General features: G+C 42.1%; 6 protein-coding genes across 8 annotated transcripts; 3 read left to right on the forward strand and 3 right to left on the reverse strand.

Annotated features, from left to right (window-relative positions):
- Positions 1 to 8,122: 8,122 nt before the first annotated feature.
- cfl2 (cofilin 2 (muscle)) lies at positions 8,123 to 11,560 on the reverse strand. 2 transcript variants are annotated; one of them, XM_078406540.1, is made up of 4 exons: positions 11,415 to 11,560; positions 9,336 to 9,643; positions 9,120 to 9,196; positions 8,123 to 9,037 (listed from the first exon to the last, which is right to left on the reverse strand). In XM_078406540.1, exons 1-4 carry the CDS (start codon positions 11,415 to 11,417, stop codon positions 8,913 to 8,915), a joined length of 513 nt encoding a protein of 170 aa, XP_078262666.1. In that variant the 5' UTR covers positions 11,418 to 11,560; the 3' UTR covers positions 8,123 to 8,912. The 2 variants fall into 2 exon arrangements, with proteins under 2 accessions (XP_078262666.1, XP_078262667.1); XM_078406541.1 differs by lacking the exon at positions 11,415 to 11,560 and adding an exon at positions 11,099 to 11,251.
- A 5,068-nt stretch (positions 11,561 to 16,628) lies between these two features.
- On the reverse strand, positions 16,629 to 91,983 carry baz1a (bromodomain adjacent to zinc finger domain, 1A). Its single transcript, XM_078406542.1, has 28 exons — positions 91,870 to 91,983; positions 91,284 to 91,416; positions 86,465 to 86,743; positions 84,288 to 84,446; positions 82,728 to 82,826; positions 80,587 to 80,674; positions 79,517 to 79,651; positions 76,297 to 76,405; positions 73,492 to 73,673; positions 73,007 to 73,102; positions 70,776 to 70,914; positions 68,166 to 68,309; positions 66,321 to 66,407; positions 65,980 to 66,204; positions 65,519 to 65,684; positions 60,701 to 60,805; positions 58,468 to 58,610; positions 57,315 to 58,034; positions 53,575 to 53,741; positions 47,006 to 47,196; positions 45,027 to 45,169; positions 42,857 to 42,946; positions 35,002 to 35,249; positions 34,697 to 34,908; positions 29,944 to 30,419; positions 26,475 to 26,629; positions 26,087 to 26,174; positions 16,629 to 17,682 (listed from the first exon to the last, which is right to left on the reverse strand). The coding sequence occupies exons 2-28, from the start codon at positions 91,394 to 91,396 to the stop codon at positions 17,486 to 17,488; spliced, it is 4,956 nt and encodes a 1,651-aa protein (XP_078262668.1). The 5' UTR covers positions 91,397 to 91,416; positions 91,870 to 91,983; the 3' UTR covers positions 16,629 to 17,485.
- Positions 91,984 to 92,167: 184 nt separating this feature from the next.
- Positions 92,168 to 128,253, forward strand: srp54 (signal recognition particle 54). 2 transcript variants are annotated; one of them, XM_078406545.1, is made up of 18 exons: positions 92,168 to 92,606; positions 104,223 to 104,398; positions 104,507 to 104,647; positions 104,805 to 104,907; positions 108,490 to 108,581; positions 110,430 to 110,514; positions 110,598 to 110,702; positions 112,168 to 112,234; positions 114,866 to 114,923; positions 118,507 to 118,657; positions 118,786 to 118,934; positions 121,386 to 121,486; positions 121,573 to 121,659; positions 121,744 to 121,817; positions 122,121 to 122,229; positions 123,793 to 123,963; positions 124,944 to 125,039; positions 126,559 to 128,253. In XM_078406545.1, the coding sequence occupies exons 4-18, from the start codon at positions 104,830 to 104,832 to the stop codon at positions 126,648 to 126,650; spliced, it is 1,515 nt and encodes a 504-aa protein (XP_078262671.1). In that variant the 5' UTR covers positions 92,168 to 92,606; positions 104,223 to 104,398; positions 104,507 to 104,647; positions 104,805 to 104,829; the 3' UTR covers positions 126,651 to 128,253. The 2 variants fall into 2 exon arrangements, with proteins under 2 accessions (XP_078262671.1, XP_078262670.1); XM_078406544.1 differs by having other exon boundaries at positions 92,169 to 92,606; positions 104,507 to 104,674.
- Positions 128,254 to 129,804: 1,551 nt separating this feature from the next.
- sec23a (Sec23 homolog A, coat complex II component) lies at positions 129,805 to 177,430 on the forward strand. Its single transcript, XM_078406546.1, has 20 exons — positions 129,805 to 130,152; positions 134,727 to 134,968; positions 136,141 to 136,198; positions 136,495 to 136,581; positions 143,181 to 143,417; positions 146,770 to 146,849; positions 148,413 to 148,557; positions 151,963 to 152,121; positions 155,828 to 155,943; positions 156,350 to 156,473; positions 157,697 to 157,777; positions 158,377 to 158,466; positions 163,086 to 163,192; positions 169,919 to 170,072; positions 170,200 to 170,277; positions 170,809 to 170,970; positions 172,680 to 172,766; positions 174,246 to 174,401; positions 174,995 to 175,060; positions 175,670 to 177,430. The coding sequence occupies exons 2-20, from the start codon at positions 134,748 to 134,750 to the stop codon at positions 175,757 to 175,759; spliced, it is 2,298 nt and encodes a 765-aa protein (XP_078262672.1). The 5' UTR covers positions 129,805 to 130,152; positions 134,727 to 134,747; the 3' UTR covers positions 175,760 to 177,430.
- Positions 177,431 to 259,911: 82,481 nt separating this feature from the next.
- On the forward strand, positions 259,912 to 262,194 carry LOC144597643 (complement component C1q receptor-like). Its single transcript, XM_078407160.1, has one exon. It carries the CDS (start codon positions 260,114 to 260,116, stop codon positions 261,434 to 261,436), a length of 1,323 nt encoding a protein of 440 aa, XP_078263286.1. The 5' UTR covers positions 259,912 to 260,113; the 3' UTR covers positions 261,437 to 262,194.
- Positions 262,195 to 264,595: 2,401 nt separating this feature from the next.
- On the reverse strand, positions 264,596 to 266,192 carry sstr1a (somatostatin receptor 1a). Its single transcript, XM_078406547.1, has one exon. The coding sequence runs from the start codon at positions 265,810 to 265,812 to the stop codon at positions 264,718 to 264,720; it is 1,095 nt and encodes a 364-aa protein (XP_078262673.1). The 5' UTR covers positions 265,813 to 266,192; the 3' UTR covers positions 264,596 to 264,717.
- Positions 266,193 to 288,358: the final 22,166 nt, after the last annotated feature.

Raw genomic sequence — 288,358 nt, forward strand, 5'->3', positions numbered from 1 at the left:
ATTGGCAAAAGAGGGAGAAAAAAATAGAATTTATAATTGTCATTTTGGGGATCAGCTGACTAGCTCATCAGAAAACAGCTGCCAATGTTGCCCCTGTGAAATGTGGAGGGAAAGAATGGGGGAAGTAGGGGGAAGGTGGGATTTAGTTACCTAAAATTGGAGAATTAAATGTTCATACCATTAGGTTGTAAGCTACCCAAGCGGAATATTAGATGCTGTTCCTTCAGTTTGCGTGTTGTCTCACTCTGGCATGGAGGCCCAGTTCAGAAAGGTATGGGAATGGGAAAAGGAGTCGACCTAGGCAAACTGAGCGCAGGTATTCAGCGAAGCAGTTATTCCAAGTTGTGCAGTATGCAGCCCACCACGTGACCTGCATGACCACTTTTGGATGACACCTTCCAATTAGTCCAAGCAGCGGAAGTTCTGTTTCAGGTTGGATGTCTGCTTTATAACATATTGTGTTGCAGCTTGACTCATTATATAAGTACTTGGCTCCAGCATGAGGATGATGCAGTGGTGCCAATAACCAGGTCGTGAAAGGAAATCCTTTGTCCCTAAGGAGCTAAACATCGGTGTGATCAGTGCAATGTTTCAAGATAAAAACATCAGTGCAATGTCTAAAGATAAAAAAAATCATGCTGTTTTAAGATTTGATAGCCATGGATGTATGCTTTGTATTTTGGGTTTTCAAATAGCACCCACTAGACATCTTGGTCACAGTTGATAGCTATCTGCACTACTGAGAAGCATCTTTACATGTGCTACCTACTCTCTTCAAAGCGAGGGAATGAATTTGACTCTCTTAATCCACAGTTTGTCAATGGCATCACTAATACAATGTTGCTTTGGTCCTCAGCTCAATTTTGGAAGGAGCTCAAGCCTACGATGACTTTGAGTGTCTCTGGTGAGGTTGTTTGGTCTGTTATGACTGTTGTTGGGCCTGCACCAAACAAAAGATCACTGTGGCTGATGGCTCCAGTCAAATTTCTGCATATCACAGCATTTTCTGATATCTCCCTGACTTCTGATAAAGCAAACTATGAAGCTTTTTCCAACCAACTCTCTCACCAATTACTTATCAACAAACCTAGATAATTGATTTCATTAAATAATTCAAGTGGAATGTAGAACAAGGTCATCTTCCTATTACTAAATACAAGATTTCTTCAAGTCTTCTTAACTATGGTGTAACTTGTATCAGAAATCCAAATTACCAGCACTGACGTGAAATTAGTATTGCCTGGGTACTGAAATTATCAAGTGGCTCCTCGGCATTGTTTTAAAGCGTGTGTAAGCCACATCACTTCCACCTGACTTCATTTGCTGTGCAAGTAAAGTCATAAATATGCATTTCCAATTTGTGATCAAAACTGAAAGCAAGTTCCCAGCTCGAGTGCAGAATACACTAAGCCATTCAGCCAACTTTCATCTCATGGTACTTTAAACAGTAAAATAATTGCAGGACTAATCTCTCTCGCCTTAATACATTTAGCCTCTCTCAAAAAAAGCTGAGAAAATAGCAGAATAGATACATCTCATTCTATGAAAAACAATATCTCATTAAATTTAAAATTGAATGAATGAATGAATGAATAAGTTTATTGGCCAAGTATGTGCATATACAAGGAATGCGCCTTGGTGCTCCGTTCACAATACAAACATACAGTTAACAATTAAGAATAAAGCATAACCACATCAAAACAATAAGGATATAACACTACGGTCTAAACATGTGGGTGACAATAAACCAGAGCAAAAAAGAGACTAGACTTTGGTTATTGAGTAGAACTACTATTCGTGGAAAAAAAAGCTGTTTTTATTTCTGGCTGTGGCTGCTTTGACAGTCCGGAGTCGCCCTCCAGAGGGAAGTGCTTCAAAGATTTTGTGGCCAGGGTGAGAGGGATCAGAGATGATCTTGCCTGCTCGCTTCCTGGCCCTTGCAGTGTACAGTTCGTCAATGGGGGGAAGGTTGCAGCCAACAACCTTCTCAGCTGATCGAACAATCCTTTGCAGCCTCCGGATGTCGTGCTTGGTGGCTGAGCCAAACCAGACCATGATGGAGAAGGTGAGGACGGACTCAATGATAGCAGTATAGAAATGGACCATCATTGCCTGTGGCAGATTGTGTTTCCTCAGTTGCCGCAGGAAGTACATCCTCTGTTGGGCCTTTTTGACTGTGGAGTCGATGGTGGCCCCCCATTTAAGGTCACTGGAGACGATGGTTCCAAGGAACTTAAATGACTCCACAGATGTGACTGTGGTGTTGTTGATGGCACCAGGACACCATCAATTTTATTAGTTGTCTGCTTAATATGGTCAGAAGTGATAGTAGAATTAGGCTATTAGGCCCATCAAGTTTCCTCCGCCATTCAATCATGGCTGATCTATCTCTCCCTCCTAACTGCATTCTCCTGCCTTCTCCCCATAACCTCTGACACTTGTACTAATCAAGAATCTATCTCTGCCATAAAAATATCCACTGACCAGGCTTCTACAGCCTTCTGTGACAAAGAATTCCACAGATTCACTACTCTGACTAAATAAATGTCACCTCATCTTCCTAACAGAATGACCTTTAATTCTAATGTTATGACCACTAGTCCTAAACTCTGCCACTAGTGGAAACATCCTCTTCACATCCACTCTATCCAAGCCTTTCACTGTTCTGTATGTTTCAATTAAGTCACCCCTCATTCTTCTAAACTTCAACGAGCACAGGCCGTGACGACAAATGCTCATCATAGGTTAACCTATTAATTCCTGGGATCATTCTTGTAAACCTCCCCTGGGCCCTCTCCAGAGCCAGCACATCCTTCCTCAGATATAGTGCTCAAAATTGCTCACAATATTCCAAATGTGGCCTTACCAGCGCATTTGCTTTGAGTGGGTGGGCAAAGCATTTGTAAATTAAGTTGAATGTCCGTGAATGCAAAACAGGTTTGACATTAATTTTTTCCCCCTCAAATGTTAACCCCCCCCCCCCCCCCCCCCCACTGGAATTAATAGATAAACTAAAGGATACACATTTAGAACCTTTTTCCCTCAATGGAAACAACAAATAATAGAGCAGTTTTAAAGTGAGAGGGGCAAAGTATAAAGGTGGGCAGGGCAAGTTTTCATATATGGGGGGGGGGGCTAGAATGCATTGCCAGGAGTGGTGGTGGAGGCAGGTAAAATAGATAAATTTGCCTCTCTGAACAACTTGACTCCCATACATGCATTTGAATGAAATAGTTGCTGCCCTTTGCTCATAACATTCCTTACATAACCTATCACGTGGAATAATTAATAGCATTGGCGTATAATCTTAAAAATAGATTACAGATCAGCCAAAATGGAACCTGGTTTATTTTGCACAAGTATAAGAAATTTGAACATATTTCCCTCCAGACTAAAAATTCCCAAATAACTGGAATTTAAGATTTCTTAAGAAAAGGTAATGGAGCATATGACAAAATGGTATTGAGATGCACCTAATGAATAGAACAGTGCAAGTGGCTTACACTTAAAGCTCATTAAATTGTTTTCTCATGTTTAATACTTGCCACCTCAGACAGTAATACAAGGATTATGAAGTATCTGAAGAAGGGTCCCAACCCAAAACATCACATATCCATGTTCTCTGGAGATGCTGCCCGACTCACTGAGTTACTCCATCACTTTCTGTCCTTGGGGACTATTTACAAATTCCATTGCCTGGTCAGCAGAAATTCATATTGGTAGTCTGATTTTTAAAATCATTAATGTGATAAATGACTGTATGCTAACTGAAATAGTCTGGATTAATTCCCAGTCAAGAAATTACTACAGAATTGGAATATCACTTGTGTTGTTTTAATTTTAAATGACAATAATCCTGTTTTATTACACCCAGATTGAGAGCAAACAATAACCAAAATCAATTTCCAATAAACAAGACTATAATAGTTTAATTACCACCATTCTTTTTATCAAATCTGAATGTGCAAAGTAGATTTTGCAGTACAAATTGCTGAATGGCCATAAATTTCAACGCCAAAATGCTCCTCTAAGGAAATAAGTAAAATTACAGAGACAATTAAAAATGAAAATGGTAATCTCCACAATCAAAATATGCCAATCCTAATAGCTGTTCCCCATCTATGAAGAAGGGTCTTGACCCGAAATGTCACCCATTCCTTTTCTCGAGATGCTGTCCGACCCGCTGAGTTATTCCGGCTTTTTGTATCTATCCCCATCTATGTTAGTTGTACGTCATTGGTGAGGTCACACTCGGGAATATTGTGTTCAGTTTTGGGCAGCTTGCTGTAGGAAAGATGCAATTAAGTTGGAAAAAGTGTATAAGGATGTTGTCAGAATTCAAGGGCCTGAGGGAGAGGTTGGGCAAGCTAGAAAGCTATTCCTTGGAGGCTAAGGGGTTATTTTGTAGAGGTGTATAAAGTTAAAGGGGAATTGATAGGCTGAATGCAGTCTTTTCCCAGCACAGAGAATTAAGAACCGGAGGGCAGAGGTTTACTGTGAGGGGGGAAAGATTTGATAAGAATTTGACTTCTTATCAACTTTTTTTAAACAGAGGGTGGTGGGACAAGCTGCCTGAAGAAGTTGAAGCAGGTTCAATAACACCATTTAAAAGACTTTTGGGCAGTTATACGTAAACAAAAGGAATCGCAGATGCTGATTTACAAAAAAAAGTAGAGTGCTGGAGTAACTCAGTGGGCTAGGCAGCATCACTGGAAGACATGGATAGGTGACATTTCATGTCAGGACCCTTCTTCTGACAAGTTCATGGAAGGATAGGTTTAGCAGCATATGGTACAGGAAGGGGCAAATAGGACTAGCTTAGGTGGGGCATGTTGATGCGCATGGACAGGTTGGACTGAAGTGCCCGTTTCCATGCTGTGTGATTCTACAATATCAGGAATACAGAAATTATTATTGGTGATTGTGACTGGAGTGACAAAAGTTAATTTAGAGACTCATTCTTACGATGTGTACACCAGCTGAGATGGTGTTCAGTCCCAACACTGCTTTTTCCCCAAACTACTTTTGTCAGCGCCATAGGTGGCCGCTATTTGTATACATTGGGTATACAAAGAATTTCACTGTGCCCAGTCACATGTGACAATAAAATATTCCATTCCATTCATTTGTGGATGTGCCCAGAGAACTAAATTGCATCAAATTTCTGACTTCAGTTTTCTAATACAATATTTTCTTGAAGAAAATTCAAAATCTTCTCCTTGCAAGAATTCTACTTACAGTATTTGTTATTTGAAATCCTCAGACTACAGAATACTAAACAGCAACTGCTCTAAAAAGCTGCTAAATGGAGGTGGCATTATCCAGGAACACCATTTAAATTATTTTAAATCCGAATGGCATGATTATAAATGAATAATCAACTCCATCTTTGTATCACTACCTTTCAATAAACGGAATACCAACATATTAATCAGGCAATTGACAAAATTAATTATTTTAATAATAAAAATATTAATTCTTGGGTTGGTCAATTTAAAAAAAAAGTTTATTTTATTAATACGTGGAAATAAAACTGATCGCTGTCCTTTTAATAATCAGTTCTGAAGTAGAAATGCACCCACCAAATACTAAATATACTGAGGCTTGACTACTTGTAAAGTATAAGTTAACTACCCTTCCAAAAAATTATTTCAAAATTCATCAACAGTACTTTAAAATCTATTCCATTTTGCCTCACCTTAGTTTCCACAGGATTACACTTACCAAAAAAATTACTCCATTTCTTCCTCCCCAAAACATCGTTTCGATTCATTAAGCTAGTTAGTTCCGAAATATCTTCAGTAATTTTCTTGTCAAAAGACGTTAAAATCTAACCAGATACCCACAACTTTGTACTCAAGAGCAATTCTTATGGTTTGGCTTAATATTCCAAATCAAGTACATTTCAGATAAATACATTAAAGTTGAAGAAAACTACCATTTTATCTCGTAACTTAAAGCAAATGACTCAGTATCACTGCTCTCATTACCTTGATTTTACAAATATTACAATTATAGGGTCAATAAATGTTTTAAGCGACAGTGTGCATCTTCATTTCCTAATAAAGTGTCTGAATTTAGTGTAAAAGTCTTGCAAAATAATTCTTCACAACTTTGGCCACGTGGAGATCAAAATCATTCTCATATTGCACAATGCATCTATACCCCTTTGTATTTAGCTGGAGACTAAAATTTGCAAAAGCTGCTATTTCCCTCTAGAAAGCTGTTTGCTGCAGATTAGTGTTGAGACTATTTGCTGTAAAATACATTTAGCAGTAAATTTGTATTTATTGCTGCTTTGCCTCCAACTCTTGGGCAACAGTGCAGATCTTAGGCTGATGGTGAGTTTGAGTTTCGACCAAATTGCTGGCCATAAAGTTTAACATTGAAACATTTCAAACAAAAGGAAATTTTAATACCAATGATTAAAAGAATTGGCAAAGATAGGAAAGGGGAGTTGTTGTTGCAGAATAGGACCATAAACCTTACAAATCAAGTTAGGCTACTCAGAGATAATTTCAAAAAGCACTTCACATCCAGGAGAGGCACTTTCAAATAACAGTGCAATTGAAAATTGAAATTTTTGTTCAGGGCACTACATATTAACAGTTATGAAACAAAGTCCATGAATGGAGTTAAGATACAGATCAACTATGATCTAATATGTGGAACAGACTCAAAGTGCTGTTTGGCCTATTTTAAAAACTACTTTGATTTAATCTTCAAATAAAACTACGATGAATAATTTAAGATATTACTGCACTTATAAATATCTAATTAAAACAAAGATTTTGAAACAACCAATGGCAACCATTTGGGACAGCACTTGGACTCAACCATCCTGGATATCAGTCTGAAGAAGGGTCTCGACCCAAAACGTCACCCATTCCTTCTCTCCAGAGATGCTGCCTGTCCCGCTGAGTTACTCCAGCATTTTGTGTCTACCAGCTGCTTTATCAGTGTGGATTGAGATAAAATACCAAATTATTTATACTACATGTTGACCATATGCAGGTCACCTTTACACCATTTTGACTGAATGTTTCCCAGCATCTTCTGCCACTATATTGCAGTAAAGTTAAAATTGTCAAAGATAATCTTTCAACAAATTTGCATAATTAAAAATAGCTTCCAGTGTACAAATTGCATGCTGTTCCAAAGAAATCTGTTTACTTAAGAAAATAGGATTTAACAGTAAAATGTTCTGGGCGAAGTTACATGAAGATCATACAACTTCTTCAGACGTTTACCATTGTTTTTTTTCTATTATTTGCGAAATGCATTCTTTGAACATGTAATATTTGGTAGCTATGATTGGCTGACTGGCAGGAGTTCACTTTTATCCAGTACTGGAACTATGTCCAGTTTTGCCATTTGTGGACAAGGATGACAAGACACAAAAGCATGCGTTTCCCATAAATAGCCCTGACTGGCAAAGGATTGCTCACAGTATGCAGATCAAATTCTCTAGCAGAGCAACTGTTGGCAATGAGCCAACTCCAGTAACTAATAGCCGACATCCAAGTGTAACCAGAAGTCTTCTCAAAGTTAACGCATAAAAGGGATTCGGCATATTCCAGTTTTATTTTTTTAAATTAAGCAGTTTTTGCATGTCCTCTTAGAATTGCAGAATGTTTTTAGTATTTTCCCATTCCATTTAAATGTTCGAAATTGGATTAAAAAGTGTAAAAGTCTTGAAATTTGTACAAGAATTTCCAGGAACTTAAAATGACCATGTTCATCTGGTCTTGATACTCAATACATTTAAGGAAATAATTCATTTTATATTGATTTCAACCAGACAATATTTTATTGAAATGCTAACATCTTAAATGCAGTTCTCTGGAATCAGTTTTTGCTACTAACTAGCTGATTAGTTAAGGAATTTAAAGCTTGCCAGAAAGCAATCAATATCATATAGAACTTCAATATGCTATTTTGAAAATACCAATTTAATACAATTGGAAAATTATTTCTAGTTTTGAAAATTATGGAATTAGCAAAGCACTAAATCAGACTGAAAACATCATGGATATTTATAAAGGAGGATCAAATAGAATGAGGTTGCAATTTCCCATTGGCACTTTTTATCACTGAAAATAAAAACAATGCAGCAATCGGCCATAAACCACAAACTTTATTGTAAGCGTGGCCAAATTTCTGATCTCAAAAACAGTGTTCCATTTAAGGCTCCAGTATACAGTAACTGCCATCATGACTAATTTTGCACGTCTGTTTCAATGTTTAAAAAGATTAACATGGTAAACATTGACTCGCATTCTTTTTCAGTAGCGTACATTCCACTGGAAACAAAAGGCAACATAAACAACTCTTTCCTTAAGGTCTGCACAACGGGAATGAAAATACAAGAGCTACAATTCACTGATGATGCAACTACAGAAACTTGGTTGGCATTCCTTTTTTTAAAAACAAAAACGTTACAAAAAGTGCTTTTGATGCAAAGTGTAGAACACATGCTGCCATGACAAAATGATATCAAGGCAGGAGTGGGTTATGAATGCACAAGAGCCTCATGGAACTATGATCAAGTGCAATTTTAACAATAACAGTGGTGAATTGATGGCTACCACCTGACCAGTGGACAATACTCGAGGTTTTCAAAAGTTTATAATTAGTGTTCTAAACTACTCACAAAAACGTTCTCATTCATGGTACAAGGAACAAGGAATGCATGCAACGACAATTATTTTGGCTAGAATGAATGATGTGAAAGCATTCCTTGAGATTCTACATAAAACTACAGGGATCATACAGTCTAAGTGCAGCCGCAGATTGGCTGCTATAAATTAATGAGATCTCCTTTAGGTGGAAAAAAAACTCTAAACTATTCCAACTCTGATCAAATTATAATAGAGCTGCAGAAGTGGAAGCTCCATGGGTCAAGATGGCACTCAATTGTCATTTTGTAAGGATATTCCTTCAAGTGAAACCACCACATTGCCTCCCAGTTTTTCTGCGAGCGTAATACGGTCCTGAATTTCTTCTATTCCATTAACTTGCCATTCATGTTTAATACCTGAAAAATAAAAACAAATGTGGTAAATCTGTTGTTAAACCACGTAAATTTAAAGGCCTTTTAAGTCAATAAAATGTATAACCTGTAAATTTCTTTTTAATAGCATCCTTTGAGCTAGCGTATATCATCTTGCTTTTCAGGGATGCCTTATCTGGAGCCCTAAATGGATAAAGCATGAAAGTTAATGCCCAATGTACCAATATTGTTTTAATAACTGATAGAAGAAATCATTTTGATATTCATGTTCAGCAACATAGACAGGCTTTAACAATCTACAGAACTCATCTTTAACACATACCAGAATATAAATACCAAATCTTCTTTCTTGGATTCTTTTGTCTCGTATGTAGCATCATACAAAGCATAACGGCAGTCGGTCAAAGGTAGTAACTTAACAAAGGACGTGTAGGGGTCCTGCACAGATTCTCCAATTTCGCCCACCAAAATTTCTCTGGCATCCTCTACAATGATCTGCTTTTTATCATCACTAAGACAGAATAGCACTGCTTTCTTTCTTTTTTTGACTTCTTCTGGTGATGAGTATTTCCTCACTTTCATGTCATTGAAGACTTTAATAACTTCATCGTGCACTGTTACTCCAGAGGCCTTTATTACAATAGAAAAGTTAAAAACAAAATAAGTACCACATATTTTGTAGCTATTGCAAAATTAGCATATAAATGAATAATCCTGTGCTTATATTCTTTAAAAATAATTTAGAAAGGAATTTCACAAAAACACATTTGCTTTTAACAATTAATATTGACGTGAACTGGATAGAGAACATCTCTTCACTGTTTCTGCGCGTTAAAGCATCGATGCCACAAGCAGCATCAGTTCCAATGATGCAGTGGATTCTGACACAAATTACAGCAAATTGTGGTATGCGACAGTTGGGGGGAGCATCTGAGCTGAATGTTATAACAAAAGAACCAAATCTCGGATTCACCCACTTTTATTTTTCAAATGCCTTATACCCTTCATACAGATTATCACGGTTCAACCCTTGAAACAAAAAGCCGGGATGGCTGGGCGACGCACTGATTTAAACAATGACTGTGTGTATTTTATATCGAGCGACTCGGGTCATTGTGCACAATCCCGCCTCGCCCAACCCGGCCTTTGCACCTTTCACGGCATCAATTCCACCCACCCCAACGGATTTATGTTTTGTTATACAATTAGAAAAATAAACGATTTCAGATTACCAAAAGAAAACTAAAATAGGAAACGTTCCTCCAGTTTCTGGAACTGGGGATTAAAACTGAAGGTGCTACGTCGTCATTTCGCCGGAGAGACTGGGGTCCGACACCCCCCCCCCCGGGCTCCGCTCGCCACCACCTTCACACTCGGCAGCATTTTACTGGGACTCCATGCACCGCCGGGGAGATGGAGGGAGATAGGGGGAGTGGGGGTCGCAGGGGTCCGGCCTCGCCCCGACTTTCACAGCTGCGTCATTTCACCGGCAGCCACTGCTGGAAAGAGCCCGTGAACCGGTACCATAGTCCGGTCTCACATCGGACTCCGCCGCCGCTACCATATCATATCATATCATATATATACAGCCGGAAACAGGCCTTTTCGGCCCTCCAAGTCCGTGCCGCCCAGCGATCCCCGTACATTAACACTATCCTACACCCACTAGGGACAATTTTTACATTTACCCAGCCAATTAACCTACATACCTGTACGTCTTTGGAGTGTGGGAGGAAACCGAAGAACTCGGAGAAAACCCACGCAGGTCACGGGGAGAACGTACAAACTCCTTACAGTGCAGCACCCGTAGTCAGGATCGAACCTGAGTCGACGGCGCTGCATTCGCTGTAAAGCAGCAACTCTACCGCTGCGCTACCGTGCCGCCATTCCGTGCGGCTTGAATCTGTCCGAACCAAGGCGCCGGCATTTCTGCTCAGTCATGGCTCCTCCATCCCACCATGTCCCCCACCACCCACAAATCCTGCCCGACTCCCCAAACATATCCCCTCCCCCCACGGCCATGTCCGTCCCTCGTCCTCGCACCCCCTGGCCGGTTCTCCCACCCGCGACCGCCGCCTGACCCACCTTCCATAAAACAAGGTTTTCAGATGGTACAATAGGGATTGAAATTGTGATGTTAATGAATGTGCGAGCGGGGTGGCTGCAGGTTTCGTGCCGGCTGCCCCCTCTCCCATATCGCTGCGGCGACTAAAATTAGGTTAAAATGGCCGCTGAGAACTGTGGTTGCACTTGTCGGCAACTTCCAGAAGGTCCATTAAGGCGACCCCGCCGCACGATATCCTCCCCCTCCCCCCCCGGCGAACGCACGGTGGAAATGCGAAGGCGGCCACCCGGGCTGGGTGGGTGTGGAGGGCACCGGGCCGGACTGGGGCTTCCTTACCATAGCGAGTGAGCGGCGACAGTGAGCAGCCACGCACGGGATGGAAGCGGCGGCGAACGATGGACCGTTACTTCAGCTGCAGGGAGGGGGCGGAGGGCGGGCTGGACGGGATCATTCACAGGGGGTTGCAGTGGAAAGGATGAGCCGCCGCCGATAGGAAACAGCAGTGGCACGCCCCCGTCGCGTTCCCCACATGGTCTGCCCAGTCCCTGACCACAGGGCACCTGCTGATTGTGCGCGGTCTCTACCCCGAGCGCAGCCACACAAAGCCGAGTGTCTGCGCTTGGTTAATGGTTAATGATAAACGCACAAACTAACCTGGTTGTAAACCAGCATCTGCAGTTCCTCGTTTCTATTGCTTGCGATTTCGTTGAAAAAAATCCTTGCAAGATTCATGCACCTAGGATCTAGGTTAACAGCGATCGTCAAATCCTTTGGAAAAAAACATTTGCAAACTGATCTGCTCATAAATGCACAATCACAGCTTTTTAATAATCGTGTATGCTGCAAACCGTCGTATGGCTGTATTTGCATTTTTTTGTGTCAAAACCAACTTGCTAAAATCTCTTATTATAAAAAATAACGTCAATCGCGTGTCAGTATGTTCAGAAGTCGGAATTTAGTACAATGCATGCTGAAATATTAAATGTAGCCGCACCTGATTTCCAGATTACACATTTATTCTGTATGTGTACAACCTTAAAATACAACCACTTTGTGATGCATATAAAGGACATACATATATGCAATAATCGTGATTACTAATGATAGGCACATGGATGACAAAGAATAAATGTTTCATTTTAACAAATATAACCTGCCACTCATATAACATTATAAGATGGGCCTCGACCTGAAACGCCACCTATTCCTTTTCTCCAGAGATGTTGTCTGACCTGCCGAGTTACTCCAGCTTTGTGTCTATCTCATATAACATTGAATGGTATTGATTTTGAACATGCATACATGTATATTTACTATGGTTGTCCTTAATGGTGTATTTCTGCTAAATCCTACAAATATTACTGTTTTGATTGCTACTTAATTGATTAGACAATGCTAATGTAGATTTATGGTTAATAAACCCCTGAAGTTTTTTTTGAGGAAGTAATTGGTAGATATGATAAGGAAGAAAGCAGTAGATATGTTTTAAATTCATCACAGTTCAATTAACAGGCAGTTTAATAAACCAAGAAGAAATGATCAAGTCGTGGCACAGGATAATAAAGGGGTGAAAACGTGATTTGTACAGGGGTCAGCAGAATTGGAAGCAAAGTAAGTAACGACTCTAAAATATCATAGTTTAAAACCCCATCAGAATGCACACATTATTTGCAACAACATAAATGAATGAATGAATGTTTATTGGCCAAGTATGTGCATATACAAGGAATGTGCCTTCTCACAAATGACAACACAAACATACAGTTGACAATTAAGAATAAAGCATAAACACATCAAAACAATAAGGATACAACATTACGGTCTACACATGTAGATGAAAATAAACCAGAGCAAAAGAGACTACAGACTTTGGTTATTGAGTAGAACTCAATGGATTGATGGCACAAATGGAAATAAATAGGTTAATTTAATAATTACAAAAACAAGGTTCCAGGGTGACCAGGACTGTAGACACATTATTCCAGAAAAAAAGATGAAGTATCAATGTTCTGGTGACATGCAGTGAATTGTGACGTGGATTTTGTTTTGGTGAAAAGAACTAGCAAGGAAAAGATATCACAGGTGAGATACCCCAAAATGGTGCCACATAGGACATAGCATAAATGGAGAAATACCAAAGATGCAAAAGGGATCTACAATTATCACAGGTGATTTTAATCTGCATATTGATTGACAAATCAATCTGGCAAGGCTACTGTGGAAGAAGAGTTTGTGGAGTGCATCTGGGATTGTTTCTTAGAGCAACATATTAATAAACTTACTCAGGAAGATATTTTAGATTTCATAACAATGAAGCAATGCCAATTATACGTTAGGTGTACTGAGATCCAGTCAAAAGTTTTGTCCACGTGCTATCCTGTCACATCGGCATGCACGAGTACAATAGGTAATACAAAGTGATAACTACCATATCAGGCAAATATAGTTTTGCGGCATTATAGTTACAGACAAAAAGTCCAAGTTGTGCAATGAGCTGGTTGGAATATCAGGACTAGAATCTCAGGACCTTTACGTGTGTAGTGTATTTGTGGATTTTCAGAAAGCATTTGATAAGATAACATGTAGAAGGATGAAATAAGCACTCTCATTATAGTGGGAAATGTGTTAAGATTGAACTAAAGAATGGTTATAGTGTGGGAAAAAAGTCTGAATTAGTGTTTTTCAAACTGGAAAAGCATAACAAGAGTCCCACATGGCATGGGTAACAATCCTGAGATTGCAATTCTGGAAGTCCTACTATTATCCAATACTGTGAACTATTTTGGGCACCATATCTGAGGAAGAATATGCTGGCTCTGGAGAGGGTCCAGAGGAAGTTTACAAGAATGATCCCAGGAATGAGTAATTTAACCTATGATGAGCGTTTGTCGGCACTGGGCCTGTACTCGTTGGAGTTTAGAAGAATGAGGGGGGACATCATTGAAACGTACAGAATAGTGAAAGGCTTGGATGGAGTAGATGGAGCAGAGTCGAGAACTAGAGGTCATAGCCTCAGAATTAAAGGACGTTCTTTTAGGAAGATGAGGAGAAATTTCTTGAGGGTGGTGAATCTGTGGAATTCTTTGCTATAGAAGGCTATGGAGACCATCAGTGGATATTTTTAAAGCAGAGATAGATAGATTCTTGATTAGTACAAGTGTCAGAGGTTATGGGGAGAGGGCAGGAGAATGGGGTTAGAAGGGAGAGACAGATCAGCCACCGTTGAATGGTGTAGACGATGGGCCAAATGGCCTAATTCTACTCCTATCACTTATGACCTTATGACACTCTTGCCAACACACATTGCTTCGCAAGCAGCAAAAGAATGCGGGAGGCAACTTTATTACTCTTGGTCCAGAATGAAACCCAACATTCTATCTTTCCACCCAAAATGAAATCCGGAGCTTCTGGGCTCTAAAATACCACATTGCACGTGATCTTAGTATCTGCACTTTCCCCCTAGCTGCAATTACTTTTTGGGGCTCCGCAGGATTGATCCTGTTTCAGGAATGCCTGTACACTGCTGTCAGATTTTCAAATGTATGTTAAATTCATCTGGCAAACATTTTTATATGTTCATATATTTTAAATAATTCATTTATTTCAAACAATTTTACTTTGTTATTCAGTAAAAATAAATCACTTTTTAAAATCAAGATTGGCAACCTTACTCGAGGCAAGGTTTGTGTTCACCTGCAGAAATGTACATAAAGTGTGTCTCACCTCAATAAGCTTTTTCTTTTCACTATATTCTGATCATCCAGCAACAGAGCAGAAAGCCTGATGTGGCAGCACCTTGGATCTCCAATTTCTATGTTTCAATTTGCACCCAGAGGTTACGGTTATCCTTGGGGGATGGTTTATCACAGATGGTTCAATGGAACTGTCAGTCTGCCGCCTCCATTGCCAGAGTGAGGCCACATGAAAACTGGATGAATAGCACCTCATATTCTGCTTGGATTGCTGTCAACGTCATGGTGTGAACATTTAATTCTTCAATTTTAGGTAATGAACCTACCAAGAATCCCTTTTTCCTTCATGCTCCTCTTCCCTGTACCCAATGTGGACTCTTGCCCATTTCTTCCCTCACCCCAATGTTCCTTCCCTTGGCTTCACAATTTGCACCTATCCTATCCTTATCTCAAACCTTATCTTTTCATCTTTGGCCTTTGTCCAACTATCTATCAAAATCCCCCCCTCACCTGTATTCAGCGGTCACTCGCCAAGCTTTGCCCTACCCCTCCTCTCTTCCATCTGACCCACTGAGTTACTCCAGCACTATGTATCTTTGTCAGAAATATGTATCCAAGTGAGTATAGTGGAAGCATTCTCAAATGCCCAAGGCTCAATAGAATAATGAATCTGCCATGACAATTTCCCCTGTGCTCTCCAACGCAAAGGATTTTTAGTTAATATGTAACCCCAATTGTCATGCATTCCAATATGGACACCATTGCTTTAAATAAACAGAAGGTTAATGAGCAGCTTGCCATGTCTTTCATACAAGATTGCTCAGATGCATGGGACCAAATCTTTAAGACCAATACAAATGACAAATACTCAAAATATTGGTGATGTTAGCATATTGTTTGTATTACTGGAACAAATCAGGCACCCTAATGGCCCAGGAAATGCTCAAAGTCAAATCACACAGCAGTTGGGAAATAAAAGCATTTTATCTGGAAAATGACAGCAAAATTAATGAATTACTTACTACAGAAATGTATTATTCACCAATTTTGTATTGGGGACAAGATTTAGCATCTGGTTTCACTCTCCAAGATGGTTAAACACCAGTTTTATCATATCGCCATAAGTAGTGCAATGTGGCGTCTTTGGGAAATGAACGGAAGACTGAACAAATTATGTATTTATCACTGGCAAGTCTAAGGAAAGAACTGATGAGAAACATATTTACCTGGAATATGGCAAGAACATGAAACTGTATCCCTGAAGAGCTGCAGTGGAATTCAGTTGGTTGAATGCCTGCTGCAAACAGAATGCCACCATACACAAGATAGAAAACCCAACTGCTGCTAATGACACTAGACCAAAGGAACATTGATGTTTCTCAGTGTGGGAGCCCAGCAATCAGTCTACTGCGACAAGATGTACACATCCAGGCTTAATTGGTTTTGTTTTCCCGTAAAACATTATGGAAATTGGAAGACCTACAATTGGAGTTGGGGTAAAGGGCCTGTTTCTGTGCTGCACAATGATAACATTTGAAGTAACAAATTGACAAAACCAAGTTGTGCAGGTAAAATGAAAGTCATAGCATTGTCTTCAGCAAAACATGTGAACGATCTGCTTTTCTTTTCCTGTAGATTATATTATTCATAATCCAATGACCAGAATTATGTTTGCATACAAAAAGTGACAATTGAATGATTTAATTGTTTATCAAAACATGCATTTCCTGCTCAACACGCAACAAGCAAGAACTGCGGTCCCACAGCTGCAGTATTGGTGCATGGATCCATTTCAAAGATGGCTCAGAGGAGGTCTTCAAGGTTTCTCTACTTAAGATATCTACACATTGTTTCTCGTGTCACACAAGCATCATCTCAACCTTTTATTTGTACAAAGAAACAAACTTATTTTCACAAAGTAAACCACATTATCAATACTACTGCTGTTGGAAACATTACATAAGAATCTAGTTCCTGGATTCCACATTTTATTGAGCATTTGAAAAGACATGCTTAAAATAAAAATCAGAAAATGTTGCAGCATGGAAAAACAATCCTCCCCCCACGTTTCAATTACAGTTTCATAAATACAGGAGAAATTCAAAACCTACAAATAGTTTTTCAACATTGAATAAATATCTAATCTTTCTTGCAGACCAATCATTTGCACCAGCATGAAACATATACAGCACTGAAATGATATACAATTCTCACTCGTGTGTAGTGTAGCATTCTTTTGTTGGTTTCAAGAGTTATTTTTAATAAAAGTAAAAATTATAACTGGACACTGGTGACTGATTTTCTTTTAAATTAAACAACATTTCTTCACAAAATGAGAACACTGGGGAGCTCCACAATTGGATTCATAAAAGTATAGCATTTACTCTGTGTTTGGTGGAAGACACTACGATACATGAATGTTACTTCAAAAAAGTACAAAAAGCATTCAGTAAAACAGTACTGTATCCAATATACACAAACTATGAAATCTCTACAAATTATCTTAGCAAAATGCAGTTTCACACTACATCTTCCTGAGTGCTTAAGAATAGAAAGAATTTTAGTCCAGTGCAGGTCGCATTTCAACGCTGTAAAAAGTTATTGCAGTTCATAAGAAGAGCAAGGCAGTCTGTGGCATGATTCTAGTTTTCATTTCAGAAATGGAACACGACAAATTCTAAATGTTCCTAATTAAAGTAACACCATTGAACAACCTTAAATTCTTGACCGTTTGGTAATAGGAGGTTGCAGTGTTAGGTCCACATTGGTAGGTTTTATTGTTAATCCCAGCTTTTCTACTTGATTGTGAAAGAAGGCTTGAAGTTTCATTCCAGCTTTTGCTTCACTTGTATTTCGAGGATTGTATTCAAAGCAGTTTGTAAACATCAATTCCACATCATCAATAAAATCCGCTGAAGAGAAAAACAAATTTTAATTTGGGACTTTAATCCTCTTTAGATATACGAGAACTATGAACCAAAAGCAGATAATGCTGAAAATACTTAGCATGTCATGCAGCATCTGTAGAAAGCAAATGTTTTAGGTTGATTATGTTAAAACTGAAAGTCTGAAATCAAATAGGTTGCACAGGAGGAGCAGTGGTGAGAACAGAGGGAATATCTGTGTGCCAGTGGAGACCAGGAGAGAATGAATGGCAAAGTGATGGGGATGTCCACAAGAGGTTAGTGACGGCACATTAATTACATGTTTGGAGAAGGTACAATAGAAGATGAATGAGGAGGGATAAATCAAGTATTGAGGAACAAATCACTGCAGTTGCTAGAAATCAGAAATGAAAGTGAATGGTGGAAATACCCAATAATACTGCAGAGAGAAAAACAGATAACATTAGAAATTGATGACCTTCCACCATAATTGGCCAGTTCTGATACAAACTAAAGATCCTGCTCTCTGCAATAGTTGAATTATATGTTGAGTCCTGTGGGTTGTAACATTCTGAGAGGGAAGATGCTGTTGTTCAAACAATGCAAGAGACTAAAAATAAAAAGACCAGTTTGGGAGTGGGATGGAGAATTGAAGTGACAGGAAATGGCAAGATTATTCTGCGATGCGGTCATTTAACATGCATTTGGTTTTTATGCAGATAACATTGAGAACCCCAAATACAATACACGTAAGTGGAAGTTGTACTCATGGTATGGACTCGTATGGTGAAAAAAAAACTAAAAGCAAAAGTCAACCAGTTTTCAAGGACGAGCTTCAGTTTCCAATAGTCTGTCACTTCAGTTCCCCAACCCGCTTCCACAGCTAAATTCTTCAAATGCACAAAGCAAACTTAGAACAGAGTCAGATCTTTCAACTACACCACCTGCTGAATCCACTCAGATAACAAACCTTTCTAGTTTGCATCATGATTGGCTAATGCCAAAAGGTCATCAACCGGCAACATTTAATTTTCCTCCCTCCCCAGATTACATAGAAACAGAGAAAATAGGTGCAGGGGGAGGCCATTCGGCCCTTCGAGCCAGCACCGCCATTCATTGTGATCATGGCTGATGTTCCACAATCAATAACCCGTGCCTGCCTTCTCCCCATATCCCTTGATTCCACTAGCCCCTAGAGCTCTATCTAACTCTCTCTTAAATCCATCCAGTGATTTGGCCTCTACTGCCCTCTGTGGCAGAGAATTCCACAAATTCACAACTTTCTGGGTGAAAAAGTTTCTTCTCACCTCAGTTTTAAATGGCCTCCCCTTTATTCTAAGACTGTGGCCCCTGGTTCTGGACTCGCCCAACAATGGGAACATTTTTCCTGCTTCTAGCTTGTCCAGTCCTTTTATAATTTTATATGTTTCTATAAGATCCCCTCTCATTCTTCTAAACTCCAGTGAATACAAGCCTAGTCTTTTCAATCTTTCCTCATTAGACCAAAACTGTACACAATACTCCAGATGTGGTCTTACCAGGGCCCTATACGACTGCAGAAGAACCTCTTTATTCCTATACTGAAATCCTCATGTTATGAAGGTCAACATGCCATTAGCTTTCTTCACTGCCTGCTGTACCTGCACGCCAACTTTCAATGACTGGTGTACAAGGACACCCAGGTCTCGCTGCACCTCCCCCTTACCTAACCTAACACCATTGAGATAATATTCTGCCTCCTTGTTTTTGCCGCCAAAGTGGATAACCTCACATTTATCTATATTATACTGCATCTGCCACGCATCTGCCCACTCACTCAACCTGTCCAGGTCACCCTGCAACCTCCTAACATCCTCTTCACAGTTTACACTGCCACCCAGCTTTGTGTCATCCGCAAACTTGTTGGTGTTGCTTCTAATTCCCTCTTCCAAATCATTAATATATATGGTATTAGTTGCGGCCCCAACACCGAGCCCTGCGGCACTCCACTCGCCACTGCCTGCCATTCTGAAAAGGACCCGTTTACTCCTACACTTTGCTTCTTGTCTGCCAACCAATTTTCTATCCACGTCAACACCCCACCCCCAATACCATGTGCTCTAATTTTAGTCACCAATCTCCCGTGCGGGACCTTATCAAAGGCTTTCTGAAAGCCTAGATACACTACATCCACTGGCTCCCCTTCATCCATTTTACTTGTCACATCCTCAAAAAATTCCAGAAGATTAGTCAAGCATGATTTCCCTTTCATAAATCCATGCTGATTACATTTAATTTGCTGTTTCCATAATTCTCATATTTATGAGTTCTAGCATATACTGCGCTTTTTATCTCAGTTTGAGGATTTTTTTCCCTTCTCTCTTCTGTCCTCCATCCTCTCCATCTATTTAACACCTCCACATCAGCTGTAATTAACATGCCTGCGCTGCCTTCTTTCAGTCAGCACTGACATTTGTGTAATTCAGTCTTTGTCGCCACCTATCATAGTCAGTCCTTTTGTTATACCCACGTCTTCCCCTTTTCTGCAAATTAAAAGGTGTTTGATTTCTAACATCTCTGTTTGGTACAATAAACCTGCTTCTCTATACACTTGCTGGACGTGTGCAATTTATTGCTGTCTCAGGTTTCATGAGTTTCCTGTTTGCTGAGGGATTATGTATGCAGGCTTTCTATGTAATTAATCCAGTGGACTCGTGGAGTCTTGGGAATGATACGCCGATATTTCCAGTAATTTTCTTTTCATTTTGCATTTCCAGTGTAAAGTTCTATGATGAATTTCTACATGATGCGAAGCAAATTCATTTATGCACAACTTGCTAACTATCATGCTCTCAAATAGTTTCTCACTTTAAATTTTTTGTTTCATTGTTCTGAGGAAATAATGTAAGAGTAGAGGATAATTATGTGCCAGGAGAGCAGAAATAACTTTCCTGTTTTTTAAAATGGTGCGAAAGAATCTTTTATGCTACTTGCAATTAGTAGTTTAATTTAATAATCTTATCCAAAAGTCAGCCACTCCAATGGATCTATACTTCCTCTGTATTAAGAAACATAGAAAACTGGTGCAGGAGTATGCCATTCGAGCCAGCACCTCCATTCAATATGATCAAGGCTGATCATCCAAAATCAGTACCCCATTCCGGCTTTTTCCCCTATCCCTTGATTCCTTTGGTCCGGAGCCAATTCTAACTCTCTTGAAAACATCCAGTGAATTGGCCTCCACTGCCTTCTGTGGCAGAGAATTCCACAGATTCACAACTCTCTGGGTGAAAAAGTTTTTCCTCATCTCAGTCCTAAATGGCCTACCCTTATTCTTAAACTGTGACCCCGGGTTCTGGACTCCCCCAACATCGGGAACATTTTTCCTGCATCTCCCCTGTCCAATCCTCTAAGATTTTTTTTAGATTTAGATTTAGAGATACAGCGCGGAAACAGGCCCTTCGGTCCACCGGGTCCGCGCCGCCCAGCGATCCCCGCACACTAACACTATCCTACACACACTAGGGACATTTAAAAAAAAAACATTTGCCCAGCCAATTAACCTACATACCTGTACGTCTTTGGAGTGTGGGAAGAAACCGAAGATCTCGGAGAAAACCCACGCAGGTCAGGGGGAGAACGTACAAACTCCGTACAGATGGCGCCCGTCGTCAGGATTGAACCCGAGTCTCCGGCGCTGCATTCGCTGTAAGGCTTCAACTCTACCGCTGCGCTACCGTGCCAAAAGAATTTTATATGTTTCTATAGATCCCCTCTCATCCTTCAAAATTCCAGCGAATACTAACCCAGTCGACCCATTCTTTCAACATATGTCAATCCCGCCAACCCGGAAATTAACCTGATGAACCTATGCTGCACTTCCTCAATAGCAATAATGTCCTTCCTCAATAGCAATAATGTCCTTCCTCAAATTAGGAGACCAAAATTGCACACAATACTCCAGGTGCAGTCTCACCAGAGCCCTGTACAACTGCATTAGGACCTCCTTGCTCCTAAACTCAAATCCTCTCACAATGAAGGCCAACATGCCATTAGCTTTCTTCATTGCCTGCTGTACCTGCATGCTTTCTTTCAGTGACTGGTGTACAAGCACATCCAGGTCTCGTTGCACCTCCCCTTCTCCTAATCTAGCACCATTCAAATAATAATTTGCCTTCTTGTTCTTGCCACCAAAGTGGATAACCTCACATTTATCCACATTATACTGCATCTGCCATGCTTCTGCCCACTCATCCAATCTATCCAAGTCGCCCTGCTATGCCTCATAGCATCCACCCCGCAAACATAGAGATGTTACATTTAATTCCCTCGTCTAAATCATGAAAATCATGAGGTTACTGAAGTCTCCAGAAGTAATAGGACAGAAAGTTTAAGAAGGGATAAGTCTAAGGTCAGGTAAAATCAGGACTGATGTGAGAAGATGTGGTGAATACCGAACCAAGGGTGTTATATTTGAATGCACGTAGCATACGAAGCAAAGTGGTTAGAAATTGGTAGGTATGACGTTGTGGGAATTACAGACATGTGGTTTAGACAGGATCTGAGCTGGGAACTGAATATCTAAGGTTACACATCCTATCAAGAAGACAGACAGGTGGGAAGCAGGGGCGGGGTGGCTCTTCTGGTAAGGAATGAAATTCAGTCCTCAGCAAGCGGTGACATAGATTCTGAAAATGTAGAATCGTTGTGGGTAGCGCTGAGAAACCGCAAGAGTAAAAAGATGGGAGTTATTTACAGGCCTCCAAACAGTAGCCAGGAAGTAGGGTACAAATTACATCAGGAGATCCAAACGGCATGCAAGAAAGGCAATGTTACGGTGATCATGGAGGATTTCAATATGCAGGTAGACTGGGAATATCAGATTAGTACTGGATCCCAAGAGGGGGAAATTGTTGGGTGCCTATGAGATGGTTTCTTAGAGCAGCCTGTAGTTGAGCTGACCAGCGAAATGGCAATTCTGAATTTGATATTATGTAATGAACCGGATATGATTTGGGAGCTTAAGGTAAAGGAACCACTAGGAGGTAGTGACCATCTATCAATCTATATATCTATCTATATACTAAAACTCTTGTTTGTTTGTTCCTGAACTACAGCCAAAATGGTACACGATAGCACGACAATGTTAGGCCCACCTTACTCACCATCGTTCCTTTGGTGCTAATGGAAGTTTAATTGAAATCGGTTATATATTTAAAGTTATTCACATTTTAAAGTTTAAATCTATCTCCTGGAGAGGGAGGGGGGAGGATAAGGGGGGTTGAGTGGGGCAGGGGAGGAGGAGGGGGAAGAGGGTAAGGGGGAAGAGGGAGAGGGGAGCAGGGGGTGAGGAGTGTGGAGGGGAGGGGTGAGGGGGGCAGGGGAGGGGTGAGGAGGGCAGGGGAGGGGTGAGGAGGGCAGGGGAGGGGTGAGGAGGGCAGGGGAGGGGTGAGGAGGGCAGGGGAGGGGCGAGGAGGGCAGGGGAGGGGAGGGGTGAGGAGGGCAGGGGAGGGGTGAGGAGGGCAGGGGAGGGGTGAGGAGGGCAGGGGAGGGGTGAGGAGATCAGGGGAGGGGAGGGGCGAGGAGGGCAGGGGAGGGGAGGGGTGAGGAGGGCAGGGGAGGGGTGAGGAGGGCAGGGGAGGGGTGAGGAGGGGAGGGGAGGGGTGAGGAGGGGAGGGGAGGGGTGAGGAGGGCAGGGGAGGGGTGAGGAGGGCAGGGGAGGGGTGAGGAGGGCAGGGGAGGGGTGAAGAGGGCAGGGGAGGGGTGAAGAGGGCAGGGGAGGGGTGAGGAGGGCAGGGGAGGGGACGGGTGAGGAGAGGGGCGGGGAGGGGTGAGGAGGAGAGGGGCGGGGAGGGGTGAGGAGGAGAGGGGCGAGGAGGGGAGGGGCGGGGCGAGGAGGGGAAGTGAGTGGGAGGAGCGTAGAGGGAGGGGTGTGGAGGGGAGGAGTGGGGAGAAGAGGGGGAGGGAGGGGTGTGGAAGAGAGGGGGAGGGAGCAGGAAGGGGTGTGGGGGGAGGAAGGGGTGTGGGGGGGAGGAAGGGGTGTGGGGGGGAGGAAGGGGTGTGGGGGGAGGAAGGGGTGTGGGGGGAGGAAGGGGTGTGGGGGGGAGGAAGGGGTGTGGGGGGGAGGAAGGGGTGTGGGGGGGAGGAAGGGGTGTGGGGGGGAGGAAGGGGTGTGGGGGGGAGGAAGGGGTGTGGGGGGAGGAAGGGGTGTGGGGGGAGGAAGGGGTGTGGGGGGAGGAAGGGGTGTGGGGGGAGGAAGGGGTGTGGGGGGAGGAAGGGGTGTGGGGGGAGGAAGGGGTGTGGGGGGAGGAAGGGGTGTGGGGGGGAGGAAGGGGTGTGGGGGGGAGGAAGGGGTGTGGGGGGGAGGAAGGGGTGTGGGGGGGAGGAAGGGGTGTGGGGGGGAGGAAGGGGTGTGGGGGGGAGGAAGGGGTGTGGGGGGGAGGAAGGGGTGTGGGGGGGAGGAAGGGGTGTGGGGGGGAGGAAGGGGTGTGGGGGGGAGGAAGGGGTGTGGGGGGGAGGAAGGGGTGTGGGGGGGAGGAAGGGGTGTGGGGGGGAGGAAGGGGTGTGGGGGGGAGGAAGGGGTGTGGGGGGGAGGAAGGGGTGTGGGGGGGAGGAAGGGGTGTGGGGGGGAGGAAGGGGTGTGGGGGGAGGGGGTGCTGCACCAATGCAGGAGTGGTTTTGGGCCAAATGGGTCCTCTTGGTCTAATATATATATGTGTGTGTGTATATGCGTGTATATATATACATGTGTGTATATATGTGTGTGTATGTAAATAAATATATATATATATATATATAACAAAAAATCTCAATTTGTTTGTGTGTATATGTTTATATGTGTATCATGCCCTTGACACAGTCAAAACGGTACACAACAGCGTGACAATTTTAGGCACACCCAACTCACCATTCCCCCGTGGTCTGAATAAACCCACTTTTGTTATTTTTTAAACAATTTACCGAATAAACTTAATAAATGCGCCCCCCCCCCCCGGGTGGACCAGCGGGAGAACCAGCGCCCGTCCCAGCGAGCCCCGCACTTGACCTTCCTCCAGTGGTGCAGCGCGGTGGCAGATGATCCAAAAGATAGCCATCACCACCAATCGCAGCCGAGCTACTGGAGATGCTTTGGCTCCACGCACCGGCCCACAGGCAAAACGGTGCCAAGGTCAGTGTCTTTTCTCTGTCCCCCCTTGCCTGCCCATGGGGCACTCCCCGCCCGGCAACAGCTCCACTGTTGGGCCAAGGGGGGAGGAAGGAGAGGGGGGGGGGGGAGGGGGGGGATGGAAGGGGAAGGCGGGTGGAGGGGGAAAGAGGGCGGGGGGAAGGGGGTGGGGTTCTTCAAAACTTGTATCAGGTTATCTCAATAGAAATGGAGTGATATGGATCACATGCAGGAAATGAGATTAGTTTATCTTTGCATCATGTTCAGCAGACATGGGTTTAAAGGGCTGTTATCATGCTGTACTTTTCTACGGTCCATGTTCATGAAAATATTCTGACAAATGTGCACATTTTTCTTTCCTTATGTACCATGTGAAAATGGTGCAATCCCAATTGTTGCTGAACCAGCTCAATTTCATAATTTGTAGATGTCACAGATTGCAAGTCACACAAGAAAAGTACAAATCCACTGTGCCAAACGTCTTAGTCTCAGTTGCTAACTTGTATAGCTAGCAGAGAACCATGTCCCTTCATTCAAGATAACAAAATTTATATAATTTCCATCAGCAATATTAATAAGCAAGGTAGATCTCTGGCAATTTTCTATCAAACTGTTTGGAAATTTGATGCTTTGGTATTTGGCTCAGTCGGGCCTTGGCTCTTGAAGACCCTTTAAACTCATCGGGCCTGGTTTCCAAACCACCTTTGAAACTCATCAGGGCACCTCATCTTCACTCTGAATACAGCAGACTTCTATTTCCTGTGCTTTCTTGAAACATTGGGTTGGCTAGTTATACTACTCTTCAACATCTTAAGGTGAATCAAATGTTTTGGGGTATAAAGTGAAATAGCAAACTACTGTCAGGCATCATCCAAGTCCTGGGTGTGCCAGATTAATAGTGTTTTATTGTGAACTTTATGTGAACTTTAATATTTGTGGCAGCCGAAGAAGCAGCAAAATGGCAGTGTGCAACTAGATAGAATAGTGGCACAAGTTGGTACTACAATCAAGGAAGAAAATCCTGAGGCTGGTCAGGTCACAACTGAGGGATATGGGAGATTTAAAATATGTTCAACACAGATCCCAGCCCTCCCTTCCCAATGCGCTCAATAAATTAGAAAATGACAAAGTCAAATTTATGCAGTTCAAGTATTTTTTACAGCAGCGATTTATAGCGTTTTCACTGTATAGTAAAAATTATGATTAATCTAATTGACCAAAAGCAAACAAATTATCATTAATTTGAAATAAAGCATTAGGTATGTAAACAGCAAACTTGAAACTTACATGCAAAGTTATATTCACATCTGTTTAGTTTTTCTCGTATGATATTTAAGGCAACTGGCTTTTTAATAATATCGTAATAATCGGTAACCTGTGAGAAAAAAAAAACTTATTTCTTGTCCATATGTAATGCATTCTGATTAAAACATTAAATTACACTGTGATTAACTCTCATTCTATAGTGGTTGAATTTCTGAAACTACATTACAACAATAGGAATACCTGAACTAACATGCCTAATGTTAGTCGGCTTTGACTTCCACAGCTTCAGTTAGGTTGTTCAGGAATATGATTCTTTCATAAATTGAAGTATGGCTTGTCTAATGGCAATTTTCATGGACTAAAAAGATTTACTATAGTGTATATGTAAATATTATATATTTCAATATACCTGAGCTTTGTTTACTAATTTCAGGAATGGCCAACTGTCTTCATGTCGTACCAAATCCACAATCAGCTGTTCACAAAGAGATAGTTCATGCATGCCAGAGTGTCGACTTGAACTCCTCCGGTTCCCAGTTACTTTTGGAACTTCTACCGCTGTATCTTTTAAAATAAATTAAAAGAGAAACTTTAAGTAAAACCATATGACCACTTTGCATTTCAGTAAACATTAAACAAGGATGAATTGCATTCGGGTAGGATTTTAAAAATGGAAATACCTTACATTATGCACAGGTGTATAATACATTTTGTAAATTGACCCAGATTAATTCAATTCTTGATAACAGTAGCTTCACCTGACTCAAATGTTTCATTTTAATATACAAATAATTTAACAACAATTTTTAGCTATATTTAAAGACATTTTGAACAGAGCACACCATTTACAATAACCAAGCTATTTCACAAGCCTCAAGAGACACAGAGCAAACCACAAGCTAAAAAAAATTTTAATTGCCAAAAGTATGCAGGTTGGCCCAAGTAAAAATAAAAGTAGAAAGTTGCAACAATTGTGCTCAGCTTAACTTGTCAGGGAGAACAGACTAGTAGCTTGGGATCAGTTTCCAAGGGGAAAGCAAGACAGCTGGGAGGGGTTGCAGAAGGATGTGCAAGGATGTGTTATGAGTGGGGTATTTATTTTTGTAAAAATCATAGAAACCATCATCCAAATTGACAGAGTAATGCAGCAGAGATGGAAAATAAAATTGGAATGATTTCAAACGTTCCAGAAGAAGTTAAAATTTAGCTAGCATTTGAGAACTTATTCGCTTAAAGTTATAAGTTGCTGTTGCAAAGGAGGTGGCTGGGATGGGAATGGAATGGGAGAAAACCACAGATGAGAGGCTATTAAAAATCTAATTGCTGGCAGCAACAGAAGTGGCTTTGTGGTCAGAGACAAACCACAACACTTGATCATGTTTGGCAGTTGAAAAAAATGACTGAAGGACATGGGAACCAGCTGAATGAGATGTGGAACAGTTTCTCCATTTGGAGATTAAACAACAAATTGTTGGGGCCAAATTGCCCGTGCATGCGATAACCAATGTACAGGTTTAAAAATTCAACATTACAAAGGAGATGCTGCAGTTTACAACGTATCTTTCAAAAGAGAAATTCTTATCTTTGCAGTAAAGCATGAAGACATTAATAAGGGGGGTTTACTGCCACAAAAGGGTTCTCCACATCCAAGCAATGGTTCATGCCATTGTTTGAACTTCCAATGAATGTTAGCACAAAACACTCCCTATTTCTCATACCTTGTCAAGGAGACTTGATGACTTTGAGCTTATTGTCCAAACCCCAACTGGTTTTGTGACCCCTCTCCTGCATTCACTCCATTGTCTGCTCTTAAATAGATCGTGGAGATGTACAGAATCTCTTGCCCAGAGTGGGGTAATAGAAAACCAGAGGAATAGATTTAAGTTGAGAGGGGAAAGATTTAATAGGAACAAAGGTGGATGTATGGAACGAGCTGCCGGAGGAGGTAGACATGGCAGGTACTATCACAACATTTAAGGAACATTTAGATAGGTAGGATAAGACAGGTTTAAAGGGATATGAGCCAAAAGCAGGCAGGTGGGACTAGTGTAGATGAGACATGTTAGTCAGTGTGAACAAATTAGGCCAAAGTGCCTGTTTCCACACTATAAGACTCTATAACTGCATATTCCCTGACAAGTGCACTGCCTCCTACCCAGTCCAATAGATCACCATTGAACTTTATCTACCACAATCTGAGCTTGTCACTTTTCTACATAGCTAGATAAACTGATCAGATGGCAATTCTTTCACCAAAAACTGCCTCGTTGTTTTCCTTCTTGAACTTCTTCAAATTAATTTTCTCTAATCCGGTAATCCTGTACATCCTCTTCTTCTGAGCCCCACGGGGTATTCTGCCACTCAGGCATATGCTATCATCCATGCACTGTGTGGATGGATTTATTTCTCTGATTTCATTTTTTATCCTCGTATCCCATACTCCCTTGATTATTTCCCTGCACATCAGTTTTCACACATCTGATACAAAATAGCACACCCACCTTCGACCCCCTGATCTTGCTCAGGCAAGGATCACTCATTTCAAACAAAGTCTTAAACCTGTTTTTGTTTAATCAAAAATCTATTAAATTTTCATGTCAGTTTAAAAGAATCTCCACCATCTCCTGCTTGCTGTTCTTAATACCAACATTCAAAATGGTTACACAAATCCTCAAAGATTGTTAGATATTTTGATTTTTCACTTAATGCTGACAAGGTTCTACTTGGTTGCTCAATCACCATTTCTATTTGCAATCACAATTGGAGACTCAAACATCAGATATGTGACAATACACAAATATGACTGGAACAGACTTCTGAAGCACAAGAAACTTTTTGCTGCTTATTCGACATTTCTGGATATATCTTTGCAAAGAGACATCAATAACCAGTCAAGCCTTTTTATTTTCAAGATTTCCATCTGGCAGTTTAAATTACTTTCACCCATTTAGTCAATTTGAATATAACCACGACTGTCTCAATCATAGACATAAAATGCTGGAGTAACTTAGCAGGTCACGCAGCATCTCTGGAGAACATGGCATTCTTCAGAAGACATGACTTGAACAGGTGTCCCTAAATATACCACATAAGTCTGTCTGCAAAACAATTTTTTTTACTGTATCATGCTCCGTTCACCTTCCCCGAGACAATATGTACCAGTGGTACCTCGTACTTCAAAGTGTAGGGCTATCAAAGTAAATTACTACTCTCAGTTTTCTATGCTGTACTCCTTGTGTCACGGCTTGCACCATATTTACATCTCACAAACTATGTTGCTTACTTGCCTTCCATTTGCCATTAGCTACCTAACGACCCGAAACATCACCGATCCATGTTCTCCGGAGATGCCACTTGACTCATTGAGTTACCCCAGCACCATGTGTCTTTTTTTGTAAACCAGTATCCACACCTCTGTGTTTCCATATTACTGTCTCAATCATACTGATCTATTAAACATTGTATAAGGGGTTTGAAGGAATAGCACTTTATAACTAATTGCAAAAGTAATGACTATGTGACCTTATCCTATCACAAGCCAAAGGAAATTGTTGACATGATATTCTATCTTCCATCCTACAATGTGTTATTTTAAAATAATAATTACAGAAAAACAACCATTGCTCAATCCAAGGAAAAGTTATACAGCCAGCTAAATTAGGCTACAGATATAATCATTCAAGTCAAAGTAACAGTGGAAATCCCACATAATTAAAAAATACACTATTTGATTTATGGAGAAACTTCAATATTTGAACAAATCCCATTCGTTTGTTAAAAACTCAAACAAGAGATCACAAGAGACATAAGACTGCGGATACTGAAATATTGAGCAAAAGTAGTGATGGAGGAATTCTGCAGGTTCACATTTTACTTACCTGCACATTTCCTTTTTCTGCCTCTTCTTCCTGGTTTAATCACCTGAGAAGGTATTTGCTGAAGACGACGTGTATATTTCCTTTTTTTCCTTACAGGTTCGTCCCGCATGAATTCTAAATTAGAAATGTTACCACCCTGAGAGACTGAGGTATTGCACTCAGGAGTGCTGGTAATAATCTTCCGATACTTCCGTCGCTGACGAGGGCTAGCCAGTTCATTGAAGCATTCAACTGCTTGGTAGGATCTTGCATAACGAAATGATCTGGACACTTGTTTTATTTCAGAACTTGATGTAGATTTTGGTTTCCTTCCCAATCTTCTGCCTCTACTTTTACAAAATGATGCAGATAATTTTGAAGCATTTGACTGACTGTGACGGGTGTATTTTCTTTTACCTGCTCGTTGAGTAACTGCTGACTTTGGAGTGCTATATTTACCCCTTTTGCCTTTAAGTGGTCTTCCTCTTCGTGGGCGACTGGTAAAGGAGACAGAACAATAAATCTTGCTCAAAACATTTGTGGAAGGGAAGCATTCATTTGAAACATTGGAAAATGTAGACTACTTTTGCAATAGAATCTGCTTCTACAGATTCTCCCAATAACTTTAAATTTAGTCACGAGACAATGAAAATCCATTTCAAAAGTGAACTAGAAGATTATAAACATCTTAACCGAACAAAGATACAGGGATACTATATATATTTTTTATTTTTGAGGAACATGAATGAGCTGATCAGAGAGCCAACAGACATTTTAGTGTGAACCCAACTGAACTTAGATAACAAATGGAGTAGTTACAGGTTTAATTATTGATATGTAAGAACAGGTCTCAATTTTACTTCAGAGGATATTTGACAAACTTTCAAGCAAAAGAAAACAAAAATATGCACACATGGAATGGCAGGTAGAGTTGGGGTACATGCACTCAAATTAACAAGATACAAACAGTCTGAAGAAGGGTCTCAACCCAAAATGTCACCCATTCCTTCTCTCCTGAGATGCTGCCTGACCTGCTGAGTTACTCCAGCATTTTATGAATAAATACCTTTGAAGATACAAACAGTTGTACTTATTCAGGAATATGTACTGGGGCAAGCAGCCAGGAAGAGTGGCTCAACAGAGAGATTCAGGACACTGTGCCTCATGAAAAATACAGTGCCCTCCATAATGTTTGGGACAAAGACCCATCATTTATTTATTTGCCTCTGTACTCCACAATTTGAGATTTGTAATTTAAAAAAAAATCGCATGTGGTTAAAGTACACATTGTCAGATTTTAATAAAGGCCATTTTTATACATTCTGGTTTCACCATGTAGAAATTACAGCTGTGTTTATACATAGTTCCCCCATTTTAGGCACCATAATGTTTGGGACACATGGCTTCACAGGTGTTTGTAATTGCTCAGGTGTGTTTAAATACCTCCTTAATGCAGGTATGAGTTCTTAGCACCTAGTCTTTCCTCCAGTCTTTCCATTACCTTTGGAAACGTTTATTGCTGTTTTTCAACATCAGGATCAAAGTTGGGCCAATGAAAGTGGTTAGCCACAAAAATAGGATGGCCAGGTTACAATTTGCCAAGAAGTACTTAAAAGAGCAACAATAGTTCTGGAAAAAGGTCTTGTGGACAGATGAGACAAAGATTAACTTGTATTAGACTGATGGCAATAGCAACGTATGGAGGAGAGAAGATCCAAAGCATACCACCTCATCTGTGAAACATGGTGATGGGGGTGTTATGGCCTGGGCATGTATGGCTGCTGAAGGTACTAGCTCACTTATCTTCATTGATGATACAATTACTGATGGTAGTAGCATAATGAATTCTGGTGTATAGACACATCCTATCTGCTCAAGGTCACAAGAATGCCACAAAACTCTTTAGCCGGCGGTTCAGTCTACAGCAAGACAATGATCCCACACATACTGCTAAAGCAACAAAGGAGTTTTTCAAAGCTAAAAAATAGTCCATTCTTGAGTGGCCAAGTCAATCACCCAATCTGAACCCAATTGAGCATGCCATTTATATGCTGAAGAGAAAACTGAAGGGGACTAGCCCCCAAAACAAGCATAAGCTAAAGATGGTTGCAATACGGGCCTGGCAGAGCTTCACCAGAGAAGACACCCAGCAACTGGTGATGTCCATGAATCGCAGACTTCAAGCAGTCATTGCATGCAAAGGATATGCAACAAAATACTAAACATGACTACTTTCATTTACATGACATTGCTGTGTCCCAAACATTCTGGTGGCCTGAAATGGAGGAGACTATGTATAAACACTGCTGTAATTTCTACATAGTGAAACCAAAATGTATAAAAATACCCTTTAATAAAATCTGACAATGTGCACTTTAACCACATGTGATTTTCTTTCTATTACAAATCTCAAATTGTGGAGTACAGAGGCAAATAAATAAATGATGGATCTTTGTCCCAAACATTATGGAGGGCACTGTAGGTTGATGTTAGAAGGTATACAGTTATGATATGCAAGGAAGGTTGAGACTTGGACAAGGTTAAATTACAAGAACAGGTTGCTAAGACTAATCGCAACCTCAGTAAAGAAGTTTTAAGGGCCGCACGGTGGTGTAGCCCTTAAGAGTGCCAGAGACCCGGGTTCAATCCTGACCACGGATGCTGTCTGTACAGAGTTTGTACATTCTCCCCATGACCATGTAGTTCTTCTCTAGGTGATCCGATTTCCTTCCACACTTCAAAGACAGACAGGTTTGTAGGTAACTTGGCTTCAGTAAAAATCGTAAATTGTCCCCGTGCGTGTTGGATAGTGCTAGTGTACGGGGATTGCTGGTCGGCATGGACTCGATGGGCCTAAGGGCCTGTTTCTGCACAGTATCTCGAAACAAATGGAGTGAATTAATTAAAAGTGCTTAACATTAATTATTGATTGATAGGATAAATGGAATTAAATATAGGAAAAAACTAAAGGACACAAAGTTCTGGAGTAACTCAGCAGGTCAGGCAATATCTCTGGAGAAAAAGGATGGATGAAGTTTTGGGTCAGGATCCTTAAGACTGCTTCAAATACTGGAGCTGCGGGAGAGTCAGAGCGAGAGCTTGCTGATGCCTGTGCATGGTGGCCAGTGTCGAGCACAAGTTACGGAAGGAGAACCGTTGTGAGAAGCGTTGGATTGACTGTTGGTACCCGAAATCTGTGTTGGGTTCGAGCCAGGAGTTCTGGAACTGGAAGCCATGAGATACAAGATGGAGGCATAGGCAAGTGCTAAGGATAAACACGTGGCTGTGAAGGCGCGTCCTGGTTAAAACATGGTCGCAGCAAGAGTGGGTGTTGCAGAACGCTTGGAGAGAGATAGGGAGCTCCTTCAAAGTATGCATATCTTGAGGAGATTTTGCAGTGGAGCAAGCCAAGATGTAGAAACAAAGAACTGCAGATATTGGTTTATAGCAAAGATAAACACAAAGTGCGGAGTAGCTCAGTGGGTCAGGCAGCATATCTGGAGAAAAAGGATGGGTGACATTTCGAGTCAGGACATCCCAAAGCTCAGTGTGAAGAAGGGCCCCAACCCGAAACATCACCCATCTTTTTCTCCAGAGATGCTGACTGACCCACTAATTTACTCCAGCACTTTGCGTTTATCTTTGGTATACACCAGCACTTGCAGTTGTTTGTTCCTATATTTATTTTTGATCAGCTTGTTATAAAAAGCCATGAGAGGAACCTTGATGTTTTTGTTTTTTTTGCTACAATGTATGCACAATTTCTTGACACAGGGCAAAAATTCTACTTAAACATTTTTATTTCTAGCTATCAACTAGTATTTGGCTGTCTTTATATGGTAGAGAAGATTTGGGTGGCGCAGCAATGCAACAGGTAACACTGATACATTACATGTCCAGGAACCCTGTTTCTATCCTTACCTCTGATGCTGTGTGTAGAGTTTGTCCATATTCCCTATGACCATATTGGTTTAACTGGGTGCTCAGATTTTCTCCTGAAGAACTGCTGGTTGGGTAGGTTAACTGGTCATTAATTTACCTCCAGTGTGAGTGAGTAGGGGAATAAGTCTAGTGGTGGTGGGTTGATAAAGTGTTAATGGGCACATAAAAGAAGAGGGGCAAGATTTCTTCCAAGAGCTCACATTAAGAAGAGCCTACTGAAATCCAGTGTGATTTTCAGTACAGTTCCAAATATGTGTCACCCTGTAGAGACTGAAGGATTTCATAATCATTCTCGCAAGGTCTGGCTCTGATGTGCTGAGTGGTGTCCTTTTCTGACATCAGGAAATAAGAGCATAAAGCTTACTCTACACAGCACTTTTTAAACAGAGATGCTGATCATCACTTTAACAACACCGCTGACAAGATCCTGAGAGTGTACATGATCTAATGCAATTACCTGTGGTGTTGCGATATGGGGATCAAAAGAGTAATGTTGATAACTGTAATTAACATTGGATTTCAGTACGTTCTTAATGTTAACGCCAACACTCAGAACCAATCCCATCCCTCTGTTCTTTCACAAGCCCATTAATTCTTCACAACTCCACAACACACTAGACTGATTCTATCACTCACTTACTTTGGGGTAACTTAACCTACCAGCCAGCTGTTCTTCAGGAGTAAATCTGAGCATCCAGATAAATCCAACATGGTCATAGGGAGCACATAAACTCTACATAGTTAACAAACAATGTTGATAACTGCACCAAAAGCCAACAATAAGATTGTAACAAAAAAAAAAGTTTTAAAACAATTTGGCAACCAAAAATACCTATTCTCTATTTCAATTTCTTTCTCAGTTTCATTCTCTTCCATTGCTTCATTTTCATCATCTTCACTCTGCATTTCCATCATCTTGTGCAGTTCAGCCCAATCCTCCTCTTCCTCTTCACTCTCCAATGAGGGCCTCTGCCTGGCCACTGTACGGCGGAACCGCTGCTTTGGCCTGCATTCAGGGCAGAACCAATCATCATCTGGAATGATCTGAGATAAATTGGCCATGTTAAAGAATTTTATTTTGAAAATGGTGGAAAATAGATTATATACCGTTTTGTTTTTAAAGTACAAAGAACAAACCTTGACTTTTGGTCTCAAGCAATATGTATGATGCCCCCTATCACAGCCATCACACAGGAGCATGTTCTCTGCATCTCCCTTTTTATGACAGATCTTACAGCGAGCATTCAGTAAAGATTTAGCCCATGTAATGCTACGATCCAATGTAGAGAGATGAAGGAAAACCTGAGCTAAACTGGTACATGCCAGAAGAGATTCTCTCCAGCGATCTAATAATGTCTTCTGTATTTTCCCACCATCGCTAGCATCTAAAATACAAGAATAAAAAATGGTAAATTAGATCCCTTATCACCAAAATTTAAAAACAAGTTACATTGACAAGTTTTGAGTTGGGAAAATAAAACAGCTCTGTGATGTGGGCAAGGCTAGCATTTATTACCCATCCTCAACCACCTGATGTAGTGATTGTGAAACATGTTGAACAGCTGCAGTCCTCGCACTGTTGCTCAGTAATGAATCCTGGATTTAAATCCAGCAATCATGAGCGATATATCCCAAAATCAGAATGGTGTACAAATTATAGATATTAAAATCCTGTACTTACATTAAGACTTTTCATTGCATTCTTAATTTACCAATAATTAACAGTAACAAGCATTATTTCAATACATAAGATGGAGGAGCAGAATGAAGCCATTTGGGCCCATCGAGTCTGCTTCGCCATTTGATTACGACCGATCTATTTTTCCTTCTCAACATTCTCCTGCCTTCTCCCTGATGCTCTTACTAATCAAAAACTTATCAATCTGTTTTAAAAATACCCAATGACTCAAGTCTCCACCGCCATCTCTGGCAATGAATTCCACAGATTCACCACCCTTTGGCAAAAGAAATACCTCCTCATCTCCATTCTAAAGGCACTTCTTTTGATTCTAAAGCAGTGTCCTTTGGTCCTGGACTCTGCCATTACTGGAAACACACTCTCCACATCCACCTTCATTAACCAGTAGGTTTTAATTAAATCCACCCTCATCGTTCTCAACACTTCTACACCTTTATTCCTTCAACTAAAGTAAATGACCGTACACTTTGATACACTGTATTCCATCTGCCACTCTCCCAACCTGTCCAAGTCCTGCTGTAGACTCCTTGCTTCCTCAACACTACCTGCCCCTCCAGATACTAATGTATCAGTAACAAACTTGGCCACAAGGCCATTAATTTCATCTCCATATCTTAGTGAAAAGTAGCAGACCCATTACCAACCATTGCGGAGCACCACTACTCACTGGCAGCCAATCAGACTAGGCCCCCTTTATTCCCACTCTTTGACAATCAGCCATCTTCTATCCATGCTAGTACCTTGCTTCTAATACCACAGGCTCCTACCTTGTTTACCAGCCTCGTGTGCGGCATCTTGTCACAGGCCTTCTGAAAATCCAAGTGACCAACATCCATTGACACCTTTGTCTATCCTGCTTGTTACTTCCTCAAAGAATTCCAACAGATTTATCAGGCAAAATCTCTCCTTAATAAAACCATGCTGACTTGGTCTATTTTATCATGTGTTTCCAAGTACCCCAAAACCTCATCCTTAAAGGACTTTTACCAAACACTGAAGTCAGACTGACCAGCCTATCTTTAATTTCCTGTCTTTGGCCTCGCTTCCCTCTTAAACAGTGGAGTTACATTTGTGATTTTTCAGTCCTCTAGAACCATTCCAAACTCCAGTGATTGTTGAAAGATCAGTACAAATGCCTCCACAATCTCTACAGCTACATAGTTTCTTTATGTCTTAGGTTTCAGGATAGAAAAATGCAGGCAGCCTTAGTACATTTAAAACTGATTTGAAGCAACACAATACATCATTATATTTCTCAAAAAAATCTAAGTCTAAGAATATTGAAACCATTTATTTACAATTGTAAACTTTATGGTGCTATAAAGCACAACTAATTTCTAAGATTGGTAGAATTCTGTAAGCAGTATCGCTACTTGCTGCCATACTTTGAACTTTGTAATCCAGCATTCATGCAAGGTCACATGATGAAAAATATTTAATAACCTGTTGTCTTTATCACCACACACAAGATCAATACCATCAACTGAAAACCAGGTTAGCTGGTGACTTATACAAATCCATGGCAAAGCAGTTATGTCAAAGATTATATATTCTTACCCTGCAAGACCAGTGTCTCAACGTTTTAATAGAATTTGATTTTGCCACTCTTTCAGGCAGTTGATTAGAAAATCTGAACAACTCATGCTGCGAAAAATTCCCATTTAAACAGGTTTCTCCCTAATGTCTCCTTAAAAACATGCTATATTTTCAAATGGCTTAATTAGGATTCCCTATAACCTCTGCTTCAAGAACTCAATCTTATTTAATCTTTCCACACAAGTTTCACATCCCTTGGTTCACCTTGGCAATTCTTCTCTGCATCTTCTTCATAATCTTAATATTTTACCTCAACCACATTGATCTGATGTGTACACTGGGTATTATGGCCTAACCAGGAGATTTGGAAGTGTTTACCATGCATCGTTTTTATAGTTGATGGTCCAAAATACAATGTCATGCAAGTATTCAATTTAATTGCTTATCTGCATAATAAATTTGCACTGCCGCTTACAAAGATTTTAATATTTTCCTTGTCAACTCTGGCACCCACCCCAATCAAGCAGAAAGATTAGAAAGAGTACTCTTTAGATTTTAGTGTCCAATCAAAACATACGCCACTTGTACCATATTCTCCAAAAAAATCTACCATTGTTTCCTTTCTTTGTAAATTAAGGGTTTTTCCACTTTCCTTGACTATACCACCACAAATATTCTATTCAAGTATGTGATATCCTTGATCACTATTTCAGTTTAGAGTTTTCAAAATGTTCCTTTAGATTTCATTTCAGGCTCAACGTTAAAGACTCAACATGATAGCCATTTCTGTTGTTTACACGTAATTACTTTTTGATCTCTCTGCAAAACAATATTGATGATCATTACTGTAAACCTTATTTACTCTCCTTATCCCTGACAGTGACATCTATGTTTTAAGACAGTTTTCCATTGTAGCCTTCATACTATAATGCCACTTCAGCCACTGGTTTTATCTGCGACATTCCTAAGATTAAGGCACCCGTTCCACCATTACCAACTTCTCCTTCCAACCAATTCCCAAACTTGTAACATCTTTTGATGACATTTTGTATTTATCCCCTCTCACCTTGTGATTCATTGTTGTGTAACCATTCTCATGCCACCCAAATTAGTTTAAATCCAGATGCAAGCATTCTTGTGAAGGCATTTGGCCCGACCCAAATTGGGGGCAACCTGTACAGGTTGTAGTTTCATCATGTCCTAGAATAGATCCCAATATTTCAAGAATCTGAAGTCCTTCTCATGCATAATACTAGATGCATGCGGTGTAATCCTGTTACTAGATATCCTAGCATGTTGTACTGGGAGTAAATCAAAAGATATCCACATTTTCCTAGCTCCTGAAAATCTATTTTGTAGGACCTCAACTTACATACTGATATCATAGGATTCAACAAGCAACAGAACTTCTTACTATTCCCCTTTTCCACACAGATGCTTTTGTACCCAGGAATGACAAAACCCACAACTCATTTACGAGTGCTAAAAGATAATATAGGAGGGAGGGCTTTAAATATCTGGATCAATGGGACCACTTCTAGAAAAGCTGGGAACTATCCAACCTGGAAAGATTGCACCCAAGCAGAAACGGGACTAACCTCCTTGCTGGTAAGTTTGCAAGTGCTTTTGAGAAGGGTTTAAACTAATTTGGCAGGGTAATAGCATACAAGATAGTTGCAGAATACAGTCAACTAGCAAACCAAGTTTGCTGGAGGTATAATACAGGATTCACTCCTATAGGCAGCATGAGACAGAGGGTCAAATATTCGCAATTCAAAGATGACAGTTATATTAATTGGGGATTTGATCATTGTTAATTGAGATCATTTAATATGAAAGGCTGAGAGGGTGGAATTTATAAAATTCACCCAAAAGTCTTTTTTTTGTCAATCGTTTGACGAGACAAGTGGTAGTACTAGGGTTATTCTTAATTAATGTAGTTGGGCAGGTGGTAAGGATGGTCCTGTAGTGGCCTGATCCGCCACAGTCCACAAATTAAGATCTTGGATTTGTAGAATGGGGGGGGGGGGGGGGGGGGAAGCGGCCATTTTTAATAAGATAGGATCTGGCAAATGTAGTCTGCAAGCATCTACTTGCAGGCAGGTTTAAAAGCTACAAGTGGTAAGCATTTAATTATGAAATAGTGAGAGTTCAGGGGTATTTTGTTCCAAGGGTGAAAGAAAATGATGTCCAGAGAACACTGGATGTCAAAGACTGAACAAAGAAAAAAGCAGGTAGATGAACTGGAAACAAGGAAAGCCTTCAGGAGTACAGTAAGTTAGAGATATGCTTAAAGAGACCAGGAAAAGACAGAGGGGACATGAAATATCTCTAATAGGCAGGAAATAATGAAAATCTCAAAGCTTTTTAAATGCATTACAGGGCGAGGATAAGTAGGAGAAGAGTGGGCTCAATTAAAGATTGAAGTGACAATTTGTATGCAAAGTCGGACAACCAAGATAAAATCTTATCCAATAAGCTGACTAATATTCTACATAGGTCAATTTTAACTGAAGAAGTGGATGTGGGGAAGAGAAATTGGTAAAATATTACATGTTAGCACTGCAAAGGAGGAAACATCAAGCATCTCTAGAGCCTAAATGTTGGATAAACAGAAGGATGCAAGGGGAGGCAATTAAGGAGACTGATGGTGCCTGGAGGGATTTTGTTAAATATTTGCAGGCTGCAGGAGAGGTACCAGATGACTGGGGAACAATAAATGGGGTATCTTTATTCAATGATAGGAGGGATAAGTATATTAATTTACCATCGGTGGTTTGATCGTTATTGGAAAAAGTCATGAAGGAATAGGACTAATTTATGAAAAAAAGACAAAGTGCTGGAGTAACTCAGCAGGTCAGGCAGTATCTTTTGAGAACAAGAATAGGTAACTTTTCAGGTCAGGATCCTTCTTCAGACTGATTGTTGGGGAAGAAGCTGTAAGAGAAGAGGGCTAGGACAAAATGTATAGGAAAGAACTGTAGATGCTGGTTTAAATCGAAGATAGACACAAAATGCTGGAGTAACTCAGTGGGACAGGCAGCATCGCTGGAGAGAAGGAATGGGTGAGGTTTCAGGTCGAGACCCTTCTTCAGACTCTTTCTTTCGTATGTCAACTACAACATTCAAAAGTGGCAATTGGTGCTTCAGAGTACTGTAGTTGACATTTTGCTGCAAATTTTGCCAGTTCCGTAGAACTACCCAGGGTGGACGACGAGGACGTAAAGCAGCTCCCACCCCCTTCTTCAGACTGATGTCAGGGTGGTGGGCGGTACCGAGATAAAATGTAGTCGGAGACAGGAAGAATGGCCGGAGAACTAGGAAGGGGGAGGGGATGGAGAGGGAAAGCAAAGACTAGCAGGAGGAATCAGAGGGAGAGCAGTGAGAGAGGATGTTACTGAACTCAGAGAACTTTTTCAAAGCAGACATACCTTGAGAAGATTTTGTAGTGGAGTAGACAAAATGTGCAGGAAGGAATTGCAGATGCTGGTTTAAATCAAAGATAGACACAAAATGCTGGAGTAACAGCAGGATCTGCAGCATCTCTGGAGAGAAAGAATGGATGACCTTCCTTCAGACTGATGTCTGGGGAATGGGGTAGGACAAAGCCTGGCAAGTGATAGGTGGATGCAAGTGAGGGAGGTTTTTGAAAGGCGGATGGTTGGACAAAAGCCAGGGATGAGAAGACAAAAAGGTGTGAGATAAGGATAGAAGAGATGCAAAATTGTCAAGCCAGAAATGGAATGCAGATGGAAGGGGAGAAGTGTGTGTGAGTCCAGGTGGGGCATAGGAAAAGGAGGGGGGGGGGGGGGGGGGTTGATGTTTGTACACTAGTTACGTAAAATTGAAGAATTCAATGTTCATACCATCAGGTTTTAACCTATCCTAGTGGAATACGAAGTGCTGTTCCTCCAGTTTACATGTGGCCTCAACCCAGGCAATGGAGGCGGCACAGGACAGAAAGATCAGTACAAGAATAGGAATTAAAATGGTGAGCAATTGGGAGACCCAGCAGATCATGGTGGATCGAGTGCAAGTGTTCGACGAAATCTTCGCCAAGTCTACGCTTGATCTTGCGAATGTAAAGGAGGCCACACCAGAAACACTGAATACAGAAGGAAGTGTTTGTGTACCTCTATCTCACTTGGAAGGACTGTTGTGGTCCCTGTATGGATGTGATGGAGGAGGTATGGGGACTGGTGTTACATTTCCTGTGGTTGTAGGGGGTGGTACGTGGGAAGGGGCGTGGTTTGGGTGGGACGGAATTTGTGAACCAAGGAATTGCGGAGGGAGCAGTGTCTGCGGAAGGCAGAAAAGGGTGGGATGGGAAGATGTGACTGGTGGTGGGATCAAGTTGAAGGTAGTGGAAATGTCACAGAACAATGTGTTGAATGCAGAGACTGGGATTTGAAATCAAGGACCAATGGAAGGAGGGAGAGCAGAACTATGGGATACAAAATACAAGGATGAGGGACCCATCTATGACAGCAGGGGGGAATCCACATTTTCCAAAGAAAGTGAACCTCGGATGTACAAGAATGGAAAACCTCATCTTGGGAGCAGATGTGGCGCAGATCTATACTTCACAATGCAGGAATTAATCAATGGAATTCATGTCCTATCAAGAAAAGCTAAAAGCTAGACTGTGGGCTTTTGTTCATCAGTGCAAAGGAACAAGATTATATTCAAACACAAGATCTAAACATACTTAATGTAGATGTTAAGGTAAAATTGAATTTTCTTTTTGAAGAGGACAAGGCAGTTAATTTAATCTATACGGACTTCAGTAAGACCTTTGAGCAGTTTCCACATGGAAAGAATTAGAGCCCACAGGAGCCAAAGGAATTTAGCAAATTGGATTCAAAATTGCCCGCATGATAAAAAAGAGGACAATGGTGCAGTTTTTTTTGCAAATGAAATGCTCTGTACTACAGGGATCAGTGTTGGATAAGAAGTTAATCCTGACAAGTGCACGGTGATGCACGTTGGGAGGTCTAATAAGGGTACACCATGAATAGTTGGACTCTAGGGAGTATTGACAACCAGAGGGATCTTGGTGTACAAGTTAAGATTGGTGAAGGTGTCCACATTGGTAGATAACATGAAAGCAGTATAGAGGATACTGGCTTTCATCAGGCAGGGTATAGAATACAAAAGCAGCAAGGTTATGGTGCAAGTCTATAAAGCATCGGTTAGGACATGGGTGGAGTATCTTGCGCACCTCTGGTCACAACACAATAGAAAAATGCTTTTGCACCAGAGAGCGCACAGAGGAAATGCATCAGGATATAGCCTGTGATCAAAAGTTTTCACAAGTTTCACAGGGCAGGCTGGGGTTGTTTCCTGTGAAGCAGAGATGCCGCGGGGTGACAAATACAAATCTGCATGATTTAGTTCATTCTGTGATGCAGAATTTGTAATATAGAACCAAACGATCTACATTAAAGCATATTTTCTAATCCTTAGGAAATGTTTGCTAAATTTGCATCATCTATTGGTCTCAGAAATTAATACATCAGCATAACAATGTTGGCATTGCATAATAATTGGTCAGTTAAACTCTCAACATTTCTCATATGCCTCATCAAGCACATATCAGTTAATACCAATAGCCTTTGAACTTGCACTTGCAGGCAGACATATGTTAGATTCTTTTAAATATTTGAAAATTGTGCCGTCTCCAACAAGGTCAAAAATGTTTGTATCTGAAAATTTCAAACATTCTTTGCAAGTGACTCAGAAGACCTAAATACATACCATCTTTCTCACTGGCTTGATCTTCACTTCTTTTCTTATCATCTTTCTTCTTCTTGTCTTTATGCTCTTTTTTTATATCATCCGAGTCCCCTTTCAAGCAAAAACATTTCTAATTTAATAACTTACAATATTTAAAACACTTGAAACGGTAAAACTCAAAGGCTGAACTGCAACAAGGGAACCTGTTCATTGAATGCTTTGGCAAGCTTAAGTTGTGTTGCAGAGCTCCTCATCCAAAATGCAACTGGAAATTTCAGAGAATAGTACAGCACCAGAATAAGAACTTAAGGATAATGTTTGCATCAAACACGATGCCAAATTATACTAACCTGCAGAAACAAGGAACTGCAGATGCTGGTTTACCAAGAAAATGCACAAAATGCTGAAGTAACTCAGCGGGTCAGGCAGTATTCCTGGGGAACATAGAGTGATGGCATTTCGGGTCAGGACCCTTCTTCAGACCGATGGTCCCAAGATGCAAGTGATCAATACCCCTCCATTCTCTTTATGTCCATGTGTCATTTCAAAAGCCTATTAATTGCCTCTATCTTATCTGCTACCACCACCACCACTCTTGGTAGCACATTCCAGGCACGGTGTGAAAAGCCTGCACTGCACATCCCCCTTAAACATAACCTCTCTCACATTAAAGCTAGGCCCTCTAATCTCAGACATTTCCACAATGGGGAAAATGGTTCTGACTATCTACGCCTCTCATAATTTTATATACTTCTATTTGGTCTCCCGTCAACATCCAATACTCTGGAGAAAACAATCCAAATTTTCCCTTTTAGCTAATACCCTCCAATCCAGGCAGCATCCCAGTGAACTAATTCTAACCCTTTCCAAAGCCTCGACATTCTTCCTGTAATGGAGTGATTAGAACTGCCTCAAATGTAACCTATCCAAAATCCTATAAAACTGCATCATGACTTCCTGATTATTATACCTAATGCTCTGACCGTTGAAGGCAAGCATACCATATGCCTTCTTTACTGCTATCAACTTATGATGCTACTCTCAGGGAGCTAGAACATATAGATAACACTTTAAAACACGATTTTCCATATACGAGAAGTAGAATAATTTTTAGAATGCATTAAATTAAATTTGCACCTTGGTATCACATTAAAGCTTATTAGAAGCACATCAAAGATGGCGAGGGGGCTTGGTAAGGTGGGAGGAGAAAGAAACAAACACTGATCATTGCTGGAATATCAATGACCAGTACTGTATTGCACAATGTTAATTACATGCATATAGACTTACATAGTTCGTAAGATGTTTCATCACAGAGTCACAACCCAATTCAAAGCCCTCTGAACTTTGCTATTTGACTGGGTATATTTTTGAAAGCATATCTGCCATTTTGTAAATCAATAGCTCGATCATTTTGGCTAATTCTTTCCCTCAATTATAAAGATAATATTCACGCTAAAATGTTACTTCAAGTAAGCTCCCTATAGAATGACAAATGATGAATTGATACAGAAGCACGAGCCCCATATTAAGCAAGAGCAGCAAACCCATTCAATTTTTTTTAAACAGGGCACAGGGAAACTTTAGTACTGAAGTTGAGAGCGAGAGCTGTGGTGGAAGGCAACATCAAATTTGTGTTGTTTTGGGGTAACTAGCAGAAAATTCATCTTCGAAAGTTAGCCTTAACTGATACAAAAAAAAAGACTCAAACTAATTTTTTCAAACAATCTTTTAAACTACCAATGTTCTTGGTTTATTATTATTAGTTAATAACAAAGGTAACCAAGAAAATAATTTTACAAAGTTTATTTAACTCCTTTCAACAGGATAAATTGGACTTTATTATAAACTCAAATCATTCAACCAGTTTCAGTAAATATTCTGCAAAGCTCTAAGTATCTCATCCTCCTGGCAACCCATAGATGATCAGGTACCCTTGGTTTCCTATTTGGCTTCCAAAGGACAGCATCTAAAAGAAACATAGTTCTACCCTTTGGAAAACATTTTATGAATATACGAATATTTATTGAGTTAAAGGTCAACCGAGTGAAAAAAGTGCAAATGCAATAGGATCTTGAGAAATTCTCTCAATCCCTTACAAGTATAGTTTCTAATGTTAAACACAAGGACTTAAGCCAAGGGTCGATTTGAAATTTAAATCTGTTCATTGAATTATTAAAATATTACCAACCCAATGGTGGCTTCAGGAATTTGCGTTCAATTCCCTGTTCCAACTGAAACAAAGCAACAGCCAGGTAGCGCACCACAGTTATTACTTGTCGGGAAGAATTAGGACTGGTAGAACTTCTTGTTTCAATCTTGGGTTCCAAAGGCCTGTAACAAAGAAAACTACTGTCAGTGCCACATTAATGAGCTTTAGAGTACAAAAATACTTTGCCATCAATGCATCTTGGGCAAATTCTTTGAATCTACATCACAGAATTAAACCCTCCCATGTGTTGTACGGTTGACTATGATCTTCTCTAATTGCACGTACTGGATGTGACTATTTGCCTATTGGGAGTGATCACAGTTAAGATTCCAATTTTATTGTGTATTTTATTGCACAATAAAATGTTATGACCGTGGAGAGTGTTGTATAACAGAGAGACCTATGGATGCAGGTACTTAGTTCCCTGAAAGTGGCAACATAAGTGTGCTGAAGGCCACAATTGGCATGCTTTCCTTCATCAGTCAGGGCATCAGCATAATAGTTGGGACGCCATGTTGTAATCGTGCAGGTCATTGGTTAGATCACACTTGTCGAGTATGGCATGCAGTTCAGATCACCCAGTGAGAGGAAGAATGTCATTAAACTGAGTATAGAAAAGATTCAAAATTATGCCACTGGGACTGGTTGGTATAAGAGACTGGGTTGTCTGGGACTTTTTTTCCTGGAGCACTGGAAGTTGAGGGATGACCTCAGGGGTATGTAAAAGCACGATGGACAAAGATAAGATGAATAGGCAGTTTTGTTCCCCTAGAGAGGAGAAAAGCAAAATCAAATACTGGAAAATATACATTTAAGGTGAGAGAAGAACAATTTAAAGGGGAACTGCCGGGTAATTTTCTCCACAGAGGGCTTTGGATATTTGGAATGAGTTGCAAATATATGAATATCTCTACAGGTATAATTACAATGTTTAAAACACATTTAAACAGGTACACGGATAAAAAAGGTTCAGAGGGATGTGGGACCAGTTTAGATGGGCACTTGGTTGGCCTGGAAGAGTTGGGCCAAAGGGCCTAGTTCCATGCTGTATAATTCAGACTCAACAAGGATTTGTTAGAATTCCCATCATTAAATTGGGGAATCTACCCTGTTCCAGTGCTCAGTTAGAGACTGCAGGAATCAAAACTGCAGATATGAAAACAGAAAATATTGGAATGTTCAGCACATCAGGCAGCTTCTAAACAAACTGAAACAAAGTTAATATTTTAGTTTGAGGGCCCTTCGTCAGAACTGGTAAAAGTTATGCACGTTCATGTTTGAACATTCATACAAGGGCAGGAAAAGATATCATCAGGAAAAGGGTGTAAGACTAGAAGATGAAGGGTAGGTAATCAATGGCAGCTAATCTCCATTTGGAACAGAGGTCAAAGAAATTAAAAATAAACTGCTGGAATTGAACTTAAGAACACCAAAGCAGTTGGAAATTAAAAATAATCCTTGGAAAGCAGCTTAGACAATATCTGTGGAGAGAGAGAGAAAAACTGGAAATACATCAAAATTAAAAAGATAAATTGTAGATGTTGAAAATCTGAAACAAAAACTGAGTAATAGAAGCAATAGGAGCTCGTGAAACTGAGCTACACAGGGTTCTTCCGTTTAAGATGCAAAACACGCCCTTCAGGTTCAACCTTTGTTAAGCCTGTAACTCATTAACATCTCAGGAGCACGTAGGTGGCAATTTTCATTTGGCAAACATATGCCAATTCTGTTAGATATGCAAAGACTGGTCCCAGATAATGTAAATTGCTTGAGCCCATACTAGTAAGGAGATTTGCCATAGCATGGCTTGAGAAAACATCAAAATAAGTTTAGATACAGTATAAGATACTATAACAATATACCAAATTTAAAAAAGCATAATTTTTTATCCCATCAAAACTTAAAACACTCAGCTAAATTTTCTGTTCATATATTTACAAAATAAAAATGAGTTATACCCAGCTTTGGTGTGATATCCATTGGTCCTGCCATCAAGCTCCGTGGATTCTTCCCTTTCAATTTTAATATCTCCATTTTCCTTCACATCATTTTCCAGTAACCGAATGCTATTGTGTGTTGGAAGTGCTTTGCTCAATAGTTGATACTGCCCTGTTTCCAGTGCTGCTCTCCATGCGCACCGCTCCATCACCTGCTCATAGGAAAGTTTTATACATGCATTTTTAACAAATGGTTTGATTCACTCCTCCAGTCAGAATTTACACTTTTGCTACAAATTGTGCAATTGGAAATAAATACATACTCCAAAAATATGTATACAATAAAGATTTAATTATACAATGTGCACAACTGCTTACCTTTCTAATTATTTAATGTGGGCTAGGATTTTACTTTCAGCCATGTTTAAAGTAAACAAATTTGTATATTTAGTACCAATTAATGGGTGTTTTTGGACATAGATGATATCTCCACCACATGTATTAAGCAACGACGAAGCGAAAGGAGAACGTTTACTCGTTTAGCCTTTTTATGGAAAAGCTCTTCTGGCTTCAAATTCTCATGCACGATGTGCTGACATTTGCTTTTTAGAAGTCCTGTATGCTTTCAAGCATGCTTCGCTTTTTCCTTCATAATCTCTTAAAAGAACTCATGTCCGCACTTTCCCCAATTCTATAACATGTAATTTTTTGCAGCTGTTTCTGATATAATTTTCCTACATTCCTACATTCATTTCTTACCAGTGCTTCTACCAGCTGAACTCCTCCCCACTTTTAATACAAAACAATCTTCCATTCATTATACAACCTAAATACTTACTAGCCCCTTCATGAATAGTTTCCCAAAAACCCAATCACAGAAATATTCACCAATAAAAGCTTATTCTGCCATTGATTGAGATTGTAACTACGGAACCATAGGACATATACAGTGCCCTCCATAATATTTGGGACAAAGACCCATCATATATTTATTTGTGTCTGTACTCTATAATTTGCAATTTATAATAGAAAAAAAATCACATGTGGTTAAAGTGCACATTGTCAGATTTTAATAAAGGCCATTTTATACATTTTGGTTTCACCATGTAGAAATTACAGCAGCGTTTATACGTAGTCACCCCCCCCCCCCCCCTTCCCATTTCAAGGCACCATAATGTTTGGGACACAGCAATGTCATGTAAATGAAAGTAGCCATGGTCAGTATTTTGTTGCATATCCTTTGCATGCAATGACTGCTTGAAGTCTGCGATTCATGAAAATCACCAGTTGCTGGGTGTCTTCTCTGGTGGTGCTCAGCCAGGCCTGTATTGCAGTCATCTTTAGCTTATGCTTGTTTTGGGGGCTAGTCCCCTTCAGTTTTCTCTTCAGCATATAAAAGACATGTTCAACTGGGTTCAGGTGATTGACTTGGCCACTCAAGAATGGACCATTTTTTTAGCTTTGAAAAACTCCTTTGTTGCTTTAGCAGTATGTTTGGGATCAATGAACCACCAGCCAATGAGTTTTGAGGCATTTGTTTGAACGAGCAAATAGGATGTGTCTATGCACTTCAGAATTCATTATGCTACTACCATCAGCAGTTGTATCATCAATGAAGATAAGTGAGCCAGTACCTTCAGCAGCCTTCATCTTAGTATCACCCACAAACTTGCCCACAAAGCCATCAATTCCATCCTCCAGATCATTAATATATATAACAAGAAATGTAGATGCTTCACTGACCCCCGCAGAAAACTACTAGGCACCCACTTTTTGCCTTCTGCCAGTCAATCTCCTATCCATGCTAGTACCTTGCCTCATATACCATGGGCTTCCATTTTGTTTAGCAGCCTCATGTGAGACACCTTAAAGACCTTCTGAAAATCCTAGTAAACAACATCCACTGACTCAATTGGCCAGTCACTCTACACTTCCATCCCCCACAAGGATGGTCTCGAAGCCCTCCGTTTCTTCCGACCATAGAACCAGCCAATCCCCATCTACAAACACTCTCCTCCACCTAGCATAGCTGGTTCTTACCCTTAACAACTTCTCCTTTGACTCCTCCCACTTCCTCCAAACCAGAGGCGTAGCTATGGGCACTCGCATGGGCCCTAGCTACACCTGCCTCTTTGTCAGGTACGTCGAACAATCCCTGTTCCGGGCGTACACCGGCCCCATCCCCGAACTCGACCTCCGCTACATCGACGACTGCATTGGTGCTACCTCTTGTACCCATGCAGAACTCACTGACTTCATACACTTCACTTCCAATTTCCATCTTGCCCTTAAATATACCTGGACTATCTCCGACATCTTCCTCCCGTTTCTGGACCTCACCATCTCCATCACAGGAGACAGACTAGTGACTGACATCTACTATAAACCCACTGACTCGCACAGCTATCTGGACTACACTTCTTCCCACCCGGTCCCCTGCAAAAAGTCTATCCCCTACTCCCAATTCCTCCGTCTACGCCGCATCTGCGCCCGGGACGAGGTGTTTCACACTAGGGCATCAGAGATGTCCTCATTCTTCAGGAAACGGGGCTTCCCCTCTTCCATTATAGATGAGGCTCTCACTAGGGTCTCTTCTACATCCCGAAGCTCCGCTCTTGCACCCCCTCCCCCCACGTAACAAGGACAGAATCCCCCTCATTCTCACCTTCCACCCTATCAGCCAGCGTATCCAACAAATCATCCGCCAACATTTCCATCACCTACAATGGGACCCCACCACTGGCCATATCTTCCCATCCCCTCCCCTTTCTGCGTTCCGTAGAGACCGTTCCCTCTGTAACTCCCTGGTCCACTTGTCCCTTCCTACCCAAACCACCCCATCCCCGGGCACTTTCCCCTGCAACCGCACGAGATGCAACACCTGTCCTTTACCTCCCCCCTCAACTTCATCCAAGGACCCAAACAGCCTTTCCAGGTGAGACAGAGGTTCACCTGCACCTCCTCCAACCTCATCTATTGCATCCGCTGCTCCAGATGCCAACTTATTTACATCGGCGAAACCAAACGCAGGCTCGGAGATCACTTCGCTCAACACCTGCGCTCGGTCCGCGTTGGCCAATCTGATCTCCCGATGGCCGAGCACTTCAACTCCCCCTTCCAGTCCCAGTCTGACCTTTCTGTCATGGGCCTCCTCCAGTGCCATAGTGAGGCCCACCGGAAATTGGAGGAACAGCACCTCATATTTCGCCTGGGCAGCTTGCAGCCCAGTGGTATGAACATTGACTTCTCCAACTTTAGATAGTCCCTCTGTCCCTCTCTTCCCCTCCCCCTTCCCTGTTCTCCCTCTATCTTCCTGTCTCCACCTATATCCTTCCTTTGTCCCGCCCCCCTGACATCAGTCTGAAGAAGGGTCTCGGCCCGAAACGTCACCCATTCCTTCTCTCCTGAGATGCTGCCTGACCTGCTGAGTTACTCCAGCATTTTGTGAATAAATACCATTGTCTATCATGGTTACTTCTTCAAAGAATATCAACAGATTTTTTAGGCAAGATCTCCTTCACAAAACTATGCTGCTTCCAAGTACCCTGAAACCTCATCCTTAATGATAAACTCCAAAATCTTTACCAACCACTGAATCTAGGGTAACCAGCTTATAATTTCCTTTCTTTTGCCTCATTCCTTTCTTAAACAGTGGGGGTACACTTGCGATTCTCCATTCCCCTGGAACCATTTTGTTTTTAGATTGTTTTGAATAGGGACAGGTCTGGGTGTTGGGGAAAGACTTAATTGAGGCAAGGCAAATTAAAATGTCATTAAGCAAGAGCAAATGTGTGTAGATTGGGAGCATTTGTTATTGGGCAACTCAACAGAAAACAACGTGTAGGATCAGCATGTTCCAGTGAGCAGGAGGGGTAAAGATGGCATGATAAGGGAACTGTGGATGACCGATGAAGTTGTAAAGTTGGTCAGGAAGAAAAAGGAGGCATATGTCAGGTTTAAGAAGGTGGCATCAGATAGGGTTTGAGGAATATAGAGTATGAAAGAACTCAAGTGGCAATTAGAAGGGCCAAAAGAGGCAATGAAATGTAAATGGTGAGAAGGATTAAGGAAAGTCCCAAGGTTTTTTATACGTATGTTAATCCATGCTTGGAGTTGGAAGATGTAGGTGAGGAACTAAACGAGTACTTTGCATCTGAATTCACCAAGTAGGACTTCGAGGACAGTGAGATCAGTGTGGAGTAAATATGCTGGGGCAGTTTGACATTGAGAAGAGCTGATGCTGAGGCACTTTAAGAACATTAAGGTGGATAAGTCCCCAGGGCCCGATGGGATCTATCCCAGGTTATTGAAGGAAGCAAGAGAGGAAATTACATGGTCCTTGACAATGATCTGTTTCTTCCGTGGCCACAGGCGAGGACCTGGAGGACAAGAGAGTGGCCAATTTTGTTCCTTTGTTTGAGAAAAGTCGAGAATCCAGAGAACTATAGGCCAGTGAGCCTCAGGTCAGTGTTAGGGAAACTATTGAAGAGAATTCTTCGAGATTGGATTTACTCCCATTTAGAAGAGAATGGGCTAATTAGGTATAGCCAGCATGGCTTGATGAAAGTAGGGAAGTGGATGTTGTATACATGGATTTTAGTAAGGCTTTTGATAAAGTCCCTCATGGTAGGCTGATCTAGAAGATTAAAGTGTATATGATTCATTATGACTTGATCATATGGATTCATAACTGGCTTATTCATAGAAGATATAGGGTTGCGGTGGAAGGTAGATATTCTGGCTGTAAGTCTGTGTCCAGTGTTCTGTAGGGATCTGTGCTGGAACCTCTGCTGTTTGAGATATATATATATAAATGACCTAGACATAAATGTATTTGGGTTGGTAACTTTGCTGACGCCACCAACCGTGGAGGAATAATAGACAGTGAGGAATGCTGCGAGTAAATACAACGGGATATAGATCAGCTGCAGAAATGGCAGGTGGAGTCACACCCGAGCAAGTGAGAGGTTTTACACTTTGGGAGGTTGAATGCAAGGGGAAAGTATACAGTTAATGGCAAGACCCTTAACAGCGTTGAAGTTCAGAGGGATCTTGGAGTCTAAATTCATAACTCACTAAAGGTGGCAGCACGTGGACAAGGTGGTAAAGAAGATGTATGGTATGCTTGGTTTCATTGCTATGGGCATTTAATACAAGAGTCAGGAAGCCATGATGCAGTTCTAAAATTTAGGTTTGGTTGCATTTAGAGCATTGTATTGCAAGCAGTTCTGGTTATCCCATTACAGGAAAGATGTGGAGGCTTTGGAGAGAGTGTCAAGGAGGTTTACCACAATGTTACCTGGATTAGAGGATTTCAGCCACTGGGAGCGCTTTGTTTGTGGATCGTTGACATGGATTGTTTTGTCTGGAACATTGGAGATTGAGGGAAGATTTGCAAGAAACATAAAATTATGAGAGGCATACATAAGGTAGACAGAACCATTTTCCTCAGGTGGAAATGTCCAACATGAAAGAGCATAGTAATTAGCCGAGAGGGGTAAAGTTTAATGGAGTTGTGGGGCAAGTAGTTTTCCCAGCCACAGTAACGGGGGCCTGGAAAATATATATCTGAAAAACACTTTTGGTATTCTCTTTTATATTATTAGCTAGCTTACCTTCATATTTCATCTTTTCTCCCCTACTGCTTTTTTGGTTGCCTTCTGTTGGTTTTTAAAACCGTCCCACAAATCTTTGCCATATTATATGCTTTCTCTTTTACTTTTATGGTCTCTTTGACTTCCTTTGTCAGCCCTGTTGCCTAATTCTCCCCACAGTATGTTTATTACTCTTGGGGATGAAAAGATCCTGCTCCGTCCAAATTACTCCCAGAAACTCCTGCCATTGCTGCTCCACCATCATTCCAGCTCGGGTCCCCTTCCAATCAACTATGGCCAGCTCCTCCCTCATGCCTCTGTCGTTACCTTTACTCAACAGTAATAGCGATACATCAGATCTCAGCTTTTGCCTCTCATACTGCTGGTTGAATTCGATCACATTATGATTACTGCCTCCTACAGGTTCTTTTACCTCATGCTCCCTAATCAAACCTTTTAAACATCACCTTTAAAAGGCCGGGTTAATTTTTAATTCTATTCTCCCCTTATCCAAGATGCAAAACAGCGGAAATAGTTTCAACCCTATCATTTCCCTTATCATCTTGATAACTGTAATTAAATGATGCCTTATTTTATATTCCAGAAATGTAACCCCACCTTGAGATTTGTTCTTGTACTTGAACCTTTGGAAATCAGATCTCTTTCCATTAAACCTACAGCACAGTTTTATCAAAGGTTGTTATATCCTTAAGGTGTGGTTCCCACTACTGCTCATAGCATGCTCAAAAGAGGACTCAAATCACCATACCCAATATGTGTTTTTTCAAAAATTTCATTGCACGTTACAACTAGTCGATGTCCATTACAATATTTCAGGAATAAAAAATCGATCAAATAGAAAGCAATGCAAAAATAAGTTTACAACACTCAACAGAAACAAATTGAAGACATACAATGCCAATGTGCACAAGGATCATTAAATTATGAAATTCCACCAAGCTTTTGCAATTTATTTTTGCATTTGATAATACATACTTTTATTCCTCCTAGAGTTCCTTGCCAGGTTCTTTCTTCAATATCCAGAAGCAAATCCTTCAATCGCAATTCAAGCTGCTTATCGGCAGATAATTGGCAAGACTCATGTGCACCAGAAGCATCTTTTAAAGTATTTTGAACAAGCTTGCTTTCCATTGGAACTTTATCTAAAAATCAACATGGGATTTACTTCATTTGTATTCTCTAGCCATTTATTAAGCCATTTTCTCCTTCATTTTCTGAAATTTGTTCTAACATTTCTTTTAGAACAGCTTAAATTTAAAGCTGCCAATTCTGCTTCATTTCAGATTTTAAGATTACCCAAATCTTAAATACAACACACATGCAAACAGAATAATAAAGTATAAAGCATGAGCTTAGTGGAGTAAGTGTTCATTTTAAATACTTGAATATGTTGCTTGGCAGCTGACAAGTGCTTCAGGAATGAAATGCCTACTATTTGCAATTGCAGACCATCCTTGGGATGTTCATGAGGAGAATCCACTTCAGTAACAGATATTGACCACAGGGTAAAGGTTTAAATTAGGAAGTCTTTTCATGGAACATTTCAAGCTAACAAAAAATGTGACTATGAAACAAAAAGGACATATTTACATACATTTAAAAAATATTTAACTGTGGATATTAATATGGGAGCAGCTGAAATAGTGCCATGCTGCACAATTTTATACCCACAGTACAATAGTGAAGAGATTAGAGATCTTTCTCACTTCGCCAGACATGGGTTATATACTGATCTTTGTACTTGTGCGGAGACTGCATGTTCTCAGTGAACACTTGGTTCCTCTCACCTTATCCCCCTGCATCCTTCCCCTGGTGTTCTTGTTTTTCTCCCACACATTCCCTCCTCCATGTTCCCCCACCTGGTTCCATCACCCCCTCCCTACTGAGTACCATCTATCACCTACCAGCCCCTATTCCCACTCCTATACCGCTACAGACCGACAATGTTTCCTCTCAGTCCTGATGCAGAGTCTTAACCCGAAACATAAAGTTACACCTTTGCCTCCATGAACACTACTTGACCCACTGGGTCCTTCCAGCGTTCTGCTTTATATTTTGGTAAATGTGAGAATAAGGGAAGAGACTTTATAGTGCTAATGAAAGTCATCAAAATGGGCCTATGTTCCTTAAAGAATTCAAACTGGCCAACTGCACTGATGTGCCCCGTTAAGCAAAACACTACGTGCTGGCTGTGATTATCTGATTTATTCTTATGGTGGGAGAAAGTGCTTGGTGACCTTGCAGAAAGATTTTTTTAATACAGCCAGCTCAAGTGAGAAACTTTGCCGCATTGACTTGCACACTGGGTAACCTTAATAATCCGATTGTTGATTTGGATTTAGAAAGAGGGGAGCAGAAACTCACTTCTTATTCTAAATCCTTCCAAAAGTCACAGCTAATATCAATTCCAGCCAGCTGGATACTGTCCAACCTTTCTTTCAATGAAATAACTAACAAGAGACAAATTTAAAAGGATAGCTCAACTTCCCTTTTAAGTTGAACTATCAATTCTGATTGACTGTCACTGTAAAGTTAAAATTTTCATTTGGTTGTTGAATGGATATTACAGCCACTAATAGCTAACATTTTAATCATGTGTATATGTATTATTGATCTTATAGAGGTGCATAAAATTATGAGAGGAATCAATCGGCTAGATGCACAGAGTCTCTTGCCCAGAGTAGGGAAAAGGACATAGGTTTAAGGTGAAAGGGGAAAAGATTTAATAGGAAACTGAGGGGTAGGTTTTTCACACAAAGGGTGGCGGGTGTATGGAATGAGCTGCCAGAGGAGGTACTTGAAGCAGGGACTATTGCAACATAGACAAGTTCATGGCTAGGATAGGTTTGGAGCTATATGGGCCAAACGCAAGCAGGTGGGACTAGTGTAGCTGGGACATGTTGGCCGATGTGGGCATGTTGGCCCGAAGGGCTTGTTTCCATGCTACATGATTATGACTCTATGCAAAAAACATGTTGGATAGTTAGGAAAATAACTGCAGATGCTGGTTCAAATCGAAGGTAGACACAAAATGCTGGAATAACTCAGCAGGTCAGGCAGCATCTCAGGAGAGAAGGAATGGGTGACTTTTCAGGTCGAGACCCTTCTTCAGACTGATGTCAGGGGAGGTGGCGGAACAAAGATAGGAGTCTTTCCAGGTGAGGTCGAGGTTCACCTGCACCTCCTCCAACCTCATCTATTGTATCTGCTGTTCTAGATGTCAAGTTGTCTACATTGGCGAGACCAAACGCAGGCTCGGCGATTGTTTCGCTCTACACCTTCGCTCAGTCTGCCTTAACCAACCTGACCTCCCAGTGGCTCAGCACTTCAACTCCCCCTCCCAGTCTGACCTTTCTGTCATGGGCTTCCTCCATTGTCATACTGAGGCCCAGCACAAATTGGAGGAACAGCATCTCATATTTCGCTTGGGTACTTTACACCTCAGCGGTATGAACATTGACTTCTCTAACTTCAGATAGTTCCTCTGTCCCTCTCTTTCTCCTCCCCTTCCCAGTTCTCCCACTGTCTTCCTGTCTCCAACTACATTCTATCTTTGTCCAGCCCCCTCCCCCGACATCAGTCTGAAGGGTCTCGACCCGAAACGTCACCCATTCCTTCTCTCCCGAGATGCTGCCTGACCTGCTGAGTTACTCCAGCATTTTGTGTCTATCTTCATGGATGGTTGGTTAATTGTCAAGTGTAAATTCCCCTAGTGGTCAGCAACCAAATCATGGGATTGGTAATAGGTTTACTGTAAACGAGTGTTTGGTTGGCACTAACTCAGTGGGGCAATAAGTCCTGATTCTGTGCCATTTGACTATGAGTGGATCACAGTTGTTCTCTGTTTCATCAAGTTATTTTGAGAATGTCTGCAGCATAAAACATCTTTAGGCCATTGGCGGGTACTGTAATGTAAGAGTTAAACTGTCAATGTGCAAATTGAGTTATCAGCTAAGTTAGCAGCCCTACATGCCAGAGCCTTTTGAAATCAAGTTTCCAGATGCATTATCTCCGAAAACAAGTTTCCAGACGCATAAACTCCTAGTGCCCATGATCATTGCCTGGGAACGCAGCTGTAGTGAGTAGACCACCCGTGCTCCCTGCCGCTAGCAGCGCAGAAACGTTGCAGACAAGGGGGGAGCTTATGATTGGCTCGGGGAGGGAGCAGTGACGCGGTCTGCTCTGATAAGAAATGCCATAAAGGATGGTGTTGGACGCCCTTTCGGAGACAGAACCTCGGCCTTCGACCGTCGCGAACGGTGCCAGGTGATCAAGAACGATCAAGTGCTTTGATGAGTTTGCGAGTGCTTACGGGTTTACGCGACTGTATATAGAAACACCCTGCGTCATGCTCTGCTGTCTACATGGGATTTGCGAATGCGTTCAATGATATTCGGGGATATTTGAGTGTATGTGCCTTATTTAGTAGTGTAATAATTATGAATGAATCAAAACTGTTATCTGAATCCAGTGATTTATCAAACACAACAGGTAGCTAAAATGCAAGCAAAAATGTTATTAATTACAGTAAAACAATTTTTTATCCAAATGCTTGATGACCAAGTTCAATGTTAAATTTTTCTTCCAAAAAATTATTTTCAATTACCCCACCCACATTTCAAAATTACAGATCCTGCAAGCAAGGCAAATATTAACATTCCTAGGCTTATTTTAGGAAACAAAGTTTAGTTACTGATAAGGATGTAAAGACTTACCTGGAATATGAAATCTTTCCACAGGAAAGTTAGTAAGCAATTCAGTGAGCCGGCTTTTCTCCTGGAGAAGAGTTTCTTTCAAGAAGTTCTCTCTGTTTCCCCGAGAGTTAAGTGCTTCGATCAGTTGATCTAATTGTTCAGGTGATGAATAAAAACACCATCGATTCGGTTTATTTATTGGTCTGTGCAATTCTGCTGCATGGGTATTATCAAGAATTTGATCCTGATCTGAGGTAGATGGCTGTGAAGATCGTGAAGGAGAAACGGAAGAGTTTTTATCCTGAGAAATTGACTTGTCATTATGTGGCTCATGCTGCTTTTGGTCCATCTTTCCTGAAGCTCCATTCCCTGAGGATGCATTATCATGTGCTTTATCATAAATTTTATTTCCCTGAGACTCCAAACTTTCCTCTTGAGTTTTAGCAGGACAAGGCTGTAGCATATCAGCCAACAAGCCTTCATAGTCTTCCTCCACAAATAAGCCAGGCATGGAACTCAAGACCCAGTATCTGCGGTACATGCGGTCACGTCCCAAAGGGAGAATATTGGTGCATGATGCAGCATTTTGAATTTTCCCCCCAAGTTCTTTTTCTTTTTTCAGTTGCTCATATTTCAAAACTTCTTCTTCCTCTGGACTCAAGGTCTCTCTCTTTTCCACAACTGATCCTTCAGTTTCTTCAGTATTCTGGACACTTTTAAAACCAATTTGACTCTTCTTTCCTAGACATACAATTTAAAATCCAATATTTCCATGAGATTTCCAAGTACCAAAGAATATCAATCAGAATATTACAACTCTTAAAGTGTAATTAGGCACACATTGGTGCCAAATGTTCAATTACTGACATCTATTCTTATTATACATACACACACCCCTTTCAAGTGATCACATATCTGATGAGCTCCACCAACAAATACAGGATTTTTTTAATCAATTACAAGAACAAATGAGAAAAGTTTGAGTAATTTAAATAACCTGCAATAACTCCTCTGTGGCTACTGAAACACTGCTATGGAACATATGTTCACTGAGAAAGCTGACAGGGTAACTCAGAAGTGATTAAACTAACCTATCGAGTGCACATTTTTCTTGCGCATATCATGATGGAAGGAGAAACCACATCAATGTGGTAAATACACTTCTAAGACCAACCTTTTTGTCCATTTTTACAGGATCCCAAATCATCCTCATCTTCTGTGGCCATATCACATCCACGATCTCCGTGCGCAGACTCCTGGCTTTCAGTACTGGTGTCAATTTCTTCTCGAGTTGAGTCCTGAACCATACCTTCATCACTTTAAAAAGAACTCACGTTTACATGCAAGCAAAAATATTTCCAGAATTATCTAGTAGCTTCTCACCCAAAATCAGTGAAAAGTCACAATAATAACAAATCTGGAACTGTAGCCAAAAATCAAACGTAGCTTTAAAAATGCCTTGATCAAGATGATTAAACACAAAACAATTGGATGTACGGCAATTTCTGGTAGAACCATGAACAAATGAAAAAAATACTGCCTAAACAAGGGATATTAGTTTATTTACTGTCATATATTCCCTGCAATAATGAGGCGTTGCTTTAGTTCAAGTATGTGTCACTTAGAATATAAATATCTTAAAAGAGCACTTTGTTTTATTACATAATGTGACAGCACCCCCCCTCCCTTGGAGGCCGCTCTGATCCAAATGATTGGCTGACAGGCCAGGAGGCCAACCCCCAGCATCATTGATAACAGCTGGGTCCAATTAGCTGTTATTGATTGGCCACTTGATCTCGTCAGCCTACTCCCTACAAATCCCAGAGCCTCCTCTCAAAGCAAGGGTGAATTGTAGGGAGAAGTCCGAGATCACCACGCCTTCCCTTTCGAAAACCAGGATTGAACTGCTAGGACAATCCCAAGACTGCCAGTGTCACCACGTGCTCCGTGATGGCGAGGGACAGCACCTTCATGCGTTCCTGGACTTTCTTGCTGTTGTAAATAAAATATATCACGAGTTCAGTCTATTGCAAGTGTCGGTGTGGTCACTACTGAACTGGCGTCATACCCGATGCCATAATATTAAATCCACGCTGAATGTGAACAAAGTCAAGCTACACAAAATAATAAAGGATGTTTTAACACTGCACAAATAGGAAACAAGTAGAACCTGAAACTTATTTCGAAGTGGGCATGAACAATAACAAACAATCTCAGATGGAAAACAACTCCGAAATATACTTAAAAATTAAGAGACAGCTACTTATTTCATAAAGTCAGTTGTGTTGTTTGGAGATAAAGAGGATTGATATAAAGAGAGGGGTAGAGGAGAGGGAAAAATTAAAAGATCTGATACATGATGATCTAGGTTTGGGTGTACGTCAGATAACTTCAAAATGTCACAATACCAAAACAATACAGATGGTTGGGGAATAACAAGGCAGGTAAAATCTAAACAAACCTCAAGTTACACATTCATAAGGAATAGGAGTAGAATTAGGCCATTTGGCCCATCAAGTCTACGCCATTCAATCATGGCTGATCTATCTCCCTTCTAACCCCATCCTCCTGCCTCCTGCCTTCTCCCTATAACCTCTGACACCTGTACTAATCAAGAATCTATCTCTGCCTTAAAAATATCCACTGACGGCCTCCACAGCCTTCTGTGGCAAAGAAGTCCACAGATTCACCACCCTCTGACTCAATAAATTTCTCCTCATCTCCTTCCTAAAAGAACATCCTTTAATTCTAAGGCTATAACCTCTAGTCCTGGACTGCCCCAGTAGTGGAAACACCATCTCCACATCCACTCTGTCCAAGCCTTTCACTATTCTGTATGTTTCAATGAGGTCCCCCTCATTCTTCTAAACTCCAGCGAGTACAGGCCCAGTGCTGACAAAAGCTCATCATAGGTTAGTTAACCTGCTAATTCCTGGGATCATTCTTGTAAACCTCCTCTGGACCCTCTCCAGAGCCAGCATATCTTTCCTCAGATACAGTGCCCAAAATTTGCTGGGGAAAATGAAAATGGTCAATTTTCAAATAGTACAATTTTGGGGGGGAAAAAATGCATAAATAGATCAGGTATTGTATGTAGTCAGGGAATGGAGGGATAGGGATTCTGTGTAGGGAGAGGAAATTAGTTTGTTGGCATCATGTTTGCTACAATACAGTGAGCCAAAGGGATTTATTCCTGCGCTGTACTGTTCTATGTTCGTAACCAAAAATCGGGTCTAGATCCTGCTGTTTCTACCGTCAATTTAACATTGTACCCACAGCCGAAAAATAATTAGTCAAGCTTTGTTGCTCTTGAATAATTTTTTATGAATCGGATCTCAATGCTTTGAATTTGCATTTTTTTTATATCCACACAAAATGTCTTCAATAAGCAATCATTAAAAACATACACTGAATTTCTCTTCGAATTTCTCTGTTCCTCTTTTATCCGATCATGCCTATCCTTGAATCGCCGTTCCTGCTCTCTTAGTCGTTCTTCTTTTCTCTTGCGATATCTGAAAAGAAATGGGAACAATGAAATTAAACAATGTACAAGAAAATATAGTATGAAATTTAGAGCATACTCTGACAAAAGGCTTTCTTTTTCAATTTTCCTCTTTAGTGAGCAACAGAGTTCAACCTGATATAACCGTGTACGCATGATGCAAGGGTGGTTACAATAAAGCAGGTGCGTGGCAACACAAAAGCAAGACAGCAACATCCCAGGCCATTGTGAAACCAATTTGCAATCAAAATTGTTTTATTGTCATATGCACCAAAACGGGTTAATGAAATTCTTACTTGCAACATCACAAGTTTGTAAACACATTACTCAATTGATAACATAATAAACCAAAAATGTTCAGCATATAAATCCCCAATTTAGTGCAACCAAGGCAGTTAGTACATTAACACATCGTTTTAACAGATCCCTTTATAACAAATTTTGGTTATAGTAGATGAACCGGCCGACAAATTATATTATTGGAATGATGCTTGTTTCAGTTTCAAACCAAGGTCTACATATACTGCTCTGCACTTATGCAAAGTGCCTACATCAGATAATAGAACAATTTGTTTGTCATAGCTCAGCTGTAACAACACACGCCTCAGAACAGATTTGCATCATTTAAGATGGCATTGTAATCCCAGATAGATTGGTTACTAAAGAGCAGGAAATTTAGTCCAAATTGACCCTTCGACCAAACACAAAAACTGATTAGCTAACATTAATTGAACTTGTTCTGACGGCCATCTGGAAGTTAACTATTGGGTTATAGTACTAATACGAGTGGCATAAATACTTGCCCCATAAAGGGGCTTATAATGCAAGTTCATGCACAATAATGGCGTAGAAGTAACATATATACTTGAAAGAGACATGCACCTGAAATTATAGACCAGTGAGCCTAACATCAAGTTACTGGAGAGTCTTGAGAAGGAAAAGATAGACAGGGGTTGATTAGAGTAGTCAGTGTGGTTTTTTGAAGAACTAACCAAAAAGATTGATGTGGGCAGAGCCATAGAAGTTGTCTAAATGGATTTCAGCAAGGCATTTGATGAATATTCTTCATGGTACGCTGCTTTGGAAGGTTAGATCACATGGGACCCAGGGATAGCTAGCCAATTGGATTAAAAAACGGCTTCATGGAAGGAAGCAGAGGATGATGGTGGAAAGTTGTTTTTTGGATTGGAGACCTATGACCAGTGGTGTGCCTCAGTGTTGGGCCCATTTCTGTTTGTGGTTTACATCAATAATCAAGATGAGAATGTACAAAACATGATAAACACGTTTGCAGATTATATTAAAGTGGGTGGTATTGTAGATAGCTAAATTGGTATCAAAAATTACAGCAGGATCTTGATCAGTTGGGCAAGTGGGTTGAGGAATGGTTAATGCAGATAAGTGCGTGGTGTGGCATTTTGGAAAGTCAAACCAGGCAGGACCTTTATAGTGAACAAGAGGACCCGTGGACCCGTTGTGAGGCTAGCGATCTCAAAATAGCGATCTCATCTTGTTATATATATGTATGTTCCCGAAATACTGCCAAAACGGTACACGAGAGCACAACAATTTGAACGAAACTTGATACAGCACACTGCAGGCAAATGTGTAAGAAAATAACTGCAGATGCTGGTACAAATCGAAGGTATTTATTTACAAAATGCTGGAGTAACTCAGTGGGACAGGCAGCATCTCAGGAGAGAAGGAATGGGTGACGTTTCAGATCGAGACCCTTCTTCAGACTGATGTCAGGGGGGCGGGACAAAGGAAGGATATAGGTGGAGACAGGAAGACAGTGGGAGATCTGGGAAGGGGGAGGGGAAGAGAGGGACAGAGGAACTATCTAAAGTTGGAGAAGTCAATGTTCATACCTCTGGGCTGCAAGCTGCCCAAGCGAAATATGAGGTGCTGTTCCTCCAATTTCCGGTGGGCCTCACTATGGCACTGGAGGAGGTCCATGACAGAAAGGTCAGACTGGGAGTGGGAGGGGGAGTTGAAGTGCTCAGCCACCGGGAGATCAGGTTGGTTAAGGCGGACTGAGCGAAGGTGTTGAGCGAAATGATCGCCGAGCCTGCGTTTGGTTTCGCCGATGTAAAGAAGATCAGAAGATGGAAGCGCTGGCAAGTCCCAAGAAAGCAGATGTGGCTGTGCAGAATGGCAATTGGCGAGTAAAGTGCCCCTAAAATTGTTGCGCTATTTACTGTTTTGGCCGTATTTCAGGAACATACATACACGATGAGACATATATATATATATATATATATAAAATATTGGAGCATTTTGCTCACCCTGCTATGGGAAAGATGTTTGTTCAGTATTGAATTATAGTGTGGAAACAGCCCCTTTGGCCCACCAAGTCAAGGCCTGCCTTCCTGCTCTCTCTCTCCACTTATCACTGCAACAATAAACTCCTCCCTGTCCACTGGCATCGTCCCGCCATCCCTCAAAATCGCTGCTGTCACCCCCATTCTGAAAAAACCTGGTCTCAACCCTGACACCCCAAACAACTTCAGACCAATCTCCAACCTACCCTTTCTGTCCAAAGTTTTGGAACGTGCTGTAGCTTCCCAACTCAAATACCACCTCTCTACCAATAACCTGTATGAAACTTTCCAATCCGGATTCCGCCCCAACCACAGTACTGAAACTGCGCTCCTCAAATCACAAACGACCTTTTCCTCTCCTCCGACGCTGGCAACCTCAACATCCTCATCCTACTTGACCTCAGCGCCGCCTTTGACACCATAAATCACTCCATTCTCCTCACCCGACTTGAAACCTCCTTTAACATCACCGGCACAGCCCTATCCTGGTTCAAATCTTACCTCTCTGACAGGCACCAGTTCATCTCCATTAACAACTGTAAATCCCCCACCACTCCCCTCCCCCAAGGTGTCTCCCAAGGCTCTGTCCTTGGCCCCCTCCTCTTCATCCTCTACCTGTTCCCCCTTGGTCAATTAATCCGCCGTGATGGTCTCAACTTCCACTGCTTCGCCGATGATATCCAGCTCCTCATCTCCACCAAGTCAATCTCCACCACCACACACTCTACACTGACAAACTGCATCACTGAAATAAAATCTTGGCTTCAATCAAATTTCCTCAAACTCAACTGCAACAAATCTGAAATCATCATCATTGGTCCAAAAACGCTCACCAAATCCACCCAAAACTTCATCCTCAATATTGATGGTCTCCCAGTATCCACCTCCCCTCACATCCGGAATCTTGGAATCATCTTTGATCAAACCCTCTCCTTCGACAAACACATCAAACACATCACAAAGACAGCCTTCTTCCACCTCAAAAACATTGCCCGTCTTCGTCCATCCCTCTCCTCCACAGCTGCAGAAACCCTCATCCACGCCTTCATCACCTCCCGTCTGGACTACTGCAACAGCCTCCTCTATGGCTCACCCTCAAACATCATCAGTAAACTTCAATACATTCAAAACTCCGCTGCCCGTCTACTCACCCACTCCCCGATCCGTGACCATATCACCCCCGTCCTTTACAAACTCCACTGGCTCCCCATCCCCCAGAGAATCCAGTACAAAATCCTCCTCATGACCTACAAAGCCCTCCATAACCTGGCCCCATCCTACCTGACTGACCTCCTCCACAGGCACACTCCCACCTGCACCCTCCGCTCTGCTGCTGCCAATCTCCTGTCCCCCCCCATCCGGACCAAACTCAGATCCTGGGGGGACAGGGCTTTCTCCATCGCTGCTCCCACCCTATGGAACTCACTACCCCAAACCGTCAGAGACTCCTCCTCACTCACCACATTCAAAACATCACTGAAGTCCCACCTGTTCAGCACTGCCTTCAACCACTGAAGGTCACCTCACCTTCTGTCTCCTTTTTCTGTTCGTTTACTTATTTATCCCTGTAAAGCATCTTTGAGTGTTTGAAAAGCGCTATATAAATGTAATGCATTATTATTATTATTAAGTCTGTGCCGACCAACGTACATTAGATCTATCCTATACACTGGGGCCAATTTACAGAAGCAAATTCATGATCAAACTTGGGTCTCTGGCGCTATAAGGCAGCAACTCAACCATTGTGTCACTGTGCCACCCCAAAGCTGTTGTTAAGCTGGAAAGAGTGCAGAAATTTACGAGGATATTGCCAGGGCTTGTGCCTGAGCTATTGGGAAAGGTTAGACAGGCTAGGACTTCCTTCAGGAAGGAGGATGAAGGGCAATCTTATAGACGTATATAAGATCGTGAGGGGAATAGATAGAGTAGATGCAGAGTCCTTTTACCCAAAGTAGGAGAAATCAAGAACTAGTGGTCATAAGTTTAAGATGAAAGATTTAATAAGAACCTTAGGGGCAACTGTTTCCACACAGGGTAGTGGGTACATGGAACGAGTTGCCAGATGGGGTAGTTGAGGTAGGTGCAATAACAATATTAAAAAAACATTTGGACAGGTACACAGATAGTAAAGATTTTGTGAGACCAAACACAGGCAGGCGGGACTACATAGGTAGGGCTCCTTGGTCAGCATGGGCAAGTTAGCCAAAGGACCAACTTCCATGCTGCATGACTATGGCTCAATGCCCATTCCCTCCCTCGAAGGTCACAGAAAAAGTACTTTTGGGTCCAAGGATGCCCAATTTCTAGGTTCTTGCAACCCTTCCAACTCATCCATTAGGATATCTCGGCGCACTTCTGTGATAACTTGTGTGAGATAAGCATGCATGTTTAGTTCATACCTTGCTGCAGCTTCCTCTCGGCCTCTACGATGCTGTTCAGCTTTGAGTTCCCTAAATTCTTGCCTGGCCTGTTTCAGAATCTCTACATTATCTTCAATGAAATTCCTTGTGGAAACCAGAGTTAGCAGCTGCCCACACAGAGCGCGCAGCACCTTCAGTTTCTCCGCTGCCAAATTGAAAACAGAGATTACAATATGCACATGTTCTAAATCGTGTTTAGTCTACCAATTTATTCTTCACTTGTTAATTGTTTCAATGATGATGCATGCTATTATGTTAAGCTCTGCTCGATAAACTTCAGTTTCTTTGAAACTTTACCTAATAGTGAACATTTGATTTCTGGTACAAATAAAACAAAAACAAACATCTTTCAAAAGTATACAATAATTGAATAAGCTGGTTTTAAATCACTTAAATTTACCAAATTACGTAAAAAGAAAGTTTCGAAAAGTATTTATTACCCGATGTCAGATCATACACTGGGATATTTGTTAGTTTTTTCAGAAGTTCTGGATTGTTCATCCTGAATTCAACACAGGCATCATCACTAGCATCAAATCCACCTTGTTGCTGGTATCGATACTTTGCATTTGCTGGTGTCACATCTGCCCCCGCTGCCAGGATATGAAGTCGGAGAATCTCAGACAGTGTACAGCTATCGAGATCCAAATCACGCAGTGAGCAGCCTTGAACAAATAAGTGGAAATATAATGATCATTAGGTTAGTGGATTAAAACAAGCTCCTTTCCCCCCCCCCCTCCCCCCACAATGTAAATTCAAAGTGCATTGAAAATTAAAGCACCTTGAGAGAGCTGAGGCCATGCAGCAGCAAAAGCTGCAACTGCTGAGACTGCACACTTGGTAGAATCTAGATCTTCATCCAATGCATCTGATTAAACAAAAGTGAGGCACAGAAATCAATAATAGGTTCAAGAACAACTTACAATTTAGAATGTGGGATCTAAAACATAGGCAAGTTTAACTGTCAAAAATACGTTACGGTTTCGCCAAATATCAGGGTTTTTTCCCACATTCTCCCCAATAAAACAGTGCATTGAAAACTTATAGAACCTGCCAAGCACCAGGATAGCAGGTAGCATTACTAATTATACAAAACAAAGTAGGACTTAAAAATAGACAACATTTGCGAATTAAAGCAAAGTGTTAAACAGTGTGATAAATCACTAGAGTTTCTGTGCAAAGAAAACCTTTCGACGTGGACTGGATCCGCTGGGAAACTTGACAAAAGTGGTGAAATTAAAAATTGCAGAAGCAATCAGCTTAAATAAATAAATAAAATACACCATAATTTCCTTGAGCTTAAGTCATGGTCATCAAAAACACAGCTGAACTTTTTTTTGCTACTAAATAAATATAACCCTCATGCGGAATTCCAGTTAATTTAAATTATGTAAATTACCATCAATCTTAAGTGACGAATGGATTGCACCAGAAATGAAGTGCAACTTATCCCAAAGTTTATTGTGTTTGTTTGGAAATACACTCTCCTCACACCTACAATATACTTTCTGCACGTTCAAGATAGAATTCATGATGAAAAAACACGAACTTTATATTCTTAACAATACTGCACCTCATGAACATAATGCTTAAGTTATGAAGAGAAACGTTAGAAAGAAAATGATTAGAAATTGGATTCTCCATTCTTTTTTAGCTTCAGCTCAAGGTGTTTTCAGTTATCAGGTTTGTTAAAAATACTAGGAAAATGCAACAATGTTCATTAAAAAAATTGTTGTGACAAAAGTAATACTGCAACATTCAAAGTCGATAAACCAGTGTCTTATCCCTCCCTGACTTTGGGTTCTCAAGTTACTCAATCATTGCACCAAGTACCATATTCTATTACTTGTGCACAGAAAAATACAATTGCGTCAAGAGTCAAGATTGTTCCATCTGGAACATATGACAATAAAAACAATGACATTCTTACTTGCAGCAGCACATCAGAATGTGTAAACATCGTACACTGTAAACAATATAACAAACAATAAAAATAATACAGATGCTCCCCGACTTACGATGCTTCGACTTGCGATATCTCGACTTTACGATGGCGCAAACGCTGGGCAGCGAGGCATAGCTCACTTCCAGCCATGTGATCAGGTGTATTAAATGCATTTCAACGTACGATATTTTCGGTTTGCGATGGGTTTCTCAGAACGTAATCCCATCGTAAATTGAGGAGTACCTGTAGTCTATGTAGTTCAGAGCTTATTTGAGGTGGTAGTGTTTATTAGCCGAATGGCTGTAGGGAAGAAGTTGTCCCGAATCTGGACGTTACAGTTTTCAGGCTTCTCTACCTTCTTTCCGATAACAGGGGTGAAACGAGTGTGTGGTCAGCGCGGTGAGGGTCTCCGATTATGCTGGCTGCCGTTTTGAGGCAGCTATTCCGGTAAACCCCTGCTATCTGGGCATTCAAGTTGCTGAATCAGGCCGTGATTGATCAATAGATCCAACATAAAAATCCTACACATTGTTAACCCCAGCATTCCGTGGAATGATGTTTTTGTTTAAAATCACCTTTTGTACTTTATATTGGTACACAAGAGGTTTGTCATAACTTGGTCAGGAAGACATGCATAAACACAGCAAACAATCTGTATTCTGTTTCAAGCCAATCTCTAACCTTTTGGATCTGCTTCCTTCAACTGTTCTTTGGCTACTTCCTCTTCCTCAGCATGAGCCTGAAAGATTGCAGTTAGGAAGAAAAACAGCAATTCACAGAGTGGCCCTTCAGTGTCATTGCCAACAAGTGCTTCCTCAAGACTTTCTGTGAATTAAACAGAAACACTAACAGAATTGCAATACTTTTCAAACAATATACATTGCAACCTTAAATATTCTGAGAATATTACATGTTGCCTCAGGAAGATGACTCCCAAGTTGCACTTTCTTCCAGTGCATTCAAAGTATTTGTGTTGATTACATCTTTCAAGTTTAAAAAAAAAAGGTTGTGGAAAAGCACTGAAGTACATTTCATGAAGATAAAATAGGCGAAGAGCACTGCAAATTGGGGGGGGGGGGGGTTTCACTAAAAAAAGTTTAATTGTGGTTATTTGAATGGGACATTTATAAAACAAATTAGTTTCAGTATTAAGCAACCTCACTTCCAAAATATTCACCCAAGTTACAGATCCCTCCAATTTCAATGGTCCCTTGGGATACAGAGAAATTAGCTTTAATACTGTTTTGCGGGTTCTATGGTTATCAGAGAGGCCAGTGTGGGAATTGCAAACTTGCCCACAGGAGAGGTAGGTGCCTGATGGGACTCGTGATTGAATAGTTTGTTAGGTAGCATGCTCCTTCTGCATGCTTGGCACCATGTTCAGTACCATTCAGAATACCCATCCACTGAGTGGAAATGGGCCAGATTGCCAGGAATCAGTGGGAGTACGAGGATTTCAAAATGGCTGAGAGAAGATCATTAATTTTTTTCTACCTTCACCTGACAATGTCTATCCATGACAGAACTGTCTGATGTCCATATGCAAAGTATATTTCCATACCATATATTTTGGACCTCAATGCCTGGGATGCTGCCTAGGAAAGGATACTTCAAGTTGCTGTTTCTTAGTGAGTTGGGATATTTTTGTTGATGGCAGCTCTGTAGTTCCATGTATGCCTGCCCAAAGGAGACGGTATCCTACACTTCTTCCCACCCTGCTTCCTGTAAAGGCTCTATCCCCTACTCCCAATTCTTCCGTCTGCACCCAAGATGAGGTGTTCCATACCAGGTCATCGGAGTTGTCCTCATTCTTTAGGGAATGGGTACCCCTCTTCCATTATAGATGGGGCCCTCACTAGGGTCTCCTCGATATCCCACAGCTCCACTCTTGCTCCCCCTTCCCCCATTGTAACAGGGCAGAGTCCCCCTTGTCCTTACCTTCCACCCCATCAGCCATTTCATACAGCACAAAATCCTCTGACATTTTTGCCACCTCCAACAGGATCCCACTACTAGCCACATCTTCCCCTCACCACCCCTTTCCACTTAGACCGTTCCGCAACTCCCTGGCCAACTCGTCCCTTCCAACCCAAACCACCCCATCCCTAGGTACTTTCTCCTGCAACCGCAGGAGAGCAACACCTGTCCCTAAACCTCCCCCTTGACTCCCTCCAAGGCCCCCAACAGTCTTTTCAGGTGAGGCAGAGGTGCACTTGCACCTCCTCCAACCTCATCTACTGTATCCACAGTTCCAAGTGTGCACTTCTGTATATCGGCGAGACCAAGCACAGGCCCGACGATCGCTTCGCTAACACCTCCGCTCAGTCTGCCTAAACCCGGTTGTTCAACACTAACTCTCCCTCCCATTCCCACACTGACATTTCTGTCCTGGGCCTCCTCCATTGCGAGAGTAAGGCCCAGCACAAATTGGAGGAACAGTGCCTCATTTCGCTTGGGCAGCCTACACCCAGCGGTATAAACATTGACCTCTAACTTCAAGTAGCCCTTGCTTTCCCCCTCCCTCTCCACCCCATCCCCCTTCCCAGTTCTCCGACCAATCTTACCACCACTACATTTTATCTGTTTGCTTTGTTGTTACACTTCCTTATCTATGTACCACCTACTTCCCTGACATCAGTCTGAAGAAGGGTCTTGACCTGAAATGTCACCCATTCCTTCTCTCCAAAGATGCTGCCTGTCCCACTGGGTTACTCCAGCATTTTGTGTCCATCTTCGATTTAAACCAGCATCTGCAGTTCCTTCTGACACACACTCTCTAAATGTACAGGCATGGAATCCTGCAGTTTTATGACCTTTATGATTGTTTATTAATGGGTTCACATTCAAATCCCAATGGAAAAGCATAATGATAGTTAAGAAAAATGTCCTGGGAAAAAGGGCAGGTATTCTGACAAACAATTCTCCTCACGAGTTTTCAAAAGGTACACCATTTCAAAAGATTAAAAGGAATGTAACATAGTAATGAATGTAGCAAACACACTAAATACAACTTGTCAGAAACCAGCCTCTTGGTCTTGCAATTGGCAACTTGCACCCGACAATTTAGAATTCCCTATCGAACAGCAAAATGGGAACAATACTGTTAACAACACGATGGTTCAATCATGAAGTCTATTAGGGATAGCAATGTGACTGCCAGTTGCACATCCTCATGTCCAAATTAAATCTTATCTATAATTAAATTAAAACGCAAGCAGGCTTTCAACTAAACAGATCAATCATATTTTACTTGCACAAGTGTACAGATTGCATATAATTAAAATTCATTACCAAGAGTCATGCCATCTGGAAACTCATCCTGAAGGTCAAACAGCTCTCCAAAGGCATTCAAAAACTCCAGAACCATCAATGCATCACCAAATAATTCTGATGGTAATCGGGTCTTTACAGGTGTTGGACAAGGAAGTTCCTATAAAAAGAAAATAAATCTTTGCAATGTACATTCAAAATCCACCATAAATTGATTGGTTTTATTATAAACCCACTGATCAAAATAAGAAAAAATGTTTTTCATTAGAGAGGAAGAGCAATTTCTTCACGTGGTGGAAGTTCATTCAAAACAGAACGAGTATACATGTTAAGGGAATGCCTGGTTATGAGATATTCGCTACAAAGAGAGGTTGGACAGACTTGGATTGTTTTCTCTGGAACACGGGGGACTGTGGGGAAACCTGATAGGAATATATAAAATTATAAGAGGCAGTCAGAACCTTTTTCCCAGGATGGGAAAAAAAAAATCAAAAACTAGAGCATAGTCTTTAGGCAAGAGTGGCAAAATAGCTGAAGAAGGGTCTCGACCCAAAACGTCACCCATTCCTTCTCTCCAGAGATGCTGCCTGACCCGCAGAGTTACTCCAGCTTTTTGTGTTTTTCTTCATCTCAGTCCTAAATGGCCTACTCCTTATTCTTACACTGTCACCCTTGGTTCTAGACTCCGCCAACATCGAGAACAATTTTCCTGCATCTGGCCTGTCCAATCCCCTAAGAATTTTATGTTTCTATGCCTCAGTAGAGCAGGCAAAATAATAAAAGATCCATCCCACCCCGGCCACCGTCTGTTTGTTCATCTGCCCTCTGGTCGACGTTTCAGGTCGATCAAATCCCGAACAAACAGACTTAAGAACAGTTTTTACCCCAGGGCCATACGAGAACTGAACACTACCTTCTGCACTCCCGAAATAGCAAAAATATCCTTCAAATTAGGAGACCAAAACTCCACACAGGTGTGGTCTCACCAGGGCCCAGTATAACTGCAAGAGGACCTCCTTGCTCCTGCACTCAAATCCTCTCGCTGTGAATGCCAACATGCCATTTGCTTTCTTCACTGCCTGCTGTACCTGATGCTTATTTTCAGTGACTGATGTACAAGGACACCCAAAATCTCGTTGCACCGCCCCATTTCCTAATCTGACACCATTCAGATAATAATCTGCCTTCTTGTTCTTGCCACCAAAGTGGATAACCTTACATTTATCCACATTATACTGCATCTGCTATGCATCTGCCCACTCACCCAACCTATCCAGGTCACCCCGAAGCCTCATAGCATCATCCTCGCAGCTCATCCTGCCACCCAGCTTTGTGTCATCTGCAAACTTGATGTTACATTTAGACGATCAAGTTACCGTGGATCCCATCTCTTGTCAAATACTTTAAAGGTCATGTAGACCACATCCACTGCCCGACAATCCAACACACACTCAAAAAACTATCAAGTTAGTAAGACATAATCTGTCCTGAACAAAGGCATGCTTTGTTCCTAATTATACAGTTCTCTTCCAAATGCGAGCAAACCCTTAGGTTGTCCTTCCTCCCTTAGCCAATTCTACTCACTGTGCGTGTACACAAACTAAGGTGCAGCAAATAATCATAACAAATTTTTAATCACATTCCAAAATATCCGTGACTCAGGACAAGATCAACAAGTCCATGGGAATACCGCCACTCACACGCATTGACCTAGACATATTATTCCTTCATTATTACTTGGTAAAATCCTGGATTCCTGAACATAAACAGCAAAGATTCAGGAGAACACTTCAATTTATCAATGGCAATAAGAATGGACGAAAAGGTATTTTTGAGTGCTTTCTTTAAAGGATAATAATTTGAAGGGGGCAATGACCAAAACACAAATAAAATAAAGAATGAAATGGCAATGTAATCAGAGGATTCAATGTTCGCAATAGTTTTAAGAATAAATTTTGTAAATGCTGTTACTAGATTTAATTTAGAATAAAGACATGAGAAAATCATGATAGAGGAAGAAATAGATGTAGTAGAAAAACATGTGCCAAGACAGTTGAGACAATTTCCAATGGCATGGTACGATTACCCAGAACAAACTTCATTTGAAATGACTGAAGAAAGTAAAACAGCACCATCATGTGGAAGGCCTCAAAAATCGCATGCATTATATCTTTCAAATGGCTGTTGGAAGCATGTGAATTTCAGGAAGTTATTCAGAGAAATTACAGAAAGTTTGAAAACTACACAGGCACCTTCAAGTCTTCACATTCCATATCTTCACGGGGTTTATTCCATTCCTTTAGATATTCAGCATACTTTCTCTTTTCTTCTCGCAGTTTCTCTCTTTCCTGTTCCAGTTAAGACAAATTATCTTAATCGCAACAGACCTTAAAATAAGTCTTGGCCAATGATTACATATAAATAGAATTACATTTTTAATGACAATACTTCTGCAAAACACCCACACAGTTTATTTAAGTTAATTAAATTGACTCTGGACTCAATTTCCTCTGTCTGAAACAAATGAAGTGACAATATACTTGGGTATATGTGGGAGAAGAGGGGAAATACAAAGAACGGGCATAACTTTAAAAAAATGGAAAGTTGTTAAGCAATATACATAGCCTTGTAATAACAGGGCAAACATGTTGGCAACTGAAAATCAAGTCATAATATTAATGAACCCACCATTAAGAAATTTGTTGCCTATATTTTAGCTAACAGTTTTATTCATTACCCTCTCTTTCTCCAATTTTAAGCGTTCCTTTTCTTCTTTCTTCTTAAATTTCTCTTGTTCCAATATTTTCTTTAATTCTTCCTTTTTCTTTTCTTTATCTTCCTTCTCTTTCTTCTTAGCTTCCAAAATCTCCTGTTTTTTCTTTAACTCGTATGCCATTTCCTCCTCTTTCCTCCTTTTGGCTTTCAGAAAAACAGAAATATTTTGGAAACTATTTTTAAAATGCAAGTTGTACAACATATCTTTGACAATAATATTGGCAGATTTTAGGAATTCATAATTTTCCACTTTTAAGCCTTAATGCCCTCACTTACTTCACCCACCAGATTCCTCCCTTCCTACACTTTCAAAAGTTCTTAAGTACACCAACAACAATTAACTTTAGAAAATGTTTCGGGGCACCACTGTTCATGACAGATTTTTAAAGCATAAAATATGCATCGTCAGCTTTCAGTTTGTCAAAAGCATTTATCTCATTGTGCAACGCGATTGGCTTTAACTGATTCATATTTTTTTTAAGTACTCTTCTGTCTCATTGCCACCAGTGTGCAATAGCTTCTCTTGTCCACATGTTACTTTTCAAGTAGCTAAAGGTGCCACTTTTTGCAGACACCGTAATATCTCTGCACTCCTCCCCAATCACAACTTCACACTGATCAGTCTGAAGAAGGGTCTCGAACCGAAACTTCACCCATTCCTTCTCTCCCGAGATGCTGCCTGACCTGCTGAGTTACTCCAGCATTTTGTGAATAAATTGATTTGTACCAGCATCTGCAGTTATTTTCTTACACCACTTCACACCCACTTACAGCCTGAATCCAGACTGCAAAGACTGGGCCCTCGTCCAATATCCACCCCCTCCTTGCTGCCCAACATCAGTCTGGCCACTTTGCCATCACTAACAATAGCAATTGAGGTGGAAGAGCTATGCAGGAGACAGAAAAGCTAGAAATCTCCAGGACCGGACAATGTTTCCCCCTCTACCCTCAAACTCTGTGCTGAACAACTGGCACCAGTCTACACAGACATTTTCAATCGGTCCCTGTAAACCTGCACTGTCCCTGCCTGCTTCAAAGTCTCCTCTATGGTTCCCGAATCCAAAAAGCCAAGGATTACTGGTCTTAAAGACTGCAGGCCTGTCGTACTGACCTCTGTAATCATGAAGACCCTTGAAGGACTTGTGCTGGTCCAACTGAAAAATATCACAAAACTGGATCCCCTGCAGTTTGCATACCGGGCAAATAGATCAGTTGATGATGCAGTCAACCTGGGCCTGCACTTCATCCTCCAGCACCTAGACTGCCAGGGGACTTATGCAAGGACTTTGTTTGTGGATTTTAGCTCTGCATTCAACACCATTGTGCCAGAGATACTACACTCTAATCTCTCCCAGTTGACTGTGCCTGGACACTCTGTCAGTGGATCATCTACTTCCCGAGATAGGAAGCAGCATGTAAGGCTGGGAAAGCACATCTCGGACCCACAGACACTCAGCATAGGAGCACCGCAATGCTGCCTACTCTCCCCTTGTCTTTACTCTCTCTACACCAATGACTGCACCTCCACAGACTCCTCTGTCAAGCTTCTCAAGTTTGCAGATGACACATCCCTGATTGGACTGATCCAGGGAGGAATCTGCCCACAGACACAACTGGCTCAATTGCAACAACCTGGAGCTCAATGCTCTTAAGATAGTGGAAGTGATTGTAGACTTAAGGAGAGCTCCCCCTCCCCTCACTATCAACAACACCAGTCACATCTGTGGAGTCATTTAAGTTCCCTGGACCTCATCTCCAAGGACCTTAAATAGGAGGTCACCATCGACTCCAGTCAAAAAGGCCCAACACAGGATGTACTTCCTGCGGCAGCTGAGAAAACATAATCTGCCACAGGCAATGATAGTCCAGTTTTATACTGGCATCATAGAGCCTGTCCTCACCTTCTCCATCATGGCCTGGTTTGGCTCAGCCACCAAGCATGACATCTGGAAGCTACAGTGCATTGTTTGATCAGCCGAGAAGGTTGTTGGTTACAACCTTGCCCTCCATCGATGAACTGTACACTGCAAGGGCCAGGAAGAGAGCGGGTAAGATCATCTCTGGTCCCTTTCACCCTGGCCACAATCTCTTTGAAGCACTTCCCTCTGTACGGTGACTCCGGACTGTCAAAGCCGCCACAGCCAGACATAAAAAGCTTTTTTTCTATGAGCAGTAGCTCTACTCAACAGCCAAATGTCTGTAGCCTCCTTGTGCTCTGGTATTTAATTCTTCACATGTTTAAATTATCAAAAAAAAATTTGTGATTGTCTACTGTATATTGTGTTGTTACTTGCGAGCAAAGCAACAAGGCAGATTCGCTGTGTGTATACATATTTGGCTAATAAAATTTATTCAATTCAATTAACGTTTAGGGTAATTTAACTGCGGTGAAAGACATTGGCATTGTGCCATTCCAATTCCATTCAGATGAAGTATCAATATATATCTATCAAAATCTTATCAACTCAATGAGAATATCATTAAAACCGTTTAACTCACTTACTGCCGGAAAACCTAGCCTCTAGTTTGATCTCCAATTCCATATGCTTACCAAAAGATGAATACTTAGCGACTGGGTTAGTCTTCAAACCCCATCAATCATGATTATACTTGAGATATATTCTAACCCTACTGAGAAGGCAAAATTTAATGGAACACAAATATAAACTCAGAGTTTCATCCATTTCCCCATCACAATCTTGCAGCAATAGGAAGCTTGGAAGTGAGCCATTGACGGCTCTTTGGGATCCAAATTATACAAGAATACCTAGTGCTTTCATTTCTTCTTTTTGCTTGCGCATCTTCTCAATTTCCCGTGCAGACTTATTTTTGTACCTTGATGCATCCTCCCCATCAGTTGCACTATCAGGCTGTGACTGGGAAACAAAAAGAACTTGTTGAGCTGTCATTTCATTATACTTGGCTGGCAAAATAATCTTGTTCTTCACCATCCAGAGCCCCACACATTAGTACGTATTTATTGCACATAACATGGTTGTCTTTACAATGGAAAACAGCTTGGGCAGTCACTTTGCAGAATGGCTTCAGTTTCTCGTTATGTGTCAATTAAATTCTGTTCTACTTCCACACCAATTTTAGCGTTCAGCATTCTATGTTGTTACAACGAAATCCTAAGTAAACTTGATAAACATTCTCCCATCTTCCAACTACCCATCTAACAGGTTTCTGGACATGCAATAATTAAAATAATGATTTATTCACAAAATGCTGGAGTAACTCAGCAGGTCAGGCAGCATCTCGGGAGAGAAGGAATGGGTGACGTTTCGGTTGAGACCCTTCTTCAAATAATTAAAATAATGATACTGTTTTCACTTTATCACAATTTTTAATACACATCTCATTGCTATAATTCCCCTAACAATTAATCACTGATCCCTTTCCCTGGATTTAAACTCTTTCTGGTTCTGATGGCAATGGTAACTTCATTTCATCTCTACATATAATGCCTAACCTGATATTCCCACTCTTTCTTTCAAGAAAATTGATTTTGTCTTCATTGGTAGTTCAAACAAAAGAGTGGAGGATTTGCCACGATCAGATGAAGGGGAGAAAAACATGCACCTTGCAATTCTTTGTACCCAATTCCAAACACCAACATTCAATTTTTCAAGCAAACAAATATAATGCAAGAATAAAATGTTTGCTTCGGAAAAGCTAATTAGAACATAAAAATTATGCGTCTACATACTACTGCACTCTTGGACAACCAACCAGATAAGCCAAACTGAAGTATAGTCACCTTACACAGGCTTTTAAGTCAAATGTAAAGGCAACTCCAAGACATGGGAATAGGAGCATTTTTTTTAAAGAATCATATTGGGAGTAATTTTACAAATTATGATATTCTTATTTCATTTACATCCAACCAATTTGAAGCTACTGATCTGGCTGTCCTGCTTCATAACCAGTTTCCTAAAGAATGAGGACATCTCTGATGCCCTAGTATGGAACACCTCATCCTGGGCGCAGATGCGATGTAAACGGAGGAATTGGGAGTAGGGGATAGAGTTTTTACAGGAAACAGGGTGGGAAGAAGTGTAATCAAGATAGCGATGGGAGTCAGGATGAGGTGTTTCATGCTAGGGCATCAGAAATGTCCTAATTTCTTAGGAAACAGGGGTTCCCCTCTTCCATTATAGATGAGGCTCGCACTAGGGTCTTCTCTATATCCCACAGCTCTGTTCTTGCTCCCCCTCTCCCCATTCGTAAGGATAGAGTTCTCCTTGTCCTTCCACCCCATCAGCCGTCGTATGCAACAAATTATCCTCCAACATTTCCGTCACCACCAAAGGCCACTACAGGCCACATCTTCCCATCTCCACCCCTTTCTGCTTTCCGCAGAGACCGTTCCCTCCATAACTCCCTGGTCAACTCGTCCCTTCCCACCCAAACCACCCCCTCCCCAGGTACTTTCCCATGCAACCGCGGGAGATGCAACACCTGTCCCTTTACCTCCACCCTTGACTCCATCCAAGAACCCAAACAGTCTTTCCAGGTGAGGCAGAGGTTCACCTGCACCTCCTCCAACCTCATCTATTGTGTCCGCTGTTCCAAACGCAGGCTCGACAAAAGTTTCACTCAATACCATTGCTCCGTCCGCCTTAACCAACCTGATCTCCCTGCTCAGCACTTCAACTACCCCTCCCATTCCCAGTCTGACCTTTCTGTCATGGGCCTCCTCCATTGTCACAGTGAGGCCCAGCGCAAATTAGAGGAACAGCATCTCATATTTCGCTTGGGCAGTTTACACCCCAGCGGTATGAACATTGACTTCTCTAACTTCAGGTAGTCCCTCTGTCCCTCTCTTTCCCCTCCCCTTTCCTAGTTGTCCCACTGTTTTCTTGTCACCTACTACATCCTATCTTTGTCCCGCCCCCTCCCGACATCAGTAGTTTTTGTTCCTACACATCAAGCCAAATTCAAGGTGCTTTGTCCTCCTGTCTTCCCCCCACTGGTCCACACACATTTAATCCATGACACGTCACTCTACTCCTTTCCCCTCCACTGTCTGCTTATCTCCCATCCCAAGTCCCATATTTCATTTTTGTCCTTTCTTTCCCTCCCCCGCTGTTCCCTTCCACCCATGTCCCACCCTCTAGTTTTATATTTCAATCCCCTTCTTTCCATAACTGAAAACCCTCTCCTTTTTACCTCAAGACTTTGACACTTACTCTGCCCATCTGCCAATCATCCTGCCCCTCTCACCAGTATAAATCTATCACTCGCCATGTTCATCCCACTCCTACCACTTTTCCAGTCGTCGGAAGACAGAAGGAACTGCAAGTGCTGGAATCTTGTGCTGGAGGAACTCAAAAAGGGCCAGGTAACATTGAAAGGGGAATTGACAGACGACTCGAGTCCGCAGAATGCCTCGATCAGAAATGTTATTTGCCCATTTCCTCCACAGATATTGCCTAACCCACCGAGTATTCCAGCACTGTTTTTTGCTCAAGACTTTAGTATGTATACTTTTTTGTCTCTGTAGTTTGCAAATATTTTTTCATGGGAGGCATTAGAAACAAGCTATCAAACATCAGCCTCCAATATTCAGTGAATTAATTTCAAAAATAATGAAACCTTAAATTTATACTCTCACTAAACTATGAATACAATTTAATCAAGCATGATGGAAACATTTGACAACTAAAAAATAAAAACAATTATAGTAAGATTAATTTCAAAAATTTAAAAATAAGGGTTTGCGAAGTTACGGTATTAATAGATTTGGAATAAAGTCCTGATATTTTGACTTAAATCTATATTATTCAGATTTTTAAAGCTACTTGCTACACCATACCAAATTCCCATGGAAATCTTTAACAGCTGGAAATTAAAAAAATTGGATACCATAAACCAAAAATATTTTGTAAATTTAGTTGAAATTCTGACCCTTAACAGCTTCAGTTCAATTATCTAGAAACCAGAAGGTTTTGCATGTTTTTGTGAATAGATGACATTATACTTACAATTGTTAATGAAGAGCAGTTCTTAGGAATCCTTCCTCGCCCTTTATTGGAACTCAAAGCAAATGATGACACATCATCCGGGAACAAATATGAAAAGTTTTGTTCTGAAAGCTTGTATTTATCCACTATTGTAGACTGAATGAAAGTGAACAGGTTGGAATTAAATGCATCCACAAAAGAAAATAAATAGAACACTGATAATGATACTCCCTCAATTAAACAAGCATTTGATTGATTTATTGATCAATTAATTGATTTCTCCAACTTTCAAGTAATACATTGCATATGAATTTTGTCATTCAATTGTTCACAATTAGGAATAAAGAGTGTTCTCATGGAAGGTCAACCACCATGAGGTAATAACCCTTTTACCCTTCCCTATCTCTTTACTGTATGACCTGCTGAGTATTGCAGCATTTTGTGATTTCAAATTAGCCCAGAATTGGAGGACCTTGGGTGCAGCTAATAGTGGTAAAGCAATAACTTAAAAATAGCCTTCACCTACAATTAAACTTCCAAATGATTTTTTTTCTAATGATTTAATGTAGCATCCATTTTGAAATCATAAAATTAGATATTTCTGAACTACCATTTACAAAGATAAAACTCCTACACCCTCTAGTGGTAGTTCAAAAAGGAATCTGAGAACCATGGAATGAAAAAGCAAAAAAACAAAACAAAATGGGACAGCATAGTGAAAATTTATGTCACACAAAGCACCTGTCACATTGCAGGTTATTTTTCATCTTCCAGATTAAAGCAGTATTAACCAACTTCGTATCCTATTCTATGTGCTGTTAGTTATACCAGAATAGAGATTTCATTGGCAAATAGGATAATTCGAGTGGACAGAAACTGCAAAGAAAATGACGTTTTCTGGGCATTTCCTTCAAGATCTCATGCAGCATATTTGTTGTCATTTCATGGAATATACTGAGACAATATGAAAACAGATTAGAAAGACAGCCTTCAGAGGGTTTAAGTACGAACTTTTCACTCATCTTCCAGTGTGTTATTTGTTATTTGTTAATACAAATATCTCCTCAAAATTGTCAGAAGACAATTCTTACCTTAACCTTAAGCACGCCGTGTCGTAACTCACAATGTTGTTTGAGAAATAGCTTTAACTTATCTCGGGAATATTGATTTTTCTTGCGACTGTTAAGAGGAATAAAAACACAAGTGATAGCTACATAAAAATAAAATTTCATATTTGTACCTCACGACAAAAAAAAGTTGCGTAGACCACCCGCACTTGTGTCCCCTCCCCCTACCACTCCAAGCTTTTTCCAATGTGATCACAGCTTATTAACTCTTCTGGGAGAGTTGCATATTTCTCCCTATTTAATAAACTTGGAAATACCACCTCATTCAGATACTTCCAGTGATCCGAACTTCATGACCCTCTGAGATATAGAATTCCATGAGATTAGACTTTCTTTTAAGTATAAAGGAATGAAAGTTGATCTTATTAAAACATATCCACTTTTTTTTTTTAAAAAGCTGTTCGTGACAACCCTGACATTTTAGGAATTAGAATTCTGGATTGCCTGTAATACTTGATATGCTTAAAGACTAAAACTGTACACAGTACTCCAGGTGAATCCTTACCAACAATTACAACAATAGTCCATTTTTAAACTCCAACCCCCAAAGTGAAAATTTTTAAATTTATTTATTATGTACTGCATTCGTATGTTAACTTTGTTGCATACACAACATCTGGATGCCACTATGCCACTCATTTGACTCATATAGAGACTCAGCATTACATCTGTTTTTGGATCCTAGTCCCCTTGAAATAAATGCAAGCCATGCCAGTTTAATTAGTCCAATCAGCATGCATGTTGATGTGGTCCACAATAATGGCAGTACATGCTTACACATTTATGATATTTCCTCATTTATGCTTTGCCTTATAGTGGAACACTTAGAGGTCTTTAAACAACCTCTCATCCATATCTTTAATCCTTTGCTGTTCCTTATTTTCGTCAAATTCCACTGCGTCTATTTCTCCACTCACCATTAAACTGATACCTTGCCCAAGTAATAGCACTCTCCCACCTTTCCTGTTGGGGTACTGAATAGCCTGGAATATTGAGCTACCTGTCCGGGTCACTCTTCAAGTCACCATTAAGGCTTCAAAGAAATAATGTTATGATCTCCAGCAAATGACGACTTCCAGCAAATATTCCAATATTAAAATGGATTTTAATTTTAGTTTAGCAAGTGTGGAAAAGATCCATTGTCCCACCGAGTCCACATTGACCTGTACATTAGTTCCATGTTATCCCAGTTTTAGACAATAGGTGCAGGAGTAGGCCATTCGGCCCTTCGAGCCATTCAATGTGATCATGGCTGATCATTTTCAATCAGTACCCCGTTCCTGCCTTCTCCCAATACCCCCCCGACTCCGCTATCCTTAAGAGCTCTATCCAGCTCTCTCTTGAACGCATTCAGAGAATTGGCCTCCACTGCCTTCTGAGGCAGAGAATTCCACAGATTCACAACTCTCTGACTGAAAAAGTTTTTCCTCATCTCAGTTCTAAATGGCCTACCCCTTATTCTTAAACTGTGGCCCCTTGTTCTGGACTCCCCTCAACATTGGGAACATGTTTCCTGCCTCAAATTTGGAGACCAAAACTGCACACAGTACTCCAGGTGCGGTCTCACTAGGGCCCTGTACAACTGCAGAAGGACCTCTTTGCTCCTATACTCAACTCCTCTTGTTATGAAGGCCAACATTTCATTGGCTTTCTTCACTGCCTGCTGTACGTGCATGCTTCCTTTCAGTGACTGATGCACTAGGACACCCAGATCTCGTTGTACGTCCCCTGTTCCTAGCTTGACACCATTCAGATAATACTCTGCCTTCCTATTCTTACCACCAAAGTGGATAACCTCACACTTATCCACATTAAACTGCATCTGCCTTGCATCTGCTCACTCACACAACCTGTCCAAGTCAATGCAATATGCACACTAAATTTTACAGAAGTCAATTAACGAACACATTTTTGGAATGTGGGAGGAAACCGGAGTGCCTGTGATGCAGTCACAGAGAAAACATACAAACTCCATACAGACAGCATCTGTAGTCAGGATCGAACCTGGGCCTCTGGCACTGTAAGGCAGCAAATCTACCGTTGTGCCACAGTGCCGCCACATCCCCTTTCATCTTCTAGGAAAACAACTCATCATGAATACTCACTTCATCTGGGAAGCTTTAATTATGATTTCATTTCCTTCCGTTTTAAGTGGTTTCACCTTGTACTTAAATAAAGCCATATCAATCTTGCCCTTTTTCTTTCTGCAAAAAGAAAACACCGATTGCAATATCACATTTTAACAATATTCTATTCTCATTTAATAGATGCTCAACTTCAAAACTTTCATAATCATTTCAGTGGGAACACAGTGACAGCCATTTTAGTGAAATATAAATCAGTATTTTTATGCTAAATATACAGTATATTCCATTGATTGTATAATTACTCTATTTACAGAACGTCAAATTGGTCAAAACTACTGAGTGGCGCCAGCAATAGCTGCCTCGCCAACAGTCTGTGTGTCCTTTCTTCTGTTTTGTTATTTTAAGTATATGTTAAAGAGTATGTTTTAGTGTTCTCTGGTTTGTTTTATGTGGGGGGATGGGGTCGGGGGAAACTTTTTTCAATCTCTTACCTTGCCGGAGATACGATTTTTTCTGGATCGTATCTCCGGTCACTCTGCGGCCTAACATCATGGAGCTGGCGGCCTTGCTCGAGACTGACTTTGAGCCCCACCGCGGGGCCGTGGACTTACTATCGGAGCCTGTGATCCCTTGCCTCGGATCGATGCTCCAACAGCGGCCTGCAGATTTCAACATCAAGGAGCTCGCAGTCTTGGGTAGAGACTGATGTCAGGAAGCTCCAAGCCGCAGGTTCGACCAGCCCTGACTCGGGATTCTGATCGCCCGGAGCGGGGAACTGAGATTCCCCCGATGCGGGTGCTTGATCGCCCCGATGCGGAGGGCTCGACCGTCGGTTGCGGGAGCTAAGATTGCCCCGACAACGGAAGCTTCGAGTGCCCCGACCGATCATACTGATCTTTCTGTCCTGGGCCTCCGCCATTGCCAGGGTGAGATCACACGAAAACTGGAGGAACAGCAGCTCATTCAAGCCAACAGCCAACAGAATTTCCCAATTCTAAGAAACCCACATACCCCCTTTCTCTCCCCAAAACTCACCCCTTTCTTTCCCTTCATCCCCTCTCCCTCCCCAACACCCCATCCCCTGAAACCAGGCAAACTCTGCAAGGGGTTTCCTCCCTACACCTCCACTTGTACAATTTAAAATGAATACACAATTTGCAAGTTTTCTATCTCTGAGTTTAACAATTCACAACTCTTCATCCTCCCTGGTTCACACCTGTCACTATCTCTGACTTTTATCCAACAATCTGCCTATCACATAATCCCCTTGCCTATATTTACCTATTACTGGTCTTGCTCTGCCCTGTACCATCCCTCTCCCAGCTTGAAGAGGGTTCCAACTCAAAACTTTATCCGCATTCTCCAGGGATACTAGCTGCCCACTCAGTTACTCCAGCATTTGGTGTACATCTAAACTGTTGTGCTGTCCCATTTCCACACGAGGAGCTAGGTCACTAATTGTTCTAATCATCTTTCACTTTATGACGCTTGTCAAGTATCTTAATCATGACCCAGCAGTGCTAACAAAATAGTTTAAAAATACAACATGATCCATCAACATGTAATGTAAACATTTACCCAATTGGTGCAGAAGCTGGACAACTTTTGGATCGTTCCTCATTGTCACTTTCATCACTGATGACAATCACTACATCTTCAGCTCTGTTGCTTATGTGTCCATTAGCAGTCCCATTTAGTATTGGTGGAGTCAGAACTTCCAAAACCTTACACGTTTGCCTATCAAAACAAAGTTAGTCCAAGTGTAAAATAGAAACTATTGATGAAAGCTAATTTTACACAGGCTGTTTGTTTCAAAACCTTTCTAAACATTTTGCTCTCCATTTGTGTTTGAATCCAAAAATGTTATTATATTAAGTGGCATTTAAAGAAACATATGGTTCTTTTAAAGAAAATGTCCTTGCTCTGATTTTAATTACAGCAAGAAAATATCAAAGCATTTTTTTTGAAGTTCAAACAACTGCATTCTGTAAGTAGAATTATGATGTTCGTAAGTTACTTGTATGCAATGGTGTTCAAAAAACAATTTTTCAAAAACAGAAACACTACAATCTCAACATCAAAATGCAGGTGCTTGTATCTTCCATCATATAATTGTAGTCAAAATATGAAATGATTGTATATGTTGTCAAACACATTCACCGCTCCCAAATCTTTTACTTCCATTGGAATAGGTTTACAAAAAAGCACTGAAACGGAAAATTATTGTTTTCATTTACAATGGAGAATATAATCACTAATTTCAACATCTGTATTTATGGCATGATTTCAGTGCACATTTTTCATCTTCCATTTTATTGATATACTTCCATTGTAAACTGAACATCAGTGGACCATTGATGTTTTCCCTTGAAAAAGAAAAAGAAAAAAATCCAAATATCTGAGGACACGTGAAAGCATCTTATAATAACTTTCAGAAGTTGTTTTCTATCTGGGATGAACTGTTATATAAAAAAGTGAATACTCCCAATTGAAAATGTAAAAAAGCACATATTTCACATAAAGTCAAGGCTTTTACAGCGATAATTTACTTAAATAATGTCATTTCAATGCAGCAACTAACTTGTGTGAGACATTTGGCACTTGCAATGTGACATGAAGCTGACTACTTTGATTTGGCAAGTTAAGTGTAAGGCAATACATAAACCATTTTTTTTGAAGTAAAACAAAGTGCTGGAGTAACACAGTTACCTGTGGAGGACATGAATAGGTGATGTTTTGATTTGTCTCCCTTCATCAGACTGATTGTAATAGGAAGGAGCTGGAAGCTGGAAAAGTAGAGGCGGGACAAAGCCTGGCAAGTGATAGGTGGACAACAATTGCTGGAGTAACACCAGTTCAGGCAGCATCTCTGGAGAGATGGGTGACGTTTTGGGTCGAGACCCTATTTCAGAGACAAGAAACGTCACCCATTCCTTCATTCCAGAGATGCTGCCTGTCCCATTGAGTTACTCCAGCATGTTGTGTCTATCTTCTGTGTACACCAGCATCTGTAGTTCCGCCCTACACAAGTGATAGGTAAGTGGGGGGAGGGGTAGCAGATGGGTACACAAAATATGGGCAGACAAAAGCTTTATATGAAAAGGAAATACAAGATAATAGGAGGAGTGAGTTAAAAGAGACATGTGGAGAGGGACAGGGTGGATGTGGGCGGTGGGGTGAAGAGAAATGCGGGCAAGAAAGTAGGAGGAATGAGTGTGCACTGGATAGGGAGAGGAATTCAATGTTGTCACATTTAAATGAAACTATTGTTCAATGATCAAAATCCACAGTTCTCGAATTAATTCGGGTTCGGGAGCAACTGTGGAGGAATGGATGGGTGACATTTTTGGTGGGGACCTCATCAGATTGGTGCCGACACAAAATGTCTCCAACTTATTCCCTCCACAAATGCTGCCCAACTTCCTGAGTTCCTTCAGCAATTTGCATTTTGATGAAGATTCCAGCATCTGCAGTTCCTTGTCCCCATTATTCAATTGATCAATGTGTTGATGACAACTTCCCTTCATGGGATCATAACATGGGAAGTAATACATTGAAAACAGGGCAGACAAAATAGGAAAAATAAATTAACTTGTGATTCGGCACTTTGCATTTATGACCTGCACTTTTACATGGAATATATATTCTGAAGAATGTTAAAGCAAAAAAAAAAATCAAGGACAGCAATGTTATGGGGTGGAGGAAAACAAAAAAATCCCCTTCTAACGTGTCTACATTTTAACTTAAGTCAATACCTGAGAACATTAAGACCGGTCACTTCCACTATCTCTCCGGCAAAATATCGATCCTGAGTATACATGTACAGATCATCACATAGTTCATGGAGTCGTGAACAGTAACTAAGTGATGTTAAGTGAAGAATGGGCACCACCAGTGGCTCCGGGAAATTCTGAAGATTCTGTCTGGCCTTGGCCTCCGACTCAACTGCTTCCTGGTAAGTCAGCCCTGGCTTTCCTGTAATAGCACAGCTCCATACTAGACTGTTGCAAAGTATGGTTCTTTCGAAAAAGTCACTGTGAAAAGAAAAATGTAATTAAATCGTGTGTAGGTATATAACGAATGTATTTAATTTTGCTTACCCTTTCTTCCCACCACTCCATCTCAACCTAACAATCTCTCAAACCAAGGGATGTTGCCTCATCCCTCGAGGCGCAGATTGACAGATTCTTGATTAGAAGGGGCGTCAGGGATGATAGAGAGAAGGCAGGAGAATGGGATTGAGAAGGAAAGTTAGATTAGTCATGATTGAATGGCAGAGTAGACTTGATGGGCCAAATGGCCTAATCCTGCTCATATAACATTTGAACTTTACAACTGTGATGCCACCAGACCCTGTCAGCATCCTAAAGAATCATTCCATGTGGAATGTTCTGGTTTGCTCTTCCAGTTTGTCCATTCCCTCTACATTTACTGCTTGGTCTGCTGAGTTCCACCAGCACTTTGCTTTTTGCCAAAACCCAGGTCATGAGCACATTTCCCAGTGTTTAAAGGGATGGCTATGGTGAAAGTGGATTCACTAGTTGTCATCTTCCAAAAGCCGACTGACTTTAGAATCATTTTGACAGATAAGGAGGCAAATATTGGGAATTGTTGACAAGTTAACATGTCATCAATCGGAGAAAAAATGTTGGAATCTTAAGTCAAAAGGAGGTAACAGGCTAGTTAGAAAATAAAATTTGAAATGGTAGAGTCAACATCAGCTTAAAGGGAAATCCGTTGGCCCTTTTACTTTGAGATTGCAATTAACAGAATAGTTGAGGGTGAACCAGTTAATATGGTGTTCGGACGGGCAGGAAAAGAGTCGAAGAAAGCACTGCACAAGAGGTTGTTGACAAACTTAGAACACATCGATTTGGAGGTAATATACTGGCATAGACTGAGGATTGGTTAATGGACACATTTGTTTTATAATATCCCACCTTCTCTTAACCCATATCCTCATCTGCCTTACAATGTCAACTTGTTCAAATGTGATCGTCTTTCCAGCTCTGCCTTACCACTATAATTTGCAGTTTATCACCATAGTCATCCTAGTAGGAATAAATGCACTATTTCCAAGGTGGGATGCTGTTGCGTGCAATTGGGTGCCTCTGGAATGTGTGCTGGCCACTATCCAGAATATACACCAATGATTTTGATCAGGGATCAATGCAAGGTATGCAGAAGATGGTAAATGGTAGGCCTCCGGGTAGTGTTGTAGAGCAGAGGGATCTTGTAGAGCAGGTGCATGGTTCCTTGAAGGTCGAGTCACAGGTAGATAAGGTGGTCAAAAAGGCTTTTGGCACTTTGGCCTTTATCAGTCAGTGTAATGAGTATAGAAGTTGGGATGTCATGTTGCAGATGTATAAGAAGTTGGTGAGACCGCATTTAGAATATCGTGTTCCGTTTTGGGCACCATGTTATACCAAAGATATTGTCAAACTTGAAAGGGTTCAGAAAAGATTTACAAGGATGTTGCCAGAACTAGAGGGTGTGAGCTAAAGGGAGAGGTTGAGTAGGTTGGATCTCTATTGGGACCGCAGCTATTTACAATATACATCAATGACTTGGATGAAGGGATTAAAAGTACTATTGGTAAATTGGCAGATGATACAAAGCTGGGTGGCAGTGTGAACTGTGAGGAAGATGCTATGAGGTTGCAGGGTGACTTGGACAGGTTGTGTGAGTGGGCGGATGCTTGGCAGATGCAGTTTAATGTGGACAAGTGTGAGGTTATCCACTTTGGTGGTAAGAATAGGAAGGCAGATTATTATCTGAATGGTGTCAAGTTAGGAAAAGGGGACGTACAACGAGATCTGGGTGTCCTAGTGCATCAGTCACTGAAAGGAAGCATGCAGGTACAGCAGGCAGTGAAGAAAGCCAATGGAATGTTGGCCTTCATAAGAGGAGTAGAGTATAGGAGCAAAGAGGTCCTTCTGCAGTTGTACAGGGCCCTAGTGAGACCGCACCTGGAGTACTGTGTGCAGTTTTGGTCTCCAAATTTGAGGAAGGATATTCTTGCTATTGAGGGGGTGCAGCGTAGGTTTACTAGGTTAATTCCCGGAATGGCGGGACTGTCATATGTTGAAAGGCTGGAGCGACTAGGCTTGTATACACTGGAATTTAGAAGGATGAGAGGGGATCTTATGGAAACGTATAAGATTATTAAGGGGTTGGACACATTAGAGGCAGGAAACATGTTCCCAATGTTGGGGGAGTCCAGAACCAGGGGCCACAGTTTAAGAATAAGGGGTAGGCCATTTAGAACAGAGATGAGGAATAACTTTTTCAGTCAGAGAGTTGTGAATCTGTGGAATTCTCTGCCTCAGAGGGCAGTGGAGGCCAATTCTCTGAATACATTCAAAAGAGAGCTAGATAGTGCTCTTAAGGATAGCGGAGTCAGGGGGTATGGGGAGAAAGCAGGAACGGGGTACTGATTGAGAATAATCAGCCATGATCACATTGAATGGCGGTGCTGGCTCGAAGGGCCAAATGGCCTACTCCTGCACCTATTATCTATTGTCTATTCCATTAGTGTAGGAAGATGAGGGGAGATCTTATAGAGGTATACAAAATCATGAGAGGAATAGATTGGGTAGATGCACAGAGTCTTTTGCCCAGAGTAGGGGAATCGAGGACCAGAGGACACAGGTTCAAGGTGAAGGGGAAAAGATTCAATAGGAATCCGAGGGGTAACTTTTTCACATAAAGAGTGGTGGGTGTATGGAACAAGCTGCCAGAGGAGGTAGTTGAGGCCGAGATTATCCCATCGTTTAAGAAACATTTAGACAGGTACATGGATCGGACAGGTTTGGAGGGATATGGACCAAGCACAGGCAAGTAGGACTAGTGTGGCTGGGACATTGTTGGCGGTGTGGGCGAGTTGGGCCGAAGGACCTGTTTCCACACTGTATCATCCTATGACTAAGATAAACATCAACTAGAAGTACAGTCTACAAGTAGATGTTTTAAGAGGATCTTATTTCATAGGCAAGGAAGTGACATAAAATATAAGGTAGAAAAATTAGATGCCATCCACTTCAGTAGAAATAAATTAACGGCAGGGTATTTTATCAGTGTGAGAATAAAAGCCTTCTGGTAGATCTGGGCATCTCTATAGGAATCATACTGGTTTAACATACAGGTGCAGCAAGTAATTAAGGCAATTGGGCTACATTGCAAGAGGTTTGAGTACAAGAATAGAAGAGTCTTAGTCCTTTTATATACAGCCCTCAAAAGATATGAAACTCTGCAGGTCTGGTCTATACATCCAAGGGCGAGTTTATTTGTTACAGAGAAAGGGCAACTATGGATCACCAGATTGATTCTTGTGATGGCAGATTTCTTGTGTAAGCACTGAGGTTAGAGGAATGAAAGGCGAATCTTCACAAACTTGGAAATGAAGTTGTCGTTTCTCCTGGCTGGGGTGGTCCAGAACCATAGATAACATACAACGAAAGAGATAAATATTCAGAACAGACAAGAAAGGTATTACATTTTGGCATTCTCTATTCGGGAGACCCATGAAAACTTGATACAAAGTATTTCAATACCAAGATTAATTGTTTAAAAAAATATATGAATCAAAGGGATTGGGCAGGAAAATGATGCAGAGGTACAAAATCTTAGTCATTCGAGGGACAAGCACAAGGAGCCACTCACTGTGCCACCCAATTTCAAACCGGATCCAATTTCCAGTTTAAAACATCAAAATTGCTTAAAAAAATTTCTACACAAACTGGGTGATTAGGAAATCAAATAAGTTATTACTGACCATCCCCATACTTTTGAAATATCAAGTCATCCTTTTAGCCAATACTTGATGGTCACTACAACTAGCCTTTAATCTTTTGAATATCTCTGAAATAACCGAATCCAACACTTCAATCAAAGAGTCATGATTTAAAAAAGAGATATCATAAAACGATACTGCGAAAATAACTTCTAGCTCTGATCCGAACAGAGGAGCAGCCTTCGGCTCTCCAAAATAGGCCCATTAGCGAGTACTGATACAAAAGAGACAATTCGGATAAGCCAGCTAAACAACCCACACTCTCCACATGCCGCCCAGAAACTCAAATTGTCTCTCCGGAATAAACGATCAAAAAAATAAAGCCCTAACTTGGCACATCTAAACCCGAGAATAAAAGAGAACTAAACCACGTTCGAATTGGCGCAAATCCGTTGAGAAAGACCGGGGAGTGAATGTATGATTTTTTTTACACACAGCCATCACGGTATATGAATACATTTACATGATCCGACGGCACAAGGCCTACTCACAATCAACACGAGTTTATTAGCACTTGACAAGCCGCCACGGGTTTTGGGGAGTGGGGAAGGAGGAAGAGGACGAGGGAAGAAGTGGCGCTCACCAAATCCCGTGCCGTTAACGTTTGTTTCGAATCATAATTTGACGATTTTAAACAAAAATGATAAATGCGCCCGTCTGAAGGACTAGTGGGGTTGTGCCTGTAACAACCCCCCCCCCCCCGTCGCACCCCAACCCTTCCCCTACTGATGATCATTCCCAGCATCTTTGGTAAAATAAAGTTCAGCCACCGGGCGACTCACTCGTAGCTCCGGAAGATTTCGCTGGTGGTCCTGCAATGGAAAACTTCTTCGTCAGGCTTCAAGTCGGCCGGCGGCTTTCGTCTGACAAATGGCTTACGGTGGAGGAGCGGCATCCCCTCGTCGGACGGTTGTACTGTCAGATAGTAAGGAGAATATATGTCTTAAGATAACGATGCGATGTGTGCGAGAGAATGAGGGGAAAATAGACACACACAACCGGCGCTCAGACAGAGCCACAGCCCCAGAGCCACCGGCACCAGTCATCCGCTCGGGGGGAAAAAAACTTCCCCAGCAAACTTACTCGCCGCCGGGCGATCAACAGCGGGTAGGGGAAGTGGGGAGAGCGGCGATAACCGTTGCCGCCCGCCACAACACAGGCCGACAATGTGCTCGGCAGCCGCCGCTCGGTGGCCGCACGCCCGCCCGTCCCAAACGCGGAACAAGTCGCGCCAACTGAGTCCCCCAACACCTGGCTGGCGGGCGGGCGGCGTACGGTTACTCGCCGGCCAAGTTTCAAGTGCCGCGGGGTAAAGGGATGGACCAGTCCGCTGGTCATCTCTGTCCGCATCGCCAGTGGCTGTCTTACCGGCTCCGTGGCACAAAAAAAAAGCGCTTCCTTCTCCCCGGTCCGCTGAACTCCAGCTGTTGATGCCGCTGCTGCTGCTGCCGCCGCTTCCTCCACTCGCTCGATATCTCTCTCTCTCTCTCCTCCCCCCCCCATGACGCCGCCCGCGCGCGCACGTCATAAGGGGGTAGAACCCGCACGCCAACACCTCTCCTCCCATTGGCCGACGCCGAGTCGTTTAACTCAACACAGGAAGAAGCGGGGGCGCGCTCTCGTTCGCGTGCCGTGACGTCCGCCCGCGATCTGGATCTGGGCTCCTTTGGTCCCGAGCGCGCTGCGCCGAGTGTTTGCTGCTTCTGCCTCAGTATCGCTACCGCCTGGTGCCTTTATTTTCAACCGTGACAAATCCGATTAGGTCTCCACCGACTCTTAACCCCGAACTTTCTTTCCATTTAACCTGCAGTCCGAGTGGGGAGAATGAGCGATGACTTCGCAAAGGTGATTTCCTCACCGCGTCTCTCCAGTGGAAACAAATAGAAGAAGAACAATAATTTATAACGATAAGCTGTACGGCTTAACGTTAGTGTCTATTCTACTCAATGGAAGTCATTCTGTTTGGAGAAGTTCAAGCCGTTCCATGGTGGCCAGTCAGAAGTTTACCGTTCCAATTCGTTGGCCATATTAATCATTGTTGACAGATGCCTGGTCTTCAGGTGAAACCGAGGTTAATGTCAAATCTCCCGTTGTATCATTCAAAGGTGAGAAGCGTTGATTCGATATTTAGCATTCTGCCGACACCAGTAGAGTCACCGCTGGAGTAACTTGGTGGGAGAGGCAGCATCTCTGGAGAGAAGGAATGGGTGACGTTTCGTGTCGAGACCCTTCTTCAGGCTGAGAGTCAGGGGAGAGGGAAGGGCACAAAATGAATTTAAGGTGTGAAAAGGATAGATCAAAGCAGATGTTGTTCACGGAAATGTAGAATGGTTCATTTTTGGCTGAGCGGAAGATGACAACGAGGCATACAAACAGTAATATTAATCGGGAGGACAGTGAAACTAGTCGGAGAACTAGGATGGGGGAGGGACAGAGAGAGAGGGTTATCTGAAGTTAGAGAAATCAATATACTGCTGGGTTGTAAACTGTTCAAGCGAAATATGAGGTGCTATTCCTCCAATTTGTGTTGGGCCTCACTCTGACAGTGGGCAAGGCCTAGGACGGAAAGGTCATTATGGGTCACAATGTGCTGGAGTAACTGAATCCGGCAGCATCTCTTGAGAACTTGGATTAAATTAATTTCCCTCCTGGGATAAATAAAGTTCTATCATATCGTATGGATAAGCGACATTTCACATTGGTACACTTCTTCAGACTGGTCTTGACCCAAAACATTACATTGCTGCCTGACCCATTGAGTGTTTTTTTTGTAAACCAACATCTGCAGTTCCTTGTGTCTAACACCGTTAGAGTATCAATCTGATCATTATCTCATCCCTGTTTGTTGTCCTGTATATTATCTGGCTACTGCCTTTCATACGTTTTCAAGGTGCTAGTGGAGCTGCTAGCTCACAACACCAGGGACCCAGGTTCAATACTAACCGCAGATATTATGTTTGTACTTTCTCTCTGTACCTAGCTAGGTATGCCCCCAGGGTACCTGGTTTCCTGTCACATCCCAAAGATGTGAGGGTTAACTGTTCACTAAATTGTCCCTATTGTATAGGTGAGTGGGAGCCTGCAGTAATACAACAGGTGAAACAGGTCCTTCAACTCACTGTCCATGTCGAATATCAAGTATTCATCCATACTAATCTCAGTTCGCAACACTTGGACTGTTGCCTTAATGGCTTGGCAATTCGAGTGCTGGTCGAGATACTTTAATATTGTGATATTTCCTGACTCCACCACCCCATTGCGTATTGTTGGAAAGGCTGAGAGAATAAAATGGGATGGGTGTAAATGGGCAGTCGGCACATTCTCAGTAGACTCGGGGTTCTATTTTCTTGGAATATAAATCTGACTCTAAAATTAACTCACATGAGCAGTTATATTCCTGGTTAGTTATTTGTTATTTAGTCGGATTTCAAATGCTAACATCATTATTGACTTATAACAGGTGTCTGTCACAGCAGCTCCAAACCAGCCTGCTCTCAAATGTTAATTTGAAAAACATAATCTTCCATTTGTGACAATGTCCTCGCAAAAAGAGAATTGACCCTTTTTGTTTTATTTTTAATATGTTCTGCTTTTTAAAAAAAAAAGGAAGTTGTTTCAATCACATTGCAGGAATTTCGTAATTCTTTGCCAAAGTCTTTATTATTTTACTATAAAGACCCTAAGTAAAAGCTCCTTCCCTAAATGTATGTAGAAGGGTCCCAATCCAAAATATTGACCATTCCTTTCACAGATGCTACCTGACCCCTTTGAGTTCCTTCAGCATTTCTTGCTTTTCCCCAAATTTATAGCAGACAACATGTTTCTGTGCACTTTCCAGTTCTCCTGTTCCCTTCTATTGGTATCAAAAAAATGGCACTTTCCTCAGCTCTCCCAGCTGACTGCTTTGACTCTTGTATGTTCCTGCTCTAGCTCTTTGATATCTTGCATCCCAAGTCTTTTTTTAACCTCATGCTGCCCCGTTTTCTCTATTTACAACAAATCCCATTTGCTATACTGCTCCAATATTTTTGATGTCCCTTGTCTGTTTGATATTACTACAGTGGTTCTGATCCTGATAATTTTGCATTAGTTTCACAGGAATATAAAAACATGTAAGGTATTTTACTGTCATTTCTGGCCAGATATCCCACCTGCTCTGCTATTGTGGTTGCAATTGGCCCATCCCTTCTACCAAATATCCTCCCCAATTAGGGGAATAATCATTACAACCCTCCATTCAGTTCAAAATACATTCCTGATTAAGCACATGTTGTGATATTGCAAGGACTACTTTGTTGTATCACAAGGACTACTTTGTTTGCCCGGGTAGTAACATGTATATAAGAGAATGAGGTGATTTAGTGGTCACTGGTTCCAGGTGGCCATGGAATAAACAGCCTGGATTTAAGCTCCAGCTTTCTAACCTTTTAAACACGTGTACTTGTGGTCCGTCCAGAGTCAAAACAAAGGTATAACAGATACCGGACCACGAAGTACAACAGCACAAAGTACTGATTTTGGTGTACGATTATTCCCAAAAGGCCTTCTTGAATCTTGGTGGTAATCCTATTACTTAACCGGCAAAAGTTAAAATGAATATCTATCAGACCATCAGAAAGCAGCATAACATGTTCTTACACAATTTTGCAAGTCTGCAGAATACATTTCTAGAATTAGTGATTGGTACTGGGAATAGAAGAGATTTTCTGAATTTGTTTGATAGTTCAAGAAAATACAAGGAAAGTAGCTATCATTGTGAACTGATGAGCTGAAATGACCTATTTTGATGTGTGGTTTCTACATGATTTTGTGGAAGGCAAATCAGTAGAGTGTTGCTTTTGGGAATTTTATGAAATGACTAATTGTGAAATGTGAGTTGGCTGCAATGACACATTGTCATTGCATTGAAAGGAAAATATTTGTTGAAAAACTATGCCCTGCCTCACCACTGCTCCACACATGAGCTTAAAAAAACAGCTGCCAACTGCAAAACAACAAAGCCTCTTCCATGGGCGGTTTCCCTGCTACTTGACAGACAGGAACTTTGGTTCAAATTTTCCTGAGAAGAGGAGGACATGTCAGGGGTCATCAGAGATGCAGTAATCACAACCTTCTTCAAGAAATGAGACAAATAGGACTTAATTAATCTTGAGGCGATTCCTGCAGATTACTTAAGTCATTGGTGGCTGAAGAACAGCTCCCTGAATTGCACAAAACTTCATGATCTTCACCACGGCCAGCTTCATGATTTAGCAGCACTAACTATGATACATGATAATTTTTGACCTCATCAAGGCCTTTGAATCCATTAATCATAAGGCCTGATCCATCAATTGTGGAGCATCCCTCTCAAATTTGGCTGTCCACACAAATTTGTCTTCATCTTATGTCTATGACACACTGGCATGCAAGATGTAATTGTAACAAATTACTCAACAGTAGAAGCCGTCTTACTATGGGTTGGCATCAACAAAGGCTGTGTCATTACTCCAACATACATTTCAACCTTTCCTGCCACAATGTGGCAGGTAATACTTGCTTATGCTTGTGTTTGTATTCTGAGCGCCAAGTCAACAATGTGTTCACTGAAACACACAGGATAGCTTACACTTACAGTAATAGTAGGAGGGAAATTGATTGCCTGAATGGTGCCAGAACAACCTTGCTCTAAACACTTGTGACCTTCTTGACTCTCTTGACCCGAGTAAAAGAAAGTAATGTTCAAGACCAAAGGTCGACACAAAATGCTGGAGTATCTCAGCGGGACAGGCTCTGGAGAGAAGGAATGGGTGACGTTTCAGGTCGAGACCCTTGTTTGCGATGAGTTGGGGATGTTAATTCTGTGGTTCAATATGATACAGAATCATCTTCTCTCATATTCCTCTGAAGGACTTGAAGTTTGGATTATTGTTTTAACTATCATCAGAGGAAGGTTCCTCTATATAGGATAGAGGAGGAAAGGTTTAGAGGGATATGGGCCATATGCGGGCAAATGAGATAAGCCTTGGTCGCCATGTACAGATCTATGACCTTTCCATCATGGATCCAATAAGTTACTGTTGTACAGATATTTGTCATTTGTACCGATAACTAAGTTTATTATTTTCCATAGATTTGAAGTACTTGTGACTGCTTTGTCCCCTTTTTAACTTCAATGACTGACAATGCTTTACCAATTTCCTTTCGCTCCCCAGGATAAATACCAAATATTTCATTTCAATTTGAAATATGAAATGGATGTAAACTGCATGGATATTCAAAACCCCAAGCTGTTTGACAGGTGTTTGTGGTTAATTTGCTGAAAGGACTTCACAGATGGGGAAGAGAGACACAAAAAGCTGGTACAAAAAAAGTACAAACTCCGTACAGACAGCACCTGTGGCCGGGATCAAACCCGGGTCTCCGGCACTGCAAGCGCTGTAAGGCAGCAACTCTACCGCTGTGCCACCGTGCCGTTTATTAACATAAACTTAATATGGAGATTATTACAATAACCACATGCTGAATTTTGGTGAAATATTGGACACCCAACCACTTTGCCAAACAATACAAAGTGAAAGACTTTTCAATAATGCATTTTAACTGGAATATTTATTCCTCTTATTTAATTGAATGTGTATTTTAAATATCAGATCCATACAATTTACATTTAATGCAGTGTGAAAGATCTGATGAATAATTAGACTTGAGAGAATATATTGATAAATGAGGGACATATTTTAGAATTCTTGGCAGTGAAGGAGACACAGATTAATGACCTTTTAAAGGAATAAATAATTGAAATTGAGAGTATTCCTCCTTCCTACCAATTGTACATCCTATTTGCAAACTACTTTATTATGCCCCTTACATTTTAAATATTAATCATTAATATGTACAATAAAATACAAGACTAAGAAATGAATCTTGTGAAACTATAAGGTAGTGCCTATAGTCACAAACATTCCTGTGGATTGTTGCTTTCTGCCACTCAATCAGTGTTGTCTCTCTTCTCTGCCTTCTTTTGTCAACCAGTACACTTCAGTGGAAAACACTGTGTAATGGCAGTTTCTATACCATCTCGAAATCCCACTTCGATAGCCATTACTTCTCGGGGATGAAATGTAGTTATAGCTTACGCACACGTCGCACCCTGATATGACAAAACGAATCTTCCAAACTCCTTTTCTTCATTATTTATTCACAAAATGCTGGAGTAACTCAGCAGGTCAGGCAGCATCTCGGGAGTGAAGGAATGGGTGACGTTTCGGGTCGAGACCCTTCTTCAGACTGATGTCGGGGGTGGGACAAAGGAAGGATATAGGTGGAGACAGGAAGATAGAGGGAGATCTGGGAAGGAGGAGGGGAAGGGAGGGACAGAGGAGCTATCTGAAGTTGGAGAAGTCGACGTTCATACCACCGGGCTGCAAACTGCCCAGGCGAAATATGAGGTGCTGCTCCTCCAATTTCCGGCGGGCCTCACTATGGCACTGGAGGAGGCCCATGACAGAGAGGTCAGACTGGGAATGGGAGGGGGAGTTAAAGTGCTGGGCCACCGGGAGATCAGTTGCGTTAATGCGGACCGAGCGCAGGTGTTCAGCGAAGCGATCGCCGAGCCTGCGCTTGTTTTCGCCGATATAAATAAGTTGACATCTAGAGCAGCGGATGCAATAGATGAGGTTGGAGGAGGTGCAGGTGAACCTCTGTCCCACCTGGAAAGACTGTTTGGGTCCTTTGATGGAGTTGAGGGGGGAGGTAAAGGGACAGGTGTTGCATCTCGTGCGGTTGCAAGGGAAAGTGCCCGGGGTTGGGGTGGTTTGGGTAGGAAGGGACGAGTGGACCAGGGAGTTACGGAGGGAACGGTCTCTGCGGAACGCAGAGAGGGGAGGGGATGGGAAGATATGGCCAGTGGTGGGGTCCCGTTGTAGGTGACGGAAATGTTGGATCCGCTGGCTGGTGGGGTGGAAGGTGAGAACGAGGGGGATCCTGTCCTTGTTGCGAGTGGGGGGAGGGGGAGCAAGAGCGGAGCTGCGGGATGTAGAAGAGACCCTAGTGAGAGCCTCATCTATAATGGAGGAGGGGAAGCCCCGTTTTCTGAAGAACGAGGACATCTCGGAAGCCCTAGTCTGAAACACCTCATCCCGGGCGCAGATGCGGCGTAGACGGAGGAATTGTGAGTAGGGGATAGACTTTTTGCAGGGGACCGGGTGGGAAGAAGTGTAGTCCAGATAGCTGTGCGAGTCGGTGGGCTTGTAGTAAATGTCCGTCATTAATGTCTTCATTAATTGGGTTTATTAAAGTAGCACAAATCATAGAGTAATTCATCAGTTTCCGTACTTTATCAACTGTTTCTTCTTCAAACAATATCTAGAAATTCTTGCAGCTATTACCGTATGGTTCTTACAAATATAACCGGTACGAGCGCGTGGTAAAGAACTGTATGCTCACCATCCTCCGAGTCTAAACTGACCCACAACCTCTGTCGACACACTAGCCTCCTCCCATCTAGACACTCCCAATTACGCATTAAGTCACACCCACAAGCAGGCAAAAAAGACATAAACTAGAAATATTAAAACATAGCCATAACACAATGACAATAACTGAATTAAGCATAAATGGCTCCTACACACTGAACAGGTGACATTTCAGGTCAGGACCCTTCTTCAGACTTCAGTTACGGGTTAAAAAGGACAGTCAGCATGAATTTCAAATACATGAGTCTGAAGAAGGATCACAACCCAAAAAGTCACCCGTCCCTTCCCAGATGCTGCCTGACCTGCTGAGCTCCTCCAGCACTTTGTGCTTTGCTCAAGATTCCTGCATCTAGTTTCTAGTCTCTATATTTCAGGGAACCTTGTCAAAGGTCATGCAGCAATCTGTGTAGACTACATCAAATGATTTACCTTCATCTTCCTTTCTTATTAATGCCTTGTCATAGTATTCAATTTATCAGCCATGCTTTTTCTTAAATTCATGTTGACTATCCATATCATTCTAAGTACATATTTTTTTCTAATTGTAAGACACTGAAGTTAAATTTATTGGCTTGTAACTACTAAGTTATTCCTGTCTTCCCTTTGTAAACAACAGTGCTGCATTAGTTCTGCAATCCTTCAATTCCATTCTGGTAGACGGGATGAATGAAAAGATTATTTTCCCAAATGTTTGCGACAATGCACACTTTTTTTCGAAAAGCACATAACAATGTGGTTTACTCCTGTATTCAGCCCCCACTGCAGAGCAAATTTCCTGTCATATTTCAAAAACAAATCTAATTTACAAAACATTATTTGAAATTCACGGAAAGATTTCTCTGTTACATAGCAGTCAATCCAGTATTAAAACATACCAAATTCTGCATGCAGAGTATTCGTTGTAGGTGGGTTTTTGCTTGTAATGTGCTTGACACTCTTTATACTTATGATAGAAAATGCACAAATATGAATCCTACATTTATGTTACTGTATGATTACACTTGACACAAACTTTAAAAGCTACATGTCCAGACGGTAGGACAATACTTTTCAGTAATCACATTTTTATGAGTCTGAAGCATCCCATTTGAATGCCAATTTTTGCATCGTGTGGAAAGAGGAGTAGCCAAGCAGCAATGTGCTGATATTGTATCAGATCAAGAACCACCTCGTATACCCATGCAGAAAGAAAGAGCAGCACATATGTTCTGATTTGCAATATTTCCAAATGCATATAATTTTATAAAAGGGTGACCAATTTAATTTTTGCAAATGGAATTACAATTACATTAGAAGTACATCAAGAGGCACATATCTTGTAGTTTTAGTTTTATAGATACAGTGTAGAAACAGGCCCTTTGGCCCAGCAAGTCCGTGCCAACCACCAATCACCCATACACTAGTTCTGTGTTATCCCAGTTTTGCATCCTACACTCAAGGGGCAGTTTACATACAAACAGACAGCGCCCATAGCCAGGATCATACCTGGGTCTCCAGCGCTGTAAGGCAGCAACTTGATCGCTGCACTACTGTGCCGCCCCGTTTAGTAGATAATTATTTGTTAAAACACAACATATATGAGAAAGGGATGATCACAGTAATCATTTTGAAAACTATCTAGACAAGTCAGTACATGGCAACATTAACATTTCTTTGAATGGAACAAAAGTGGAGATTTTCACCATTGTAATTGCATGTACCCTTTAATCCCAATGTTAAAGAAAACCATCTGTATCAAACATCATGGGGTCAGTTGCAACACATTCTGAAGCAGCATTATTGGAGATCTACCAATAAAATGGAGTATCAGAGAAAAAAAATCACAATTACTTTTTTGAAAATATCGTAGGTTTCCTGCACTTGTGAAAGAAATATTAATATGGATAACTGTTAATCCTTCTGAAGTGTGCATTTTATTACTGGTATAGTTTACGTCATCTTGAGTTAGAGATTAAAGCTAAAAGAAGAAAGATTCATGATGTAGTTGTTGAAGAAATAACCATTAACAAGCATTTGAAAAATAGCTGATAATACTGTCTCAAGTGAATTTAAACATCAAGTTTTGAAAAGATATATGAAAGATTTTTTTGCGAGAAAACTTTCTAAAACAAATGTTTAATTAAATGATACAACTGAAATTATTGAAATGAATGGATTATCTTTAAAGCAAATTTACTTATGATGCTTCAAAGAAATGTAAGATCAGAGCTTGTCCAATTAAATGGTACAGTGAAATACTTTTTTTGCATCCATTTCAGCAAGACTATCACCATAAATAAGCACAATCCTGTTTAGTACAGAATTTACAGAACGGTCCACTGAGTCTATATGCAAGGGGCGCCATTTTACAGCCCCAGCTGCAGCTGTCCACAAAGGCCCATTACAGCTGTTGCCACCAATCCGGTTGTCCCACAAATCTTGCACCCCCTCTTCAGCCCTTGTTCCTCGGAGAATGCCTCACACCGCCTACCTAGAGGGCGCAAAGGTATGACCCCCCCCCCCTTTCGGTTCTTCTTTCTGAGCCCTTCATCCAGCGTCTGCTGCTGTCTCCCTCCATCTTCCTCTCAGCGGGTCAGGCAGCATCTCAAGAGAGAAGGAATAGGTGACGTTTCTGGTCGAGTCCCTTCTTCAGGTAGTGGTAAACAAACATTGCAGGAGGGAGGAAATGAAGAGGTGTGAGGATAGGCAGATGATCAAGTCGATGCCAGGCAAAGATTGGGGAAGGCTGCGGAAATAATCAGGTGATATGTGGGTGATAAGGAAATGAGAGGGTGTGGAGGGCAAGGAGTACCAACAAGAGTGGAGCAGTTGGGGAAATATCTAAGGTGCCTTGACTATATTGGTGGGAGATGATAACTAAAGATGGAAAGTTACCTTGGTTGAGATTGTTGGCTTGGCAGGGTTGGTAGAAACTGGTGCAAATTATGTCAAACATTATGCATCCCAGTGGTGGAGCTGGTAGAGCTGCTGCCTCACAGTGCCAGAGACCTGGGTTTGATCCTGACCTTGGGTGCTGTCTGCACCGAGTTTACATGTTCTCCTTGTAACTGCATGGGCTTTCTCTAGGTTCTCCGGTTTCCTCCCATATCACAAAGATGTGTGGGCTTGGATGTTAATTGGGCTCTGTGATTTGCCCAGAGTGTAAGGAATGGTTATGAAAGTGGGATAACATAGAACTAGTGTGAATGGATGATCACTGGTCAGTGTGGACTCAGTAGGCTGAGCAGGGCTGTGGAGTCGGAGTCGGAGCAATTTTGGTGCTGCTGGAATTGGATACACAAGAAATCAAGGAGTCTGAGTCGGGTGTTTTGGGTATCGCCTCCACAGCCCTGTCCAGAACACTAAATAATTTGATGCCTCTGCATTTCTTGCAAGTGACTGGAGGATCCAAACTTTTGCCAGTATTTTTTTACAAGGTTGTGATACCGCAGAAGATTAGAAAAATCTACAAATCAGTTTGGAAAGGAGTTCCTGGATTTAGATCCCAAGAGTAATGAAGAACCATCAAAAGGGTCTTGACCCGAAACGTCACCCACTCCTTCTCTCCTGAGATGCTGCCTGATCTACTGAGTTACTCCAGCATTTTGTGAAATAAATACCTTCGATTTGTACCAGCATCTGCAGTTATTTTCTTACACTATAAGAACCATCAAAACATTCCCCAGTCAACATGCCCCGTGTCTTGGAAAGGAACCTACAGGTGGCACTGTTCCTGTGCACCTGCTACCCTTGGAGATCAGGGATTTGGTGCTGTCAAAGTGTCTGACCAGGTAACTGCAGTGCATTTTGCAGACAGATCATATTTCAGGTCAGGACTCTTCTTCAGACACTGATGAACTCTGAAGGGTCCTGACCCGAAACATCAGCTGACTATTCGTCCACAGATGCTGCCTGACCATCTGAGTTCCTCCAGCAATTTGTTTTTTGCCAAACAAGGACGGTGCCTTTTCCTGTATTGTGTTGATTTACTCCATACTTGTGCCTTGGAGATGGTGGAAAGGTGAGTCACTCCCTGCAGGATGTCCAGCCACTGTCTTGCTCTTGTAACCATAATATTAATTTGATGGTGGAGTTTTCAAGAGTCAAGAGTGTTTTATTGTCATATGTTGCACAGAACAATGAAATTCCTCCTTGCAGCAGCACAACAGAATATGTAAACATAGTACTCTGTAAACAATATAATAAACAAAATAAAAATTAGCGTGTGTACATTAAAACAAACAATAATAGTGCAAAATGACAAAACCAATCCCTGCAAGTCAATGTAGTTCAGAGCTTTTTTGGAAATTGTTGTATTTAATAGCCCTCCCAATGTATGGAGCAATGGCTGTGGGGAAGAAGCTGTTCTTAAACCTGGACGTTACAGTTTTCAGGCTCTTATATCTTCTGGGCTGAGCACTGTATGTACTCTGGCAAAATTTCTTGATGACAGAAAGGCTGCTGGTTAGAAAGTTTTGAGGGTATAAAAAGCTTGCAAAGAGATATAATTGAGTAAGTGCATAAACTGGAAGATGAAGAAGTGTATGGGAATATGAGATTATCTTTTTTTTTCTTAGAAAGAATGAAAAAGCGAATTGTTAATTAAATAGAGCGAGATGACAAAACATTGCAGTACAAATTGAACTGTGAGTCCTAGTGCTGAAGGTTGGTATGTACATACAGCAAGTAATTGAGAAGATAATGGAATGTTGGCATCTATTGCAAGATGTATTAAGTAAAAAAACGGAGATTTTACATTAGAATTGAATTCAGTATTGTATGCAGTTTTTAACATGTTTAGCAGTGGGAGAATTCTGTATGGCTCTATGACCCCATGGACTCGGATATTGTAGGGCCTTTCATTACCTTCATGGGCCAGTGTATTGAGGGACACCTCACAATCCCTATGGTCCAAAGCACCATACGACCTTCACTACCTCCGAGGACAGTGAGACTTTTCTTTACCGCCACACAACAGGATATTGAGGGGACATTCATAACTCTCAGAGGATAATACTGAGGAGTTATTCACTCCCCTAACAATCCACCATATTGACTCTTCATTCCACTGTCTAGAATACTGAGAGGACTTTCAGTGCTGACACAGACCAGGGTATTCAGAGGCTGTCAGTGTCCAGAGAAGTGATCAACCCCTCACGACCCAAATTGTTCAGGTTATTGAGAGGCCTTTAGAACCCGCAACGCCACCTATTCCTTTTCTCCAGAGACGCTGCCTGACCCGCTGAGTTACTCTAACGTTTTGTCTCTGTCTGCGGTGTAAAACAGCGCCTGCAGTTCCTTCCCACACGCGACGATACCCGCCGCAGCTCCAATCGTCATCCGAGCAGGGGGCGGGGCGGGGCGATGCGACCCCGGATGTGAATGCTGCGGGAGAGAAAGGTCAGCAAGTAATGGTGACGTTCCGGTGACCAGGGCGGAGGGAGCGACGCGTCTTGTGCGGGGTAAGAGGGACGGCACCGCCGCCCGCCTGCCGTGTTATCGCCGTTTCCCTCTCCTCTCCGTCTTTACAGAATGAGGACCGAACGCCTTTCTCTCTGTCTTTGTTTCAGAACCGGTGCGTGTGTGGGCTGCGGCTGCCGGGCACGATTCCTGTGGTGACTGGCCTCTCCCATGGACTGAAGTCGGCCGGTTGTCGCCCAGTGTGGCCCGTTTCAGCCCCTGACCCCGGACCGGCGGCGCTACCAGCGCAGGTTATTCTCTCTTGGGACGTTTTACGGGTAAAACAAACTTGTATCTAATGATGTTCAGCCATATGGGATGGGAATGGATGAGGTGGCGGTACGAACTCAAGTTAACTACGTGCGGATCAGAACTACGTATCTCATGTTTGTTTGTTTTGTACAACAGATTTAAACGTCCGAAAACAGCAAAAATGGTTTTGGCAGATTTGGGAAGAAAAATCACCTCCGCTCTGCGGTCGCTGAGCAATGCCACAATCATCAACGAGGAGGTAGGTCACAACTTGTGATTATGGGACGTGTAAGATGGGGGATTTTTGTTGTTGTGGATTGGAACACGCAATATTGTCACCAAACGTACCGTGTTGATCGGTATGGACGAGTTTTGGTGTTGTATGACTGACTTTATAACAATATCAAACCTTTAGTTTCCCTGTTGTTTGCCCAATATTGTAAATAGTTATAATATCTTCTGTGACTAACTTGAGTGTTTTCAAACGATTGAAGGAAATGCTTCCATTTCAAAAGTTAAGGAATGTCAATCTTGTACTGTTGGACACACAGTCCAACTCACTGTTGAACAACAGAGTGGCGCAGCTGGTCGAGTGCTGCCTCGGCGTCAGAGACCCGCATTTGAAGCTGACCTCTGCTGCTGTCGGCGTGGAGTTTGCACGTGTTCTTATGACCACGGGGGGGGGATGTTCCCCTCCTCTCACATTGCAAACACTTGCGGATTTCTAGGTTAATTGGCCGTAAAGAGTGGATGAGAACGTGGGATAATATGGAATTGGTGTGAAGGATGTGGACTTGGTGGCCCGAAGGGCCTGCTTCCGTGCAGTATCTTTCAATCAATTTGGAATATTTTCACAAATTGTATTGAAGTTAAAATATCTTGGTGCTCACGCTATGAATTTCTTAATATTGGAAGAAATTGGAGCAAAAGTGAGAATTGGAGGGTCTGAGCACTGCTCTTTATCCTGTTGGATAGATTTGACAGATTGTGTGAACTTTAGCTGTTGCAAAAATCTAAAGAAATTCTGTGGGCAGAATAGTTTGGAGATGCTTTTTTTCCTTCACTTCTGTCCATATCTGAGGTTCAATAATTGATCATTCAAATTCAATATGGTTGTGATATATATCTGATATATATACAGTGCCCTCCATAATGTTTGGGACAAAGATCCATCATTTATTTATTTGCTGCTGTACTCCACAATTTGAGATTTGTAATAGAAAAAAATCACATGAGGTTAAAGTACACATTGTCAGATTTTAATAAAGGCTATTTTTATACATTTTGGTTTCACCATGTAGAAATTACAGCTGTGTTTTGTACATAGTCCCCCCATTTCACGGCACCATAATGTTTGGGACACAACAATGTCATGTAAATAAAAATAGTCATATTTAGTATTTTGTTGCATATCCTTTGCATGCAATGACTGCTTGAAGTCTGCGATTCATGGACATCACCAGTTGCTGGGTGTCTTCTCTGATGATACTCTGCCAGGCCTGTATTGCAGCCATCTTTAGCTTATGCTTGTTTTGGGGGCTAGTCCCCTTCAGTTTTCTCCAGCACATAAAAAGCATGCTCCATTGGGTCCAGATCGGGTGATTGACTTGGCCCCTCAAGAATTTACCATTTTTTAGCTTTGAAAAACTCCTTTGTCGCTTTTCGCAGTATGTTTGGAATAATTGTCTTGCTGCAGACTGAACCGCCGGCCATTGAGTTTTGTGGCATTTGTTTGAACTTGAGCAGATAGAATGCGTCTATACACATCAGAATTAATTATGCTACTATCATCAATGAAGATAAGTGAGCCAGTACCTTCAGCAGCCATACATGCCCAGGCCATAACACCCCCACCACTGTGTTTCACAGATGAGGTGGTATGCTTTGGATCTTGGGCAGTTCCTTCTCTCCTCCATACTTTGCTCTTGCCATGACTCTGATATATACGTTAATCTTTGTCTCGTCTGTCCACAAAACCTTTTTCCAGAACTGTGGTTGCTCTTTTAAGTACTTCTTGGCAAACTGCAACCTGGCCATCCTATTTTTGCGGCTAACCAGTGGTTTGCACCTTGCAGTGTAGCCTCTGTATTTCTGTTCATGAAGTCTTCTGCGGCCATTGGTCATTGACAAATCCACTCCTGAAGAGTGTTTCTGATCTGTCGGACAGGTGTTTGGGGATTTTTTTTCATAATATAGAGAATTCTTCTGTCATCGGCCTTGGATGTCTTCCTTGGCCTGCTGGTCCCTTTACGACCCGTAAGCTCACCTGTGCTCTTTCTTTTTAATGATGTTCCAAACAATTGATTTTGGTAAGCCTAAAGTTTGGCTGATGTCTCTAACAGTTTTATTCTTGTTTCGCAGTCTCATAATGGCTTATTCGACTTTCATTGGCACAACTTTGGTCCTCATGTTGATAAACAGCAATAAAAGTTTCCAAAGGTGATGGAAAGACTAGGGGAGGCATTTAAACTCACCTGAGCAATTACAAACATCTGTGAAGCCATGTGTCCCAAACATTATGGTGTCATGAAATGGGGGGACTATGTATAAACACACCTGTAATTTCTACATAGTAAAACCAAAATGTATCAAAACACCCTTTAATAAAATCTGACAGTGTGCACTTTAACCACATGTGATTTTTTCTATTACAAATCTCAAATTGTGGAGTACAGAGGCAAATAAATAAATGATGGGCCTTTGTCCCAAACATTGGAGAGCACTAGCACTGTATGTGGTCAAAAATGGTACTAATGGAATTGTGGCATCAATGTAAATTACTGTTGAGCTGAAATTATGAAGAATTATTTCTATTGTTCTCCATACTTAAGCTTATTCACCTTTATGTATCTCAAGTTGAAACGTTCCATGGCATTCATGATTAAAATAAAGATTTGGGGCACCAATTTAACTATTTTAAAACTCAGTTTAAAAAATGTCCTTGTCAAGACTCCTGACATTATAAAATCCTTAGTTTGCTCTCTCTGGGTACATCAGTAAATTTTGCATAGCAATTACAGATCTTTGGTGGTGGTGGGGGGGGTGGGGTGGTGGTATATATAATTACTCTTTGACTAAGTTTATCATCTTGTATTTGGTCTTCAAGTGTGGTATTTTCGGCTAATTTTATTCAATAATTCTCTCTAGCTCTGCCAATGTTTTGTACTTCCTGCTTGTGGCCATCGTCGGTCACCTCTCAAGCAGACTGGAAAGAAACTGATTCTTAACATTGTACATTTAAAATTGCATTTTCCATAAGGGTGCAAGTGTAAAGATCATCAGTTTAAGTCAGATTTGTTGGATGGGAAGTACTACACAAGCGCAATAGGTTGTCATATTAATTCTGAAATAGCCAAGGCCGTTGCCTATTGTCTCATTCATATTTTTCATTGCCAATTATTGTCCTCCGTTCATCACTAGAAAATGACTAGTGTAATATAATTGAAAGGATGTTAACAGAAATATTTGATGAGATTGTTTACTAACCACACATGGTTTCCAATAGACATTATAGTGGCCCATTTGTTGAGTAATTATTCATGAGTTTTGTTTACCTAATGGGAAATGACCCAGTGGGAAACTAAATAATTATTTTTTGGTTCTTGTATTATAGTCTGAGCGCATAACATTATATGACAAGAGATCCCTGCACAATCCAGATGATTGTTTGATTGCTCATGTTTTGGGTGCAGGAGTTTCATTATGCAATGAGAATTGGGTTTTGAAGTTTGGAGTAAGTGATGAGAGCATGATAAAAGAACTCAAGCTCACAATTTTAGTAAGTAGTGGAGGGGGAGGAAAATAGTAAATTTAATAATGTTTAAATCTATTTCATTCTCAGGTTTTGAATGCTATGTTAAAGGAAGTATGCACTGCTTTACTTGAAGCAGATGTCAATATAAAACTTGTGAAACAGCTTCGAGAAAATGTCAAGTAGGTAACTGTTTTATGCCAAGTCTACTTTATTTGTCACATACACATACAAGATGTGCAGTGAAATGAAAGTGGCACTGCCTGCGGATTGTGCTAAAACTACAAACAGAATAGAAATTTAAAAAAGACCACACGAAAAATAAATTAATACAGTAAATTAGTCCCTGGTGATATAAGAGTTAACAGTCCTGATGGCCTGTGGGAAGAAACTCCGTCTCATCCTCTCTGTTTTCACAGCGTGACAGCGGAGGTGTTTGCCTGACCGTAGCAGCTGGAACAGTCCGTTGCTGGGGTGGTAGGGGTCAATAGACAATAGGTGCAGGAGTAGGCCATTCAGCCCTTCGAGCCAGCACCGCCATTCAATGCGATCATGGCTGATCACTCTCAATCAGTACCCCGTTCCTGCCTTCTCCCCATACCCCCTCACTCCGCTATCCTTAAGAGCTCTATCCAGCTCTCTCTTGAAAGCATCCAACGAACTGGCCTCCACTGCCTTCTGAGGCAGAGAATTCCACACCTTCACCACTCTCTGACTGAAAAAGTTCTTCCTCATCTCCGTTCTAAATGGCCTACCCCTTATTCTTAAACTGTGGCCCCTTGTTCTGGACTCTCCCAACATTGGGAACATGTTTCCTGCCTCTAATGTGTCCAATCCCCTAATTATCTTATATGTTTCAATAAGATCCCCCCTCATCCTTCTAAATTCCAGTGTATACAAGCCTAATTGCTCCAGCCTTTCAACATACGACAGTCCCGCCATTCCGGGAATTAACCTAGTGAACCTACGCTGCATGCCCCCATACTGTCCCCCATAATGTTGCTGGATCTGCACCTCCTGATGTATAGGTCCTGCAGGGAGGCGAGTGTAGTTCCCGTAGTGCGTTCAGCCGAACGCACTACTCTCTGCAGAGCTTTCCTGTCCTGGGCAGAGCTGTTCCCAAATCAGATTGAGATGTTGCCGGACAAGATACTTTCTACAGCCCCAGAGTAGAAGCACTGAAGGTACTTTCTCTGGTTAATGTAGAAAAATTGTTACGGTGCTAAAATGTATACGTTTATAAATTTTAAGAAATTTGATTCCTGTGTTAATATGCTTCAATACTGTTAAACTAGTTCTTTTGGAACGCTGAATACTTCTGAAATGGATAGTGTACCTGGGATATGCGGTTGACAGAAGAAAAGTCAGTTTGGTGGTGTAAAATTTTTTGTTTTGTGAACAAAGTTAACTGACTAATATTAACTAGGCATTGCTTTCCCAGTGGCCTGGGGGCACAGCAATGCTACATCATAGTCTAACACCCTGGGTTCAATCCTGACCTTAGGTGCTGTCAGCGGAGATTGCATGTTTGCCCTGTGACCACTTGGGTTATTCCCAGCTTTCCATCTTATAGACGTGATGGTGGGTTCGTTGGGTAAAGTACACTTAAGTGCAGGTAAGACATAATGAATAAAAGGCACGTTGATAAGCATGTGAGAGAAAGTTGTGAGCAGAAGTTTGTCATTTTCTTTGTGTTGTATATGATCCATTTTGGGAAAACAATTTTGCAGAACAAAATTATCGAATGGGGATTGACACTAAGGGCTGAAGGTGGCACCTGTCTGTTTGTTTCCCACATATATTGACAGTATGTGCCACTTTCTACTTTTTAGGCTTCAAGTTATTTATCCTGATATTTGATCCTACTATATCTATGTGTTTCTTAACTTGGGCAATAACGAATTTGCATAAATTTCAATTTGACAACACTTTTTATGAGCTGGTTATTAGCCTATTTGTAAATATCCCAAACGGATGTTATTTTGTTTTGAAAATAGATTTTGCATTTATTTTGCCAAACTGTATTTCAGAGCAGCTATAGACTTGGAAGAGATGGCCTCTGGCCTCAACAAAAGACGAATGATTCAACATGCTGTGTTTAAGGAGCTAGTTAAGGTACCCAAGTCAGCAATATCACAAATTCTATGTTGAACTTTATTAAAACATTTAGTTGATTGCAATTTGGTCCTTTTATTTAGCTTGTAGATCCAGGAGTTAAAGCATGGACACCCACAAAGGGAAAACAAAATGTCATCATGTTTGTTGGCCTGCAAGGTAGTGGTAAAACTACAACATGTACAAAGGTATTTAATTTTGTTTATTGCCCATTTTTATGAAATGTTGTATTCCTTTCAGCCTATTGGCACTAGGGGAAGGAATTCCAGTTAAAAGGAAAATTGGGTCTTGATAAATTAGTGTTTGCAAGTTAGTATTGAATCTTGTAAAAAGTTTAATGGGGTCGGAGGATTAAGTAGGAGGAATGTTAAACTTTAAGAAATTCAAAATATGAGGAAATTGAATAAAAGAAAAGCGTGGTTCAATGTTTCTTTAGCACGTGTATCAAGGTACAGTGAAATTATTTTTTGCATACAGATCAGTAAGATTATTGCCATACACAAGTACAAACTCGGATTAAGTCCAGAATGTATAGCGTTGCTAAAGTTTAGCATAATTTTTGATGTCCCAGCTGCAGCTGGCTTAAAGGTCCACTGCAGACATCACCATGATCCGAAACATCCCGCAAACCGTCGTCCCTCTCCTAGCCTGGCCACCTTCAGCCTTCGAGCCTTGTGGATGCCTCCTGCAGCTGACCTTGAGGATGCGGAAGGTTATATCCCCAATTCATGCTAGTCCTGTGTCCGGCGTCTGCTGCTGTTGCTGACCCCCTCCACCCTCCTCTATGATTCCCGGGTGTCAGGAATGAGCAGAAGACCAGGCAAGTTCCCGGTTCCATGGCAGGCAGCCAGGCTTGCTGCCAGGGTGTGACAGCGGCCCTTCAGGACTTTTATGAACCATTTTGTGTTTGTCTGTATTTGAGGCTGAAATGCAGTGTTTGAGTGGGAAGTGTGGAGGCTATGGTTTGTGTGGCTTTGGTTAGGAGACTGGGCAGTGGTAGAGATTAGAATAGGTAAAGTTTGTTTCCTTTTAGATTTGTTGTAGTTATTAGGATGGCAATTTGGGTGGTGGTAATCTGCAATTTGAACTTTCGGAATATTAACTGGGGCTGTGGGGCACCCAATGCAAAGGGGTAGAATTTGTCAAATGTGAAAGCAATGATTATAATTCTATTAGTTTCGAAAGCTATCTGGTCCACGAGTTAAGGCCCTAAATTGGGGCAAGGTGCATTTTGGAGGCATTAGGCAGGAACTTGCAGAGGTTTGACTCGATGGAAGTTAGAAAGGGTTGGAAAGAGTACTGTTAAGTGTTTCAGCCACAGGTTAGCTTGAATTGGCACTTTATTTGAGCAGTATTACAGAGGTAGAAAGACATCCTTGGTGTGGTTTGGACCGCTTCTCTGGAGTAAAAATGACGCCAAGCTTGTAAACAGCCTGTTTAAATTTTGGTTAGTTGCTGGCCAGAAATGAAATTTATGATGGGACCAAATTCAATGTCTTTGGTGGTCTCAGTATTTGGATATCAGTGTATATCATATAACAAGGCTTTAAATGGGAAATGAGCTTTCAGAATTCAAAACTCTGAGCCAGCAAGATAATTTAATTTTCAATTCATTTTTGTTGCAGCACCATTTCACTAATTTTCTTCTTATAGCTAGCATACTACTTTCAAAGGAAAGGCTGGAAGACTTGCTTGATATGTGCAGATACATTTAGAGCAGGTGGGTGTATTATTGTCTTTTATAAATTGATTTGATAAAAATGAGGCCTATTTTTTATTCCAAATGGTTAATATATAGAAATTTTGTTTGCATCATACTTGTATTTTCGACAAACAGGATTTTCAATAAAAAATGTATCCAATGATTTATAAGCCTGAGCAAACTAGCATTCTAATACAAAAATAATCATGTGGCTTGGAAACAGGTTCTCGCCCATGCCGACCAACATGCCCCATCTACACTAGTCCCAACAGCCTGTGTTTGGCCTATATTCCTCTAAACCGTTCCTATCCATGTACCTGTCCAAATGTTTTTTAAACGTTGTGATAGTTTCTGCCTTAATTATGTCCTCTGACAGCTCATTCCGTAGACCTACCACCCTTTAGAAAAAAAAAGTTGCTGCACGGGTTCGTTACACACTCACCTTTGTCCTCTGGTTCTTGATTTCACCCACTCTGGGTAAAAGACTGTGCATTTACTGTAGATTTTCTCTCATGTTCTTGTACAACTCTAAGATCACTCCTCATCCTCCTGCACTCCAAGGAATAAAGTCCTAGTCTGCGAAACCTCCCTACAGCTCGAGCCCTGGCAACATCCTGGTAGATCTTCTCTGCTCCTTTTTTAGCTTAACAACATCTTTCCTATAACAGGGTAACCAAATCAGAACATAATACTTTAAATGTGGCCTCACCAATGCCTTGTACAACTGTAACATGACCTCTTAACTTTATATTCAATACTGACAGATGAAGGCCAATGTGCCGATTTTGCCACCACATCTACCTGCAAAGAACTATACAGCTGCACCCCTAGATCCCTCTGCTGTACAATACTCGCCAGAGCCCTGCCATTCACTGTGTATGTCCTGCCCTGGTTAGCCTCGGTGGGCCAAAGGGGCCCGTTCCCATGCTGAATCTCTAAACTAAATTAACATAGAGCAGTGTACCATGCGGAACCTTGTCAAATGCCTTGTTGAAATCCATATATACAACATCTACAGCTCTGCCGTCTGACCTTTTTGGTTATATCTTTAAAAAAACCCAATCAGGTTTGTGAGACATGATCTCCCACTTATAAAACCTTGCTGACTATCCTGAATTAGCCCGTGCCCATCTAAATACATGTATATTTTATCCCACAATAGCCTCTAGTAACATTCTGACCAGGGATGTTAGATTAACTGTAATTGTGTACATGAAAGTGGTGGAGTTACTCAGTTTTAGAGAACTACTTGTTATTATTATTTCCTCTTCATTACTAAAATGTTTAATCCATATTGAGTGAATGTGGCAAAATGCTGATTTAAAAAAAAACCCCTGTATTTAAAAAGTGGATTTTTTCCATGCTGTATGTCTATGACGTGAAGACAACAGCACAATTAAAATAAGTTTATACATGGTAAATAATGATCAGTAACGAATGGGGAAAATACTACCTGAGAAGCAATTATTATGATACCAAAATGGTATCATTCAGTCGTTGGATTTTGTGAAGAGTGGTGCAGTTTATTGAAGATTTTTTAAATGAAGTGAAAATGCTTTGAAAATAGCAACCATTTAAATTTCTGGATCTCATGCACTGGCTTGTACTGATCACTTGGGTTCCTCAAACTCTGGACTTTGCCTCAACACAATTTTCTTTCAATTGATGTGGGAAACTGATCCTGGTGAGAATCGGGTGAGTTTCATTTTGTATAGCTGCGAGTATGGTTGAGCATCCTTCTAAAGCTGGGATCCAGATTTGACAACCTAAAACTTGCAAGTAATCCGGACTCTGGGTCGGCACTGGCTGCAAACCCACTCGCATTCCTGACCCATGATGTTCCCGATTGGGTTCTGGCTGGCACTGGATAACACATGACCGACACAATATGCAGATGCATTGAGAGCAAGTTTGAAGATCGTAAGGACTTGGTGTGTAAGAAAGAACTGCAGATGCTGGTTTAAATCGAAGGTAGACACAAAATGCTGGAGCAACTCAGCGGGACAGGAAGCATTTCTGGAGAGAAGGAATGGGTGACGTTTCGGGTCGAGACCCTTCAGACTGATGTCAGGGGAGTGAGCTGGGCAAAGGTAGAATGTAGTCGGAGACAGTAAGACTGGTGGGAGAACTGGGAACGGGAGGGGATAGAGAGGGAAATCTCCAACGGACCCCCTCCTCTTGGACTCCCCCGGATGGCCCTCTACCTTCTTTTGACCTTTTCATTTCCAACTGCCGGCGGGACATCAACCGCCTCAACTTTTCCACTCTTAACCTCTCCCCCCACCCTGAACGTAACTTCAAATAGTCCTTGGTTTCCCTCTCTATCCCCTTCCCAGTTCTCCCACCAGTCTTACTGTCTCGGACTACATTCTATCTTTATCCCACCCACTCCCCTGACATTCTGAAGAAGGGTCTCGAACCGAAACGTCACCCATTCCTTCTCTCCAGAAATGCCTGTCCTGCAGAGTTACTCCAGCATTTTGTGTGTACCCAAGGACTTGGTGTTCTTTTGAGTAAGCCAGATGCTGAGCCATTCTGAATATTTGGATTTCAGGTAAACAGTTTCACAGTCACTTGTAATATGTGATGAAATAAGGATTGCCATGTTTGCTGAAAATTTAATGAAAGAATATTATTTTTGGACCGCAGGTGCGTTTGACCAACTGAAGCAAAATGCAACCAAAGCAAGAATTCCATTCTATGGAAGGTAAGATTTACAGCTGAAAATAGCTAAGGGAAATTGATAAATAGTACGCAATTAATCTGGATACGGTTTCCTTTAATTACAGTTGGCCTGATTGTGTTAGCAACAACCGTTGATTGCTGCAGTGCTTGTGTGTTTGCGGCACCATGCAAAGTGCAATTTCGAATGCTGTGTAAATAGGGTAATGACGCATCCAGTTTAGTTTAGAGATACAGCATGGAAACGGGTCCTTTATTTTGCAGAGTTCATGATGATCATTGATCACCCGTACTCGGTCATTCTGTTATCCCATTTTCGCATCCATTCCTTTCACACGAGGAAGAATTTTAGAGGCATATTAATCTACAAAGCCACATGCCTTTAGGATGTGTGAGGAAACTGGAACACCCAGTATAAACCCATACACGGTCACAGGGAGAATGTGCAAACTCTACACACACAGTATTTGTTGTTGGGATCGAACCTGGGTCTCTAGTGCTGTGAGGCAACAGCTCTCCCAGCTGTGCCACTGCCATGCATCTGACCTCCCAATCTGTGATTGGAATCGGCATAGACACCTGATCAAAATACTGGTGCTCTTTGTTATTGGCCCCTCAGGTTTCCATTAACACAGATTTTCATTGAAAAGATAAATGAAGCTAAGTGTTTATCTTTGTAATTTTAACAACAATTTTAATGCCAGTTAAACAGTTAAATTAGCTTTTCAATTTTGCTTGTTACCAAATGTTTCTGATGATTGGAGACATTTTGAAACAATAAGTATAAAAAAACAATAAGGCTTCCTGTCACCTTTTGCTATAAAAGGCCATTAGTGGCCTCATTACAATTTCTGGATTCACTGCTTGGGACATACTAATTTCTTCACATTTTGAACTTTTGTGAGTTGGTCAGCTGGCAAAGTTTTGAGTAATAACAGAAATTCTGCCCAATCTCTAATAGATCTCTTGCCAACAACTTGAATCAAGTTGTGGTAAATTGCACTAAATGAAACTTGGGATAAGAGTAGCGATAGTTAAACTATGAAAAACAAAATGTACATAATCTTTATTCATTTAGTTGTCCTCTTGGATTACTGCCTCTTTCAGCTGCTTAGCCACTTCAGTAGGACCTCAAAAGAGACAGAAACCTGGTTAGTATTTTGTCTATTTCTGGCCCCTACCTCTAACCCCTGCCATGACTGCCCAATGTACCCTGGCCTACCATTTGCATGCTCATCAATCTGTCCTCAACAGAGGCCTTACCTTTATACCCCTGTGCCCACAGATGCTGCTTGGCTCCTAAGTTCCTCCAGCATGTTTTTCTTTGCTCAATTTTACAACATCTATCTGGGTGGCGTAGCTGGTAGAGCCTGTGCCTCGCAGTGCCAGAAGCTACGGGGCCAATCCTGACCTTGGGTACTGTCTGTGGAGTTTGCACATTCTCTCTGTGACTGCATAGATTTTCACTGGCATTTCACTGCCACATCTTAAAAGACATGCATGTATGTAGGTCGATTGCTTCTATAAATTGCTCCTGTGCGTAGGGAAGGGATGAGAAACTGAGGTAACAGAACTATTGTTATGGGTGATTGATGGTCGGTGTAGACCATCTTCTTGTTTGTGCCGACCACTGTACAACATTCCATGCTGTATCTTTCAAGAAATCAATCTGCAGTCTCTTGTTTGGTGTTCGTTCTGACACAACACTCGATAACCATTGTGTAGAACGCGAAGATACTGCTATACATGTCAATCACCTTCCTCGTGCTTCAATGTGTTGTAATAACGGGAGAACAAAACCTAGGTCATATCACCTACCTTTTCATCTCAGGTCACCATCTGCCTATCAAACAAAAACCCTCACCTGTATCAACCTGGTTTCTGTTAGGCTATGTCTTGCCCCTCCTCTCTTCCAGCTTTCTCCCTCTTTCCCCACCATCCCTCCTCCCACAATCAGTCTGAACAAGGGTCCTGACTTGAAACATCATCTATCCATGTTCTTCAGCGATGCTGCTTGACATGCTGAATTACTCCCGCACTTTTTTCTTTTTTAGTAAACCAGTATCTTCAGTTCCCGGTATCCACATACTAGGTCATATGTTTTGTTTTAGTCTTAAATCCTTTGCATTAGATACTTACATGAGTTCTTCCAAAGAACCTGAATGCTTAATTTTCAGTGTTTCAAACTGTCACAGTTCTGAGTTTTTTAAAATGTTAAATAAAAATGGTTATCCATATACAGGTAGTTCTACTATAAGGTGATAATTGCTATGAAACCTCGTAAAAACGAGTCAGTGGGGCAAAGGAGTTAGGATCTCATGTTTCAACCTCATTATCTTCCTTCAGGATTTTTAAAAGTAAAGTGCTTTTTAATTGATTTATTTTGGTTACTGCAAGCTCAAAATACTAAAGGCTATATGTCACATTGTTAAATGGAGCATCATTGCCCAGCTGTCAATATTTTGCTTTTCAATTTCAATGCCCCCCTGCAGTGAAACTGACTGTCCTTGAGAGACAATGGTATCTGATTACTACCCAGAAGTTGCAGGGAAACACATTTTTTCCCCTCTATGACTATTTTTTGCAAGATTGCTTATCATTTTCCAAAGTAGCTTTTATGTGTTTTTCTAGTTTTCAATCAAAGTTGCATTGTGACCAATTTGGCCTCCGTAATACAAATTGTCTTGTACTTCAATAGCGTTATAACCTTCATGCTATTGAATAGTCTGTTATTGCAGACTTACCTGTATATTGAACACAAATTAAATTAGATTAAAGTTGAATTACAATGAAATATGACATGTAGTCAGCAGGTCTGGTGACAGTCACAGAGGGGGAAAAACAGATTAAACATTTCAGTTCATTCATTTCTGTAATGAGATGTAATAAATATAAACTATGCATTTATGGGGGCAGATTTTGATTAAATCTGAAAAAAAGGTATTCTGGAGTTGTGGCACTTAAATATCTGTGTGAGACTGCTGCAGTGGTATGATGTTGTGAATTTGGAGATTCTGCTTGCTCCTGTAAGAGACCTCTATTTCTACTGTGGTTCGTACAGATTAGAAAAGAGAGAAATATAGAATCCTGTAGCACGAAAAAATGCCCTTAAACTCATCTTTTGCATGATGACTCGTTTTGATTTTATGCCATTCCCATTTGCCTGAATTAGGCCCATTTCCCTCTGCTTCCTGTTTAATAACTGTCCAGATAATTTTTTAATGTTCTAATTGTTTTGTTTCTATCTCCTTGGACAGTTCATTCCTGATATTCACTGTCTCTGTGGAAAATCTTACCCCTCAAATCTCCCTCAACTTCTTTCTTCTCATTTTGAATCGTGTCCTCTCGTTCTAGCCTCTACTTCCCTGGGACAAATACTCTGATTATCCTTCCTATGCCTTTGAGAAGTCACACCTCAACCTCCTACATTCCAGTGAGAATAAACTTAGTCTGTCCAATCTCTCCTGATAACTGCAGCCATTCATTCCAAGCATCATCTTGGTGAATCTCTTTGGCACTCCTTATTGCGACTGGATCCTTCCTGTCATGTGTTGACCAATGTAAGTATACAAAAATCAAAACTAAAATTATTTTCTTGTTCTATTTAGCTACACAGAAATGGACCCAGTGATCATAGCTGCAGAAGGCGTAGAGAAGTTTAAGAAAGAAAACTTTGAGATAATAATTGTCGATACCAGTGGTCGGCACAAACAGGAAGATTCATTATTTGAAGAAATGTTGCAAGTTTCAAACGCTATAGTAAGTTTTCAATATGATTGGATAAAAAGTCTATTTTGGACTGTTTACAAATTTCTTCCTGCAAATTTACCCAAAGGAAACGTTTTCTTTTAAAAAAATTATCTATTTCTTTCTGGAAACCATTTTAGCAACCTGATAACATTGTTTATGTAATGGATGCGTCAATTGGTCAAGCCTGTGAAGCACAAGCAAAAGCTTTCAAGGATAAAGTGGATGTTGCATCAGTTATAGTTACAAAGCTCGATGGTCACGCAAAAGGAGGAGGTGCCCTCAGTGCGTAAGTGCTCAACATTCCATTTTATGAATAAGTACTAATTTTTCTGCATAGCATTTTAACAAGCAGGCCAGTTCGAATATGCAAGGAAAGTTAAATAGGGGGTTTGTCTTGAATGTTTGAAAATTTCAGCTATCGCTTGATCATCTACATATTGCTGCAGTTTTGACAGAAGTAATTTACTCATCTTCAACCTTTTGAGACAGAGGAGGCCCAGTTCAAAAAGTATCAGAAGAAGACATAGGACATGCACAGCCCTTGCAAAATTGCGCATGGCTGAAGTTCCCAGGAGGCTGTGCCCATTGTGCGGCCGAACTCGAGACCTGGCGGATTGCAGCTTCAGGCTGAGCCGGTGCCCCACGGATGAACGGAAAGACCCAGTGGAGAGCGGCCTGTGGGGGGAAAAAGCTGCTAAGCCGGTCCCATGCTCTTTGGATGCGGTGGATCACCCGGCTGGCTGGCCCCTGCTCCCCCTTTGGGGTACAAAGGTGGACAGGCGAGGAGAGGGACATGGTGTCCAAGGAAGGAGATGGCTGTAGGCCCGTAGCAGCCTGGGACTTCCCACAACATGGCGCCTCTTCCATGCAGGCAGATGACAGCTGGAAAGAAACTGTCCCTGAATATGAGGTAGAGTTGCTGCCTTACAGTGCTTGTAGCACCAGAGACCCAGGTTCGATCCCGACTGTGGGTGCTGTCTGTACGGAGTTTGTACGTTCTCCCCTGACCGCATGGGTTTTCTCCGAGATCTTCGGTTTCCTCCCACATTCCAAAAACGTACAGGATTGTAGGTTAATTGGCTAAATGTAAATTGTCTCTAGTGTGTGTAGGATAGTGTTAGTGTGCAGGATAGTGTTAGTGTGCGGGATCATTGGTCGGTGTGGACTCGGTGGGCCAAAGGGCCTGTTTCCACGTTGTCTGTCTAAAAGAAACTATTCTTCCTATACTCTGTCTCATTATTTGATATCCGGCCCACGATGGTGGTGTCGTCTGCGAATTTGAAAATTGATTTAGATTTGTACTTGGCTGCACAATCGTGGGGGTACAAGGAGTAAAGGTGGGGGCTGAGAACTCATCCTTGCGGAGCCCCCGTGTTGAGGGTTATCGTAGAGGATGATTTGTCCCCTATCCTCACTGATTGGGGTCTGTTAGTCAGGAATTCGAGGATCTAGTTGCAAAGATGAGTGCTGAAGTCCAGCGAGTTTGGTGATAAGCTTGGATGGTATAATGGAATTAAAGACAGCTATAGTCTATCAATAGGATTCTGACGTAGGGGGTCTCTCTTGTCTAGGTGTTCTAGGGATGAGTGTAGGGCTGGTGTAATGGCATCAATCGTAGACGTGTTGTGGAAGTTGGTGAACTGCTATAGGTTAAGGCTGTTGGGTAGACTACCTGACTTTGGGTACTATCTGCATGGAAAATGTGTATTTTCCCGGTAACACTGTTTTCACGGTACTCTGGTTTCTTGTTCGCTCCCCCACCTCCCGCATCTCAAAGTTGTGTTGGGTAATTGGCAACTGTAAATTTCCCTAATGTGAGTGAGAGGGGAGAATAGGTTACTGGGGTCACTGGTAGATGTAATTACTTATACTCTTATGTCGTGAGAACTTCTTAAAAGGAATAATAACAGCTAATTGATGATATTAGTTTTGTTCTGTAAACATCAACAAATGGACAGAATAAAGTTTTGTTTAGAGATCAACAAGGAACCAGGCCTTTGGCCCACTGAGTGCACACCAATTAGCGATTTCCGTACACTAACATAGAAACATAGAAAATAGGTGCAGGGGTAGGCCATTCGGCCCTTCGAGCCTGCACCGCCATTCAATATGATCATGGCTGATCATCCAGCTCAGTAACCTGTACCTGCCTTCTCTCCATACCCCCTAATCCCTTTAGCCACAAGGGCCACATCTAACTCCCTCTTAAATATAGCTAATGAACTGGCCTCAACTACCTTCTGTGGCAGAGAATTCCACAGACTCACCACTCTCTGTGTGAAGAAATGTTTTCTCATCTCGGTCCTAAAAGACTTCCCCCTTATCCTTAAGCTGTGACCCCTGGTTCTGGACTTCCCCAACATCGGGAACAATCTTCCCGCATCTAGCCTCTCCAACCCCTTAAGAATTTTATATGACTAACACTTTCTCTAAACACATCGGTACAATTAGAATTTTCACCAAAGCCAATTAACCTACTAACCTGTACGTCTTTGGAGTGTGGAAGGTAATCGGAGCACTGGAGAAAACCTACGCACTTCTCGGGGAGAACGACAAACTCTGTAGAGACCACCCGTAGTCAGGATTGAACCCTGGTCTCTGGTGTTGTAAGGCAGCAACTCTACCACTGCACTACTGTAATTTTCTTAATTAGATTCTGGCATGTGAACAAAATGTGAAAATTAAATATTGAGAGCACTTACAGCAATGAGTCCTAACATTCCATGTATTGTTACAGAGTGGCTGCCACAAAAAGTCCAATAATTTTTATTGGTACTGGAGAACACATTGATGACTTTGAACCGTTCAAAACACAGCCCTTTATTAGCAAATTACTTGGTATGTTTTATTATTATTTTTGCTGCTATCTATATATTTATAAACAATGTAACATGCTCTAAAATGTTAATTTTCATGTATTCCAGGCATGGGTGATATTGAAGGTTTAATAGACAAGGTAAATGAGTTGAAATTGGATGACAATGAAGAATTAATAGACAAGCTTAAACACGGTAAGTGTGAATTTAAAATGCTGGGAGGGAAAAGAGAAGGATTTGAAAGTAAAATGAATTAACGGCTTGCTCTTTGTTTTGTAGGTCAGTTCACTCTGCGTGATATGTATGAACAGTTTCAAAACATTATGAAGATGGGTCCATTCAGTCAGATAATGGTGCGTTTTAAAATATTTTCTCCAGTGCAACTAGGTAAAGTGCAATTTGGAGCAACAAGTATTCTTGATTCAATAAAAAAAGTTTACCTAAGCTAGATGGTTGATGCCTGTAAACGTATACAAGGACCAATGCCATTTTGTATTGAAAGTTTAATTGCCTTTTGTAACTATGTATGCTTTGATATTTGTTGTCTGGGTCAGGCACATGAATCTGTCTCTAAAATATTTATTTTGGAGAGGCAAGAATATATCTATAATCATTGTATTTTCCATGTGTAATACCAATGATATTCTTTCTTTAAGGGTATGATTCCTGGCTTTGGAACTGATTTCATGAGCAAAGGCAATGAACAAGAATCGATGGCAAGACTGAAGAAACTGATGACCATAATGGATAGTATGAATGACCAAGGTATATTAGTGTTAGTTTTTGTGCTTTATATTTGTAAATTCAAATCTGTCTATTTAGTATATTAAAATCACCATGTAGGAAGTGCAGCAAATGTGTCTTACAAATTTAATTGACCTTTGAAGAAGTAACCAAAAATGTTGACGAGGTTATGGCCACAGATATTATCTATATGGACCAGCAAGACCTTTAAGGTTCTGCATGGTAGACTGCTCTGGAAGGTTAGATCGCATGGAATCCAGGGAGAGGATACCTAACTGGATGCAGGCTAAGATTTTATTCCTTGAAGCACTGGAGACTGCGTGGTGATCTGATAGAGGTGTATAAAATTGAGGGGAACAGTTGGGGTGAATACACAGTATTTTACCCCTATAGAATTGGTGTTATGGAATGTTATGATATGATGATATGATATGATAAAGCAGCGGGTGGTGTTGGAAGGTTGTTATCAGACTGGAGGCCTGTGACTAGTAGTGTGCCTCAGGGATCAATGCTGGGCCCATTGCCGTTTGTGATTTATATCAACGATGTAGACGAGAATGTATCTGCTTGATTCATAAGATGGCACTAAAGATGGTAGTATTGTAGGCAGTAATGGTCATCAAAAATTACAGCAGGATCATGATCAGCTGGGCAAGTGGGCAGAGGAATGATTAATCGGGTTTAATGCAGATAAAGTACGAGTGTTGCATTTTTGGAAATCAAAGCAAAGCAGGACCTTCACCTAAAATCATGAGGGGAATAGTTAAGGTTAATCTTTTTCCCATGGTAGGGGAATCAACAACTAAAAGGCATAGGTTTAAGGTGAGAGGGAAAAGATTAAATAGGAACCTGAGGGGTATATTTTACAGATGATGTGGGGTGTATGGGATGAGCTGCCAAAGGAGGTAGTTGAGATGGGTACGATGATAACATTTACAAGATATTTGGACAGTTATGTGGATAGGTAAGGTTTCGAAGGATAGGGGCCAAACATGGGAAAATAGGACTAGCTTAGATGGAGCGTCTTGGTCGGCATGAATGAGTTGGGCCAAAGGGCCTGTAATGCTTTCCCTCACTCAAACCCCCCCATTCAACGACAGTAAGTCAGAAGGGTCCTGACACAAAACGTTGCCTATTCATGTCCTGATGGTGAATCTGTGACAATGTGGACTATTGGGATGAGGCAGAAAAATGGAAGTGAGGCCAATAATCAAATGAAATTGGCTCTGATCAAATTGAATGGCAGTGACCTCAAAAAGCTATATGGTTTCTCACTCTTATTGATGTACGTTTTCTCTTTATTCATTTTACCCATCAGGTCTTTACTGCCTGCCATATCTTCCAAGTTGACTTTTCTCTCTGTACTTTGTATATTGCATCATCATTAGTGGTCAGCTCCACTGCACTATGATTATGCACGCGCTGCACGCACATTTCTCTCCAGGTTTACTTTTACTTTTTTTGGTATTTTGTTCTTTTTGTCTTCTTTGCTGGGTGAACTAGATGTCAATTTTCTTGATTTACTTTTTTTAGGGGAAGCATATACTTTTTGGGAACATAATCATGGCACTAATTTTTTCCTAGAACTTGACAATAAAGATGGTGCAAAGCTTTTTAGTAAACAGCCAGGAAGGATCCAAAGAGTAGCAAGAGGAGCCGGTGTTACCACCAGAGATGTACAGGAGCTTCTGACACAGTACACAAAGTTTGCTCAAATGGTGAAAAAGATGGGAGGAATCAAAGGTCTTTTCAAAGGTATGTGTGTTTTGCAGCATTGTAAAATTATCTAATAACTGTTTCCTGTAAATTGACAAAAGTAAGATGTGCTGAACATGCACAAGCATTTTCAATCTGACGCTCACTATAGATTTTTTTTAGATTTAGAGATACAGCGCAGAAACAGGCCCTTCAGCCCACCGAGTCCGCGCCGCCCAGCGATCCCCGCACGTTAACACTATCCTACACCCACTAGGGACAATTTTTACATTTGCCCAGCCAATTAACCTACATACCTGTGCGTCTTTGGAGTGTGGGAGGAAACCGATCTCGGAGAAAACCCACGCAGGTCACGGGGAGAACGTACAAACTCCGTACAGATCGGCGCCCGTAGTCAGGATCGAACCCGAGTCTCCGGCGGTGCATTCGCTGTAAGGCAGCAATTCTACTGCTGCGCCACCGTGCTATACTGCTAAAGGCATTAAATGATATGTGAGCAGGACAGTGGTGTAGCAGCTGATGTTAATGCCTCCTATCTCCTGTGCCTTTGGTTCAATTCTGACCTCCAATACTCTGTGTTAGTGATGTGGATGAGTGGGATGTGGGAGCTAATATCGACTCAAAGGTTGAATGCTTTCTAAATCGCTAAGAATTATTGATAAATGGGAAAGTCATTGAGAAATCAAGCCTGGTTTGAAAAATCATAGCCTTATGGGTTCAATATTAGTATTTGTAAATTGATCTTTCGTTCTGACCCTAAGTTTTATAATTTAAATGAATTCTCGAATGTTATTAACCTTTTTTGTATGTTGACCAAATGCTGGAGTAACTCAGCAGGTCAGGCAGCATCTTAGGAGAGAAGGAATGGGTGATGTTTCGGGTCTCGAAACATCACCCATTCCTTCTCTCCTGAGATGCTGCCTGACCTGCTGAGTTACTCCAGCATTTTGTGAATAAATACCTTCGATTTGTACCGGCATCTGCAGTTATTTTCTTACACTTTTTTGTATGTTGTGCAGGTGGTGATATGTCCAAAAATGTCAACCCATCTCAGATGGCCAAACTCAACCAGCAGATGGCTAAAATGATGGATCCAAGAGTTCTTCATCATATGGGCAAGTATCTCCATAATGTCTTTCAAGGGTTATACTTGTACATATTTGTCTGTGCATCTATTTTCTGTTACTAAATACTGTTATATAGTAATTTGATTTTCCCTGTTTTGGAAACGTGACTCGATATTAAACTGGGGATTGTCTTTGTAAACACATTTGTGATTGAGCCTGATTGCACACCATTTGTTTGAAATGCTTCCATTGCCAAAGTAGTGGTTTAAATGTTTGCTAAGGTGATTTGTCCTTCACTTGTCATGAAACAAGATGTTGTGAGGTGGGTTATGAAGGTCTGGGATGGGCAGTGGTACCAATGGATGTCCTATCATCTCCTTGCATTAAATTAGAGGTTGGACAGAGTTGGAGGGTATGTGTAAGGAAGAAGATGATAGCACAGTGCAGAAAAATGTTTGTTTGGTTAGAGACATAAGAATGCAGGTGCTGGAATCTGGAGGAGGTCAGCAGGTTAAGCAGCATCTGGCAGGAGGGGGAAAGGAATTGTCAATATTTCGGGTTTATACCCTGCATCCGGACGTGTTACTTTTGCTATTGTACAAATCTGATTTGTTGATAGTTCCAAGTTGTGGCAGTAGTTGCAAGATGAAGTGAATATTCAAAAATAACACATTTTTGCTTTTTTTTGGACCTAATGTTTTTTGTATTCTGGTAGATTATAGAGAGCAAAGATTTTGAGATTTCAGGTCACCAGCTGGGGGGAATCCTTCAATGTGGCAGATAACGACTTGTCATGTTGGTGGTATGCTATCTTGGTGATGGAGAAGCCACTGTTTTGGAAGCTTTCCTTGGTCATACAGGAAGCTAATAAAGGGAGACTCTTAGTTTAGCCTAATAGGAGTCACAGATTGTCATGGATATCATGGCAAGCAACTGATATTATTCATCCAAGAGTTAATTGAAGATTTTTTAATTTTAGTCCTTGATGTGTCACAGACTAGGAAGACTGACTTTGCATTAGAGTAGTGAAGAATCTGAGGGATAAAATGTGATGGGCTATGGATAGAACTGGGAGGGTGCTAATGGATAGTAATATATCTATTGATGATGCTCCATAATTTTGACCCATTCTCCACTATTTGCAGTCTGGGAACTAAGACTTCCATTTGTCTCAGCAAAATGTTCCTGCTTTTTTCCTTGTCTCCATTGTTCCTAAATGTTGCCCTCTCGGTGTGTAAGTCTTTCCAGAATCTTGATCAATTTCACAGATAAATCTGTGCTATTTTCTTCCAAATGCCAAGATATATATATTTTGGCTTACCACATTTAAAATGCATTGTTGTTACTTTTGCCCCAAATCTTTTCTTCAGTACTTTGAAAATCTTAATCTACCACCATATCCATTGCAAATCTCTCCACAGTTTGTGACATTCTGCTAGCAACCCATTTTCTCCTTACTCTCTCCCAACTCTCCAATTCCTATGGATATTCCCATGAGTATAATTTGAAATATTTGATTGCTGTTATTTTTAAAACAGTTCTAATTATACTTTTCCCTCCAATCTAGGTGGAATGGCTGGTCTGCAGACAATGATGAGGCAGTTTCAGCAAGGTGCTGCTGGAAATATGAAAGGCATGATGGGATTCAACAACCTTTGAAGCAAAAACCATAAATAAACTGTTGGCAAATTTGGAAGATGAAATATAAACTTTTTTTCCCCTTTGGGAGGAGGAGGGAGGAAATGATAGAGTTTTTAACCTGATAAAAATTATTGAATAATATTGATATATGATTGATTTCATTGTATTCTATTTGGATATGTTGAATAGAAAATAATTTAATGTAACTACTGAAGTTTCATTGAGTGCTCAAATAATATTGGGTGAAATAAACTATTCCTTTAGCCAATATTTTCAAGTATGTTTCTCACTTTATGCTGTATAATACAAATATAAAAGAATAATCATGTAAAAGTAGAATTTCATTAATTTACAACAGAAATTGTTTGCACAGGTAAGCAAACAATGTATAATTTGTAAAATGCAGTGCTTTGTTCAAAACGAAATGAAGATTTTCATAAATGAATTTGCTTCTTTAAAAAAATGATGATCTCATTATTTTAGTGTCTTAACAGAATTCCATGTCTCAACATATTTGGTATTCGTATAAGACCAAAAACACCTGGTCAGTCTGGAGAGGTGAAGAGATTTGGCATTCTCGTAAGAGAAAAAAAAATTGCAGAATTTGTGTGCCATTGCCAGTGAGGCAATTTTGTTCTGCTCATAGTCAGATTAACAAATAGTTCTGTCCATTTGGAAAGAGGAATGACCATAATATATTTGAAATAAATGGTGAGAGAATAATCAATAGTAAATGATAGCAATATGCCCCTTTCATATTTCGTCCCCTATTTCGTGACCAAATAACTTTCACTTTGGGAGCAGTGTTTAACATGACCCATTACAAACTGTCTCAGTGAGGTGAATAAAGATTGGTTCAAGTTAGAATTCAAGCAGCAAAGCATTTACAATAACTCCAGGGTTGGATAAGATTTTCATTTATCTTGTTCTTGTGTTGTGATTTCCATTGAAATAACTTCCTGTCTTCAAGTGTAGGCTTAATACACAAAGTAAGGTAAAGAAAGACATGGATTGGGTGGGTAGTCAGTCTTTTCCCCCCAATGCTGTCAAAACAAGAGGACAGGTTTAGACAGACAGAGTAAGAAGTTTGAAAGGGGATCCGAGGGGTAGGTTTTCCAGAAAGGTTTATGTCTGGAGCATGCTGCCAGAGGCAGCAGTGAATTTGATGGATTGAAAGATAAGAGCATGGAGAGTTGGGCAGGTGGGCTGCGGAATGGTTAACGGAATGTAATGTAGAAAAGTGCAAGATGTTGTATTTTGGTAAGTCAAATCAAGGCGGGACCTTCACAGTGAATGGTAGGGAGTGTTGTGGAACAGAAGGATCTGGTAATGCAGGTGCATAGTTTCTGTAATGGTGGCACTTTTTAAGATAAATTATATTCGTCATATTATTTACAGCATTTGGTAGCTTTGGTGACAAATGTTAAATTAATTTTTCTTTTTAATCCTTTATAAATTAAAACTTTAAAAACCTTGTTTTAAAAGATGCTGAAATTGCAAAGTGGGTTGATTATCACCTGGCAAAGTAATGTTAATGTTCATTAGATTGGATTTGAAAGGTTGTGCCATGTAACATCCTTTTTCTGTCATTTAGTATTCATCTGTTTTCGGGTGTTCTGTCATACAATGACTTTAGACTGTAATTATCAATACAAATTAAATTTCATGTTGAAGATAATTTTTAACCTGCTCCTGGGTACAATGTTGCAAACCTCAGTGATGCGAATTTTGGCAAAACTTTATATACTTAAAAGAAAAGAAGCAAATATTTTTTATGTTTCACACTTTTTTTCCCCTAGTGCATCATTGTAATCCAAACTATGCTCCAGCTGACAATTCTTTTGTAATATGGAGGAAGTTGTGCTTCCATTTTCCAAAAGACAATTGTGGCAAAATGTACATGTCAGAAAATGAAAAGTATGGGACGTCATTAAAAGGAAAGAAAATCATACTTCAACATAATTAGCCACCTTTAATTGGGAAGGGAAAGTTTTGCCTTTTTGTCTTAATTTCTCCTGTTGAAGCTGAGATGGTGAGTCACATTTAAGTATTTGTGAGAAATAGGAAGCTGGAGTAAATGATACCCGTGTTATTTGTTCTTCTGATAAGAAAAACAAATTAAATAGCTACATTAGTGCTATAATAGATCATGGATCATGAGTGAAATGCAATATCTAGGTCAACAAACGTGTTTTTAAAAGGTAAAATGTGTTTAAGCAAAAGGAAAAATGGAACACTTGATATCCAGATTTTCAAATCAATTTTATATCAAAATTCGTTGAGACAGTGTACAAAGCCCATGACAGTGGTAATGATGAGAATGGAAACCAATCATTCTTTCTGAAAATGATTCGAGCAATGATGTATTATATTCCCCTAACATGTACAACTATATGATTTCCTCTTGTAAAGCCCCAAGTCTGTTCTAGTTTTGCATCTCGTTTGCATTGCCTTGAAGCCCCTGCTCGATGTACTACTCAATACGATTATAGCTGATATCTTTCCTCAAAGTCTTTCCTCCACCAATCGGACGTTTCTTCATTCGTTTAATATTAGAAAATATATTGATCTCACGTGAATATTCTTAGTGATTGACACGCCAGTTTTCCTCCTTGGTGACTGACGTCCGCGGTTCTCTTGGCTAGAGAACGCAAAAAAAAAAAGGCAATACGCTTGGCTGAATAAATACATTTTCCTCTTATTTCATTCCCTATCTCAAAACGTGTTACATGTGTTTTACGTTACTCTCTAACCTTTTTTACCATTTTCAAATGTAGTTTTTTTTCTCTTCACGCAGGACTACCTTTGTAATTCCAACCTTATTTCTGTTTTTCTTTGATACTTTTGTAGTTCTGTTTTTAGTTTTCTTCATGCTGATGTAAATATCCCCAGCGTTGATTAAGGGAGTGGCAGGTGTCTAATTTTTATATTGATCAGCTCAGCGATGAGTAATTGTACTCAACGTTGAACAACATTAACCGAACGATTTAGCTCAGGCTTTAAAAAAAATAAACTTACTATGCCCATGAGGCATCTGGGTTTGGGTTATTTGCTTCAGGTGGTGAAGTAGTCTTTTACTTGTAGGAGTGTTTGGTTATGTTGAGCTTTTATTTTGACGGGCTATGAGGGGCACCTGATTCGTTGAATGTGGAGAGGTGGGGGTGTCCCTGTTGGACCAAACCGCAAGATGGCAGCCCCATAGTTTAGCCTAGAGCGCTGAGGGTTTAGGGTACGTCTTCTCTGGGATCGGGCAGTTCCGTCGCCGACATTTCGCTGGTCTTCGAGGCAGCACGAAATTTGCATCGTAGTTGTGTTTTTCTCCCCGAAGTGGAGGTTGCCGCTCGGCTAGGCCCTAGCCTGCAACTATGCAGCGCGACTGAGGCGGGACCCAGCAGCGGCCGCCTCCTATCTCGACGTGGCAAAGTCCGCCGCCATATTGACGGCGTCAGCGGGTGAGCGGAGCCGGTTCCTGCAGTAACGACGGCGGTGGAGGAGGTCCTCGGTGTCCGGACTCTCGGCGGTAGGTTGTTCACGCTACCGTATAACACAGACAGCTAGGGGAGACAACCGCGGTGCCGCAACATCGCAGTTACCAAGGACTCGGCTGTCAGCGACACCGGGTTGCTGGAGCCCGGGACACCCCGCAGCTCCAACCCGGGACCACTCGGTTTGTGGTCCAGATGTTTACATGCAGACTCTGGCGTCCTTTAACTGACGATACACACCTCGCACACACGGCAGGACGAGTTGCTGGTAATGCCAGAAGCTAATGAACGTTACAGCTAGTTACATCCGAGGAGGCTAATATGAGGAAACTCGTGGACTAGGGGTCCGCAACTGTGATTTGAATAACTGAATCCTCCTACGATCTTAGCCAACATTAAACCCCCTGTCACTTGCATTTCACCTCAGCACAGCAATTAATCAGGTTAATTACTTCATTGTTAATTGTGGAATTCAACTTGTGCAAACAATTTCCGCTTTCTACATATCAGTCATGACATTTTTAAAGTGCTTAACTGATCGTGGTGGTTTGGGCCTTCTGAGGTTGATGAGTTTTATTGCAATAATAATGTCAACTTTATTGTTGGATTAAGTTGTGCCTTGGGACTGAAAGGCACCGAGTAGCCTCAGATGTTTGTTTCGAGTCCCTTATAGTGCATAGTAGCAAAGTATTAAGTTGGATACATTTTTAGGAATGAAAATGCATAGTTGTTATGAGAGGGAACATGTCATTGAGGTATCATTCCAAAGTAGTGTTAAGTAGTCCAGTGGAGATTTTATAAAGCTCCCCAAATGCACAGCAACTGGTCTGATCGACCCCCAAACAGCTTCCTCCATGTTATTGCTTGATTTAAACACTTTTCCCGACACTTAACTTTCACACAGTAACTTTTGATTTATTACTGCCTAACCCAAACAAGTTAGGAAAAGGAGTAACAAACATGGAATAATAATAGATTTCAAAGATCCCTCCAAAAATGGCCAAAAGGATAAACATTTTTCTTTCAGTGAATTGTGTTCTTGTATCCCCTAGTTCCCTCTATTTAGAAGGATGAGAGGGGATCTTATCGAAAAGTATAAGATTATTAAGGGGTTGGACACGTTAGAGGCAGGAAACATATTCCCAATGTTGGGGGAGTCCAGAACAAGGGGCCACAGTTTAAGAATAAGGGGTAGGCCATTTAGAACGGAGATGAGGAAAAACTTTTTCAGTCGGAGAGTTGTGAATCTGCGGAATTCTCTGCCTCAGAAGGCAGTGGAGGCCAATTCTCTGAATGCATTCAAGAGAGAGCTAGATCGAGCTCTTAAGGATAGCGGAGTCAGGGGGTATGGGGAGAAGGCAGGAACGGGGTACTGATTGAGAATGATCAGCCATGATCACATTTAATGGCGGTGCTGGCTCGAAGGGCCGAATGGCCTCCTCCTGCACCTATTGTCTATTCTATAACACTCCCTAGTGCCTTGTCATTCACTGTGCAATTTTAATCTTGGTTTAATCTCCCAAAATGCACCAATTCGCATGCCTGAGATAAATTCCATCTGTCGTTCCTTTGCCTACTTTCCAGGCTGATCTACATCCTATTGTAACTTTAGACAACCCTTTTCATTGTTCACCACACAACTTTGGTGTCATCCACAAACATACCAATCATGTCACCAATATTCGCCTCAAAGGATTATAGACCCAAACTGTCTAGCGTCTTTAGATAGGAAACCACTCGCATCCCAGGAATTAGCCTGGTGAGTCTACTTTGGACTGACTCCAATGCTATTACATGGCTTGTTAGGTAAGGGACCAATTTAACAAGAGACCGAAATGACATGGCAATGGCCCTATTATATATTAATAATTCATCAGAATAATGGTAAGGCCTCATAGTAATTAATATTTCCATTTAAGAAAAGTGAAACGTGATCAGAGAAATACGTTAGTCAGACCATTACATTTGTAAGAAAATTTATCGAATTCTCGCAAGAGAACAAATAGAAAAACAGTGAGAAATATTTTTTTAAAAGACAAAGAACCATGGCTTTAAAGAAGTCTTACTTGACGAATCATGCTGAATTCTTCAAGAGATAACAGAGAGTGGTTGGAGACACAGATTATTAAAATTATCAGATTATCAAAAGGCCATTTGGTCAGGTGTTACATAATAGGTTGTGAGCCTTCGGAGTCTGCAGAAAGCATAGCAAGCTGCCCAGATGATAGGAAACAAAGAGCATAGCTATTCAGAGAGGCAAGATAGGGATGTGGTAACCTCAGTTTTGGAACTGTGACAACATTATCTGTTTTTTTATTTCAAGACTTCATGAAATTAGGAGGAATAGTCAATGCAGGAGAGTTATTGAATGAGAAAGCTTATATGATTTGTAAATGAGTTAATATAAATAATTGTGAGATAATAAATTTTGCGAAAAATCATAAAGTTTTAAATTCTAGAGCTTAAGAATTTGGATGTAAATGTTGCAGCACGTCATAATGGCCTTAGAGCAGACTGATAAGCAGATTACCCAAGAACCAAGGGCTACATGTTTTAAGGTTATAGGCAAAAGATGCAGGGGAATGTGAGAAAATTATAATAATCTAGAGACACAAATTGCAAATGCTGGAATGTTGAGCAAAACACAAAGTGCTGGAGAAACTCGGCGAGCTGGGCAGCATCTGTGAAAGTCAAATGAAGGATCCTGACCAAAACACCGTCTGTCCATTTTTTTTCGCAGATGTTGTCTGATCAACTGAGTACCTCTAGCACTTTGAATTTAGCTTGAGTAAAATCTAGGATATGCGGTCAATTATAGTGGTAGAAACAGTCATTTAATTTTGTTTTAATTTCAAGGGACTGAGACTATTGCTCTCCAAAGAGACAGAGGGACAAATGTCCACCTTCTGTGCTGTATTGGCTCTATCTCAGGTGGCTTTATCTCTGGTGTATCGAGTTGAAAAACATTTAGTTTGGTTAGTGCATACTTAGGCATGCTTTATGAAACCATTATGGAGTCAGTGCAGAGGGTGCAAGAAGTGATATTATAATGATCAGATGATGTTTATCAAGAAATGAGGAACAAGTTGTGTCCCTTAAAATGAGAATGCTTCAGCTGATCCAGTGGACGTCTTTAAAACAGATTTGTTTTACATATGTGGAGGATTTTTGGACTTTAGTGCATCTATACCAAAACACTTGGAGTCCAACATACCTCCAGTAAAAGTGATTTGTTTCAGGTGCTCTACAGCATTATCAAAGCTACTTGTATGGTATTATATTGGTAATTGACGGAGATGTGATTAGAGGCAATATAAGTATGGAAACATCTCATTAAAATGGGCAAAGGTTTTTGTAATACATCCAACATTGTATTCATAGCCTCCGTGTTGGAAGTTCAGCACTGTTCCATTCTACAGTACAGTTTCAAGAATGGTTTGCCTATTCCTGCTTGCCCACCCTACTGTTCCCTCCCCACAACAATCTCCTTATTACCATGAGGCAAACTAATTCTACTTACCATTTTTAAGTTGTTACTTAGTTTAAAATGATAAAAGCTATTTACCATACTGATGATCAATACAATTAATATTGAGGTAGAAAAAAGATTTCTATGTGTTTCATGTGTTAGAGGAAAGTGGCATATTTATTATCTGTTTAGCATTTATACCTTATAACAAGATTTCCACGGTGATTTGGCACAATATATTGTAATTGATTGTAAAGGTCTCCTCATGAATAAAGCCAGAGGAATTTGACTTGCTGCTGATAGTTTTTATTGCTGATAGTTCATGTAAGCATACATATGAAATGCTAATGCAGTTTTTGAATGGGAGCACAGATTTATAATTTTGTAATAAGCTGAGCATATTATCAGAATTAAAGGTGGAAATTTAGTTTTAATGATATTAGATAATACATTGCATTAGGCAGCAAACGAGACTCCAGGACGTTGTGTTGCCACCTTGGTGCTAGGGTCCTGGATGTCTCTGAGCGGTTGCAGAATATTCTCATGGGAGAGGGTGAGCAAATGGAAATCGTGCACGTTGGCACAAATGATATGGATAGGAAAAGGGATGAGGTTCTGCAAAGTGAATATAGGGAGTTAGGCAGAAAATTAAAAAGCAGGATCCTGAGGGTAGTAATCTCTGGATTGCTCCTGGTGCCATGTGCTAGTGAGGGTAGAGATAGGACAGATGCACACCTGGCTCAGGAGTTGGTGCAGGAGGCAGAGATTCAGATTTTTACCACTGGAAGTCTCTTCTGGGGCAGAGGTGATCTGTACGAGAGACGGCTTGGAGGCGGACCAGTATCCTTGCAGGGAGATTCACTCATACTACTTGGGAGCATTAAAACCAAGGGAGGAGGGGGGGGGGGGGGTGGATAGGCAGGGAGGTTAGGATTCGCCTTATCATGAGTATCAGAAGGTTTAACACATCTGTGAATACTCTAGCCTTAATTTGTTAAGATCATGCCACAGGGGAAAATAATAACATTTAAATTGTGTGGTGTCCTTGTCCCTTGATAACATTCAGGACTCTACGTATGTATAATTTCATCATAATTTTACTTTTGAAAAGTAAAGATGGTCAATTATTATCTTTCACAGATTGAAAGTTGCCAGGTAACAATGGCAACTTTTATAGAATTCATCCAACAAAATGAAGATAGAGATGGTGTTCGGATGAGCTGGAATGTTTGGCCTTCAAGTCGTCTGGAAGCAACCCGAATGGTTGTTCCATTGGGTACCTTGTTTACACCATTAAAAGAGCGACCTGACTTGCCTCCCATTCAGTATGAACCTGTACTTTGCAGTAGAGCAACCTGCCGTGCAGTCTTAAATCCATTATGGTAAGTGAATGATCGTAGATATCAACAGTAACTCTCGCAGTAATGGAACACTATTTAACGGATTTCACTTGTAGCGGACCAAGGTTCCCATTGCTCTCCCGAGGCTCTCCACTTCCGCCAGCTTCCTATTGCCCTGGCGCCACGTGGCATGCTTACGGTTGCGGGTGTGGATAGAGCGACCAGAATGAAGGCGGTGTGAGAATCCGGCCTGTCTCTGCCACACCACGTGTGGGGCCAGGGGTTCAGGCTGTGAATTCCCGCTTGACTCACCCCGCACCCAATGCCACGTTTCTTCCCTCCCAGCCTTGGGTTACATTTTGACCCCCTCACTCGGTTATCGTGGGCAATTGGCAAGTAAAAAGCACCCAATGCAGTTGGAATGGTAAGACCTTTGATGGCATTATAGAAAGCATGTTATGTTGCAAAAAACTGAAACTCATCCCTTGGAAGGTGGAATTTCTTTCGCAGTCTGTGCAATTTACATACGCACATAAATAGGAAAAATTATTGCAAATGCGTGAAAATTGAAATGAAAGGCAAGTATAAATGCAATATGCAAGTGAGAAAACACTTATAAAGAGAAAAAATAAATGAATATTTTTGAATATTATGTGTCTAAACTAGAGTAAACATTAACATCCATTAATGTAAACTTTAAATCTATAACATGGCAATGCAAATCATCTTAGGATAAGTAATAAGGAGTGTTCGATGCTTGGTCGGATAATGACCCTCAAGATAATTAGGGTTTTCTGACCTTTGCAGAATGAGCTTCTGCGTGAAACATTGCCAATTGTATCTCGGTTTGTCATGATGTTTTTATATTTTTATCCCTAAAGTCTGTTTAAGTCACTTGGACAGGTACCGTTAGGAACCCCCTAAATGGTTAGGAACCGTTTAGGGGGATATGGATTAAATGCAGGCAAATGGGACCAGCTTAGATGGGGCATCTTGGCCAGTAGTTGGGCTGAAGGGCCTGTTTCCATACTCTTTGGCTCTATAACAAAGTTATTTCCCTCCGAACAGAAAATTGGTGGTAGTTATTGAAGTATCTGAAAAAAATATTTCTACTGCTATCAATAGGAAAGAAAAATGAAAGAGACGCAGGTTTCTAATTTTTTTTTTCTTTTTTTTTTCCTAACTGATTTATTTTTCTTCTTGTACTTTCTTAGTCAGGTGGATTATAAAGCAAAGCTATGGGCTTGTAATTTCTGCTATCAGAGAAATCAGGTAAGATTATCTTTATGGGTATTTTTCTGGTGTTTTGCCACAGTATGTGTTGAGATACTGCATATCGTGAATATATTTTGCAAAGTGTTTCTGATACGAGTCTAACTCAGTTGTTAAGCTTGGCAATTACTTTTGAAAATAGTTTTAGATATGTATTCAACTTTTTGTTGAATAGATTATTTGGTACCTCACTCGATCAAAATTGGCATGAGCATTTTTTATTAAAAGGTTTTTTTATGAATGTCATAAACAAAATATCCCTTTTGAGTGTTTTAAAAAAATATATGTTTGCACAGTTTCCCCCTTCGTATTCTGGGATATCTGAAATGAACCAACCAGCTGAACTTCTGCCACAATTTTCAACAATTGAATATGTAGTTCAGGTAAGACTTTGAATCACAATTTATACATGCATTGCATTCAGAAATTATTCAGACCCCTTCACTTTTTCCACATTTTATTACATTACAACCTTATTTTAAAATGGATTAAATTCATTTTTTTTATCATCAATCTACCAGCCATGTGAATTTTCCACATTTCCGCATTTTTAAAATCCATTTCCACCGTTTTTGCATGATTTCCGCGTTTTTCACTTTGCCAAAATCACGTTTACCAACGGAGAAATCGGATCGGAAAAAAAGAAAATAAACGATGTATAGACTTGTAATGAACACAAGGGTTCCGCTAGAGGTCGCTAGCGGTTCTGCGAGAAATCCCCCGCACCCTGGAAGTCTCCCCGAAAATGTGGCACCTAGGCTGGGCAAGGCAGTGAATCACGACCTCATCGGGACTTCCACGGCCGATCGGTAGGTTGAATTTGCAACCTGCGCCGATTCCAGCCCAGCTGGAGCCACACATCTATCCCCATAGCTGACTTCCTTGGCCGGATGGATAAACCAGCAAAGCTGTGGAACCAAGAGTGCCAGAAAATCAACGGTGGAACTGTAATGAGTAAATGTTAAATTTAAGTGCAAGGTTATATAACTAAATTAATTAAAATAATGCAAATTTTATTAGTATACTGTGACATATTCACATTATTTTCAAAAACGTTCTAATTTTTTGACCCCCACTGTACGCCACACGCAAGTGCTCGGCTCTTTTCCTCTTTTTTTTTACCTCGCTCACATCCCTGATCTACACACAATACCCCAGAATGAAGAAGCAAAAACAGGTGTTTTGAAATTTTTGCAAAGTAATTAAAAATAAATAACTGAAATATCACATTTACATAAGTATTCAGACCCTTTGCTATAACACTCAAAATTGAGCTTAAGTTCATCTTGTTTCCATTGATTATCCTTGAGATGTTTCTACAACTTGATTGGAGTCTACGAGTGGTAAATTAAATTGATTGGACATGATTTGGAAAGGCACACACGTGTCAATTAAGGTCCCACAGTTGACAGTGCATGTCAGAGCAAAAACCAAGCCATGAAGACGAAGGAATTATCCGTAGACCTCCGAGACATGATTGTGTCAAGACACAGATCTGGGGAAGGGTATAAAACAATTTCTGCAGCATTGCAGGTCCTGAAGAACATAGTGGCCTCCGTCATTCTTAAATGGAAGAACTTTGGAACCACCAGGACTCTTCGTAGAGCTGGCTGCCGGGCCAAACTGAGCAATCGGGGGAGAAGGACCTTGGTCAGGAAGGTGACCAAGAACCTGATGGACACTCTGACAGAGCTCCAGAGTTCCTCTGTGAAGATGGGAGAACCTTCCAGAAGGACAACTATATCTGCAGCACTCCACCAATCAGGCCTTTGTGGTAGAGTGGCCAGATGGAAGCCACTCCACAGTAAAAGACACATGACAGCCCACTTGGAGTTTGCCAAAAGGCACCTAAAGGACTCTCAGACTATGAGAAACAAGATTCTCTGGTCTGATGAAACCAAGATTGAACTCTTTGGCCTGAATGCCAAGCGTCACGCCTGGAGGAAACCAGACACCGCTCATCACCTGGCCAATACCATACCTAGGGTGAAGAATGGTGGTGGCAGCATCATGTAGTGGGGATGTTTTTCAGCGGCAGGAACTGGGTGACTAGTCAGGATTGAGGGAAAGATGAACAGAGCAAAGTACAGAGAGATCCTTGATGAAAACCTGCTCCAGAGCATTCTGGACCTCAGACTGGGGTGGTGGTTCACCTTCCAAAAGAACAACGACCCTAAGCACACCGCCAAGACAACACAGGAGTGGCTTTGTGACAGGTCTGTGAATGTCCTTGAGTGGCCCAGCCAGAGCCCGGATTTGAACCCGATTGAACATCTCTGGAGGGACCTGAAAATAGCTGTGCATTGACGCTCCCCATCCAACCTGACAGAGCTTGAGAGGATCTGCAGAGAAGAATGGAAGAAATTACCTAAACACAGGTGTGCCAAGCTTGTAGCGTCATATCCAAGAAGACTTGAGACTGTAATAGCTGCCAAAAGTGCCTCAACAAAGTACTGAGTAAAGGGTCTGAAAACTTATGTGAATGTGATATTTCAGTTACTTCTTTTTAATTACTTTGCAAAAATTTCTACACACCTGTTTTCGCTTTTTTATTATGGGGTATTGTGTGTAGATTGATGATTTAAGAAAAAAGAATTAAATCCATTTAAAAATAAGGCTGTAACGTAACAAAATGGGGGGAGAAGTGAAGGGGTCTGAATACTTTCTGAATGTACTGTCGTTGTTATCAGCATGGGTGTATTTTTTCCAATTGACTGATTTAAATACAATTGGGGAATAAAATGGATGTTTTATCCATTTGGTAAATGACATTGCTTTATCAGTACTACTTGTTTCTAATATATATAAAAGTTGTGCTTGTTGTGGATAAGTAAAGTAAAAACAAAAAATGTGGTCGGAGGTGGCATAAATGGCAATAGTAGTATTGTTCCGTGAAATTTTGAACTCTAGTCCAGAAGGCAAGAATGTGCTTAGCTAAGCTTCACAAACTTAACTGAAACTTAAATTGAACAGTATGGGAGGCCAAGGTTAGAGTGGAATGGAGAATTTTAGAGACAGGCCAGCTCATGTTCACCTTTGGTGGAGTGAATAGAGGGAAGTGTTCTGTAGACACAATTTGCTCCTTTTGCTCCTACTAAAACGATGGATGCTGCCAGAGGAGGTAGTGGAGGCAGGAACAATAACAGCATTTAGGAGACATTTGGACAGGTAGTTGAATGAGCAGGGCAGAGGGATATGGAATTAATGCAGGCAAGTAGAATTTGTATAGTTTAGGATGGTCTGCATAGACCTGTGGGCCAAAGGGCATATTTCTATGCTGTAAATCTTTATGACCCTATGAGGAGTGAGCACAAAATATTGTATGGGACAAAATCAAATACTAGACATGTTTGCGAGTGCTGCATGGGTGGGTTTAAACTAGATTGGTCGTGGAGTGGGATCTATTGCAGGACTGAGGCAGGTGAAAGGCTGGAAGTTGGTATAGATGGTGATGAAAGAACGTTCAGCGGACAGAATAGGCATGATAGGGAGCAAGGAAGGATTATTGGATTGAATTGCACTTATTTTAATGTGAGGGGCCTGAAGGGCAAGACAGGTGAACTCAGGGTGTGGATAGATCTGTGCAAATGGGATCATGTAGCCATTACGGAAACCTGGCAAAGAGAGGGACAGGACTGGCAACTTAATGTTCCAGAGTACAGGTGCTACAGGAGAGATAGAGGTGGGGGTTAAAGAGGAGGAGGTGTTGCTTTATTGATTAAGGAAAATGTCCAAGATGACATTATTGATGGTTCGTTCAGTGAGGCTATATGGGTGGAGGTAAGAAATAAAAAGGGGATGATCACTATGTTGGGAGTGTGCAACAAGCCCCCAAACAGTCAGCGGGAATTGGAGGAGCAAATATGCCAAGAGATTGCAGGCATCTTCAAGGCTAATAAGGTAGTCATAGTGGGGGATTTTAACTTTCCCAATATAGACTGGGACCATCGTAGTGCCAAGGACTTGGACAGTGTAATTTTTGCAATGTGTTCAGAAAAGTTTTCTCAGACAATATGTAGAGGGTTCTATGTGGGAGAGGGCAAAGCTGGATCTACTCTTGCGAAATGGGAAGGGCAAGTCATTGAAGTGTCTTCTTTGGGACCAGCGATCACTATATTGTAAGCTTTAAGATAGTGCAGGAAGGAACTGCGGATGCTGGATTACACTGAAGATAGACACAAAATGCTGGAGTAACTCAGCAGGACTGGCTGCATCTCTGGATGGAAGGAATGGGTGACATTTCGGGTCGAGTCTGAAGAAGGGTCTCGACCCGAAATGTCACCCATTCCTTCTATCCATAGATGCTTCTTGTCCCGCTGAGTTGCTACAGTATTTTGTGTCTATCTTGATTATGGATAAAGACAGAGAGGGCTCACAAGTTAACATTCTGACTAGCGGCATGGCCAACTTTAATGATATTACTATACGATACGATAAACTTTATTCATCCCCGGAGGGAAATTGGTCTGCTTACAGTCACAACACACCCGGTGTGGGGGAACCGCCGTGAAGGACGGTGAGAAAACAAAGCGGGACCCGGTGTGGGGGAGGGGGCACTCTAGTTTAGAATCCTCTGCCAAGGCATTAAGTCTGTGTTTGTTTATTTTTTTGTTTGTTCGTGTGAAGGCTTGAAATTAAAAGTGAAAACAAAAAGAGAAAGACAAGCGACTGTTGGCTGGCTGCCATTTGCCCAGTGCCTTCACACGAACAAACAAAAAAATAAACAAACACAGACTTAATGCCTTGGCAGAGGATTCTAAACTAGAGTGCCCCCTCCCCCACACCGGGTCCCGCTTTGTTTTCTCACCGTCCTTCACGGCGGTTCCCCCACACCGGGTCCCCATTGTCATCCCCTCCCCCCTTACGCTCATCGACCGCGGGGCCCTACCGCCACCGGCTCCTTCCCCGCCAAGGACCACGTTGCTGCCCCCGAGTCTACAGCTGCTGCCGCCGAAGCTCCCGTCGCCGCCACCGCTGAGGCTCCTTCGGCCCAGACAGGCCTCGCCTCCTGGCTTCACCGCAGTCCCTTGGGAGGCCTGTGGGGCAAGTTGTTCCTACCGGGGCCCGTTCCGGTCTTCGGTCGGCAGTGCGGTTATTCAGCGAGTGGATCAGGTCTGCGCGCCTCCTCGGGACACTCCCGCTTTGCGCGCGGCTCCCCTGGACACTTGGTCAAGTTAATTAGAGTAGGTTGTTTGCAGGCAAAGGACCGTTTGGAAAGTGGAATGCTTTTGAAAGTGAGGTGACAAAAGTTCAATGCAGTGACAAACAGGCATGCATGTGCCAGTTAGAGTGAAGGGCAAAGCAGGTGGTAGTAAGAAACCTCAGATGACGAGAGAAATTGAGGCTCTATTTAGGAAAATGAAGGAGGCATGGGACAGGTATAGAAAGCTGAGATCGTGTATCCCTGGAGGAGTTTCGGAAACTGAGAAGCATACGTAAAAAGGAAATCACAAGGACACAAAGGGGACTGGAGATAGCTCTGGCCGATAATATTAAAGGAAATCCAAAGAGATGCTATAAGTACATTAAGGGAAAGTGGGTGATGAAAGAGAGAATAGGGCCCCTAAGAAACCAAAGAGGTCATCTCTGTGGAGCCAAAGGAGATGAGCAAGGCTCCTAATGAGTACTACATCTATGTGTTTACTGTGGAGATAGATGCGAAGACTGGGGAGCTTGGGAGTGTTAATGGAAATGACTTGAGGACAGCCACTATTATAGTTAAGGAGGTGCTGAACGTCTTAAGGCGTATAGAAGGTGGATAAATCTCCAGGGCCTGATCAGATATATCTGAGGACACTGGGAAGCTAGAGAAGAAATGGTATACAAATCTTCATTAGATATGGGTTAGGTGCCAGAAGGCTGGAGGGCGCCTAATATTGTGCCTTTATTTAAGAAGGATTGCAAGGAAAAGCCTGGAAACTATGGAGCAGTGAGCCAAATGTCTGTGGTGGGCAAGTTAATGGAGAGTATTCTGACGAATAAGATATATTTACATTTGGATAGACAGGGGCTGATTATAGACAATAGGTGCAAGAGTAGGCCATTCGGCCCTTCGAGCCAGCACCACCATTCAATGTGATCATGGCTGATCTTTCTCAATCAGTACCCCGTTCCCGCCTTCTCCCCATACCCCCTGACTCCGCTATCCTTGAGCTCTATCAAGCTCTCTCTTGAATGCATTCACAGAATTGGCCTCCACTGCCTTCTGAGGCAGAGAATTCCACAGATTTGCAACTCTCTGACTGAAAAAGTTTTTCCTCATCTCTGATCTAAATGACCTACCCCTTACTCTTAAACTGTGTCCCCTGGTTCTGGACTCTCCCAACACTGGGAACATGTTTCCTGCCTCTAACGTGTCCAACCCCTTAATAATCTTATGTTTCGTTAAGATCCCCTCTCATCCGTCTAAATTCTAGTGTATACAAGCCTAGCCGCTCCAGTCTTTCAACATAGGACAGTCCCGCCATTCCAGGAATTGACCTAGTAAACCTACACTGCACGCACTCAATAGCAAGAATATCCTTCCTCAAATTTGGAGACCAAAACTGCACACAGTGCTCCAGGTGACCGCACTAGGGAGTGTTTAGGGGTAATTAGCATGGTTTTGTGTGTGGAAGATCATGTTTTTTGAAGAGGTGACTAAAAAGGTTGAGGGCAAAGCTATGAATGTCAATATGGATTTCGGCAAGGCATTTGATAATGTTCTGCATGGTCAACTGTTCTGGAATGTTGGATGGCATGGGATTCAGGGAGAGCTAGCTGACTGGATAGAGAATTGGCTTCATGGAAGAAAGTGGAGGGTGATGGTGGAAGGTTGTTCCAAAGCAATGTGGCTCAACTTAATTAAATTTATTTGTTATCTGGAATTTTAAACTTGATGTCATAATATGCCTGGATCTATCAGATTTGTATTTCCATGTAGTAACTGAATTATTTACTGTGAATATCTAAGTTAACCAAAGTTTATTTTTCTCTTCCATAGCGTGGCCCTCAAATGCCTTTAATCTTTCTTTATGTTGTGGATACTTGTATGGAAGATGAAGATCTACAGGCCTTGAAAGAGTCTATGCAAATGTCCCTGAGCCTTCTGCCACCTACAGCTTTGGTTGGTCTCATTACATTTGGCAGAATGGTGCAGGTTCATGAGCTTGGTTGTGAGGGTATATCTAAGAGTTATGTCTTCAGAGGTACAAAAGATCTCACAGCAAAGCAGCTTCAGGTAAGCAATAGGAACTGGAAGTTAGCACATGAAATCGTACAGCACCGGGGGGGGTCCTCAGCGCACAATGTCTTTGCCGAACATTATGCCACATGAAACACTTCCCTTCTGCCTGCACATGATCCAAAATTCTCCATTTCCTGCATATTCATGTGCCTTAAAAGTCTCTTAAACAGTGTAATTATATCTGCTTCCATCACCATCCCTTCCAGTGCATTCCAGTCACCTACCGTGCTCTCTGTAAACAAAAATAAACTTGCCCCGCATCTCTTTCACCTTTTCACCTTAAAGCTATGTCCTCATTTGCCATTTCCACCCTTGGAAAAAGATTCTGACTGTCCTATTTTTTCTCTCATAATTTTATAAACTTTCATCAGATCTTCCCTTAGCTCACGGTGCTCTGTAGAAAACAATTCAAGCTCGTCCAATCACTCCTTAAAGGTCAAACCTTCTAATCCAGGCAGCTTTCTGGTAAACCTCTTCTGCACCTACTCCAAAGCCTACACAACCTTCCGGGGCAACCAGAACTCTACACAATCCTCCAAATGCGACCTAACCAAAGTTTCCTGACTATTATACCCAATGCCCTGACCAATGAAGGAGAGCGTACCATTTGCTTTAAAAAAACAATTCTGCACTGTTCACAATTTCACCATTTTTTTGTGTTGTCCACAAACTTACTGACCAACCCGTCTACGTTTTTGTCCAAATCATTTATATATATGTATATCACAAACAGCAGAGGTCTCAGCACTGATCCTTGCGCAACACCCACTAGTCACAGTCGTCCAGTCAGAATGGCAACCTTCCATCACAACTCTGTCTTCTGTGGGAAGCCAATTCTAAATCCAAATAACCAAGACACTGGATACCATGCATCTTAATCATCTAGATCCCATGAGGGATTTTGTCAAAAGCCTTGCTAAAGTTTCTGAAATTTGCCAATCTAAGTTATTTTTCCTGATCATCAGAACAACCAACTAGGTCCACACTTTATTTTAGCATTGACTTTTATTAATTCAATGCATTTTGTATATTGTAAATATATTTACGAAGAAATGTATTTTCTAAATCTTTGAATCCTCTTGAATATATTGTTATTATGGACAGCTATAAACAGTGTTAGAACCGTGTAAGTTTTGAAATCAAATGGTTGACAAATTAACTGCTTGACCCTCCTTGACAATGTGATGAAAATTAATTTGAGTTCATGCTAATTTTCATGTGAATCTTTCCATTGTTGTGATTTTGAGCAAATGGTTATCACTTGACCAATATGCTTTAAGGGGAATGATCTTGGAGTAAAAATGTATGCTTCTGGCAAGGCACTATAGGCACTGTGTAGCCAAGTTGAATAATAGCAAAAAAGACACAAAGTGCTGGAGTAACTGGAGCAAGCAACATCACTGGAGAACATAGATGTGTGACGTTTCGGGTTGGGACCTTTCTTCAGACTAGGAGGGAGGGGGGAAAGAAAGCTGGAAAAGATGAGGGGCAGGCCAAAGCCTAGCAGGTACTAGTTGAAACAGGTGAGGAGGGTCTTTTGATTGGCAGATGGTTGGACAAAGGCCAGACATGAAAAGACAAAAGATGTGATACAAAAAGATTGAAGGGTTATGAATTGCGAAGCTAGATGAAGTAATGTAGGTGGAAGAAATGGGTGAGAGTCCAGGTGGGACACAGAGGAGGGCGGGGAGAATAAAGTTGGGGAGTTATATGGGGGAAGAAGGGAGAAAGGGAGGTAATGCAGTTATCATACAATGGGAGAATTCAATGTTCTCAGCGATGTGTTGGACAATAAACAATAGGTGCAGGAGTAGGCCATTCGGCCTATGAGCCAGCACCACCATTCAATGTGATCATGGCTGATCACATAACATGCAGTATCTCTGGAGAGAAGGAATGGGTGATGTTTAGGGTCGAGAGCCTTCTTCAGACTGATGTCAGGGGAGTTGACGGGACTGAGATAGAACGTAGTCGGAGGCTCTATTTTGAATGTTATTTTGAAGGGGATTGAGGATTTTAGCCCTAATGACCTGATCAATGTGTGTCCTGACATGGACATCACTGAAACAGATTGCCTGGATTTTATCACATTCCTCCATTCTAAAGGCACGTCCTTTTATTCTGTGCCCTCTGGTCTTAGATTCTCTCACTATTGGAAACATCCTCTCCACATCCACTCCATCTAGGCCTTTCATTACTTGGTAGTTTTCAATGAAATCCACCCTCATCCTTCTAAACTCCAGCAAGTATAGGCCCAGAGCATCCAACATTCCCCATACGTTAACCCAATAATGGAATTATTCTTGTAAACCACCTCTGGACCCTCTCTAATGCCATCACATCCTTTCTCAGAAATGGTGCCCAAAACTGCTCACAATATTCCAAATGTGGCCTTACCAAAGCCTTATAAAGCCTCAGCATTACATTCTTGCTTTTATATTCTAGCCCTCTCTAAATTAATGTTAACATTGCTTTTGCCTTCCCGTCCTGTGTGAATATTGTGTGCAGTTTTGGTCTCCTAACCTGAGGAAAGACGTTCTTGCCTTAGAGGGAGTACAGAGAAGGTTCACCAGATTAATCCCTGGGATGGCGGGACTTGCATATGAGGAAAGACTGGATAGACTGGGCTTGTACTCGCTGGAATTTAGAAGACTGAGGGGGGATCTTATAGAAACATATAAAATTCTTAAGGGGTTGGAGAGGCTAGATGCGGGAAGATTGTTCCCGATGTTGGGGGAGTCCAGAACCAGGGGTCACAGCTTAAGGATAAGGGGGAAGTCTTTTAGGACCGAGATGAGAAAACATTTCTTCACACAGAGAGTGGTGAGTCTGTGGAATTCTCTGCCACAGAAGGTAGTTGAGGCCAGTTCATTGGTTATATTTAAGAGGGAGTTAGATGTGGCCCTTTTTGCTAAAGGGATCAGGGGGTATGGAGAGAAGGCAGGTACAGGCTACTGAGCTGGATGATCAGCCATGATCATATTGAATGGCGGTGCAGGCTCGAAGGGCCGAATGGCCTACTCCTGCACTTATTTTCTATGTTTCTATGAATGTAGATCTTCCATTAAATTATTTTTCTCTCCGTCTCTCAATTGGGATCTTTTGTGAAAAGACAAAACTTGCTTAGAAAGCAAGTTCTCAGTTTGTTGTGAATTAACTTGTATTACCAGTCAGCATCAACTTATTTTAATGAAGCACTGAGCTCATGCAATAAAGGAATTCAAATATAAACTGAATACTGTTGAGATTGTTTTGACCAACCAATTTGAAGACCATTAATTCAATGGAATAAGGAACTGCATTTACAGTGTGATTTGATTCCTTAAGTTGCTTTATTTTTTAACAGGACATGTTGGGCTTAACCAAGCCATTAGGTACTCAAGCAGGCCGTGGACCTCAGGTTCAGCAACCTCCTCCATCCAACAGGTAAAATTGCAATTTAATTATGTAAGTACACAGTACAACATAGAACAGTACTGCACAGGAACAGGACCTTCGGTCCACAAAGTCCATACCAAAGATATTGCCAAGTTAAATTAATCTCTGCTAACAACTGATCCATATCTCTCGATTCCTTTGCATGTGCCTATCCAAAAGCATCTGAAATGCCTCTATTGTATCTGCCTCCACCACTACATCTGACAGCTTGTTCCAAGCCCTCTCCACTCTCTGTGCAAAAAAATATACTTGTCCTATACATCTTCATTAAATTTTTGCTTCTCAATTTAAAGCTATGCTCTCTAGTCTTTAATATTTTCACCCTGGAAAAAGGTCCTCAGTAACGGGGAAAAATGTTGAACCATAAGATGGAAAGCTTTTACAGGCTATCTTCCAACTTAATTGAGGGCATTTCCTCATGCAGTAGCAAAGTTATCAAACTTTTATAATCACCAATATAATATTAGAGAAAAAAATAAATGCATTCAGAGGAATGTATTTTAAAAGAGGGCAAAATATATTTTGGAATCATTTTGATTTAGCAGCAATGTAAGAATGTGCCAGTTCCATAATTTGCATGATCAATATAACTTGTCTTTTTTGGAGTGTGAGTAAAAATCTAATTTTGAACACAAAGTGTAATACTTTTTCAATAATATTATATACAATTCAGAAAACTGTACTTGTAGTTCTGTTATAACATAACACAATTTCCATAATACAATTTGGAAACAGCACGAGTAATGATTTGGGGAACACTTATTTGCATTACACAGGCTAAATTAGTTATCTAATTTCAATCGGGAACTAGAGAACCACTTAAAAGTTCCTTTTGAAATTGACAAGCAGAAAGAAAGACTGACTTGAATTTAAACAGTGTAAGGGGAAAATACCTGTTTCCATGTAACCTTCCCTAATAATCAGACATCATTATTATCTCTTATGAACATAGCTAATACTTTTACTGTGGATGGCCAATGAAATCGATAATCAATAGTTTGTATTGATATTTGTGCAACTATACTCTGTTAAACAAAATAAGATGCAGCCTATTGTATTTTTTGCTTGAGCTAACAAAAATAAAGTTTATTACTATTGAATACACCTTTAATTTTGAAAACCTTGCGGGAAAAAAAACCTTTTTTATTGTGAGTCTGAAACTCTCTAGCATTCTAAAGATACATTTTACGATTACAATTGGACCCGGCTGCCCTGCAGTGTGCTGATTCATTATAATGTTCTTGGTCCTGGAGTCTAAACACTCATAAATACTTTGTGTTTTCCACCTGGCCACACATACACACCTGTGCACACAGACAGACAGATATATAATATGCGTGTATACGAGTGTGTATAAATTATATATATATATATACACAAATACACACATCTTAATTCCTAATGTATAAATATTTATGCTTACCATTCCTTCAATTTAATGCTGAGCTATTCATGCTCTATTTGAGAAGCTCAATCTACCGTGGTTTTGGGGCAGTGTAAATAATTCTCAAGTGCCTCATATACTCTATTTCCAAACATTTAATTTCACAGATTTTTGCAACCAGTACAAAAAATTGACATGAACTTGACTGATCTTTTGGGAGAATTGCAACGTGACCCTTGGCCTGTACCCCAGGGAAAAAGACCACTGAGATCAACTGGGGTTGCTCTGTCCATTGCTGTTGGTCTATTAGAGGTATGGCACCCTCCATATAAAATAAATTCTACTTTGTAAGCTGGCATGAGAACAACTACAAAACTGTAATACCAGCATTAACAGTTTAACCTAGACTAGAGCATAAAACAGTACAGTGTGTAGGAAGCAACTGCAGATGCTGTTTATACCGAAGATCGACACAAGATAACTAGGGTGGGGGAAGGATGTTGAGAGAGGGAATGCAAGGGTTACTTGAAATTGGGGAAATTAATTTCATACCACTGGGTTGTAAGTTGCCCAAACGAAATATGAGGTGCTGTTCCTCCAATTTGCGTTTGGTCTCACTCTGACAGCGATGGAGGCCTAGGACAGAGGCCAGAATGGGAAGGAAAGTTGAAGTGTTTGGCAACTGGGAGATCACGTAGGCCAAGGAGGAATGAGCGAAGCTGTTCAGCGAAACGATCGCCCAATCTCTGCTTGGTCTTGCCGATATATTGGAGTCCACACCTAGAACAGAGGATACAGTAGATGAGATTGGAGGAGGTGCAAGTGAAACTCTGCCTCACCCGAAAAGACTGGATACAGTAGATGAGATTGGAGGAGGTGCGTGAACCTCTGCTTCACCTGAAAAGACTGTCGGGGTCCCTGGATGGATTCGATGGAGGAGGTATAGGGACAGCTGTTGCATCTCCTGCTGTTGCAGGGAAAGTACCTGGGGAGGCAGTGATTTGGGTGGGAAGGGGTGAGTTAACCAGGGAGTTGCGCATGTAATGGTCTCTGCGGAAAGGGGTGGGAGATGGGAAGATGTGACTAGTGGTAGGATCCTGTTGGAGGTGGCAAAAATGTCGAAGTATTATGTGCTGTATGTGATGGCTGATGGGATGAAAGGTGAGGATTTGGGTGGTCTCTGTCCCTGTTGCGACTGGGAGGGGGAGCAAGAGCGGAGCTGCAGGACACCGAGGAGACACATGTGAGGGGGCTCATCAATGATAGAAGAGTGGAACCCTACTGTCCTAAACAATGAGGACATCTCGAATGTCCTGATATGGAACACCTCATCTTGGGTGCAGATGCGACTGAGACGGAGGAATTGGGAGTAGGGGATAGAGTATTTGCAGGAGGCAGGATGGGAAAGTGTCAAGGTGGCTGTGGGTGTCAGGAGGCTTTTAGAGATGTCAGTCGATAGTCTATCTCCTGCGATGGAGATGTTGGGAATAAGAAAGGGGAGGGGATTGTCAGAGATGGTCCAAGTGAATTTGAGTGCAGGATGGAAATTGGTAGTGAAGTTAATGAAGTCCATGAGTTCTGCATGGGTGCAGGGGTGCGCCTGGAGCAGGGATTGTTTGATGTACCCTGCAAAGAGGCAGGTATTATTGGGGCCCATGCGAATACGATTACATCACAGGAATGGGCCCTTTGGCCCATAATGCCAGTGCTAAACACGATGTTAGATTCCACTATGCTCTGCTACCTGCACAGAAACCATGTCCCTCCATTCCCTGAGTAAACATGTACCTATCTGAAGGCCTCTTAAATGCTCCTATTGTAATTGTATCCACCATCACCCATTGACCCCAACATTGTGGGTGTGTGTGTGTGTGTGTGTGTGTGTGTGTGTATCTGCCTGCCTACTTTAAACTTTGCCCCTCTCCCCTTTTGTCTTTGTCTTTGTGTTCTGTTCTTTCATATTCCATCCTGACATAGTCTTTACACTTCTATTATATGGCTATTCAACCACCAACGTTTCAAACAAAACTTTCTCACTTTCTCCAATCTCTCCTCATAGCAAATGCCCTCCAATCCAAGCAGCATTCTGCTGAATCTCTTCTGCTCGCTCTCCAGAGCATCCACATTCTTCATGTAGTGTAAGAAAATAACGGCAAATGCTGGTACAAATCGAAGGTATTTATTCACAAAATGCTGGAGTAACTCAGCATGTCAGGCAGCATCTCATGGGGCAACCAAAACTGCACACTCTACGCCAAATATGGCCTAACCAAAGACCTATAAAGCTGCAACATCACTTCCGGTCTTTTCACTTTCTGTCACTTATTTGTACAAGACATTGGTGAGGCCACATTTAGAGTATTGGGTTCATTTTTGATCACCCTGTTGCAGGAAAGATGTTGTTAAGCTGGAAATGGTGCAGTGAAGATTTACGAGGATGTTGCTAGGGTTTGAGGGCTTGAGCTACAGTGAGAGCGCATTTTCTAAATGGGGAGAGAATCCAGAAATCGGAGGTTCAAAGGGACTTGGGAGTGCTGGTGCAGGTTTCCCAAAAAGTTCATCTGCAAGTCGAATTGGTAGTAAAGAAAGCAAACTCAATGCTAGCAATTATTTCAAGAGGGCTTGTATACAAAAATAAGGAAGTAATGTTGAGGCTCTATAAGGCGCTGGTAAGGCCACATTTGGAATATTGTGAGCAATTTTGGGTACTGTATCTGAGGAAGGTTGTGCTGGCTCTGGAGAGGGTCCAGAGGAGGTTTACAAGAATGATCCCAGGAATAAGTAGGTTAACCTATGATGAGCGTTTGTCAGCACTGGGCCTGTACTCGCTGGAGTTTAGAAGAATGTCCTCATTTAAACAAACAGAATAGTGAGAAGCTTGCATGGAATGGATGTGGAGAGAATGTTTCTACTAGTGAGAGACTCTAGGACTAGAGGGCTTAGCCTCAGAATTAAAGGACGTTCTTTTAGGAAGGAATATTTAGGAAGGAATACGTTTCTTTAGTTAGCAGGTGGCGAATCTGTGGAATTTGCCACAGAATGTTGTGGAGGCCAAGTCAATGGATATTTTTAAGTCAGAGATGGATAGATTCTTGATTGGTACAGGTGTCAGGTGTTTTGGGGAGAAGGCAGGAGAATGGGATAAGGAGGGAGAGATAGATCAGCCTTGATTGAATGGTGGAGTAGACTTGATAGGCCGAATGGCCTAATTCCTTATGAGAGGTTAAACAAGTTAGGACGTTATTCCATGTAGCGCAGGAGGTGGGGTGATCTTATAGAGGTATATAGATCATGAGAAGAATAGATAGGGTAAATACAGTCTTTTTCCCAGAGAAGGAGAATTGAGAACCAGAGGACAGGTTTAGGGTGACAGGGAAAGATTTAATAGGAACCTGAGGGGCATATTTTTTACACAAAGGGTGGTAGGTATATGGAACGAGCTGCCAGAGGAGGTAGTTGAGGCAGGTGCTAATGCAACATTTGAAAAACCCTTGTACATGTACATGGGTAAGATAGGTTTAGAAGGAAATTGGACAAACGTAAGCAGGTGGGACTAGTATAGATGGGGCATATTGATTGCCGAAGGGCCTCTTTCCACGCTTAATGACTCGATGTCTACAGAATACTTTAGTGCATGTTGAACAATAGGGGTTCAGAGTAATTACTTCGCTACATTTCCTTTGACGTTCATTTGATTTTGTTTTTCTTTTAAACCAGTGCACTTTCCCCAATACTGGAGGCCGTGTGATGTTATTCATTGGGGGACCAGCCACACAAGGACCTGGAATGGTTGTTGGTGATGATCTAAAGACACCCATTAGATCTTGGCATGACATTGAGAAAGACAACATTAAATATATGAAGAAAGCTATGAAGGTAAATGATGCACACTTCTTCCTCGGTATGAACATGCTCTCTTGGGCAGTCCTAGTCCACGGAATCTGCTCAAAGGCCTACAAACTGGAATGTTAACTGTTATGCAGTTTTTTTCAATTTTCACGTTTGTTCTCTGATGTGGTCACGGTCAATCTGTGATCTTACTTCATGTAACCAGCCATAACATCGAAATTAGGAACAGGAGTGGCCACTTAGCCCTTCAACAAAATAATGGCTGACCTGTCACCATACTGAATTTACTGGCATGTGACATTTGATCTCTTTTGCTTCACAAGTATTAGCCAATCGCAAGCACAAAATTAATGTATGAACTAGCATCATCTGCTATTTCCAGAAAAAGTCCTAACTCATTCCATACTTCTGATGTTGAAGTGGTTTCAAACTTCAGTCCTTAAAAAAACAGATTCTAATTTTTTTTGGCATTATGTATTTCTAATACTGCATTCAACAATCATTTGAAATCCATCATATTTTGTTGCAGAATTTGTTTCTCTTAATACTTTAAGTTTTGATTAGATCATTCCCTGATATCCAGATTTCAGGAAAAACAACCTTTGTTTGTGTAGACAATAGACAATAGGAGGAGGCCATTCGGCCCTTCGAGCCAGCACCGCCATTCAATGTGATCATGGCTGATCATTCTCAATCAGTACCCCGTTCCTGCCTTCTCCCCATACCCCCTGACTCCGCTATCCTTAAGAGCTCTATCCAGCTCGCTCTTGAATGCATTCAGAGAATTGGCCTCCACTGCCTTCTGAGGCAGAGAATTCCACAGATTCACAACTCTCTGACTGAAAAATATTTTCCTCGTCTCAGTTCTAAATGGCCTACCCCTTATTCTTAAACTGTGACCCCTTGTTCTGGACTCCCCCAACATTGGGAACATGTTTCCTGCCTCTAACGTGTCCAACCCCTTAATAATCTTATACGTTTCGATAAGATCTCCTCTCATCCTTCTAAATTCCAGTGTATACAAGCCTAGACGCTCCAGTCTTTCAACATATGACAGTCCCGCCATTCCGGGAATTAACTTAGTAAACCTACGCTGCACGCCCTCAATAGCAAGAATATCCTTCCTCAAATTTGGAGACCAAAACTGCACACAGTACTCCAGGTACGGTCTCACTAGGGCCCTGTACAACTGCAGAGGGACTCTTTGCTCCTATACTCAACTCCTCTTGTTATGAAGGCCAACATTCCATTGGCTTTCTTCACTCCCTGCTGTACCTGCATGCTTCCTTTCAGTGACTGATGCACTAGGACACCCAGATCTCGTTGTACGTCCCCTGTTCCTAACTTGGCACCATTCAGATAATACTCTGCCTTCCTATTCTTACCCCCAAAGTGGATAACCTCACACTTATCCACATTAAACTGCATCTGCCATGCATCCGCCCACTCACATAACCTGTCCAAGTCACCCTGCAACCTCATAGCATCTTCCTCACAGTTCACACTACCACCCAGCTTTGTATCATCTGCAAATTTGCTATTGGTACTTTTAATCCCTTCATCCGTCATTAATGTATATTGTAAATAGCTGCGGTCCCAGCACCGAGCCTTGCGGTACCCCACTAGTCACTAGTAATTCCACCTTGTAATTTAACCTTGTCCAGAAATAATTCTGGAACATCTAGGTTGCGATCCTCTCCCATAACCTTCCTAGGGATTAAGGCCCAGAACTCGTCTGATTGCATCAGATATGATGATCCAAATGTATTGCTGTAACAGATTTCTAATATTTTGTATTTTTGTCCTGTGTACATTATTCAGAATTCCATTAACTATTTGGTTCTTTCCATAAGACATTGGAGCAGAATTAGGCCATTCGGCCCATCGAATCTGCTCCGTCATGAGATCATGGCTGATCTATTTTTCCCTTTCAACCCCTTTCTCATCTCTTAATCTTTGTTGCCCTTAATAATCAAGAATCTGTCATATTAAAAATACTCTTTAAATATACAGAGACACAAGAGGTTGCAGATGCTGGAAATGAGCAAAATGCAAAATAATGGAGGAACTCAGCAGGTCAGGCAGCACCAGCAGATGGAATGGACAGGTGACATTTTGGGTTGGGACCCTTTGGTCTGAAGAAGATTCCTGACCTAAACTCTAAATCTAGGAAAATCTCATAATCACCTAATCTTTGAATGTACTAATTGCATCTGACTGAGAGGAGGAGAGCTTCTTCAGAGTCTGAAGATGGGTCACGACCTGAAATGTTACCTATCCATGTTCTACCTGACCCGCTGAGTTACTCCAACACTTTGTCTTTTTTTGTAAACCAACATCTGTAGTTCCTTGTTTCTAGAATGTACTAATTGCAATTCTTTTTATTTGTGTCCAACAAACTTAGTACATAGCTTTCTCTCTTATCATTGACATTAATAAATGCAGTGTAAATAGTTGAGCCTCCAAAACAGCCTATGGGGTGCCATTGGTTACTTCCTGGTAACTATCCCTTATTTTCCTAACTTGACTTTTCTGGTCACTCAGCTAGTTTCCTAACCAGCTCAACACTTTACCTTCAATTTAAGACCAATTTTAGCTAACGGTCTGTTTTGAGAGTCTTCTCACATATGTTCTGAATAACAATGCTCAGGTCCACTATTTTAGTTGACCCTTCAAAAATTCAGTCAAGTTTGCAAGTCACATTTTACCTTTACAAATTGTCATTGGTTTATTAGTTAAACATTGAGGTTTTTGATCATCCTGACATTAATCATAGGCTGTGTTAATTTCTGAATCGAGGGAATTTTGAAAGATTATATATGGTAGCCTGGAGTATTCTTACTAACCTCTTGTTCTTCAGAGAATTATCACTCTCCCATTATTTTCATTAGTTTTTTTTGTTTTGCTGTTTTAAATTTTGGTGAATTGTAATCTCTAATTTAATTTCCATGGGATATTCAGAATACTTTCACCATGATTGATAATGAAACATAGCAATTATACAATGCCAGCCTTTTCTTTGCTATCATGATGTGAATAGTGGATAGAACTTAGTAGGTGATGTTTTTGTGAGTTTTATATTTCAAAAAGTTATTATCTAGGCAGAATTTATGTTTTAAGTCTTAGAATTCCTCTATTCCCCATTAATTGCCTTGCTACTACCACCTTCCAAGGGCTTCATTCTAGATAGACTACAACATTATCTTCAACACTTCTCCCTAGTGTACAGTCCACACCATTGTCATTACTTAATGCGAACAGACATTTATCTAGGATATGACTAATATGGTTATTTTGCAAATGCTTATTAATTAATCAAAATTATTCTTCCTGCTCATGTTCATTTTTTTCCATTCCATTTTCCTACTTATGCTTTCCAAGCTCCACTTATGTAGTATATATCCTTTCTGCTGAAATCATCGGTGTCAAAATGTCTCAATCATGAAATTCTAATGGGTGTGATATAAGTTTAATCTTCATAATCTAATCCCAATGATCATATTCCATTGTAGAAATAGTAACATTAGTTGTATCTAGTGTACACATTTTCTAAATTACTTTGCAGTAAATAATATAAAAATTATCATCTCTATTTGCTTAATGTTTCCAGAGGTGTTTTGATTGTTGAGACATTGCTGGTTACTGGATTAATTTTGTATCATGTTTGATGTGTGTTCGAGATTTTAAATTGGTTTAATATTTGTTGGTGTTTGAACTTTCATTCTTAAAATAGCACTATGAAGCATTATCGAATCGAGCAGCAGCAAATGGCCACGTTATTGATATCTATGCCTGTGCTTTAGATCAGACTGGGCTCAATGAAATGAAGTGCTGCCCAAATCACACAGGGTAAGTAAAAGCTACATGGCATGTGTGAATTGCAATATTGTTCCTGCGGCTCCAGATTAAAAGTGTAACACCAAAAATCAGAAAATTGTTAAATTGCATATATAGTGAATAAGTTATATTATTATTTTCTAAAATGGGTTAGAAAGGCTAGTCAAAATAAACTTTTGTCGCATTATAAATGAATGAATAATGTCTTGCCTTCGAGCTGTTCTGCTACTTAGTTTCAGTTTTTGTTATGTACGAAATTTATGACAGGAGATAGACACCAAATGCTAACTCACAGGCAGCATCTCAGGAGAGAAAGAATGGATGATGTTTCGGGGCGAGACCCTTCAGTCTGTGTAATTTCTCCAATTTCATTTGTCGTATTGTTTGTTGTAATTTTTCTCCTTTATCTTTCCTTAAGTGGTTACATGGTGATGGGGGACTCGTTCAACACATCTCTATTTAAACAAACCTTTCAACGAGTCTTTACGAAGGATATTCAGGGGCAATTTAAGATGGCTTTTGGAGGCACACTAGAAATTAAGGTATAAGTGAACATTTCTCATCACAATCCATTTTATTACAATAGTCCGATTGGAGACTACATTCTGGAATCCTCTACATTGTAGAAAGTAAAAGTATCAGAACTTTTCATATGATCATATGGCCCAAGTTGGAACTTGAAGTGAACATCATTTTCAGTTCTAAGTTATTTTTGTTGTTGACTCTTTGAAAATGTTGTATTATCTGTCACTTTGGAAGTCCTTAATTAAGACAATTTTATAGACAATAGGTGCAGGAGTAGGCCATTTGGCCCTTCGAGCCATTCAATGCCTGATTGTGTCAGTCATGATCACAATGAATGGCGGTGCTGGCTCGATGGGCCGAATGGCCTCCTCCTGCACCTAGTTTCTGTGATCATGGCTGATTTTAGGTTGTGTTCTCAACAACAGTGTTTTAAATGGACATCCATGGCTTTGTTTTGAGTACAAAGGAATTAACATTAGGAAATAAAATAGACATAATTTCCCAATTTTTTTCCAACAAACCAAGGATGCCCAAAGAACGGTTTTAGCATTATGATTCATGTCAAGAGTAGGTATCATCAAATAACTGAGAATTTAAAATGTATGCAAAATAACTCTAGAAGTACCGAATGCATTTGTTTCTCATATTGTTAAATTGTATTAGTCTTGTGGCAGATTTTTTATTATAATTTAATTAATGGAGTTGTGAAATTGGTCCAACATTTTTCTGAATATGCACAATGTTGACATGCTTTAAAAATTTAAATTTTCAAGGATGAATTAATCAACCTTTTTGACTTGGCCTTATTGTTAATTTTAAAATGTAAAATATCAATTTTGCTGTAAATCCTGAAGTTGAAATATCCAATGTTATAATTATACAATAACTCTAATGCTTTAATTCGTAATGTAATGTTGTGACCCTTTATATGAAAGGATCTATAAAGAATCAATAGCACTCAAAACCCGGGACTCAAAATCTAAACATTTATTTTGCTTTTCACATTAGGCCGTTTTTAAGGTTTCCACTGAACATAATACAGCACAATTACTATTCAACTGTTAGTTCAAATTGGAAAGCTTACTTTCAGTGGAAGATTAATTTATATGCGGGACATCATATAGAAACTGATTGTTGCCCTTTATATCCGAGACTTTGTTGGCCAATCAAAATAGTTTCAAAAGACGTTTTTAAACTCGTGCATATCAATTCTTTTTTTAAACTGCATTTCTTCCAATAGACATCAAGGGAAATCAAGATTTCTGGAGCTATTGGGCCATGCATATCACTTTGCGCCAAAGGACCTTGTGTGTCAGAAAATGTGAGTCTAATTATGTGTCTGTCAATTTTTTATTTGCTAAGTGGGGATATGCACTTGGTGTGGTGCACATTAACCTGAGAAAAACAATTGACAAGTTATAACACAGGAGATTATTAGAGAAGAATAATTAATATGAAATATGTTCAATATTGCAAACGAGATTAAAATTGGTTGGTAGGGAGTAAACGGAAATTTGTGTTGCAGGCATTTTCTCAAAGTAGTTTAAAATGGATAGTTATCTCGCAGTTTTACTTTTGGAATCACTTCAATGATTTGCATATAGATGGAGTGGTGCTGAAATTTTCAGATGGTAATATCAGAGGAGGTATACCAGTAACATGTAGGATCAAGGAAAACTATAGAGCAATATTGATTGCATTCCAATTGAAATGATATGTCATCGAAGTATTGCAGTGATGACTTGTGTCAATGTTTTTAAAGTCTTCAAATGCATAATGCAGCAGTGAAGAACTAAAGAAGGATATTATTTAAAAAACATAAAAGCAAAACTAAATTGTCCCAGCAGAAATAAGGACGCGGTATTTAAAATAGTAGAGGTGAAAGTTGATATTGGCTGACGACTTTGATCTTGTTCGCAGGAAATTGGAACAGGTGGCACCTGCCAGTGGAAGATCTGTGGTCTGGACCACAATACAACACTTGGTATCTACTTTGAGGTTGTGAATCAGGTATGTGAAAAATGAATTACATTCTAGAGAACTGGTCTAGGGTCACTTCACCTAATAACTTACATTTATATTCTAATAAACCAAGTGGACCCGTTGGGCCAAAACCTCTCCTGCATTGGTGCAGCACCTTCTCCCCCCACCACAATATAACCGATTTCAATGAAACTTCTTCCACCGGTAGAGTTGCTGCTTTACAGCGAATGCAGCGCCGGAGACTCAGGTTCGATCCTGACTACGGGTGCTGCACTGTAAGGAGTTTGTACGTTCTCCCCGTGACCTGCGTGGGTTTTCTCCGAGATCTTCGGTTTCCTCCCACACTCCAAAGACGTACAGGTATGTAGGTTAATTGGCTGGGTAAATGTAAAAATTGTCCCTAGTGGGTGTAGGATAGTGTTAATGTACGGGGATCGCTGGGCGGCACGGACTTGGAGGGCCGAAAAGGCCTGTTTCCGGCTGTATATATATGATATGATATGATATGATAAAAGGATAACGGTGAGTAAGGTGGGCCTAAAATTGTTGCGCTATCGTGTACCGTTTTTGCTGTAGTTCAGGAACAAACAAACAAACAAAGGAGAGTTTTAGTATTATAGATATTATAAATTTCAATAACCCATGCAAGTTCTCCACTATATTCTCTGATTCTGAAATGAGCAGGTGTATTTTTATACTGAACCTGCCATCTCTTTCACACCACTGCTGCATAGAAACCCCACTCCACGCAGATTTTAGAAACCTTTCTCACTGTTGTTTATCATCACAGATCAATCTTCAGTTCATCAGTATTTATGTACTGATCTAACTTGAGAAAAGAAAAGTTACATTTCTAAATGGGGAGAGAATCCAGAAATCAGAGGTGCAAAGGGACTTGGGAATGTTGGTGCAGGATTCCCAAAAAGTTAACCTGCAAGACGAATTGGTAGTAAAGAAAGCAAACTCATGCTTATTTCAAGAGGGCATGTATACAAAAACAGGGATGTAATGATGAGGCTCCATATGGCGCTGGTAAGGCCACATTTGGAATATTGTGAGCAATTTTGGGCACCATATCTGAGGAAGGATATGCTGGCTCTGGAGAGGGTCCAGAGGAGGTTTACAAGAATGATCCCAGGAATGAGCAGGTTAACCTCTGATGAGCGTTTGTCGGCACTGGGCCCGTACTCGCTGGTGTTTAGAAGAATGAGGGGGGACCTCATTGAAACATACAGAATAGTGAAAGGCTTGCACAAAATGGATGTGGAGAGGATGTTTCCACTAGTGGGAGAGTCTAGGACCAGAGGTCATAGCCTCAGAATTAAAGGACGTTCTTTTAGGAAAGAGACGAGGAGAAATTTCTTTAGTCAGAGGGTGATGAATCAGTGGAATTCTTTGCCACAGAAGGCTGTGGAGGCCATGTCAGTAGATATTTGTATATCTACATTAGAATTGGACTATACTTATAAAATATGTGCATGGCACTTTGTAGCTATAATGTCCTGAGGTCTTTAAGGGCATTATACAAAATAAAATAATTATTTTAATCAAATATTTCTTACATCTGCATCAAACAGAACAATAAATAATTAGTCGATATTTGTTTTTTATGTTATCTCCTTTATGGTACTGGAACTGTAAGAAAATCTTTAAATTTAGATTTGTAGATCTAAAAATGAAACCTCTTCCAAGTAAAGTCACAACTTTTTCAGTGGATATTATCTTTTATATTTTTGCGTTGTGGCAGCTTGGTTGACATTGGCAGGCTAATGAAGGCACAAAATGCTACAATGTAGTCAGCCTCTGTGATGCATAGTTTGAGTGTTCCAATTAAATGTATTCCAGTAATAAAACCATGTTCTGAGGTTGCACATTTGCCATGTCTGCAGTACGCTATTTGAGAAAGGGAAGTCCACACACTGTTCTTGGTTCTGAGTAGGATTGGAAGTATGTGCATATACACTTACTTGTATACTCAGCCTTGGTGCTCTTTGGAGAAATAGTCTTGTCTTATTTGATTGTCTTATTACATTGATATCTGAATGTAGGGGGGACGTGATAGATTTTGGGTAGAGTTGTTGGTATTGGTTTATTGTCATGTACACCAAGGCACATTGAAAAACTTTGTTTTGCATATTATCCAGGAAGATCAAACCATACACGAGTACAATAAAAATAGAGTACAGAATATAATGTTACAGCTACTGAAAAAAGTTAAAAATCACACAGTAGATTGTAAAATAGTATATACATCTGAGATGTCTGTTGAAGAGTCTGATAACAGTGGGGAAGAAGCTGTTCCTGATTTGGTGGTACATGCTTTCAAGCTTTAGTATTTTCAGGAGAGGGGAGAACAGAAAATGACCAGGGTATGAGTGGTCCTTGATTATGTTGGCTGCATTCCCAAGGGAGCGTGAAGAGTAGATGCGGGGGTAGCTGATATGCGTGATTGACTGGGCTGGCCGTGTCCACAACTCTCTGCAGTTTTGTGAGTTTTTGGGAGAGCAGTTGCCAGACCAAGCTATGATACATCTCAATATGGTGCATCTGAAGAAATTAATGAGTTATTGGAATCCTGATGAATTTCTTTAGTCTTCTGAGGAAGTAGAGGTATTGGTGTGCGTTCTTGTTCATGCTATTTATGTGGTTCAACCAAGTCAAAATATTGGCGCTATCTGCACCTAGAAACATGAAACGCTCGACCATAAAAAAAACTTCAGCATCATTGATGCACTCAGGGGCAGATAGTCCACCCTGTTTCCTGAAGTAGATGACGATTGAGGAAGAGTTTGTGGTCTTGACACCAGGCTGCTAAGCTCTCAATCTCTTTTCTGTACTCTGTCTCATCATTAATCGAGATCTGGTCCACTGGGTGGTGTAGTCTGCAACTTGTTGATTGGAGTGTGGAACAGTAAAGTGGAATAAGTGTAAATGAGTGTAAATTAGTTGTAGAATAAGTGTAAATGAGTGCTTGATAGCTGGCACGGACTCGGGCGGCTAAAGGGCACATTCTGTATGATGATGGGATACAATTGAGGAAATGATTGCTGATTAGGATCAAGTTCATCATTAAAGAAATAATAAGTAGAAACCTTGTATATACAAAAAGAGAATTGAAAATGTTTTATCACAAACTTTAAGGTTTCAAGGTCAGTTTATTGTCACATGTACCAATAAAGGTACAGTGAAATTTGAGTTGCCATACACCTATACTAAGTGAAAAGCAACAAGACACACAACCACATAAAATAGAAGTTAACATAAACATCCACCACAGTAGGTTCCACATTCTTCACTGTGATGGAAGGCAATAAAGTTAAAGTTAAAATCTTCCTCTTTGTTCTCCCGCGGTCGGGGCAATCAAACCATCCGCAGTCGGGGCGATCAAAGCCCCCGCAGCCGACGATCAAAGCCCCCGTCAGGGGGATCAAAACTCCCGCGTAGGGGCGGTTGAAACTCTCTCCGCGGCATGGAGCTCCCGAGTCAGCCTCTTACCAGAGACTGCAGGCTTCACGAAGTCCACAGGCCCCGCGATTGGAGCTTCAATCCCCGGCAAAGGGATCACAAGATCCACAATGTTAAAGTCCTGCAGACTCCCGCGGCTTGGAGCGCCCGTCGGTCTCCAGCAAAGGCCGCCAACTCCACGATGGTAGGCCGCAGTGCGGATGGAGATACGATCCTGAAAAAAAATCGCATCTCTGTCCAGGTAAGAGATTGAAAAAAAGTTTCCCCCAATCCCCCCCACCCCCCACATAAAATAAACCAAGGAACACTAAAACATTTTAACACGTACTAAAAATAACAAAAACAGAAGAAAGGAAAGACAAACTGTTGGCGAGGCAACCACTACTGGTGGCGCCACCCGGTCATATAAACTTAAGTCAATGATAAACATTACTCTGGGAACTGTGTAGTGTAGCTGTTACTAATTGTTGACTGGGAATTTAAAATTGGTAAGCTAGAATAAACATGTATAATGAAGCATTTCAAGAAATAACGCCATTTTGTATTGGTGCAGAAAAAAAGCATTCCACATTCTGTAGAAATGCTACAAAATGTCTGCTCTGTACTGAAGCAGTATTGCTGTACCTGTTGCACTGCTGTACGTCACCTATCCTTTATCTCCACTGATGCTGACTGCCCCGCTGAGTTACTTCAGCACTTTGTTTCTCTCTTTACTAATCATAAAGTCCTGGCAACATCCTCATAAATCTCTGCGCTCTTTCCAGCTTAATGAGCTTAATGGCATATTTTCTGTAACAAAGGAGCACAAGGATCATATAGATTATTTTGATCCAGATTTGTTTCTCCCTGCTCATTCCTTGGTAGCCGGAAGAATATACAAGAACACATATTATTATATCACCAAGGAATGACTTATTCTTTATACAAAGGTATCGAGAAGTATGTTTTATATTCAAGAACGATTCCAGCAAATTATCATCTGGCCATACCTGCAGTTTATCCAGTTCTGTCCAAGATTCAATAGGAAGTTGAATAAGTCTGCTTTTTGATATGACTGTTCTAGAAAGTGGGTGGTAACGTAAGGATTAGACTTGCTCTTGTGCACATAAACTGCTCCATTAATGACCTTATGCATGCTGCATTGTTGTGACCAAATCTAATGTCAAATGTTATATTTGCAGCACAATGCTCCAATTCCTCAAGGTGGCCGCGGTGCTATTCAGTTTGTGACACAGTATCAGCATTCTAGTGGACAAAGGCGCATCAGAGTTGCAACAATTGCCAGAAAGTAAGTTTAAAAGTACAAAGCCACATTTTTTTGAAATGTTACTATTTTACCAAGAGAAATGAACATGAATGTAAGTTTGTGCAGTTTTAGTTCTCTCTTGTGCGTTTAAACCTGCTGATTATTATTTTTACAAATTTGCTCTTAAAATTTACCCCTCTTTTTTTCTGTTTACTAACATTGAATTAGCTTCTAACTTCTTCTGTGTGTTTTTGTGGGAGATATTTATTTTAGCTCTTTCATGCTCTTGAGAACACAGGACATGTTGCCTGGATTTTTGGCCACCTGATACTGATTTTGTATCTTTTTAAAAAAATTGTATTTTCACTTTTTTTCTTTCTCTTCCTGTTTTCTATCATTTTGTCTCTCGACCTTTGTGAATTTTATTCTTTATAGAAGAAGCATTTACCAGTTGCTTGTTTAATTCCATGATCTATAAAAGTGAGTGCAGAATTAGTTTAGGGAGGTATTGGTTAGCAGAACTTGAGAAGATGATGTGGAACAAGCCAAGTTGTTGAAACTGCCAAGGGAGACATCAGTGGAGAAATAGGGTAAGTATGAACATTGAAGGATTGCAGCATGATCGGGTAAGTGGGTGAAACAGGTGAATTATAAGAATAAGCACAACTTAATGGTTGATGACGATGGCAGCTCTATGACTGTCTTCATTTGTCATGGTGTCTGCTTCTGTTTACCTCCCATTGAATTCCTTCTCCCAAGCTGCCATTTTGCAGTTCATTGATATGAACTGAAGATGAGTGCAAAATTTCACCAGTTGGATGTGTCAGTGAGGCCAGTCAAATTGGTCTTGCTTTCTGTGATCTTCATACACCTGTCGCCCACATTTGGTTTTTCAGCCTGGTTCCAACCTTCAGGAGGCTGCTTTGGAAATTTAAAAATACTTTAAAAATATCACTGCAAGGGGACTGAGTCTGGAATGAGGATCAGAATGGAGCTGAAATAGGTGCAAGAGTGGGTTTGAGACGGGGGTGGGGGGTGCAGGCGGAGAACGGGATTGATGATTGGAGGCCTGATTGAAGAAATAATTTGTGATTCAGTGCTGGACTGCAATAAGAGATGAGTGATGAGTCTTTGGGTATGACGCGAAGACAGGTATCTGGCCTGAAGGTACTTGGACATTGATAAGAAAGCCATGCTCACAAGGAGCAGATTTTTTGCAATGTCAAAGAAGTTGGGATTATCGGGCAAAAAAGAGAGTGAAAACTGGAAAAGTTGGATGGGTGCTAGAGAATGGAAGGTGACTGAAAGTAAATTGGATTTAACGAACAGTAGAGGCACATTTAATAACACAAAGTGTAGAGGCGAGATTGAAATAGAATTAGGTGGGAATACAGCTAGATATATAGAGGGAAATGACCAGTGTGGAGCAGAATGTAAACAGTACCTGATGGCTGGAGGCACGACACAATATTGACAATGTTTAATGATATTGGAAAATATTCTCTAGTAGCCACAGGTTAAATCTGAAATTGATTTGAATAGTAAAAAGATACGTGGGTCAAATAAATGCATATGGAATTGGACTTGTGATCAAAGCAAAATCTTTTAGATTTGGTCTTCACATCCAAAATTTCAATCTTTCTTATCTGATAATATAAAATTAGTTACAAAATAAATATGGGAAGTCATGGCATCAATACTATGGAAAAGGGAATTAGTCTTAGCAGCCACATAAACATTCATTCTCCAAGAAAGTGAATAGTGCTATTTAAGTTGACCACTCTTCGTAAATTATCTCGGCCTATTTTCCTACAGCCAGCAACTTTAAAGTCACTTGGGGTGCTAAGATTGTTCTGACCGAGATGACAAGCCCTGGTAATTAATTATACAGCCATGCCACTGGAAGGAGTTTCTCCTTCTGATTCTGACTCCTTAACAAAATAGGCCCTTCAGCCCGCCTCGTCCATACTGACCAAGGTGGCATACTGGCAGTCCAATTTATTTGCGTTCAGCCCAGAGCTTTCTAAACCTTCCTTATATCTGTACAGATGTCTTTTAAAAGCCATAGTGTATCTGCTTCTACAGCTTCCTCTGGCAGCTCAATCCAGATATGGACTGTCCTCTGGAAAGTTGCATTGATATTTTAATTCTAAATTAATATAATGAAACATAAAAATCATTCTAAATCTTAGAATATTTTTGCTAGAGTTCTTACCAAATTATATGAACGTTTTAATACTTGTCACTATGAATTTCTTTTGCTCAGGCACCAAAGGGTGTTGCATGGAAGGCTTGTAAACTACAGTATGTAATGTGAATTTTGCCAAGTGGAAAATGACCCGATGTCGATGAAGTTAACCGTAGCTTGGTTCTTTACTGTTACAAACTGTAGAGGGATTTTAATTTTGGATAGTACCACCTTTTTAATATCTTGCATCACATCCATAGTTTCTAATTAATAATGTACCACTCGCTGCAAATCTTTGTTTGAGTACCTACCATAGATACAACCTATGTTTGCAGTTGTTTAGCAATATTTGTGGTCAAATTAATTTTAACATATTTCTGATTTATTATTAAACATTGCCAGTGATTGCTGTCATGGTTGCCTTTACTCACCAGCATATGCTCCTATGACAATAATTGTCTGGATTTTAATAATTTTCCATCATATAAGATGCATGTGTGTCAGGTGCTTAGATTAAAAGCCATGTACTTGTAAAAGCCAAATCGAGGAACTTTGACAGAGAAAAGGCATATGTATACACAGATTAGTGTTTTCTTTAGTGAATAATAGAAACATTTCCCCAACCATAATCACTTTTTTAGTATGAGATGTGACTGCACCAAATGGGGAGTTTGCCTTTTGATTCTAATGAATTGCTATTTTGTTGGGGCAGCTTGATGCATACTTGGTCACGTGTTGTCTTTCTGTCAAAAGCAGTCATTTAATTTGCCTTTGGAATTCGGGTCTGAGGTCCATATTTGGTTCAGGCTGTGATGAGGTCTGGAGCTGAGAGACCCTCACAATGCTCAAACTGGTAATGAGCTGGTTATTGACGAGCAAGTGTCACTAATAGCAACAGATTCCTCCTATTTTCTGTTCATCGAGTGTAAATGGATGTCTGGATTAAATTTTCCTTGCTGTGTGCAAACTGGGCCGTTTTCCCACCATGCAGGCTGTTCCAGTGTTGTAGTTGGAACAGTTGGCTAGAAGTGCAGCTATTTCTGTAGCACAGGTCATCATCACTACAGTTGAAATGTTGTCTGGTTCCACAGCCTTTGCTGTATCCAGTGTATGAGGCCGGATTAAAAATTGCATAGAATGTATAAAATTGGCTGAATACTGCCTTCTATAATACGAGAGACCTGGAGAGGAATTTGAGATGGATCATTTCACTTGGCATCTCTAATTGAAGCTGGTCTTTTGTAATCACGTGGACTCTGCCGTTGTGTATGTTCTTGGAGCCTCTTTTTCACATTAGTTGTTCAATTATGTAGCGGAACTGCAGAACTTAGATAATTCTTTTTGGTTGTGCATTTCTCATCACCATCCATTGCTTACACTGCTTTGCTGCTTATATTAGATCAGATCAGTGCTGCCCCTGACATGCTATTCATAGTTACTCCACATGCTAAGTTTGTGATAAAATGAGAGAAATGTGAACCACAAGGTTATAGATTGTTAGAAAACATTTCTGCTGCTCTCCAATCCTCGCCAAAGAAATCAATCCAAGTGTTTGCCAAAGAATATGGATAACCTGTGAGGTCCACTTCCAGATGAACTCCAGATCTGTGGGGTTCAAGTCGAAGATCCACACCAGTACAGGAAATCTAGATACGACCTTACCAAAGCCATCCAGGAAGCAGAGACAATACCAACACAAGCTAGAGTCCCAGAAGAACCACGTATCAACTGTGGCAAAGCTTACATGCTATAATGGGTGACAAAGCAAAGTCAGGCAGTATCGCTCGGGACAACACATACCTCCCCAATGAGTTCAATACATTCTGTACTTGATTGAACAGAAGGTCAACGGATTGATGTCCTGCCCTAGAAGCCTCTGGTGCACTTGTACCCACAGTTACCATCTCCCCTCTCCCATCAGGCAAGAGGTATAGAAGTGTGAAAACCCATACCTCCAGGCTCAGCAACAGCTTCTTCCCAGCTGTTATCAGCCAACTGAACCATCCTATCAAAATCTAAAGAGCGGTCCTCTGCTACTAACTACTTCATTGGAGACCCTCGGACTATCTTTAATCGGACTTTACTGGACTTTATCTTACATAAACGTTATTCCCTTTATCATGTGTCAGTACAGCTACAGTGCCCTCCATAATGTTTGGGACAAAGACCCATCATTTATTTATTTGCCTCTGTACTCCACAATTTGAGATTTGTAATAGGAAAAATCACGTGGTTAAAGTGCATATTGTCAGATTTTAATAAAGGGTATTTTTATACATTTTGGTTTCACCATGTAGAACATACAGCAGTGTTTACACATAGTCTCCCCATTTCAAGGCACCATAATGGTTGGGACACAGCAATCTCATGTAAATGAAAGTAGTTATGTTTAGTATTTTGTTGCATATCCTTTGCATGCAATGACTGCTTGAAGTCTGCGATTCATGGACATCACCAGTTGCTGGGTGTCTTCTCTGGTGATGCTCTGCCAGGCCTGTATGCAGCCATCTTTAGCTTATGCTTGTTTTGGGGGCTAGTCCCCTTCAGTTTTCTCTTCAATATATAAAAGGCATGACTGGACTGAAAATATCAATGCACTGTACAAAAAGGGCCAGAGCTGACTTTACCTGCTGAGGAGACTCAGGTCCTTTGGAGTGCAGGGGGCATTCCTAAGGACCTTCTACAACACTGTGGTGGCATCAGCCATTTTCTATGAAGTGGTCTGCTGGAGCAGCAGCATCTCAGCAGCGGAGGGGAAGAGACTTGAGAAGCTGATCAGGAAGGCCCGCTCTATCTGTCCTGGGTTGCCCCCTCAACTCAGTACAGGCGGTGGGAGAGAGGAGGATGATGGCAAAGATAACATCGCTGCTGGACAGTGACTCCCACCCCATGCAGGACACTCACTGCACTGAGTAGCTCCTTCAGTGACAGACTCCTTCACCCCAAGTGTGTGAAGGAGAGATATTGGAGGTCCTTCCTTCCCACTGCACAACCAGCGCTACTCTCAACAGACCGGTCAACAGACCAGTTAACAGAACAGTTTTTTAAAAAACACAGTAAATTATGACAATTATCCTTATCTTTATTTTTATTTATAATGAATGTCTCTTGCTATCCACTTTGCTGCTGTAATACTGCAAATTTCCCCGGTGTGGGACAAATAAAGGAATATATTATTATTATTATTATCATGCTCAATTGGGTTCATATCGGATGATTGACTTGGCCACTCAAGAATTGACCATTTTTTAACTTTGAAAAACTCCTTTGTTGCTTTAGCAGTATGTTTGGGATCATTGTCTTGCTGTAGAATGAACCGCCGGCCAATGAATTTTGTGGCATTCGTTTGAACTTGAGCAGATAGGATGTGTCTGTACACCAGAATTCATTATGCTACTACCATTAGCAGATGTATCATCAATGAAGATAAATGAGCCAGTACCTTCAGCAGACATACATGCCCAGGCCATAACACCCCCACCACCGTGTTTCACAGATGAGGTGGTATGCTTTGGATCTTGGGCAGTTCCTTCTCTCCTCCATACTTTGCTCTTGCCATCACTCTGATATAAGTTAATCTTCGTCTCCTCTGTCCACAAGACCTTTTTCCAGAACTGTTGTTGCTCTTTTAAGTACTTGGCAAACTGTAACTTGGCTATCCTATTTTTGCAGCTAACCAGTGGTTTGCATCTTGCAGTGTAGCCTCTGTATTTCTGTTCGGGAAGACTTTTGCGGACAGTGGTCATTGACAAATCCACACCTGACTCCTGAAGAGTGTTTCTGATCTGTCGGACAGATGCTTGGGGATTTTTCTTTATTATAGAGAGAATTCTTCTGTCATCAGCTGTGGAGGTCTTCCTTGGCCTGCCAGTCCCTTTGCAATTAGTAAGTTCACCAATGCTCCCTTTCTTCTTAATGATGTTCCAAACCGTTGATTTTGGCAAGTCTAAGGTTTGGCTGATGTCTCTTAACAGTTTATTCTTGTTTCTCAGTCTCGTAATGGCTTATTTGACTTTCATTGGCACAACTTTGGTCCTCATGTTCATAAACAGCAATAAAAGTTTCCAAAGGTGATGGAAAAACTGGAGGAAAGACTAGAGAGCTCTCTGATACCTGCATTAAGAAGGCATTTAAACACACCTGAACAATTACAAACACCTGTGAAGCCATGTGTCCCAAACATTATGGTGCCCTGAAATGGGGGGACTATGTATAAACACAGCTATAATTTCTACATGGTGAAACCAAAATGTATAAAAAATACCCTTTAATAAAATCTGACAATGTACACTTTAACCACATGTGATTTTGTTCTATTACAAATCTCAAATTGTGGAGTACAGAGGCAAATAAATAAATAATGGGTCTTTGTCCCAAACATTATGGAGGGCACTGTAGATGGATGGCTGGATTGCAATCATGTATAGTCTTTTCGCTGACTGGTTAGCACGCAACAGAAAGCTTATCAGTGTACCTCGGTACATATGACAATAAACTAAACTAATGGATTTACTTTAATTATCTTAAAGCTTTTATTGATAACATTTTATACGAATTGTCTCTTTCTCCTTTTGGTAAAGCTGGGCTGATGCACAGACTCATATCCAGAACATTGCTGCATCCTTTGACCAAGAAGCTGCAGCCGTTCTAATGGCAAGACTGGCAGTTTACAGAGCAGAGACTGAAGAGGGACCAGATGTACTGAGATGGCTCGACAGACAACTTATACGACTGGTATGATCATTTTTTGGTTAGGGAGAGGGCAAAGAGGCAAGAAATCTGATTGCAAATTTCAATTTTTTGTTGTTGATTTTTTAATGTATATAATGTGTAATTTATCTAGTCTTTTCCTCTTTATCAGTGTCAGAAATTTGGAGATTACCATAAAGATGATCCAGCCTCTTTCAAATTCTCTGAAACATTTTCTTTGTACCCACAGGTATGAAGTGAGAACTTTATTTCCAATTATGTAGCTTTTTGTGGATTTTGGTTAATTTAAATTTTTAATGTTGTGTTCATTGTAATATGTAATTTGTCATATATAAAGTGTGCACTGGGGAGATTAAATTCGTTTTTTTCTCTTAAAAAGCAAATAAATCTGCAGATGCTGAATATCGGAAATAAAACTAGAAAATGCAAGAAATTCTCAGGATGTCAGGTTTTTGAGGAAAGAAACAGAGTTAACATTCAATTGTGAAAAGAAGGACATCAAATGCATTTTAGATTGCAGAGAAGGGAGAGGTGGCCAGAACGGAGAGATTGAGTGAGAGGCCAATGTGCTGGCTGAGACCGGGTGGTGAAAGCATGTTAATTGTAGTTAATCTGTCTGGAGATGTAAATAAATGGACATAAACAAGGACAGCGGGAATTAGAACAATGCTGAAACTGTGGAATACAGAAAAGAACAAACCTTGAATTGCCAAAAATATGTTTGCTAGACAAATATGCAGAAATGTTCTGTCTGTTTTAGTTCATGTTCCATCTGAGGCGATCTCCATTCTTGCAAGTTTTTAACAACAGCCCGGATGAAAGTTCTTATTATCGACACCATTTCATGCGCCAGGATCTTACACAGTCTCTTATTATGATTCAACCGATCCTATATGCCTATTCTTTCAATGGCCCACCAGAGGTAAGAAGACGTGTTTCCAATCATGTAATTCTTCTGTTGATGTCAAATTAAATGATTACTGAGCTGATATTACAACTGGGCTTTCAAATACTGAATTGAGTCATATGTTTGCTATACAGTGTGAAAACAGGCCATTCGGCCCAACTTGCCTACACCGGTCAACATGGCCCAGCTACACTAGTCCCACCTGCCTGCTTTTGGTCTATATCCCTCCAAACCTGTCCTATCCATGTACCTGTCTAACTGTTTCTTAAATGTTGGGATAGTCCCTGTCTCAACTACCTCCTCTGGCAGCTTGTTTCATACACCCACCACCCTTTCTGGGAAAAGGTTCCCCCTCAGATTTGTATGAAACCTTTTCTCCTTCACCTTAAACCTATGTCCTCTGGTCCTCGATCACCTACTCTGGGCAAAAGACTGTGCATCTATCTGATCCATTCCTCTCATGATTTTATACACCTCAATAAGATCACCCCTCATCCTCCTGTGCTCCAAGGAATAGAATCCCAGCCTACTCAGCCTTTTCCTATAGCTCAGACCCTCTAGCCCTGGCAACATCCTTGTAAATCTTCTCTGTACCCTTTTCAGTTTAACAAAATATTTTCTATAAGATGGTGCCTAGAACTGAACACAATACTTTAAATGTGGCCTCACCAACGGAATTCATACTGAATGCAATGAGAGAATTCATTAATGTTTGCATTCGGAAATATGCTCACCTGTGTTAAAATTATAGTTAACAATTAGATACCAAAGTCTTGAGGATGTGTTAAGCATCAACAGAGTAAAAATACAGATCAACTATTATGTAAGTAAATGGTAACAGAAGTTTTAGAAATGTAATGCTCATGCTATTGTCCGTGCAAAGTTGGTTTGTGTTTAACATGAATAACGATTGTTTCCCTAGACCAGCTGTGAGGATCTTAAAGCATTTGGCCATTTTCAACTTAAACAAGTTTACATAGCATAAGTTTATTCTGTAACTGTAATGTTTGCTTAAAATAGCTTTTGCTTGGTTCAGAGGCTACGCTTACCTTTCAGCGAGGGTGTACTCCATATGTTTTTGGGTAGCAGCTGATAATTGGAAAGTATTTTCCAAATTTTTCATCTACGAAAGTCTTGTTCAATAGAAAGTGTAGTAGATCACATTTGGCACTAACTTAATATGTAGGATTCTTGGATCTTAAAATAATTTCTTAGAACCAAGTGTGACAGCCATTCACACAGCCTATTTATTCACCAAATATATTTGTATAACCAAAAAAGCATTTCGCCAGAATAGATGATATTGGTAGAATTAACCCAAAGCTTGATCAAATAGATTTTTAAAAAGTTCTGAAAAGGATTATGAAGTGATGGAGAGGTCGAGACCTTTAGGCAAGAGGTAATTGCAAAATGTGGTTCCCAGATACTTAAACTATTCTTTACCAATGGTGTGGAACGTGAAAGAAGCCTGTGTCTTAGGAACAACAGTTGAATAGAGGGTAACAAGATCAAGAGGACTGATGCAGTACTCTGATTTTGAACTGTACTGGAATGAATGAACTTGTGCAATTCTAAGCATAGACGCCATCTCCTACCGCAAAGTATGCAGAGCCCACTATTTATGGGCAGGAAACAGGCGAGTCTGCTCACTTTTGGTTCTAAGAAATTATTTTGGAATAATTCTGAGTTATTGATTATTGATTATTTTTTGTCCCCTTATGAAGCCTGTCCTTCTAGACAGCAGCAGCATTCTTCCTGATCGAATTCTTCTGATGGACACATTCTTCCAAATTCTTATCTACCATGGTGAGGTATGAACATGTCATTTTGGACAGCAGTTGCCTGTATCTTACAATCGTAATGGTGGTGAAATAACGCTTGCTGTCATTATTCTTTAAAACTGATGTTTTGCCAGTGTGCAGTTAAATATGGAAATACAGAAGCTGCTGAACACGATTCCCTGCTGCTCTGCAGATTACACTGCAGCAAATTCCAGTGTAATCTTCTCAGACCAGGAAAGTGCTTAAAAACCTTGAGCGCTTGCAACATGTCCTTCATTGTTTATAAAAAGTGGAAAATATTGATCTTAATGGATTGACATTCCTTTAGATTCTAATTTCTACATTTTTAAATTTTATTTTGGAAGGTTTATCATATTTCATCTAAATTTTATGGATAAATTCTAATCTTTATTTTGCACCTCTAAAAACTATGTGCAATATTAGTCAAAACTTGTGTTTGTCACTTAATTTAGTAATTCTGTGGATTGCTGAAGTGCAGCCAATCCCCTGAAATAGGATTTTGATAGCAAACGATCTTCGAAAAGGTGAAACCAATACTGTAAAGATCGTGCAGGAAAGAACTGCAGATGATGGTTTAAACTGCAAAGATCATTATGTCTTTGTGGGTATCTTTCTTTGAACCAGACAATGAGTATTGTTGCTGACTGCAAAATCTAGTGTCTCAGTTTTGGTCACTTCTTTAAATTATTTAACATAAATTGAAGAATCATAAGAAAACTAACAATATTAAATACATTTCCTTTTATTTTATTTTTATAAATGTAAATATTTTCATATTTTTATTTTACATATGATTGGACAGGCTAGATATGCAGGAAAAAAATCCCGATGTTGGGGGAGTCTTGAACTAGGGGTCACAGTTTAAGAATAAGGGGTAGGCCATTTAGGACTGAGATGAGGAAAATCTTTTTCACCCAGAGAGTTGTGAATCTGTGGAATTCTCTGTCACGGAAGGCAGTGGAGGCCAATTCACTGGATATTTTCAAGAGAGTGTTAGATTTAGCTGTTAGAGCTAAAGGAATCAAGGGATATGGGGAAAAAGCAGGAACAGGGTACTGATTTAGGATGATCAGCCAGGATCGTATTGAATGGTGGTGCTGGTTCGAAGGGCTGAATGGCCTACTCCTGCACCTATTTTCTATGTTTCTATTTCAAGGTCTTCTGTTTAGTATTTGTAGAAACAACCAGTTCTCTATCCTTGTCAATACCCTACCCCCAATACCATGTGCTCTAATTTTGCACACTAATCTCTTGTGTGGGACCTTGTCAAAGGCTTTTTGAAAGTCCAGATACACCACATCCACTGGCTCTCCCTTATCCATTCTACTTTTTACATCGTCAAAGCAGTATCTGTGGGATTTGAACAGAAATTTGTAAAGTTATCACACTTTAATGAACTCTCAGCTTCATTTAAGTTTTATGGTTAAATTAACCTTTTATCGGAATAAACACAATTACAGTAACTCATCAGATTACTACTCTTCCCAGACCATAGCTCAATGGCGCAAAGCTGGCTATCATGATATGCCTGAATATGAAAATTTCCGACATCTGCTGCAAGCACCAGTAGATGATGCCCAGGAGATTCTGCACAGCAGATTCCCTATGCCTCGCTATGTTGATACTGAACATGGTGGGAGTCAGGTATGCACATTCTCTTTAAATGTTAATGTTAATATTAATTCTGGCTTTGAAGTATAATTGTACCTTATTGCAAATCAACAACGATAAAATAATTAAAAACAACCATAATGTTTTTCTTTACAAATCATAAATGACAAACATTTATTTGCTGGGCACCTCAAATATTATTTGAAAAGTTGATTTGTATTAATGCCTTCATTGTATTGTTCTAGGTACCCCAGTATTGTATATGGGAAATAAAGTTATGTTGTATGCTTCTAATTTGGGATGTAGGATCAGGATTATGAGAGGAACTAATCCTGAATTGTAACATCAACCAAAACAAGAGAATTCTCCCAAGCTTAGATAATCATTCAGAGAAATGAACTGGCTTAAATTTACATCCAAGTAATTTCAGCAGGTCATTCTCCCAAAAGGCTTTTAAGAGGAATTTGTTTTTTTACAATTGTTTTAACAGTTGTGACAATATCTAGCATTTCAAAAAGAGCTTAACTGCTTGTCAGGTATTTTGGATTGTCCCTTGATTGCAATAGGGCCTAAATAAATGCAAGTTCATTATTTTCTTTAATGTAATTTTTATATTTTGTATTCAGGCTCGTTTCTTGTTGTCTAAAGTAAACCCTTCTCAGACCCACAATAACATGTATGCATGGGGACAGGTAAGGTTGTTTGTTTTATACTCTGGTAAAATGTGATTTTTTTTTTGTCTTTGCCAATGGAATTAAAATCCTGTAAAATGCAATGATTTATTCCCATTGCAAATAATTTGCTCTGGCCTATGAATAAGTTGGAGACTTCTGTAGTTTGCTTCTTGTACTTGGTGTCAAGATTCACTGACCAAATGGAGACATTATCTGAAATGTTTATGATAAAAGCAATGAGATGAACAGAATAGCAGCCAAAGATGCAGTATCTAAACATGTATTACCATGAATGATCAACTAAAAATTGCTGCAGTTCTGGAATTGTAAGAATCACAGAACCGCTCAACAACAATGTTTTTCTCAAAAATAACTTTATTAATTTGTAGATTTCTATTAAATGAACATCAAAACAGAAAGTGCTATAGGAACTCGGCAGGCAGAAACAGAGTTTCTTGTGTCTCTAATAAATCAACATAGTGGGTTAAATTAATCTAGGTGTAAATATTAAATTTCTGAAGGGCGCTTCTACATCTAGTTTAATGTATGCTCTGAAAACCAGTAAGTTATTGCAGAAAAGGAAAAGTGGCTTGTACAATTAACTTCCAACGTGAATCTTTCCCTTAGGAGGCTGGAGCACCGATCCTCACAGATGATGTCAGCTTGCAAGTATTCATGGATCACCTGAAGAAACTGGCAGTCTCTAGTGCCACCTGAGTGTGGAATGGTGGTGCATTGATGTGGCCAATGCAGTGAACAAAAAGTGATTTAGCAGTCTGTCTATTCAGTGCAGATTATATTATGCATCTACAGCCGTACTACTTGCCTTTTTGACAGAACAAATTTATATTGAACTGGTCATAGACCAAAGAAAACTTGTGAATTGTTTTACTTTATTATATATATATTGTTTGTGCCCTATCCTGTATAAAGGCATAATCTATATGTTGTGTAACTGCACACTACAGTGAAAAGTACTGACCCACAGTTTCTAATTTCTGCCTCACGGAATAAATATCCACAACAGTATTTTTATGTATCTCATTTGCTCTGTTTTTCTAATTAACGCAGCACAACCTCTTAAAGAACCTATTATCAGCAAAGAAATTACATTTGAGAACTTTGAATTTGAGAAAGTATTTGGACTTTACAAAGAATGGAAACCAAATTTGTCCTAAAATAACAAAGCTCAATTTCCATAAATATTTGGCTGCGGTTTTATGTAATATTTCAAATAAAACAAAATTGTTTAAGATAAGCTCCTTCGCTTACTTTGTCTGATGTCTTCTTTCTATGTGAGACATTTTTGGTACTTGTCATTGTTGGCTTCAGTTTTATTTGCTTTGTGGTGAAAATCTATTTGTGTAATTGGAATGAAAGTTACACAAGGTGCCTTTTTGAGTTGTCACTGAATTATGAATGCATCAGGCCAGTCCCCATTGCACATAAAATGTGAATCATACATACATCAGATTGGATACTAATGGGATGTCAATGTTCAATTGTATAAGACTAAATTATAACACTCACCCCATAATTTGTTAATGAATATCTTTTGTATATGTAATTTAAACTCAAAGTACTTAATCTTTGGGTTAAACTTTGTTTTAAAATGTTTATTTAGTTTTTCCCCACTGGATGCGAATCAGTTGTGATAATGCAGATCTTTTTTATTACATACCCAGAATCATGTTACTACATCATCAACTCAATATCACTCTTTCATCTTTCATATATGAAAGTTTTGGGGGGAGTCCAGAACCAGGGGCCACAGTCTAAGAATTAAGGGGAAGCCATTTAAAACAGGTGAGGAAAACCTTTTTCACCCAGAGAGTTGTGAATTTGTGTAATTCTCTGCTACCGAAGGCAGTGGAGGCCAATTCACTGGATGGATTCAAAAGAGAGTTAGATAGAGCTCTCGGAGCTAGCGGAATCAAGGGATATGGGGAGAAGGCAGGCACAGGTTACTGATTGTGGATGATCAGCCATGATCACAATGAATAGCTGGCTTGAAGGACCTCCTGCACCTATTTTCTATGTTTCTATGAGGAAAAGTATATAGACAATCAAAAGGAGGTGTCAAATATTACAGGTATATCTAGGATCTATTGTTAATTTGGGGCTTACTGTATATTGATGCTCGTACCGTAGGGGATTACTGTGCTTAAGTGATATTTTGGTGTTTTAAATTTCAAAATTATGTAGAATATGGCTTGCCATGATTAACATTTGTCCTAAATGGTTTAAGTATTCAAAACAATATATATAACAGGCTCAGCAGTAGCTGATTTGGCTCTAAGTCTGTTGCTGCTTTTGTCTGATTTTTGTGTTTACAAGCCTGTGGTTTCATTTACAATTTCATTGTTCTGTCAGTACACATGATAATTAAACATTCTTGACTTTCTCCTGACTCTTTTACCTGAATGCCATCTTTCTGCTCTATTGCCGTATTCCAGGATTCCCCTAATATTCAGGAAGATATTGATCTCTATTTTGAATTAACTCAGTGACTGAGCCTCCGTGATGCTCCAGCATCGAAAATTCCAATGATTTGCCACCCTCTGCGTGAAGAAATGTCTTCTCGTCTCATGGTCCATCATTTATTTTGTGATATTTGTTGACTCCTCAATCAGGGGAATCATACCCGTTAAAGCTCCTGTGTACATACCTGTTTTGTAGGCTTCTATGAGAATTCACCTCATTCTTTAAAACTTATCAGAATCCTGGTGAGGTCTATTAATCTTCTCTTCATACAGCAAACCCACTAGCCGTGGCCCCAAACTAGTGGATCTTTGCTGCTCTCCTTCTTTGGTAAATATGTACATTTTTTGGTTAAGTAGATCAAAACTGAACACAGGATTGCACTGGCAGACTGCTTAGTCTTCTTGCAAAGAAGGGCAACGTTTGCCTTTTCAATTATCTTTATGTTGATTTTCAGTGATCACTCTTATTTTATGAACCAAAATAGATCATTTTTCCACATTATATTGTATTTGCTGTGTCTTTCCTGCTCACTTAGCTTGCCCCTTGATGCCTCTTCACATCAGCCTCCCTACTCGAAAACCTATGTTGATTTGTGTCATCAGCGAGCCTTAATGTGACATCTCAGCCAAATTAATGAAATAGATCATTAAAAAGATCCTTGAGGTGAGCAATGGAATCTACAGCTGGATGTTATAGGTGTACCTTGTCACGCGGAATTGAAAGGACGTGATCAGCAAACGCACAAACCTCTGTTTTCAAAGACTCAACATAATTCTGGACCATAATATTATAGAAGCCAGCAGTGATTCAAGCCATCTCCAAAGGTTGTGCAGTTGGCAGATTGCTCCATTGCAATAAAGTGAAATTATTAGAATTGAGATGAATTTAAGTTATTTATAATGTTCCATTGGAAATTACCTTGAAACATTTTGCTTTTTGGTGCATGTGGTCTGATTTTAAAGTGCACAGTTTGCTGTGTATGAATAGTTTTATTGTTGCGAAGCTGCCCCCCTTCCCCTGTCCCTCTGACATCAAGCCATTTATGAAGGCACAAATAACTGCAGATCAGGAAATCTTGAGTAGAACACAAAATGTTGGAGTAACTCTGTGGGCCAGGCAGCATCTGTGGAGGAAATGGACAGGGAACGTTCCGAGTTGGCACCCTTCTGACTGATCAGATGTTGTCTGACCCACTGGATTACCCCACCACTTTCTTTTGCATGAGACATTTGCTGATATGGGTAATTATATCTATCGCAGAACAGGAGATTGTTTAAGACGAAAAGAAAAACAAAGATAGAATATATGAGCCCACAGAGAGCTATTGATTTGGGATGGAAGTACAAATTTTGGGACCAGATTGATTGAACAAGTTGACTGTTACAAGTTGTGACTGGAAAGTACAGGGTAGGTAACTGGATGTTTGATCGAGCAGTGATGTGCTATATTATTGGTGCATGCCAAAGGGATCACCGGTCTTAATTACAAACAGCACATGTCTCATAATTTGTATCAGCAGTTCACATCCTCTTGACCTCTTCAATTTCACTGATTGGAAAGGGTTAATTCCACAAGTTGGAAGTCCATTGTTTGAGCATCTTTCACTTGTTTGTGTACTGGATTTCAACAACAGTCTGTTAGCAAGGAATGCAAATTAAATTATTGCAGGAGGTGGTAAATTGAACTAGCTTCAATGGGCAAGTTCTTTGAGAGATATCTTGTTCCCGAATGAATGGTGCTCTATTGGGGAATAGTCAACCAGCTGGAAGTGTAAGAACTACTTTCATGCCTCTTATTCAGCACAGAGTGATCTTTCGTCTTCATTTAACCTGTATTTTCTTTCAAATATTTGAAGAAGGTGCCACTTAGAAGATAATCTGTTAAAAAAAATTAACCTGGCTGTTCTTTTGCAGTTTTAAGAGCATTGTATTGGCCATATCCCAATTGGTTGTCTTCTGTCAATAGTATGCAGTTTATTCCAGGGCGCTCATGTCATGGATTTTTTTTTAATTTAAAGGTGATATTTTGTGAGAGGGAGCTTTAGCTGCTTACTTCCAAGGCTGGGATGGTGATTTGTCTGAGCATCCTTAGTGAACACTACTGCAAATGGGCTTTCAACATAAAATATAATTAAAATCCTAATTTAAACCAGAGCATTATCAGTATCAACCAGATGCTCTATGCCCTGTAGTGCCAATTGGTCACAAAAGCCCCAAGCAGTAACCTGTTACTCTCCTGGCAGAATTATTTGTGAAATATATCCCTGTTTACTCTCCTGGTGAGCATGATCTTGTCCTGAATTATTGTCTGAGCATTTGCATAACAACTTTCCCTGCTTTCTGGTTTGTTGTTCATTTTGTGTTGGAATATATGCATCTCACGTTAAGATTCTAAACAGTGGTTTGATTTTTGTTTGTTGGGAATTGTATCTTTGCTTGTTTTTTGTTTGCAGAAATGTGCCCAATCTGTATTTGAAATTGGGCTCATTGCTTTTATTGCCATAGTACTGGATTATTTCATCACTGGTGAACCTGGCTTGATATTTCTTACATTGGTAGAGATTTTACATATTAATCAGGGATCATGATCTTCCGTTTCAGTAAGTGGTTCAGTGTCTTCCAACCAACATTTAAATTGGTCAACTACTCACTTGCGTGTTATATGCAAGCCAGAAGCCAATGACGACAGATGGGGAGAGCAGGTGCAGAATTGTTGTGTTTGGAGTTGGCCAATTATCCTTGGTGAAGCTGTGCACGATTTTCCTGTTTGTTAAAGCTGGCTCTGAGTTTTCTGTAAACATTTAAATTCATATCTTATGCATCATTAATTTGACACTTTCCAATACAGGTTAGGTTCCTTCTTGGACATGATTTATTATCTTCTCTGCCCTCCCACCCCCCTCAACCCCAAGTTCACTTGTTAAAAAACACTCCCCAAAATGTCTCCTTTTCATCTCTCAGTTTTAACCCACTTCCCAATATTGTTTATCATCTCTGGACAAGAATGAGAAGGAGACATAGGGCAGGTATAGGCAGCTGGGATTAAGTGTGGCCCTGAAGGAGTTTTGGGAACTGAGGAATACTAAAAAAGGAAATCAGGAGGGCAAAAAGTGGACAGGAGATAGCTCTGGCAGATAATAAGGATAAACCTAAGAGATTTTATGTTCATTCAGGGAAAAGGGATAACCAGAACGTGCTCAAGGCCCTAACAAATACGAAGGTAGACAAATCTCCCGGGCCACAGATATATTTGAGGACACTGTGGGAAGTTAGAGAGGAAATTGCAGGTGCCCTGGCTGTGAATTATCAGTCGTTATTAAATACAGGTGAGGTGCTGGAAGACTGGGAAGTGGTATATGTCGTGCCTCTATTTAAGAAGGGAAGCAGGGAAAACCTGGGAACTGCAGGCCAGTGAGTCTAATATCGGTGGTTGGAAAATTACTAGAGAGCTGTAGAGATTGTAGAGATGGATTTCAGCAAGGCATTTGACAAGGTTCTGCATGTTAGGTTGCTCTGGAAGGTTAGATTGCATGGGATCCAAGGAGAGCTAAGTGACTGGTTAAATTGACCATGGAAGGAAGCAGAGGGTGATGGTGGAAGGTTGTTTGTCAGACTGGAGGCCTGTGACCAATGATGTGCCTTAGGGTTTGGTTCTGGGCCCATTGGTATTTGTAACCTATATCAATGATTAGGATGATAACTTACATGACATGATTAGCAGGTTTACAGGTGACACTAAAGTGGGTGGTATTGTAGATAGTGAAAATGGTAGTCAAAAATTGCAGCAGGATCTTGACCAGTTGGGCAGGTGGGCTAAGGGATGATTGATTGAGTTTAATATAGAGAAGTGCGAGGTGTTGTATTTTGGGAAGTCTAACCAGGACAGGACCTACACAGCAAATGGCAGGGCTGGAAAGGATGCAGACACCATTTATGAGTATTTTGCCAGGACTCAATGGCCTGAGTTATAGGGAGATGTTGAGCAGGCTAAAATCTTATTGCTTGGAGCACAGGAGGTAGAGGGGTGACCTTAAAGAGGAGTATAAGATCATATGTGAAATAGGGTAAATGCACAGGTTTTTTTGCCCAGAGTAGGGGAATCAAGAACCAGTGGACATAAGTTTAAGGTTAAGGGGAAAAGATTTTATAGGAATCTGAGGGGTAACCTTTTCATGCAAAGGTTGGTTGGTGTACGGAACAAGCTGCCGGAGGAGGTAGTTGAGGCAGGTACTATCGCAACATTTAAGAAATATTTAGACATGAACATGGACAGGTCGGGTTTAGAGGGATATGGGGCAAACGCAGACAGGTGGGACTAGTGCAGATGGGGCATGTTGGTCAGCATGGGCAAGTTGGGCTGAAGTGCCTGTTTCCACGCTGTATGCTCTAACTCTCCCACAACTTCTTTCACACAGGCTATTTTTATGATCTTAACTCTACCCCTTCACCATCCACCACGTTAATGCAAGCATAATCCCAAAGTTCTGTGTCCAAGAAACCTTCAGCATACAAGTGTGAAAAAAGACATTTCCTGGCCTGTTTTCTGATCTGGCATGAACAGTGGACCATCCACTGCACTCTGCCCATACCCCCTTTCCAAATTTTTGGTAATCTAATGAAAAACCACTGAGAATTTCATTTGCAAATTCAAAAGTAATGATACTGAAGGAGATAGAGAAAATCACATCTCTCACTCAACAGTTGAACTACCTTCTCAGTGACTTTGGCAATCACATCAGCCCAGACCATGGCTCTCTCTCTTTTTTTATTTTTTTTTATTTTTATTTATTTTTTTTATTTTTTTTATTCAGCACATTCACATGATACATCACATCAAAACCACATTCAGGGGTTACAAGTCATCAAATAATCATTATAATACAATGTTGCCTTCATTATTTACAATGCTCTCAACCCCCCGCGGTGACCAGCGCCCACGGAAGGCCTCCAGAGTCCCCATGGTCTCCGCGTGTTCCCTCTCTAGGGTCACACGCGCACGGACGTAGGCCCGGAAGAGGGGAAGGCAGCCGACTCTGGCAAGACCATCGACCGCCCGCTGCCTGGACCCGCGAATGGCCAACTTGGCCAGGCCCAAGAGCAAACCGACAGGGAGGTCCCACCCCCCCGAAAGACCCTCCCCACCCCCTGCCTTGTGTCCAAACACTAGAATCGTAGGACTAAAGTGTAACCAGAACTTGAGGAACAACCCCTTCAGATATTGGTACAGGGGCAGTAACCTCTCACATTCCATATAGACGTGGAACACGGTCTCTTCGTCACCGCAGAAAATACAGGCGGTCGGCGAGCCCGTGAACTGGCTCAACAGTTTATTACACACCACCGCTCTGTGCAGCACTCTCCACCCCAGGTCCCCGATGTAAAGGGGAACAACTCCCTTATAGAGAGCCCCCCACTGAGGACCGTCCCCGTCTTCAGGTGGTAACACAGACCGCCAAGATGTATCAGGGCGGTGTACGAAAACAAGGAGGTGTAGAATGTGCAGGAGCATTCTGTACAGTGTGCGTCTCTTCGCATCACGAAACAGCACGCTGGGCATCTCGGAAAGGCGGCTCAAGTTGTGCGGAGCCGGCGCCCGGGAGAGATCCCGGAGCCTAGGCCCGATGAGCAAATCTGACGGAGCGGGGGTAAGCTCAGTCAGAACTACTCTAGGCACACGCCTCTCCTCGACACCCGCCATGACAGGGTGAGGACCAGCTGCTCCCGCAGCCACGACGTCCCCCTCCCTTTGTGGAGCAACACGTCGGCTGAAAACAACCAAATTCCTCACTCTAAGCACGTCCCGATAGAAACTAGGCAGACCCCGTAAGGCGGGTCGACTGATGCCCGCCACCGGCAGCCGCGAAATCCTCCGTAGGCAACAACCCTGACGAAAAAAATACGTGGCCAGAGCGTGCCACCTGGGGGGGTTCTCCGTGTACATATACCTCCGCAGAGTCCTGAGGCGGAGAGCCGCCACCTGGGTACGCACGCATACCAAGGACTGGCCGCCCTCCTCCAGCGGGAGACTCAGGACTGCTGCGGTAACCCAATGCTTCCTATTTCCCCAGAAGAAGTCCACCAGCTTCTTCTGTAAAGTAGTTGCAAAGATGGAGGGCGGGACAAGAGTAGCCAGCCGGTACCACAACATGGAGGCCACCAGCTGGTTTATGACCAGCACCCTCTCCTGAAAGGAAAGGACTCCAAGCAGGCCTGACCAGCGTCCCAGCCGGGCGACGATTTTCATCTCCAGCTCCTGCCAGTTCGCCGGCCAGGCATCCTCAGTGGGACTCAGGTACACCCCCAGATAGAGGAGGTGCGTGGTGCTCCACGCATACATCGCCATCTCCTCCGGCAGGGAGTCTAACTGCCACTGACCCACTAATAGTCCAGAACATTTACTCCAATTAATCCTGGCGGATGATGCAGCCGAGAAAGTCCTCTGGCAGTCACGCATCCTCCGCAGGTCACCAGGGTCAGTGAACGTAAGGAGCACATCATTGGCATAGGCTGAAAGAACCACTTCCACCCCCGGACCTGGTAGAGCCAGGCCTGTCAGCCTCCTCCGAAGAAGACACAGGAATGGCTCTACACAGACCGAGTACAACTGACCGGACATGGGGCACCCCTGACGAACCCCCCTCCCAAAATGAATGGGAGCCAACAACACCCCATTAACCTTCACAAGACACTCCGCTGCAGCGTACAAGAGCCGGAGCCTGGCCACAAAATGCGGTCCAAATCCGAACGCTTGCAGCGTCCCGAGTAGGTAGTCGTGGTCTACCCTGTCAAAAGCCTTCTCCTGATCAAGAGACAGAAAGGCTACTGACTGACCAGTGCCCTGAGATAGATAAATCAGGTCCCTAACCAGGTGGATGTTATCCTGAATGGACCGACCAGGGACTGTATAGGACTGGTCAGGGTGAATCAGTTGAGACAGCACAGAGCCTAGGCGATTTGCCATCGCTCGTGCAAAGATTTTGTACTCTGTACAGAGGAGAGAGACCGGGCGCCAGTTCTTCAACAGGCGGAGTTCACCCTTCTTGGGCAGCAGGACAACGACTGCTCTGCGCCACGAGAGGGGCATCTCCCCGGTCGCCAGGCTCTCCCCCAGAACCTTCATGTAATCATCCCCCAGGACATCCCAGAAGGCTCTAACAAATTCTACCGTCAACCCATCCAGCCCAGGGGACTTGCCCCTCCTGAGCTGGTGCAGGGCACGTGTCAACTCCTCCAGTGATAAGGAGTCATCCAGAAGATCGGACACTTCCCTATCTACAGTCGGTAGACCCTCCCACAGGACCCGCTGAGCCTCCCCGCTGCAACCATCTGCGGAGAACAGGGTCCCATAAAAGGACCGGACTAAAGCACTGATCCTCTCTGGATCTGTGACAGAGGAGCCATCATCCGCGAGCAGCTCTACGAGCTGTTTGCGGGCTCCCCGCCCCTTCTCCAGAGAGAAAAAGAAAGGTGACGCTCGGTCCAAATCGTGCAGCATTTGGACCCGCGACCTCACGTAAGCTCCTCGGGACCGCTCAAGCAGCAGGTTCCTCAAGGCTTCCTTCTTCCCCTGAAACTCTCCCCATTCACAGGAGTCCTCACCAATCCGACCCAGGCGAGACTCCGCCCCCGATAGCTCCCTCTCGAGCCTCTCAACCGCTGAGTCCCGCCTTCCGGTCGACCCCCACGTATATTCCTTACAAAAGAGGCGGATGTGAGCTTTCCCCACATCCCACCACTGCCTAAGTGAAGAAAAGCTCCCCTGCCTCCCTCTCCACTTTACCCAACTCCGTCTGAATGACTCCCGGAAACACCGATCCTCCAGCAGCTTGTTATTGAAATGCCAGTAAGCAGACCCAGCCCGCGTGCGCCCCGGATTGAAGTCCACGCGCACCAGACAGTGGTCCGAGCATGGCACCAGCCGCATTGAGGCCGCTGAGACACGGGAGACAAACGCACCGGAGATATACATACGATCAATGCGGGAACCGCCCCCCTCAGACCTCCGCGAGAATGCGTTTGAGTCAGGGTGGAGGTTCCGCCATGCATCCACTAGCTCAAAGGAATCAAGCAAGCCTCTCAGTTTCTTTGCTACAGCAGGGGCACACTGAGTACCAGAACGATCTCGCACCTCAAGTGTGCAGTTGAAATCTCCCCCCAGAAAGACACACTCTCCTCTTTCAATAGTGCTCAACAGAGCAGTCACCTCCTGAAGTAGGCAGGCCTGCATCGTGCCGCTGCTGGGGGCATACACGTTAATAAAATGCAACGGCATGCCATCCAGGCTCACGGCCAGATAGAGCAAACGACCTGGCACCACTTCCTGCACCTTCAGGATCTCTGGCTGAAAAGTCGGGGCCAACAGAAAAGCCACCCCGCTCGAGTTTGTGCTGAGGTGGCTCATGTAAACCCCCCCTTCCCACTCCAGTCGCCAGGTGGGTTCGTCACCGACAACAGTGTGCGTCTCTTGCAGAAAACACACCGCGTATTTCCCCTCTATCAGGACTTGTAAATGCTGAAATCTGCGAAAGCTCGCTCTACTGCCATTTAAATTTAATGTAACTACTGTGAATTTGCAAACACGTTGGAATTATTTCCTCACATTGCTCTTGGTCACAGAACCTTCCTCCTTGAGGAACCTTGAGAAATCCCCAAGCTGAAGCCTCACAGACGCAGGAATATCACTATCCTTGCTGCCAAGGATGCTTTCAAGATCCTCAATAAATCCTGGCAGCTCTCCCCACCGCCTCTTCGCTGTTTCAACTTTAGTCTTGTGACTTTTAGATGTTTTGAGAAAGTCCTGAATCTCACGGATAAGGGTTGCGTTAAACACAGCCCTGAAGTCTGGGCGCTCCGCCAACCCACTCACACCTGGAGCAGCAGCCTCCTCTGCACATCGCTCAAGGCCAGTGTCAGAGTCCGTGGGACTACAGCTTGCTGAAAGCTCACTCACCCCACTGCACAGGCCGAGCCCATCGCTCTCCCCCTCCTCCGGCATGACACCACCCCCAGGATCAATGCCGAGGGAGGGTCCCGATGCCTCTGACAGCAACAAGCTGTCCGGTAAAAGGCTAGGCTCCTGCACTCTCCCATCACACCCCACATCTGGGTCTGGGGAAGAAAAAACAGCAGGCACCCCCGGGGTCCCAGGTGTTCTTGGAGTCTCCCCTACTACCTCAACCGATGAGGCATCACACCCCTCATCACCTCCACTGGTTCTAATACAGAGCACAGAGTGGAACGTTTGATCTCCCGATCCTCCCCCCTCAGGCTGACTCTGCTCATCCCCCATCCCAGGGGGCACATTTCCAGGGGAGTCAAACCCATCAACCGGCGTGCCATCACCCTCAGAAGGCCCCTGAAACGAGGGGACCTCCTCCGACCCAGGGGACACGCTCCCAGGGGCACCAACCCCGCTACCCGATGAGATGACTCCCTCGGAAGGCCCCTGAGACGAGGGGGCCGCCACCAACCCAGAGGACACGGTTTCAGGGGAGGCGGCCCCAGTAACTGATCTGGTAACACCTGCAGAAGGTCCCTGAACCAGAGGCTCATCCTCCGGCCCACAAGTCTCCAGTCCCTGGTCACCGCCCTCGTCAGGGGTGGAAGGTCTCGAAATATCCGTCCCCCTTACTTTGGGCCCACGCTCATGCTCTTCCTCGCTTTCCGACAGCCTTCTTTTTGTCCCGGTGACCGGGGAAGGTGCGGTGACCTCCATAGAGGAAGGGTCCTCCGCCTCCGCACCACCCACTGCCCCCTTTCTACTCCCATGTTTGCTCCCACCTGCCCCCTTCCGGTTCACCTTAGCTCCTTGCTGAGCCACACCAGGTGCGCCCTGGACTTCACTGGGCCCACTGGGCAGGAGCCCATCTGCTATTGATTGATTCCCTTGGAGGGCCTTTTTCTTCTTCTTATCCTTATCACTTTTCTTCCCCTTCTGCGTCTCCCAACCTCCCTCCCCCCCTTCACCCTTCCCCTGCGCCTTGCCATCTACCACCTCCACAGGTTCAGGGCATAGGGGGCGGGGGTCCTCACTGCTCCGGGTCACCAAGGTAGTACTTGCAGCCTCTGATGGGTTGGCAGTGCCGTCCCGGGTCACCGAGACGGAGCCAGCAGCCCCAGCTGAGTCAGCAGTTCCACCCCGGGCCACCGAGGCATGGAGGGCCGCCCCGGTTGGGCCAGCACTGCATTCCTGGGCCCCTGCGTTAGAATTTCTCGCATTGGCCCGGCTCCTGGGACACTCTCTACGGAGATGTCCAAACTCCTTGCACGCATGACATTGTGCCTCTCCCCAGCTCCAATACACGCGATTACGAGAGACCCTTATGCTCCACAGCGAAGCTCCCCTCGGCACCTAACCCCACTTCCACCTTCATAAACACGCGCCTCTTGAAGCTCAGCACCCCTTTCTCATACGGGTCATTCCCGGGGTGCATGAGCCTAGTAAGCTTAGACCACACCTCCCCAATCTTCTCCAAGTGTGGAAGGAGTTTTGCATCCCGGAGAAACGTGGGACAATTCCGTAGGAGAACCGATTTTACATTGGACACCCACGGTTCCACCTGTAGATGGACCCCCTCCACCGTGAGCCCCTTCTCCAACACTTGGGCCACATCCTTCCGGGACTTCAGTATCAACTGAACCTTCCCTCCTGCACTCTCGGAAGAGGCAATGACATCCCTCTTGAACAGATCATGCAAGCCCTTTGCAATTGCAGCCCTGCTCCACGTGAACCCGGTTTGAACCGAGATCCCGTAAATATCCCAGTCCAAGTCAACATGAGGCTCATCCACGAGTGGCCTCGAGGCCGCCGTCGAAGCCGCCATTGCGTAGCTCTGAACCTTAGGCCGAGCCCCCGCCTTCATGACAGTGGCACACCTCAGCTCCAGGGACAGCAGCACCTCAGCTCAAAAGCGATCCTCAGAGACAGTCACAGTCTGAATAAGCAGCAGAAGCAGTTTCCTCCAGCCAAAGAAAGGAAAGTCCCCAAGCTCACCTCCACAGTCCAGAGCAGCTTTTGGAAGGCTCTTCAAAGCCCTGACAGAAGCAAAAGATACCCTCTTCACGTTAAGCCCAGGCAACAGCACTGTGCAAAACGGTGTTGGGGCAGAGAGTCGGTGCTATAAATGTCAAAGACACCGAAATCATTCCTACCCACGATCTCCAGGCACTCTTGGCAATCCGCCAGCCACGGCTGCTCCCACTGCGGTGCAGAGGAACTCAGGAATTCCACACGAAATGGAGAAATCCTTAAACAAAGGAAAGTTTCCACAGTCCGACGTTCGGTCAAACTATGAAATCTCACTGCAACTGTTCCTCCTCCTTCGACAAGAAGCTTGAAAGGTTGCTTCAAAACTTCTCAGTCGTCGGAGCAGAGAGAAACACGACCTCTCTCTCTCTCTCTCTCTCTCTCTCTCTCTCTCTCTCTCTCTCTCTCTCTCTCTCTCTCTCTCTCTCTCTCTCTCTCTCTCTCTCTCTCTGATTGAAGCTCTCTCTCTCTCTCTCTCTCTCTCTCTCTCTCTCAGATTGAAGCTCTCTCTCTCTCAGATTGAAGCTCTCTCTCATACTGAGATTGAAGTTTATCTGGTGGTGCAAGCTTTCAAGCTTCTCTCCCCATGAACCATTTCTCCATATAATAGAGATTTTATCTTCACCTTCACAGGCAGATGGATTCTTGATTTAGTGGGTCCTATAAAAGATGTCACCACTTATATTTTTAACTGTCCTAAAGCCCAGCTTTTTTTTATGGATATCAATCAACTCTTTTAGCTAACTATAACAACATTTAAATGACCTTTGATAGGAAATGTTTAGAGGGGCATGCACCAAATGCAGGCAGGAGGGACTAGTTTAGATGGGGCATCTTGGTCAGCATGAGTAAGTTGGCTGAAGGACCTGTATCCATGCTGTATGACTCTACAGTATACAGTCCATAGCGCCTTCTATAGATCTCTTTGATGATGCGGAGATTAGTGCCCGTGATGGACCAGGCAGTATCTACCACACTTTGTTATCTCCTTCATTAATGGGCATTCAAGTTGCCTAACCAAGCCGTGATGCAACCAGTTAACATGCTCTCTACTATACCTCCTGTAGAAATCCAAGAGAGTATTTGTCAACATACTGAATCTCCTCCACCTTCAAAGGAAGTAGAGGCATTGAAGGACTTTCTTTATGATTGTGTCAATGTGCTGGGTCCAGGACATATCTTCAAAGATAAGCACGCCCAGAAAATTGAAGATATTGGCACTCTCCACCACTGACTTGTTGATGAAGATAGATTTGTGGATCTTCAGCCTTCCTCTTCTAAAGTCAATAATTAGTTCTTTGGTTTTACTGATGTTGAGAGCAAGGTTGGTCTGACACCATTCAATCACAAGATCACATGGATGATCAGCCATGATCATATTGAATGGATCAGGCTCGAAGGGCCGAATGGCCTACTCCTGCACCTATTTTCTATGTTTCTATATCCCTCCTATAATCTAACTAATTCTGTAATTCGCCTAATAAGTGGTATCGTTGAAGAATTTATAGATGGAGTTGGAACTAACCGAAAACATTAAATGTTTCCCTTTCCACAAATGCTGCCTGGCTTGAGCTTTTTTTCCTAGTACATTCTATTTCGTTTTAAAATTTTCAGCATCTGCTGTCAAAGTATACAGTTAATGGCAAGACCCATAACAGCACTGATGTGTGGAGGGATCTTGGGCACCAAGTCCATAGCTCCCTGAAAGTTTAAGTAGACATGTTCGGCACAGACACTGAAGGGTCTGTTCCTGTGCTGCTCTGTTGTATTCACAGTGAAGCTAATGGAAGGGTTGCAGTACCAGCTTAGTGTCACTTGAGGGGGCTCTATTGCCGTACTGGAGCTCAGCAAATTCCCCAAGAGTCTGGAAGCAACTGTAGCATCATCATTGACTGCACTATCATCGTCTGGAAGTTTAGTAGCTGACAGATTAATTGTGTTGCGAATAAAATAAATCTTGAAAACATTAGTATTATGTCATGCTATTGCTTGCTTTGCATTAATGATTGTGCTTTTATTCAACTATACACCTGCTGTCCTAATGCCCAATGTTTGTTGATAGAATTGAAATTGCTAACATTTATCTGTTTAAGAGGCGAGAGTGCTTAATTGTCATATGTACCGACCGACAATGGATCAATGAAATTCTTACTTGTGGAAGTTCAACAGGGCCATAAACACATTATGCACATATGGAGGTCACAGAGTCATACAGCACGGAAACAGATCCTTCAGCCCAACTTGCCCGTGCTGACCAAGATTGGCCTACATCCTTCAAATGGTTGAGAGCTTGAAGTTCCCTGCTGTCATCATCACCAATGATCTGCCGACGACCAACCACACCAATGCGACTGCCAAAAAGGCACACCAATGTCTCCACCTGCCCAGGCAACCAAGGAAATTCAGCTTGTCTCCAATGATGCCACAAACCTCCACAGATGCACCACGGAAAGCACACTGTCAGTCCACACCATACTTTGGTCTGAGAACAGCTCTGCCTCAGACTGTAGGAAACAGCAGAAAGCCATAGATGCAGCCCAATTCATCACACAGACGTCCCACCACTGACTCCATCCGCACCCTATGCTGCCTTGGAAAAGCAGCCAACAAATCAAAGATCTGCCCATTCCATCCTCCCCTCACCGCCATCCATGATAAGGTACAGAAGCCCGAAAGGGAACACCACCAGACTCGGGAACAGCCACCTCCCCTCCATCACCAGCCCCCTAAATGGTCCCTTCACAACCAAGGGATATGTCAAACTCGTCTTTCCCCCAATTTTGAGACCTTTGTCCATGGAACCATTGCACTACAATGCTGGGAACCATATTCTACACTCTGTCATACCACTGCTCCACCTATTGCACCTGAGCCCAAATTGATTGTCTCCAAGCATAGTATTATCTAATCTGATTCTGGTTCTGGTTGATTACTGCGCAAACACCTCATAAGTGGTATGAGGTCGGAGTGAGTAGAGTAGTGATTAAATTTTGAAGTGGGCCTTTTTGACCAAGTTGAGGCGATCTAGTTGCTCAATCCCCTTTTTAAATGACTGAACATCGGGAGCGGCCCTTGTGTTGGGTGGTAGCATATTCCAGAGTTGGTGCTCTGGGATGACGGAAGATCTGATGACGTGATTTTGTGAATCTCATTGTAAATTGCAATGTCTCAGCCTGATTCTGCGTAGCTCTAGGGTATCCCATCCGAGATTGGGATAGCACGCTAAACAAAGCCCTTCACTGTACCTTGGCACATGTGGCAACAATAAACTTAAGCCATTCCTATCCATAATATTTAATGATTTTTTAAAAAATCAATGAATTAATAATCAGTAATACTAGTGCTAAAACCAAATCCCTTTGTGCAATCAAAGTCTATAGAAATTCATAGTTACTGAGGTTGGTGTTGTGTAGTGTTCAAGAACCTGGTGGTTGTTGGGAAGAAGCTCTTCTTGAATCTAGTGACCACTGTTTTCAGGCTCCTATACCACAAGCGGCTGAGCCGTGTGGGTCTTTGATGATACTGGCTGCCTTTATGAGGCAGCGCCCACTATAGATCCTTTCAATAGCAGGATGGTCGGTACCTGTGATGGAATGAGCAATGTTTACCAGTCTTCATAATCTCCTTTTCTCCTGAGTGTAGGAGTTGCTGAACAAGGCCATGATGCAACCAGTCAGCATGCTCTCCACCATACACCTCTGAAAGTTCAATAGAGTATTTATCAACATACTGAATCTCTTCAAACTTTGAAGGAAGTGGAGGCATTAATGAGGCTTCATTGTGATTACAGCATTGTGCTGGACCCAGGACAGATACTCAGAGGTATGCACACCCTGGAACATGAAGCTGATGACTATCTCCATCTTTGTTCCGTTGATGAAGGCATGTTCCAGGATCTTCCGCTTTCCCTACGACGGAAATGTCAATAAGACCAGAATTTCCAGGGTGTGTGTAGAGCTGTGGAAGAATAAGCAGATAAGATCCTATTAAAAATATTATTTATGATTTAATTAATTAAATTGCATTTTCAGATACAGCCAATTTTATTTTTTTAATTAAAAAGTAATGTTTTAATTTTCAAAATCTCTTTTATTTCTAAATTTTTAATATTTCTGCATTTTAGAGATGTTCAAGAACCGTGGGATCTTGATTCACTTTTTCCTAAAAGTTCTCAAGGGAATGGTACCACCTAATTTAGCAGCAGGTTTGAGAGGATTTAACATAGGTTTAGCATAATTTGGGTTTCAGATAAATTTAGTAAAGGGCCTGTCCCACTTAGGCGATTTTAAGGCGACTGCCGGCGACTAGACTGTCGCCGAACGTTCGCCGGGGTGTCGCGGGCATGATCATGAGGAGTCTTCAATGAATTGTAGCAGATCTCCACGTGTCGCGGAAAAAAATTCCAGATAGAAATTTCTCGGCGACAGCTGGCTTGTCGCCAGGTATCGTAGCTTATTGTGGGTGCTGTCGCATGCTGTCCCCAGGTTTGCTAGGTTGTCGCAGATGCATTTAGAAGCACATAATATTAAATTAAAAAAAGGCATTTGAAGATACTGGAAGATAGTTTTGTTTAACCAATTTATTTACCATCAGAACATTTGACAGGTAGATTGGAGGCGACAGTTTGACGATCAGGTAAGTATGGGAATTTAGCGATGTTTCCGAAGACGGTGCAATCTCTTAGCCAGGTGCTAGTTTCACAAAAAAAGTAACTTGTATCGACCTGACTCGGCATTGTCGTGGTCATTGTCAATAGACAATAGGTGCAGGAGTAGGCCATTCAGCCCTTCGAGCCAGCACCGCCATTCAATGCGATCATGGCTGATCACTCTCAATCAGTACCCCGTTCCTGCCTTCTCCCCATACCCCCTCACTCCGCTATCCTTAAGAGCTCTATCCAGCTCTCTCTTGAAAGCATCCAACGAACTGGCCTCCACTGCCTTCTGAGGCAGAGAATTCCACATCTTCACCACTCTGACTGAAAAAGTTCTTCCTCATCTCCGTTCTAAATGGCCTACCCCTTATTCTTAAACTGTGGCCCCTTGTTCTGGACTCCCCCAACATTGGGAACATGTTTCCTGCCTCTAATGTGTCCAATCCCCTAATTATCTTATATGTTTCAATAAGATCCCCCCTCATCCTTCTAAATTCCAGTGTATACAAGCCCAATCGCTCCAGCCTTTCAACATACGACAGTCCCGCCATTCCGGGAATTAACCTAGTGAACCTACGCTGCACGCCCTCCATAGCAAGAATATCCTTCCTCAAATTTGGAGACCAAAACTGCACACAGTACTCCAGGTGCGGTCTCACCAGGGCCCGGTACAACTGTAGAAGGACCTCTTTGCTCCTATACTCAACTCCTCTTGTTATGAAGGCCAACATTCCATTGGCTTTCTTCACTGCCTGCTGTACCTGCATGCTTCCTTTCATTGACTGATGCACTAGGGCACCCAGATCTCGTTGAACTCCTCCTCCTCCTAACTTGACACCATTCAGATAATAATCTGCCTTTCTATTCTTACTTCCAAAGTGAATAACCTCACACTTATCTACATTAAACTGCATCTGCCATGTATCCGCCCACTCACACAACCTGTCCAAGTCACCCTGCAGCCTTATTGCATCTTCCTCACAATTCACACTACCCTCCAGCTTAGTATCATCTGCAAATTTGCTAATGGTACTTTTAATCCCTTCGTCTAAGTCATTAATGTATATCGTAAATAGCTGGGGTCCCAGCACCGAACCTTGCGGTACCCCACTGGTCACTGCCTCCCATTCCAAAAGGGACCCATTTATCCCCACTCTTTGCTTTCTGTCTGTCAACCAATTTTCTATCCATGTCAGTACCCTACCCCCAATACCATGTGCCCTAATTTTGCCCACTAATCTCCAATGTGGGACCTTGTCGAAGGCTTTCTGAAAGTCGAGGTACACCACATCCACTGACTCTCCCCTGTCAATTTTCCTAGTTACATCCTCAAAAAATTCCAGTAGATTTGTCAAGCATGAATTCCCCTTCATAAATCCATGCTGACTCGGAATGATCCTGTTACCGCTATCCAAATGCTCAGCAATTTCGTCTTTTATAATTGACTCCAGCATCTTCCCCACCACTGATGTCAGACTAACTGGTCTATAATTACCCGTTTTCTCTCTCCCTCCTTTCTTAAAAAGTGGGATAACATTTGCTATCCTCCAATCCACAGGAACTGATCCTGAATCTATAGAACATTGAAAAATGATCTCCAATGCTTCCACTATTTCTAGAGCCACCTCCTTAAGTACCCTGGGATGCAGACCATCAGGCCCTGGGGATTTATCAGCCTTCAGTCCCATCAGTCTACCCAAAACCATTTCCTGCCTAATGTGGATTTCCTTCAGTTCCTCCATCACCCTAGGTTCTCCGGCCCCTAGAACATTTGGGAGATTGTGTGTATCTTCCTCAGTGAAGACAGATCCAAAGTAACGGTTTAACTCGTCTGCCATTTCTTTGTTCCCCATAATAAATTCCCCTGCTTCTGTCTTCAAGGGACCCACATTTGCCTTGACTATTTTTTTCCTCTTCACGTACCTAAAAAAACTTTTGCTATCCTCCTTTATATTATTGGCTAGTTTACCCTCGTACCTCATCTTTTCTCCCCGTATTGCCTTTTTAGTTAACTTTTGTTGCTCTTTAAAAGAGTCCCAATCCTCTGTCTTCCCACTTCTCTTTGCTATGTTATACTTCCTCTCCTTAATTTTTATGCTGTCCTTGACTTCCCTTGTCAGCCGCAGGTGTCTCTTACTCCCCTTAGAGTCTTTCCGCCTCTTTGGGATAAATTGATCCTGCAACCTCTGCATTATTCCCAGGAATACCTGCCATTGCTGTTCTACCGTCTTCCCTGCTAGGGCCTCCTTCCAGTCAATTTTGGCCAGCTCCTGCCTCATGCCTCTGTAATCCCCTTTGCTATACTGTAATACTGACACTTCCGATTTTCCCTTCTGCCTTTCCATTTGCAGAGTAAAACTTATCATGTTGTGATCACTGCCTCCTAATGGCTCTTTTACCTCTAGTCCCCTTATCAGATCAGGATCATTACACAACACTAAATCCAGAATTGCCTTCTCCCTGGTAGGCTCCAGTACAAGCTGTTCTAAGAATCCATCTCGAATGTCGTACGGTAAAAGAAAATTTTGGCGATCTGCTACGACTTTGACAGTCGCCGGCAGTCGCCTTAAAAATCGCGAAACTGGGACAGGCCCTTAAAGCAAACTAACCTGGGAATTTCCCTGATTTGGCTAGGATGAAGGGATTAAAAGTACCATTAGCAAATTTGCAGATACAAAGCTGGGTGGCAGTGTGAACTGTGAGGAAGATGCTATGAGGTTGCAGGGTGACTTGGACAGGTTGTGTGAGTGGGCGGATGCATGGCAGATGCAGTTTAATGTGGATAAGTGTGAGGTTATCCACTTTGGTGGTAAGAATAGGAAGGCAGATTATTATCTGAATGGTGTCAAGTTAGGGAAAGGGGACGTACAACGAGATCTGGGTGTCCTAGTGCATCAGTCACTGAAAGGAAGCATGCAGGTACAGCAGGCAGTGAAGAAAGCCAATGGAATTTTGGCCTTCATAACAAGAGGAGTTGAGTATAGGAGCAAAGAGGTCCTTCTGCAGTTGTACAGGGCCCGAGTGAGACCGCACCTGGAGTACTGTGTGCAGTTTTGGTCTCCAAATTTGAGGAAGGATATTCTTGCTATTGAGGGCGTGCAGCGTAGGTTTACTAGGTTAATTCCCGGAATGGCGGGACTGTCATATGTTGAAAGACTTGAGCGACTAGGCTTGTATACACTGGAATTTAGAAGGATGAGAGGGGATCTTATCGAAACGTATAAGATTATTAAGGGGTTGGACACGTTAGAGGCAGGAAACATGTTCCCAATTTTGGGGGAGTCCAGAACCAGGGGCCACAGTTTAAGAATAAGGGGTAGGCCATTTAGAACGGAGATGAGGAAAACCTTTTTCAGTCAGAGAGTGGTGAATCTGTGGAATTCTCTGCCTAAGAAGGCAGTGGAGGCCAATTCTCTGAATGCATTCAAGAGAGAGCTAGATAGAGCTCTTAAGGATAGCGGAGTCAGGGAGTATGGGGAGAAGCCAGGAACGGGGTACTGATTGAGAATGATCAGCCATGATCACATTGAATGGCAGTGCTGGCTCGAATGGCCTACTCCTGCACCTATTGTCTATTGATTAATCTTGACTATCAAGAATAGCTGAAACATGCCAACCTATTGTGGAGGAAGCTGAGCATCTGTCACACTGAAGGGTCTCGACCCGAAACATCACCCATTCCCTCTCTCCAAGATGTTGCCTGACCTGAGTTACTCCAGCATTTTGTGATACCTTCGATCTGTCACACTGAGATCAAACAAGTAAAATCATACAGCATGGAAAGAGACCCTTCGTCCCAACTCGTCCCTGCAAACCAAGCTGCCTTATCAAACCTAGTTCCATTCACCTGCATTTGTCCAAAATCTCTCTAATCTTTTCCTATCCATGTATCTGTCCAAGTTTCTTTTAAATGTTGTCATTATACTTGCTTCAGCGACCTCTTCTAGCAGCTCATTCCATATACCTGCCACCTGAATGAAAAAGTTGTCCCTCAGGCTCCTATTAAATCTTTTCCCTCTCACCCTAAACCAATGTCCTCCAGTTCCTGATTCCCCTATCTCCCCCCCCCCTCCCCCCCAAGATTTTATGCATCTCCAAAAGATCACCCTTCAGCCTCCGGCATCCAAGGAATAAAGTCTGCGCCTGTCCAATCTCTCCCTTTTCAGTGCATTTAGAAAGTATTCAGACCCCTTCACTTTTTACACATTTTGTTACGTTACAGCCTTATTTTAAAATGGATTAAATTCTTTTTTTTTAAATCAACAATCTACACACAATATCCCATAACAAAAAAGCAAAAACAGGTGATTAGAATTTTTTTCAAAGTAATTAAAAAGAAATAACTGAAATATCACATATACAAATATTCAGACCCTTTATTCAGTACTTTGTTGAGGCACCTTTGGCAGCGATTACAGCCTCAAGTCCTCTTGGGTATGACGCTACAAGCTTGGGCACCCCTGTATTTGGGTAATTTCTCCCATTCTTCTCTGCAGATCCTCTCAAGCTCTGTCAGGTTGGATGGGGAGCGTCGATACACAGCTATTGTCAGGTCCCTCCAGAGATGTTCGATCGGGTTCAAATCCGGGCTCTGGCTGGGCCACTAAAGGACATTCACAGACTTGTCATGAAGCTGTGTTGTCTTGGCTGTGTGCTCAGGGTCGTTGTCCTGTTGGAAGGTGAACCTCCGCCCTAGTCTGAGGTCCAGAACGCTCTGGAGCAGGTTTTCATCAAGGATCTCTCTGTACTTTGCTCCGTTCATCTGTCCCTCGATCCTGACTAGTCTCCTAGTTCCTGCTGCTGAAAAACATCCCCACAGCATGATGCTGCCACCACCATGCTTCACCTTAGGTATGATATTGGCCAGGTGATGAGCAATGCTACTTGGCATTCAGGCCAAAGAGTTCAACTTTGGTTTCATCAGACAAGAGAATCTTGTTTCTCATGGTCTGAGAGTCCTTTAGGTGCCTTTTGGCAAACTCCAAGCGGGCTATCATGTGCTTTTTAGTGAGGAGTGGCTTCCATGTGGCCACTCTACCATAATGGCCTGATTGGTGGAGTGCTGCAGATATAGTAGTCCTTCTGGAAGGTTCTCCCATCTTCACAGAGGAACTCTGGAGCTCTGTCAGTGACCATTGGGTTCTGGGTCACCTCCCTGACCAAGGCCCTTCTCCCCCGATTGCTCAGTTTGGCCGGGCGGCCAGCTCAATGAAGAGTCCTGGTGGTTCCAAAGTTTTTCCATTTAAGAATGACGGAGGCCACTGTGCTCTTCGGGATCTGCAATGCTGCAGAAATTGTTTTATACCCTTCCCCAGATCTGTGTCTCGAAACAATCCTGTCTCGGAGGTCTATGGATAATTCCTTCATCTTCTTGGCTTGGTTTTTGCTCTGACATGCACTGTCAACTGTGGGACCTTGTATCGACAGGTGTGTGCCTTTCCAAATCATGTCTAATCAATTTAATTTACCACTGGTGGACTCCAATCAAGTTGTAGAAACATCTCAAGGATAATCAATGGAAACAGGATGAACATAAGCTCAATTTTGAATGTCATAGCAAAGGGTCTGAATACTTACGTAAATGTGATATTTCAGTTATTTATTTTTAATTACTTTGCAAACATTTCTAAACACCTGTTTTCACTTCTTCATTCTGGGGTATTGTTTGTAGATTGATGATAAAAAATAATGAATTTAATCCATTTTAAAGTAGGGCTGTAACATAGCAAAATGTGGAAAAAGTGAAGGAGTCTGAATACTTTCTGAATGCACTGTAGATTAGCCCTCAAATCCTGGCAAAATACTTCTAAATCTCTTTCCAGCTTAATGGCATATTTCCTATAGCAGGGTGACCAAAACTAAACACAATACTTCAAGCGTGACCTCAACAATGCCTTGTACAACTGGAATATAATATCCCAGCTTATATTACTAAATGCCCTGACTGATGAAGGCCAGCATGCCAAAAGCCTTCACTACCCTATCTACCAATGATGCCACTTTCAGGGGACTATATTCTTGCACTCCGAGATCCTTCTGCTCTATAACACTTCCCGGGATCTTACAGTTCACTGTGATGGGCCTGCCCTGGTTTGACTTCCCAAAATGCAACACACATGAGAATGGTGCAGAGGGTAGAGCAGTGGTGGTTATATAGGATGATGCTGGTTTACAGGTGATTGCTGGTCGGCGTGGATTAGGTGGGCCAAAGGGCCTGTTCTCCCGCTCTATCTCTAAAGTCTAAACTTGTCTGAATTAAATTCCATTTCCCATTTCTCAGCCTACTTGCCCACAGGATTAAGATCCTGCTGTTATTCTTGATAACCATCTTTGCTGTCTATGATACCATCTATTTTAGTATCATCTGCAAGTTTACTATATCATGTCTTGTACATTCTCATTCAAATGGTTTATATAAATGACAAACAGCAATGGACCCAGCACTGATCCCTGAGCCACACCAGTAGACAAAAGCCTCTATTCCGAAATATGGGACTTGAAAAACAATAGGACTGTGTCTTTGGTGGAACTTGCCAGATGGTGGCAGGAGATGGCTGATGGAAAATCTTTTGCTTTCCTACTGGCAATATTTTAAAAAACTTTCTTCAGCTTTGGACTATTGCCAATAGCTTATGATCCTTTCAGTTTGCTCTGCTTATATTTAAGCACTTTGGTCTCGCTGCACCAGATTTTGAATCTTCAAAATGTGTCAGGCCAGAACTGCAGAGACGGAAATTAATGTGTTGCCATGGAACTAACAATGCAACAAGCAGCCTTTAATTTGATCTTAAGCTGAAGGCCAGCTTGAGAAGTAAATTCTGCCAGGGACTTTAAGATGAAAATTTGTTCTAACTCAATAGTTATTTCCTCTAGGAGCAAGAATCCTTTGTCTTTGATAATACTGCTTATTGTGCAATGTGCCAAAATATTTGGACGGTGTCAACTTAACATTGGATATCAAAGTCAAGTGCCTAAACCAATGGGTACAAACCTGTAGGGAAAATAGTACTGAAACATCTCCTCAGACAGCTGTAGTGGAAAATAAATGACAGGGTTTCCTTTTTTTTATCTTTTGCTTTGTTCATCTATTAATCTAATTCATCGATTCCATATTTTGTGGCATTTCCATAGCTAAGAGCATACTTTTCAATGTCCCCCTTAACCAATAATTCTAACTGAATCATTGGTCCATTATTAGAATAATCATTGGTCTACTATTAGAATAGGATTAGATGAAGTTTTGTAACCATTTCTCGCCCTTAGTGTTCTTCCTGTAATTAACTCCAACCTTAACCATAAAACAAAATAATATTTAATATTCCACAATTGACTGAATTCTATTTCAGGTTAACTGAGTGATAGACGAAAGATAAACAACATCGGCTAATGTTATCCCAGTTTTGCACCAACTCCCTACACTCTAGGGCCAATTTGCAGAGGTCAATTAGCCCGTAAACCCGCACATCTTTGGCATGTGGGATATGCTATTCGCCTGGATTGCGCTTGGCCTCACCCTGGTATTTTGTATTTTGACTCATTAAATACAATTTGTTTCCATAAGTAACTCGCTGGATCGGCTTGTACTCGCTGGAATTTAGAAGATTGAGGGGGGATCTTATAGAAACTTATAAAATTCTTAAGGGGTTGGACAGGCTAGATGCAGGAAGATTGTTCCCGATGTTGGGGAAGTCCAGAACAAGGGGTCACAGTTTAAGGATAAGGGGGAAGTCTTTTAGGACCGAGATGAGAACATTTTTTTTCACACAGAGAGTGGTGAATCTGTGGAATTCTCTGCCACAGAAGGTAGTTGAGGCCAGTTTATTGGCTATATTTAAGAGGGAGTTAGATGTGGCCCTTGTGGCTAAAGGGATCAGAGGGTATGGAGAGAAGGCAGGTAGGGGATACTGAGTTGGATGACCAGCCATGATCATATTGAATGGCGGTGCAGGCTCGAAGGGCCGAATGGCCTACTCCTGCACCTATTTTCTATGTTTCTATGTAAAGAATACCATATATCTCTTCCCTTTGCTTTAGCTATGTCGACGTCAGAGAGTGAATCAGCTTCAGAGTGTCACACTTGCCACGCCTGCTGTGAACTTTGTAAATTTGAACTGTGGCAGCAGTTATTCCCAACAGGTGCTTTTCAGATAGGGTTTCCATGGTTACAGTTAGCATTCAGTGATGGTGAGAATGAGTGCAGAGAGGTCTGATTTATTGTTAGACTGCTGGTATATGATTAGACCGGAAATCTGAACAAAGTTCCATGTTTCATATTGCCTTCTTAGAAGTTAAAAGAGTTGTCTTGCTGTCACGTAGTGAGTCAGCTGATGAAGCCTTTCCCTGTAATTGTGAAGGTCTCTACATGTGTATTGGTAATGTCTATAAATCCTTTTGCAGTTTTAATTTCTTGCAAAGTAAGCAGTCCAAGGTCTCGGATACAAGATTTAATTAAATATCAGATGTCACCTGGTGGGTTGTTTGGGTTTTGATTGATTGATAATATGACACAGTAAACCCAATGATACATATTGCCAAACAATTGAAATTCTGATGTCACTTGCCTGCTGAAGCAGGTTATGTGTAACTCGGATCTTGACGTTGGAGAGATTGACCCAGGAGAGAATGCGGGCAGTAGTTTGCTTAATCTGCCAGTGGATTTGCAGGGCTTTGCAGAGAAAATGCTGACGGTATCCTTCCAAAACTTTAAAGCAGTCTATGAAGCAAGTAGGATGGCAAGAATGTAATGTAATGGAAGTTATTTTGCTCTGTTTTGCCCAGTGACATGTAGTCAAATTATAACTGTTTATTGATACTTTTAATTTTTCTCTTGGCTTTGCTCTATGCTATTCTATTAGCATGTCATCACAGTGATCATGGATAACAAAATTAACAGAAATAATTAGAGGCTGTATCATTTTAATATTCATTAATTTATGCAATGTCATCTTAATAGCTTCTTTCCGAGTCAGTTTTCTTTCCAGATCAGAAGGCTGCGTGTTCGAATCTCATCGGGATCACCAGATGTAGCGGACATGGAGCTGTTTGTCAAAGAATGAGGCAGCACATGAAGTTCGTCCAACACCACTTTAATTCACTACACCACTCCCCTCTCTCCTTTCTCCCCTCTTTGCCGTACTCCAGCTTCCCATACTCCCCCGGGGCACCTCGTGACCTCTCCCGAGCCGAAGGTTATGTACTGCGTGTGGTTCACTACTAGGGGCCGCGTCACCTGTTCATTCCTGCTGCTTACCTGTTGAATTCCTTCAGCACTGTGTTTTGATCAAGAGGTAATTAAATATTTTGAGAATCAGAGAGAAAGTTACAACACAGCAGGTTGTCATTGGACAAATCAAGTACATCTGGGCGTATGCAAGCTCATTCCAGCCTGTGCCTGTCCCTGCCTTCACTTGAATTGTTTCCTTTCAAGAAATTCACCATGGCTGCTGACTTCCCCATCGGCTATCTCTTCCATGAGCCAACGTTCACTACACTTTTTCGACATTCAAGAAACCACGGCTGCACTGGAAATAATGTTGAGAGAAACTAGAAATAAAACAGTTAATTAACTCATTGAAAGAGCTTGCAAACTTTCTCCACAACCCATTTTGCACATCCTTTTGGGATAAAATTGGACGGCACATTGGCATAGCTGGTAGAGCTGCTGTCTCACAGCACCAGAATCCCAGGATCGATTCTGACCTTGGGTGCTGTATGTGTGGAGTTTGCATGTTCTCCCTGTGACCGCATGCGTTTCCTCTGGGTTCTCCAGATTCCTCCCACATTCCGTGCAGGTTTCTAGATTAATTGGCCTCTGTAATATTGCCCCTGATGTGTAAGGAGTGGGTGTGAAAGTGGGATAACGTGGAACCCGTGTGTTCATAAGTTCATAGGTGATAGGAGTAGAATGAGGCCATTTGGCCCATCACTCTGCCATTCAATTATGGCTGATCTATCTCTCCCTCCGAACCCTATGGTCCTGCCTTCCCCCATAACCTCTGACACCCATACTAATCAAGAATCTATCTATCTCTGCCTTAAATATATCCACTGACTTTGTATCCACACCTTCTTTGGCAAAGAATTCCACAGATTCACCACCCTGAACGGATGATCGAGGGTCAGGATGTACTCAGTGAATCAAAGGGCCTGTTTCCTTACATTATATCTAACCTATGTGTCTCTTTATTTCTAAAATAGGTTGAGCTAGCAATTATTTTTTCCCAGATAAATATAGAAATATGGTCATTTAAGGTTCACACAAATAGAAATTAGTTTGCGCTAAAGGAGACCTTTGCAAAGGTTTGCTCGTACAGTTTATAACTAGCAGCATAAAAAATATAATTGCAGTTAGCAGATTAGATAATGTTGAGAATAGAAATGAATTTATGAAGTACTACACACTGATGTACAAAAATAGTGAACCGAACCAAAGGTCTATCACTGAACCAGATCCAAAACCCAAGGCTAAATAGAGATAATGACAGCTCATTTTTTAAGTTGGTGCTTCTTCCCATCTCCACAGTGCCAAACATTTTGCTTAAGGTGAACAACAGGATGTGAAAAAGACATCCAATGCAAAGTATCATTGCATTACAATCAAAGTCATACATTACGGAAAAAAAGCTTTCTGCCCAACTCGTCCATTCTGACCAAGATGCCATATAAGCTAGTCCCATTTGCCTGCATTTGGCTAATTTCCTTGTAAATCTTTCCTATTCATAGTCAGTATTTTCGCTGTGTCGGCAAACTTACTATCACCACTAAAAAGTCAAAACTAGATTTTCATGTTTTTGGAATTTAAAATTTTATACATGTGTTAATTTTTTAGTTATTAGTTCCTTAAATTAGAAGCTGATTGGTCACAACATCAAAACAGAAGAGGAGGGTATACTGACGGAAAAAAAAGTTGATAAATGTAGCTTAATTTTTAATTGATATATCTACTGGTGATGTTAACATGGAACATCGAATAATATGGCATAGGAACAGACTCTTGGCCCACAATGTCTGTGCCAACATGATGCCAAACTAAACTAATTGCATCTACCTGCACATGATCCAACCCCTCCATTCCCTGCACACCAGCCCACCATCCCCAGCAGCACGTTTCAGGCACCCACCACTCACTGTGTAAAAAGAAACTTGTCCTGCACAGCTCCCTTAATCTTTGCCCCTCTCGACTTTAAGCTAAATTTCCACCTGGGAAAAAGGTATTGAGTGTCGAACCTATCGATGCCTCTCATAATTTTATATACTTCTCTCAGGTCTCCCGTCAGCCTCTGATGCTCCACAGAACACGATCCAAGTTTGTCCAACCTTTCTTTATAGTGACTATCGTCTAATCCAGGTTGCATTCTAGTAAACATTTAGTGCACCCTCCCCAAAGCCTCCACCTCCTTCCTGTAATGTGGTGACCAGACCTGCAGACAATGCTCCAAATGCAGCCTAACCCAAAGTCCTATAAAACTATCATGGCTTCCTGACTCTTAGAGTTAATACCCCGACTCATGAAGGTAAGAATACCATATGTCTTCTTCACCACTTTATATACTTACTCTGCCATTTTCAGGGAGCTATGGCTTTGACCCCAAGATCCATCTGTATATTAATGCTATAAAAAGGTCTTTCAATTATTTGCATACCTTCCCCTTACATTTGACCTCTCGAAGTGAAGTATCTCATACTTGCTCAGATTAAACTCCACCTGCCATTTCTCCACCTATTTTATTAGCTGATCTACTGTATGCTTTGACAGCCTCACAGTCCACAACTCCAGCAATCTTGCTGTTATTTGCAAACGTACTAATCAACCCGTCTACGTTAATGTCCAAGTCATTCAGATATATCACAAACAACAGAGGTTCTAGCACAGAACCCAGTGGAACTTCATTGGTCACAGATCTCCAGCCTGAATAATGCCTTCCACCACAACCCTGTCTTCTATCAGTAAGCCAGTTCTGAATCCATACAACCAAGTCACTGTGAATTCTATGTATCTTAATCTTCTGGATCAGCCTACCAGGGGGGACTTAATCAAACATCTTCCTAAAATCCATGTAGACAACATCCACCATCCTTCCCGTCACCGCTTCAAATACTCGATCCATCCATCCGTTAGTAAGACATGACCACAAGAAAAACACAGATTAGAATAATCTATTTCATAGATCTTTTTTATATGCTGAGAGCTTTTGTACAAAACCAGTTATGTTTTCATGAGCACTGTAATGAATTTTTTAATCATATTTATGTGTTTGTAGGGACATACGGATTGGCCAGGTAGTCTAGAACCCTTGGATTGGTTTACGGTCACGGGGTGAGGGAGCGCGAGGTATTTAAATGCCTGGCGCCAAACTAGAGTTAGAGATTAGATTAGTGAGCGAAGTTAGTGTTAGTCCAAGAGTAAGTGCGTTGCGTTTGTCACGGGTTTTACCGACAATAAAGTATTTGAATAATACCGCTCGTTTGGACTCACTACATTGGTGACCTCGAACGTAAGAAGCAAGCAGCAGCATGTCGCAGGCGGGAGCGAGCGCGGGCGAGATTCATCTACCGCCGTTCTGGGCCCATCAGCCGCACCTGTGGTTTGTGCAGGCGGAATCGCAGTTCCATCTTAAAAGGGTGGAGGAAGACCAGGAGAAGTACCACCACCTGGTGAGCTGTCTGCAGGCGGAGGTGGCTGCGCGGGTCAGTCAATACCTGACCAGTCCACCCCAAACGGACCAGTATGTGGGGCTCAAGAAGCTCCTGCTGCGGACCTTCGGCTGGGCCCAGAGCCAGCGGGCTCTGAGGCTCCTCCATTTGCCAGAGCTGGGGCAGCGGCTACCGTCGGAGTTGATGTCCGAGATGCTGACCTTGGTGGGCGACCATCAGCCGTGCATGGTATTCGAAGCGGCCTTTCGGGAGAAGCTACCTGGGGACGTCAGGTTGGTGTTGGCGGACGTCCCTTTTGAAGATCCGGTAGCGTTCGCCGAGAAGGCCGACACGCTCGTTAGGGAGCGGCACACCCGAGACGGCTCCGTTATCCGGGTCTCGAGGCCCAGCGGCAGTCGGGGGTGCGGCCGGGAGAGCGACACATCGGCCGCTATTTCGCAGTCGGCCCGCCAAGAGAGGGCGGCGGTGCCTGTTCATTGGCAGCGGGTTCGAACAACAGAGCCGGATAGGCGTGGCTGGTGCTCTTTCCATCGGCGGTGGGGCAGCGAGGCACGAAGCTGTAGATCCCCGTGTTCGTTTCCGGGAAATGCCTGGGCCGATCGAATGTAGAGGCAGTCTCGATTGGCCGTAACTACCGTCTCTACGCTACAGATCAGAGTACCGGGATCGTTTTTCTAGTGGATACGGGAGCGGTCGTGAGTATCGTGCCCCCCTATGACTGCGATGTTCGAGTGGGGGGGAAGGGCCCGCCCCTCATTGCAGTGAATGGTAGCACCATCCGTACTTACGGTAAAAGGACCATGTCCCTGTCCTTCGAGTCCAGGACTTACCGTTGGGAATTCATCGTTGCGGATGTGGGCCAGGCCATTTTGGGTGCAGATTTCCTATGGGCGTTTTCTTTGGTCGCAGACGTCCGCGGGATGGGCCTGCGACCCTCGGATGGTGTACGGCCCCGGGGTGCTGGCCCGGAGGTTTCTACAAGCGCCGCCCCACCCAGCCCAGTAATCCAGGCCATTACCACGGCTCCCGGTCAGTTCGATGCGGTCCTAGCCGACTTCCCGCAGCTCCTCGTTCAGCGGTTCGATGCACCTTCCGAGAAGCACAGGGTCGTTCATTTCATCCCGACCGAGGGGCCGCCGGTTTTTGCCCGGGCACGGCGCCTCCCACCCGACAAGCTGGCCAGGGCTCGAGAGGAGTTCCTAAACTTGGAGAGGCTGGGAATTATTTGGCCTTCGAGTAGTCCGTGGGCCTCCCCCTTGCATATGGTTTCCAAAGCGTCTGGGGGGTGGAGACCATGTGGGGACTTCCGTCGACTCAACGCGGCAACACGGCCGGACCGCTACCCGATTCCGCACATTCAGGACTTCTCAGCTAGCCTGGAGGGGGCTACGATATTTTCAAAAATTGATTTGGTGCGGGGATACCATCAGATCCCGGTCCACCCGCCGGACATTCCAAAAACGGCTACCATTACTCCGTTCGGGTTGTTTGAGTGGTTGCGTATGCCTTTCGGCCTTAAAAATGCAGCTCAGGCATTCCAGCGTCTGATCCACCGGGTGGGTCGAGGGTTGCCGTTTGTGTTTATTTACCTTGATGATATTTTGATTGCCAGCCGTTCGGCCCAGGAGCACTTGGTCCACCTCCGCACGGTGTTCCAGAGGCTGCAAGACCATGGCCTGATTCTCCATCCGGACAAATGCCAATTCGGCCTGTCAGCGGTGGACTTTTTGGGTCACCGGGTTACTCCGGCCGGTGCCACTCCTTTGCCAGCTAAGGTGGACGCGGTCCGCTCTTTCCCTCACCCGACTACCATCAAGGGCTTACAGGAATTCGTGGACATGGTGAACTTCTATCATCGGTTCGTGCCTGCAGCAGCTCGGGTCATGCGACCCCTTTTTCAATGTCTCGCGGGTAACCCCGCTGAGTTGGTATGGTCCGTAGCTGCAGAGACGGCTTTTGTCGCGGTCAAACAGGCCCTCGCCAACGCCACCATGCTGGTGCACCCGCGCTCCTCCGCCCCCACGGCTCTGACAGTGGACGCCTCAGACGTGGCGGTGGGTGGGGTTTTGGAGCAGCAGGTCGACGGTAATTGGCAGCCCCTGGCATTTTTCAGCAGGCAGCTCTCTCGAGCGGAGCTCAAGTACAGTGCGTTTGATAGGGAGCTCCTGGCCCTTTATTTAGCAGTCCGCCACTTCCGTTATTTTTTGGAAGGCCGTTCTTTCGTGGCCTACACGGATCACAAACCTCTGACATTCGCTTTTGCTAAGGTTTCTGATCCGTGGTCGGCTCGCCAGCAGCGGCACCTCACCCTGATTTCGGAGTTTACCACCGATGTCCGTCATATTGCGGGTAGGCTGAATGCCGTTGCTGATGCCCTGTCCCGGCCGGCCATTCCCTCCGTAGCCGTGGTGGGTAAACAGGTGGATTTCCAGGAGCTAGCGGAGGCTCAGCGCCTGGAAGGGACTGCCGCGGTGTACGCCTCCACAGCCTCGGGACTGCGTTTGGAGCAGGTGGCGTGTGGCCCCACAGGTACCAAGTTGTGGTGTGACGTTTCCCTCCCACGCCCTCGCCCGGTGGTGCCTGCCGCTCTGCGGCGTAAGGTTTTTGAGGCCATTCATGGCCTGGCACATCCGTCCATCAGGGCGACTTCAGCCATGGTGGCTGACCGGTTTGTCTGGCACGGCCTGCGGAAGCAGGTGGCAGCCTGGGCACGCGCCTGCATTCCGTGCCAGACCTCCAAAGTTCATCGCCATGTCCAGCCCCCATACCAGAGATTCGAGGTTCACCCCGTCCGTTTTTTCCACATCCATGTGGATTTGGTGGGTCCATTGCCCTATTCTAGGGGTTATACTCATCTGCTGGCCGTAGGCGCTCCCGTTGTCGGACACCTCGGCGGCCTCCTGTGCACGGGCCCTGGCGTTGCATTGGGTGGCCCGTTTCGGTGTCCCGGCTATCATCACCACAGATCGAGGAGCACAGTTCACCTCGTCCCTCTGGGCCGCGCTGGCACAGCTGTATGGTTCTCGCTTACAGCAGACCACCGCCTATCATCCCCAAGCCAACGGGATGGTTGAGCGCTTCCATCGGCAGCTGAAGGCGTCCCTCTGTGCTCGCCTGACCGGCTACGATTGGGCTGACCAGCTGCCTTGGGTCCTCCTCGGCATTCGTACGGCCCCGCGGGCTGAGCTGGGCACATCCTCGGCCGAGCTCGTCTACTGTTCGCCCCTGCGGGTGCCGGGTGACATTCTCCCTTCCACTCCTGCCTTGCCGCCATCCGTCACGTCAGTCTTGGGCTCCCTCCGGGCACGGGTGGGTTCTCTGGCTCCAGTCCCGACCTCCAGTCACGAAAGCACAGCAGTTCACGTTCCGTCGGACTTGCGGGGCTGTGATTTCGTGTTTCTTCGGAAAGATTCCCACCGCCCCCCTCTTCGGCCGGTTTACCAGGGCCCGTTCCAGGTGCTCAAAAGAGGGACTGTCACCTTCACCTTGCAGGTGGGAAATCGCCAGGAGCTTGTTTCAGTGTCCCGTCTCAAGCCGGCCCATTTGGACCAGGACCTCCCCGTGTCGGTGGCTCAGCCGCCGCGCCGGGGTCGGCCTGTGGCCGCTCGACTGGTCCCGCCAGCGGCACCCTGTTTACCACCTCTCGGGCCTCCGCCACCTATGGTTGGGCCCGGGCCGCCGTTGCCGATCAAGTGCCCCCCGTCACCTACACCCTCCGCTCCAGTGGACCCCCCATTGCCTCCAGCGGCGGCGTCCACCCCGCCTCCTGTCACGCTGGGGGTATCGTTTTCCCCTCTCCGTACACGTTCTGGGCGGGAGGTTCGGGCGCCCGTGAGGTATGGTTTCGAGGGTTCTGGGGGGGATCATGTAGGGACATACGGATTGGCCAGGTAGTCTAGAACCCTCGGATTGGTTTACGGTCACGGGGTGAGGGAGCGCGAGGTATTTAAATGCCTGGCGCCAAACTAGAGTTAGAGATTAGATTAGTGAGCGAAGTTAGTGTTAGTCCAAGAGTAAGTGCGTTGCGTTTGTCACGGGTTTTACCGACAATAAAGTATTTGAATAATACCGCTCGTTTGGACTCACTACATGTTTATGTTTTGGTCCTGAGCAATGACAGAGCACAGATTGGGATGACTTGGTAGCTTGGGTGAAGAGCTATTAATGCTATACAAATCAATGTATAATTAGTTTAGAGATACAGCATGGAAACAGGCTCTTCACCCCACCGAGTCCACACCAACCATTAACCACCCCTTTCGCGCTAGTCCCATGTTATCCCACTTTCTATTCCCGACACACTAGGGGTGATTTACAGGAGACAAGTAACCTACAAACCCGCACATTTTTGGGAGCGGGAGGAAAGCCGAGCAGATGGAGGAAACGTATGCAGTCACAGGGAGAACGTGCAAATTCCAGATGGATAGCATTCAAGGTCAGGATCAAACTCTGGTCTTTAGCGCTTTGAGGCAGCAGCTCCACCAGCTGTGCCACTGTGCCACCCTAATCCTCAGTCGTGTAGTGTAGTTATATGGGGTACTTGTGTATATTTATGCATGGTACTGATTGTGTACTATTTATGATAAAGAGACATGTTTATAACCTAATTTGTCCTTACAGGACAGTCCCCTTTTGCGCCGGGAAGTACGTACAAGGTCCGGCCGCCTTGTTTGGCTGTCCGTTCATTTTTGCGCCTCTGGTTCTGGGTGGTGGGGGGGGGGGGGGGGGGGGGGGGTCGTGTAGCAGCCCCTGGTGGTGAACCACACGCAGTACATAACCTTTGGCTTGGGAGTGGTCACGAGGTGCCCCGGGGGAGTATGGGAAGCTGGCGCGTGGCAGAGAGGGGAGAGAGGAGTGGTGTAGTGAATTAAAGTGGTGTTGGACGAACTTCATGTGCTGCCTCATTCTTTGACGGACAGCTCCGTGTCCGCTACACAGGCAACATTTTGGATCAGGCCTGATTGTAGTAGGATGGGAGGAAAGCTGGAAAAGGGAGGGCAGGACAAAATCTGGCAAGTAATTGGTGTATGCTGGTGAGAGGGTTTGAAGGGTACGGGAAAAAGTGAGGGAGTGGTGGGGTAGGATTAATACTCAAAATTGGAGAATTGAATGCTCATAATTAGATTGTAAGCTACTCAAGCAACGGGAATACACTGGAATTTAGAAGGATGAGGGGGGATCTTATTGAAACATATAAGATAATTAGGGGATTGGACACATTAGAGGCAGGAAACATGTTCCCAATGTTGGGGGAGTCCAGAACAAGGGGCCACAGTTTAAGAATAAGGGGTAGGCCATTTAGAACGGAGATGAGGAAGAACTTTTTCAGTCAGAGAGTGGTGAAGGTGTGGAATTCTCTGCCTCAGAAGGCAGTGGAGGCCAGTTCGTTGGATGCTTTCAAGAGAGAGCTGGATAGAGCTCTTAAGGATAGCGGAGTGAGGGGGTATGGGGAGAAGGCAGGAACGGGGTACTGATTGAGAGTGATCAGCCATGATCGCATTGAATGGCGGTGCTGGCTCGAAGGGCTGAATGGCCTACTCCTGCACCTATTGTCTATTGTCTATTGTCTATTGCTGTTCTTCGAATTTGTGTGTGACCTTACTCTGGCAATGTAGGAGGTCAAGAACAGTATGGGAAGGGGTGCTAAAGTGGTTGGCAACCATGAGGTCCAGCAGGCCATGATGGGCAAAGTGCAAGTGTTATTTACCTTGTGTTTACTGCAGAATTTGGTTCACTAGATGTCGTACCATGTGGTATTTACAAAAAGATTAGAGCTTCCTTGAGAACCACTACCCCAATAATCTCAGGAATTTCCATGGTATGGTGTATGAATTATGTATTGTTTGACTATCAATCTGATCAGGATTGATGTAATTCCAATGTACCTCAAGCACTTTCTCTATACTTAATCCAGTTTGCTTATGTGAGCAAATATAAAGCTTAACTTGGATTTATATTTAATCTTGCAGAATTCATATGGTTCACCAAAAACAGAATATTTGTGTAATTAAGTAAAATAATAACAGCTTGAAAAACTGTTGACACTTTACACAAATTATTTTCTGTGGCTTTTAGATGCTATAAAAACATTAGGACAGCATTTGATTTTTTTTGTATTTATTCAGGATGCTGAAAGTTAGAAATTATTGCTGGTGAAGCTGTTCCAAAACATGTGCAAATTTTTCATTTTCTCAGTCCTGCAGCTTTCAAAATATACACATCCAAATATAACAGTGTTTTGAAAACTGAATAACACTCTTGTTTAAAATAGCAACCCTGTGAAAACCATCATCACACTTCCTCTCTCTGCTGGTGTAATAAATAAAACAAGGAGGAGAATAAATTGCTTTTTGAACATAGTCCCACTTGCAAATAACTTTTCTATTTCCAAATCAGAATGTAACTTTCATTTCAAAATTTAAGGCTTAACAGTTTCAGCTAAAAATATAAGTATGTGGGTGTCTTGTAACAAGTATGTGGTGTCTTATTAGATCAAACAGCTGTTTCAAATGCAGACACAAGAGGCTATAGATGCCGAAATCTTGATCAAACACACATTGCTGGTGGAACTCTGCAATTGTAGAGGGAATGGACAGGTGACATTTTGGGTCGGCACCCTTCCTCGGGGTTTGAAGAAGGGTCCTGACCAGAAACCTTGCCTGTCCAATCTCTCCACAGATGCTGCCTGATCAGCTGAGTTACTCCAGCACTTTGAGTTTTGCACTCTGCAGAATGCAGCGGTCTAAAATACATATCATGCGCTCCAGTTGCTTTGTCCACACCAGCTATGGTCAGTTACACTGCACAATCGGTTAGGTATCTTCATTTATTGTGATGTTTCCCAGATAATCAGAAATTTCACACTGATTATTTAACTTCAGGCTAAGTATATCACTGCCATTTTGCCCAACTGACTTCAACAAGTCAAACAATAACCAAACAAGTTGTATGGCAGGATGTATTAGGATCCTGTTCGATGACATGACCCTTATTTCTCTTGTTATGTGGCACCTAATTTATGTTGAAGTAGGAGCCATGCTTTGAGTAAACTAATTTCAAAAGTGTGGCTGTTTGAATTGATGGTGACCTACAAGATCAAATAATTAGCTGGAAAGCTTGAAGCATCGATGTATTTCTGGTCTGACTCGTGTGTTTAGCTGTGTAATGAATCTGTCTCGTCTGTTTGATCAATAGCTTCTGCTGGAAACATCGTTTTATTCTGGGGTTGTGGGGAGCTTTAGCTCGAGTGCGTCGTTGGGCTTGTGAGTGGGTGGGGTGTGGTGGGGCACAGAATAGAGTTGGTAAATGGGAGGGAAGAAGGCTTTTGACCCCTAAATTTCACCTATCCATGTTCTCCAGAGATGCTGACCTGCTGAGTTACTCCAGAACTTTGTGTCTTTTGATGAAACCAGTTAATCTGAGCTCAACAACCTGGAGCTCAATGCTCTTAAGGCAGAGGAACTAATTGTAGACTTTCGAAGAGCTCTCCCTCCCCTCCCCCCACTCATCATCAACAACACCACAGTCACATCTGTGGAGTCATTTAAGTTCCTTCGAACCATCATCTCCAGGGACCTTAAATGGGGGGCCACCATCGACTCCACAGTCAAAAAGGCCCAACAGAGGATGTACTTCCTGCGGCAACTGAGGAAACACAATCTGCCACAGGCAATGATGGTCCAATTCTATACTGCTATCATTGAGTCCGGCCTCGCCTTCTCCATCATGGTCTGGTTTGGCTCAGCCACCAAGCACAACATCCGGAGACTGCAAAGGATCGTTCGATCAGCTGAGAAGGTTGTTGGCTGCAACCTTTCCCCCCCCATTGATGAATTGTACACTGCAAAGGCCAGGAAGCGAGCGGGCAAGATCATCTCCTACCCCTCTCACCCTGGCCACAAAATCTTTGAAGCACTTCCCTCTGGAAGGCGACTCCGGACTGTCAAAGCAGCCACAGCCAGATATAAAAACAGCTTTTTTCCACGAGTAGCAGTTCTACTCAATAACCAAAGTCTGTAGTCTCTTTTTTGCTCTGGTTTATTTTCACCCGCATGTTTAGACCATAATGTTGTATCCTTATTGTTTTGATGTGGTTATGCTTTATTCTTAACTGTATGTTTGTGTTGTCATTTGTGAGCGGAGCACCAAGGCACATTCCTGTATATGTACATACTTGGCAAATAAACTTATTCATTCATTCATTCATTCATTCATCTGAAGTGTCCTTCAGAAGTTTTTGGTCAGGATTTCTTTTGACTGCCACAGTCTTTGTTATGAAGGTACTTGTCAATGCTGTCAGTTAATATTACCTTTAAAGGTAAAGGTATTAGGTACACTAATTTATTTCTCTTCATAATACTGTGAATCTTAAATGATATATTAGAACATGAGTCTGCCATTTAACTTATACTGTTTTGGAATTTAATCTTTATTTTAACTGAAATGTTTTTCAACTCTTGGGTCCCTATATTTTACTTTGTTTTCATATTCTCAAGTTCTAGATGCAGCCCCATAGCCATATTTCTTTTATCGCTTTAAGTCTGCAAATTAATGTTGAATGACTTCTATTTTGATCTCACAATTCCTTTGGTCATGTACTTACAATTTGCAATTTAACTTACACCCTCTGTGTACTTCCTCACGCATATTTCAAGAAACTGCATCTTCCGTTACCCTGCAATCATATCCATGTCCTTGTGAAGTTTCCTTTTCACCTCACAACTTCCTGCAAATCTGTCCAGTAATGTATTGATTTGGGTTTAGCTATGTTATCTGGTTAGGCAGCATGATTGACAAATTTAAGTGCTGAGCCTGATTTTTGGCCTGTTCTGAGCATTGTCTCAATGTCTTTGGATCCCAATGTAGTGAGTATCATCAGCAAAGGCTGGCTCTTCGACAGAAAAGCAATGAACAGAGATTGCTTTTGCATCTGCAAAGGGCTCCAACTCTCTGCACTTGGTTTTAATAGACAAATCTTGAAATTCACTCATGAGGGTGGCGCATTAGCGCAGTGGCAGAGTTGCTGCCTTACAACTCCATGGACCCAGGTTGAATCCTGACTGCAGGTGCTGTCTGTATGTAGTTTGTGCATTCTCCCTGGCTGCTTCTGGAAACCATTCAACACCTTCATTACATTCACAAAGGGTCAGTGTCTGTTTAAGCTTAGGGTTGGAGACCTCTTGAGTATGACACAAATCACTTGAGGAATTCAGCAGGTCAGGCAGCATCTGGGGAAGGAATGGGCAGACTCCATTTCACATCGGGACTCTTCTTGAGATTGATTAGAGTAGGGGAAAGCTGGAAAAGAGAGGCGGGGACAGGACAAAATCTGTCAAATGATAGATGAATGCAGATGGGAGGGGGGTTTGGTTGGCAGATGTGTACAGTGAATAACAAACTGGAGGAGAAATGTGTCACAAAAAGAGAGAAGATAAGTGAAATGTAAACCTGGAGGGAGAGATTTGGGTGGAAGGGGTCAAGGTGGAGGGGAAAAGGGGTGGAAGAAAGGAATGGGGACTCGGGGATGGGAGTTGAGTACATTAAGGAGAGGAAGGGAGCAGGGTGACTTGGTTTAGAGATTCAGTGTGGAAGAAGGCCCTTTAGCCCATCGAGTCCATGCCAACCATTGATTACCCGTCCACTTTTTATGTTATCCCACTTTTGCATCCTACACGAGGCAATTTGTAGTAGTCAACTAAGAATAAGGGGTAGGCCATTTAGAACTAAGATGAGGAAAAACTTTCAAACAGAGAGTTGTGAATTTGTGGAATTCTCTGCCTCAGAAGGCAGTGGAGGCTGATTCACTGGATGCATTCAAGAGAGAATTAGATAGAGCTCTTAAGGGCTAGCGGAATCAAGAGATATGAGGCAAAGGCAGGAACAGGGTACTGATTGTGGATGATCAGCCATGATCGTATTGAATGGCGGTGCTGGCTTGAAGGGCCGAATGGCCTACTTCTGCACCTATTGTCTATGTAACCTACAAACCCACACGTCTTTAGAACGTGGGAGGAACCCAGCACCTGGAGAAAATCCACGAGGTCACAGGGAGGATGTACAGACAGCACATGTAATCGGGATCAAACCCTGGTCTCTGGTACTGTGAGGAAGGAATGGGGTAGGTTTTACATGCATTTACAGAAGTCATTGTTGGGTTGTAAGCTACCCAAGAGGAAGTATGAGGTCCTGTTCCTCAAGGTTTTGTGTCCTCACTTTGGCTCTGAAGGAGGTTCAGAACGCAAAGATCATTATGGGAAGGGGAGTTAAAATAACTGGGGGATCCAGCTGCTCTTGGCAGACTCAGCGCCAAGTGTTCAACAAACTGGTCGCTAGTCCACACTTGCTCTTGCCGATGTAAAGAAGGCCACGTTACCATACTGACCTTTGTGTATGACCTCCTCCAGGATTTGTCTCACCCTCGCCTCTCTTTTCCAGTTATCTTCACCCCACTCCAATAGGTCTAAAGAAGGGTCCCAACCCGAAACTTCGCCTGTCCATTCCCTTTCCCAATGCTGCCTGATCCCTAGAGTTTCTTCAGCACTTAGATTTTCACTGGTAATGATCAGCATATTTCTTTAATTGTTGTCAAATGGGGAGAATATGGGGGGATATGGGCAGGAACGGGGCATTAATTTTGGGTGATCAGCCATTATCATATTGAATGGCGGTGCTGGGTCGAAGGGCCGAATGGGCTACTCCTGCACCTATTTTCTACATTTCCATATGTAATCTCTTGAGCTGGATTTATGCTGCTGATAATTTTATAATTGTGTTTCTTCCATTATATTTTTCACCTGAGTTTGATAATCCCTGGAAGTGGGCAAGGTGATTATGATGTGCAACTGACCTACGCTCACTTGATGGGATGCAGGAGGTTCAGCAAATATATGCTGTTTATGAATTATTATACTTGAGTCATTCAGCCTGCAACAATTTTGGCAGGATGTTTTAGTGGTGAACAGTACAGGCAGCCAGCAAAAATAACACTTACATCACCCGAAGGGAAACTTCATTACAATCGGAACGCATGCTAGCTGCTGAACTGAAGCTTAGCTGGAATAGTACAATGCAGGGGAGAGAGCTCCTTCAGTGTTGGATGTTGTGTGGGGCAAGCTTTGGCTGCATAGTGCACACTTCCAATCTTGAATGGAAGTGTTGATCGCAAGCAACTATTCTCTGCATCCCTTTAAGTCATTTCTCATGTTTAAAATGTTTTATTGTGAAATCTTTGTTGTTTGAGTATTTTCTCAATATGAAATCTGCCTTATCCACCGCTGACCTTTTCCCATTCTACCAGTGAGAAAGATTTTGCTGCATTTGTTTTTTAGTGACAAGTGCAATCAAGTGAAATCTTCTGATCATCAGTGATATGAGCGACTGTCACTTTTCCCATCCCGGTAGCTGTCAATCAAATATCTGTGAAATTGAAGGAAGCAAGAAGGTGAATTGCAAAGATTTGTAATATGGCTTCTAAACTACAAGTGAGGTAAAAGATTTGAGAGAGATTTTAATTTCCAAAGTCTTGTACAGCTCCACTGGTGTAATTTGTCAAGTCAAGTCAAGTCAAGTTGAGTTTATTGTCACAGGCACAGAGAGGCACATGCACAAGGAAAATTGGATGAAATGTTTGCGTGCAATGAGATTATCCAAAATCTGAAATATTTAACATTTCTTTATACTTCTGGCTTTATTCTTTGAAACAAATTATATACAAGATATTACTAAATATTAAACTTCTAAAACTCTAATTTGATCAATGAATGATTTATATTAGTTAAATTCTTTTGCATGGGATTGTTTTTGGACAGTATAATCAGGCGGTGTTGTAAACTGATATTTCCCAGTGAATTAATAGACAATAGACAATAGACAATAGGTGCAGGAGTAGGCCATTCAGCCCTTCGAGCCAGCACCGCCATTCAATGCGATCATGGCTGATCACTCTCAATCAGTACCCCGTTCCTGCCTTCTCCCCATACCCCCTCACTCCGCTATCCTTAAGAGCTCTATCCAGCTCTCTCTTGAAAGCATCCAACGAACTGGCCTCCACTGCCTTAGGCAGAGAATTCCACACCTTCACCACTCTCTGACTGAAAAAGTTCTTCCTCATCTCCGTTCTAAATGGCCTACCCCTTATTCTTAAACTGTGGCCCCTTGTTCTGGACTCCCCCAACATTGGGAACATGTTTCCTGCCTCTAATGTGTCCAATCCCCTAATTATCTTGTATGTTTCAATAAGATCCCCCCTCATCCTTCTAAATTCCAGTGTATACAAGCCTAATTGCTCCAGCCTTTCAACATACGACAGTCCCGCCATTCCGGGAATTAACCTAGTGAACCTACGCTGCACGCCCTCAATAGCAAGAATATCCTTCCTCAAATTTGGAGACCAAAACTGCACACAGTACTCCAGGTGCGGTCTCACCAGGGCCCGGTACAACTGTAGAAGGACCTCTTTGCTCCTATACTCAACTCCTCTTGTTATGAAGGCCAACATTCCATTGGCTTTCTTCACTGCCTGCTGTACCTGCATGCTTCCTTTCAGTGACTGATGCACTAGGACACCCAAATCTCGTTGAACATCCCCTCTTCCTAACTTGACACCATTCAGATAATAATCTGCTTTTCTATTCTTACTTCCAAAGTGAATAACCTCACACTTATCTACATTAAACTGCATCTGCCATGTATCCGCCCACTCACACAACCTGTCCAAGTCACCCTGCAGCCTTATTGCATCTTCCTCACAATTCACACTACCCCCCAGCTTAGTATCATCTGCAAATTTGCTAATGGTACTTTTAATCCCTTCATCTAAGTCATTAATGTATATCGTAAATAGCTGGGGTCCCAGCACCGAACCTTGCGGTACCCCACTGGTCACTGCCTGCCATTCCGAAAGGGACCCATTTATCCCCACTCTTTGCTTTCTGTCTGTCAACCAATTTTCTATCCATGTCAGTCGAGGTACACCACATCCACTGACTCTCCCCTGTCAATTTTCCTAGTTACATCCTCAAAAAATTCCAGTAGATTTGTCAAGCATGATTTCCCCTTTGTAAATCCATGCTGACTCGGAATGATCCTGTTACTGCTATCCAAATGCTCAGCAATTTCGTCTTTTATAATTGACTCCAGCATCTTCCCCACCACTGATGTCAGACTAACTGGTCTATAATTACCCGTTTTCTCTCTCCCTCCTTTCTTAAAAAGTGGGATAACATTTGCTATCCTCCAATCCACAGGAACTGATCCTGAATCTATAGAACATTGAAAAATGATCTCCAATGCTTCCACTATTTCTAGAGCCACCTCCTTAAGTACCCTGGGATGCAGACCATCAGGCCCTGGGGATTTATCAGCCTTCAGTCCCATCAGTCTACCCAAAACCATTTCCTTCAGTTCCTCCATCACCCTAGGTTCTCCGGCCCCTAGAACATTTGGGAGATTGTGTGTATCTTCCTCAGTGAAGACAGATCCAAAGTAACAGTTTAACTCGTCTGCCATTTCTTTGTTCCCCATAATAAATTCCCCTGCTTCTGTCTTCAAGGGACCCACATTTGCCTTGACTATTTTTTTCCTCTTCACGTACCTAAAAAAACTTTTGCTATCCTCCTTTATATTATTGGCTAGTTTACCCTCGTACCTCATCTTTTCTCCCCGTATTGCCTTTTTAGTTAACTTTTGTTGCTCTTTAAAAGAGTCCCAATCCTCTGTCTTCCCACTCTTCTTTGCTATGTTATACTTCCTCTCCTTAATTTTTATGCTGTCCTTGACTTCCCTTGTCAGCCACAGGTGTCTCTTACTCCCCTTAGAGTCTTTCCACCTCTTTGGGATAAATTGATCCTGCAACCTCTGCATTATTCCCAGGAATACCTGCCATTGCTGTTCTACCGTCTTCCCTGCTAGGGCCTCCTTCCAGCCATTTTTTGCCAGCTCCTGCCTCATGCCTCTGTAATCCCCTTTGCTATACTGTATACTGACACTTCCGATTTTCCCTTCTGCCTTTCCATTTGCAGAGTAAAACTTATCATGTTGTGATCACTGCCTCCTAATGGCTCTTTTACCTCTAGTCCCCTTATCAGATCAGGATCATTACACAACACTAAATCCAGAATTGCCTTCTCCCTGGTAGGCTCCAGTACAAGCTGTTCTAAGAATCCATCTCGAAGGCACTCTACAAACTCTCTTTCCTGGGGTCCATTTCCAACCTGATTTTCCCAGTCTACCTGCATGTTGAAATCTCCCATAACCCCCGTAGCATTACATTTGTGACACGGCAATTTTATCTCCTGATTCAACTTGCACCCTATGTCGAGGCTACTGTTTGGGGGCCTATAGATAACTCCCATTAGGGTCTTTTTACCCTTACAATTCCTCATTTCTATCCATACTGATTCAACATCTCCTGATTCTATGTCACCCCTTGCAAGGGAATGAATATCATTCCTTACCAGCAGAGCAACCCCACCCCCTCTGCCCACCTGTCTGTCTTTTCTATACATTGTGTACCCCTGAATAGTCAGTTCCCAGCCCTGGTCCTCTTGTAGCCATGTCTCAGTGATCCCTACAACATCATACTTGCCCATGACTAACTGAGCCTCAAGCTCATCCACTTTATTTTTTATACTACGCGCATTTAAGTACAATGTTGAAAGGCTGGAGCGATTGGGCTTGTATACACTGGAATTTAGAAGGATGAGGGGGGATCTTATTGAAACATATAAGATAATTAGGGGATTGGACACATTAGAGGCAGGAAACATGTTCCCAATGTTGGGGGAGTCCAGAACAAGGGGCCACAGTTTAAGAATAAGGGGTAGGCCATTTAGAACGGAGATGAGGAAGAACTTTTTCAGTCAGAGAGTGGTGAAGGTGTGGAATTCTCTGCCTCAGAAGGCAGTGGAGGCCAGTTCGTTGGATGCTTTCAAGAGAGAGCTGGATAGAGCTCTTAAGGATAGCGGAGTGAGGGGGTATGGGGAGAAGGCAGGAACGGGGTACTGATTGAGAGTGATCAGCCATGATCGCATTGAATGGTGGTGCTGGCTCGAAGGGCTGTATGGCCTACTCCTGCACCTATTGTCTATTGTCTATTAACACTTTAACTTCTGTATTTACCTCCCCTCTCACATCGGTCACAAATGGCCCTGCCCTTAATCTCTTTTCCCCTCTAGAACTTCTGTTCCCATTCTTCCGAGAGTCTTCTGCAATATCTCCTGTATTCCCTTACATTTTGACATGATTTAACAATGCATGATTTCTGAGAGCTGAACAAACAGCAGGAACCAGCGAGGTCTTCCCTTCAATACGCAGATTTGTTTGTGATGCAATTTTAATTGTGTGCCTGTGCTGAGAAGGCATTGTGCTCAGTGTGTGGTACTCAAAGAGGATTAATGCCAAGCCCAGGGATGTCCCTGAAGGGAGGCAGTTATTATTATTTTCCTCAGTCTGTGGGCCAGAAGGTGCAGGAGTGCTTCTTGAGGCCCTAATGGGCAACTCTTCTCTTCTCTTCTCTTGAAACCCTTCAAAACCATTTTTAACAACTGCAAGTTATGTTTTGGGTGTCCTGCAGTCATCACCTGCTGCCCCATCAGTCTGAAGAAGTGTCTCAACTCGAAATGTCACCCATTCCTCTCCAGAGATGTTGCCTATCCCACTAAGTTACTCCAGCATTTTGTGTCTATGCTCCATATTCTCTGGCTGCTTCTGGAAACCATTTTTTTCCTAATAATCTGGACATCTGATGTGTCGTACACTGATGAAGTGTTAGTTGGAGATCACGGGACCAAATTTCTCAGGTTTCCCGCTGCAGGGATCAGAAGGTTAGCTCCTCACTTCAGAACAGGGCACCAATCTCTGCAATTCACTGATCCAAGCTTTCATGATGGATAAACTTCAAGGTAATTGACCATGTTATTTGTAGGCACAAGAACTCATCAATTACAGGTTCCATTTTTGTAAGTCTAAGCCATACATCTACAGTAGCTGAGAAAGCTAATGGACGATGAGCTGCAGATAGGATTTGATTGGAAAATTGCTTATTTGTTTATGACCCAGCTGATGCGAAGTAGAAAGTTTGAATACAAGTGCACGCATGCAAAGCATGAATAAAAAAATATTGTAAATATAAATAAATAAATTTCCTTGCCATCTCCCAAAATTAAGCTAATGTTTTAGTGTTACAGAACCCTTTTGGTCTTGATAGAATGCAATTCACTGCAATTTCACATAACGAGAAGAAGTAAAAATGTCAATTAGAGCAGCTAAGAAAAACAGCCATGCAGATGAACTATTTCAAGCTGGTGAAGATCAGTGTTGTCCCCTGTAATTCAGCTGGTAATTAAACTGAAAGTAGCATGCCCACTTTGCTCAATATCAAACAGGTTTAGGTGCAGCACCGATCCAGCAATTCCCCATGGATTTAATCTCTGTAGGTGCCTGCTTCTCCTTTCTTTCTGTCCTCATTACATCTTTCTCTTTCCTCCATCACAATACCTTCAGAAAAGCTGTCAATGTCATTCAATCACTTCATGTTCACACCAAGTTTGAGATCTACAGACATTCAGAAGCAGTCGTATTTTACTTAGGGTTAACAAAGGTGAAGGTGAGCAGTGCAGGTCGCCTTTGATGTGACATTCTGGACTAATGGTTATTTCTGGGTTATTAGCTGTTTCTTGCTAATTTATCACAACAAAACACGTGCCGATCCAAATAAATCATAAGTTGTTTTGCTCTCCGTCTACTGTTTCACTTCCATGTATTCTTGGAACTGCGTAACCAGTTTCGATTTACAGTCTAAAAGAGGAAACAATTTCCTTGCCTCGGTTAAAGTGAACCTACCCAATTTATTTGTTCTTGTATGCAACACAATTGTGCATTTTAATCATATGCCAAATATTTGGTTCATAACAGTTTACAGGTGCATTGATAATCGATCAAAAATAATCATTAATCTCTGCCATAACCTTAGCGCTGAAGCCTCAAGTCTGAACATTAAAATCTTGCATGCAGATTTAAAGAAGTTGTGATTTGAAAAGGCTGTAGGAATATTAACGTAATCACCATGTCACACAAACACACTTTTGATAAAACAGTTGCTAAAAATCTGTATTATCTTACTTTGGAAATGTTTAGAACCTGAAATGTACCATCATCGTCCATAGTTTGCTATTGTGGTTGAGGAGGTGCCTGGTGTCCTTATGATATGAAGGTAGACCAATCTCTTGGACCTGATCAGATATATCTGACATTGCAGGAAACTAGAGAGAAAATTGCAGATGCTCTGGCTAAGATTTATCAGTCTTCATTAACTACAGATGAGGTGTCGGAGGACTGGCGTTTGGCAAATGTTGTGTCTCTGTTTAAGAAGGGCTGCAGGGAAAAGCCTGTGAACTACAGGCCAGTGAGACTAACATCTGATCGGGACGTTTAGTTTAGCTTAGAGATATGGTGTGGAAACAAGTCCTTTGGCCCACCGCACTGACCATGATCACCCGTATACCAGTTCCATCCGAGACACTAGCTACAATTTACAGAAGCCAATTAACCTACAAACCTGCACGTTAGAATTACCTCATTAATAGAGAGTATTTTGAGGGATAATATATATTCATTCAGATGGATAAGGGCTGCTTAAAGATAGTCAGCATGGTTTTGTACATGTCCCATAAACTGAGTTTTTTGAGGTACTTGTGCACAGTGGCAGCAGCATCTATAAAAAGCACAGCATCTACCTACATAAGCAATTCATAATCTGTCCATTTAAAAGACATTTGGACAGGTACATAGATAGGAAAAGTTTAGGGGGACGTGGGTCAAATGCGAGCAGGTGGGACTGGGGTAGATGGGGCATCTTGGTCAGCAAAGGTAAGTTGGGCCAAAGGGCCTGTTTCCGTGGTGGATGGCTCTACACAGATAGAAATTCTGTAGTAAAGTGGCATGGTATTTGCTTCTAAACTCCAACAACTGACCTGGTGTCTAGTGAAGCAATAAAAACTAATATCATGTCATGAAGGATCTAGGGCATGAGAGGAGATTGCATGTATCTTCTACAGGAAAGATTTAGCTTCATTTAATGTGACAGGAATCCATACCATTCTGATGTATTCCTTGGCACAGTGATTACACCCTTGCTCCTGAATCTGCTGATTGTGATTGAACACATTTGTTTGTTGATTAATAGTTTTTTGTTGTAGTGTTCATTTTTTGCTGCTACATTCCACCACAATAATCATACATTTCCAAGTCCTTAATAACATTGCTTTCCTGAGATTGTGAAAGACACAATACCCTTTCATTTTCTATCTATCTCAAACCACGCAGCTATCAATAATCTCATTTATGCCAAGAAATACACTTTACTTTATGGCCAAATTACAATCTCGTATTTGTTACTAATGTCAACACTTACATTTTTAAAGCTTTTGGTTTGCTAATGTGGTAGAAACCAATTTGATGAACAGTCACAATTAAATGGGTTCTTTCTTGTCCTGGAGACATCTTGATGAATTAAAACTGGGGAATGCATAAAATCTTCATCTGAGCAAGTGGACATCTGAGCAAATATTCCACCGAAGGGTTTTAAACATGTATCTGGGTTTGGATCTTTTTTACTTTTGTGAACGTACCACATATAAATGTAGACAAGGAACGGCTGTTGTTGGAATCATGAACAAAAGCACAAGGTGCTGAAGTAACTCAGTGTGTCAGGCAACATCTCTGGAGAACATGGATGGGCGACTGTTTGGATTGTGACCCTGCCTATCCATGTGCTCCAGAGATGCTGCCTGACCCACTAAATTATTCCAGCACTTTGTGTTTTTCACACTTATAACTGAGTGGCTGAGTGGATGGCTGAGTGAGATTTGGTGGTGCCAAATAGGGTATGAAAGTTGATAGAGGCACAGAGAGGTTTTTTTTGAAGCTTTTGTTTTGTAGCCAGAAAGGTCGGGAGTGTTCTCTACTCCCTGCAAGGTAGCTACACGATTCTCCCCATCCTCACCTGTGTCAACTTGCCGATTCCCCAGTAGCCGCTACTGCAATCTGTCTGTGCTGTTGGTGAGTGGTTGCTGGCTCGACTATCGACAGGAAGGTGTGGACAGATCATGTGGTATATTTGCAAGTGGATAGAGTCATAGAGTCATAGAGTGATACAGTGTGGAAACAGGCCCTTCAGCCCAACTTGCCCACACAGGCCAAAAATGTCCCTGCTACACTAGTCCCACTTGCCTGTGCTTGTTCCATATGCCTCCAAACCTGTCCTACCCATGTACTTGTCTAACTGTTTCTTAAACAATGGGATAGTCCAGGTCTCAACTACCCCCTTTGGCAGCTTGTTCCATACACCCACCACCCTTTGCATGAAAATGTTACCCCTCGGATTCCTATTAAATCTTTTCCCTTTCACCTTGAACCTATGTCCTCTGGTCCTCGAATCCCCCACTCTGGACATGAGACTCTGTGCATCTACCCGAACTATTCCTCTCATGTCTTTGTACACCTTTATAAGATCCCCCCTCATCTTCCTGCGCTCCGTGGAATAGAGACCCAGCCTACTCAACCTCTCAGAGGCTTGGAGCCCGATTTTATCTTCTCCCCAAAATTCACAAACAGGACTGTCCTAGCAGACCCATTGTTTCTGTTTGTTCCTGTCCCACCAAATTAATTTCCACATACCTCGACTCTATCCTGTCCCCCTGGTCCAATCCCTCCCTACCTATGTCCAAGACACCTCACACGCTCTTCATCTCTTCAATGACTTCCGTTTTCCAGGCCCCCACTCCCTCATCTTTACTATGGATGTCCAGTCACTCTACATCTCCATCCCCTGCCAGGAAGGTCTTAAAGCCCTCTGTTTCTTCCTCGACCGCAATACCAGCCAATTTCCATCTACTATTACTCTCCTCCGCCTAGCAGAATTGGTCCTTACCCTCAACACCTTCTCCTTCGACTCCTCCCACTTCCTCCAAATCAAAGGCGTAGCGATGGGCACTCGCATGGGCCCCAGTTATGCCTGCCTCTTTGTAGGGTACGTCGAACAATCACTGTTCCAGATGTACACTGGCCCTATCTCCGAACTCTACCTCCACTACATTGACGACTGCATTGGTGCTACCTCCTGCACCCATGCAGAACTCACTGACCATCAACTTCACAGCTAATTTCCATCATGCATTCAAATTCACTTGGACCATCTCCAACATCTCCCTACCATTTCTAGATCTCACCGTCTCCATCACAGGAGACAGACTATTGACCGACATCTATTACAAACTCACTGACTCCCATAGCTATCTAGACTACACGTCTTTCCACCCTGCTTCCTGTAAAGACTCTATGCCCTACTCCCAATTCCTCCGTCTACGCCTCATCTGCGCTCAGGATGAGATTTTCCATACCAGGTCATTGGAGATGTCCTCATTCTTCAAGAAACGGGAGTTCCCCTCTTCCATTATAAATGAGGCTCTCACTAGAGGCTCCTCGATATCCCACAGCTCCGCTCTTGCTCCCCCATTTGCAACAAGGTCAAAGTCCCCCCTGTCCTCATCTTCCACCCCATCAGCAGAAGGCATACAGAATATAATCCTCCAACATTTTGTTTAATCTCTCCCTGCATGACACACCTCCCATGCTACTTATCAATATAGTAAATCTTTACTGCTTTCTCTCTATCCCCAGTATGTTTATGCAACTATTCATAAATAATTGGGATTAACCTTTCTGTGATGTCCCATAATTCACTTCCTATTCAGGCTACTTTATAGTTGTAAGCGACAAGACTGTGCAGTTTCTATGGCTGACGAATCTGTTCTACGTACAATCAAAGGATTATGTACTAACAATTTTTGAAATTGATATCCTCCAAGCTCCAACTAGCTTTAGGATGAAATGAATTTAAGAATTTATTTTTCCTTATATCCCCTCTAGACTTACTCCTTACCTTAATTCCATGACGTTTGGTTATAAAAACATTTGCTATTGGGAAAAGTTCACTCCTGTCTACCCTATCTATGCCCCCTCATAAAGAAACAAAGCAGCACAATGACGCACCTGATAGATCAGCTGACCTGGATTCAATACCGGTACTGTCAGTGTGGAGTTTGCTCGTTCTACTTGTGACCACATGTTTTCCCCCGGGTGCTCCAGTTTCCTCTGACATTTGAAAGACATAGAAGAGTTTGTAGGTTAATTGGTCTCTGTAAATTGCCCCGGGTGTGTCAGGAATGGATGAGTAAATGAGATGACATAGAACTTGTGTGAATGGGTGATTGATGGTCGGTGTGGACTCACTGGATGAAAGGCCTGATTCCATGCTGTATCTCTAATAAAAAATCTCCTTTGGGTGCACTCAACTCGGCTTTCTCTGCTCCAACAAAAGCAAATCAACCCAATCCAATCTCTTCCAATAACAGAAAACCTCCATCAGGCAATGACCAGGTGAATCTCCTCTCCAGATCATTTCTATATGTGTTGCACACAGTATTGAAGACATGGCCATCTCAATATTGGATAAACCCATACCATAGCATTCCTGCTATAATATTCTTTGCTCCAGCTAATGAAAGCTAGCATTCTTTCTGCCTTATTTACCACCCTATCTACCTGCCACCTTCCAGCAATCCTTAGACTTTTAGAGCTAGGCTCCTGTATTCCTCAAGACTCCATTGACATCCATTGTGTATGCCTTATCCTTATTTGACCTACAAGAACACATCACTTTACATTTATCAGGACTAATTTACATCTACCATTGCTCTGACCAGCTTACTAACTGATCAATATTTTGTATCCTGACACAATCTGCAACTCCACCAACTTTTGTGCATTTTCTGAAAGTTTACCAATCATGCATCCTTTACTAACATTAAAGTAATTCAGCTAGCTAACAAACAACAATAGTCTCAGCACCGATCCCACAGGTACTGGACACCAGTGATCACAGGCTTCCAATCAAAAAAAGCAACCCTCCACCATCACACTTTGTCTCCTGTTACCAAGCCTATTTGGTATCCAGTTTGTTAATTTCCTGGGATCCCATGGGCTCTAACAGTTTGGACTAGTTGCCCCCGTGGGACCTTGTAAAATGCCTTACTAAAGTCCGTGTGGTATACCAAGTTACATCTTTGAGAATCTCAATCAAATTAGCCGGACATGACTAATGTCAGAGATAGTCAGCATATCTTTTACCAACAAAGACATGCTGACTATCTCTGATCAATCCCTTTCTTTCCAAGTATAGGTTGATTCTTCCCCTCGGAAATATTTCTACTAATGTTTGTATCACTGATGGAAAGACTTGCTGGCCTACAATTACGTGGCCTTTCTCTGTTACCCTCTTTGAATAAAGGAACCAGTTTAATCGGTCGAGACATTGAGTACAAGAGTGAAGAAGTCATGATGCAGCTTTATAGAACTTTGCTTAAGCCACATTTGGAGTATTGTGTGCAGTTCTGGTCATCCCATTACAGGATGTGGAGGCTTTGGAAAGAATACTAGAATAATGCCTGGATTAGGGGGTATTAAACAGACGTAGATTGTTTTCCCTGGAAGACCAAAGGTTCAGGTGAAACCTGATAGAAGGATGTAAAATTATGATTTTAGGGTAGACAGTCATAACCTTTTTCCCAGATTGAAACTATCAAACACTAGAGGGCATAGCTTTAAGATGAAAGTGGCAAAGTTTAAAGGAGATTTTTTGTTTACACAGTGGATGGTGAGTGTCTGGAACATGCTGCCGAGGGTGGTGGTGGAAGTAGATCTGCAGGCAGATAAGAGTTGGTCTTGGCAGCATGTTCTGCACAGACTTTGTGGGCCAAATGGCCTGTTGCTGTGCTGTACTGTTCTATGTTCTATTTGTTGTCCTCCAGACTTCCGGCACCTCACGACCAGCAAATGAAGATTTAAAAATCACTGTCATGGCCCCAGCTATCTGCATCCTGCCTCCCGTAGCAACTTTGTACCATCTCATCAGACCGTGGAAATTCACCCTCATTTATGTCCACTGAGACATCTAATACCTCCTCTTTAATAATATGTTTTAGAATATTACTATTTCCCTCCCTGAAGACTCTGCAGATCCCACATTTACCTCATTAGCCATCTTGCAAAAGCAGAGTCAGAGCAAGTCAGCTCAATACGAATGGAGAAGGATTTTGCCATGAGTGGAGGAGATCCATGGGCACAAGCTGGTGGGATGCTAGCTATCAGACTTATGCCAGATAATTGTCAACTACACTAATGTGAACTGTGGATGGAAATCCTCATGGTAATTTCCCAAAAGGTGTGATGTCACCTAGGAGTGATCACCAGTGTGATCTAACCTGGATAAAACCATACGTTTGTGCACCTGAATGTTTCTTACGCATGTTGATAATAGCTGGATGGTAGTTTGGTTGCCATGCAGCTGTCACTAAGTTGGTGGATAGTGTTTTCCAGAGGTGTCAGCAGCCTGGCTTGTGCATAGGGACAGCTTCTAGTCCAAAAAACTATTATTTTGGCCAAGTTTCCCAAGTCACTGACATGGCCAACTGAGTGGCAGCTCAACTTTTCAGTTGGATGGTGATAAACATGAAGACATGAAGTACAGGAACTAATGAGTGGAAGTATAATAGGACGATGCTTTCTCAGTAAGAATGGGAAAGGAAGGGGACAATTAATGGAATTGGCCAATCGATTTGAACGGAAATTCTTGCAATGTTACTCACTGAATCTTTGAGCTGTCAGTATTCGGAGCAGCAAATGAAGATTTAAAAATCACTGTCATGGCCCCAGCTATCTGCATCCTGCCTCCTGTAGCAACTTTGTACCATCTCAACCAGACCATGGTTGGTCTGGCATTTCCTGCCTTACCTTCATTAGGCTCCTTCCTCTACATTACAATCATGTCAGGTTTGAGCGATGAGTCACTTGCTGCTCATCAACCTCCAGTCCTTGACTCCTGTGCTCACACTCTGCACAGCAACACAATTATCTCTGAGACTCTGGTGCTGAATACCAAACACAGACGTTCCCCTCCAGGGCTGACCACATCTGAACTGCCTCTTAAGCATGCTGACAGCTTGCTCGATAATAATCTAATTGTCACCTGGAATTTGTTGATCAGGCTTCTCAGAGGTGCCAGCAACCAAGGCTGAAGAGCTATCATTTATCACCTAGTGCACACCCTAAAGTTGTGTCCAGGTATACCAAGCAAGTAGCTTCAGAATCCATCATTGCAGCTAGGTGAGATCTATCCGAGACAAATTTTAATCATTTCTTGTAGTTGCCCACCAGATAAACATTGAAGGAATTAAAAACCTTGCAGTTGACGAATACTCATAGTTACTCAAGCGTATACTTGATGGGATACTAATACCATAGGCATTTCCTATACCAAATGGAGATTCAAATCTGAGTGCGTGCTCATTCAATTCATCACAAATACATTATATCTTAAAGACCTGACAAACAATTCATCCACTTGCTTTGTGGATTGTTGTGCAGATGACTGGGAAGTTCACTTTATACCTCCAGTAATTTAATGCCATCAGTTAGAGTTGGAAATGGGCCTTTTTCTAGAATGCTACAGGTCCCTGCAACCACATGGTATTGATGGTGGCTTATTATTGTCACATGTACTGAGATACAGTGAAAAACTTTGGTTTGTGTGCTATCCAGCCAAAACATACCATAGATGAAAACAATCAAACCATACACACGTAGAAGAGAGAGTGCAAGGAAAAAATAAACAGAGTGCAGAACATAGTGTTAGAGACAGTGCAGATAAATAAAAGTGTAAAGGCCCGATCTCATCCCCCAAACGCATTGCTCCGAAAATATCAAAGAAGCTGATTCCCACCTACGTGTCTTATTGAGATTGCACCTTCTGAGAATTCTTCCCCTTTATGCTCTCCAACTACATCCCTTTCACAGAAAGTCACTGTTGCTTCATGTACCGAATGTCTTCCATTTATGGTCCAAAATAAACCAGCCTGTCATGCAAATCAATCTGTGTGAACATCAGAACAAACTGCAAAGACAATACTTTCAAAACAGGTTTTCTCAGCAAACCATTTCCTGGAATTATTTGAGAAAATAGTTGTGAACATGGAATTTCATTAATCTCTGCCTAACTCCTGGCTTGTACATAATGATCTGCTCCCCATCTTGTTTGAGGTCAATATGATGAAAGCTGACCCAGTAGAAAAGTGGGTTGGCGAGAACCTTGAAATGTGCAGCTGCTGTTCATATTGTTCATTGTCTTTGCACCATGACTAATAAAATAATAAGAAAAACACCTAAACTTGAGTGCAAGAAGTAAACAATTAAGTTAAAATAAATCTCTGTCAACAGTGGATCATTGTTGTTTAAAAAACATGCAATATTAGTAACTGCGAAATAATTGTGAGAACTTTGGAATTCTACTTCTGGGATATCCTGACATTGACAAAGGAAGAAAGCCATTACGTTCCACAGCTTTTAGTGGACTGATGCCCATTCCAGAATATATCTCCTCAACAAAGCTACCATGCATAGGTTAGGAATATCTAGATTATGGGCACATCACATCAAACAATGCGGTAATCATATTCTTGGAAATGCATAATTTCAAACATGAAAGTAAAAAGACTCAAAATGCTGCAAGGCATTTTTTTAAATAAACAGAAAACAGGATGATTATCACCATCTTTGACTAGCTGATTATAATGCATGTGTTCATGCTGCAAAGGTCGTACTAAAGCCAAGTAATGTGACCGTCGTGTCTCCCTGACTGCAGCAATTTCTCCAAAGGGCTTCTGCAACTGATCATGGCATATCCAGCCCCAGAGAAAGAGCTGACCTACTAATCCAGCAATCCAGTAAGAATGATAATTTACTTTCAGATGGGTCACAGGTATCAATTTCCCCCTTTTCAATGATTTATGGCGTTTTTGTTAAACTCCTGGCCTTTCTGCAGCAAGAACACAACAAAACTGACCATGTTTATGTCAGAAAGCCACCTTTGCAAGTTATGAGCAAACATTTCGTATTGAGTAACATATCAGTATGATACTTCTGTTAGTATCATTGAACATGGAACACACAGGAACAGGCCCTTTGGCCCACAAAATCAGAGCTGAACCTGATGCCAGGTTAAACTAATCTTCTCCGCTTGTACATGATCCATATCCCTCCCTTCCCTTTATATCCATGCACCTATCTAAAAGCCTTTGAAATGTAACTATCTGCCTTCACTATGATCTGTGACACCGCTGTAGGTACTCACCACTCTCTGTGTAAAAAAACTTGCATCCCCACATCTCCTTTAATCTTTGCCTCTCCCCTCACCTTAAAGCTTTTCCCTCTAGGCTTTGATATTTCCAACCTGGGAAAATGGTTCTGACTGACTACCCTGTCTATGCCACTCTTAATTTTATAAACTTCAATCAGATTTTCCCTCAGTCTCCAACTTTCCAGAGAAAATATTCTAAGTTTGTCCAACCTCTTTTTATAGGTAATACCCTCTAATCCAGCATTCTGGTATACCTCCCTCTTCTGCACCCTCTCTAAAGCCTCCTCATTCTTCCAGTGCTGAGATAACCATATAACCATATAACCATATAACAATTGCAGCACGGAAACAGGCCCGTTCGGCCCTACCCGTCCACGCCGACCACTTTCACTGACCTAGTCTCATCTACCTGCTCTCAGACCATAACCCTCCAATCCCCTCCCATCCATATACCTATCCAATTTACTCTTAAATAATAAAATCGAGCCTGCCTCCACCACTTCCACCGGAAGCTCATTCCATACAGCCACCACCCTCTGAGATGATGAGAACCTTGAGGATAGCAAAGTTGGTTCACAGTACCATCATGTTGAAAAATCTAGAGTAAGACTCTCTCTCCAATCCCTCACCTAGGCTTTCAGTCATTATGCACATTCATTCTGTGAGCTTTACTGCTCCTCCAAAATGCATTGACTTTTTCTGTTGCCATTGCAACAGTCCCATTACAATCTTGCCCTGAATTCTCCTTTGGAGAGCGAGAAAATTCCCACTTTCCAAAACAAGCCATGCTGGAATTCTGCCTGAATATACCCAAACCTAAAAAATGGGTTGGGGTCCAGATTGCAAACAGAATCAGGAAAAGCAGCCCAGTTATTTAAACACTGCACACACAATAGGAAATGACTGGTGCTGCTTAATTGAGGAAGTTCTTAACATGTTTCCTTGTTCTACATACCGATTTCAAAGATGACTAGATAATTTCAACATCAAAATGGAAAACTCTGATGCTCTATCCTGGGCCCAGCACATTGAATTAATTACAAATTAAGTTCAACAACATCTGTACTTTCTCAGAAGTTTGAGGATATTTGGAATGTCACTGAATATTCTATCCAACTTCTGCAAGTGTACGGTAGAGAGCATACTGTTGGGTTGCATCACGGCCTGATTCAGTAGTTTGAATATTCAGGAACGCAGGTGGATGCAGAATATGCTCGACATCGCCTGGTCTATTATGAATATTGATCTCTTCACCATTGAAGGGATCTACAGGAGCACTATCCTCAAGCACACAGCTATTATCATCAAAGAACCACACCACCCTGCCCATGCTCTCATCCCACTGCTACCATCTGGCAGGTGATGCAGGGGCTTGAGAACAATTACCTCCAGGTTCAAGAACAGCTTTCTCTCAACAACTGTCAGGCTCTTGAACCACCCTGCACGGCCCTTAGATTTTAGGTTTAGGTTTATTATTGCTAAGTGTATTATTGGTACAGTGAAAAGCTTTGTTTTGCATGCTATCAAATCAGATGAGATAATACTATACATAAATACTATCAAGTCAAACTCAAGTGCAATAGAAAGAGCAAAGGGAAAGATACAGAGTGCAGAATATTGTCAAATTATGCTAGATTTTCCATGTTGAAAAGGGATTTAAAAGAGTAGAATGATTTTATCGGATGATAGTAGATCCCACAATGAGTCGCCGCACTCTGGCACCAATCCAAGGGTCTGTCATCTCTCAGAGCCCTACAGCTGGGTCTCAGTTTGGCTGTTCTTTGCCACGCTGCCTACAGTTACCAGATAAATCAGTGGTAGTGCAGTGCTTGGGGTGGCTCTCTCTTCACATTTCACTTCTCCATCACTCCTCTTCTCTCCATATCAATACCTTTTTGTCTCCAATAGTCCCCTATGGTCTCCTTTTCATCTCTAGCCATTGTCCCATGCATTTGGTAATCAATAACCTCCTTCTCCAGTTTCCACCTATCACTTGCCATGCTTTGTCCTGCCCCCCCACCTCTTTTTCAGGTTCCTCAGCCCCTACTACAATCTGTCTGACGAAGGGTCCTGGCCCGAGACAACACCTATCCATATCCTCCAGAGATGCTGTCTGAGCCACTGAGTTACTACAACACTTTGTGTTCTACGTATTATATACAGGTAAAGCTCCCAAGAGGTGGGGAATCTATCTTCTATCAGAGACGATCCAGAGATGATCTAGAGCAAATGTTCCAGCTCCTGAATCTTCATCAGGATCTGGCATTGTTGTGGCAGTCATGCGTGTTGAGTCAGTGGAGTAAAGTGGCTTTTGCATGGTCACACAGACCCATGAAATGCAGCCCAGAACAAAGCAACAAGTTGAATGACTGCAAATACTAAAATAAGCTTTACAACGAGAGTAACAGGAGCTGCAGAGTCCTGGAAGAATAAGGCGAATGCGAGGGCTGTGGAGTTAGAGATCATAAGGTCAAAAGTAATTGGAGCAGAATTAGGCCATTTGGCCCATCAAATTCTCCTGTCTTCTCCCCATAATCCTTGACACCCGTACTAATCAAGAATCTATCTATCTCTGCTTTAAAAGTATCCTTTGATGCTAAAGGGAGGGGAGTTGGAGGTTCAGCTTACTTTGCTAAATTCTCCAAACTTCACAGCTGAACAAGGCTGCGTTTTTCAATTTTACTTCTCAAACTTTTGGCAAGGCTGCCATTTAACCAGTCTAAAGGATCCCGACCTGAAACATCGTCTCACCATTGCCTACACAGATGCTACCTGATCTGCTGAGTTTCTCCAGCACTTTGTGTTTTGCTGGCATTTATTATCATCACAATTGTCCTTCAGAAGACTTCTTGATAACAATAGGATAAAAATGCTTGGATTAACTTTTTTTTCTATGTGTGAAAATATTCTCAGACTAGACAGAAGCAGTTCCAGACATAATAGGTCAACATCACACCAGGCAACCAGCTTCCAATGTGTCTCATAGGTATCCTGTGTGGCAGCACTCACACATGAGCACATTAACGTCAGGAACCAACAAGATTAAATTCTATTTAAGTTAAAGTCAATTCTGCTCTTGGCATGGTATTACAGAGTCATAGAATCATACAGTCATAGAGGAGTACACCTTGGAATCCTTCGGCCCACCATGTGTATGCCGACCTTTTTCCCCACATATATTAATCCTAGTTGCCTGAAATATGATCTTATCAATTTATGTCTTAACTGGAACCTTTGCTGAGTTCAGATCAAGAACCAAATATTCCAGAAGTTGTCTCACCACTGAAATCTGGAGCAAGATCAGGAAGTTTCTCATTGAAAATTACTCTGTTAGATTTACAGCTATTATCTGCTTAGAGGAGTAATGCTGGTCTGTGTGACACAGACGGAACTTTACAATGTACCAGATTGGATCACAGACAGGATTGGAACAGGAGTTTGAAGACTCACTATTTCAATAGTTAAGTGTTCTGCCTTCCAAATAAATCACCGCCTCTATCAGAGTGTAGGTACTATGCCTTCATGTATTTTGAATACATTACAGTGTGGTTCATTTTGAACCAGTTAGATTTTATATTAAACATACATGTGCATGCATTATACATCTTATTATGTAACTACATTTTCATTATAAATCTTTAAATCTATTAGTTTAGTTTATTAATTTATTATTATTATTGTCGCATATACCGAGGTGCAGTCAAAACCTTTTACTTGTGTGGTATCCAATCAAAGAAAATACTATACATGAATACAATCAAGCTATCCGCAGTGTACAGATAAAGCATAAAGGGTATAACATTTACAGCAAGATTAAACATTGAAGTCCAATAAAATACGATTAAAGATAGTTTAAAGGTCTCCAATGAGGTAGGTGGGAGGTCAGGACTGTACTTTAGCTGACGAGAGAACTATTCAGTTGTCTGCAGGGAAAAAAATGGTTTGAATCTGGAGGTAGATGTTTTCAAACTTCTGTACCTCTTGCCTGATGGGAGAGCAGAGAAAAGGGAGTAACCGGGGTGAGACTGGTCCTTGATTATTGACGTATCCGACCTCCACTCCCCAACTTGACAGGGGAGGAGCATAAATGTCCCACACGGAGGGTTTGGAAGCACTTTGCTAAATTGGTAAGTGGTTTATTTTCTATTTATTTTACATAAGCTAAATCTTTTTATTATTTACTACCTAATGTTATTCTACACAATTTGTATATCTCTTGTCACAGTTGCTGCCTGATCTGCTGAGTAATTTCAACGCGTTCTGAGTGATAAAAGGAAATTCACAGACAGGTAAATGTTATTTTAGAGGCTACTTCAAAAACCAACACCTGAGGAGAGTGTCAATACACAAGAGACAATAGACAATAGGTGCAGGAGTAGGCCATTCGGCCCTTCGAGCCAGCACCACCATTCATTGTGATCATGACTGATCATTCCCAATCAGTACCCCGTTCCTGCCTTCTCCCCACTGGAAGGAAGACACTTCAGGCATTTTCCTTTTACCTTCACCAGTAAAATGATCTGATTATAACAAGTATATGATAGAAACAAACAGTTGTAATACAAAAAACTATCGCAATCCTAATATTTATTAAATTACATTGACAACCAATTAGTAAGAAAGCGGAGCGGTTGACAATAACCTCCTTTCAATTAATATTTTATCTTCTGGAGACATTCTCGGAAGTACTTATATTAGAATACATCCAGATGCTGCGGCAATGTCTACAATTTTCAACAATATCTAAGGCATGATCTGGAATGTTTGAGATCATCCTAAATTTGTTGCAGATGGTTATATGTCACTTGTTTTGTATCTGACTCAGTGTTATACACCACCGCATGATCTCTGCTGGCAGAATTCAGTATGTGAGCTGCTAAATGTTCATTACTTTTTAACTATTAATAGGCTAAAATGAAGTTTCTCATTTTCTTCAGATAGATGAGTGGATTTATATCAATAGAGCCACGCAAACCCAACAAGATTTGATATCCAAGTGTATTCTGTTAACTGAACTTTAACAAGAGAGTGAGGGGATAAACTTGACCCAGCCCCAGGGTGAGGGGGGTGAAGAAATTAATCATGGAAACCATTGCAATCCCTGTTGAGCAACAGAGACTCAAGTGTAAATGTGCAAATGTTGACAGAAAATGTGACTGTACTCAGCTGTGCTGCTTCCCACAGTAACATTACTTCCCACAGTGTCTGGGTTGAGATGTGAAGATTTCAGCTTAGTGTTGTGGTAAAATTACTGAACTATTAAATTAAGCCAATGATCTCAAGTTAACAGCACACCAGTAGAGTTGCTGCCTTACAGTACTTTCACTGCCAGAGACCCGGTTCGATCCCAACTACGGGTGCTGTCTTTTCGGAGTTTGTACCTTCTCCCCGTGGGTTTTCTCTAAGATCTTCGGTTTCCTCCCACACTCCAAAGACGTACAGGGTTTGTAGGCTTAATTTATTTCCTAAACATGCTCAATCAAGTCCCATCACGATAAGATTTTCATTCATTCTACTGAACTCTCGTGAATATGAGCCCTATTATCCCAATTTATTTTCATACATCAATCCTGAATCACTGATAAACCAAAACAAGAACATCTTTCCGCTGATAGGAGACCAAAACTGCACATTATACTCAAGGTGTGGTCTCACCCAGGCACTGTAGAATTGCAATAAGGCATTCCAGCTCCTGTACTCAATTTCTCCTATTATGAAATCCAGCTTTCTTTACTGCCTGTTTCACCGACACAGTTCGTTTCATTGAATGGAGCACAAGGACTCCTGGCCTTGCTGAGCCTCCCGCTTTCCTCCACTGGCATCATTTCCCACATGCTATTAGACCTTTAATAATGGACTCTAGCATTTTCACCATTCCCATTGTGCGGCTTACCAGTCATTAATTCCTTGTTTTCTTACTTCTTTATTTAAGAAGTGGATTACATTAGCTGCTTTGCAAGCCACAGAAACTGATCGAAAGCCAATGTGAAAGACAATGGAAAATAAACAATGATTGGCAGTGCAATTCAACAACATGCTTTCTTTTTATAATTTCGAATTGTCAGTTATTTGTATTAAGTATTTGAGAGCAGCTTTGTCAGATTTATAATCAAAGAGAATTAAACTCCATTTAATATGTTCTTGTTTAAATTGTGAATATTTGTATTTGAACAGCTTGAAAGAGTTGTCAAGATGGCCAACTGATACAGTTGAGGCTGCACACTAGCTATTAATAGTTTGCGTTCTCCACCATTCTTCATAAATATTTACTACCTTGCCTGCAGCTGTCATTACTTAAATTAATTTTATGCTACAAGGACAAATAGAGAATTAAACAGGGTATTAATGATTAGTATCAACAGGGTACAAAGAGTACAGTGAAGATACAGAAGGATGTTGCCAGGAACCTGAGGGCCTGAGTCATAGGGCAGGCTAGGACTTGGAGCGCAGGAGGGTGAGGGGTGATCTGATAGAAGCGTATAAGTCCATGAGGGGAATAGTTAGGTAAATGCACAAAGTTTTTTTACCCAGAGTAGGGAATTAAAATCCAGGTGACATAGGTTTAACGTGAGAGGGGAAAGATTTAATAGGAACCTGAGGGTCAACTTTTTCACTCAGAGGGTGGTGGGTATATGGAACAAGTTGCCAGAAGAGGTCATTGTGGCAGGTACTATAGCAACTTTTAAAAGACATTTGGACAGGTATATGGAGCTCTTATTGCTACACTTGGTCAAATGCAGCCTGGAATTTAGAAGGATGAGGGGGGATCTTATTGAAACATATAAGATAATTAGGGGATTGGACACATTAGAGGCAGATAACATGTTCCCAATGTTGGGGGAGTCCAGAACAAGGGGCCACAGTTTGAGAATAAGGGGTAGGCCATTTAGAACGGAGATGAGGAAGAACTTTTTCAGTCAGAGGGTGGTGAAGGTGTGGAATTCTCTGCCTCAGAAGGCAGTGGAGGCCAGTTCGTTGGATGCTTTCAAGAGAGAGCTGGATAGAGCTCTTAAGGATAGCGGAGTGAGGGGGTATGGGGAGAAGGCAGGAACGGGGTACTGATTGATAGTGATCAGCCATGATCGCATTGAATGGCGGTGCTGGCTCGAAGGGCTGAATGGCCTACTCCTGCACCTATTGTCTATTGTCTATTGTCTATTGATGCCAAGGCAGTCTCTCTCAGCTTGTCTTCAGCACTCGGATCTTCCATCAGTTTTTTGATCAGATCTCCAGGTGTGATGAGTGGAAATTTAAAAAAAATTGAAATAAAAATAGAGAATTATGGCAAAATTCAGCACTTTGGATGGTATCTGTAGAAAAAGAAACAATCAACACTTTAGAACAAAGACTCTTCATCAGAAGTGAAAAAAGAGAAAACAAATTAGCCAAGACTAACTTGTTCTGATGAAGGGTCTTCAACCTGAAACATTAACTATTTCTTTTTCATATATATTTTTTTCATATTTCAGATACAGCGCGGAAACAGGCCTTTTCGGCCCACCAAGTCCGCACCGCCCAGTGATCCCCGCACACTAACACTATCTTACACACACTAGGGACAATTTTTTTTATTTTTTAACATTTACCCAGTCAATTAACCTACATACCTGTACGTCTTTGGAGTGTGGGAGGAAACCGAAGATTTCGGAGAAAACCCACGCAGGTCACGGGGAGAACGCACAAACTCCTTACAGTACAGCACCCGTAGTCAGGATCGAACCTGAGTCTCCGGCGCTGCATTCGCTGTAAAGCAGCAACTCTACCGCTGCGCTACCGTGCCGTTCCACAAGGCATCCTGGCCTGCTAGGTTTTCCCAGCACCTTCTGGTTTTATCACTGTAGATGAGTGGTCCTGGCAAAGTCCCAACTGGGCATCAGCACCTTCTGGTTTTATTACTGGAGATGAGTGGTCCTGGCATAGTCCCAACTGGGCATCAGTTAGGTTACTGGAGACTCACTGTTGCCTGATTGTATTGTCACTGATGACTGAGCCCAACACGCAGAAATGATAATGAGGTAAGTAGTATATTTCCTGCTTTTGTTGCAATGAAGAATTTACTGCATCTGCCAGTATTTGAAGTTTGTCCAGAATGCCCAAAGTCATCCCTTTATACCCAGCACAGTTGACTATAATGTGCTGCAATACATTATATTGTAGCTCCCTCACAGCAAAGCATGCAACAGAGCTTCACAAGAACATTATCAAACCAATTTGACAGACCCATGAAAGGACGTATCAGTGCGGATGAACACAGACTTGACAAAGAGGTATATTTTAAAGATTATTGACAAAAAGAAATGTTGGCAGAGGGGTTTACGGAGGGTAGTTGAAGGCACATCTGCTGGTGGTTACATAGATAAAGAAGAGCGATGCTGGATTTTGATTACAATGCATAGATATTTTTTAAATGTTGCATAACTGAGCGCATTGGAGAGGGAGCTTTCTAGAGATGGGCATATAGGCCTTGTAGAGTAGATTTGTTAACTGTTTCTCTTTACACAGATACTACCTGACATTCTCAGTTATTCCAGCATTTTCTGTTTTTATTCCTGATTTTTATTTCAGATTGGGTGGCACAGTGGTGCAATTGTTAGAGCTGCTGCCTCAAAGCATCAGAGATCCTTACCTCAGGTGCTGTCTGTGCAGATCTTGAATGTTTTCCCTGTGAATGCATGGGTTTCCTCTGGGTGCTCTGGTTTCCTCCCACATTCCATGATGATTTCCTTTCATCTCCAAGCTTAGCACCTTGGTCCAAAAATGAATGGAAGAACCAAGTGTTGGAGGCAAGTTAAGGGTGACTGCCTTGGCATTAAGGCAGCATTTGACTGTGTAATACTAGAGACCTGTAAATCAAAGCTTAGCACTGGTCTTCAATGATTAATGTCCTTGTATAATGGTTCTTTATTACATTCAATCAGAGCAGCAATTGTGTGATCTACAACACTCTGTCAAATATGGCAAAATACTTTTCATTTGCAGAATATTAGCTGTACATAGCAGATTGAGTCTGGAGAAATCAAAGATGTGGAGGAGGGTTTCTGCAGTGGATGAGGTGGTCAACATCAGGCAATATGTGGTACAAAGCTCTTCTCAGGAGATAATATGATTTCCAGGTTGCAGAGTCTGCATCAGTTTCAGTTAGTTGCCAGGGAGAACAATGGTTTAGTTATTAAGGGACAGAGCTTTTTGATAGAAACCAAAGATACTTGCCTCTGTATTGATAGTCATACAGCATAGAAACAGACCCTTTGGCCCAACACTTCCATGCTGACCTAGATGCCCCATCTAAGATAGTCCCTTTTGCCTGGATTTGGCCCTTATACCTCTAATTTGCCTTCTGCCACAATAGATCAAACGGGGGATGCAATCTTGGTAGCTCTCTACTCTGCACCGGACCACATAAGTCAAGTTGTTGTTCATTGACTACAGGTTAGCATTCAAAACTATCATCCCCTCCAAACTTGTTACCAAGGAACTGGGTCTCTGCAGATCTCTTTGCAGCTGGATCCTTGACCTCCTCATCAACAGAACACAATCAGTACCAATCTGCAACAGTACTTCCTCCTCAATAACCATCAGCACATGGGCACCTCGAGGCTGTGTGCTCAGCTCCCTGCTCTACTAGCTCTATACCGTTGACTCTGTAGTCGGTCACAGTTCCAACTCCATCTTTAAATTCACTGATGACACCACTGTTGTTAGATGAACTACAGATAATGATGAGTCAGGGTATAGGAGGGAGATTGATTGTCTTATACATCTCCATAAGATCACCCCTCAGCCTCCTGGTTAATACTAGGTTAATTCCCGGAATGGCGAGACTATCATATGTTGAAAGACAGGAGCGACTAGGCTTGTATACACTGGAATTTAGAAGGGTGAGAGGAGATCTTATCGAAACGTATAAGATTATTAAGGGGTTGGACACGTTAAAGGCAGGAAACATGTTCCCAATGTTGGGGGAGTCCAGAACAAAGGGCCACAGTTTAAGAATAAGGGGTAGGCCATTTAGAACTGAGATGAGGAAAAACCTTTTCAGTCAGAGAGTTGTGAATCTGTGGAATTCTCTGCCTCAGAAGGCAGTGGAGGCCAATTCTCTGAATGCATTCAAGAGAGAGCTGGATAGAGCTCTTAAGGATAGCGGAGTCAGGGGGTATGGGGAGAAGGCAGGAACGGGGTACTGATTGAGAATGATCAGCCATGATCACATTGAATGGCGGTGCTGGCTCGAAGGGCCGAATGGCCTCCTCCTGCACCTATTGTCTATTGTCTATTGTCTATTGCATTCCAAGGAATAAAATCTATCCTATCTTTTCCTATAGCCCAGACCCTCGGGTTCTGGCAACATCCCCAGAAATCTTCTTTGCTCTCTTTCCAGCTTAATGATGTCCTTCCTGGAGCACAGTGACCAAAACGGAACACAGTACTTCAAATGTACAAATGCCCCTGAGGAGACACTCCTCTGTTGTTCCTTCCTCCTGGAAGGATATTTGATTTGTGTAACACATTCAAGCAAAGTAAAATATTACACTCAGTTTAGAAAATAGAGCAACTTCACTTTGTTGCCTATAAATAGATGTTGTGCCACATGTTTTGCAGTAAAGCGGCCAACACATCTATATTGAAGGAGCTGAATGGTTAGTATTGACGGGTAATATTCTGATATAATCTTGTTTGTAGTTTGTAGTGGGTGTGTGAACATAGTGCTGCAGCATAAGATGTTGTCATAGAGATGTGAATTTATTGTGCTGACCTTCAATATCATTGATGGTTTGTCATTTCAAACAAAAAGAAGATTACTACTGACAAAAGACAGCACAAGTCAGATCTAGAAATAAATAGGCAGTGACCGGGCAACTCCCTGATAAGAGACCTGATAAGAAGTATGTAAAATTAGGAGAGGCATAGATAGGGTAGAGAGTACAGAATCTTTCCCAGGATGGAAATGCAAGGACTAGAGATAGCTTTAATGTGAGGGGGGGGGGGGATATTTATTTATACCGAGGTTGTTGTGTGCCTGGAATGTGTTGCCAGAGGTGGTGGTGGAGGCAGATATAATAGTGACATTTAGGATGCTTTTAAATAGGCACATGAATTTGCAGGGAATCGAGGGATACGGATCATATGCAGACAAAGGAAATTAGTTCATCTTGACATCATGTTTGGCACAGACATTGTGGATCGATGGGCCTTATTACAGTGCTGTACTGTTTTATGTTCTATGAAAATGGTAAAAGAGCTTTATTCGTTCATTTTAGGTCAATCCAGATGTTGTGTTATGATTTTGAAACTTGAGTTGTAAATTCGTTCATCCAGAGCCCAGAGGCCATTCAAAATGACTATCTTAATTAGATGATAACACATGTTCATTTATACAGATGAGATTGCCTGTCATTAAAATTTCTTGTTAATATAAAAGATCATAATATTGCCAAGTTAATTTTATTCTTGTTTCAAATGGCATTAAACAATAATGCAAACAATGTGACAAATAACAAACGTTGTCATTTATGCATCATCTTTACAGTACTTTAAATATAATAATGTTTATATACATTAATTGGTAGTCTTAGATTTAGTGACATTTTAGAATATTAATTTACTTCATCTTATATTTATGTAACTCAAAGATAAATTATATTTAACATAATTCAACATCATTTAAAATTATGCTTGCACGTCAACACTACTGATCATTTTTAATTACCACCCTAGTGAAAGGCACTAGGACTGGTTAAAGACAGAAGGTGGAAGGTGCTGTTAGAATTATTTTCCTGTATAATGTAATCAAATTACATTAAAGTTGAATCTGTAGATTCTTTATGAAGAATTTGCACCAAACAGTAAGCAAATCATGATAAAGATATGAAATAAGTATAACTACCTTTACTTTAGAAGTCAGGTTTCTTGTTGGAAGAAATAGATTCATCAAGTGTATTGCAGGACACCTGATCAATCGTTGTTATAGCTATCGATCTATCTTACTTGAAGTGTTAATGTCTTTCCGAGAACTCTTTCTGCAAACAATTTGAAAATCATTGTTGTTGAGGATTTTGTTACCTTCCAGAAATGTTGGCAGTTAGTTAATCATGTCCAGTTTATTCATGGAGGTATACTCAAATAAAGCTTCTTCCCTTTCTGGACAATTGAAAATAGTCATACTATCTTAAATCATTTCTCCTTATAAGAATTGTGAACCTGGCAGATCTATCCAGTATGTTATGCATGGGTCTTATGCAAGGGAGGAGTTGGCTGCGCCTAACGGCTGCGGCTCTCTGGCAGTCTGTTGTCTTTTTTTCTTTTTTTTTGTTTGTGTCGGTGTTGGGATGGTTTTTGTTTCTGTTTTTTGGCTGTGTATGTGTGGTGGGGGTGTGGGGTGGGGTGGGGTGGGGGGCGGGGCGGGGGGAAACCTTTCTTTTATTAGGTCTCTTCTCCGGGGCGCAGCTCGCCCGCGGGGCCTTCCATCGCCCGGCGCGGCTCGGCTGCGGGCCTTAACATCGCCGGCGCAGCTCGGCCGCGGGACGTTTCAGTGCCCGGTGCGGCTCGGCCGCTGGACTTAACATCGCCCGGTGCGGCCGCGGGACATTTCAGTGCCCGGTGCGGCTCGGCCGCTGGACTTAACATCGCCCGGTGCGGCCGCGGGACGTTTCAGTGCCCGGGGCGGCTTGGCCGCTGGACTTAACATCGCCAGCGCGGCTCGGCCGCGGGACGTTCAGTGCCTGGTGCGGCTCGGCCGCGGGACGTTTCAGTGCCCGGTGCGGCTTGGCCGCTGGACTTAACATCGCCCGGTGTGGCCGCGGGACGTTTCAGTGCCCGGTGCGGCTCGGCCGCTGGACTTAACATCGCCCGGTGTGGCCGCGGGACGTTTCGGTGCCCGGTGCGGCTCGGCCGCTGGACTTAACATCGCCCGGTATGGCCGCGGGACGTTTCGGTGCCCGGGGCGGCTCGGCCGGGGGGGCCTTCCATCCCCTTGCGGGGGCTGTGCGTGTCGTTTGCCTCGGTAGGGGTCGAGCTGCCTGTCCGTGGGTGCGGGGGGAAGAGAGGGGAAGTTTTGTTGCCTCCATCACAGTGAGGGGGTGTTTGGAGTCACTGTGATGGATGTTTGTGGTGGGGTCGGGTGTCCTGTGTTCTTTTCTTTTTTGCTGTGTTTTGTGTGACTGCTGAAATTTCGCTCGGTGTTGTGCCGAGTGACAATAAAGTGTTGTTATGTTATGTTATGTTATGTTATGTTAATGTCTATTCTTCATTGGAGGACTCTAAAAAGCAAAAGTAAATACGTACACTAAAAATAAAAAATAAAAAACCTGCAGATACCAGAAAGCTGAAATAAAAACAGAAAACACAGTAGTTTCTTTTTTTTGTTACAGTACACTAAATGTGACCTAACTATGCTCATGAATAAACATTTTATAACATCTAAGATAGACACAAAGGGCGGCATGGTGGGGCAGCGGTAGAGTTACTGCCTTACAGCACTTACATCGCCAGAGACCCGGGTTCGATCACAACGATGGGAGCTATCTGAACGGAGTTTGTGTGTTCTCCCCGTGACCGCGTGGGTTTCCTCTGAGATCTTCGGTTTCCTCTCACACTCCAAAGACGTACAGGTTTGTAGGTTAATTGGCTTGCTATAAATGTAAATTGTCCCTAGTGTGTGTAGGATAGGGTTAGTGTACGGGGTTAGTGGTGGAAATCATATCCCAAAGATTCCTCTCCAAGAGCTTGACTGACTCTTTGGATGCCCACACAGCAAGTGTGGTTATACAGATGTTTGCAGCATGTATATAAGATCCACAGAGCAGACCCCACACTGTAAGCTCGGTCCATCCCAGCTTCCTCAGCCCTGATTCTATGAACTAACAAAAACATTCCAATTACTTACACACAATTAATTCACTCACATTTCTTGTTTAAGATACTCTACAATGTTTCAAATGCCTTTTCTCCAGAAAATGAGCTGCATCATAGCTGTAGTTTATTTTTTAGGGCTATTTCCTTTGGGGAATTGTGCGAGAAATACACTGTGACAGTTTAGAGTAATACAATTATCGCTTTTGGTGCTTGACTTATTCGGGCACCGACCTGTCTTTCTCAGTGGCATCTTAATTTGCTTCATGTACAATAGATCACCATAAAGGTCAGCGATGGATAAAAAGCAATCTCTGCTAATTTAGGTTTTATATTCCTCAGTAATTCATTTCTGTCAGCTTTATCTTGTGTTATTACACACTGAGCGTATCTATTTGTACAGGCGATAGTCTCCTCCTGGCTTATCTATGAGACATGAAAGAGTGGACTGTACATCACTGTTTTTTTATGGTTCATGTGCGTTTCGAGCATTAATGCTGAAATTCAAGTCCTTTCATTTAAATCAAATTTTTATATCTGGCCATAAGATCTTGTATTTGATTCTTGCAGTATTACCAGATGGTTCTTAGCTTTGCTTTCAAAACAATGGGTATCTGTATCTCCATGGTTAAATTAGTTGCCGCACGGAATACTCCAGATCCAGGTAGTGATGGATGGCGGGTCTGGTCACACAATTCCTGTGGAAATAATGTCAGGACACAGCAGTGAAAGTGGTGTGAATGTTATTTACAAGGTTATTGATGACAATTTCAAAAGTTTAGGATTTTTACTGTTTAAAAAGTAATGTTCTTATTATAAATTGAAACTTCAAGATCGGCATCGGTCAAAGTCAGAGTAAAATGATAAATGTCCAGCAGTCCCTTATGTTTGAGCTCTCTCCATTTGGCCTTAGTAAAAATCCTAAAGTTTTGAATGTGTCATCAATGATCTTGCAAATAACCTAGTACGTTACTGCTGACATTATCTATGGAGGACTACTCTTTAATTAACTCTAACCATTCAAATGTTTCCAAAACCTGTTTCTGAGACCCATAAAAATATCCTCATTTTAAAAGTTACCAAATTGAAATATTTTGCATGGAGCAATAATCCAATGTAATTCCTTGTACCTACCACCAGTTGATGTGCTCATCACTGCAGCTGTGGGAGCACCTTTGCCTTTGAGTCACAAGATTGTCCCATCCCAGCACGTTAAACACAAAAATGTAGTCTGACTGTCCTCACCAGTGAAAGCTCACTGTCCTCACGAGTGAAATATCTGGCCGTTATCATGATATTACTGGTCATCATTGCTGTTCGCAGATGATTGCTGTGTGCAATTTGGCTGCCCTGTCTCCTCTGTTACAGCAGTGACCACACCTCAAAACACAAAAGTACTTCATTAGCTGTAAAGTGTTTGGCGACATTCCATGATTATTAAAGTTGTCAGATAAATATTAGAGAAACAAGGAACTGCAGATGCTGGAATCTTGAGTAAAACACAAATGCTGGAGAATCTTCAATGGGTCAGGCAGCATCTGTGGAGGGAACGGCAGATGGCGTTTGGGGTCAGAATCCATCAACCTGACTGTAGTAGGAGGAGAAAACTGGGAAGGAGAGGTGGGGGCAGGAAAAAGCCTGGTAAGTGATGTGGATACAGGTGAAGGAGGGTTTGATTCACAGACGCGTGGAGTAGGTGTCAAAGGATGGGAGTGATAAGGATTCAAAAGGATATCAGCTTAAGGAGAGAAGTCATGAAATGTAAAGCCAGAGGGACAGGTGTCGGTGGAAGGGGATGGGGAATGGATGGTTGAGGGAAAGAGGGGTGGGATAGTGGGCGAAATGTGTATCGTGTTTATGCGTACAATGTCACACCATTGACAGTGGTGTGTGGACTTCATTAAAAAATGCCCGGAGCCTTAATAAAAGAGTCAATTAGACGGAGAAAATGTTGTTAAAATAAAGGAATTTTACATCAATGAAATATCAATGCTCTGGCCAATCTTTAATGAAGTCCACACGCCACTCATTCACTTTCCAAAACAGGCAAATTATGTTTTTTAATGAAAACCAATATGCATAACAGTGGTGAGTATTTAAAAATGTGATCTCTTTTAAAAAAACAAATGGACAATTCCTTCAATGATAGCTGTGACCCACTCTCCATAACCTCAGCAGCCAAGCAGTATTAAACCAATCGAATTGCAGTGCATACTTTTTTTTCCAGATTTCCCCAAAATATCTGTAGCAAGACTCTCTGGATGGAAAACCTGGAACAATGGGTTTCCTGAAGTCCTGCCGGAATTGGTTAAATTGATTCACCAGGTTGTTTAACCGGTTGGCTGTTTGCTTGCTCGGAGGGAAGCACAAGGCCTTGGCTTTACATTTCGCTCAATTTCTCTCGTGATCTGATACCCTTTGTCTCCTTTTCACCTCTAGTCTCCACCCATCTGCCAATCTAATCCCCCTCACTTCCAGCTTTCTCTTTCCTCGTATAAACAGTCTGAAGAAGGGTCCCAACCCTTGCAGTACAGTGGCGCAGCTAATAGACCTGCTGCCTCCGAGTGGCAGAGACACAGGTTCGATTCTGACCTTGGGTGCTGTCTGTGTGGAGTTTGCACATTCTCCCTGTGACCACGTGGATTTCCTCTGGGTGCTCAGGTTTTCCCTGCCAACCTGAAAAATGCCCCTGTATATTGCCCCTAGTATTTAGGGAGTGGGTGTGAAAATGGGATAACATTGAACTAGTGTGAATGGGTGAGCGGTGGTCAGAGTGGACTCGGTGGGCCAAAAGGCCTGTTTCAATGTTGTATTGCTCAATCAAAAAAACCTGAAACATCGCCTGTCCATTCCCTCCACAGAGGCTACTAGTCCCACTGAGTTCCTCCTGCACTTTGTATTTTGCTTAAGATTTCAGCATCTGCATTTCATTGTATCTCTAGAAATCTTTTATATTTTCCATGTTCAGTTTACTTCAATAGAACAATTAGATGTTCAGAGTTTAGATATTTGAGTTTGAAAAATACTTACTGATCTATATTTTTTCAAATTAAACTATTCTTGGTTATACCAAAACCTGAAAAAATGACTTCTTAAGTTTGAACTGAAATGTTCCTTGTCCCACATATCGTGAAACAAAAGAAGCCTGGAAGCTAATTCCAGGAGGCATTATAGACTTCCTGCAATTCCTCACAAACACAAAGAATGGTTTCCTGAAAAATATCTGCCATTGTTTCGAGCAACGTTTCAAATTAAATAACATTTTCTTATTTTTCAGGAGATTTTTCAGAGATTAGTTTGAGATCCCTGGCTACTTGAAGCAATAAAAGGAGAGCCTGTTCAGCAAACATGCTGAAGACATTAAGTTAACATTTTAAAGGTTGACAATATTTAATCTTATATACCAAGGGTAATGCAAGGATGTTAATATTCCTTTTAATGTTTGTATCTATAAATTACTCTATATGTTGAAGGACTGGAGCGACTAGGCTTGTAAACACTGGAATTTAGAAGGATGAGAGGAGATCTTATCGAAACGTATAAGATTATTAAGGGGTTGGACACGTTAGAGGCAGGAAACATGTTCCCAATGTTGGGGGAGTACAGAACAAGGGGCCACAGTTTAAGAATAAGGGGTAGGCCATTTAGAACTGAGATGAGGAAAAACTTTTTCAGTCAGAGAGTTGTGAATCTGTGGAATTCTCTGCCTCAGAAGGCAGTGGAGGCCAATTCTCTGAATGCAAGAGAGCTAGATAGAGCTCTTAAGGATAGCGGAGTCAGGGGGTATGGGGAGAAGGCAGGAACGGGGTACTGATTGAGAATGATCAGTCATGATCACATTGAATGGCGGTGCTGGCTCGAAGGGCCGAATGGCCTCCTCCTGCACCTATTGTCTATTGTCTATTGTCTATTTTCTTGCAACATGATCAAGTTAGTACTGGGGCAAAGGGAAAATATTTCAACCAAAGCCAGATTCAGGGGCCAGATTGCAATGCCTGTTCTACACTGTACCACCAACACCTGCAGTGCTCAGGCTTCCACACCAGTGCATCACAACACCAAACGTAGGATCAAGCTGGGTGTGAGATGCCAATGCACCTGACCCCAGCTCCAATACTGATCCGGCCCTTCAAATCTCAAGCAAAGGGATTGCGCTACAAATTGGTAACATAATGCTGTTTACTGGCTGCCAAACTAGAGTGAAAAGCTAATGGGGAACCTTTATTTTCATTTTAATATTTTTTATGAAGTAAATTTACTTTTTAAACATTCCCTTTACGATTTAAATCTATTTGGACTGTTTTTAAATTTCTGATCACTGGAGATGTTTAAATAAGTTCAGGGCCTCAGGGTACTCCACTTCAGATTCAGATTCAGCTTAGTTTACCGTCATATACACCAGAGTACCATGAAATTTCTTGTTCGCCAGCACATAGATTACACTGAATATAAACAACAACGATAAGCACAATAATAAATACAATGGAAAATGCAAAATACTGGAATGAAGCAAAGATTTCAGTGCAATCTGAAGTAGTGCAAAAAAATTGAATGAGGTTGTGTTTAGAGTAAGAGTACGTTGGAGCACCTTTAGGAACAGGATGGGAAAGAAGGCATATTATATGCTCGCCTCCATTGTTCAGGGCATTTGGAGAGGTAAGGGAGAAGGTTACAAGGAAGAAGTTTGCATCTTCTCTAGCCACAGGCGAGGTCCTGGAAGACTGGAAAGTAGCTAATGCTGTTGCTTTGTTTAAGAAGGAAAACAGAGAAAATTCAGGAAATAATAGGCCGGTGGTCCTCACGTCAATGGTTAGGGAAACAATTCAAGAGGATTCTTCAGAATAGGATTCACTCACATTTGGAAGACAGTGGGCTAATTAGGGACAATCAGCAAGGTCATGTTTTACTAACTTGATTTCGTAGCAAAGAATAACTAGCTCCTGTAAATTCTCTGTTAGTCTAGGTTCATGACAGAAGAATCAAAGGTGAGTTGAATGGTCTGTGAGAGGGAGAATAAATTGGAGGGCTATGTCGGGAAATAAGCCGAACGGAACTGCTGGGACTGATCTGCGAGGAGTTGGCATGGACCTGATGGACTCAATAACCTCCTTTATTGTAAAAGCAAGTAAGAATGAACAAGATCTTTGGCCAAACTGTTCAGTCATAACAACGGTATCTACACAATACTATGGAAAACTGCCCTCGTTTTTCTGTCCACACAAAGTGGAAAAATCTAATCCACCTAATTTTGCCCAATTATTTCTCTCTCAATCATCAGCAAAATGATTAAAGCTGCCACTTCAGCAACAGACTGGTTCCACCAAGATGCAGGACAGAACGCCACAGAAGATCCTTCTTCCCTGTGGTTATCAAACATTACAATTGCTCCCCTTCTGTCGTGGGGTGGACTGAGACTGAGACTGACCCCCCCCCCCACCACCTCCTCAATCTTTGCACATCCCCAAAGCATCGAAGGGCCAAATGGCCTAATCCAGCACCTATTTTCTATGTTTTTATGTTTTTACGCCTTACCACTCGACACACTAGTATTTTATGACTGTTGGCAAATTAATTTCCCTCCTGGGATAAATAAAGTTCTGTCGTATCGTATCATTATCAACAGGCCTATTCACCAATGACCATCTCCAAAGCCCAATTTGGGTTTTGGCAACGTGACTTGGCTCCCGACCATCAAAACCTTGATTCAAACATTGACCTTAGGTGAATGACAGTCACTTCCCTTTTTATTAAAGCAACATTTGGTTCGTGTGGCAACATGGTACCCTGGTAAAACTAGCTAATGGGCATTGAAGGGCAAATACCCCGTTTGGATGGAGTAGTTCCTCACCTAAAGTAAGATTGTTATAGTTCTTGGAGATCAGTCATCACAACTTCAGGATATCATTTCAGAAATTCTTCAGGCCATGTCCTACATCTGACCTCCTTACTCAATATCTTCCTTCCATCATATGGTCACAGATGGGAATGTTTGCAGATGACTGCATGACTTTCAATTTCATTTGCATCTCCTCAGTATTTGAAGCAGCCATTACCTGCATTCAGCAAGACTTGGTCAATGTTTAGGGAATCGGCTGACAAATGGTTAGTCACGTTTGTATCACAAGGGTGCCAGGTAATGAGCATCACCTACAGGAGTGAGTCTAACCACTTGCCTGTGACATTCAATGGCATTGCCATCTGCAGGTACCATACCATGAATATCCTGGACTCACCATTGACCAAAAAAACCAACTAGATCCAGCATATAAACACCAAAGCTTCAAGAGCTGGACAATGAGCAGTGAGTGACTGAGATTTGCCATCATCTTACCAAGCACTAGTCAGAAGCACGATGGAGTATTGTCAACATGCATAGATGAATTCACCATCATTAATTCTCCAGAAGCTCAATACCATCCAGGGCAAAGTAGAGTCGTGTCAACAGTGTTTATTGTCGTATGTCCCAAAACAGAACAATGAAATTCTTACTGTCAACAGCAGTAGTAGCAAACTTGATTTGCACCCCATCAGCTCACTAAAATGCTGGTGCCCAGTGCCTGTAATGGATGTCATTTGCAAGGGGCACTGCAATTACTCAGCCAAGGCACCCACACAGCAAGCCCCAAGCCCTTGGCCTCAACCACCAAGACGTACAAGAGATGCAGGTGCATGGGTACACCACCAAAAGCAGTTTGTTCTCCAAGTCACATCCCTTCCTCACCCGTCACAGTCATTAAGTTTAAATCCTGGAACTTTCTATCCGTTAACTTAGTGGTAATATTTTCACCTTAATGACTGCTGTGGCTCGAAAAAAAGCTTTCACAAAACCATATTGATTTCAACTCATTTTAATAATAGTTTCTAATATTTTTTCCATGAAAGATGTTTTACTGACTGATCTGTACTTTTCTACTTTCTGTCCCCCTCCATTTTTGAATAAAGTAGTTACATTTCCCACTTTCTTCCCTGAGTCTAAGGAATTTTGGAAAATGAAAAGCTATTTCATTGCGACCCGATGATGAAATCTATCAGGGCCCAGAGTCTTGTTAACTATCTATTTAAATCATGTGCTCTGTACCATTTCTGTGGTGGTTGTAAATTTCCTGAGTTCCTCCCTGCCTTCCAAATCCTTGTTTATAGCTTTTTCTCGCTTGCTGTTATCATTCTTGATAATTAAGACTAATGGCAAATATCAGTTTAGTTCACCGGCCATCTCCTTATTTTCCATTATTAACTCACCAGACTCACTCTCTCAAGGACAAACAATCACTTTATTATTTTTTTAAAAAAATTAAATACCTATAGGTAACTCCAGCTTTTCTAATGTTTACTTCCTTATTAATCTTTTAGTCATTCTTTGCAGTTTCTTGTATCCCATCCAATCTTCTGAACTGCTATCCATCTTTATGTAATTATATGATTTTCCTTTAAGTAATTTTACCTTTTTTAAGAAACAATGAACTGCAGTTGCTGTGCTATCAAAAAAGACACAAAGTGCTGAAGTAACTCAGAGTTCAGGCAGCATCTCTGGAGAACATGGATAGGGAACATTTCAGGTCAGTACCCTTCTTCAGACTGATTGTAGGTGGGGGAAGAAAGCTGGAAGAGAGGTGGGGCAGGACAAAGATACACAAGTAATAGGGGATACAGTTGAAGGGGGGGGGGGGGGGGGGGGTCTGATAGGCAGATGGTGGACAAAGGCCAGAAATGAAAAAGCAGGAGGTGTGAGACCAAAGGGTTGAAGAGTAGCGAATTGTGAAGCTAGAGGAAGGAATGTAGGTGGAAGGGGGATGGAATAGTTGCGACACCAGGTGGGGCACAGGGGAGGTTGGGGAATAAGGGGGGTTGTGGGGGAATAAGAGAGAGGGGGAGGGGTGGATCCCACAGGCCTTGGCGGAACGACCTGTACACTAGTACTATCCTATACATTCGGGACAAATTACAATTTTTACCGAAGCCAATTAATCTACAAACCTGTAGGTCTTTGGAGTGTGGGAGGAAGCTGGAAAAAACCCACATGGTCACAAGGAGTCTGTCCAAACTCAATACAGACAGCACCCATGTTCGGGATCGAACTCGTGTCTCTGGCATCAACTCTACCATTGCATCACTGTTCCGAATCTGGAGTTCTCTCCTCCACAAGGTTGGGAATGCTATGTCATTGGAAGTATTTAATGTGGTGGAGACAATGTTTGAAGGAGGAGTTGTGGCTAGCATAGATTAGCCATGAGCATATCAAATGACAGGGCGACCTTAAGGGTCCAGGTAGCCTACTCCTGTTCCTATTTCCTTGTGTTTTCAGGTCAATCAACATAAAATGACAGTCCAACCAGAGATGGCCATATTGTGAAAATAAATATTTAAAATTATTATCATAACCACTGCTTTATTTCATTAAATGATGATTAACTTGCCATTAACCTGCAATTATTTTAAATACTAATCGATCCCATGAGCTTGAAAACTCATCCACCCTTTACCTCTTGTCTAACCGCAACAATATATAAAATTAATGTTTATTATTAGGGCCCTGAACTTTGCTGTTTTTTGCTGATGAGAGCAAGTTAGCATCTCCAGACAGCTCGTTGGCCTTTCCTGTGCTGCTTCATCCACCCAAAGGATATTTGTTTCTTTGGACCTTGACAAGGCAAATTTCCAGCAGCTCTCATCTTTTAACACATTCAACTCTGGCTTCCTGCTATTTGAAAGGAGTTTTCCCCAGGAAACCCTGCCTCTCCATAAAAAGCACTTGTCCTTTGGGAATTGGCACAACAAATTCCCAAGTTGAAGTACTATAGAGTAATAACAAGCCTGTGATGCAGTTGAACAGCTGCCTGGAAGTCTGTTGTACAATTTTTGGTTTTGATGCCATCTAAGTTTCTAACCCCATTCTTATCCACCTAGTCCTATTTCCCATGTACTCATGTTCTCTCTTCATTTTACCGCATATGCTTTGGAATAAGTTTAGAAGCAGTTAGAATTTTAAATATCTAGAAAAAATTAAATTAAGGGTAATTTGACAAGTAAAATATAAGTGGTAGCTTTTAAAATTGCGATTTAACCCATTACAAACTCTACTGACATTAGCTCAAAGCACCATTCCACTGTTAATATAAAGGCTGCAATATACAATAACCCTAAGTCTCATCACATTAATGCTGTAAACTTGATAAATGATCATCGTGCAGTTATAGTTGCTGTCAAATGCAAGATGCATCTACTTCATTCAAATTGTTAATTTCTTTAAATGTTAATGAATAAAAATATCAGGGCAACCTCATACAAAGACATTTGAAATTGGAAGCCAGGCTTGGCACATCTTGGCTGACACTAACTTTTGGAGTGGGCTGAAGGGCTGTAGAAGATGAGTCAGGAAATTGGGCATGAAATCCAAAGCCACAATTGGTACTATGGGCATATGACCTTGTGCTGTCTTGGTGATAACCCATGGAAGGATTTTTTTAAAGAGTTCTTTTTTATATGGGTTGTGGTAAAGGGAATATCCAATCCCACTGATAATATTGATTTCATGTTCTATTCAGATGTCACAGAGAAGTCATCTGAACCAGCAGACTCTGAATCCAGCTTGCAACCAGAAATGTATATCATTCACATCCTTTTTTGGATACATTCCCCATAATAAATGCCGTGGTACAATATTCTCAGTTGTGTGAGGGCACTAAGGGTTAAAAGTGATGTGGACGAATGGGAATGGTGGAGATATGTAAGATGAGGTCAGCATGGACATGATGAAGAACCCATTTTTGTGTTCTGCAGTACTATGACTGGTATCTTCTACCTGTATCTGAATTGCAAGTATTTTGAAAATTATGGTATCAACATTTTGTAGGGTACTCAATGTATGTCCTCGGGTTTTGAAGTGCCAGCAGGTACTAATGCTTCTGCCGTGATTATCTTGGATGAGGAACGCAGCAGGTAGAAGGACCTCTACCTGTGTTGACAAGAGTGAGGACGGCTGTGGGTAGAAGTGATTCAACCAATGTCCATCCTTCAACTCCTGCACTGTCAGGTGTCAATTTGGTAATTATGATGAATATGCAGTCGAACCTCCTCCACTTTCTCCTAATATATACAAAGATGTTTATTTGAATAAACTGAAATATCTCACATTACCAGATGTCTGAAGCAATTTCTTCTAAGCCAATGAATGCCTCTCATGAATTTTACTTTTCCAGTATTTGATTATTACTTCCATGACCTTTTACTTAGTTTTGTGCATTTTCTTGAACCATTACAAGCATTTTGTTATAACATTAACTAGTTTTCTGCTGCAAGAGGGGCCAGGTCATCAGGTCCATCTGAAGAAGGGTCCTGATCCAAAACATCACCTATCCATGACTAGCACTTAGTGTCTTTTTCCGATGTACAATCACAGGTTCAGGTTTTACTTCTTCCTGCCAATTCTACAATGTATATTTTTATTTCTCTTCAGTAATTTTATGTTTTTATTTCCTATTCTCCCTCAGTTTCTTCCCAATCTTCCATCTTAATCTGTCAAACCATAAATATTTCATTCGTCCTTCATAACTGTGAAATTATCTCTCCTAGAAATCACACTTCACACATACCTGTTAAACAACAGTGCAGCATCTGGTCCACATTTTCATTAGATTCAAATTCAGATTCTGATTAGTTTATTTCATATACAGCAGGGTTCTATATAATTCCTTGTTCACGTGAAGCTCAGAGAGTAAACACTACACATGGTGATGATAGAATAGTAAATGCAACAATGAATGAAATGCAGCAGAATGGTGCAAAGACTGTAGTTCAATCTTGTATGTCCAACATTATGATATAGGGCTTCAAATTCTAACCAGATCTACAATTCTTAGTGTACATCAGATAAATTTCAAGGTGACTTTTGCTCAAAATTCCGGCATCTGCATCTTAATTTTTTTTTAATCTAGCACTGTAGAGTCCAAATTCATTCACATATGCTCCCTCACCCGCTGAATTCCTCCAACACTTTGTGTTCCATTTGAGCAAAGTTGGGTCCAACCAAAGGATCACAAACTTTACTATTGAATTTTCCCAGTCAAAGTTATGGGCACTTCTTGTCTCAGGAAGGTCTAAGGTTGTTGATACACCTTCAGTTAATGTGTGGTGACTCTTCCATTTTTTTGTGATATTATCGGATATTGCATTCACTTGAGTTTAGATGTTGTAGGGAATTGTGAAGGACTTGTTTGTGACCCAATCACGCCTGTAAATCACCAAAGTATTGTTTCTCGTCTACTTTTGGCTAATGTCATATTTACAAGTTGAATCCAATTGTACATAAATGCTATAGGTGAAGGAATCCAAATTGTTCATTTTTCTTTACAACCACATCTATTAATTCTTTGCCTTCTGTTTCAACATTAAAATGTCTTCTGAAACTATTCCAGGGTTCTCATCCTCCTACCAAGGGTAGTTTACTCACTGCGCAGCAGCACTAATAAACCCCTTATTGAGCTATTAGTCTCAGAACCACTGCAACACAATCCGTTTGTTTTGTGCAGGATGGATCTCCCAAAATTGATACCAATGCTACAGATATCTAAAGTGTCATCTCTCCTTTCTGTTCACACCGCTTCACACTCCTGGCTGTGCAATTACCCTTTTCCCCACCTAAACTCAATACATTACACCTGAATCATTGATGTTTCTGACATTTCATCAATCCTCGCCACTTTAATTGTTCCTTTAAACAATATTGGAATTTCCCAGTTCAATTTCCCCATCCTGTTTTTAAATTCCTGTTATCTGGAACTGAGCTGCTACGAAGTATCCTATACTGGCATTTCCATTGTGTGAAACTGGTAGTCATCCATTCCATGCTGTTTTGGGGATCGTGGGTTTTAATCTCTTTGCAATCTGTCTGCAGAATCTTTTCTGCCGATGTTAGTAAAATCAATATGGACGGTGACCCCAGAATAATTAGAATAACATCCTTGACCGCGGTACCAATATCTGTGCTCGCATAAGTGCAGGTCTGTCCCCTGACCATTGAATGTCATATACTCCATACTTTTCCTAACTTTATTCGCCATCTGTTATCTCTTCCCAGCTAACAAACAACATCCATAGTTCCCCTCCATGTGCGATCAGCCTCCCATATACAGGGGAAAGACCCACAGTGTCTTGAATTTATTGCATAGAATGGTTATTGCCCTCGTCCAGGATCTGGAATGCAACCTGAGTAAGATCACTCAGCGGATTCCTGCTCCACTACCCTGGATGCTGACTTGGCAGTTTACCTCCATCTTACTGTTGCTTGTTCACTGATGCCCTGCAATTACTGATCATTGTCAGAATAGTGTATTTCACTGGGAAAATGCAATAAATGTTCAACCTGCACATCTTTCCGTGGTAGTTTCATAGTGATCTACACTGTATGAAAAAACGAGTAAACACAGCATAGTGGCACAGCTGGTGGGACTGCTGCATCGCAATGCCAGAGAACAATGTTTGATCCTCAGCTCGAGTGCTGTCTCTGTGCAGTTTGCATGTTTCCCCTTTGACCGTGTGGATTTTCTTCGGTTGATCTGGTTTGCTCCCACAACCTGGAGACGTGCAATTCCCTCCCCCCCCCCCCCCCCCCGAGTGTGTGGGGAATGGATGTGAAAGTGAAATAACATAGAATTAGTGTGAACAGGTGATTGGCATGGACTTGGCGGGCCGAATGGCCTGATTCCATGCTGTATCTTTCAATCAATCAAAAACTATGGAATTGGATTAACAGCAGATTTTATTGGGCCACACAAAGGTACACAAGCAATATATCTATGCTTTAATCTGTGGGACACTAAACATGGTTCAAGAGCATCAGACTGTTCCCATTATTGAGTTTGCTTGCTTAACTATTTCATTCATCTATTTATATATTAGTCACAGAGCACGTAAACAAGCTCTTTGGCCCAACCTATCCATGCTGTCTAATTAGCCTAACCGACCTAATTTGCTTGCGTGCGTCTGGCCCTTATCCCTCCAAACCTTTCCTCCCCATGCAGCTGTCCAGGTGTTCATCGTAATGGTACCTACCACTTCTTCCATACACTCACCATCCTATGTGTGGAAAAAAAAGTTGCCGCTCTGGTCCTTTTTATAAAAAATCCCCTCTCACGTTATACCTATGCCCTGTATTTTGAGGCTCCCCTTCTCTGGGTAAAAGACTATGGCGATCCACCTCATTTATACCCATCATGATTTTATGAACTTCTATAAAGTCACTCCAAGGCCTCCCATACATCAGGGGGCATAGATCCTGCCTCTCCTTATAACATAAACATTCCAGGCCTGGTAATATCCTCATAAATCTTTACACCCTTTCCTGTCTAATTGTGCCCTTCCCACAGCAGGGCGACCAGAACTATACGATGTATATCAGTCTGAAGAAGGGTCTCGACCCGAAACGTCACCCATTTCTTCTCTCCTGAGATGCTGCCTGACCCGCGGAGTTACTCCAGCATTTTGTGATACCTTCGATTTGTACCAGCATGTGCAGTTACTTTCCCCACACACCTATACGATGTTTATGCCTCATTTGGTTCAGTGAATGTCACATAAGTGGTTCTGGCATAATGTTGTATTGTGGGCATCAACTCATATTTACACCGGTGTTCATGACTACTGAATGATTTAGTATCTGCATCACTCTGTCCACTAAACAGCTCTGACCAAAGGAGCTCGACCCGAAGCGTTACCTATTCCTTTTCTCCAGAGATGCTTTCTAATCCATTGAGTTACTCCAGCTTTTTGTGTCTACGGTTTAAACCATTATCTGCAGTTCCTTCCTACACTGACCATTCTACGTGTTAGTGCTAGCCTGCACCGACTCATTGGGTTCCTTTACAATAATTCTGTGCTAACTCTCCCATTACGTTTTATGCTCAATCCAGCCCGTTTAGCTTCACCATGTCTGCAAATATATTTTGCAAAGCAAAGCGACTCTTTAAAGGATTCATTCATATCAAAGGTTCCTGCTTCCTAACATCACGCCACCGGATACGCAAGCTCTAACTATGTTTGTCAGGCTTCCCTTGGAGCTGAGACGCACTTCAGTTTGGTCTGCCGGGAAGTACGAATCAGTGCAGACAACGCCAACTCATATTTCACTCCGTCCTGAGAAGGTCCTGCAAAGGCGAAAGCAAATATGGTTCGTTTGGTCTTCATTTTCCTTTGGCTCCAGAACTGTTGGGAAAAATCAGGGGTTTGGTCTCAAACGTTTTGCGACGGCGGGGCGTGCTATAGTTTGCACTGGGATGCGGGCTCCTTTGTGCGGACAAAGGAGAAGTGTGAAGCCAAGCATGGGTTCCTCACCTCCATGTCCAGTGAGCGCGAAGCAAGGAGCATTGAGCGGCTTTTAGAGATTAGCGTGGAGGTGGCGCCCAGACTGCTTCACCTGTGGATTGGACTTCACAGGAAGGTCAAGCAGTGTTACATTGCTGAAAAGCCGCTGCGCGGATTCCTATGGGTCAGTGGCAATGACCGTTCTACCTACAACGCCTGGACCCGGGAACCTTTGAGGACGTGCACACACAGGAGATGCGTGGAGCTTGTGGTGAACTACACAACGCGAATCCAACTCAAGTGGAATGATTCAACATGTGATCCCAAAAGAAACGAGGGTTTCATCTGTAAGTACCCGATGTGCGAAAGCCTAAAGACTGACATTGGAAACGTCGTTTATAAAACCCCTAACAATGCAAGCCAATTCTTCCCTCGTGTACCTCGAGGGACGGTAGCAACCATTCTTTGTGCCAACGGCAAGTCAGTCGCTGTGAAGTGTGAGCTACAGCAGGGGCGAGTCAACTGGTCATCGACCAGAAGCTTGGAATCCATGTGCAACAACTGTTCGGAAGTTACAAATAATGGTTCTTGTCGATTTGGATGCTTCCAGTCGCCCCGGGACTCCTTCTGTTTGTGCGACAAGGGTTTTTCAGTGAACCTCCAGCAGAACCAATGCGTTCCCGTGGGAGACTTGGAATCTGGTTTTAACGTGACGTCCGGGACTTTTCCGAAAGACAGCGAGAACCCGACTGCCAATACTGTTGTCCCCACTGTCTTTGTATCAGCCTCCCCGGTATCAACATCTTACTTATCCAGTCCCGCTGAAAATCCCATGGCCTCTCTTCCTCCCACTGTTGGGAGATCCGAACCTGAAAAGCGGGAGGCACATTCCAACGCCCCCTTCCTGATATATCAGGTTATTATTGGGGCCCTCGCCCTGATGTTGTTGGTCGCAGTTGCGGTGTTAATTATCAGAGAGCGCCGTTACAGAGGTGCCCGTAAAACGGGCAACAATGGACTTCGAATAGAACCCAAAAGTGTCGACACTGTTCACCAGGAGCATGACAGAGTCCATGAGAGGAACGTTTTTAATGGAAATCACTACGTGGAAACCCCTTCAGCGAGTGAGAACGAAATTAACGTATCCAAGGAAAATGGTGAATTGAGTTTTTCGGTAGCACAGTGAGAAGCCGCGTGGTGGCGCCTTGCCTGAAGCTGTGATCGATGGCTGGGCCAGCATCTACGTACAGTAGATTCTCACTTAAATACACAACAGATTTTGTTCTTTAAAAGTGCAACGACCGTTTAAAGTGACCAAGCCTAAAGTTTGGCGTAGAGGAAGCAGTAATAATACCAAATACTTTTATCTACTGAAGACACAAAGAGCTGGAGTAACTTTGCGAGTCATGCAGCATTTCTGGAGAACATGGATAGACGATGTTTCGAGCCGGGTCTGAAGAAGTATCCCGTCCCGAAACATTGTCTACTCATGTTTTCCAGTGACGCTGCTTGAACCACTGAGTTACTCCAGCGTTTTGTGACTTTTTTTGGAAACCAGCATCTGCAGTTCCTTGTGTATTTCCATCAGCTGCACGGCAGAGATGGCGTCTGGTGTTCCTTTTCTGTTGAATATTCGTATAAAAGCTTTAAATTGTTCAATTGTCCCTGTAAAGCGTCTTTGAGTGTTTGAAAAGCGCTATATAAATGTAATGCATTATTATTATTATTATTATTATTATTATTATTATTAAGAACCTAATCCCCCTCCACCCCGCGTTTGTGTACCAGTAGGTTGTGTTACTTAAGATAGACAGACACAAAGTGCTGGAGTAACTCAGCTTGTTTTGTGACTCTCTGCTGACTTAGATGCTTATAATAAAAATGTACAAACAAACAATGCTGTGACTTGGATTTACAGGGCACGTGATTATTTAGTTATTGACAAGGCACCAGAAAATCAATAGCAGTTGCTACACAAACTATGTAGTCATGTTGACATTGATCTCATGAGTAAATGTCGTTTCAAGGGAACACACAAACCCGAACGCTTAGCGCCAGTGGGGGAAAAAAAGTGCATCCAAAATTTACCGTAAATTTATTTTGAACGCATACGTGTATTTTGATTGAAATCTTGAAGAAATGAACGAAAAATGTAACGTGTCGGCGAATCGAATGGGGTTAAAATAGAGGGGTTGGATCTCAGCAAAGTGCTAACGTGTGTTATAGAAACGACTAGACCCAGGCGAGGGACAATGTTCGCTAGACACATTGCGGCAATTCAGATAGCAGCCGAGGGTGAATTTACAAGATTAAGCACTTCGGACTCTTATTTCCCCACACTTTTAATTCATGAAAACAGGTCCTTAGACCCACCGAGTCAACGCCGACCATCACATATAGAACACAACAGTAGTTCTAAGCTATCGCACTTTCTCACCCACTCCCTACACACGAGGGGCAATTTACAGAGGCAAACTAACCTAGAAACCCGCACCCCATTGGAAACCGGAGCACCCGGCGGAAACCCACGCGCTCACGGGGAGAACATGTAAACTCCACACAGACAGAACCAGAGGTCAGGATTGAACTGAGGCAGCTACTCTATTCGCTGCACCGCCGATCACCTTGTTGTAATATGCAGGCTGCAATATGTAATGTTTAAATATGCAGGCTCTCCTTGTTTAAAGCATCAGCTAAAATAGACATAATCTGGGGCTCGGGGCTCGGATATTGTGTATCCATGCAGAGGAGATTTATTGAGTTGTTCCGTCAAGGGTATAAACAGAAGCAATGTATATGAAAGAATTGCAGATGCTGGTTTAAATCCAAGGTATTTATTTCACAAAATGCTGGAGTAACTCAGCGGGACAGGCAGCATCTCTGGAGAGAAGGAATGGGTGACGTTTCGGGTCGAGACCCTTCTTCAGACCTGAAATGTCGCCCGTCCATTCCCTCCAATACTTTTGTGTTTTGCTCTTTTAGCATCAGTTTGATTGTGCCTTTCTGTACATACCAACCGGAGAAATGTTGCAAGATTTCTAGCTACGCTCGGAGTATCTCATAGCCAAGTAATGCAAGGATTATTCTATCGATGTATTACATCAGCTCAGTTCTGGTAACAACTATATGACCACGTGTCCAGCGGGGCATGACTTTATAAACTGATCTGTGGGGTTTTCAGCAACAATACTTGACTTAAGAAGGTTGGGGGGAGGGCGTGCTGCCAATTCAGTGACTCCATCAACGGCTCGTGGCATCAACTGAACCATTAAGGGGATGCTCTCTTTCAGACTGCAATGACCCAGAAATTTTGTCCATGACAATTTGTTGTTCGAAATGTCGTTCTGTTTGGTCGCTATATCGTTATGCTTTATACGCGTAGGTGTTCAAGCGCGGATTCAACGCTTGAACCCCGACTAGTTGTTGACATTGTGAATTGGAGAAGGCAGGCGTAACACGTGCTGCATTGCATAGGACATTGCCGCAGCTGTGCAGAGGAGCAGATGTGAAACGAAAACGCTCACAGAGTGGATGGGTCGAAGCTGTCAGGTATGGCTTCTCGAGCAAAACACAGTGCTGGAAGAACTCAGCGGCTTAGGCAGCATCTGTGGAGGGAATGAGCGGACGACGTTTCGGGCCAGGACCCTTCTTCAGATGCTGCTTGACCCGCTTGGTTCTTCTGGCACTCCGTGTTTCGCTCAAGTGTCTAGCATCTGCAGTTTTTTTGGTGTCTCCCTGAACCGCTTCCCATTTGATGAAAGCGAAGAAAGTAATAACAATCATTTGGCTGGTTGACCTCTTGCGCACCAAAACTACATTTATCTAATTTATATGAATGGAGTGTCGCAATAAAAACGTAACCGCCTTAAGAACCATTTCAAGGGCGAAGCAATAAGAATCTTTCATTCATTTGACGAAACGAGGCAGGCTGGCAGTTTGACGCTGCTTTTTCAGCAGCATCAGATGTTACAACCTGACTTTCATTAACTGATTACTTTTAGAGAACCACTGACCGTCGATGTCAAAACTACGCGCAACGACACGACGATGCGAAATTAACGCAGAGCTTCAAACGACTTGAAATTCTACAGCACCGACAGACTCTTGAAGAAGCCCGCAGCTCTTACAGAAACATGTTTTAAATGAACATTGCGTTTTGCCAACAACACAAGGCTTGCAGCGTGGTTCAAACGCGACAGGTGTTTTTCTACCGAATTAAGCTTAAACTGAATTAAGAGAAAGTTTCGTGGAAAAAAGGTTCGTGGAACGACCACCCCGAACATTCCAAATCGCAGCCTTGTTAAACGGCAATTGTGATCTCCACAGTCTAAAGCAAGTGAGCAGGTAAAACGACCAGAAATCATAATAAGACGACAGAAATCTGTCCCATTACTCCGACCACCAAGGCGGAGGGCAGCCTCTTGTTAGGATTCTACGTTAGGATTGGCGTAGCTGTCCCGCGAGTACTCAGAGGGTGGTGGTTCTCGAGGTACAGGTACCATTGCGGTACACACTCTCTGACTCCATCGGGTCCTGTTGGAATTCCTCCGCGCTGTATGCTCTGCTTTTGAGGGCCGTGGCATAATAATCCATGGGCTCCTCCGCGACGTTGTCCATCCATCGGAGGCACAGGATTCTCTGGAAGGATCGCTTGAAGTTGTCCGAGAGGAAGCCGTAGAGAATAGGGTTGGCACAGCTGTTAGCGTAACCTAAGACCACGACCAGCTGGCTGACGGTCAGGTTTTGTCGCCCCAGAAATATCTTCACCAACTGTACGATGTAAAATGGCATCCAGCACATCACAAACACGGTCACCACCATCATCACCATCAAGGTGAGCTTCCTCTCCGACTTCTTACGCTGTTGCCAGCCGGCTTTGAGAGCCACCGCCCTCATTTTGACAATGATGAGGATGTAACACAGACAGATAGCCACCACGGGAATGAGAAAGCCCATGAGGAACGTGTAGACCACGAACACCTCCAGCCACTGCCTGTCGGGCTTTGGCATCTGCATGTTGCAGACTACGGAGCCGTCGGGGTTGGGGGCCGTGTCGGCAAAGATAATGAAGGGCAGGATCACCAGCGTGGACAGCAGCCAGACCGCCAGGTTGACTGCTTTGGCGATGGTGGGTCTCCTGTAGCGGGCCGCCTTGATGGGGTGCACCACCGCGATGTACCTGTCCACGCTGAGGACAGTGAGGCAATAGATGCTGGTGAACATGTTGACGGCGTCCACGCTGAGCACCAGCCGGCAGAGCAACGAGCCGAAGGGCCAGTGATCCAGCAATGTGGCCGTCACCAGGAAGGGCACGCTCAGCATGAACAGCTCGTCGGCAATAGCCAGGTTTAAGATGTAGATGTTGGTTGCCGTCTTCATTTTGGCGTACCTCAGGATCACGTAGATGACCAGGGAGTTCCCGCACAGCCCGACGAAGCACACGACCGAGTAAATGAACGAGATAAAGATCGTGTGGCTGAAGGCGCCGCTTGCTGTCCCGTTGAGTGTTGAGTTAACGCCGTTCATGGCATCGTCCGGGTTGCCAGAGGCATTGGGCAACATGTTCTCGGAGACTAATGTTAAGGTTTTCCTTTTCAAATCCTCGCGTGTTCGCACCTCGCCTGCAATCCCACCGGCGTCTCCCGGAGCTCGCTGCTTGTATTGGTTCCGGCTCCTGCGCGAAGGTCTGGGGAAAGTCCTGAGACCCTCTCGCCCCTGTCTGCCAGAGAGGATCGATTAACACCAACCTGGGGCGGCGACACGCAGATCCTCACTACGCAGAAGGTGGACACAAAATGCTGGAGTAACTCAGCGAGACAGGCAGCATCTCTGGAGAGAAGGAATGGGTGGCGTTTCGGGTCGAGACGCCCTCGAGCAAAGGCAGGAATGATATCGTGCCAAACGCAGGCTCGGGGAGCTGAGATCGCTACGAGGATCCGAGGATACTGGTGTGCAGCAGACTTGGTGCGAGCGGCAGAGTGCGCAGCTTTATGCAAACAGTCAGTCACAGGAGTCATCTCTCCGGTTTCCTCAGGTATTGGTGCACAAATCACGTGTACAGTTTGTCACAGATTACATGGGAACTAACCACAGCGCACACGCTGTCGTCTGTCTTTGCGATTCAATCGTTACATTCCAGGAAGGCAGTTCTGAGGGAAATGTAAGTGCGCAAAATTAAATTAGATGACTGCACGATCAGAATAATCTACTGCACTTTGAAATACTGCAATTTATTTCAGGCCAACTGTGTGCGTACAGGCTTCGTCCAGAGCCTAAGATGGCCATGAATAAAACCAACGTGCTTGAGGAACTGTCTTTAGTTTAGAGATACGGTATGGAAACCAACCAATCGACCCATCGAGTCCACGCCGATCACCGATTACTCTTTCACACGTAGATAGACACAAAAAAAGCTTGAGTAACTTAGCGGGACAGGTAGCGTCTCTGGAGAGAAGGAATGGGTGACGTTGCGGGTCGAGACCCTTCTTCAGACTGGTTAGGGATAAGGGAAACGAGAGATATGGACGATGATGTAGAGAGATAAAGAACAATGAATGAAAGATATGCAAAAAAGTAACGATGATAAAGGAAACAGGCCATTGTCAGCTGTTTGTAGGGTGCAAATGAGAAGCTAGTGCGACTTGGGTGGGGGAGGGATAGAGAGAGAGGGAATGCCAGGGCTACCTGAAGTGAGAGGAATCAATATTCATACCACTGGGCTGTAAGCTGCACAAGCGAAATATGAGATGCTGTTCTTCCAATCTGACAATGGAGGAGACCGAGGACAGAAAGGTTTGTGTAGGAATGGGAAGGAGAATTAAATTGTCCAGCAACCGGGTGACCAGGTTGGTTAACGCGGGGTGAGCGAATGTGTTCCGTGAAACGATCTGCGTTTGGTCTTGCCGATGTATAAGAGTCTATATCTTGAACAACGGATATAGTAGATGAGGTTGGAGGAGGTGCAAGTGAACCGCTGCTTAACCTGAAAGGGCTGTCGGGGTCCCGAGACAGAGTCGAGGGAGGAGGGAGAGGGACAGGTGTTGTATCTTCTGCAGTTGCAGGGGAAGGTACCTGGCGAGGGGGTGAGTTCCAGGGAATTGCGGAGGGAACGGTCTCTGCGGAAGTCTCGACCCGAAACGTCACCCATTCCTTCTCTCCAGAGATACTGCCTGTCCCGCTGATTTACTCCAGCTTTTTGTGTCTGTCTCCGGTTTAAATCAGCATCTGCAGTTCCTTCTTACACTCTTTCACACGTGTTCTATGCTATTCCCCTTTTTCATCCACTGACTACACACTAGAGGCAATACACAGATTGCAATTAACCTACCAACCCACACGTCTTTGGGATGTGGTAGGAAACCGGAGCACCCAGAGTTAAATCCACGCGGTCACAGGGAGAACGAGCAAGCGCCGATCAGGATGGAGCCCGGGTCTCTGGCGATGTGAAGCAGCGACTCAACACACTGCGCCACTGTGCCGCCCCCCCCCTCAATGGTCCAGGCAGCATCTGGGGAGGAAATAACAGGCGACATTATGGGTCGGAACCCTTCTTCAGACTCGAGAAATGACTCTGCTTTTGACGTTCAGGATCTGAACACCAAACACTTGCCTGGTTTGCTCGTCGTTGTGGCTCCTGCCATGAGTACATATGGTTCTCTGTATATTTTTTCTTCTGGAGTCTGTGTTGTGTAGGGCGGCAGTGCACCGATCCTTTCGCAACGTTCGGCCCTTTAGTCCCATCACCTTGCTGCCCGCGTTGTACATGAGCGATGAAAGATGTCATGGTATAATCAATCGCTCGTGTGGAAGTGAAACCAGAAGCAACCCGCATCACTTGCTCGGATTATATCTTGATTTAATATCTTAATTTAACTTCTTACTCAAATACTCAGCCTGGCTTATAATCGGATCGCCGTGTTTGCTCTTTCGCCTTGCTGGGTCATTTATCTAGTACTGTTTGGTTTATCAGATTTTAATAAATACTACTTATTATTCATAATTATTTGATTAGAATGGCATTGATACCTCAGCTTTGCTTTTTATACACCTGAAACCGCAGGTTAATCCTTTCGCAACATGTATTTTCGCTCATAGAAGTATATTTATTTCAGTTTCGACTTTACTTGCTGAAAGATCCGAATTTGGGCATGGTTTGGATATTTTAGATTAACGTAAATCATCACAATAACATAAGAATCAGGAACAACCTTTTCATACCTCTAGTTTCCCTTTCCTCTGACTCTCAGTCTGAAGAAGGTTCTTGACCCAAAACATTACCTATTCCTTTTCTCCAGAGATACTGCCTGGCTAAATGAAAAACACAAGCATTGGTTCAGATTTTGCCGAAACATAACCGTTTGTACCCACCTACTTACACAGCTGCATGTCTGGGAAAGACAACAACCTGGAGTAACTCAGCGGGTCAGGCGTCATCTCTGGAGAAAAGCAATAGGTGACGTTTCGGGCCGAGACCCTTCTTCAGACCTGAAACGTCACCTATTCCTTTTCTCCAGAGATGCTGTCTGACCCGCTGAGTTAGTCCAACTTTCTGTGCCTATCTTCGGTTTAAACCAGCATCTACAGATCCTCCCTACAGAGTACTGTTTGCAGTTAGCTCTGCTGGAGACCCCACACATAGTCAATCGCCAAAGTAATTTCAAGATTCCTTGGCATTTAGATTTGGCAAAGGTTCCGTGACCCCATCGAATTTCATGGGAATTGTTAATCTGCAGAAAAAAAGGAAAAACTAAAGTTGGACAAATTTGTTTTTTTCAGGAAAGTTGGAGGGTAAGGTGAGACCTGATAGAAGTTTATCAAACTCGGGTCTCAGGCGCTGTGAGGAGGCAACTCTATCAGCTGCGCCACTGTGCTGCCCAATTATACAATTTATTGTGCCATTTATTATATAACTATTTGTTATGCTGTTGCGTTAATGTAACTGTAAATTTGCAGTAAGAATTTCACTGTTCCATTCCCAGTGCATCTGACAATTAAACACTCTTGACTGTTGTCTCTTGAAGGCTCGCCAACCTGTCATTACCTGGTTTGTCCCTGTTGCCCTTCTTAAACAAAAGATCAACACTGGCTATTCTCTAGATATCTGCAACCTCAATTGCGATTAAAACTGGTTCACAGATCTCTATCAAGGGCCTATCAATTTCCTCTCTTCCCACTCTAAATAACCTTGTCTCAATCACAGGATTTAAAAGGCATTTGGACAGGTACCTGGTTAAGAACGGCATAAGGGGATAGGAACCAATAAGATTAGCATAAGTAGGTATCATTGCCGAGGTGGGCTAAGTCTGTTTCTGTGTTGTAAAAATTATTCAATTATTCAAAAAATGTTTAATTTACAAAATTTACAAAATTTAATATTGTAAATTTAATATTGTGTTGTTTAAGACTGGCAGCAACGTTAGATTTAAAGTTGTAGTATGAACGAGAGCATATAAACTGTTCTGTTTGTAGAAAACAAAATCGAAACAGTATTATGTTGACCTGTGTTTTGTGAAATGAATAAGGCTGTCAGCATATTAAATATGTAATTTAGATGGCATATCTAGCATCACGACTTGCTCAGTAAACCCAAGAATCAGGGACTTTCTGTCAGAGTTGCTCTGCACCTGCGACACAGTCACTGTAGCAGTACCTATGGAGAGAGCTGTGATGTGCACAACATGGCTTCGACTATTAATCAGAAAATCACAAAACACGCAAGAAATGTTAGAACTTGTTCTTTCAAGTGTAAATCATTTTAAGGTGCTTGCTAAATTTGTAATACTGCAAAAATATGAAAAATGTATTTTCAAGTGTGAAATCTCAGTCTTGCAGCTGTTAATTATTTAGTATTTCAAATATAAATAAGAAAAATGTTTATTTATTTTTCTTTATTTTAATCCTATTATACTCCCCTTCTGTTTTACTTTTTAGACATAATCTGGCATTGTATTAGTTGTTCTAATTACCACTCCACATTTCGACTGTTCGTTTATTTACATTTTCCTCATCTAATTGGTTAATTGGCTGCAGAACTTCTGGAATTCTTATAAAGGGCACTATACAGACTGGATTCCCAATCATTATAAATTCCAGTGCAAAAACCCCACGGAATGTGTCTGTAAGGTATACTTGTTTCTCAGGACAACATATGATGCATCATTTCTAAAGTTGCAATATCATAATAATGCAGTAAATGTACAGATAACTAAGTACAAAAGATACAAAATGCCAGAGTAGCTCAGCACCTCAGGCAGCATCTCTGGAGAACATGGATAGGTGAAGTTCGGGTTAGGACCCTTCTTCAAACTGATTGCGGGGGATAGGATGGAAAGCTGGAAGAGAGGAGGAGAGGTTAAAGCATGGCCAGCAACAGGTGAACGCAGGCGAAAGTTTTCTTTGATAGGCAGATTATTGGACAAAAGGCCAGAGATGAAAAAACTGGCGTGAGCCAAAAAGATAAAGAGTTGCGAATTGTGTAGGTCGAGGGTAGAAAAGTTGTATATTTTGAAGCTGGAGAAGGAATATAGATGGAGGGTGAGTAGAGAAACCAGTGCAAGTTCAGTCAGGGAAAGGGAGTGAATGAGGAGAAATGTATGGAGAGTTTATTGGTGGGAGGGGGGGGGGGGGGGGAGGGGAGGGGGGGGGTATTTGGAGAAGTTACATAAAATTGGAGAATTCAATGTTCATAATGTTGGGTTGTAAGCTACCCAAGTGGAATATGAGGTGCTGTTCCCCTAGTTTGTATATGGCCTTAATTTAGCAATGGAAGAGTCACAGGACAGAAAGGTCAGTAGAGAAATGGGAAAGCGAGTTGAAATGGTTAGTAACCCAGATATCCTCCAGGCCTTGGTGGACAGATCACGTGTTTGGCAAAGCAGTTGCCAAGTCAATTGATTGGTCTCACAACGGGAAAATCGGATGCAGTAGATGAGGTGAGAGGAGGTACACATGAACCTCTATCTCACCTGGAAAGACTGCTGGGGTCCCTGGATAGAGACGAGGGAGGAGGTATAGGAAAATATGTTGCATCTTTAGTGGTTGTAGGGGAAAGTACTGGAGAGGGGGTCATTTTGGTGGGAAGGGATGAGTAAACCATGAGTTGCGGAGGAAGCAATCTCTGTGGAACAGTGGGTTGATGTAACCAGTGGTGGGATCATGTTAGAGGTACCAGAGATGTGTTGGATGAGGAGGCTGGTTGGTGAAATATGAGGACCAGTGGAACGTTATCCTTGGTGCATCTGGGTGGAGGGGGAGCAAAAGCAAAACTGTGGGGCAAAGAGAAAATGTGGGTGAGTGATGTATGACTACTGAAGGTAAACCATGTTTACTAAAGATTGAGATGTCCTTGTATGGAAAACGTCATTGTGGAAGCAAATGTGGCGAGAGTAGGGGATAATGTCTTTGCCAGAGGCAGCGTGGGAGGAAGAGTAGGCAAGATAACTGTGGGAAGCGGTAATTTTACAGTAGTCGTCAGTTGATTGTCTCCTTCAATGGAGACAGAGATATCAAGAATGGGGAGAGAGGTGTTGAAGATAGTACAGGTGGATTTGAGGGTAGGGTGAAAATTTGTGGTGAAGTTAATGAAACCAATTAGTTCTGCATGGTGCAGGAGGCAGCTCCAAAGCCGTTGCTGATGTAGCAGAGAAAGAGTTGGGGGATGGTATAAGTGTATATTTGGAACAAGGATTGTTTGACGTAACCAACATAAAGGCAGGCAGAGCTGGGGTTAATGCAAGTGCCCATGGCTATACCTTTAACTTGGAGAAAGTGAGAGGAGTCAAGAACAAGGACAGCTATTGTACCTCTAAGTATTTGGATCTGTGCCCTATTCCCGGGGCACTGCTTGAAAGAAATGGAGCAGTGTTTTCCCTGTTGTCTGAGTCGATATTTATCTCTCAACAAACAACATTAAAAATACCAACCCTGCTGTTGCATATTGGCTTCTATAATTTTGGCATCCAAACAGTTTTAAAGTTCATTATCTGTACAGCAATTTGGAAAGGCCAGATATCATCAGCCATTGTATAAATGTAAGATTTACTTTTAAAATGTGAATATTTAGTTGATAGTTCACCAGAATCCTAAACCTATAGTGATTCAAATATTTGAAAACTTCACTAATTCTGACTGGAGAAGACTGAGATTTTGAGACCTCCAGTTGAATGTTGTAGCAAGACAAGACGACATAAAATGCTGGAGTAACTCAGCGGGTCAAGGAGCATCTCTGGAGAAAAGGAATAGGCGACGTTTCGGGTCGAGACCCTTCATCAGACATCATCTTCAGGAGCAGGACCTGTATTTTTCTTTTTTTTGGCACAGCCCCGTCATATTAATAAAGATGATTATTAAATAAAGTATAAATAAATAAACAGTGTCCCTTGATATATTTTTGTATTGCTATACCAACCTAGAGAAGTGCAATGATAAACCAGGCCACATTGGCAGGTATTCAGGATCACCAGGAATGGAACACCAATTGGTTTCTTTATTTACATTGTGAAAGGCAGTGAAGCTTTGTAGGACTATCTTGTCAATTGATTTATTTTTACCCTATCCCTATAATATTTCCATTCGCAAATGGATAATCTAACATCGATTTACATTGTCCCAGCCATTGAAAGCAGTTGGAATTGTATTCATGGAATATAGAGCAGTGCATCACAGGAATGGGCACTTCAGCCCACGATGCTTGTGCCGAACATGATGTCACGTTAAACCGATCTCATCTACCTGCACGTGATCCATACACCTCTGTTCCCTCCACTTCCATGTGCCTATTTAGAAGCCTCTTAAATACCACTATCATATCTGCCTTCACCACTACCCATGGCAATGCATTACAGTCCTCCACCACTCTGTGTGGGAAACTTACCCTGCACATCTCCATTAATCTGCCCTCCGCTCACCTTATAGCCATGCCCTCTAGCGTTGGACATTTCCATCCTAGGATAAAGAGTCTGCCTACTTTATCCATGCCTTTCATAATCTTGTATACTTCTATCATTATTCCCCTCAACATCTGACATTCCAGAGAAAACAATCCAAGTTTACACTTTCAGTCTGAAGAAGGGTCTCGACCCGAAACGTCACCCATTCCTTCTCTCCCGAGATGCTGCCTGACCTGCTGAGTTACTCCAGCATTTTGTGAATAAACCAAGTTTACACATTCTTTCCTTGTAGCTGAACTCCTATAATCCAGGCAGCATTCTGGAAAACATCCCCTGCTCCCTCTCCAAAGCCTTCACATCCTTCCTGTAATGAGGCGACCAGAACTGCACGCAATATTGCAAATGCAGCCAAACCAAAGTCCTATAGAGCTGCATCATGACTTCCTGACTTTTATACTCAATGCCCCTAGCAATCCATGCAAGAATATCATACAGTATATCATATGCAAAAATCCACAACATAGCCTGTTGAAAAAAATCAATCCAACGAAGTTCATCTTGCCGTACTCACACCATAGTCCTTTGGATCATGGCTCTGCAAATACACATCAAATATTTTCTGGAGAAGGGTCCCAACCCGTCATCTGTCCATGTTCTCTGGAGATGCTGACTGACCCGCTGAGTTACTCCAACACTTTGTGCCCTATTGTGTAAATTCTTTGTGCCCTATTGTGCAGTTCCTTGTTTCAAGAAAAAAATATTTTTTAATGTGATGAGGGTTTCTGCCACAGCTGCCTTTTTATACATGGGATGTCAAACCTCTCCAACCTCTGGGAGAAAACATTTTTTTGTTCCTACCTCTTCTAATTACTGTAAATCTATAACCTCTGATTTTTAATGCCACTACATAGGACACTGAACAATATAGCACAGGTACAGCCCCTTCGACCCGCAATATCCATGCCAAGTTAAATTAATATCCAATGCCAAGAGAAACAGAGCCTTCCAATTCACACCGTCTTGGTTCCTCATAATGTCCCTTGGTAGGGTTTCCGTCATCCTCCAGTGTTCCAAAGTGAATAAGTATAGTTTCTACAATCTTTTCTCGACTGCAATTTTCTATTCCTGGCAACAGCTTCACAAGTTTTTTCCGTACTCTCTCAAAAGCAATAGATTTCTTTCTGTAATATGATGACTAGAACTGTGTGCAGTAGTCAAGCTGTATGTAATTTGTATTATATGCAGTTCCAGTACAATTTTCCTACATATCCAGGCTAATAACATGAAGCATCCAACATGCCTTATTCATGTGTCCTGCAATTTTTAAGAACCTGAGGACATACAATCCCTCCTTTCCTCCACATTATTCAATATTCCCCTCCCATTTCCCATCTCTTCCCTTGACTTGATACACTTCTCCAAATGCCTTATTTTATATTTCTCTGGATTAAATTACATCTGTCATTGTTCTACCCAACTGACTGGACCATCCATCTGTAGTCTAATTTTTTTCTTATAATTGTCAACCATATGAGAAGGTGGTTATAGTAGCTGCAGACTTCATTAGAATTCTCCTTCACTGAGGCCTACATTAATATTTATTAGAAAAAGCAAGAGTACTGAGCCCTGTGGAACCCACAGACTTCTAATTATAAAATATCTGTCAGCTATCGCCTTTCACAAGATTATCTGGGGTCTAATTTGTCACTCTTTCTTGGATTCCTTGGCCTTTAACTTTTGAATGGTCTATCATGTAAGACTTTATCCAAAGCTTACCTAAAATTCACACAGACTGCATCAAATTCATTGTACTCAACTAACCTTATCACCTCCTCAATGAATTCAGTCAAATTGATCTGTCACATCATGAATGGATAGCACATTTACTGGACCTACCATTTAGCAGACAGGAGGCTGCCTACCATTGGTTATTTAGTCCCGGCAGCTTATTTATTCTATTTCCTTTAAGATGATTTTAAAAAATGGTTTGTGACTTAATAAAACTTTGTTGGATGGGCAGTAAAATTATCCTACCTAGCCTGCTGTACAAGATCATTTGAAAGTAAGCCATATTTCACCATTGTTTCATTTTAGTTTAGTTCAGATATAGAGCATAGGTGCGGCACAGTGGCGCAGCGGTACAGTTGTTGCCTTACAGTACTAGAGACCCGGGTTCGATCCTGACTACAGGTGCTGTCTGTATGGAGTTTGTACATTCTCTCTGTGACAGTGTGGGTTTCCTCCGGGTGCTCCGGTATCTTTTTTTTAACGTACAGGTTTGTAGGTTAATTTGTTTCTGTTAATTTGTCCCTAGTGTGTTGGAAAATGCATCGCTGGCCGGCGCAGACTCAGTGGGCCAATGGGCCTGTTTCCATGATGTACCTCTGAAGTCTAAAGTAAGGTCTAAAGCATAGAAACAGGCTCTTCTGCCCATCATGCTAACCATCCCAATTTCTCACCACTCCCTCCACATTAGAGACAATATTTTTTTATAGGGGATAATTAACTTACAACCCCTCATGATGTTGGGATGTGGGAGGAAATCGGAGCACCTGGAGGCAAGCGACGTGGTCACAGGGAGAAAGTCCAAACTCCAACAAGTAGCTCGTGCTCTTCTAAAGTATTGCAGATAGTTTTAATTTTCCCGAACAGTTAGGATAAGGCAAATCAGAGGATATTATTAAAGGCATAGGATTTGTGTTTCTGCATCTCTCTCCAGCTTAAGAATATGTTGTGTAATGAACCATCAGTACATGAACAATGGCGACTTTCAACTAAATAGCCAAAATATTAATATTCAAAGGATAAAAAAGACACAAACTACTGGGGTAACTCTGTGAATTAGGCAGCAGTTTTGGAGAACATGGATAGGCAATGTTTTGGTTTTGTTTAAACAATGCTAGTTATATTTTAGACTTTACTTTAGACTTTAGAGATACAGTGCAGAAAAAGGCCCCTTAGCCCACCAAATCCAAGCCAAGCAGCAACCACCCTGTAAACGAACACTTTTCTGCACACTAAGGACAATTTACAACTTACCAAAGTTAATTAACCTACAAACCTGTACATCTTTGGAATGAGGAAGGAAACTGGAGCATCCAGAAAAAACCCACGCAGTCACAGGTTTAACGTACAAAATCCATACGAACAGCACTCGTAGTCAGGATCGAACCTGGGTCTCTGGTGCAGTAAGGCAGCAAATCTACCGCTGTACTCGTGTGCTGCCCTTTTCTATTGCTTTTCAATAAAGTAGTGCCTTAACGGTTTCAAAGTACTTGCCACTATACATATAGTCAGAAGGAAATGGATAGATGTACGTTTTACTGCTGACTCCTAGAATTGGCTGGATATATGGTTGAAGGAATGGAGAAAAAAAAGACTTGGAAACAAGATAGTGACATGTAGTAAAGACTACTGCTTACATGCAAGACAAAGACAATCAGAAACTAGTTACTCTCAATTAGTCTGCTTTCTATGCTGTAATTTCTATGTAATATGATGTGTGTGTGTTGCGTGATGGGATGTACAGCATAAAATAGTCAACGTATATTTTTACAACAAACATCTTCCAGCTATCTGTGCAGCTTTGCCTATCATCTACATATTCTTCAATCTGCTTAATCCCTTTCCACAATTCCAATATAATTTTATTTCCTGAGCCTTATCATGACCTTAGTGACATCTTTAGTTATTGCCTTTTCACAACACTCAATAAATATTAAGAAAAATAACATATTTATATTGCATCCGCTATTTTACATATTGCTTTCATCAGGACTGGGTGCTGAAGCTTATTGCAATTCATCATGCCTACATAGCGGCTATTTAGGATGTATCAATCACGCAAACTCTGGTGGCAGAGAGTTGTTACTCTATTTCATTAAGAAAGTGCGGCAACATGCTTGCATCTGTGGAGCGGGATCGTGAAGGTCACGGTGATGTTAGCCTGTGGGTATCTGCAAGTTTTTTCAGACTGCAAAGGGCCTAAGCCATAGGGAAAGGTTGGTAGGCTAGGTCTTTATTCCTTGGAGCGCAGGAGGCTGAGGGGTGATCATGAGGGGAATAGAAAGAGTGAATAGAAAGAGTGAATGCACAGTCTTTACTCAGGGTAGGGGAATCAATAACTAGGAGCCATAGGTTTAAGGTGAGAGGGGTAAGATTTAATAGGAACCTACTTTTTTTACTGAGGGCAGTGATATATGGAATTAATTGCCAGAGGAGATAGTTGAGACAGGTAGTAAAACAGGTAGTGAGACAGGTAGTAAAACAGCATTTTTTTTAAATGGATATAAAAGGTTTATAGGGATATGGGCCAAACGTGGGGAAATGGGACTAGCTTAGATGGGGCATCCTGATCAGCATGGATGAGTTGGGTTAAAGAGCCTGGTTTGCATTGTATGACTCCATATCTACGTACCAAACAGCAAATCGTGTATAAAGAGAGCACATTTGGAAGGAACTGCAGATGCTAGTTTATACCAAAGGTAGACACAAAATGCTGGAGTAACTCAGCAGGTCAGGCAGCATTTTCAGAGAAAAAGAATAGGTGATGTTCGGATCAGAAACTTTCATCAGACTGAAAGATAGAGAAGGCCAGAAAAGAAAAGGGCTGGCAATAGAAGACCTCAGGAAGGGTGGAGTCCATAATGGCCCATTGTTGGCTATTCCTTTTTCTCCAGGGATGCTGACTGGCCCACAAAGAGAGCACATGTGCCAGTTTTAATGAAGGATCTTCAAAGTTATTTTTCGCACTAGCTCACCAATCAGCTGTTTATGCACCATTTTATTTTTATATCAGATTTCTAGCATTTGCAGATTTTTTATTACTAAATAGTAGTTTTCCATATTGATTTCTTAGCAAGGATTACCCTTCAATTATGCACTAAGCACTACCTTAGTAAAAATTGATAGTTGCCTTTGGAAAGGAATTAACTTAGAATCTGGTCATTAGGCAGTTCTTTGCAGGAAAAGTTGTAGAGAAGATTTCCACCCATTTGTACATCTTCAGTTTTGTTGCTATCTGGGAGCCAGGAAACTTTCTCCCTAATTTACAAGAATTATGGAAATGGAATTGAGTCTACATGCGCTCTTTTGAGAATGGCGTTATTGACTCCAACACAATCAATGGTGTAATGGTTCAATGGCACTTTATTGTCATGTGTACCTAAGTACAGTGTAATTCTTTTTTGACGTACAGTTCAGTGACAATCCTACTATGTCTACTACACATTAGGCATAATCATACTAAGTTTAAGAATGTAAGATAGTGGACCAGACTGAGTCAGTGCACAAGAGCGGCCACGTTTTAGGCACCATCCAAAATTTACAGAAATAATTTCCGGACTTACTGACATTTGCTGCCCCTAAGATAGTCATCATACATTTATTTTGTCATGTGAAATCTTAAGATTCGCAGAGTCACACCCCACATTAGCTATTCTTTGTTCATTTCTCATGGTTCTTTTGCGTGATAATTGAGGAGCTAAAACCTATAAAATAGACACCTGCTCCAAAGTAATGTCAGCCTCTTGGGATGGAAGTGATCTCCAAGCCCTGGAAAGAGTACAAAGAAGGAATGGATCACACTAGGCCAGAGAACACAGTAATTGAATTTACAAAATAAGATGGGACAAAAAGTAAACTGGTTGACACTGACGTATAAACTAAGATTGAGTAAATTCAGTGATGAGGAAGGGAATGGACTGTAAAGAGTGTTAATATCCAATGTGGTAGAGCACTGGTGGATTAGAGACTACAGATGTTGTTTGGGCAAATTAAAGCTTATGAAGAATTGAGAAAGTCCAGATTTTCTGGACTCTATCTGAAAAGTTTCAGTGGCAGTGAAAGTGGAAGGATTTGAAACTGGTAATGCCATAATTACTATTAGGGTGACACATTGGCGCAGCTGGAAGAGCTACTGACTCACTGCACCAGAGGCCCAGGTTGATCCTGACCTTGGGGCTGTCTGTATGGCCTTTGCACATTCTCCTTGTGACACATGGGATTCCTCCGGGTGCTCCAGTTTAATCTCATATCCCGAAGACATGCAGATTTGTGGGTTAATGGACCCAAATGGCCTCTAGTATGTAGGAAGTGGATGCAAACATGGGATGACATAGACCTAGAGCAAACGGGAGAATTGATGATCGGAGTGAACTCAGTGGGCCAAAGGGCCTTTTCAATGTTGTGTCTCTAAACTAAACCAAATATTGGGAAGAGGATTTGAAAATCAGCTTTAGGATTCAAATGAAATGAATATGCCTTCTTCACCATACTTTCCACTTCTGTTGTCACTTGTAGGAAGCTATGGCCTTGGACCCCAAGATTCCTCTGTACATTAAAGCTGTTAAGCGTCTTGCCATTAACTACATACTTTACATTTGAATTCCCAAAGTATAACATTTCACTTGCTGAGATTAAACTCCACCTGCCATTTCTCTATTCTTTATACTTTGACAACCTTCATCACTGTCGGCAACTTCACCAATTATGGTTTCATCTGCAAACTTTAAGTCATTTATATATATCACAAACAACAGAGGTCCTGGCGCAGATCTCTGTGGAACTCTACTACTACTGACCACTGGGCGGCGCAAGCAATGGCTGCCTCGCCAACAGTCTGTCTGTCCCTTTCTTCTTTGTTGTTGTTTTATAGTATGTGTTAAATGTATGTTTTAGTGTTCTTTAACTTGTTTATGTGGAGGAGGGTTGGCGGAAACTCTTTTAATCTTTTACCTCAATGGAGATCTGATTTTTTTTCGTATCTTATCTCCGTCTGCACTGGGTCTGACTTCGGGAGCTTCAGCCACAGGAGCCTGCGGACAACACCGTGGAGCGCGCGATCCCTGTCGGGGATCGACCTCGGAACTCCAACCGCGGGAGCCTGCAGACTTTAACATTGTGGAGTTCGCAGTCCCTGGTTAGAGACCAACTTCGGGAGCTCCAACTGCAGGAGCTTCGACTCCCCCTGATGGATGGTTCGACTGCCCCGACGCGGGTGCATCGACCGCTCGGACATGGGAGCTACGACTGCCCCGATGGATCGTTCGACTGCCCTAACCGTGGGAGAATAAAGAGGGAAGCAGATTTGACTTTATTGCCTTCCATCACAGTGAGGAATGTGGGGAATCCATTGTGGTGGATGTTTATGTTAACTTTTATGTAGTTTTGTGTCTTGTTATTTTTTTTAGTATGGGTGCATGGTAATTTGAATATCACTGTACCTTAATTGGTACACGTGACAGATAATAAAAGCCTTTTGAAACCTTTGAAACTGTTGACTTCAGCCAGGATAATACATTTCCAAGCTCTGTATTTTGTGTGTAAGCCTGTAAAAATCTGTTACATCATTTTAAAAAGCATACAATGAAATACAAAAATTAATGTAAATACAGTAAGAAAGTATTATTCCAGTTTTCAACTTTAATTCTAGTGGTATCTTCGGAAATGATGTTGAATGATGAGTGAATGCTTAAATAAGTAATAATGATGTGGAAGGCAAGGTTACACAGAGGAAGGCTTTACCAGTGTTATCAAACCCAGTATCTACAGGAATGACCTGCAGGGCACTTCAATATAAATGCAAGTCCTGGAAGCTGCACTGCATGCAATTAGACAAGGCTGCAATTGTTCTAGACAATAGACAATAGACAATAGACAATAGGTGCAGGAGTAGGCCATTCAGCCCTTCGAGCCAGCACCGCCATTCAATGCGATCATGGCTGATCACTTTCAATCAGTACCCCGTTCCTGCCTTCTCCCCATACCCCCTCACTCCGCTATCCTTAAGAGCTCTATCCAGCTCGCTCTTGAAAGCATCCAACGAACTGGCCTCCACTGCCTTCTGAGGCAGAGAATTCCACACCTTCACCACTCTGACTGAAAAAGTTCTTCCTCATCTCCGTTCTAAATGGCCTACCCCTTATTCTTAAACTGTGGCCCCTTATTCTGGACTCCCCCAACATTGGGAACATGTTTCCTGCCTCTAATGTGTCCAATCCCCTAATTATCTTATATGTTTCAATAAGATCCCCCCTCATCCTTCTAAATTCCAGTGTATACAAGCCTAATTGCTCCAGCCTTTCAACATACGACAGTCCCGCCATTCCGGGAATTAACCTAGTGAACCTAAGCTGCACGCCCTCAATAGCAAGAATATCCTTCCTCCAATTTGGAGACCAAAACTGCACACAGTACTCCAGGTGCGGTCTCACCAGGGCCCTGTGCAACTGTAGAAGGACCTCTTTGCTCCTATACTCAACTCCTCTTGTTATGAAGGCCAACATTCCATTGGCTTTCTTCACTGCCTGCTGTACCTGCATGCTTCCTTTCAGTGACTGATGCACTAGGACACCCAGATCTCATTGAACATCCCCTCTTCCTAACTTGACACCATTCAGATAATAATCTGCCTTTCTATTCTTACTTCCAAAGTGAATAACCTCACACTTATCTACATTAAACTGCATCTGCCATGTATCCGCCCACTCACACAACCTGTCCAAGTCACCCTGCAGCCTTATTGCATCTTCCTCACAATTCACACTACCCCCCAGCTTAGTATCATCTGCAAATTTGCTAATGGTACTTTTAATCCCTTCATCTAAGTCATTAATGTATATCGTAAATAGCTGGGGTCCCAGCACCGAACCTTGCGGTACCCCACTGGTCACTGCCTGCCATTCCGAAAGGGACCCATTTATCCCCACTCTTTGCTTTCTGTCTGTCAACCAATTTTCTATCCATGTCAGTACCCTACCCCCAATACCATGTGCTCTAATATCTAGTGTCCTCTGTGTATTAAAAGGCACAAAGTACAAACATTCTGGACTTTGGTTTGATTTATTTTCCCTTGGACATATTCATAGGAGAGAAATGGGGGTAAATTCAGTTTGGAAGCTATGGTTTGTGCAGACATTTCTTGGGTGGACTTTAATGGAATGCATATTGACAACTGATGCAAATCATAATCACAATAATCATAATCATACTTTATTAGCCAAGTAAGTTTTGCAACATACGAGGAATTTCATTTGCCATACCAATAAAAAGCAACAGAACACACAAAATACATTTTAACATGTTCAATCTCTCTCTTCTTTGTCCTCCAGCGGTTGGGGGCCTCTAACTTTCCGTTGATGGGACAATCTTACTCCCGTAGCCGGAGGTGGGCCTTCCTCATCAGGGCGATGAAGCTCCTGCATCGGAGGCAATCTCAGCTCCCCCACGCTGGGTAATCTACTCCGGGTCGGGGCTTGACGAATGTCGTGCGGCTTTTGGAGCTTCCCGACGTCAGTCTCAACCCGAGACTGTGAGCTCCTCGATGTTAAAGTCCGCAGGCCGCTGTTGGAGTGTCGATCCCAGGCAAGGGATTGTACGCTCTGATGGTAAGTTCACGCCCTGTGGTGAGGCTGAAAGTCAGTTCCGAAGAGGACCTTCAGCTCCACGATGTTAGGCCGCAGAGCAACCGGAGATACGATCCGGAAAGCAATCGCATCTCCGGCAAGGTAAGAGATTGAAAAAAAGATTCCCCCAACCCCCCCGCCCATCCCCCACATAAAGCAAACCAGAGAACATTAACACATACTTTTAAAACTCACTGAAAATAACAACAAAAAATGAAAAGGACAGACAGACTGTAGGCGAGGCTGCAATCAAAGCGCCACCCTGTGGAATGTATATTGTTGTTCTAATACTGTTGTTTTGGATCTCAATGTTCTAGCCAATTCCCCCTGCCCCCGCCATCCCTGCTCCTTCCCCACCCCCCGCTCCTCCAACCCCCCACTCCCCCACTCCTCCCACCCCCACCCCCCCGCCCCTAATAGCATTAGTTGGCTGAACATAGATTTGAAAGCAACAAGTCTTCCAGTCAGGTCTAGTTGACAGGATTAACAACTAGATATGATGATACCTGACTTCCTTTGGCTAATGTTTTGATTTTGGGAGTTTGGCACTATATTTTTCAAAAATCTGCATGTGAAGCCCATATGATCAAGTTCGACACATGCGTGGAAAAATTAAGAGGGATGTGGGTCACACACAGGTAAATGGGACTAGCTTAGATGACTTCTTGTCGGCATGGGCAAGTTGGGCTGAAGGGCCAGGTGCTGTATGACTCGATGAATGATGTGATAGGTACTGAAGAACATCTTGCTGATTTCAGGCTTCTGCACAAATCAATTGTTCCAATACATGGGTGCATAACTTGACCTTTATCTTGGAATAAAAAGTGTGGGAGGACAAATGTGATGCTGTCATTGACTATGACTACTCCTGTTAGGTCACTGAAGTTTGTGTGCACTGTAGCTTGCTCATGTGGGATTCAATTTGTCATTGATCTTGATAGCTGTTACATTTCCCACCAGGCACTTATTGCTTGACTTGGTACTAAGGAATTCCGTGGCACTAATAATTCCATACATGGCAAGATTTTTTTCTAATATGTGTAAATGATCCATATCAAACAACACTTTAATCATAGCCATTGACTTTCCTTGATATCTTGAGTATTAATACCAAAGGTATAGTTAAATAAGGAAATGCATTCTATCATTTGATTAAAGGATTCTTAAATAAATCTAACAGCTTTCATTCTACTGTCAGGCTCAGAATTTAACATGTTTATATCAACTTTGTGATCAGGATGACAGCAGAAGAAATGGAATGCTTTCTCATTCTGTTCGAAAACATTCAATACTCCAACTCCTGATGTCGTTTTTACTGCATAATTGCTTGTAATTTGTGATGACCAACATCCCCTCTCCTCCCACTCTCAATACACCGCTCAATTATATCCTAAATAACTGGAGATGGGTCCACATGAAGTTAACATAAAACAACTCCATCACTTTTAATAATCTAATTTTAATGAGAACCTTTCACCTCATCCGTCAAATCCAGGTTGCAAGCATTGAAGTGTTCTAAACTGCTGTGTATGTTTCTATTTTGTTACCTTCAGTCGACTGACTAAAAAATAGTGTGCCTTATAGTAACATCTTTCATTGTTTTTCTATCAATCTGGATGTAAAGAATTGTTGTTTTACACAATGCTTTCTTTATGAGAAGTACATGCCTGTACAGTGCACCGGAACCTTAAAGAAAAGTAAAATCTAGATTTTCACATTTTAAACATGTTGATTTAATACTTTGATTTGATATTTTGTAGTTATTAGTTTATTAAATTAGAACTCGATTGGTCACAAAATCAAAACAGATGCTATTGATGGAAAAAAAATGTTGGTAAATGTAGCTTAATTTTTAATTGATACTAGACCAAGTTGGGCCCAAACCTCTCCTGCATTGGTGCAGCACCCTCTCCTACCCTCCTCCCCCTCCCCCTCCCCTCCCCCTCCCCTCCCCACTTCCCCTTCCCCCTCTCCAAAATTGTCACGCTATCATGTACCGTTTTGGCTGTAGTTCGATCACAAATAAACAAACAAACAAGAGTTTTTTTTTTTAGAGATACAGCACAGAAACAGGCCCTTCGGCCCACCGGGTCCGCGCCACCCAGCGATCCCCGCACACTAACACTATCCTACACCCACTAGGAACAATTTTTACATTTGCCCAGCCAATTAACCTACAAACCTGTATGTCTTTGGAGTGTGGGAGGAAACCGAAAATCTCGGAGAAAACCCACGCAGGTCACGGGGAGAACGTACAAACACCATACAGTACAGCACCAGTAGTCAGGATCGAACCTGAGTCTCCAGCGTTGCATTCGCTGTAAGGCAGCAACTCTACCGCTGCGCCATCGTGCAGTTTTAGTTTAGATGTGTAGCGGCATCTATTTGTCTACAATAAAGCACTGATATACACATCTAAACCATGCAATTCCCAGCTAGAGATGACCCCATCAGTTCTGCTGCCTGTGAATATCAAGTTTGAGAGATCATATAATGATATCGAGTTTCCAAATATGCTATAATGTTTGACAGTAAATAAACATCATTGCATATTGATACCCTAAATAAAGTAATTGATAGCCTACAATGAGAGAAATAAATTGTTAACATTCTTTAAATTGTGAACACCTGTGTACCTGCTACTGATCAGTGAGAATTCAATGTTGGAGCAAATAAACCATTAAAGTTACTAACTGATTGCAGTAAGAGGTTAAATGCTGGAGAATTATGAACAATCCTCTCAAAGCTCTGCAAGTAAAATTAAAGGAGACCCAAACCAAAAGTGGCCTCGGTGTCATGACTAACGAACTGGGTGGGTGACAGTATGCACACTATCAATACTACACCCATTTTGGCCCTATCTTTGTAAATTTCCCATGCCAATATCTTGTCAGTTCCTTTCCATGAAAAATCCATATTTTACTCACTGGCTCAATGGTACTGCAATTAGAAATACTTTAGATTTGGCAGGGAAAAGAACCAAATTAAATGAGATTTTGTTTGAACAATAGGACATTAAGGGAAAAAACAATTGTTGATTTTGTTATCATCCTGACTCTATCTTTCAAATACTTAAAGTAAGAAGCTTTTAAAGTAGCTGAATAACAAGGAATTGACGTGTGATATTTGACACTGTATCCGATCAATTTTTAATTAAATCTAAAGATGGTATTTTCAAGATTATACACAAAATCTTAGGAGGTGCACTTTGATTAATGTGATGGCTTAGGATGTATCAAATACTTTCTGCATTTACAATCCCAAGTTTAAAATAAAGATGACGCAATAAACCCACATAAGTACCGCATATGGTCTGAACACTACATGATGGCACAATCTTTCATTGTCACATGAGTATAACATATGGTCTGCACAGTAAATTATGGCAAATTAATGAATTGATTTATTGAAATTAAAAGGGAATTATTCCATTGTCCAGAGTTGTACGTTACACAGAGGATTAATAGCAATAACAGTTGGAGGCCAATATTCCTGGCCCCAGGATATCACAATGGGGGTTTCTCGGGATAGCATGTGAGCTCTAACCATCATCAGCTGCTGATTATATTTTTCCTACCATCAGAAGTTCTAAAGGGGAGATGTTTACTGATGATTGCTCAGTTGCATTCACGTCTTCAAATAATGCAGTAAGGCTTGGCCAATCTTCAGCTTAGACCAGTAGCAGTCATACCTGAAATGCTACCTCACCTGCTGAATATTTCTAACATTTTCTGCTTTTATTTCAGAATTCTAGCATCCATAGTACATCGTTTTTGCAACAAATACTGGGCTGAATATTGGGAATAAATCCTTGCAGCTCTGTAGTGAATAGTCACCATTTATACGCGTAAACACAAACAAGATCGGTTCTTTGCACAAATGTATGTTTAGAGATACAGTGTGGAAACAGGCCCTTCGGCCCACCAAGTCTGTGGCGACCAACAATCACCTGTACACTAGTTCTGTCATCACAGTTTCGGATCCTGCACCTGAGGCTATTTACACACAGCAATTAAACCTGCACGTCTTTGGATTGTGGGAAGAAACCAGAGCTTCTAGAGAAAACTCATGCAGTCACAGGTAGAATGCACAAACTCCATACAGACAGCATCTGCAGTCAGGATCAAACCTGAGTCTCTAGTACTGTAAGACACCAACTCTACCACTGAGCCACTGTGCCTATCTGAACATCAAAACCCACACTTGTTGACAGAAATCAACCGTCAGGTTGGAAAGGAATCTCTCAAGGATCCTGTGACAGGTTAGTTTAGTTTCAAGAGAATCAGCAAAGTAACAGACCTTGAGTTCACCGAGTCCACACTAGTTCTATGTTATATTTCTCATCCATTTCTTACATAGAACATAGAATATAGAACAATACAACACAAGAACAGGCCCTTTTGGCCCTTGATATCTGTGCCAAACATGTTGCCAAGACCAACTCATATCTACCTGCACATGAGCCATATCTCTCCTTCCCTGCATATCCATATGGCTCTCCAAAAGTCTCTTAAACGCCACTCTCATATTTGCCTCAACCACCACCCCTGGCAGCACATTCCAGGCACTCACCACCCTACTTTAAACTTTGTCTCTCTCACCATAAAGCTATGGCCTTTACTGTTTGATTTTTCCATCCTGGGAAAAAAATTCTGCTGTCTACCCTCTCATAATTCTATATACTTCTCAGGTAATAGAGTCATAGAGCCATAGAGTGATACAGTGTGGAAACAGGCCCATCGACCCCATTTGCCCACACTGGCCAACATGTTCCAGCTACATGAGTCCCACCTGCCTGCATTTGGTCCATATCCCTCCAAACCTGTCCTATCCATGTACCTGTCTAACTGTTACTTAAAAATTGGGATAGTCCCAGCCTCAACTACCTCCTCTGGTAGCTTGTTCCATACACCCACCACCCTTTGTGTGATAAAGTTACCCCTCAGAATCCTATTAAATCTTTTCCCTTTCCCCTTCACTTTAAACCTATGTCCCTTGGTCATCATTTCACATATTCTGGGCAAGAGACTGTGCATCTACCCAATCTATTCCTCTCATGATTTTATACACTCCTCTGTTCAACTAGTCCCTTTAATTAATACCCACTAATCCGTGTATCATTCTGGTAAACTTCCTCTGCATGCCCTTCCTATAATGGGGTGACCAGAACTGCACACAATACTCCAAATGCGGCCTAACCAAAGTCCTATAAAGCTGCATCGTGATTTCCTGACTCTTATACTCAATGCCTTGAACTATGAAATCAAGATTACCAATGCCTTCTTTACCACTCTATCTAATTATGTTGCAAGGACTTGGCCCTAAGATCCCACTGTACATCAATGCTGTTAAGTGTCATGCCATTAATTGGACATTTTCTTTTCACATTTGATCTCCCAGAGTGTACCACCTCACACTTGCTTGGATTAAACTACATCTGCCATTTCACCACCCATTTTTGTAGCTGATATATATCCCACTGTGACTGGTCAGATTAGTTTTAAGAGATACAGCACCTTGTCTACTTTGATACCTTTCCTCACAGTCTGCAATGCCAGCAATCTTGGTGTCATCTGCAAACTTACCAATGAACCTATCTACATCTACATTATATATATATATATATATAGATAGATCGCATGGGATCCAAGGAGAGATAGCTGAATGCACAGAAAATTGACTTCATTAAGGAAGCAGAGGGTGATGGTGGAAGGCTGCTTTTGGTGTGCCTCGTGGTTTGGTGCTGGGCCCATTGCTGTTTGTCATCTATTTCAATGATTTGGATGAGAACATACAAAGTATGATTAACAAATTTGC

Source organism: Rhinoraja longicauda, chromosome 10, assembly GCF_053455715.1.
Source record: "Rhinoraja longicauda isolate Sanriku21f chromosome 10, sRhiLon1.1, whole genome shotgun sequence".
NCBI classification, from domain to species: domain Eukaryota; kingdom Metazoa; phylum Chordata; class Chondrichthyes; order Rajiformes; family Arhynchobatidae; genus Rhinoraja; species Rhinoraja longicauda.

Excerpts from the sequence above, each read along its gene's own strand:
- cfl2 (XM_078406540.1), bottom strand. Across the intron at positions 9,197-9,335 it reads GATTTGGTATTTATATTCTG|GGCTCCAGATAAGGCATCCC; the intron begins GTATGTGTTAAA and ends TTATCCATTTAG. Across the intron at positions 9,038-9,119 it reads TATTAAAAAGAAATTTACAG|GTATTAAACATGAATGGCAA; the intron begins GTTATACATTTT and ends TTTATTTTTCAG.
- baz1a (XM_078406542.1), bottom strand. The coding sequence starts at position 91,396 with ATGCCGCTCCTCCACCGTAAGCCATTTGTCAGACGAAAGCCGCCGGCC. Across the intron at positions 73,103-73,491 it reads TAAAATTGGAGAAAGAGAGG|GAAAGAGAGAAACTGCGAGA; the intron begins GTAATGAATAAA and ends TAACTGGAACAG. Across the intron at positions 68,310-70,775 it reads TCCAGATGGCATGACTCTTG|AAAGTCTTGAGGAAGCACTT; the intron begins GTAATGAATTTT and ends TTTAATTCACAG.
- srp54 (XM_078406545.1), top strand. The coding sequence starts at position 104,830 with ATGGTTTTGGCAGATTTGGGAAGAAAAATCACCTCCGCTCTGCGGTCG. Across the intron at positions 108,582-110,429 it reads CAGCTTCGAGAAAATGTCAA|AGCAGCTATAGACTTGGAAG; the intron begins GTAGGTAACTGT and ends ACTGTATTTCAG. Across the intron at positions 112,235-114,865 it reads TGCAGATACATTTAGAGCAG|GTGCGTTTGACCAACTGAAG; the intron begins GTGGGTGTATTA and ends TTTGGACCGCAG.
- sec23a (XM_078406546.1), top strand. The coding sequence starts at position 134,748 with ATGGCAACTTTTATAGAATTCATCCAACAAAATGAAGATAGAGATGGT. Across the intron at positions 148,558-151,962 it reads TTGCTGTTGGTCTATTAGAG|TGCACTTTCCCCAATACTGG; the intron begins GTATGGCACCCT and ends CTTTTAAACCAG. Across the intron at positions 155,944-156,349 it reads TGCTGCCCAAATCACACAGG|TGGTTACATGGTGATGGGGG; the intron begins GTAAGTAAAAGC and ends TCTTTCCTTAAG.
- LOC144597643 (XM_078407160.1), top strand. The coding sequence starts at position 260,114 with ATGGTTCGTTTGGTCTTCATTTTCCTTTGGCTCCAGAACTGTTGGGAA.
- sstr1a (XM_078406547.1), bottom strand. The coding sequence starts at position 265,812 with ATGTTGCCCAATGCCTCTGGCAACCCGGACGATGCCATGAACGGCGTT.